Raw genomic sequence first — 283,295 nt, 5'->3', positions numbered from 1 at the left:
GCTACTCAGGAGGCTGAGGCCAGAGAATCGCTTGAACCCGGCAGGCAGAGGTTACAGTGAGCCGAGATCGCACCCCTGCACTCCGGCCTGAGTGACACAGTGAGACTCCATCTCTAAATAAATAACTAAATAAATAAATAAAATTAAGAGATGGGGTCTCGCTCTGTCATCCGGGCTGGAGTGCAGCGGCTCAATCCCTATCAGGGAAATTTGAGCTTCAGTTGGACAGCTGATGGTATTAACGAAAAGCTGTTTGCTTTTTTCAGTTGTGATATTAGACTCGTGGCTTTTGTTTTTAAAACACACTGAGCTACCACTACCCACTGAAATATTTACAGCTGAAATGAGAGGATGCTGGCTGGGATTTGCTCCAAAACATCAGCGGGGGGCGGGGGGCGGGGGGACGGGGCAGGGGGTTGGGGGCAGGGCGAGGGCGTGTCGGGGAAGCCTGCCTGGTCCAGAATCTTGCTGGGAATCTTGTTGCAGCTAATGGTGGGTTTCAACCAGGGAGGCCCATGACACTCTTTGCTCCATTTCTGGATACATTTGAAATTTTCCATAATTAAAAAATAATCCCCGTGCTCACCACCCCACAGGCTGAGTTGAACCCAACACTTTTACTTTATGAGCTACCAAGGGGTAAGGGTAAAAGGAGATGCTCCTTTGGCAAATGCTGAGGACAGAGTCACAAATGTTGGTCCAGGGACGCCAGCAGCTCTGTTTGTGACCAGGTGGCCTCATTTCCCCCGGGATCTGCTCGGCCCGAGAGGCGGCCCTGTGGGTTCAGCTGTCTCCATTTTGCAACTTTGTTATCAACAAAGTCTCAAAGCGAATCTGCCTGGACAGGCGTCCCTCCATCATCCCTCCACCCCACATGCCAGCTCGCCCCTTCTCCTGAACCTTCCCGGGACCCAGCAGAGGGTCCCTGTTGATGCTCACAGATCCTTCCCCTGCACCGAGAGCACCTGCTCCCTGAAAGTGAAACACTGACCCCCTGCCCCATGACTGAAAAACCGTCAATATTCAACCACTTTGACTCACAGAAAGGCAATTAGTGAGGTTCGGCGGATAAGGCAGCCTCTGGTGGTTGATGACTTAACTAGGGTCTGCCAAGCTATGCTCTCCAGGCCAAATAGCACACCCTCCATGCACAGGCCCAGTTGGACAGTCAACCAAGGGGCCAGCCCCCTGCTGCCACCGCCCAGGGAGAGCCCAGCCTCTCCATTCTCAAAGATCCATCAACTCCAGCGGAGCCACCACTGCAGGCTGGCGAGGTCGCAGGTGGCAGGTCACCAGGACAGTCATCGGGAGGACTGAACCATGTCGGCAGCCCATGTGGGCCAGCCCCTCTCTGCCCAAGCTGGCTCTATGCAACCTAAGGCTCATGGGGAGACCAAGTCACTACACATCACAGCCATAATGTGTCACCAGAGCTGTCCTCAGAACGACCAGTGTCCAGTCCTCAGGGGCCCGAGAAAGCTGTCAGAGTACAGATGGTCATACACATGTGTACACACACGGTTAATACTGCTGCACATCGGCACGCACACGCACATACAGTTAATGCTGCCGCAAATGGGCACGCACACGCACACACAGTTAATACTGCTGCACACGGGCACGCACATGCACACACAGTTAACCACCAATGCACACGGGCACGCACATGCACACACGGTTAACCACCACTGCACACGCACACACACACAGGGTTTACTGCTGCACACACACACACACAGACCACTGCCGCACATGCACACGTACACACAGGGTTAACCACCGCCACACGCACACACACAGAGTTAACTACTGCTGCACACATACACACAGGGTTAACTACTGCCGCACATGCACACACACACAGGGTTAACCACCGCCGCACATGCACACACACACACAGGGTTAACTACCGCTGCACATGCTCACGCACAAACACAGGGTTAACTACCGCTGCACACACACACACAGAGTTAACCACTGCCGCACATGGGCACTCACAGGGTTAACTACTGCTGCACACACACATGCACACACACACACTGGATTAACTGCCACTGCACACATGCGCACACACACTGGGTTAACTACTGCTGCACACGCGCACGCACACACACACTGGGTTTTAACTACCACTGCACACGTGCACGTACGTGCACACACAGCGTTAACCACCACCACACACGTGCACACACACACAGGGTTAACCACCACCACACACGTGCACACACACACAGGGTTAACCACCACTGCACACATGCACACACACGCATACATAGGGTTAACTACCACAGTCTGTATATACACGGTTAACTACTGCCATGGTTAACTACTCACACACATGCATACACAGAGTTAACCACCACTGTACACACACACACTCACACACACACTCATGCACACACCGTTAACCACAGCCACACAAACATGAGCACACAGAGTTCATTATGCCATCTAAGCACACACACAGTCCAGTGCCGTACACACACAGGCTCACTATCACGCTCTGGCCTGTTGCCAGGTGAACCCACAAGGCTGTGTGGACCGGCCTTGGACCCTTGAGCACCAGGTGAGTGCACAGACATGAGAGCACTGGTAACCAAGGACAGGGCACCCAGATGACAATCCTTCTGGCAAAGGCACTGGCTGTCTGGTACACAGCATGGAAGAGACCTTGGCTGGGCACGACACCCAGAAGGGAGTGACCTGCGCACCCCGGTCCTAAGCCCCTGTCTGTCACAAATGCGGGCTCCATGTGGTTCACAAGTGACTGGCTCTGGACACACAGGAGCGTAGTAACAAGAATTCCACCATAGTGTCAGCTGTGAAAACCACACGCAGCAGAGTCGCTGGCAGGAACTTTGGGACTCATCTGCCTGGCACTGTCTTACTGGTAAGTGGCCTCTTACTAGTCAGGCATCACCTTGTGAACCCTCTGTGCCTCAGTTTCCACATCTGGACAACAGGGAGGACACAGGTGGGGAGAGAGGCTCAAGAGCAATACACCAAGTGGGGCCAAGCCTGCGAGCCCCTCCTGTAAGAATCTCTGCCATTCTCACTGCTGCAGAGTCCGAAGCCCAGCAAGCCAGGCACGCCTGGCCAAGGCCAGTGGACGCCAGAGCCTACTGCCCCACCTCCCTCCTGGACACACAAACCAATCAGAACAAACGAAGATTTCAGAGTCCTTCCAAAAGCTCTGAAAAAGTCCGAGCTACCCATTGGGAATGCAAGGGACCAATTCACTAAAATAATTACAATTTTCTCAGAACATTTCACTCCTTTTCCCCTGAGACTCTCCTTTACCCCACAGGGGAAAGGCCCCCACGACCCCAGCCCAGCCCCTGCGGAGCAACCTTGAGTGCCGGCTTAGCAGGGCTGCAAGGGAGGCTCAAACGCAGAGACAGAGGCTGTGCCGGGACCACCCAACCCAAAGGGCCACGCCGGAGCCACAGCTGCCCAGGGCACGCGTCCAGCGATGGAGCCTGCGTGGGTCTTCACCAGACCCAGCTCCTGGGCAAGACGACATCCCCCATCTCAGCCACCCTGACCCACCTTGTCCCATCCCCTCCAAGCGCTTTCTGGTACTCACGTAAGAAGTGTTTTTCCAATAAGGCAATTTCCAGGTGACCTTTGATCTCATTCAGTCGATCAAACTCTGTCCGGTTAAAGTCCTGGACTCCTGTGGCCATGATGAGGGTCCCTGGACCAGCCTAGAAGAAAAACACCAAAAGCTCAGAGGGGCCACCTGTGGCATCCTGGGTCTGCACCACTCAGTTCCCCCAGAGGTGCCCAGGGGCCCCAGGATGGCAGCAGTGGCATGTGAAAGGGACCAGCAGCTGCAGTCTCTGGACATGGGGACGACGCAGCAGTCAGATGGGGCGACGGAGCCCCCAGCATAAGACCCGTGTCTGTCTATCCAGCCTCCTCTGTTGGGGGCAGGGACATCTCAGAGAATGTGGATATCCTCAGAGCCCCTGTAAGGCTGGCTTTAAGAAATATCTTAAAAATGGAGGCTGGGCACAGTGCCTCATGCTTGTAATCGCAGCATTTTGGGAGGCCGAGGCCGGTGGATCACGAGGTCAGGAGATCGAGACCACAGTGAAACCCTGTCTCTACTAAAAAATACAAAAAATTAGCCGGGCGCAGTGGCGGGCACCTGTAGTCCCAGCTACTTGGGAGGCTGAGGCAGGAGAATGGCATGAACCCAGGAGGAGGAGCTTGCAGTGAGCCGAGATCGCGCCACTGCACTCCAGCCTGGGTGACAGAGCGAGACTCCATCTCAAAAAAAAAAAAAAAAAGGAAACCGGATGAGTGGCGCTAAGTCTCTTGATGGTTGTGATCCTGACCTCCTCGGGCTGCAGAGGGAAGAAAACCCTGGAACTGTGCTGGCCCCAGGTGTCTGGCTGGCCGTGCCAGAGCCAGGCCCTCACACCTGAGTGGAGGCTGCGGGCGCCTCCACGAGCCACACTGAGTAGATCGGAGAGACTGGCCCCTGGGCAGAAGGGTTTGCAGCAACCGAGGTGAGCAAACTCCAAACAGCGGCCTCGGCGTCCTGTCTGCTCCATGAAAACCACGGCTCACAGCCCCAGTGAGCCACAGCAGACTCCAAACAGGGGCCTCGTCATCCTGTCTGCTCCACAAAAACCCCAGCTTACAGCCCCAGCAAGCCTGGATGGGCTCGAGTTACAGGCCACGGCTGCCTGATGCCTGGAGCCCAGGGACTGGGCACAGGCGGCCGTTCCACATCCTGCTGATGGGACAGAAAGCAGGGGCCATGCCTGGCACAGCCAGGCCTGCCTGGGCCCCACACTGGATGCCACACAGTCACCCTCCACGTTGCATCCTGCTAGGGACCTGGTGAGGGACAGCACACAAGTGAGTACCCCACCACAGGACAGCAGGGACCCAATTTCTCCAGCTGGATCCTCAGACTTCCTCCTCCAGAGCCAGGTAACGGGTGTGCGGCTTCGACGAGGCCACCCGGAGCAGCACCGCAACAGCTCCTTGCACATGTATCACCCACGCTGTGGCCACAGCCCAGGAAGAAAGCTTCGGAAACCAGCAGCTTCTGGGCAGGGCACTCTGGCTGTGGCTGCCCCGTTCTGGGTGCCCGACCTCCCACGCTTTCAGCTGCTCTGGCTGCTGGGGCAAGAGTTCCCAGGGCATGAGCAGAGGCAGGGTGATTCCATCTGTCCTGCCCACTGGAGGGGCCCTGTGGGTGCTGCTTGGGGTCTGTCCCAGCACTGACAGATGAGGAGTAGACATGGGACGCCTGTTCTGGGAGGCCAGCGGAGCCCAGGTGCTGGGAGCTGGGATCTCACAAGCACCTGTCCAGGAGGACAGAAGCTCCAAAAGAGTCCCGAGGCGGTCACACAACCCCACCTGTGCTCCAGCTTACGCTGGAGACACGGGTCTGGGGCTCCAAGCTGACCCTGGAAGCTCAAGACGCAGGTGCCGCCAGACTAGGACCCCAGCTGGGGCCCCAGGACAGACCCCGGGGGCTAAACGTCCCCATGAAGGTGGCTCTGACATAGACAGCCTAGAAAAGGTTCACCTGAGTGGGCAGGGGCCTGGGTGCCCCCACACGCAGCCAGGAGGAGGCACACTGCAAAGCCTGCAGCCGGACCCCTGCACTGCCCTGCGCTGTTTCTCTCCAGTCCTCATCTTTCAGACACAGACCCTGGCGTGTTTCAGACAGAATGAGAACGTGCCTGGGACCTGCTCCAGAGTCATCCAGTGGCCGGGGGGGTGCGGGGCAGGGAGGACACGGCCACCCAGGACAGGAGTGGTCAGGGGTGGGGAGCAGGGAGGACACAGCTCCCCTGGACAGGAGTGGCCGGGGGTGGGGGCAGGGAGGACACGGCTCCCCAGGACAGGAGTGGCCGGGGGTGGGGGCGGGGAGGACACGGCTCCCCAGGACAGGAGTGGCCGGGGGTGGGGGCGGGGAGGACACGGCTCCCCAGGACAGGAGTGGCCGGGGGTGGGGGCGGGGAGGACACGGCTCCCCAGGACAGGAGTGGCTGGGGGCGGGGGTGGGGAGGACACGGCTCCCCAGGACAGGAGTGGCCAGGGGTGGTACCAACCACGAAGGGACGAAGGACACTTGGGCTCCCAGCTCGCTGCTCTCTAGTTCAAAAGCGTGCTGGACATTTTGAATGTTTTCTATTATGATTTCTTTTTTTTTTTTTTTGAGATGGTGAAGTCTCACTCTGTCGCCCAGGCTGGAGTGCAATGACGTGATCTCGGCTCACTGCAACCTCTACCTCCCAGGTTCAAGCCATTCTCCTGCCTCAGCCTCCCAAGTAGCTGGAATTACAGGTGCCTGCCACCATACCCGGCTAATTTTTTTTTTGTATTTTTAGTACAGACGGGGTTTCACCATGTTGCCCAGGCTGGTCTTGAACTCCTAGCCTCAGGTGATCCACCTGCCTTAGCATCCCAAAGTGCTGGGATTTCAGGCATAAGTCACCGTGCCCAGCCTATTATGAATATTTTTAAAGATCTCAAACACAGAAACTGTAGGCCACGCGCTACCTGCTTGCCCCGACCCACTTGCCCCCACGTGCCCTGGGCAGTTCTGGGACCCCTGACCGTGGACCAAGGACCAGGCTGGCACCTGGCTCCTGCCTTTGCCCCTTCTCCCATTTGCCCACCCTTGCTCCTGCACAGCTGGGCACGCCCTCTGCCCCTTCGCTGAGTCTGCCTTGGGCTGGTGTTTGCAGATGCACACCTATCTCTTCCTCTCCTCTGTCTCCCCTTCCTTAGGTTTCTTATCTACGTAGCTTCCAGAAGTTTCTCTCCATTTTCCTTGCATTTGAGTCAAACCTAGCCACCCTGCCCACAGCGGTTGCAAGGTAAGGTCAGAGACAGGAATGTGCCTGTCTGAAGGAGAAGGAGGTCATAAACATGAAGCTGAAATGAGACCCAGCAGCCGGGCACCTCTGCAGCCTCGCTCCCCACCAAGGGAACCTGCCACACTCCCCCAGCCCTCGGCAGGGCCCACCTTCAAGAGGCATTTTCCAAATACTTCACTTACTCTGTTTACAATGGCTCCTTGCAGGTGCAAAGGGCAGGTGTGTGCCTGGGGCCAGTGGGCCTGTTCACTCCCAACTGTCTGCTGAGAGCATGGGCACCAGGGGTGAGACAGACCAGAGGGTGGCCCAGGAGTAACGTGGTCCATGCAGGATGATGGAGGCCTGGCCTGGGAGACCTCAGTGCTTATCATGAATCTTCTAACCGGGAAGGCGGCCTAAACAACCACCAAGTATCCCACGTCCCAGCTCCACGCTGAGGACAGAAAACACCCCCTGTACAGCCGGGACCTCCGGAGCCCACCCAGCCCACCTCCTGCCTACACCCCATGGACACCCTGCTTGGAACTAAGGGTTGCCTTTCCCACAACGGATTCCTCCTAGGATTGTCTCAAGTGATGCTGGAGAGAGAGGACCCCTTTCCTCTTGGTGACAAGGCAGGCTGGGGTCCCCAGGAAGTCAGTGGCCTTGGCCTCCTCCAGCTGGGGACTCCCGTTGGCAGCGGCAGCAAGGACGTCGACCCATGAAGAAAGCAGGGCCGGCCAGAGCCCGCAGTTGCCGGGCTCCCAGGCCAGGAGCAGCCTTCATCAGTCCTTGAAACAGCCCCACACAGCCAGCCCTTCCCTGGGACAGACACGAGCAAAGGCTGCCTGGAATTCAGGGACAAAGACAGGATGGGCATCCATGCCACCTCGTCCAAGTCTCCACCTTCACTAGGTGGGGGGCTCCCCAGGGAGGGCAGGAGAGGGAGCCACACTTTAAACAGCTCTATTCCCATGGGAAACGTCCCAGTGCCCCAACTCAAAACAGTATCCACCTGTGACAAGGACAGACAACGCTGGCACTGGGGGCAGGGAAGGAAGGCCCACGGGCGGGCAGACAGATGGAACCAGGGCAGCTGGGGGCCCCCTGGCTTCCGAGGAGCCTGGGCTGTGGCATACTTTCGGGGAGGCCTGGGGAAAACAGTTGGACCATGCCACCCTGTTCCAGCACGTCAGCCCGGGCAGGGCTGCTTCCTGGAGGCTGAGGAGTTGGAGAAGAGCTTGGAGGCTCCCATCTGCCTCTGCCCACTCAGCCCTACAAATAAGTGTGCTCTTCCCTCCCCACCCCCATCCCCACCGGGCGGGGGGCTGTGTGGGTCCCCATAACAGACACGTGGCAAGGGGCCAGAGGCCTGCGTGGAAAGGCTCTGCCAGTGCAGAGGCGGAAAATTCAACTCCGCCACGCCCAGCACCCTCCCCAGCAAGCACAGGCAGCGTCATGCGGGTGACCTGGCGCCAACCCTGTCTCCGATGGCTGCTCCAGGCCCACGAGGGCTGGGCCCCGTGGTCTCCACCCAGTCCTGGGATTCCACAGCCCAGCTGGGAGCCACCTGGATACCAGGGTGGTGAGGACTGGCTCTGCGGGACTCACCAATGAACAAGGGGTCCCCTATCGGGACACAAGGCCCTGGGGTGCTGCCCTGAAATGCTGGGGTCTGAATCCTTCTGCAAGCCCTGTGGGTCCCTCCAGCTGACCCCTTCTCAGACCTACGGAGAAGCCACCCTGAGCTGGAGTCAGAGGCCTGGACTCAGAACTCCAAGGGTGCAGGACACCAAGGCTGTGGCGCTGTCACTATAAAACCAGAGTGGTGGGCCTGGCCATTTCTCAGTTCTTCGGCTTTTCTAGAACTGTTTTCTCCAACTTTTGCCTCAACTGAAACCTGTGGCCCTCTCAAGATGGGGCGTGGGTCTTCTGAGGATGTCTCCCATCTCCTGCCTCCTGGTCGGGGGTCACCCCAGACGCTGCCCCAGCCCTAAGCGTGCCCACCTCCTCCTCGCCACCTCTCCTTCCAGCCGGCACCGGCCACACAGTCACCCGTCTCTTCCGCCTTTACCTCCCCTTCCCAGCCCAGCCTCGTGGGCCCCCCAAGCCCATCCAGGGCCCCTCCAACCTTCCCCTCCCAAGCAGGTCTGGGTTCTACTCTCAGCCACTTTGTCCCAGGACACAAACAGCCCACAACGAAAGGAAGCAGGAATGAAGCTGAGCACACCTGGAGGACATGGTGCTCGGTGACAGCGGCCAGAGATGAAAAGACACACGCTGTAAGGTTCCACCCATCCCCCATCCCCCATCCCCAGGAGACGAAAGGACACAGGCTGTGAGGTTCTACCCATCCCCGGTCCCCAGGAGACGAAAGGACACAGGCTGTGAGGTTCTACCCATCCCCGGTCCCCAGGAGACGAAAGGACACAGGCTGTGAGGTTCTACCCATCCCCGGTCCCCAGGAGACGAAAGGACACAGGCTGTGAGGTTCTACCCATCCCCGGTCCCCAGGAGACGAAAGGACACAGGCTGTGAGGTTCTACACATCCCCGGTCCCCAGGAGACGAAAGGACACAGGCTGTGAGGTTCTACCCATCCCTGGTCCCCAGGAGATGAAAGGACACAGGCTGTGAGGTTCTACCCATCCCTGGTCTCCAGGAGTCACATTCAGAGACAGGAGGTGGAATCAGGCTGCCGGGGTGGGGCAGGGAGGAATTCCCACCAGGGAGCTGGCGTGTGACACATGCTGGGCCTCAGTCTGGGATGACGAAAGGTTCTGGAGGTGGAGGTGGCGATGGTGGCACAACAGAGGGCATGTGCTCCGTGCCCCTGAACCGCACACTGATGGTGAAAATGAAAATGGTGCATTCTATGCTCTGTGTATTTTACCACAACAAATAAAAAGAATGAAGCCTACATGTGTGCAAAGATGACCAACTTCCTGCGTAACAAAAGCCATGCAACCTACAGCCACTCGGCACTGCCGTCTTGCCCCTCAGGGCGGCAGAGAAAGAAGCCTGAGAACAGCGCGGAGGCTGGGGTGGGGGCACACGGCCCTCGGGGGGCTACGGAGGGCACACCGTGGAGGCCGGGGTGAGGGCACACGGCCCTCGGGGGGCTACGGAGGGCACACCACACAGCTGCCAGGACCACCACACAGGCACACTCGGTCCAGCACTTCCACCAAGAGTGCCGCAGCCCACATGGGCACCAGGATGCCAGGAGTGATGGACGCTAAAAGCCACAAGCACCTGCGGTCCCTCAGTGGGGACAGATTAGCTGAAGTGACAAACATCCCAGGGCGAGATCCTGAGCTGCTGCCAGGAGTGAGGCTGCTTGGGGTCCGCCACGGAAGAGCTTCTGGAGCATTGAGAGGGGCGGTCAGAGCACCCCAGGCTGCAAGGTGGGCTCCTGTCTGAACCTGCCCCTCCAGGGAAACCCTCAGACCCTACCGGTGGGCACGGAGGATGGCACAGCTTCACGGGAGAATGCGGTGGATCCTGGGAAACGGCAACCTCGGGCCTCTGCATGGCCCAGCGAGACCATGTGGAAACACGTGCACACAAACACTCAATCGCAGGCATTCAGCCTTATTCATCACAGTCTGAGTGGGAACCGCCAGAGTGCCCACAACAGATCAATGAATAAAAACAATAGGCCGGGCACGGTGGCTCACGCCTGTAATCCCAGCACTCTGGGAGGCTGAGGCGGGTGGATTGCCTGAGCTCAGGAGTTCGAGACCAGCCTGGGCAACGTGGCAAAACCCCATCTCTACTAAAAATACAAAATATTAGCCGGGCGTGGTGGTGTATGCCTGTAATCCCAGCTACTCAGGAGGCTGAGGCACGAGAATCACTTGAACCTGGGAGGTGGAGATTGCAGTGAGCCGAGATCACACCACTGCACTCCAGCCTGGGTGACAGAGTGAGACTCTGTCTCAAAAAAAAAAAAAAGAAAAAGAAAATGTGGCCTGGCCATATGATGAAATAGGTTCAGCCATAAAAAGGCAGGCGGCACCAATACACACTGCAGCATGGATGAACCTTGCGTCCCTTATTCGAGCAAAGGACAGACACACGAGGTCTCGTGTTATATGACATGCCCCAAACAGGCAAATCCATCAACAGAAAGTAGGCTGGCCGCTGGTGGGGTGGGGGGCCGAGGGAAATGGGAGTGACCGCTAAAGGAATGGGGTCTCTTTCAGGTGATGAAAATCTTTTAAAACTGACTGTAGTAATGGTCGCACAGCATTGTAAATATGCTATTAATGAAACCCGAGTCGCACACTTTTAGTGGGTGAACTGTATACTGGGTGGGAGTATCTCGATCAAGCTGTTATAAAACCAACCCCCAAGGCCTCTGTGCCTGAGCCCAGGTCTCAGGATGTTTCTGGGAGGCTGCCCGTCTGAAGAAGGGTGATGAGAGGGGACCTCGGAAGGAGCAGGGCAACGCTGCACAGCCCTCCACCCCGGGGGCCTCGTGAGCCTGGCCTGGAGCAGCGTCTACATGCTACAGGAACGAGGCTTCGCAAAGGAGCCCTGGAACCGGGAGGAGGGTTTAACGAATCAATATTTCACGGTCATTAATAATTACAACTCCCTCCAAGCTAACCATAAGCAAGACGTCAGCCACGTACGTTTCACTTGTTATCTCATTTAATCCTTAAAGCAGGCCTGGGGGTGGATGAGACTGCCGTCCCCCTTAAAAGCTGAGGACACTGAGGCTCAGGTTCAGGTTATACAGCTAAGGAGCTCAGCCTGGTCTCTGCGGTCAGCACCTGACCTGCAGTCAGCACGATGCCCCCAGCGGGGCCCTGCTCGCCCACACTAGGAATCTCCTGGGATTCCGGACATCCGAGTGCCTGAGGTGGTTTCCCCCCACATCCCCTCACAGCCTCGAGGAAGGGGGGCCCCAGTCCACAGGCTGACCTTGCCCTGGCCTCTGCAGCATTTGCCCCTACTCGGTGGGCTCCCTCTCAACTCAACATGCCCCCTCAAGCCCCCTTGTGCCTCGTGGACCACCACCTGCCCACCGGAGCTGGTCCAGACCACGGCCTGCCTCTCCTGTGACCCCAGCAACCCTGCTGGCACTACACCCCCTGCCACCCCAGAAGCCACATTCTCTAAGCTACTCCCCAGATATCACCCTGGAGCGGCCAGCTCTGACATTGACTCTCCCCTGCAGGGGATCCCTGATGCCCCCCAAATCCAGATGTTCTGCCCCAGGTGAAGAACCCCATGATCCCACAGCCCTACCTCCTGCTGCTCCAACCAGACCAATACCTGCAACCCTGGACCTGGCCCCTTCACTCCAGCCCTCCACCTGCCCCTCAGACACCACGCACACACTCAGTCCACCCGCCCCTCAGACACCAACACACACACTCAATCCACCCACCCCTCAGACACCAACACACACATTCAGTCCACCCGCCCCTCAGACACCACGCACACACTCAATCCACTCGCCCCTCAGACACCAACGCACACACTCAATCCACCCACCCCTCAGACACCAACGCACACACTCAATCCACCCACCCCTCAGACACCACGCACACACTCAATCCACTCGCCCCTCAGACACCACGCACACACTCAGTCCGTCTCTGACCAGCAAGGGCAGGACACGAACCTGCCTGAGTCCACGCTTGGCCCGGCCACAGAGGACAGGGACGAAACCCCAGCCCACACCAGGGGACGAGGACAGGTACTCACAGGGTCCCTCAGGCGGGAGGGTCCCTACCTAGACAACACCTGGAGCAGGACAGACGGATGGCGGAGAGGGAGCTGGGGAAACAGCCCCGCTCTGGCCTTTGCGTGGGATCCCTGTCACCCCTCCCTGTTGAACCATGTGTGTGTGTGGAGGGAGATTTTTGTTCCTGAGACACCCACCACATGCTCAGCACAAAGACCACCACTGGAGAATCGTGGCCCATGCCCTCCGTGCCAGCTCCAGCCAGAGGTGGATGAGACACAGCTCTCCGGCGAGGGCAGGCCCCTGCCGTTCTGCCACATAACCTGCATGAGGGCAGACACCCCACCTGGGTCCCGGTCCACCCTCAGGACCAACCACAACCTTTGCCTGGGGATGGCGGATCCCGGCAGGCCGGGCACTCTGTGCTCTGTAGTGATGCCCCAGGAAGCCAAGTGGCCCCACCTGCCTGGTCGGGCAGTGTCGAGAGAGCAGCAGCAGCAGTAAATTATTAATTCCTGCTGAAAGCAATGCACAGTCACTGTCCTGTTATAAAGCATTAGCAACGCGAGGAGCCAGGGAAGGCTGGCGCTCCCAGGCCACACCTGGAAAGAAGACCTGGCTCAGGGGCTGGAGGAGGAAACCAGCTGGACACCAAATTTGGTGTGTGCACACCGGGAGGAGCTAGAGGCCACGCTGGGCCAGAGGAGGGGCCGCAGGGAGCCCAGCCCACCATGCTTCGGGCCCCGCCCCGCCCCCCACCAAATGCAAGTTTCTGCAAGGCAGGGCCTGCTCCTGCCTGGCTCCCGCCTGCCTCCCCACCTGGCTCCCACCCAGGGCCCAGGGCCTAGCTGAGGTGCTCCGTGGGTATTTGCTGTCCCCCCAGCTGGCCACAGGCCCAGCCCTGACTCCGCGTGGCTGATGAGGGCCCAGCCTGGGATCAGCCAGCTTTGGGGGCTGGAAACGTGCACTTTGGCTTGACCAGAAGACAAGCCAGGCACCAGCAGCTTCCAGACAACGCCCGCCCTGCTCCAGCCGCATGTCAGCGTTCCCAGGGCCAGGCCGAGGTTTCCGCGCCACACGTGGTGAGAAGTCTGCCACCCACCCAGAAAAGCCAGTGAGGAAAACCAATCCAGCCGCTGATCAGACCTGGGAACACAGAAGGCTTGGTGTGGCAGCACCGCGGCCCCATGAGGTCTGCAGGGGTCAGAAGCAGGTGAGACAGAGAGTCAGGCCCAGTCCATCTCTGACCAGCATGGGCAGGACACGAATCTGCCTGAGTCCACGCTCGGCCCAGCCACAGAGGACGGGGACGACACCCCAGCCCACACCAGGGGACGAGGACAGGTACTCACAGGGTCCCTCAGCTCCTCGCTGTCCCGGGGCGAGGTCCGCGATACCTTCAGGGGGATTTCATCGCTGCATTCGGTGTCCGAGGCATTTGGAGACTCCGCTAGATCGAGGAAGTCATCTCTCTTGTGACCTCTGAACCTGATTTTGTCTAACCTCCTTAGCATGTTCAGCACTGAGCTCCTCTGCTTCACCCTAACATGACGCTCGGGCTCCCTGCAAGAGAGGGGTACGGTCACTCTCCCGCTCGCCACTGTCCCTCCCACACACACCTCCAAGCCCCACGAGCCAGCTCCCAGACGCAGGGCACGGCCGGTCCAGCTTTCCAAAGAAAACCCTGACCCAGAGACCCCTGCCCTGCACCCACCAGGTGGGGCCCTTGGCCACCCCACCCAGCCCAGCCTGGTCAGCACTGAGCTGCGTCCTTGCCTCCCACCAAGCAAGGCCCCCAGGTCCCAGCAGGCAGAAGGAAACCAGGGTTCTCAGCCTGGCTCGGCGAGGCGGTGCGCAGGCGCAAGGGAAGAATGCTGCTCTGGAATTGGGAAGGAGGGCCAGCCATGCCGAAAGGTTGCCTAACAAACCGTCAAGAACGTGGTCAACACGACACCCACATACACCACCAGGATGGCAGCCACGCCTGGAAACCAGCAGATGCGTGTGCTAGGGATGCCTTGGTTGATTCTCTCCTGGACCTAGGGGACCTGGCCTTGTGTCCTACATGCTCCACCTGGCCCTGGCTCCCAGGACTCCGCCCACACTGCTCCCTCTGCCTAAAGCATGTTCCTACTCGCCATGCGACCAGGCTCGTACTCAGACACATTCAGATCGTACCACCTCCCAGAAGCCCTCCCAGAGATAGCGGGGTCAGGCACCCACGGCCAGCTGTGCCTCCTGTCCCAGCCCCCATGCCTGTCTCCTCCTCTAATCAACATAGAAACCTGGTCACACTGAGGTGCAAGTTACTGTGTGCTGCATCAGGACACACGTAATTCACACACACCACGTGCCAAAGGGTGTATGTGTCGTGGGGTGCTGCTCCCCACATCGCTGCCCCACCTGGCCAGCAACACCAAGGCACCCCCAAAAGCCGGGAGGCCAGGATCAGTGGCCCACAGGAGGGGCCAGCCAGGCAGGGAGAGGCCACCCAGCCCCAGCCCCATCACGCAGCTCCATGGCCTGGATGCCTCTCCCAAAACCCGTCCCCGTGGGAGGACTGCTCTGTACACGCCGGTCCTGCCACTGACAAGCTTTCTGAGCTGACATTTTTGCCTCTGAAAATGGAAAGATGCCAGTAAGGCAAAGGTATCCGGGAATTCAAGACAGGGCGACTGGGCCAGGCGCAAGGAAAGGGGGCGGGGAGTGATCCCTGGCAGGGGTATTTCCCGAACTTCCTGCTTGGGGCGGGCAGCATGGCAGGGAAGCACTGAGAGCAAGGTCAGATCCAGCTCCGACGTGTCTGCCCCGCCTCCAAAGCCTCCTCCGCTTTCCTCAGCATCACAGTTCGTGGCAAGAAGTCTCATTAACAGTGAGGACCGAAGACACAGAATACACTAGAACCCGCTCTGAGCCACAGAGCTGCGGAGGCTCCCAGCATGGTGAGGGGAGGGGAGGCTCTCCTGGGATGGGCACTTGAGTATTCCTGATGCCGGCCCTGCTGCAAAACCCACAGGACGCTGGGCACGGTGGCTCACGCCTGTAATTCCAGCACTTTGGGAGGCCGAGGAAGGCGGATCACAAAGTCGGGAGATTGAGACCATCCTAGCTAACACGGTGAAACCCCATCTCCACTAAAAATACAAAAAATTAGCCGGGTGCAGGGGAGGGCGCCTGTAGTCCCAGCTACTCGGGAGGCTGAGACGGAGAATGGCATGAACCCAGGAGGAGGAGCTTGCAGTGAGCTGAGATCCCACCACTGCACTCCAGCCTGGGCGACAGAGTGAGACTCCGTCTCAAAAAAAAAAAAAACCCCACAGAACACAGGCTCTACGGGGAGCCGTCCTGATGCCCAGCATCCCCTGGAAGCTGGGAGGACCCCAGGAGGGGGCTGTGGGTGATGGGGAGGTAGCAACTGCTGCTCATAGGCTGGGGGGGCATGAGCCAGCCATTTGGAAAAGTTTCCCATATAGGAGCTACAAATTGCAGAGGGACTAAAGGTTCAGTAAACTTCAAAACACACAAACCTTAAAAGAAAAGAGAACAGCTGGGAGCAGTGGCTCACGCCTGTAATCCCAGCACTTTGGGAGGCCAAGGTAGGCGGATCATGAGGGCAGGAGTTCGAGACCATCTGGCCAATACGGTGAAACCCTGTCTCTACTAAAAATACAAAAATTAGCTGGGTGTGGTGGCAGGCGCCTGTAGTCCCAGCTACTCAGGAGGCAGAGGCAGAGGAATCGCTTGAACCCGGGAGGCGGAGCTTGCAGTGAGCCGAGATCGCACCATTGCACTCCAGCCTGGGCTACAGAGTGAGACTCAGTCTCAAAAAAAAAAAAAAGAAAAGGGAACTTAGTAGCTATGAAATCCCTAGAGAGAAGAAGATGGAAGAGTCTATATTAAGAGACTAAAAAAAAAAGCCACTAAGTAAAAAAGTCTAACACGCCACCAGGCAAAAGTAAAAAGCTCTCATTTGTAAAAAAAAGTAAAAAATTTCAAAATATGCTATAAAACAAGGAATACAGGTAACAACATGATAGATGAAGGATTAATATCCATGTTACAAGACAACTTGACTAGGCCAGGTGCGGTGGCTGGCGCCTGTAATCCCAGCATTTTGTGAGGCCGAGGTGAGTGGATGACTTGAGGTCAGGAGTTTGAGACCAGCCTGGTCAACATGGCGAACCTCCGTCTCTGCTTAAAATACAAAAATTAGCTGGGCGAGGTGATGTGCGCCTATAATCCCAGCTACTTGGGAGGGTGAGGCAGGAGAATCACTTGAACCCAGGAGGTGGAGGTTGCAGTGAGCCAAGATCGCACCACTGCACTCCAGCCTGGGCAACAGAGCAAGACTCCGTTTAAAAAAAAAAAAACAGCTTGACAATGTAGGTCAATGTGGGAAAAATGACAAGACCACTTCCTAATATGCAAAAACCTTCAAGCCCACTAGAAAGGAAACTAGGCCGGGCACGGTGGCTCATGCCTATAATCCCAGCACTTTGGGAGGCCGAGGCGGGCGGATCACGAGGTCAGGAGATCGAGACCATCCTGGCTAACACGGTGAAACCGCATCTCTACTAAAAATACAAAAAAATTAGCCAAGCGAGGTGGCGGGCACCTGTAGTCCCAGGGTCCCAGCTACTCGGGAGGCTGAGGCAGGAGAATGGCGTGAACCCGGGAGGTGGAGCTTGCAGTGAGCCGAGATCTCACCACTGCACTGCAGCCTGGGGGGCAGAGCGAGACTCTGTCTCAAAAAAAAAAAAAAAGGAAGGAAACTAAAGCTAACCCGGGCTGTGGAATGTGGCGGAGCAAGCACACAGACACCCCCTGAACCAGCGACTCCACAACTCAGTACCAGGACCCTAGGACCAAGCTCAAGAAGGGGAGGCCTGGTGGGGGGAAACACGTCACACACCATCCATCAAGACCAGCAGGGCAGGGGGTCCTGGAACACCCTGGTGGACCCACACAGGACCCCGTCCTTGTGAAGGGACGAAGGCAACTAAAACCGGGACCTTCCTGTGACCGTCGTTATGGCAAACAGGTGCGTGAAGAGACTCGGGTGCTATGGGGCCAGACGTTGGGAGTATGGGCTTACAGTGATGGTTAACAATTCTCTCTCCAAATCTCCTAAAATGCCTCCCTATTACTTCTTTTCCCACAATATTTTTTAATTACGGTAAAACACACGTAATATAAATATTACCAATTTCACCAGTTGTTTTTTTTTTTTTTTTTTTTTGAGATGGAGTCTCGCTCCGTCACCCAGGCTGGAGTGCAGTGGTGAGATCTCGGCTCACTGCAAGCTCCGCCTCCCGGGTTCACGCCATTCTCCTGCCTCAGCCTCCCAAGTAGCTGGGACTACAGGCGCCCGCCACCACACCCAGCTAATTTTTTGTATTTTTAGTAGAGACGGGGTTTCACCGTGTTAGCCAGGATGCTCTCGATCTCCTGACCTCGTGATCCGCCCGCCTCGGCCTCCCAAAGTGCTGGGATTACAGGCGTGAGCCACCGTGCTCGGCCCAACTTCACCAGTTTTTAGCGTGCAGCTCCGTGGCATAAATTACATCCGTGATGCTGCGCAGCCACCTCCAGACTCGTCTAACTGAAACTCTGCTCACTGAACAGGAACTCCCATGCCCTCCCCAAGCCTCTGGTAACCACCATTTTTACTGCTCTTTAATGTTTAAAAAGGAAGGATGAACAGGCTAGGGGAAGTGTAGCAATGTAAAACCTACTTCCTTCCATTCTCAAAAACCCGGCGAGTCCTCCTGGGAGCGGCAGCTGAGAGGGAGGCAGAGGGGACGACCCAGGCACTGGTGCCCGCAGGCCCTCGGTAGGGCACCAAGCTGGCCTCCACCCAAGGAAAGCGGGGGCCATGCTCAGACACGCACAGAACTCTTGGCTGCCTGCAGGGCTCTGGGCAGAGGACAGCCCCCTTGTCTGGGAGGCTCTAATTCCGAGGCCAGGGCTGCCTTCCCAATCACCTCAGGCAAGCAAATGAGGCACTGAGAGAGGGGACAAAGGCCCTGAGTGTCCCTCCTGTCACCATCAGAATGCAATGCGTGCCCCGCCACAGTGTCCGGCTACTCCTCAGTCTGCTCTCCCAGCCACTGGCTCAGCCCCAAACCCAGGGTCCTCCTGCTGGATGGCTCACAGCAGCCCTTAGGGAGGGCGTCCACACATCAGGGTCCTAGAGGACCCTGCTCTCATCCCCACTGACTCTACCACCCTCCTCACCCAACTCCCTGGGTCCATCAAAAAGACAGACTTTTCAAGCTTCGGTCAGTTAAGAATCAAACTCCATGTCACCGCACATGTCACGACAGGTCACCACACACCGCCAGGGATGGGCCTTCCAGCCTACACCACCAGGGATGGGCCTTCCAGCCTACACCACCAGGGATGGGCCCGGGCTACACTTCCAACCTGCGCCTGCACGAAGGTAGGGGTGCCCTCCGCAACACACCGCCAGGGATGGGCCTGGGCTACGCTTCCAGCCTGCACCTGTGCCAGGCTGGGGATGCCCTCCACAGCCATATGGGCAGCCCCCACACTGCACTGAAGAGTGCTCCACTCTACACCGGGGTGGCTTCATCTCAATGACATCCGCAAAGAGCCATTCCCAAGTAAGGTCGGGTCCACAGGTACCAGGTGGACATGAATTTTGGGGGAGGACGCTGTTACCCCGCACACCCCCAACTTACAGATGCAGAAACCGAGGCCCATCTACACACTGACCATTGCTCCAGGCTGCACCTCAGGCCAGACCCAGGTGTCCTGACGCTGCCCACCTGCGTCTCACCTGCACCTTCCATCCTGCGTGCTGCAGCAGCGCATCCCCAACCAGACGGCCCCTGCCCTCCCTACTTCCAGCTGCCCATCCCCACCCCCTCCACGGTCCCTGAAGGAAGAAGCCCAGCTCCTCAGCCTGCAGCCCAGCCGCCCTCCCCAGGACCGGCCCCTCCACCTGCACCTACAGGCCCACCCCTGGCAGCCCAGGGCCCCTGCAACTCCGAGCCACGCGGCTCTCTCAGATCGGCCTCCCTCCCTCTCGGATCGGCCTCCCTCCCTCTCGGATCGGCCTCCCTCCCTCTCGGATCGGCCTCCCTCCCTCCCGGATCGGCCTCCCTCCCTCTCGGATCGGCCTCCCTCCCGGATCGGCCTCCCTCCCTCCCGGATCGGCCTCCCTCCCTCTCAGATTGGCCTCCCTTCCTCTCAGATCAGCCTCCCTTCTTCTCGTCCTGTCAGGTTCTGAGGGGCTTCCTGAGAGGCTCCTCCTCTTGCTGGCCCTCCTGACGAGGCCAGGTTCTCAGGAGGCCTCCACCCTTCCTCACTGGACCCCCGACCCCAGGCTGCGCAGGTGCTTTACTGGTGGGTCTGGCCTGCACCCGGCCTTGGGAGGGAGCCTGCCTTTCAAGATTGAGATGGCTCCGGAAGAGCACGTGGTACCCAGGACCACTGCCCCAGAGAGTAGCAGCTTTTCCCAAGGCTGGGGCTTCCACTCAGATGGGCCCTACCATGTCCCCCTGCCGCCTGCCCCCTACCTCCATCTGTCTCAGATACATCCAGAAACACTCTCTCACTGTGGCTCCTCCAGGTCCTGGCCCAGAACCAGGATGTGCTGTGAGGACCCAGGAACCATAGCCTCCAAGCCACCCAACCCCAGCAGGCACGGAGAGGGTGGTGCCTGCTGCCCTGGAGCCTGGAGGACCCCAGTCCTGTGCACCAGAGCAGGGCAGCAGGGCTCACCACGGCTGTCCAGGTTCTCCCAGGATCCCCCAGGCTCAGGGCAGCGCCCGGCCAGGCTCCAGGCCCTCTCTGCAAGCAGGATGGAATTGGGCCAGCCAGCCCTGGAACACAAAAGCATGCTGCTCTGGAAACCGCTGAATTGCTTCTGGTCACACAAAGGCAACAGTGTCTAGGGAACCCTGGACTCAGAAACCGCAAAGGACTTTATTTCCCCTTCCCCAGCCCAAGATTTAAAAAAAAAAAAAGGGGGGTTCCTGGTCTCTGGTGCTTGCCCTGAGCCGTGTCTCCTTCACACCATCTCCCCTGCTAAAGCTCCTCTCCAAGTTCTGGGTCCCTGGATCACAGCTGACCTCCACATCAGGGCCCGGTTGCCAGCGCGCCCTTCATCCCCTTGTTATCTGGCGGCTCTCCTGCTGATCCTGGGATAAACAGCATCCACTTTCCCACAGCCGCCAGCCCTCCTAAGCAATGTCCCTGGGGGACTCGCAGACGTTGAGCAAAACAGGCACACCTCCCCCACCCCCACTGCAGTGGGCCCCTGCCCCCGCCTGGCCCCCTCCAAGTCTCAGTCCTCTAGGGAAGGTAGCCCCTAAACCTCACTGTCAGAAAGGCCTGGGATGGAGGTTAGACCAGCAGCTGGACAGCCAACCTGGGCAGCTGGAGAGGACATGAGGATGGGGCAGCTGGCAGACTCCAGGGCTTTGCAGAGTGAACGGGAGGACCGGGGGCGGCCAGCAAAAAAGGCCTCGTTCTACCAATACCCCATCGCCAGCCAGGCACCAGGGCTCAGGCCTGTAATCCCAGCACTTTGAGAGGCTGAGGTGGGCAATGCAGTGACACAAAAAGTGAAATAAGAACATGAGCCAGCGTGGTGGTACGTGCCTATAGTCCCAGTTGCTCAGAAGGTTGAGGCAGGAGGATCGCCTGGGAACCTGGGAGTTTGAGGCTGCGGTGAACCACGATCTTACCACTGCACTCCAACCTGGATGAGAGCCAGACCTCGTCTCTAAGAACAAAACAAAAATATCCACCCCAATGTCCCCATGCTTACAGCCACATACTTGCACCTCCCTAACTCCTTATGCAAAGAGGCCCAAGGACCCCAGCACACACAGCTCCCTGGGCCCTCTGGGGTCCTAAGACTGCAGATCCTGCCCTTCTGGGCCCTGCCCGGCCTTGGCCACTATTGTTCCAACATCAGCCTCGAGAGGTCGGCTCACAACGGATGACATGTGCGCTGCCCCAAACTCAAGGCTTGTCCAGGAGTTTCATCCCCTCCCTGGATTCAGGCCTCAGTCCTGCTAGCTGGGCACAGTCAGGAGGCCTCAAATGCTGATGTCCGTATCCGGGTGTTTGGCTGCTCTCAACCCTGCCCCCAAACCTGGCCTCCCTGCAGGCTCCGAGCTGGACAGCTCACCAGTATCTCAACTATGCCACGCCTGGCACAGACTCGGGTCTCAAGGGGCACTCTGATTGGATGGCACTGTGTCCACCAGCTGCCTGGGTGAAACCCTCAAGAGCCCTTGATAGCCTCGTTCCTCAACTCCACTGCCAATCTGCAGTGCGTGCCAGCTGCCCGCCTCCAGACGGGGCTGCGCATCTGTCCACCTCTCCCCACGACCCCAGCCTGGTCCAGGCAGCCGCGTGCCTCCCAAAGCCTTCTCCACACGGCAAGCATGGCGAGGCCTTCAAATGGAAAATCAGCCTCTGCAGTGCCCCTGCTGAAGTTCTCCAGGGGCTTCCATGCACCTGGATCAACGCGGCTGCTCCCCCAACACCCTCATCAGCTCTGGCTCCTCCAGGCTTGGCTGCAGCTCTGCTGACCCCCTTTGGAACCCTCCGACCACCGCCTCTGTCCCCACTGCAGGGCCCGACACGTTTGACTCTGGGACGTCGCTCATTTGCCGCATTCCCCAGTCGCCGCCTGCTGTCACTCCACCGTCCTGTTTGGTTTGACGTGGTGTCCTTGGATTGCCCTGATGGCTTCCTTGTTTAGCGCTTGTGCCTCCAGCTCTGCTTGGTTAGAACCCGCCTGGTGCTCCCCCAGGGCAGGGGCTGTGTCTGACTAAGCCTCCGGGGGCTTGGCTCTGCCCGGTGATGCTCAGGTGGACTCGAGCTGCAGGCGCCCGAGTCTCCCTCTGCAGAGCTTGGCACGTGGTGGGCAGTGACAAACACTTGTTCAGAGAGTGAGGGAGCGACGCATGAAGGCAGCCCAGATGCCGCAGCTGGGGTGTCCCCGCCAGCCTGAGCCCCCAGCCACCAGCTGAGCTTTCTTTCCTCTGCCAGAGGCCTCAAGAGAAAGGGACACCCATGGACTAGGGACACCCATGGACTCTGCCTTGGGCCCTGCCAAAGCACAGCGTCCCCGAATACACAAAAACTTTAACTCCAAGCCTTCAGTGATCTGGGATGTTTCTCCAGGAAGAAACCTGAATTCCTTCCCTTGGCAAAGTATCTTCAGGCCTGAGTCATATGAGGGTCAGGCTGGAACCCCATGGGGGGAGCTGAGCCTTCTGCACTGTGAGAGGGAAGCCACCTGGGGGGCCAGGGAGCGGGCCCAGGGCTAAGCACACCCTGGGGTGCTAATGCCAACATGGTGTATGGCCCGCTGTGGGGCCCCTTGCCAGCATGGCCCAGGAGAGACAGTCAGGAAGACTGGGAGGGCCGGGAGAGGCCTAGGTGAGTCTCTGCTTCTTCCTCTGTGCGCTGGGATCCTGCCCAGGCCTGGGGAGGAAGGAGCTGGTTAATGTTTAAGGACCCAACACAGGGGAACCAACACGCACAAGGGAACCTACACGCACAAGGGAACCTACACATGGGGGAACCTACTTGCACAGGGGAACCTACACACGCGGGAACCTACACACAGGGGAACCTACACGTATAGGGGGAACCTACACCCAGGGGAACCTACACACACAGGGGAACCTACACACAGGGGAACCTACACACACAGGGGAACCCGCACACACGGGGGAACCTACACACAGGGGAACCTAGACGCTTAGGGGAACCTACACACAGGGGAACCTTCACACGGGGAAACCTATACGCACAGGAGAACCTATAAAGCACAGGGGAACCTACACACAGGGGAACCTACACGCACAGGGGAACCTACACACAGGGGAACCTACATGCACAGGGGAACCTATAAAGCACAGGGGAACCTAAACATGGGGGAACCTTCACACGGAGGAACCTACACACACAGGCACATGTCCCATGTTTACTACCTGCGGCGTGTATCTGCAAATAATCATGAAATGTGCACTACCCATGAAGTGTAAAATTCTGGACAACCAACTGACTCTCACAGAATGCTTTCATGAATTTGTGCTCAAATCCTGTCTCCACGGTTGGCCCCTGGCAGCCACCACCCATGAGCACCACACGGATGTTGGCTGGTGTTTTTGTTTCCGTTTACAAACCACAACAAAGGTGGAAGGGAGACATGCAGGGGAACGCCACCTGTGAGTCTACGACACGGGAAATGTCCTTGCTGAACAAGGTAGCTGCTTTCCAATGGTAGAATATTTTCACAAGGCTTTTACGCCATTTGTAATGAACGGCTACAGACATCACACAATTTTTAGCTTCATCTGCACGTTAACACTTTCCTCATCAGTTTGGTAAGTCTAGACAACCAACACAAGGAGAAGCGAGGCCCTGAGTGGTGGCAGCACCCCGCCCTTGGTGCACACACTCCCGCCCTGCCAGCGGTCATCACTGCACAGCGTTTCGGCCACACGCGGCGGGCCCAGGGAACCTCGGCAGCACACGCAATAGTAAAATGCAATCAAATGATTCGGAAACGATGGGGTTCAAGTATTCAATGCCTTTGCTTTCAACATAATTGATCTAACTGCAAGTTTATGTATTTTCATTTTTATTAACAGCCAACTCACAGAATTCCTGAAAACCCATCAATCAGCTCCTGGGAACCCGTGTGAGCCGCCTCCAGATCCCTCCTCTCACACTGCTGCAGCCGCGGCCATGACGGCCATGAGGGCACAGGGCTCCGTGAACAGCAGCAGCCTCCCCTCACCCACCTCTCTCCCAGCAGGCTTGAGACAGATGCGTGAAATAGAAGGTGAGGTCTAAATGCAAAACTAGAGTTCCTGAGAGGCCCCAAGGGGTCAAAGACAGCCTGGGAAGCAGGAAGCAGCAAGCTGGGCAGCCCGCCTCCAGGGCAGGAGGGGGTATGTATGGCAGCACTGAAGCCTCGGGGTGGGGTGGGCCCATCTCTGACTCAGCGCCAGCAGCCTGACCTCTAGCCCCATCCTGGCACCCTGCCCTCTGCACCATGGAGGCCCCTTCCTGGCCTCCAGGATGCTGCCCAAGCGATGCCCTCTGTCTGAGACAGCCTTCCCAGCCATTGGGTAACCGCCACCCAGCCCAAGTCACTCTCTACTTTCAATCACATCACCCTGCCTGGGGGACCCAAAACCACCACAAACCACAGCGACAGCAGCTCGGGGACACAGGGAACACTCGCCTGTGCGGGGCTGGGGGTTGCGTCCTGGCCCTCTGTGCCTCCAGCACCGGGTGGGGCTGACCCACATCTGCTCCAGTCGCCCTAAGTACCACCGGGGCTGGAGAGCCTCGAGGAGTGGACATGTGTCCCACTATCCACCAGATCATCTCAAGCACAGGCATGCAGTGGGTCGCGGCAGCCAGAAGCCAGGCCCAGGCTGGCCACAGCTGTGTGACCTTGGACAGGGGCCCCCGCTCAGGGCTGTTAGAGGACGACATGAGACAGTGCCAGAAGGACTCAGCAACCTGCCCAGCCAGCAGCAGTAACAACAGCAAAAACACAGCCCTACTCTCCAAAAAAGTGTTCCACAAACGCTGCTCTCACGCCCCATACATCACCACTGCGTAACCACAGGCGCTGGGGAGGCAGCGCTGTCTTGTGGGTGTCGGGAGCCAGGGTACAAAGTTCTGAGATCATCCCGAGACCCCGCTAGTCACCACGAGCTCCCGAGCAGGGACCCAAGCCCGAAGTCCACGGCGGGGCAGCAAGGGCCTGTGGGTGAGCAGGGGCTGTGGGCGGCCACAGGAGAGAACCACGGCACCCAGAACACAAACAGCACTTCAGCCTGGGGGCCCCGGGAAGCAGGAGACCGCGTCAGGAAAGGCGCAGCAGCCTTCGGCCGCCCACTGGCCACCACCGCTTGTCAAACCAGGCCCACACCCTCTGCTCCCATCCCTGGACCAGCCCTAAACGGTTGAGAGTAAGGTTCCTTGCGCCAGGCTGCCCAAGTCAAGCCAGTCCTAACCCTCAGTTTCCAGGTCTTTAGGTGGAGGTAGCAGGGATACCTGAGCACGGGTGTAAGCTCAGGAGCCCATCTCCAGGGCACCTAGGCCACAGTCCAGGCTTACACCAGCTTGGGCCTTGAGAGGAAGCCCCAGGTGGATGAGAGCTGGCAGTGCCTGCTACGGGCTATTCTCAGGACCAAGCACTGTGCCCTCACTTCCCCCAGGCTTCCGGCGCACCTGAGCCTGCTCAACACCACCAACTCCTGACACCAAGCAGAGAGGGCCTTCCTCCAACAAGCCAAGGACATCATCCAAATCTAGGTCCACGGCACAGCATCCATGGTCAGGAGACCACAGTAACAACAGCTACAGTACCTCAGCCAGCCTCAGTGGCTCACACCTGAAATCCCAGTACTCTGGGAGTCCAATGCAGGAGAATCGCTTGAGCCCAGGAGTTCAAGACCTGCCCAGACAACACGGCAAGACCCCGCCTCTACAAAAAATAAAAGATAAGTTAGCCGGGCGTGGTGGCGTGCACCTGTAGTCCCAGTTTTTCAGAAGGCTGAGGCAGGAGGGTCGCTTGAGCCCAGGAGTTCAAGGCTGCAATGAGCTATGATCAAATCACTGCACTCCAGCCTGGGCAACAGATCGAGACCCTACTGCACTGCAGCCTGGGCAACAGATCGAGACCCTGTCTCTTCTTTTTTTTTTTTTTTTTTTTTTTGAGATGGAGTCTTGCTGTGTCTCCCAGGCTGGAATGCAGTGGTGCAATCTCGGCTCACTGCAAGCTCCGCCTCCCGGGTTCATGCCATTCTCCTGCCTCAGCCTCCCAAATAGCTGGGACTATAGGCGCCCCCCACCATGCCCAGCTAATTTTTTTTTTTTTTTTTTTTTGTATTTTTAGTAAAGATGGAGTTTCACCATGTTAGCCAGGATGGTCTTGCTCTCCTGACCTCGTGATCCACCCACCTCAGCCTCCCAAACTGCTGGGATTACAGGCATGAGCCACTGCACCCAGCCAAGACCCTGTCTCTAAAAATAAATAAATAAAAATAATGTCACCAATAGTTCCATCCACACCTCAGAAGGGCAGCCTCTGCCCAATAACCCTTTCTCGGAGGGTACAAAGCAGGATGAAAGGATGAGAGTGACAAGCTCCCACCAGTGTTCATCTCCCCCACCCCAGTCACAATGTTGAAAGGAAGAAGCATCTGCTAAACCAACTGACAAATGGGTAAACTGAGGTTCGGGGAGGCAGGGTGAGAGAGAAGTGGCACAACAGGAACACGAACTGGCTCCACTGGACTCCATGGCCTGAGCTTGCTTGAACCCCAGGACAGCCCCAGAAGCAGCTTAGCACCAGTCACCCCACCCTCCCCAGCATATGCCTCTATTAATCCATCCATCACACCATATGACAGCTCACAGGCTCCTCTGCCTAGAAGCCTGAATGGGGACCCTGGCAGAGTGACCACATAGATGTTTATTTTTTATTTAATTTTTTTTTTTTTTTGAGATGGAGTTTCGCTCTTGTTACCCAGGCTGGAGTGCAATGGCGTGATCCTGGCTCACTGCAACCTCTGCCTCCCGGGTTCAAATGATTCTCCTGCCTCAGCCTTCCGAGTAGCTGGGATTACAGGCACCTGCCACCATGCCCAGCTAACTCTTTGTATTTTTAGTAGAGATGGGGTTTCACCATGTTGGCCAGGCTGGTCTCGAACTCCTGACCTCACTTGATCCCCCCGCCTCTGCCACCCAAAGTGCTGGGATTACAGGCGTGAGCCACCACGCCCGGCCTGCACAAATGTTTATTTAAAGAAAACAAAGCTGGCAAGAAAACCTAAGTTTAGGCACAGGTAGGCAAGCAAAAACCACTGTGTTGTAGAAGCAAATAAACTAAGCCATAGGAAACACATGGAGGGATGCGTTTCTAGTGGAAACATTCTTTTTCCAACTCTCTCCATCACTCTTAGCAACCAGGGCTTGAGAATATCCAGCCAATGAGATGGCCGAAAGGAAGCCCCTTCTGGATTCCCCAGATTCGCCATGTCTTCCTGCCACTGCCCTTGCCCAATTTCCCACAAGCTGAAAGCTGTCTGAAAGCAGGCTGTTCTCCAGACGTGTTTCTGCATCAAAGGCTGCAACATCGTGAAGGCACAGGGAGCGGCTCCTAGGTGGGGTTCAGCAAGCCCAATCTGTGAGAGGCCGGGCGGTGAACACCTTCAGCTCAGCAGGCCACACGGCCTCTACAACTTCCCAACTCTTGCTGTGGTGCAAATGGGCACAGCTGTGTACAAATCAGACATCATTTACAAAACAGGCAGAAACAGGTGGCAGTGGGTGGCGTGTGGTCCGTGGGCTTTCGCTGACCGTCCCTGTCCGGGGTCCACAGATGCCTAGCAGAACGAGAATGCTCACAGAAGCCCATGTCCCCACTAACCCACGCCAGGGACAGGGCAGACCAGAAGGAACCACAGCCCTCACCAGGCATGCGGTGCTCCTTTAAGTGGCCCGTGCATCACACATTCGTGGGTGGGCCTTGCCACCATCCAGTCCTCTTAAGGGAAGGGTAAGGAAAAGGCGTGGTCCCTGGCCAGGCTAGGGCAGCCTGGACAGTCTCCAAGTTCCTGGGGGCAGAAGAAGCTTGGTGAAGGATCCCACGTGCCACCATCCACCCTCTTATCCAACCTGGGCCGTAGCCCGGGGGCTTCTCCTCACCATCCCAGGTCCCACCCAAGGCAGAGGAGCCAGCAAGGAGGGCGCCACACTCAGGGGTGCTGGAAGGTGAAGCAACTCAGAACAGCCACCAGTGTAGGCCCCCGTCCACACCTAACAGCAGCCGGGCCACCCCTCAGGTTTCAGAAAGGCGTCTCTTACTGCCTAATGACAAACAACAACACAGTGAAGAAGACTGGTGAAGCCAGGAGCCAGCCCTAAGCACCGCCTCCTGCCTGGGGCCCCACGGCCCTCCCCGGTGGGGTGCTCTGCAGGCCCTGCTCTGCTGTTCCACGTCCCCAAAGCACTCCCACTCCACAATGCGGGATCCAATGTGTGCATGGGCATCTCTGACCATCAGCCTGCTGTGTCCCTGGGGCCCAGCACACGGCCTGGCACCAAAGAACTCGCAGCAAATGAATGGGTGAGTCAGGTGGATTTTAAAGAAGTTCCTGGGTCCCTGGGCAAATCTAGTACGGAAGTAAACCCACGTGGCCTTAAATAGCTCCTCCAGTGAAAAGAGCCTTTGTGTACCTCCAAACCACTACCTTCCCTTCTGTCAACTTCTTTTGTTTAAATGTGGCCTAGCTGAGGTTAAAGGGCTCCGCCAGGCCTACCAAGACTCTCCCACATGGACCAAGCCCTGGGATACATACAAGCCCAACACAGGGCTACCCCACACAGCAGGCTGCGGAACACCTGTGTTTAAGGAAGCACACAGCCAGGAGAAGGTGGACCCAGGCTCCTGCGCGGAGGGCAACAGGATCACCTGAGGCCAAGCCGGCCCAGACAGCAACCAACACCACTCAGCGGTCTGCAATGTATGCCTCTGGGGCAAAACCCAAGGGCCAAGAAACTAGAGACAAGGTCTTACTCTTTCACCCAGGATGGAGTGCAATGGCACAATCATAGGTCACTGTGGCCTCCCAACTCAGCCTCTGGGGTAGCTGGTACTACAGGCACGTGCCACTGCCCAGTGATCCTCCCAACTCAGCCTCTGGGGCAGCTGATACTACAGGCACGTGCCACTGCCCAGTGATCCTCCCAACTCAGCCTCTGGGGTAGCTGGTACTACAGGCACGTGCCACTGCCCAGCTAATTTTTTTAAATTTGTAGTAGAGATGGGGTTTCACTATGTTGCTCAGGCTGGTCTCAAACTCCTGATTTCAAGCCATCCTTCCATCTCAGCCTCCCAAAGTGCTGGGATTACAGGCATGAACCACGGCAGCTGGCCAAGAAAAAAAAAAAAAAATATATATATATATATATATATATGCACACACACATTTTGAGACGGAGTTTCGCTCTTGTCACCCAGGCTGTAGTACAGTGGTGCAATCTTGGCTCACTGCAACCTCTGCCTCCCGGGTTCAAGCAATTCTTCTGCCTCCGCCTCCCAAGTAGCTGGGACTGCAGGCACCTGCCACCACACACAGATAATTTTTGTATTTTTAGTAGAGATGGGGTTTCGCCATGTTGCCCAGGCTGGTCTCCAACTCCCGACCTTGGGTGATCCGCCCACCTCGGCCTCCCAAAGTGCTGGAATTACAGGTGTGAGCCACCGTGCCCGGCCCAAAATAATATTTTAGAAGCAAGATCAAAAACCCGCAAAGTCCACTTCACACCTGTTGCTCAGGTAACCACCTGCCAGCTGGGGTGCTCTGATAATCCAGTCTCACAGAAGAGTCTCCTGACAGGTGTGAGAGCACAGGCAGCCCTGATGGAAAATCAGAGAAGCACGTGTTTCGGCTGCAGGCTGCAGGCTGGACGGGCTTGCTAAGGGGCAGCTCGCCATCTACTAGGGACTAGGGAACAAGAACAAGGAGCAGGCAGTGCATCTTCGAGCTGCAATACTGCATGTCCAGGAACCACAATGACCGAGCCACGCACCAAGTGTTTAATGAGCACCTACTACATGCCCGACAGGACCCTCAGTGCAAGGATACAGAGGAGGGGAGGCCAACAAACCCATGGAGCTGGAAGCGCTGCCCTGTGGAGAAGACACCCCACGGCCCCTGGGGGGGCAGCCGGCACCAGCCCAGGAAAGTGCTCAGAGGGGCAGTAGTGGCACCGCAGGCTGAAGGCATGAAGGACGGGTCGCAGGCTGCAGAGGAAGGGCACTCCGGGACAAGGGAGCAGCACGTGCGGGGCGCGTTTGCCAAAACAAACCAGAATGGAGCTGATGGGAGCAGAGAGGCTGTGGTAGGGCACTCGATCCCATTCCGAGCACAGCGTGGAGCACCCTGGCCAATGGTCGTTAGAGGCCTGAAGTGGAAATACCAGTTAGGAAACCGTGGCCAGGCAGAGGAGAGAGGGCGGTGGCTGGGACTGGTGCAGGCAGCGGAGATGGAGCCAAGCGGGCATGTCAGGATTCATCCAGGGAGGAGCGAGGACAGGGAGCATCGGGCGAATCCCCTGGCACCCCCACGTTAATGGTGGCCATAGCCACACTTCATAAGGGACAGTAACCTGCCCAGTGCCTCCTGGCCGCACCTGACTCAATCCCTACACATCATCCTGTGGAGGGCTGGTTCTTGGCTCCCCTACACCTGTCTCCAGCCTGGCAGGTACTAAGAACCCATAACTATTGGCGACTATTATTATGACCCCTCCTTTTTTTATTATACTTTGAGTTCTAGGGTACATGTGCCCAACGTGCAGGTTTGTTACATAGGTATACATGTGCCATGTTGGTTTGCTGCATCCATCAACTCATCATTTACATTAGGTATTTTTCCTAATGCTATATGACCCCCCCCCCCTTTAAAGACACAAGGGAACTGTGGCTCAGGAAGGGACATCACAACCATCACAGGGTGGGGGATGGGACCCCAGGCTTCGCTGCTCCTGCGCACCCATGGGCCCGGCTGGGGGACCAGGGGCACTGGGCTATCGGAGTGAGGCGGGGTCGGCAGCAGAGCTCTGGACTCACTGGATTCTCAGGCAAACGCTCTGGCCTGGTTCCAGTGCCCACAGCTGGGGAGGGTAAGCCATAGCCTTATAGGGGGCCAGGGAAAACAGTGTGACAGCTCCTCAAAAAATTCAAAACAGAACTACCATATGACCCAGAAATCCCATTTCTGGGTATAATCCAAAGAGCTGAAAGCAGGGACACAAAGAGGTACTGGCACACCCATGTCCACAGCAGCACCATTCACCCAAGTCAAGAGGTGGAAATAACCTCAGTGCCCGTCCAATCGGCCAATAAGTCCACGCAGAGATGCTCAGCACCGGCCATAAGCCCATGAAGAGATGCTCGGCACCGGCCATAAGCCCATGAAGAGATGCTCAGCACCGGCCATAAGCCCATGCAGAGATGCTGAGCACCGGCCATAAGCCCATGCAGAGATGCTCAGCACCCGCCATAAGCCCATGCAGAGATGCTCAGCACTGGCCATAAGCCCATGCAGAGATGCTCAGCACCAGGAATAAACCAATGCAGAGATGCTCAGCACCAGCCATAGGTCCATGCAGATGCTCAGCACCAGGAATGAACCAATGCAGAGATGCTCAGCACCAGTCATAAGCCCATGCAGAGATGCTCAGCACCAGCCATAAGCCCATGCAGAGATGCTCAGCACCGGCCATAAACCCATGCAGAGATGCTCAGCACCGGCCATAAACCCATGCAGAGATGCTCAGCACTGGGCATAAACCCATGCAGAGATGCTCAGCACCGGGCATAAGCCCATGAAGAGATGCTCAGCACCGGTCAATAAACCCATGCAGAGATGCTCAGCACCGGCCATAAGCCCATGCAGAGATGCTCAGCACCAGCCATAAGCCCATGCAGGGATGCTCAGCACCAGCCATAAGCCCATGCAGAGATGCTCAGCACCAGAATAAACCAATGCAGAGATGCTCAGCACCAGCCATAAGCCCATGCAGAGATGCTCAGCACCAGGAATAAACCAATGCAGAGATGCTCAGCACCAGCCATAAGCCCATGCAGAGATGCTCAGCACCAGGAATAAACCCATGCAGAGATGCTCAGCACCAGCCGCTCAGCACCAGGAATAAACCAATGCAGAGATGCTCAGCACCAGTCATAAGCCCATGCAGAGATGCTCAGCACCAGCCATAAGCCCATGCAGAGATGCTCAGCACCAGTCAATAAGTCCATGAAGAGATGCTCAGCACCGGCCATAAACCCATGCAGAGATGCTCAGCACCGGCCATAAGCCCATGCAGAGATGCTCAGCACCACCCATAGGCCCATGCAGAGATGCTCAGCACCACCCATAGGCCCATGCAGAGATGATCAGCACCAGCCATAGGCCCACGCAGAGATGCTCAGCACCAGTCGTCACTGGAGGAAATGCAAACCAAACCACAAGGGGAGACCCCTTCACACCCATTAGGACAGCCATGATCAAAAACTCAGAAAACAAGTGTTGGCGAGAATGGGGAGAAACTGGAACCCTTGTGCACTGTTTATGGGGTGTAAAATGGTGCAGCTGCTGTGAATCACAGTATGGAGGTTCCGCAAAATACAAAAAATAGAACTACCATATGATCCAGCAATCCCACTTCTGGGGATACTCAAAAGAACTAAAAGCAAGGTCTTGAAGAGATATTTGCATACCCACGCTCACTGCAGCATTTTTCGTAAGAGCCAAAAGGGTGAAGCAACCCAAGTGTTCATGAACGGATGAACGAATAAGCAACATGTGGTCCATCCGCACCATGGAGTATGACTCAGCCCTGAAAAGGAAGGGAATTCTGACACTCGCCAGAACCTGGGTGAACCCAGAGAACGTTACGGCACCAGAACCTTGGTGAACCCAGAGGACGTTACGGCGCCAGAACCTGGGTGAGCCCAGAGGACGTTACGGCGCCAGAACCTGGGTGAGCTCAGAGGACGTTACGGCGCCAGAACCTGGGTGAGCCCAGAGGACGTTACGGCACCAGAACCTGGGTGAGCTCAGAGGATATTACGGCGCCAGAACCTGGGTGAACCCAGAGGACATTCTGCTTTGTGAAAGGAGGAAGTCATAAATAGACAGACACTGTGAGATTCCACTTATCTGCAGCCCCCAGAGGAGTCAAATGCACAGAGACAGGAAGTGGATTGGGGGGTGTCGGGGGTGGGGAGAGGCTCTGGAGAGTCAGTGCTTTGTGGGTGTGGAGTTTCGGTTGGGGAAGATCAAATGTTCTGGGGATGAATGGTAGTGACGGTTGCAGAACAGTGTGAATGTACTTAATGCCAGTAAATGACACACTCCGAAATGGTTAAGACGGTACATTGTGTTACGTCTATTTTACCACAATTTATACAGAGAGAGAGGGAGAAAACTGATCCTCTCTTTGAAAATCTACAAATTGAATGTAATTTCCCTTAAAAGAAAAACAACAGATTTTAGAAGAACCAAGACAATCTGGATCTAAGGTTTATAGGGAAAAATAAACAAGCCAAATAGCCAGGAAAATCCTGAAAAGCCAGACTGACAGAGGGAGGCCAGCCCTGCTATGCAAATGCAATGGGGTGGCAGCGGAGTTCAAAGCACGTTAATGGCGCATGAACAGACAACAGAGCCACGAGAAGATACAAAAACAGACTCAGACCCAACTGTGATCAGAGGCATTTTAATAGGAGGGTGTGAGATAAATCAGTCCACCAATCACGTTGGGACATCTAGGAAGCTACCTAGAAAAAGATAAGGCTGGCTCCGTACCTCACACCTTCCCAAAATAAATTCAGATTAGACCAAAGATTTGAATGCAGAACAAGGAAAGCATTCATGTAGCAAAGGTGGCCCTGGAGGGGCCCTCATAACCCTGGGACTGGACAAGGTCTGTCCCAGTGAGACAAGGAACACAATAAAAGAGAAGAGGCCAAGGCCGGGGGCGGTGGCTCACGCCTGTAATCCCAGCACTTTGGGAGGCCGAGGCAGGCGGATCACGAGGTCAGGAGATCAAGACCATCCTGGCTAACACGTCGAAACCCCGTCTCTACTAAAAATATAAAAAAATAGCCGGGCGTGGTGTTGGGCGCCTGTAATCCCAGCTACTCGAGAGGCTGAGGCAGGAGAATGGCATGAACCCAGGAGATGGAACTTGCAGTGAGCCAGGATCGCGCCACTGCACTCCAGCCTGGGTGACAGAGCAAGACTCCGTCCCCAAAAAAAAAAAAAAAAAAAAAAGAGAGAAGAGGCCGGGCGCGGTGGCTCATGCCTGTAATCCCAGCACTTTGGGAGGCCGAGGCGGGCGGATCACGAGGTCAGGCGATCGAGACCATCCTGGTTAACACGGTGAAACCTCGTCTCTACTAAAAATACAAAAAAATAGCCAGGCGTGGTGGCGGGCGCCTGGAGTCCCAGCTACTCGAGAGGCTGAGGCAGAAGAATGGCGTGAACCCGGGAGACGGAACTTGCAGTGAGCCAGGATCACGCCACTGCACTCCAGCCTGGGTGACAGAGCAAGACACCGTCTCAAAAAAAAAAAAAAAAAAAAAGAGAAGAGGCCGGGCGCGGTGGCTCATGCCTGTAATCCCAGCACTTTAGGAGGCCGAGGTGGGCGGATCACGAGGTCAGGAGATCGAGACCATCCTGGTTAACACGGTGAAACCCCGTCTCTACTAAAAATACCAAAAAAATTAGCCGGGCGTGGTGGCGGGTGCCTGTGGTCCCAGCTACTCAGGAGGCTGAGGCAGGAGAATGGTGTAAACCCGGGAGGCAGAGCTTGCAGTGAGCCGAGGTCATGCCACTGCACTCCAGCCTGGGCAACAGAGCGAGACTCCGTCTCAAAAAAAAAAAAAAAAACAGAGAAGATACGTTATATTAAAAACAAATTTTTGCAAGGCAAAAACCTCCATAAGCTGTCAGAGATAAATGATAACCTGGGAAAAAATTTCAACACACATCACAAAGGATTCATTTGCCTGCCATGGCCAAACATTTCAATAGAAAAATGGACAAGAGGTCAGGTGTAGTGGCTCACACCTATAATCCCAGCACTTTGGGAGGCCAAGGCAGGCAGATAGCGAGGTCAGGAGTTCGAGACCAGCCTGGCCAACATGGCAAAACCCCATCTCTACTAAAAATACAAAAAGTAGCCAGGCGTGGGGGCATGTACCTGTGGGCCCAGCTACTCAGGAGGCTGAGGCAGGAGAATTGCTTGAACCCAAGAGGCAGAGGTTGCAGTGAGCCGAGATTGCACCACTGCACTCCAGCCTGGGAGACAGAGACTCCATCTCAAAAAAAAAAAAAAAAAAAGAGAAAAATGGACAAAAGATAAAGGAAAAACAAACAGCTCTTAAACAAATGTAAAGATGATTAACCTTCACTTATAATGAGAGAAATACGATTTTTTTTTGAGACAGAGTCTCGCTCTGTCACCCAGGCTGGAGTGCAGTGGTACAATCACAGCTCACCGCAGTCTCGACCTCCCAGGCTCAGTGATCCTCCTGCCTCAGCCTCCCAAGTTGCTGAGACTAGAGGTGCACGCCACCATGCCCGGCTAATTTTTGTATTTTTGTAAAGACAGGGTTTTGCCATGTTACCCAGGCTGGTCCCGAACTCCTGGACAACATGGTCTCCCAAAGCATTGGGGCTACAGGTATCAGTCACTGTGCCCAGCCAATAAATACAAACTAAATTGCCTTGAGAAACCACTTCCCCAAAAGACTGACAAAGAGGCACAGCATGTGGGTGTGGGGTCAGGGGACACAGGCTCTGTCCCACGTGGAGAGTGGCATGGAGGGAAATTTTGTAATATCCAACAAAATGGTGATTTCGCTTCCAGGAAGCTCTCCTAGTCTCTCACACGCACGATGGCGGCGGGGCAAGGCTGTCTCCCAGCAGCATCGTTTTCATGACAGCAAAAAGGCTGGACCCACCCATGTGGGACAGTCCACAGCGCAGCCCCACAGCCTCGCAAGGAGCGAGGACTCCCGTGCACCACCATGGAGAGCCCACTGCCGACGTGGTCACTCGCTAGCGCATGCCTGGCCATGTGTCTATGGAAACGAGGAGGAGGAGAGGAGAAAAAAGACAAAGACAGTAGCGTGCCCAAGAGCTGCCCAAGAAGGGCTGGCATGGAAGCAGGACCAATGGAGGCCTCTGGAGATATGAACTGGGGGCTGAAGCCATCAGGAGCCTCGATCCATGGTGAGTTCGGAATCCTAAAAGCATCAACTATTCCACAGTAAACTAAATTTTTTAACTTAAAAAAAATGTTTTTTAGAGACAAGGTCTTGCTCTGTCACCCAGGCTGGAGTGCAGTGGCATAATCACACCTCACAGCAACCTTAAACTCCTGGGCTTAAGGAATCCTCCCATCTCAGCCTCCCGAGTGGCTGGGATCACAGGCACATGCCAACACATCTGGCTAATTTTTTTATTTTTAGTAGAGATGGGGTTTCACCGTGTTGCCAGACTGGTCTCGAACTCCTGACCTCAGGTAATCTTCCCGCCTTAGCCTCCCAAAGTGCTGGGATTACAGGCGTGAGCCACTGCACCTGATCTAATTTTTAAATTAAATTAAAAATTTTAATAAAATAAAAATTAAAATAAAAACAAAAAACCCAAAACACCCTAATTCACATGGCAGAGAATCTTGCCTAAGACCTAAACCAGAGGTTCTCAAAGTGTGGCCCAGGGACCCTGGGGATTCCTTTCTGAGGACCCACAAGGTCGAAACTATTCCAGTGATAATCCTAAAATGCTGCTCGCCTTTCCCACACTTGCCCCCTGGCAGCTGCACAGTGTGAGGTGGCGGCCAATGGGTCACAGAAGACAAGATGAGCCAGCTGTCTCCTGACAAATCACACCCCGAGGAGAGCTACAAAATGTCGGCACCCCTCTTCACTAATTCTTTTTTTAAGTAGTGGTTTTTTTTTTTTCTTTGAGACAGAGTCTCGCTCTGTCACCCAGGCTGGAGTGCAGTGGTGCAATCTCGGCTCGCTGCAACCTCCGCCTCCCAGGTTCAAGTGATTCTCCTGCCCCAGTCTCCCGAGTAGCTGGGACTATAAGGCACCTGCCACCATGTCTGGCTAATTTTTGTATTTTTAGTAGAGACGGGATTTCACCATATTGGCCAAGCTGGTCTGGAACTCCTGACCTTGTGATCCGCCTGCCTCGGCCTCCCAAAGTGCTGGGATTACAGGCATGAGCCACTGCACCTGGCCCCAAGTAGTGATTTTTTTTTTAAAGAAAGACATGTTATTTACGTGAACATGTAATAGATTTATAGTTGCATATTTCAGTAAACTAATAAATCTTTTTAAATTTCTTAGTTTTGATTTCTAATAGCGAGTAGCAATGAATACGCCCCACATGCACAAAGACTCGCCAGTGTCCTCCATCGCTTGAGGCTGTAAGGGGCTCTGCGACCTGGGCTTAGCACCTGAGTGTACAGGACGCACCTGCCGCCTTGCTCCGCTGTCTCCTCCATGCCTGCCTGTGCACTGTCTGTGCTTCCCCCACTCAGCATCCCTGTCCCTCTTTTGGTAAGGACCCTGCTCTCCACGGGGAGTTACCCATCCCATGGTGAGGGGCTGCCAATCACATGCTCTGCCTCATCACGGGAATGAAGCCACAAGGGAAACAAGAGGAGGCGTGGAGAGTGAAAAAGCACCACGTCAGAAGAAGGGGAGACCAGCGACCCGGCCAGAGCACCCCAAGCACCTCCACACTGCAGGCCCCTGGCCCTGAGCTGGCAAAGCCTCCCTCTGCTTAAGCAAATCTGTGGGGGCCCTTTCCATTTTGCACGCTCTGTCTGATGGGGCTTTAGGAGACCCTCAGCAGTGGCCCATGTCCCACCACTGGAACAGGGTGACAGCTCCAGATGACAGCTGTGGGCACTGGTCACAGGCAGGTGATTCTCTCACAGAAGGGCACAGGTGTCACCGGCCTTTAAAAATCGAGGCATAAAACAGTCGATTCCCAAGACAGACACCTCGGGAAGAATCCTTTTATGACTAAAGGACTCTTCCACTCTCAACAGGACCCTCTGACAAATAACCAGCAAGCTTCCTGGTGGCCTTAAGGTCAGACGAGATTCACAGTCAGCCACTTGACGGACAGTCCTACAGGGAGAAGGTGCCGCTGGTGGCGAGACACACCTGGGATTCGGATTCTCACTGACTCTGGACTAAGGAGTGCCCACGTGGGGAAAGCCTTCCGATGGTCACTTTTCTGCAAAAGCAGTCACACCTCACAACACGCCTTTGCTCCAGCGACAGCAAACGTGGAACTCGTGGGCACGTGGGGCCATCATGCTCGATGGTGCTGACTTGTGGAAACGTTTCAATCTCCATCTTCCAGACAGAACCAAGATGCTCATTTCAGAGAATGGAGCTAATACGTTAAATGCAGGTTGCTAGGTAATTTTTCACTAGGTAATTTTAGTTCTCAAAAAAGCTTAGTATCAGCTGGGCACGGTGGCTCATGCCTGTAATCCCAGCACTTTGGAAGGCCGAGGCGGGTGGGTCACCTGAGGTCAGGAGTTCGAGACCAGCCTGGCCAACATGGTGAAACCCCATCTCTACTAAAAATACAAAAATACAAAAATTAGCCGGGCGTGGTGGCAGGAGCCTGTAATCCCAGCTACTTGGGAGGCTGAGGCAGGAGAACCACTTGAACCCGGGAGGTAGAGGTTGCAGTGAGCCGAGATCATGACACTGCACTCTAGCCCGGGAGACAAGAGCAAGACTCCGTCTCAAAAAAAAAAAAACCTAGTATCTAAAAGCACAACTATGAAACGACCAGCTCAACGTCTGAAAAGCCACAAGCCATCTGCAAATTGCATAACTGACAATGCAAGCACTCTCACACACAGGCCCTGCCCGCATCCAGGGTGGCTCAACAGCAGAAATATCTGACCCCCAATGGCCCCATCTGTTGACAAAGGCTCCAAAAATCTACTTCTTGTGTGCTGGGGATTCTGTCAAGGTCTTGGGATGTCCTGATCTGACCCTTCATCTCTGTCACGGCCTCTGTGTCAGACAGTTCCCTGGGACCCCCATCCTCCTCCGGGGGTGCTGCACGGCACTGAGCTGGTGGGCACCGGAGGCCATCAGAAGAGCTCACAGCCCCACCACCCCCGACCCTGGTCCTCTGGGTGCGGGGCGGCTCCTGTCTCCTGCGTTACTCTCTTCCCATGCATGTCCCCCTCCTGGTTCCCCTTCTTTCAGTCCCAGCCTGAAACCCACCATGTAGCTGCTAAGCATGCTCTCCAGACAAGGCCAACTCTGTCCTTCTCCGCTGGCCCGCACGGGTTTTGAGGACTTGGCTTTCAGCGTCAGCTCCTAGTTCCGATTTCAGGTATACTTGGCCCAAAAGGAGCTCGGAGCTGCACCACAGGCCCTGTCTGACCTCAGGGTCTCCCCACATTCTGAACAAGCTCCTTCCCCCAAGCAGACCCCCATATACCTCAACTAACCAGAAGCTAGCACCTAGACCCACAGGTGAGCCAGGAGCCAGCAGTCAGCAAATCACAGCAAATCAAGCCGGTAACCAGCACTGCTTTTCTCCAAAGTGGGAGAGAAAGCAACTTACAGGCGTCCAGGCCAGGACTCATCTTAGACAAGGTCTTACAGCTTGTGCAATTAGAATCCTCTGGCAACAAACACCGAGGTGCAAATAACAAGTCCATCCACCCCTCCCTCCCGCTCTCCATCTCACAGACACTCCCTCACTCCACTTACCAGAGCAGCAAGACACCCAAACATCTCACTAGAATTCTCATTAAATTTTCACCAAAAAAACGCCACCCAGCCAGGTGCGGTGGCTCACACCTGTAATCCTATCCCTTCGGGACGCCGAGGCGGGAGGATCACTTGAGGCCAGGAGTTTGAGACCAGCCTGGCCAACATGGAGAAACCCCGTCTCTACTAAAAATACAAACAATTAGCTGGGCGTGGTGGTGTGCACCTGAAATCCCAGCTAGTCAGGAGGCTGAGGCACAAGAATCACTTGAACCCAGGAGGTGGAGGTTCCAGTGAGCTGGGATTGTGCCACTGCACTCCAGCCTGGGCAACAGAGCAAGACTCTGTCTCAAAAACAAAACAGAACAAAAGGCCGCCAATGCCAAAACCTAATGGACTAAAAAAATGCAACTAACCAGAACATGCCACCTTGTACAGTGTTCTAAAGGCAAGTTCTACAAGCAGATAATGGTAAAAGCAAAACAAAACAAAACCTACATGTCACCTAAACTTGCCCCCAGAAGGGTAACTTGCAAATCAAACTATACTTGTTTTTGTCCTAATTAAAACCATGCCAGAGGCCAGGCGCAGTGGCTCACGCCTGTAATCCCAGCACTTTGGGAGGCCGAGGCGGGCGGATCACGAGGTCAGGAGATCGAGACCATCCTGGCTAACACGATGAAACCCCGTCTCTATTAAAAATACAAAAAATTAGCCAGGCGTGGTGGCGGGTGCCTGTGGTCCCAGCTACTCGGGAAGCTGAGGCGGGAGAACGGCGTGAACCCAGGAGGCGGAGCTTGCAGTGAGCCGAGATAGTGCCACTGCGCTCTAGCCTGGGTGACACAGCGAGACTCCGTCTCAATAAATAAATAAATAAATAAATAAATAAATACATAAATAAATGAAACCAGGCCAGAAAATCACCTGAAACTTAAGCAAGAGAGAGAGAAGCAGAGATAACTGCCACCCAATGAAGTTCCTCTGGATCTAAAGAAGATTCCAACTCACCACATCATCTCATCCCCATACGCCTTTGGGGGCTTCATAGCATTTTCTCCTTGGGGGAACCTAACCTCCTAAACATCCAACTTAAACAAACCCTCTTTAAAACAGCCTTGCTCATCAGTATGCCTCCTGCCAGGAGGGACACACGGCACTGAGCAGGAGGTGGTCTGTGTGCCACCTCCAGGGCCCACACCTGGCACCTGCAAGTCTCCAGCAGCCAAGGAAACCTCTCGCTCCTGCTGAGCCACTTTACAGCCCTCCACGTCAAAGGACCCAAAGGTCTGGCAGCAGATTCCCAGGGGAGGGCAGGACTTATCGAAAGTAGGCGTGGAGACCTGGCTTAACCAGTCGAGCAGGTTGACGGACAGATGGACGCTGAGAAGGGTGGCTCCCGATCCCACCTGGAGGCAGCAGCTGAGACAGCCCTGCAGCCATCCAAGCTCCGCAAAGGAGCAGAGGTCTCAGTGACAGGTGGAAAAAAGACCCCAAGAGGACAAAAGAATGATGCTTTTAAAGCCTAATCTCGGCCGGGCATGGTGGCTCACACCTGTAATCCCAGCATTTGGGAAACTGAGGCCAGTGGATTACCTGAGGTCAGGAGTTCAAGACCAGCCTGGCCAACACGGTGAAATACTGTCTCTACTAAAAATACAAAAATTAACTGGGTGTGGTGGCATGCGCCTGTAGTCCCAGCTACTCAGAAGGCTAAGGCAGGAGAATCACTTGAACTATTGGGGTGGAGGTTGCAGTGAACTGAGATTGTGAGATGGTGCCACTGCACTCCAGCCTAGGCAACAGATGAGAATCCATCTAAAAAAAAAAAAAAAAGCTAATCTCTAAATTCCAAAAGGAAACAGGATTCTATCAACTGGTTCAACTGAGAAGAGAAAGACCATTCAAGCCCCTTGCCAAGCACTCAACAGCTCAGGGGCACCAGCACCCACCCACAGAGGGATGGTAACAAAGACTTCGGGACTGTGGCCAGATGGCCCTGGAGTCCCTGCAGGACCCTGCAGAAAGGGCTGCCGGGGACATCTGTCATCCTGGCCACACTTACATCTGTGGAAACTGATGGCTATCAGCCTCATAAATGTGATTTCACCAGGTAAGACTCCAGCCCCGATGGCACGAGCCAGCATCCAGAGTCCCTATCCACGGGAAGCAGGAGGCTGGGCCCAGCTAGTCCTTGTCCTCATGGTCAATCCAGGCAGCAGAGAAACTGCGCCAGGCAGCCCTCTGACCTCCCGTCATGGTGCTGATCCAGAACTATGCACAATGATTCCAACAACGTGTCCTCAGAGTGAATTACGAGAAAGTGAACCCATCCTAATGCACTGAAGCAACGCTTCCAGCACGGAGAGCATCCAGGGTCTGGCTGCCCGTCCCACCAGGATAGCAGATTCTTTCTGACCCTTTGCAAGCCCCTCGGCCAGCTCCCACTCCTCCTGTGCACCCACTCCTCAGCCTCCCTGGGTAAGCTGGGAAGGTGGCCAGGGTACAGAAACAGCACTGGGTGTTAAGGCTGGGGACCTGGACAAGTCGCGTTATCACCCTGGCACCTGTCAGACAGGGTGCTCACCTGCCCATGCAGTCACCTGCCCGTGTGGCCTGGGCTTGTGGTTCTCTGGGTGTTCCCATCTTGGCCCTCTGACCGGCCGCAGGGGTCCCTGCGACGATGTGGAGGGGCAGCTGAACAGGCTGTTCTGGTGGCTGGGTGGGAGGGGTGGCGCTCAGAGGGTTCAGGGCAGGAAGAGGGGCCTCCCATGGGTGTGCCCAAAGCCAACCTCACCTAGGGCTGAGCTGCCTTGAGGGGAGCCTGTTTTTCTCTCAAAATGTGGAATCCTCTCACCTCTGCACCCCCGTGCCCGTACTGACCACCAGGCCCAGAACATCAGGGCACCACCTCCCCTTTCCAGACACAGGGCCAGGCCCATGGGCTGCAGGATGAGAGTCCCTTGGGTGGGGGACCTTTGTGGCATAAAAGGGAGATTCACAACCCAGGAAAATAAAGTCGGAAGAGGCACTATGTCCAGAGGCAGCCAAGTTAAACACCAGTCCCGGTGGCCAATCTCCCCCACGTCCCCATCTGGATTGTTCCAGAACCCCGAGGCGTGGAGACCTGCTGCGTCGCATGGTCTCTACCTGTAGCTAGTTCCCACGCCCACCCTGGGATTGAAAACGTGCCCCTCTTGGGTGCCTGCCACTGACTTCACTTCCCCCACCCTGCGTGTCTCCAGGGCAAAGGCACACTCTCCTCCCAGGCCGCATGCGGGGCTGGGATGCGGACCCAACTTCCCTGCTGCTTTGCCTCGACGCCAGGCCACGCAGTCCACAGGACATGGGAACCACAGGTACCTCGGTGACTGGGCACTGCACTCAGAGCAGCAGAAACAAACCTGGTGCAGTCAGAAAGCCCAGGTCCCGATGCACTGGTTACCAGCAGCGGACACAGGCACAGCAAACCACAGACAGCAAAACTTAGTGCTGGCCGGGCTGGAGCCACTCCAAAGTGCTTCAGAACATGTGGGGCGCCCCTCCCCACCCCCGGCCCCAGCTCCCCGTGCTGCCCCCTCCCCCCTGGGTTTGCAGGGCACCAACCCTCCCCTCCCTCCTAGGAGATGCCACCTCGCCCGGGACCAGGACAGCCCCAGCCTCCATCTCCAGTCCGGCTCTCCTAGCCCCCCAGGGCAGGACAGATGCCAGGGCCAACTGTCCTGAGACCAAGCTCCACTTTACCCCTGGTCATCTCTGTACCCGAAGCCCCCTAAAACACCTAACCCCCCCACCCAACCAGAGGTCCCTCACCTCACCACCCACACAAGCAATGCCCCTTCCTCTACCAAGGGCCCCCCAGAGGGCCAGGAGCCTCCCCCTACCCCAGCCCTCCTCTGGCCAGTGCCCCCACCACCCCACAAATGCCAAGGATCCCTGAACACACCTGGCCCCTCACACCCGTGTGCTTGCATTCCTGCCCTGGCCTAGAATGCTCTTTATCATCACCCACCCCCCCCCGCCCTCCCCTGCCCCCCCACCCCCCCAACCCCCCACCCCCCGCCCCCTTCCACCTGTCCTTCCACAAAAACAGGGGCAGGGAGGAGGGGCCCGCCAGGCAGGTATGGCCTATGGGTAGAGCTACAGCAGGTGACAGTGTGGACCCAGGCAGAGAAAGATGTGCATAGGGTGGCGGGGAAGGGAGCGCACAGGACACACAGAGCTGGGGCAGGAGGCGGGCGTGGGGCAGCTGCGGAGGGGCTGGCAGGATGCTGGGGTGGGGCTGACAGGATGCTGGAGAGGGGCTGGCAGGATGCTGGGTATCAAGGCTGGCTTCTGCTTGATGGTAAGCCCAGAGGTTCCCATTACATTATTAAAAACAAAGAAAATATGGCCGGGTGAGGTGGCTCACGCCTATAATCCCAGCACTTTGGGAGGCCGAGGCGGGCAGATCACCTGAGGTCAGGAGTTCAAGACTATCCTGGCCAACATGGTGAAACCCCGTCTCTACTAAAAAAATACAAAAATTAGCCCAGCGTGGTGGTGCACGCCTGTAATCCCAGCTACTCGGGAGGCTGAAGCAGGAGAATCACTTGAACCTAGGAGGCAGAGGTTGCAGTGAGCTGAGATCGCGCCACTGCACTCCAGCCTGCGTGACTGAGTGAGACTCCATCTCAAAAAAGTAAATAAAAATAATGAAAATAGACAAAACAGGACCATGCACAGACCCCCAACAGCAGCACAGACCCCAGGCCAATGACGCATCCCATTCTATGCCCCGGAAGCCCAAATGATGAAAAGGGGAAGAGGTCTCAGCCCACAAGCCTCCTCCCTTAGAAGGCTGCCCCAGCACTGAATAGCCTGCTATGGGAAGTCACTTAACACAACACTAGCACCTCTGCCTGCCCGCCATGGGACTCTCGGTAGGCCCTGCGGCAGGGGTATTGGGGGTGGGGGGTCCCACCTGCCCTCCCTGTGCGGCAGGCCCAGCGGAGAAGAGGCAGTCAGAGAACATCTGCCAAATGGTCAAGAACAACAACGTCCCTTTCCCCGTCCAGCTGCAGAAATGGGGATGTCTCTCGCCAAGACCGCCTGCAACAAGGGCCGCCTGCGAGGAAGCTTCTGCTTAATGTGAGGTTCCGGGGAGAAGCAACCAGGCAGGGGAGAATCCCATGATGGTTCATCAGGCCTCAAAGTCAGAACTTACGACTTTTTAAACGTTTTAGTATGATTTACCTTTCTGCTACTGGTAAAGAGGAAAGGTCTGCAAATCAAATAACAGTAAACAAGATTTCAATGTTACTTAGGCAAACACGTTACTCTCAAGTATTTGAGAACGGTGTGGATAAAACCAATTCCTTTTATGTTTTTGTTCAAATGCTTTCTTTTTTCAAAGCCCGCATAGAGAGTTCTAATTTAGGTTATGTTGGTGAACAAAAATAATCACAATGTGGGGTTTATATCTTCTAATTATACAGAATTTAGGACAAAATATTCATGTAAGTGATTCTGGAATACTTCATAAATAGGTCATATAGGCTCTTTTTATTGCCAAAATTCTTGAAACTCAGTGCAGCAGAGTCATTGTCTCCATGTGGAACTGAAAGCAAGGCAGGCAGCCAGCAGCCCCTCCACGATGCCGGCCATATCCTGGAGGTGCCAGGTGCGGTGCCAGCCAACAAATCAGCCAACACTAGGGTTTTTAAAGCCCCTTGCAGAGCTGGTCACCATACATGTGTGCTGCGGAATTCCAAGACTCTCGAGAGAGAAATCCTCCTTCTGCAGGCGTAGAGGATGTGGTTCCTCCCTGGTGCAGTTGGAACACTGAAAACATTCAGGAAAGAAACTGAATCGAGCCCCTCACAGCTGTGAATGACTGAGTTCACCACACAGCCACAGTGGGGCTGCTTCACCCTTGCTCACCACGACTCAGTGCAAACAGCTCACTTCATTCTTTTTTTTTTTTTTTTGGAAACAGGGTCTCCTCCCTATGTTTCCCAGGCTTCAAATTCCTGGGCTCTATGGATCCTCCCGCCTTAGCCTCCCAAGGAGCTGGGACCACAGACACGCACCCCTGCACCCAGCTCTGCTGTTTTTAATCATACAATTAAGCAGTCAGTTATTTAAAAATACACACTTGCCCAACTTAAAAGAACCACACTTATTTACCAATTATGTCAGCTGGGCTGGTGGCAGTGGCAGTGGGCCTCATTCCCTAGGGTACTCTGGGGGCGCAACCCTATGGGGACTGTTCCCCATCTGTGGCACCACCTAACCTAAGCCCCGGTGGCCCTGCTGAGCTGGGCGTCAGGATGGGGTCTCGACTCCGGTGACATCAACCAACTTTCCTGGAACGTGCCGTGATGCCCTTGACAAGTGTGGGGACTTGGGGGCGAGAGGGAGGGCCTTGCTGTGTCAAGCCTGCAGGCACAGGAGGGGACACACCTGTCCTGGGCTGGGCCCCAATGTCCCACTGATACCACAGATGCTTTCTGACTGTCCCTGGGCACGGCTAACTGAGGCGTGCAGGGGCTGAGGGGTGCGGGAGCTAACTGAGGGGTGCAGGGGCTAACTTAGGGGTGCCGGGGTTGGCCTTTCTGGTTTTTTTTTTTTTGAGACAGAGTCTCGCTCTGTCACCCAGGCTGGAGTGCAGTGGCTTGATCTCGGCTCACTGCAACCTCTGTCTCCCAAGTTCAAACGATTCTCGTGCCTCAACCTCCAGAGTAGCTGGGATTACAGGCGCCCACCACCACACCCGGCTAATTTTTATTTTTAGTAGAGACAGGGTTTTGCCATGTTGGCCAGACTGGTCTCCAACTCCTGACCTCTGGTATTCCACCTGCCTCTGCCTCCCAAAGTGCTGGGATTACAGGCTTGAGCCACCGTGCACGGCCCGGGGGTGGCCTTTCTGAGGGATGCAACCTAGGACTTCAGCAATGTCAGTTGGCCTCTGCCTCATGGAGCTTCAGTAACGTCGTCCAAATGAACTTGGTAAATCTGTTCAAAACAACAAACCCCAACTCCCACCTCAGCCTCCCAAGGAGCTGGGACTACGACATGCACCACCACACCCAGCTAATGTTTTTTTATTTTTAATAGAGATGGAGTCTCACTATGTTGCCCAGGCTGTTCTCAAACTCCTGAGCTCACGCAATCCTCCCCCTCTCAGCCTCCCAAAGTGCTGGGACTACAGGCATGAGCCACTGCACCCAGCCCTGTTAATTTCTGTTTAAGTCCCTGATGAGAGAATTTAAGATAAAGAGAGATTTCACTATCACACACTGGACCCCGTGGCTGAGAGGGGAGCAGTTTCCCATCTTAGGCCATTCCAGGGCTCTTGCCTTCTCTGGCTGTTTTTTGAGTTTTTTTTTTTTTCTTTTTCTTTTTAGACAGAGTCTTGCTCTATCACCCAGGCTGGAGTCCGGCGGCACGATCTTGGCTTACTGCAATCTCCACCTCCCAGGTTCGTGCAATTTTCATCCCACAGCCTCCTGAGTGCTGGGATTACAAGCACCCACCACCATGCTGGCTAATTTTTGTATTTTTAGTAGAGACAGGGTTTCACCATCTCGGCCAGGCTGGTCTCAGACTCCCGACCGCAGACAATCCACCTGCCTCAGCCTCCCAAAGTGTTGGGATTACAGGCATGAGCCAGTGCGCCCGGCCTCTGGCTGTTTTTATAAACTAGTAGTGTCCATCATCCTTAGCTGTCCTCAGACAACACTGTGGACTGTCCCCCAATCTCTCTGAGCTCCTCCTCCCCTCACCCAAGCACGCCCTGGCGGGACCTCTGCTGCTCTCTCCCTCCCCTGTTGACACTCACCTGGGCCCAGCCCAGGTTTCTCCCCTCCCATTCCCCTCCACCAGGCCACCAAACCAGGCCAGTCACGAGCAACCGGCAGACACCAGCTGACTGGGTGTTAACGGCAGCAGCCCAGGCCTGGTCACACACACAGTGGCCCAGGTCACCTCCTCCTTGGGACGCGCTCCTGGCCAATCCCAGCCCTCGGGGTTAGTGGAGCGCTCACCCATCCCTGGCACCTTCTCAGCTCTCTGCCAAGGACCAGCTGGAGGAAGGGCACTGGGAGAGGTCCCCAGCACTCCTGAACCCCACCCACCAGCCATCTTCCCCCAGCTTCCCAGTCAAAGCCTCCCACCAAGAGGAATCAGGCTGAGGGCCATCCATGTGACCCCAGAGCTGTCACAGCCAGACTCCCAGCTCGGCCCCTCTGGACGCAGGAGGCACGCAGGGCACAGGGCTGTCCAGGCGGCCCAGTAGCTGGTGTAGATGTGGGGGCAGGGCTCTGGCCCCCCATGCCAAGGCTCTCCTGACTGCCACGGCTCTGCCCACCCGGGCCAACAGTGGGCAGGAATCATCCAGACTCAGGGCTCCCAATGAGGCCAGGACCCATCCTGCAAGACTGTCGTGGGAGTTACAGGAGACGACAGGGCCACCCCACCAATACATGCCGCAGGAACCAGGCAGCAGGGAGGGCCACGAGGGTTGCTGGCTGAAGGGGTAGGGAGAAAGCTGCAGAAAGGGTGTTGACAGGAGGCCTCTCTGAGGGGCTGAGGGAGGGGAGGCAGTCAGGCTGCTGGGGAGCAGGGCAGGGGCTGAGGTCCAGGCAGCGCAGCAGGCCTCAGGGTGCACACAAAGCAGGTGGGTCACCTAGAAACCTGAGGAGTGGGCTGGGCCAGAAGAGTTAAGGATCCACCCCAGGAGGCCCACAAGTGATCTTCTAAAATACTTAAATAAAGCAAACGGAGCAGGACTGGGGGGTAGCCACAGGGCATGGGCCCTGCAGGCAGAGCTGGGAACTCTCAGACACCCACTTACTCATCTGCAAAGCAGGGGCAGCGTGGGCCCTTCCAGGGTCATTGCAGAGGTGGCAGCCACCCCCCACATCCCCTGGCCCCAGCAGGTCTTCAGATAATAGGGCCACCCACTCACCTTCTCCCTGGGCAGCCCTCCCCATCCCCCAAACAGCCCAGCCCCACACTGGGCCATCTGCCCTCGGGCCACGTGAGGCACAGCCCTCACACCCATGGCTCCCCCATATCAGAGCTGCCCCCACACCCAGGACTCCCCCACATATCAGAGCTGCCCCGACACCCAGGGCTCCCCCACATATCAGAGCTGCCCCCAAACCCAGGACTCCCCCCAAGAGCCAGGGCTGCCCTCCTTAACAAGGCTCCAGGGCTTTAGGGAAGGCAGCAGCGACTGGAGGGACAAGGACACTGAGCCAGGGTCTCCCAGCTCTGAAAAGGTCCTCCCTGGAGCACCAGCAGGCTGGGGAGTGTCGCCCATCCAGGTCCCCCCGCCCCCCGCCGCCCCTGCTTCTCCCATCGGTACTGACGGAGCACCTGCTGCGTACCCAGCCCTCTGCCCAGCGCCACAGTTACGAGCTGTGGTTGCACTGCCAGGGGCCAGCGCTTTACACAGGACATCTCAAATGTTTACAAGAACTTTGCTGTCACCAACCTTACCGTGGGAGAGGGTGGCGGGACGCTGGCAGAGGCTGGGTCACCAGCCCCAGGCCCCACAGCTACAGGACCTGGGAAGAAAGGCTTCGGCTCCAGCCCAGCCTGGGTCACATCCAGGCTCTGCCCAGCCCGGACCGACGCCAGTGTCACATGCCCTCCCGAGACCTGTGTCAGGGAAGCCTAAGGACCCCGGGGATGGAGAGGGTGGCGCTGGGGCTCCTGGATCAGGCTGGGGAAGGAGGACGGACGAAAGGGTGGGCGCACCCCGCAGCTCCAGGAACACTGGCCACCCCTGCCCCCCAACCAGGAATATCTTCAGATCGCTCATTCTCCAAAGGCAGCTGATGGCTAAGACTGCGAGGGACGGGGTGGGGCCTTTTAAAAGCTTAGAATGTGGCTGGCCAGAGGCCACAGCTCCCTTTTTGCCCTCTATAGTGGTTTGACCCACTCCACAGATACCAGTATGAACGGCACTCGCCCGGGGAGGGTGCTCCAACAAGCCAGCCAGGTCTGCCCCGCATCCACAGAGCTCAGCAGGCCTGCCACCTCCCTGCCCTTGCGTGGTGCTGCCTGGAGGGACGGAAGAGGGAGAGCCAGACAGGGACAGAGGTGTGCTGACCTCAGCTCTGCCCCTGCTGACCCACTGGCTCCTCATCCATCGGGTTGTGGGGGATGCTGGGCAGTCACTGGGGTTACCTGGCTTCTCCCACGCTCCTAGGTTCTGAGAGCAGATGGGGTGGCTGGGGGTGGCCCCCCAGGGACCGCCCACCCGGAGTCACAGCTCTAGATGTCAGGTTTAGAGAGAGACTCTGGGACAGAGCCCCCAAAGGTGGCTCCATGAGGCTGCATCAGGGCTGGGGCTGTCCCAGAGTCTCTCTCTAAACCCAACATCTAGAGCCAAGTAGATACCACCCACTCCCTCTGCACCTGTGCCCCTCCTGACCAGGCCCTGGCCCCCTGGACCCTCAAGCCTTTTGCCAACCTGTGATGTGAGTGCGTCTGCCCAGACGGGGAGGATCAGGAGCCCTGTACCATCCTCCCGCGGCCCCGCCCCAACGCCCAGGCTTCTGGCGCACACGCCTGTTTCACTTCCTCTCCACCAAACATCTGCCACCTCCACTGTTGGGCAGGTCAGGCTCCAGGGGCCAACAACCATCACCAGTCAGTTCCACCTGTTTCAACCCTACCTCGGTCCCTCCCTCCCAAGCTGGGGTTGGCTGAGTGTGCCTGCCTAGGCTCCTCCCACAGGACAGGACAGGACAGGACAGGACGGAGCCTTGCCCACTGACCCCCATCCAGCCCACTGGCCCCCCGCCCCGGCCTGGGCTGCCTGCCAGGCACGCTGCTGGGGGAGGCCCTCCCCCTCAAGCCTTTGTCAGACTCTGACTATCCCCCTAGTTGGAAGAGAAAGGCTACAGAAACCAAGCAGTAGACACGAACCTGGGCACTGAAGCCAGAACAGGACCCCAAAGGGCCTCCATCTCCCAGAGCCGATGGCCCAGTGTCACTCCGGACGGCTGGGCTTTTGGAACAGCCTTCCCCTTCCCACCCCCACACACCTAAACCTGACAGTTTCACTTCTTGGGTGGAGAATGTGTGAAATGATTCACACACCTCACTGGGGTCCAGCAGTGGCTGGGGACACAATGTCATCTTCTACTCCGGAGCCCCAGATCACTGGCTCATCACAGCCCAGCAGGCACACACGCTCCACAGATCACAGGGGCCTCCACTCTCACGGGGTCCACTCCTCCTGTCAGCTGAGCAGTCCCCCAGGGCAGGGGATAATCCACTTCATCAGGGTTCTGTGGCAAACAAGAGCCACTGGGCGCAGAGTGGGCTGAGAAAGCACGCGAGGAAGCAGGCGACCATCAGCACGGGCTTTGTCCAGCACCATGGGGTAGTTACGGTCCGGTTCTTCCCGGGTAAGAGGCTGGGTTCTGGGACACTGACAGGGTGTGGGTGTTGCTTCAGACTTTTAAACGCCGAACTCCCCACCCAGGGGCCAAGTTCTACACACACCTTCCTACCTCTGCCCATCCAGGTCCCAAGTGCCCTCAGAGCTGCAGGGCCTAAGCTCCCTCCTCGTCAGCTGCAGGACAGGAAGACAGAGGACCCTGCAGGCTGTCACTGCTCAGGCCAGGCTCACCCCAGGGCCGCTTTCCCCAGCAGACAGGTAGGGGTTCCCCCCAACTCATGTCCCAGCAGGGACAGCAGCCAGTCGCCCTGAGAAGCTGACCCCACCAGCGATTCCGTCATGCCAGAGCTCTGGGTGCAGTGGGATACCTGGCTCCTTTGTCTGCCCCCTGAAGGCCCTCGTCTCTGTGCTACGGGGCTAGGCCCTCCCATGACCCCCACGTTTCCCCAATCCTATGGAGTGTGTCTAAGGAAGCAGGTGGAATTGGCCTGGCTCCCCCAGTCTGGGGCCTAGAGCAGAGCCCGGGAAGCCAGGGCTGCCCTGGGCTGGGCAGGGGAGGGGAGACAGAAGAGGGGACAGAGCCCCTCCGAGCCAGCGTCACCCGGCAAATGCCTCCGACCATCGCACCTCGCACCGGACTGAGCCAGCCCACCAATCTCAACCTGGAAAGCAGGGAGGCGCCAATGGGGCCCAGCGAGGATGGGGGTGGGGCACACAGGGCTGTGGGGAGGAGCCAAGGCGAGTAGGGAGACACGGTCAGTGGGAAGGCAGGAGGCTGGCCCCAGGTAGAGGAATAGGCAGACAAGGGGGCCACCCCTTAAGCTGCATTCCCAAGAATGCCGGCATCCCCAGCGAGGGCAGCCCTGGCTCCCCGGGCTCTGCTCTAGGCCCCAGACTGGGGGAGCCAGGCCAATTCCACCTGCTTCCTTAGACACACTCCACAGGGTTGGGGAAATGTGGGGGTCATGGGAGGGCCTAGCCCCATAGCACAGAGACAAAGGCCTTCGGGGGCAGACAAAGGAGCCAGGTATCCCACTGCACCCAAGACATGACTGAACCCCAGTCCTGGCCCCAGAGGAGCTGCAGGCACATGCTGGTTGGGTCTCCAGGAGCCTTGCACAGAGGCTGATCTTTAACAAGCTGACCTGAGAGGCCGGTCTCAAGCCATCCCCGCTCCTGTGTCCTACAAACTCCTGTGCTCCTCCCTCATCACTCCAGGGAGCCCTCCTTGTTGCTCCCTCCCTGGCAGGGTCAGGCCCTTCCCCATCCCAGAGACCAGGCTCTCTTTACCTTTCCACCTCCCAGAAGCTCCCTCCCACCATGTGTGTCCTGAAGGCAGAAGCGTAATTCAGGTGCCCGGGACAGGTGATAAGAGGCCAGCACCCATCATGGGACCCCGAACACAAGGGTAAAAGTCTTGTATTCCAGGCAAGGGCCTTGGGGTGCTGTGACCGGAGGCTTCCTGGGTCTAGGGCCGAAGTTAACCCAACATCAAGAAAACAAGACAGGCAGCCGGGCGCAGTGGCTCATGCCTATAATCCCAGCACTTTGGGAGGCCGAGGCAGGCAGATCACCTGAGGTCGGGAGTTTGAGACCAGCCTGACCAACATGGAGAAACCCCGACTCTACTAAAAATACAAAATTAGCCAGGCGTTGTGGTGCATGCCTACAGCCCCAGCTACTTGGGAGGCTGAGGCAGGAGAATCACTTGAACCTGGGAGGTGGAGGTTGCAATGAGCCACGATAATGCCATTGCACTCCAGCCTGGGCAACAAGAGCGAAACTCCACCTAAAAAAAAGAAAAAAGAAAAAAGACAGGCTCCACTCAGATCCCCAAAATGCTGCCTGGAAAACACCACCGACAAACCAGCAGACAAAGAGTGACCACCTGGTTCTCTCTCTTCCCAAAACTTCTGCAAGGGTCTGACGCATTTCTGAATGAAAGACGCTTAACAGAAAGGCCAACAGATGCGGCTCTGTAGATCTTTTCAAAGGCCGTCCCCTGCCAGGGTGGCAAGTTCAGAGGCAGAGAGGGGACAGACCTGGCCAGGATGGAGTCGGAGATTTGTCTGAGCTCTAAAGCGTCCCACTGGCAGCCTTTCTCCTCCTTGCCCGAGGAGGCCGGACTCTGGGATGCGTTCTAAGTCAGCCCCACTTTCACGTCTCAAAGCAACGCCAAGCCCGTGCCCGTCCCTGAGGGGCCGGGCTGACTAAGCACAGCAGGGAAGTCCCTGGTTCTCCTGCAGCCTCCCTCCCCTCTTCCCTCTAAGTCATGGAATCATGTTGGGGAGGTGGCGGCCCCTCCCCAGCTCCAGACAGCCAGCCATGCTGCAACAGCATACCGGGAGCTCGGGCTCGAGGCCAAGGGATCGGGAACTGCTTCCCGAGGGGGTCCCACTAACAACTCCAGTCCCACTACACAGACACACCGGGACTAACAGTTAAGTAGATGGGTGGCAAGCAGTGGGAATCTGGCTTCCTGCTGCTTGAATAGACACGAATTGATCAGCAAGAAAGAAGATGAGAAAGATCCATGTAGAAAAAGGATCAGAGTTCATCAGCAGCGCAAACTCACACTTTGCTCAATACAGGTACAGGAGGCTACACGCGGACACAGGCAGAGACATGTACATACGTGTGCGTCAGCTCACACGTGCATTTCCTTGCTGTCAGCTGAGAGGGCCCAGAAGCAATGACACCCCAGTAGTGACGAGCGCACCCGATACCTGGATCTTGGTTTCCGATTCTGCCCTCCAACAAAAGGAACCCGGGCTCCCTGCAGAAGGGGCTGACTCTAGGCCTGGGCAGGGAATGGACAAGCTGAGCCTGGAGCATCTCGTAGGGCCAGAAAGTGAGGAAGGACTCACACCACCCACCGTGAAGGGGTGCACCCAGGGAACCCGACGGCCAGCACTGGAACAAGTGAGCAAACAAAATAATGGCATTCTGCACTGACCTAGAGGATTAAATGAGTATCCACGAACCCACACGGATAAGTAAGCGGCTGCGAGAACTGATAAATGGGGAGAAGAGACAGACCCCCCGAAGAAGAAGGCCACATCGGTGACGCAGCCACTCTGCCCTCAAGGAGGCAGGCGTTGACTCCCCAGCCCTTAAGTGTGGCTGGGTGTAGTGACCTCCTCCCAAAGGCAACAGTACTGGAGGGAGGAAACACAAGAACTGCCGTGAAGACCCCTGACAAACACATCTCAGGCGGGTGGCCAAGTCAGCACCAGCAGCCGCGGGCCACATCGAAGGCGCGCGCCTGGCGTGATGCGGTAAGAGGGCACCACGCCCCTGTGGTCTTCCTCTCACCATGAGAAATACATAGGAATTCCAATTGTCCAAACAGACAAATTCCAACGGATGGAGATCCCACAATACACCTACTATTTCTTCAGACTGTCAGAGTTATCAAAACTAAGAAAAGTCTGAGAAGCTCTCATAGCAAAGAGGAGCTTACGGAGACATGACAGCTAGATGTCATCTGGGACCCTAGATGCAGTCTTGGAACAGAAAAAGGACATTAGGTAAAATCTAATGAATCTGAACAAACTATGTACTTTGGCTAATGACAATGTAGCAGTATTAGTCCATGGACTGTAACAAACCTATCACACTAATGTAAGATGTTAATCACCAGACAAACTGCAACTGTTGGTAGGGATAAGTTGGAAACTCTGTATTATCTCTGCAATTTTTCTATAAATCTAAAAGTTTTTAAAAAATAGAGTTGGCTGGGTGGGGTGGCTCACACCTGTAATCCCAGCACTTTGAGAGACCGAGGCGGGTGGATCACCTGAGGTCGGGAATTCGAGACCAGCCTGACCAACATGGTGAAACCCCATCTCTACTAAAAACACAAAATTAGCCAGGCATGGTGGCGCATACCTGTAATCCCAGCTACTTGGGAGGCTGAGGTAGGAGAATCGCTTGAACCCGGGAGGCGGAGGTTGTGGTGAGCTGAGATCGCGCCATTGCACTCCAGCCTGGGCAACAAGAGTGAAATTCCATCTCAAAAAAAAAAGAGAGAGAGAAAGGTGGTCGCCACGGGCCGGGAGGAAGGGTCCAGGGAGTGCCTAAAGTGTCTAGAAGGCCCAGGTTCCTGTTTGGGTTTCGGTTGTGGTGATGGCTACACAACTTGGTGAATGTACTAGAAGTCCGTGAACTGTGCCCTTTAAATGAGTGTGTTGTATGGTGTGTGAATTACACCTCAATAAAGACACTGACAAACACACCTCAGCCAGGTGGCCAAGGTCAACACCAAGAGTGAGGAACAAACAAATTCACTCCCAGCCTGGCCCCTGGCCCTACCCAACTCCACAGCCCAGCTCAGACCCGAGCCAGGGTCCCAGGATACCAGGCACAATGAGATGCCGCTCCAGGTTGCTGGACATGAGCAGAGATCCCTAACTTCAGGAGCCCACCTTCTAGAACGGAAGCGTGGTAAACAGTAGACAAACCAGAACCTCAGGAAGAGGAGAGCAGTGACAGCAGAGGCACAGCTGGGGCACTCACGGGAGGCCTCCCTGGCGAGGGGACGTGGAGCAGAGAGGACCCAGGAACGGCCGGCAGGAGAACCGACCAAGAGAGGCCGAGCCGTTTCCTGGAGCCTCCTAACCGCTCGCTGCCCAGCATTCAGCTTCTCCCACTGCAGCTTCTCGGGAGTTTGGTGGCACGGGGTCCCGAGCAGAGTCTCTTGTCCCTCCTTTTCCCCAGGGACAAGTAACAATTCACCAAGCACAGAGCTTCACGGTTTCCCAGCAGCCCCACGCTCTGCCTCCTTGGACCTCACTTCACAGAGGGCAGTGACTCGGCCGCTGCAAAGTGCATCCCAGAAGCCCTCACTCCTCGACCACCCATGGCCTCCAGCCCCAGCCAAGGCCCCAGCACTGCTCCTCAGTAGACCTGCTTCCTCTAGGGAAGTGGCAGCCAGGCCTCTCCACCCACCTGGGCCTCCCTGTGGGAGGTGGTGCAGACGCAGCCACCTCAGGCCAGAGCCAGCTCTCAAGCTCTGGCTTCTATACCCTAGGCCAAGCCCTCGTTTATAGGTGACCAAACTGAGGCCCAGAGAGGTTAGGTGTCTTGCCCAAGAACACACAGCAGCAAGATCAAGCATGCTCTCCAGCCAACCCCCGTGCATATGGGGCTTAGGTTAGAAGCACAGCCCATCGGTCCAAACCCACCTCTACCACCCAGCAACCTGTGGCCCTGGGCAAGTTGCTGAACAGCTCTGTGCCAGGGCTTCCTCCTGTGTGAAATGCAGCTAACAAGAGCACCTACCTCCAGCTGTTACGAAAATAAATTGTGTATCATGCTTAGAGGGCTGTCTGGCCCCAAGCAGGACATGCTGTTCGAATCTTGCTATTTACTGCATGTTTGACAGCAGAGAGAAGTCTCATCGTGACTTTAAGTTTATTGCTGATATTTCTCTCACAAAACCTCCCTTAGAAGAGGATTATCAGGAAGACAGAAAGGCTGCAATGTTTATGAGCATAGCCTTCGGGGCAAAGCGACCCACGTGCAAATCCCAGCTCTGCTCGGGAACGAACTGGGGACTTAGGCAAGCGGCACTGCCTCCCGGTGCCTCAGTTTCCTCATCTGCAAAACGGGGTGAAGTTGTATGCTCTGCGGACTTTGTTGAGACAATTCGTGTAAAACACTCAGCGCAGGCCTGCTGTGCAGAATGAGTGATTTCTATTACTATTATTAATGTTTTTGATAGGCCGGCACTTCCTGCCTTTCCTGTGTAACCACAGGGGACTTTAATCACTGGGCTTAAACATAATCACAACCCTGGGTTATAACTCAAATGCCAAACAATCAGAACAGTAGCCCTGTAGACGGGACTGTCATTAGTGGCGAATTACCAGCCCAAAGTGTCCGCCCAGGCCTCTGCCACATGCCGAGACACCAAAGGCAAAACAACAGGGCTTTCTCCAATTAGGGAAACACGCATTTTCTTTTTTCTTTTTTCTTTTTTTTTGAGACGGAGTTTCAAAAAAACTTGTTGCCCAGGCTGGAGTGCAATGGCGCGATCTCGGCTCACCCCAACCTCTGCCTCCCAGGTTCAAGCGATTCTCCTGTCTCAGCCTCCCAAGTAGCTGGGATGACAGACATGCGCCAACGTGTCCGGCTAATTTTTTTATTTTTAGTGGACGCGGGGATTTCTCCATGTTGGTCAGGCTGGTCTTGAATTGCCGACCTCGGGTGATCTGCCAGCCTCGGCCTCCCAAAGTGCTGGGAATACAGGCGTGAGCCAGCGTGCCCAGCGAAACCCACATTTTCTTGCGCCATCTCTGTCTCTAAGAGAGCCTGAGTGACCTGCCTTTAAGTTCTCAAGTTAAACTATTACATTTCCCCAGCAGCCAAGGGCTCCAAGCAGGTGACAGGCTGGCCTGGGCCCCACCCACTGGGCTGGGTTAGGCCTGTGACACTCTGTTCACATAACTGTCCCCTTGGGAGATCCAGGCCTCCTCCCAGACCACCCAGGCATACATGACGGTGGAGGACTTGAACTTTTACTCCTTTACAAGCAGTATTTTTCAGGACCATTGCTGTGCCACCAAAAGCCAAATAAAAGGCAGATCTAAACCCACCGTGGTGCCAAAGAGACCCCAAGCCAGCCTGTGGGATGCCCAAACCAGAGGCCTTCGAAAGCACTGTGAGTGGTCCATTTGGCCTCGGAGGCGCCCAGCAGATGACCATCTCCAAGCCAGGCAAGAGATGCTGCTTCCCAGTGAGCACCCTCTGCCTTCTGTCTGTTACTCGCTAAACCCAGCCAAAGCTTCTCTTCCTCAATTCACTGTCAATTTCTGTCGGAGCAGGGATGCTCTGGCACACACCCCAACACTGTCCCTGCTGCCCCGGGCTTTCTGCAGAGACGGTCTCCTTTCCCCTAAAGAGGCCAGGCAGCAGCCTCTTGGGCCGCCTTGCAGGGGAGGAGGCAGGAACTCAGGCAGGGGGTGACCAGGCCACCCAGTCAGTCCCTGGTGTCTTCCCTCCCAGCCAGCACACGCCCACACCAACAGGAGCTCTGTAAATACCCAAGTCCCCACCATGGCCACTAGGCAGGAGCCCCCAAACCTGACACACAGAAGCCCACATACAGGGAAGCCTCCCCAGCTCCCCGAGATGGGGCAGCCTCCTAAAATGAGCCCCTGAACGGAGCCCCGTCATGACAAGACTGGAACCCCAATGCCAAACAAACCCCAGTAGATTCAGCTACCGGAGAGAAATACCCAGAGAAACATGGGGAGCTGGAAGGGGGCTTCACGTGGCCCCCAGGGAGGGGAGGGGGCACACGGATGGCACAATCACTAACACGGATCACACCATGGGACTATCAGGGCCCCAGGTTCTCCCATAACACGGATGTCACCAGGACCCGTCAGGTGGGGTGCTGCTGTTTCTGTAACATCTCTAACATTGCTCTGATACTCTTTCCAAAGAGAAAACAGGCTTCAGGCTGGCAGCCCTCCCTGGCAGCAGAGGCTCACTAGGCTCCAATAACACTTTGTTTTCATTGAGCCTGAACCACTATTCTATTCTATTCTATTCTATTCTACAGCAGAAATGGTGATTCAGGAAAACCGGCTCTGATTCTCTTCCCTCGTTTTCTAGTTGGTGAAGGTGAAGCCCAGGAGAGCGGAGAGCAAAGGTCACCTGACACCGGCACCGGGCTCCACAGATAAGAGGAGGGTACTAAGGGGAAGGCCTGGAAGGCCGGTGGTTTGGAGAGAGACCACCTGGTTCTTTCCCAGTGAAGGGTCCTCCACCTCTCCCAGCAGGAGACCCAGAATAAACAGCCTCCCAGGGCTATGTGGAAACACACCACAACTTTGAGACTTTCCCGTGCTCTCTAGAGTGCAAGACAGACACCACGGGACAGGCCCCACCTGCCCCCAGGCTGCATGGCTGGGACAGCCGCACTCCACGCATCAGCCACCGAGGCAGCTGAGAGGAAAGAGCAGCAGAGCAGAGGGCTGGTGGCCCACTGAGACCTCAGGTGCCCAACTTCCCAGGCTCCAGGACCAAGCTGCATCTCCCTGTGATCCCAGCACGGTGAGGACTGTGGGGCTTCGAGGTCTGCCCCGGGACCACAAAGTGCTGCAGAAGGGTCCACACGGCCGCCAAGGCAGGAGGAAGGCAAGACAGGCAGGGCCCCTTTCGTGGACCAGGCAGGGGTCTTCGGAAGGGTGTGCAGCAGGAAAGAGGGGCAGGGTTACTGAGGTCACTTATCTGGGGAGTCCCAGCTAACAACAGGGGAACGTGGTTTCACCCCAGCACGGGGCAGAGGCAGCAACTGAACACACTCCCTGCCCAGACTGTGCATCCCCAAATGGGCCTGGGACACAAAAGTCAGGAAGACAGACTTCAGACTTCAGGCTCAGCCACAGCGCCCCGGGTGGAGGCCATGACTGACCTCCTAAACCCATTCTGAACCCCAATCCAGGGCGAGCCCAGCCTGAGGAGGCCCACATCACCTCATTCGATCCTCTTACCTGCCCTGCCCACTTGCTAGTGAGGAAACTGAGGCCCAGGAGGCTCACTACCTTGCCCAAGGTCACAGAGCAGGAGGGTGAGGGAGGCAAGTCCCAGACTCCTCTCTCGAGCGCTGCCCTCGACTTCTGAGGCAACAGAGCCCTGACCCTGACCTGCCTCCCAGGCCCAGCCCCAGGGCAGGGCTGCACTGGGCTGGGACTCAGGCACCTCCTTTTTGGCGTGTAGGAGAGACACCTCTGAATTTTCTTCCTAACCCACACAAGGCAGGCAAGAACGGAACCCCATCCTGCAAAAGGTCTCCCCCAAACCGAATCTTTCCTACCTCAGGAGATGCAGGGTTGGCAATAGCCGAAAAAGTGGACTTGGCTCTGGGGGAGTCACACTCAGGTCCCTGGCCCCGGGGCACTGCTGCACCTTCTGCCACACAGCCAACAGGACAGGGGCACCAGCCCACCCAGCTGGGGACAAACTGGCTCTCCTCTTTCCCTTGTCCAGGGCCTGGCAGGGGTGCAGGTCCTGCTCTGGACATGTGGGGCCTCAGGCCGGGGTTGCCACACAGCACCCCACGTTCTGGCAGGCGTACGGGCCTGGGCTACAGCCAAGGTGCCAGCCCGCCCCAGCAGAGCCCCATGAGCTCAACATCCCGAACAAAGGGAGAGGAGACAGGGCAGAAAGTGGGGTGCATGCAGGGGGCAAGCGCCCACAACTTTTTGGAGAGACCGTCTGTAGGAAAGCAGGGGCTGGGGCGCCCTCCTCTCCCGTCCCAGCCGGGAGTGGATCCGCAGGAAGACCTTGGCGGGCCCGGGCCGATACCGTCCCCCTCCAGTGGCCCAGCGTCGGTGACCCCGGTCCGGCGACCCCCCACCCCAGTCCGGGCCCCGCAACCCCGGGATGTCCTCGTCTCCTCCAGCCGGCGGGCAGAACCCGGACCAGCGGCCGCCGGTGCCCGCGGGGGGCAGCCGTGACGCGCGGGACCCGGGGGCGTGTGCGGGGTGCGCCCGCGCAGGGCCCTGCTGGGAGGGTCGCCGGCTCGGGCCCGGGCGGCGGCGGCGGCGGCGGGGAGAGCGCGGCCGAGTGCGCCGGGTCGCGGGCCGCCCGCCCAGAAGGGAGGGTGGCCGCGGGGCAACCAGGTCGGGGTGGGTGGGTGTCCGCGCGCGCAGCTTACCCTGAGCGGATATCGGGGCCAACTCTCATCCACCCGCCGCGGCGCCCCCCTCGCCGGCCGCCCGGCCGCGCTACACCTGCCGCCCGCCCGGGAGCCCAGCGGCGCCGGGGAGCCGGGAGGAGGCGGCCCCGCGGGTCCCGGCCACGAGCGCGGAGGCGGCGGCGGCGCCAGGTCGCGCGCTCGCGTCCCGCTGCGCGGAGTCTGCGCGCCCCCGGCCCCGTTGCGCAGCCGCCGCCCCGCCCCGCGCCGCGCCTTAAAGGGGCCGCGCCCCGCGCGCCACCCCGGCCCCGCCCCCGCTCTGCGGCCGGCTCGGGGTCCGCGGGGGCGCGCCTGCCCTGGCGGGTCCGCGTGCGCGAGCTCGGTCACGCGGCGCGGCCTTTGTTTGGGTGGCCACGTGCGCACCCGCCGCTCACACCCACGCGCACGCGCGGCCGCCGCCGGCCACGGCCACGCCGTCCCCGCGCTAGCCACGGCGGACGCCACGGGCTCAGCCGCGCACGAGCACGCTCGCTGCTGTGGCCTCGCCCGCGCCCCGCGGGACCGCCCGCCTTTCTAGAGATGGGTCAGGGACTGGGCTGCTGGTGGAGACCCGCGTCCCAGGCGGAAATGCCTTTCCCCCACCGCCTCGCGGGGCGTCGGACGCGGCCCCACGCCGGGGCTGGACCTGCAGCACGAACCCCGCTAGACTCGCGCAGTACCTGGCGCGCCCACCCCAAGGTGCCCAGGGTGCAGTCTGTCCCCAGGATCTGGACCTCTGGGCCCACCCTTTCTCTGAATCTCACCCACACCCCTGCATCTCCCCAGGCACTACCTGCGGGGCAGGACATCCGTAAAGGAGACCCACTCTAAGCCCACCTATCCCCGGGTTCTGGACCCTCTAGAAGAAACCACCCACCACCCCGCTTTAAGGCTGTCTAGCTCACAGGAGACTGCTCAGTGAAGGGGCAGAGGGGATCACCCTGCAGAGCCCTAGGTTTAGGGGACACGCTTTAGTGTCTTACCCAGGAGGATGGTTGCGGGGAGTTGGGGTGAGAGGGTAGAGGAGAACCAGAGTGGAGAAAATAGACAAGGCCTGGAGGCTATTTTTGCCCAGCCCTCTCTGCCTCGCCCTCCCCAGACTGGGTCCTCTGTGCCCCTCCCCGCCCTTCCTGTGTCTGTTGTCTGCCCCAGTGCCCTGCCCTCAACTCACTGACCTTGGGAGTCCCACAGGCATCTCCAACCTGTCAATCCAAAGACTCCAGACCTGGATCCGCCCTCCCCACTTCCTTCCGTCTCAAGGGCCCCAGCTCAAGTGCACCTGAAGCTGCCTGTGGCAAGATTCAGGGCCTCTCTTTGATCCCCCTCCAGGTCTAGCCCTGATGGACCTGGGTTAGAGGCAGGCACTCAGCTGAGCTGTACTTTTCCAAGGCTCAGGTTCCTGTCTGCAGAACTGGGGACCCAGTGATTTCAGGGTAAAAGATCCAGCGCTTCCGCAAGGGCTGCCCAGCGGCGTTTGTCCTGTGCCTCCGCGGGCAGCATGGGGTGCGATGGCGCGCTGTCTGCAGGACCGTCTCTTCCCAGGATGGCGGAGATGACTCACATTTGTGCCCAGAGTCCCCATCCAGCACCAGGCCTGACCGCCAGACCTCTCTGGCTCCCCCTCCCCTCTGCCCAAACCCTCCAGGCTTTCCTGCCTTATCTCTGTCCTCCAGGGAAACAGGATTTGTTTTTCCCAAACACAAGCTCTACTTTCCTGCCTCCCGCTCCCTGCTCTGGCCATATCCTCCCAGGGGTACCTGCCCTACACTAACTCTACACAGCCTGCCAGGCCCAGCTCCAGAGCTGCCCACTCCAAGAAACCCTCCTGAGCCAGCCTGGTCAGAAATGAACCCGGACTCCACCTGCCAAGGCTCTGGGGGAGGGCGGGGGCCCTTAGGGGACCTACTGCCCCAGCACCGTGGCCACATTTTAATCGTTTTCATTGTTGACTGTGCTCCTTCCTGTCTCCTCTCTCCACTCTCCCCGACAGTCCAGGTGAGCTGCTCCTCGGAGCAAAGGCCCAGAGCTTTCCTGTGCGAGTCCCTCGCTGCTGTCCCCACGTCTCAAGACCTTGGCCAGGCTGTGTGTCATTGTCAGGGTCATTTTGTACACAAGTGACTCACCTCAGCCAAGCCCCAAAGGCAACCTGTTTGTGCGGGTGCAGCAGTGGCAGTCTGTCTGCCAGCAGGACACCTGCTGCTTCTCACCTCTCTCATCTCTAAACCTCTCTGCTTCTCCCTGTGGAGGAAAAGCCTCCATCCTCACAGCAGCGATCCCAAAGAGAGACCCCCTCCTGCCCCGCACCCCTCCAGCAAGTCTCCTGGAAGGATTCTCATCGCCCCGCTTGGTCATGTGTCACGCTTGAGCCAAGGGGACTGCGGGGGCAAAGGCCAGGGTGCTGTGACCGGCAGTGCCATCTGAACCACTGGGGCTGAGGCAGGCAGTACCCCAACAGAAAAGGGGCTGCAGCAGACAGCACGACACAGAGCAAGCGCCTGAGGAATGTTCGTTTTGTGAACGGCCAGGATTAGGAGTGAGCAGGCAGCAGCCAAAGGGAAACCAGACGAGGGCACCCAGCATGCCTAGCCCCTCGTATCCGGCCCACCCTCCAGACATTTGCTGGGTGCCCAGTCCCTGCTTGGTAGGGGCGCAAAACTGGTGCAGTGCAGAGAGTCAGACAGAGCCCCTGCCTGGTGGACAGGCATGGACCACACACCCCACAAAGGGGGACACTTGATATTGTGTGGTGCCCGCCACCCTGCTCCGTGGTCCTATTAGCCCACTTACAGAGCAGCATCTATGGCTGAATTGTGTCCCCCAAAAAATTCATCTGTTGAAGTCCTAACTCCCATACCTCCCGATGAGACTGCATTTGGAGACAGGGTTCTTAAAGAGGCGATGAAGGTAAATGAGGCCCTGAGGGTGGGCCCTAACCCAACAGCACATGTGTCCTCATAAGAGGAGGAGATGGGGACACAGACACACACAGAGGGGGGATTGCATGAGGACACGGAGAGAAGGCAGCATCTGCACTCCCAGGAGTGAGGCCTCAGGAGGAACCAGCCCTGCAGACGCATTGATCTCGGACTTTCAACCTCTGGAAGTATGAGGAAATGAAGCTCTGTTGTGTAAGCCGCCTGTCTGTGGTGTTGGTTACACCAGCCCTGGCAAACTCATACAAGGGCACAGGCGCAGAGTGGCCGCCAGACCCTAAGGGTCACATAGCTGGTGATAGCAAGGCCACCGCCAGCTCCCCGCTCCTCTTCTCAAAGCAGAACTGGACACAGGGATGGCGGGGCAGGGCTGCTCCGAGTGGGCACGGCAGAGCCCTGAGCTTGGTGGGTGGCCTGGGAAGGAGGCTTGGAGCCTGCTCACACCAGGGGCCAGCGGGGCCCTCAGACCCGTGCCTCCCATCCTCAGAGCCTTGAGGGGAATCAGGGGCAAGATGATAGGACTCGAGAGGAACCGGTCACAAGTGGAAGCAGGGGTCTCCATATAGCCTGACACCCCTGCACTGTCCACTGGCTCCTCAAGGCTATCCTGTTATGTTTGTCTGTGGCCAAACAAAGGCATGGAAATAAGTCAGTGAGAAGCAGGGGCGTGTCAGGGGCAGGCCAACCTGAGTTCACATCCCAGCCCCCCCTCACCTTCTGAGACGGGACCTGGCACCAAGCAGGTGCACCTGGAAGGTTCATACCTTGGCATGTAGTATCCAGGCTGTCACTCCACATGCACAGAACCGCATATTTTTTACATGGGACGCCAAGGCACAGAGGGCTCAGGAACCTGCCTGGGGCCACCGAGGGCTCAGGAACCTGCCCGGGGCCACCGAGGGCTCAGGAACCTGCCCGGGGCCACCGAGAGCAGGTGGGAAGGAAGCACTCCAAGCCCCGGGGTGTGTAGACTCTGGGTTCCAGGCCGTTCCCCACGTCACCTCGTCGCCACCCTCCAGAGATGGCAGCACCTGGCACCAAATGGCACTGGGAAGTGCCAGCGGTTGCTACTTTCATCGTGATTAGGGGAGAAGGGGTGGGGCCAGGTTGGGAGGAAGGCCCCTGGATCTGGAGCGGTGAGAGGTTTGGGCGAAGAGTCCCAGGCTGGGAGTCAGGGTTCCTGTAGGAGACTGAACAGAGCGGCAGCTGATGGCTGTCAGCTCTGGCCCAGAGATGGCAACGTCCCAGCCAGAGAGCTGAGGGGCCCAGTCCCACTCCTCAACAGTCAGGGCTCCCAGGCGGCAGCCTCACTCTCACCTTTGCTACCACTCCTGGCGCCGGGTTGCTGCCAGGAATCAGTGGGAAGGTGGTGCTTCCTTAGCCCCCCTGAGCTGACACTCGCCTCCCACCCCTGCAGATTCCAGGAGCTAGAAGAAGTGTTTTAGCTCCAGATGCATCTGGGTCCTTGCGCCCTGGCATGGGAGGGTCAGTGGGCAGTCCACCCCCAGTCTCCCCTGCTACAGGCATGTGGGAGGCACCCCATAAGGGTCACAGCTGGGAGAAGGGATCCAGGACAACCTCATCTTTTTAATTTAATTTAATTTTTTTTGAGAGGAAGTCTTGCTCTGTCACCGAGGCTGGAGTGCAGTAGCTCAATCTTGGCTCAGTGCAACCTCTGCCTTTGAGCGATTCTCCTGCCTCAGCCTCCCCAGTAGCTGGGATCACAGGCGTGCACCACCAGGCCTGGCTCATTTTTGTATTTTTAATAAAGACGGGGTTTCACCATATTGGCCAGGCTGATCTCGAACTCCTGACCTCAGGTGATCCACCTGCCTCGGCCTCCCAAAGTGCTGGGATTACAGGCTTGAGCCACTGTGCCCAGCCAACCTCATCTTTTTTAGAGAATCAAACTGAGGCTGAGAGCACCCCAAGGATGCTAAGCCCTATGCTTGGTGCTAAGCCCTATGCTGTGGACATGTGGCAGGGAGGAACACTCAAGATGGTCCCTGGCCTCAGGGAGCTTCTTATCCAACAGAGAGGCAGGCAGGCAATGAAGTCACAGTGTGGTCAATGACGAGACAGAGAGCCACAGAAGGCTGAGGAGGGCTTCCTGGAGGCGGTGATACTCTAAGAGAGGCCAAGGAGTGACCAGAGGTTAACTAGGATAAGATAGTAGGAAGAGGATTCCAGGCAGAGGGAACAGCATATGCAAAGGCCTGGTGGGAAGAGAGAGAACGCCACGTGTTCTGTTTAGCTGGGAAAAGGCAGGAGTTGCCATGAAGGACGGCCCATATCCCAGGGCAGGAAGGAGCCATGGCCGGGTTTCAAGCAGGAACAACAGGATCCCATCAGTGCTCTTCTGGGTATAGACTGGAGGCCTCCGGGTGATAAGCAGGTGGGAGGGGGTGCTGTGCTTTGAATATTTGTGTTATATGTAAAATGTTTATTTAGAAACAGAATGCTTGTTCCCCGGTGCTGCAAAGAAACAGCACTCAAACATAAATTTAATTATCTCAGCAAGGCCATTTTTACTTTCTCCAACATGGGGAGTATTGAGAGGTGGGGCCATAAAGAGGCAATTGGATCATGCGGGCTCTGCCCTCATAAATGGACTAATCCGTTCATGGTTTAATGGATTCATAGGTTAAGGGATTAATGGGTTATCATGGCGGGGAACTGGTGGCTTAATAAGAAGGGGGAGAGACACCTGAGCTAGCACGCTAGGCCTCTCAGGCCCCTTGCCGTGTGCTGCCGTGCGCTGTCTCGGGCCTCTGCAGAGGCTCCCCCGGCCAACAGGAAGGCCCTCCCCAGATTCGCGCCTCGGCCTTGCACTTCTCAGCCTTCATAACTGTAATAAATAAATTCCTTTTCTTTATAAACTACTCAGTTTCTGGAATTCTGTTATAAGCAACAGAAAACCTACTGAGACAGGGATCTGAGCAGCTCTTACAGAGCCCTTCCCACTGCCAGAGGTGTGGGGGGGTGTGGAAAGCCAGCCCCTCCCCACACTGTAGCTGTTGCTCCTGGGACAAAGGCCACTGGAGGGCTGTGGCAGGGCAGGGTGAGGACCTGAAGAGCAGCTGAACTGGGGGAGGGAGCTCTGGGCGCAGGGCAGCTGGGCATGGGCAGGCCAGGAGGGCCCTGGGTTCTCTGCCTGCCGCGGAGATCACACAGCCCCCATGTGGGCAGTGAGGGGTGCCCAGGAGCTGGCACACTGACCTCGGAACCCAGCTCTGGAAAGATGGGGAAGATGCAGAGACAGAGAAGGGAGTCCAGGGGCCGGGACTGCTTGGGGCCTGGGCTCCCGGCCATGCCGTGGAGCAGCACCCTGGATCCCCTCCTGCGAAAATGGCACTGGAATCTTCTAAGGCCCCAGGGCCAAACCCAAGCCTTTGGCAGAACCCAGTTTCCCAGGTTTTGGGATAAAGCACAGTCTCCTGCAAGGCCTGCACCATCAGGCCCGACGGACATTCAGCCTCAATCCCGGTGTCCCCCGCCAGGCCCTAGGCTAGGGGAGCACTGGCGCAGGCGCAGTGCTGTTACAGACACAGAACACGGGGGATTCAGCCTTGCTCCCACTGACCTGGGAAGGAGGCAGTGGGGCATTACTGTGCCCATTCCACAGACGGAAAGCTGAGTCCTGAGAGGTAATGTGTTTGGACCAGCATCACACAGCTAGTTCAAGGCCCAACCAGGATACCCTGTGAGCCCACAGCAACCATGTCCCTGACACCACCAGCCTGAAAAGACAGGTGACAGAGCGATGCAGCCACAGGGCAAAGAGATGGCCTGGGGGCTTGGAGGAGCTGGAGGAGACACACACAGCCAGGTGTGTGAGGGTGCACGTGTGAGAGTGTCCAATCCTCGGCGGAAAACGCGCGGGAAAGCAGCCTTCGGGAGGAGGGGATGACGCAGGTTAGGAGTGGCTCATGAGAAAGGTCCTGGGACAGAGCAACATCTGCCAAGCCAGAACAGGGACCGGGAGCGGAGGGGGTGGCCCGGCAGCAAGAAATCATCACAGTGGAAGGGCAAAGACTCCAGAACCAGCTCAATGTCCGCCAGCAGGCACCTGTGATCTTGGGGTCAAGGAGCCAGCCCTGCACACACTGAGAGGATCCCTCGCCAGGGGTGAAGACAGGTTCAGCACCTTAAGCCACCTACCCAGAGGTCTACCCTTCATCTGCTGCGGATCCCAGTCTGTCCTGTCCCCTCCCCTCTTTGCCCACCCTGGGCCCCCTGAGCCCCTACTGGGGCCTCCCACAGCCCCTCAGCCCTCAGCCTCCCTCCCACCATCCCCTTCACTTCTTTGTGCTAATAGAGCTGCCCAGCAGGGCCCTCCTGTGGGTCTCCCTGATCCCCGTGCCCCTCAAACCCCTGGGCCTGCAGGTGCAGGACGCCTGGCCCTGCTCCTTGCCACTGCTTCCAGGCCATCCTCCCTCCCCAGCCTCTGCAGGAGCCTCCTCACTGGACTCCCTGTTTCTTTTCTGCACAGGCCCCCTCACTCTGATCACTTTCCTCTCCCTGGGGGCCGCCCTCTTGCTTCTCTGCGCAAGGCCTACTGCTCACCTATGGGCTTGTAGCCCTCCCTGTGATCCTGGGGAGCCCCTGCTGTCCCTCCTGCTCGGCCCACTTGTCCCTCCAATGTCTGCATCACTCCGTCCCTCAGCCTCCTCAAGTCTTTGCTCAAGGACCACCTTTGCTCTGGGATCCACCCTGGCGACCTGCTTTAAAATCACTCCTGTATCCACCATGGCAATCTTCCTTTGCTATTTTCTGTTTCTTTCTAGCACTGCGCATTTTTGGGTTTGTTTGTTTGTTTTGTTTTTGTTTGTTTTTTGAGATGGAGTTTCACTCTTGTTGCCCAGACTGGAGGGCAATGGTGCAATCTTGGCTCACTGCAATCTCATCCATGTGTTTCCTTGATTTAAAAATGCCACTGGGGGTAAGATGCACCACCAACTTAACACCTGTTTCCAGGAAGACCTGAGATGCTGCAGCCACGCACACCCTCGTTGTAAGTTGCATCAGCATCCCAGGCCCACATCAGTGTCGGGGTGGTGAGGAGGCAGCATGGAGGTAACGGAAGAAGTGGAGGACTTCTCCTGCTGTGGCTCTCCAGGGGGGTTGTCCCTGCAGTTCGCAGGGCTTTGCCAGCCCCCAGGGAAGTGGCAGAGGGCATGCTCCTGCCGCCAGCTTGGGATGGGGATTGCAGCGTGGAACTTGGGGTTCTGGCTTCTGAGGGTAACTGGTTATGCCACCTTTTGGCAGCAGGTGACAGCACAGCACTGGGTCGGAGGAGTGGGTTAGTTATCATGAGAGTGGGTTAGTTATCATGGGAGTGGGTTAGTTATCATGGGTGTGGGTTAGTTATCTTGGGAGTGGGTTAGTTATGAGAGAGGGTTAGTTATCATGAGAGTGGGCTAGTTATCATGGGTGTGGGTTAGCTATCTTGGGAGTGGGTTAGTTATCATGAGAGTAGGTTAGTTATCATGGGTGTGGGTTAGTTATGAGAGTGGGTTAGTTATCATGAGAGTGGGTTAGTTATCGGTGAGGGTTAGTTATCTTGGGAGTGGGTTAGTTATCATGGGAGTGGGTTTCTTATCATGGGAGTGGGTTAGTTATCTTGGGAGTGGGTTAGTTACCATGGGAGTGGGTTAGTTATCTTGGGAGTGGGTTAGTTACCATGGGAGTGGGTTAGTTATCATAGGAGGGGTTCATTATCATGGAAGTGGGTTAGTTATCTTAGGAGTGGGTTAGTTATCTTGGGAGTGGGTTAGTTATAGTTATGAGAGTGGGTTAGTTATCACGGGAGTGGGTTAGTTATCATGAGAGTGGGTTCATTATCATGGAAGTGGGTTAGTTATCTTAGGAGTGGGTGAGTTATCTTGGGAGTGGGTTAGTTATCATGGGAGTGGGTTAGTTATCTTGGGAGTGGGTTAGTTATCTTGGAAGTGGGTTAGTTATCATGGGAGTGGGTTCATTATCGTGGAAGTGGGTTAGTTATCTTGCGAGTGGGTTAGTTATCTTGGGAGTGGGTTAGTTATAGTTATGAGAGTGGGTTAGTTATCACGGGAGTGGGTTAGTTATCATGGGAGTGGGTTCATTATCATGGAAGTGGGTTAGTTATCTTGCGAGTGGGTTAGTTATCTTGGGAGTGGGTTAGTTATCATGGGAGTGGGTTAGTTATCTTGGGAGTGGGTTAGTTATCATGGGAGTGGGTTCATTATCGTGGAAGTGGGTTAGTTATCTTGCGAGTGGGTTAGTTATCTTGGGAGTGGGTTAGTTATCATGGGAGTGGGTTAGTTATGGGCGTGGGTTAGTTATCTTTGGAGTGGGTTAGTTATCATGAGAGTGGGTTAGTTATCTTGGGAGTGGGTAAGTTATGAGAGTGGGTTAGTTATCTGGGAGTGGGTTAGTTATCTTGGGAGTGCGTTAGTTATCACGGGAGTGGGTTAGTTATGAGAGTGGGTTAGTTATCTTGGCAGTGGGTTAGTTATCATGGGAATGGGTTAGTTATCATGGGCATGGATTAGTTATCTTGGGAGTGGGTTAGTTTTGAGAGAGGGTTTGTTATCATGAGAGTGGGCTAGTTATCATGGGTGTGGGTTAACTATCTTGGGAGTGGATTAGCTATCATGAGAGTACGTTAATTATCATGGGTTTGGGTTAGTTATCTTGGGAGTGGGTTAGTTATCTTTGAAGTGGGTTAGTTATGAGAGTGGGTTAGTTATCATGAGAGTGGGTTAGTTATGGGCATGGGTTAGTTATCTTGGGAGTGGGTTAGTTATCATGGGAGTGAGTTACTTATCATGGGAGTGGGTTAGTTATCTTCGGAGTGGGTTAGTTACCATGGGAGTGGGTTAATTATCATGGGAGTGAGTTAGTTTAGTTATGAGAGTGGGTTAGTTATCATGGGGTGAGTTAGTTATCTTGGGAGTGGGTTAGTTATAGTTATGAGAGTGAGTTAGTTATCATGAGAGTGGGTTAGTTATGGGCACGGGTTAGTTATCTTGGGAATGGGTTAGTTATCTTGGGAGTGGGTTAGGTACCATGGGAGTGGGTTAATTATCATGGGAGTGAATTAGTTATAATTATGAGAGTGGGTTAGTTATCATCAGAGTGGGTTAGTTATCATCAGAGTGGGTTAGTTATCCTGGGAGTGGGTTATTTATAATTATGAGAGTGGGTTAGTTATCATGAGAGTGGGTTAGTTATCATGGGAATAGGTTAGTTATGAGAGTGGGTTAGTTATCTTGGGAGTGGGTTCCTGATAAAAGAATGGGTTCAGTGCACACTCTCTCGCCCTTCTGCCTTCTTCCATGGGGTGTTACACGAAGAAGGCTCTCCCTAGATCCTGGCACCTTGCTCTTGGACTTCCAGCCTCCAGAACTATGAGCCAAATAAACTTCCATTGTTTATAAATTACCCAGTCTCAGATACTCTGTGATAACAGCACAAAAGGGACTAAGACATCATCCAATGTACTTCATTTATTTATTTATTAAGACAGAGTCTGTCTCTGTCACCCAGGCTGGAGTGTAGTGGCATGATCTTGGCTCACTGCAACCTCCACCTCCTGAGTTCAAGCGGTTCTCCTGCCTCAGCCTCCTGAGTAGCTGGGATTACAGATGCACGCTACCACGCTGGGCTAATTTTTGTATTTTTAGCAGAGACAAGGTTTCACCGTGTTGGCCAGGCTGGTCTCCAACTCCTGACCTCAAATGATCCGCCCACCTCGGCGTCCCAAAGTGCTGGTATTACAGGCGTCAGCCACTGCACCCAGCCACTAATGTACTTTAACAAAAACAACAAAAAATAGATATAGTCTTGCTGTGTTGTCCAGGCTGGAATGCAGTGGCTATTCATGGGTGGCTATTCATGAATGCAGTGGCTATTGATGGGTATGGGCAAGGCCTATACCGCACCCGGCCTATATAAGCCAGGCATGGTGGCTCACGCCTGTAATCCCAACCCTTAGGGAGGCCCAGGCGGGCAGACCACCTGAGGTCAGGAGATCAAGACAAGCCTGGCTCAACATGGCAAAACCCTGTCTCTACTAAAAATACAAAAATTATCCTGGCATGATGGCACATGCCTGTAGTCCCGGTTATTTGGGAGACTGAGGCAGGAGAATCGCTTGAACCCTGGAGGTGGAGGTTGCAGTGAGCTGAGATCACGCCACTGCACTCCAGCCTGGGCGATAAAGCGATACTCTGTCTCAATAAATAAATAAAATTTTTATCTATATAAAACACCATGAAAAATTAATGTTATTCTATGCAGCCAATAGTTACTCAGATTTACCCACACGTTTAAATATTTACTATCTTAGCCATTTTGAGGTAACATGAAGTACATTCTCATTGCTGGGATGCTGATATAGTTTGGATGTTGTCCTCTCCAAATCTCAGGTTAAAATTTGATCCTCAGTGTTGGAGGTGGGGCCTGGTGGGAGGTGTTTGTATCGTGAGGGCGGACCCCTCATGAATGGCTTGGTGCTTGCGTTAACAGTGAGTTCTGCCTTTATTAGTTCCCGTGAGGGCTGGTTGTTAAAGAGAGCCTGGCACCTCCTTTCCCCCCTCCTCCCTCCTTCCTCTCTCCATGGGATGCCTGCTCCCTTTGCCCTTCTGCTATGAGTGGAAGCTTCCTGAGGCCTCACCAGAAGCAGATGCTGGTGCCATGCTTCTCTGTACCAACCTGACGAACTATGAGCCAAATAACACAACTTCCCTTCCCTCCCCCCTCCCCTCCCCTTTTCCCCTCTCCTCCCCTCCCCTCCCTTCCCTTCCCTTCCCTTCCCTTCCCTTCCCTTCCCTTCCCTTTTCAAGACGGAGTTTCGCTCTTGTTGCCCAGGCTGGAGTGCAATGGCGCCATTTCGGCTCACCGCAACCTCTGCCTTCTGGGTTCAACTGATTCTCCTGCCTCAGCCTCCCGAGTAGCTGGGATTACAGGCATGTGTCACCACGCCTGGCTACTTTTGTATGTTTAGTAGAGACGGTTTCTCCATGTTGGTCAGACTCGTGTCAAACTCCTGACCTCAGGTGATCTGCCCGCCTCAGTCTCCCAAAGTGCTGGGATTATAGGTGTGAGCCACTGCGCCCGGCTACCACTTTTTCTTTATAAATTACCCAGCATCGGGTATTTCTTTCTAGCAATGCAGCAAATTAAGACAGGTACCAGCCCCACCATCCATCTCCAGGACTGTCTTGGGCAGGACCTGTGGTCACCTCCGCTGGCCTCTGTCATCAGCATCTGCACGGTGGGCCTTGGAAGGGTATCACTCTCTCCCTTAAGATTCCCCTCTTGGAAGGAAAGGCACCAAGGGCCTGCCCCCCTCTCTGCTCAGGATCCTCCAGACAGCTGGCCTCCAAGCCACCCACTCTGAGGCTGACCTCCGGCCACCTGGGCCCCTGCTGCGCCCCCAGGCTCCTCCTGTGTGGTCAGATGATTTTCACTTCTCTGGCCTGATTCAGGGGCTGGTGGGCGGGGCAGTGGCTCACACTGGGTTCACCTGTTAAAGTGCAGGGGTAGGGGTAGCTCCCCAAAAGGAGAAGCAACAAAGATGGACACACAGCAAAGCTGTGGGCGTGTCTGCCATAGGCCAGTGTCCCTGGATGCCTTGAGTGGGGTGGGGCTGAGGCAGGCAGCCTGCCAGGCCAGAATGCCTGAGGCCCTGGCCCTGGGCTTGTGTCCTTACGGATGCAGTGAGCACAGACCTCCCTAGAGGAGGGCCTGGCCCACCAGAAGCCCAGCCCTGGCCCCTGCCACCAGCCTGTCCTTCCTCAGCCCCTAGCTCCAGCCAGATCCCCAGAGATGAGCGACCCTGATGACCAGCAAGGGCAGGCCCGCCCTCCTTCATCTCCCTCCTCTCGCCTGGCCCAGCCTGGAGGAGGAGTGTGGTGTGAGTGTAGCCGTGAACCCAGTCAGCTCCCCTGGGCTGAAGCCCCAGAAATGCTGCTCCAGGACCCAGGCAGCCCCAGTCTGCCCCACGTGGCTTCCAGGGGCACAGCCCTCAGCACAGAAGGCTGTAGGTGGGGCCTGGGGGACCCAGGGGATGGGTCAAGGCCTGTTCAGAGCCAGACTCCAACCACCTGCTCTCGAGCCAGCCCTTGGGCCCTGCTCTGCAATGGGTTCAGTTGCCCTGTGTTTGCCTTCCGGGCCCCAGCCCAGGTAGGAGGATCCTGGCACACCTGCTGGCTGCAGGCTGCCCTTCCTTCTCCTCAGGCGAGGAGGTGCCCATTCTGAGCTGTGCAGCAGGGAGCCAGGGTGAGCTGAGCCCCCACTTGCTGCCCCAGGGAGACTCTGCCACGTCTCTGTTAGCCTAACTTAGCTGTGCATGAACCTCCCACCTGCCCTGCACTGGCCGGTCCCTAAGCTCACTGGGGCCACCTTGTGGCTGCTCACGGCCTCGGCCCCCACAAGTTGGGGCCTGATTTCCACACTGGCTGCATTTGTCCTTTGTGGACTTTTGTCCTCTGTGCCACCTTCTTGGGTGGCACCCGCCACATGCTGTGCTGAGCTACTTCTTTTTTTTTTTTTTTTGAGGCAGAGTCTTGCTCTGTCGCCCAGGCTGCAGTGCAATGGTGCTATCTCAGCTCACTGCAAGCTCCACCTCCCGGGTTCACGCCATTCTCCTGCCTCAGCCTCCCGAGTAGCTGGGACTACAGGTGTGTGCCACCACGCCCGGCTAATTTTTTGTATTTTTAGTAGAGACGGGCTTTCACCGTGTCAGCCAGGATGGTCTCGATCTCCTGACCTCATGATCTGCCCTCCTCGGCCTCCCAAAGTGCTGGGATTACAGGCGTGAGCCACTGCAACTGGCCTGTGCTGAGCTACTTCTAAACCCCACAGAGGGCCAGGTGCGCTGGCTCACGCCTGTAATCCCAGCACTTTGGGAGGCCGAGGCGGGCGGATCATGAGGTCAGGAGTTCGAGACCAGCCTGGCCAACATGGTGAAACTCCGTCTCTACTAAAAACACAAAAAATTAGCCGGGCATGGTGGCAGGCACCTGTAATCCCAGCTACTCGGGAGGCTGAGGCAGGAGAATCACTTGAACCTGGGGGGTGTGAGGTTGCAGTGAGCCGAGATCGCGCCACTGCACTCCAGCCTGGGCGACAGAACGAGACTCGGTCCCCTCGCAAGAAAACTAAACACCATAGGGGAAGACGCACATTTTCATTTATAGGCTCTTCCTGTTTCACGTGGGGAGCATCGCAGGATGCATCTGTTCTGACACGAAGGGCACCAGGTCGCTGGAGGCAAAAAGAGGGATCCTGAGAGGCCGTCTGGGAAAGACAGAACTGAAAGACAATGATAGCAGTGACGATGGCTCACACCTCCTGTGTGCCGGGCACCGTTCTGGGCACTTTATACAAACCAGTGAAGAGAGTGGCTGTCAGCGTGAGAGGAGCTCTGGGGACACGGGGATGTCTCGCAATGGGGCTCCTTCCTCCACCTCCCCACAAAGCCTTTGGTAGACCACACAGCCTCATGTGCCTTCAGATGAGTTTGTGTGGAAGTGGAGTGTGGGGCATGCAGGCCTGAGAGCGGTGGCAATGCCTGTCCCCTTGGGATCACTTCACCCTCACAGGGACGCTGGAGCAGGCCTCGGATCCCCCCATCACACGGAGGGAATGACCAGGGCTCCCAGAGCTGGAGCACAGTGTCCAGGCTGTGGCTGCAGCATGACCCAGGCCCTCTGGGGGGGCTGCTCCACCCGCCATGGCCCTCCCAATCCCCCTTGCTTTCCAAGGTCCACCCAAAGCCCCAGGCCTCTCAAGTCTCCTACATCCCCTCTCCCCCTAAGGTCCCAAAGATTTCCCAAGGTCCCTTAGGCCTCTGGAGGTCCCCCAAGGCTGTTCAGGCCCCCAAGGCCCAAAAGATCCTCCAGAGACCTCTCAAGGTCTTCCCAGGCCCCTCAACGATCCCCAAGGCCCCCCAGGCCCTCCTAAAGCCCCACAAGGTCTCCTAGGTCCCCTAAATTCCCAAGACTTCCCAAGGCCCTATATGGCCCTCAAGACCCCCAGACCTCCCTGCATCCTCAGCCCTCCATGAGACCCTGTCAGCAGCTGCCTCTTCTGGGATGGCCAGGCTGAAGTCCCCAGGGGTGAATCCACCTGTTCAGCTCCTTGCTTCCTGCCACCAGCTATTGGTCCTGGGCTGACCTATGGTGTGGTGCCTTGGAATCACGTGACCACCAGGCATCGTCACATGTTGTCAAACATGGCTACCTACAGCACCACCATAGGAGAGATGGAAGTGAGTTCTTCTGCAGCACCCCAGAGCCGGCCTGCAGTCAGGAAGGCCGCCCCAGAGGCATCCACGAAGCTGCCTGCCAACCTGGGTGCCCCAGACATGGGCCCCTCTAAGCCTGCCCTAGGAGGAGAACAGTTTGTGTGACACAGGGGGCGGAGGCTGGGTCTGAATTTTTTTTTTTTTTTTTTGAGACAGAGTTCGCTCTGTCACCCAGGCTGGAGTGCAGTGGTGCAATCTCACCTCACTGCAACCTCCGCCTCCCGAGTTCAAGCGATTCTCCTGCCTCAGCCTCCCTAGTAGCTGGGATTACAGGTGTGCACCATCACGCCTGGCTAATTTTTGTATTTTTTAGTAGAGATGGGGTTTCTCCATATTGGGCAGGCTGGTCTGAACTCCGACCTCAGGTGATTTGCCCGCCTCAGCCTCTCAAAGTGCTGGGAAGACAAGCGTGAGCCATCGCGCCCGGCTAGGTCTGAATCTTTAACAGTTCCCCTCGGCTCCTGGAGCCCCTCCCACAGCCAGACCTTGCTCACCAGCGGGGGAACCAACAGCCCCTTCCTCACCCCTACATACCCCTCCTGGGGGTTGGGGTCTCTCTCCGCAATACCAGTGCGGGGACGCATCCATCGTCTTCTCTGCTCCTTTCCGTCATCTGGAGGCCTAGGCCCAGTCATCCAGCCAGCCTCCACCCAGCTCCTCTCCCTGCACACAAAGACTGACCCCATCAAGCTGCACTTCCTGAAACACACCCACAAACCAGAAACTCAGCCTCCCCTTTGCCCACAGGATGCCCGTAGGCAAAACTGTCACCAAGAGAAGAGAAGTGGGGCTCAAACCGGCTCTGTCTCTGTGGAGAAAGAGCCTGCCTGGGGCTGGACCCTGGTTGTGTGGCTTCAGGTATGAGTCCCTTCCCCTTCCTGGGCCCCAGTCCCCTCGCTGCACACCTAGGGTGATGACATGTCATGGCCCAAGGTTAAGAGCACAGACTGGAGAGGGACTTCCTGGGCTTGACTTCTGGCTCTGCTGCACACTGGCTGTGTGACTCTGAACGAGTAACCTAGCCTCTCTGTGCCCGAGTTTCCTTGTCTGTTAATAGGGTCAAACAGAATATAACATCAAGGTCATTAAGAAGAGTCAGTAAATTAATGTTTATAAAGTATTTATTATTTTTATTTTATTTTATTTATTTTTTTTAGATAGAGTCTCACTCTGTCACCGAGGCTGGAGTGCAGTGGTACAATCTCGGCTCAGTGCAATCTCTGCCTCCTGGATTAAAGTTGAGTCTCATGCCTCAGCCTACTGAGTAGCTGGGATTGCAGGCCCTGCCACCACACCCAGCTAATTTTTTATATTTTTGGTAGAGATAGGGTTTCACCATGTTGGCCAGGCTGATCTCAAACTCCTGACCTCAAGTCATCCGCACGCCTTGCCCTCCCAAAGTGCTGGGATTACAGGTATGAGGCACTGCGCCCAGCCAGAATTATTATAATTTTTTTTCTTGCTGATTTGAGTCCCTTGTAGATTTTGCGTATTAGTCCTTTGTCAGATGCATAGTTTGCAGACATTTTCTCCCATTCTCTAAGTTGTCTGTTTACTTTCATGATTATTTCTTCTGCTGTGTAGAAGCTTTCTAGTTTAAGTAGGTCTTGATTATTTATTTTTGTTTGTGTTGCATTTGCCTTTGGAGCGTTCGTTATAAATATTTAGCCTAGGCCAATGTCCATAAGAGTTTTTCCTAGGGTTCCTTCTAGAATTTTTGTGATTTCAGGACTTAGACTTAAGTATTTAACCCATTGTGAGTTAATTTTTGTATATGATGAGAAAGAGGAATCCAGTTCCATTCTTCTACATGTGGCTATCCAATTTTCCCAGCACCATTTATTGAATAGAGTGTCATTTCCCCAGTTTATGTTTTTGTATACTTTATGGAAGATCAGTTGGCTGTAAATATTTGGCTTTATTTCTGGATTCTCTATTCTGTTCTATTGGTCTATATATCTACCTTGATACCAGTACTTGATACCAGTAGACACTTCCTTGATACTGTCTTGATTACTACATCCTTATAGTATAATTTGAAGTTGGGTAAGGTGATGCCTCCAGATTTGTTTTTTGCTTAGGATTGCTTTGGCTATTCCAGTTCTTTTTTGATGCCATATGAATTTTAAGATTGTTTTTTCTAATTCTGTGAAGAATGGTGTTGGTATTTTGGTTGGAATTGCAGTGACTCTGTAGATTGCTTTGGGCAGTATGGTTACTTTCACAATATTGATTGTCCTAATCCGTGAACATGGGATGTATTGCCATGTGTTTTTGTCATCTATGATTTCTTTCAGCAGTGTTTTATAGTTCTCTTTGTAGAGATCGCTCACCTCCTTGGTTAAGTATATTCCTAAGCATTTTGCTTTTTGTGTCTAGGTACTGTAAAAGGGATTGAGTTCAAACTCCTGACCTCAGGTTATCCATCCGCCCTGGCCTCCCAAAGTGCTGGGATTACAGGCATGGACCAACCGGGTGAAACTCCATCTCTACTAAAAATACAAAAATTAGCCGGGCATGGTGGCAGGTGCCTGTAATCCCAGCTACTCAGGAGGCAGAGGCAGGAGAACTGCTGAACCTGGGAGGCAGAGGATGCAGTGAGCCGAGATCGCGCCATTGCACTCCAGCCTGGGCAACAAGAGCGAGATTCCATCTCAAAGGTAAAAAAAAAAAGGGGGATTGAGTTCTTGTGATTCTCAGCTTGATCATTGTTGAGTATGGCAATGCTACTGATTTGTATACATTGATTTTGTAACTTGAGACTTAATTTATTTATCAAATCTAGGAGTCTTTTGGAGTAATCTTTGGTGTTTTCTAGGTATAAGATCGTATCGTTGGCAAACAGATATAGTTTGACTTCCTCTTTTCCAATTTGGATGCCCTTTCTTTCTTTCTCTGGCCTGATTTCTCTGGCTAGGACTTACCCTATCAGATGTTCTTGCCAGGTCCTCACTAGGCCCTGAGTAGACGGAGATGAACCAAAGGAAAATACAACATACCTACAAGTAACCACCTCCCACGGCAGCCTGGGGTCCTGTTTCAAAGGGTTGTTAGAGGCAGGATGGAACATTTATGCCTTGGGTGATCAGGGAAGGGTTCTTGGAGGAGAGGGCATTTAAGCTGGGCATGGGAGCCTGGGCTGGTAGTGACACAGGCACAGGGCACAGAGACCCGTGCAGCCCACTGATCAGCTGATTGATCTGCAAGAGACTGAACGTGGGTGGGTGCCAAGTCAGCTGGCATCAAGAAGCTGAAACGACTCTGTTATAGAGCTGAGAGCAGATTCTTAAGCTCACTTGGTTTGGTGCCCTGCACATTGCACCTGCCTGGCAACACGACCTGGGGTGGCCATGGCACTTGCCATGCTGGGGGCCAGGGAGGGACAGGATGGGCTGGTGACCTCCCGACACAGCTCCTCACACAAACCTCAGTGGATCCTGAGGTTGGAGGTCCTGACACCAACATGACTCATGAAATAAGACCCTTGGAGGCTGGCCTGCCCCACCCAATGCAGTGCTTATGAATTGTCCCCTCTTTAGGCCTCCTGTTCCTGCCAAACCCCGAGGCCCTCAGAAGCTGCTGCTGAGAGCTGACCTGGGAGCCCAGGGCCTGCCTGGGCAGAGACTGTGCCCAGGAGCCAGTGAGCTGCCCTGACTCCTGGGAAGGCAGCCAGCACCTGCACCAGCCTGCCCGGGCGCACCTCTTCCCTCCAGCTAACTCTGGTGCAGCGATCAAGACCCAGCCTGGCTATCACCTCCCATAAGAAGCCTCACTGACCCCTAGGCTGGGCCAGTCCTCCCATGGGGTCTCCAGCCTTGGGATTTCCCTCTGTTTCAGGGACAGAGCAAGGAGTTATATGTAACAGAAAAAACAGCTCAGACCAGCTCAAACAGAAAAGGAAATCTATTAACTTCTGTAACCATTATGTCCAGGGTATCTTCAGGAAACTTGGATCCAGGGCTCAAAGGGGGCCTTTCTTTATGTTGGTTCCATCTCATGGTGGTTCCAGACCAACATTCTCCCCTGTCAGCACCCCTGACAAACCAGAGATTTCCTCTGCCCAGTGGTTCTAACAAAAGTTTCAGAACTGGACCTCACTGGCTGTGATTAACCTGGCCAAGGTCACATGTCCATCCCTGAAGCATGAAGGACTGGGGCTAGCTCTACCTGGGCCATGTGGCCTGAGAGTTGGGGAGGAGAAGAGGTATAGTTAGCAGTTGAAGGGGAAATGGAGTTGGCCAGGCAGTAGCACAGCTGTCTACCTCACTGTGGCTGGCTCCCCACCAGGCTGCCTACTGCTCAGGCAGGGACAGTGTTTAAGCCCCATCTGTGCCCCAGCATTGCCTTGCATAAGGCAGCACAGAGCAAGGGCTCTAGCAGACCAGCTTTGGTTAGGTTCCTCAGGGCCTTGCACGTGCTGTTCCGTCTGCCTGGAACAGCCCCGCACTGCACCCCCACCCATTGCCCCCACTTAGTACCACCTCATCCAGGGATCTGGAATTCTAGGAATTCTGATTAGATGCACATTAGACTCACTCATTCTCTCCTCCCAGCCATCTTACCTTTCTTTCATATTTTCTCTCTTCTCATCTTTCTATGTTGCATCCTAGGAAATTTCTTCATATCTATGCTCCAATTCACTGATTCTCTCTTCAGCTGTTTAATCATAGTTTCAACATTTGTATTTTTTCACTTGTAAAAGTATATTTGGTTCTTTTTCAGATCTCTCTGGCCTTTTTTTCTCCAACAGACTCTTTTGCCTTTTTGATCACCTTCCTTATTCCATTAAATCCTCCTTAATCGGCCGAGTGCGGTGGCTCATGCCTGTAATCCCAGCACTTTGGGAGGCCGAGGTGGGCAGATCACCTGAGGTTGGGAGTTTGAGACCAGCCTGACCAACATGGAGAAACCCCGTCTCTGCTAAAAATACAAAATTAGCTGGGAGTGGTGGTGCATGCCTGTAATCCCAGCTACTTTGGAGGCTGAGGCAGGTGAATTGCTTGAACCTGGGAGGCAGAGTTTGTGGTGAGCTGAGATGGTGCCATTGCACTCCAGCTTGGGCAACAAGAGCAAAACTGTCTCAAAAATGAACAAGCAAACAAACAAATGAACAGAACCAAAGAAACTTCTTTAATATGCAGGCAGATTTAGCTGGAATTCCTTAGATGGAATAAGGAAGATGATCAAAAAGGAAAAATTGATAGATGAATAGACTTCATCTATTTATTTTCTTTTCCCTCCCTCCCTCCCTTCCTTTTTTTTTTTTTTTTTTTTTTTCCTGGCAGAGTCTTACTCTGTCTCCCAGGCTAGAGTGCAGTGGCACTATCACAGCTCATTGCCGCCTAGACTTTCCAAGCTCAAGTGATCCTCCTACCTCAGCCTCCTGAGTAGCTGGGACTACAGGCATGCTCACCACATCCGCTAATTTTTTGTACATTTTTGTAGAGATGGGGTTTTGCCATGTTGCCCAGGCTGGTCATGAACTCTTGGGCTCAAGCAATCTGCCCACGTCGGCCTCCCAAAGTGCTGGGATTACAGTTGTGGAGCCACCATGCCTGGCACTTCATTTATTTATTTATTTATTTTATTTATTTATTTTTCGAGATGGAGTCTTGCTCTGTCGCCCAGGCTGGAGTGTAGTGGCGCCATCTCAGCTCACTGCAAGCTCCACCTCCCAGGTTCACGCCATTCTCCTGCCTCAGCCTCCCAAGTAGCTGGGACTACAGGTGCCCACCACCACGCCCAGCTAATTTTTTGTACTTTTAGTAGACACGGGGTTTCACCGTGTTAGCCAGGATGGTCTCGATCTCCTGACCTTGTGATCCGCCTGCCTTGGCCTCCCAAAGTGCTGGGATTACAGGCGTGAGCCACTGCGCCTGGCTGGCACTTCATTTATTTCAAGCAGTTCTCAGAGGTCTAAATCTATTTGTTATTTCGATTGAGTCTCACCTTATGGTGGCTTGTGTCCTTGGGTTTGAGTGTGTGTGTGTGTGTGTGTGTGTGTGTGTGTGTGTGTGTGTGTTCGTATTTGGTTGTGCTTCAACTGTAGGAATCCTGAAGGCCTAAACTGGAATGCTTTCCTCCAGAAAGAATTTCTGTTTGCTTCTACCAGTTTATCACTGACCAGGACCAATTTAATTTAATTTCTTGAGTGGGGATTTTCCTGTCTATGAGGATAGTATAAATTTAACTTCAGCGCTGCAGGAGAGCAAATGGTTGCAAATCCTCCAGGGACATTATTATTGTTTTTAAATGTTTCCACCTGGAGCTCTGAAGCAGACACCCAGGTTTCCCAGAGGGATCCCTGTCCTGGCAGGCAGATTTGGTTGGAACCACCCTCTCCTTAGGCGGGTAGCCTCCTTTGAGGGTCTCAAGTCGGTGTAGGAGTCTTAGGTTCACTCCCCCCACTCACCACTCTGCATTTTGCGTTACCTAAGGAAAATGCTTGTTGCTCATCTCTGGTTCCAGATAGTTTGCTTTATTTATTGCTTGTTTCTTTTGTGGAAGGAGGGCTTCCTTGTGATCTTGGCAGTGCAATAATGTTATGTCCATAGACATTTACTTGCAATCAGGTAGCGGATGGCATTTTGGGATATCTGGTCACTATGCTGCCAGAAGTCAAGTTGACTCATCAGCTCATTCTGGGAGTTACGTCCTTGGCTGCCAACATGGCTCTCATCTTGCTCCAGAGGAGTAATTTGGAGAGAATTCAGGGTGTACATTTTCTGGCTAAGCCATGGAATGGGGCCTGGCCCCTGCTGCTTACTCCTCAGCTCTCATGCCTGTTTCCAAGCTTCAGGGCCCTGCAGCAGTCCCCCTTCCTGGTGACTTCATAGGTTCCTCCGAGGGCAGCCAGTAAGATGCTGCAACTCAGTGCAGCTGGAATGCATAGCAGAAAGAGTGAGGGGGTGCCTGTGTGTGTGCTGGGGTGCACTGGGGTGTGTTGAGGGTGTTGGTGGCGGGAAGAGCCCTAGAATTGTTCAAGCTGGTCATCTGGATTGGACGTTACCTAGAAAACTCCCAGATTTCCTCTCCGTTTTAGGCACCACAGATACAACCTAATGGGCTGCTTTGCAGATGGCCAAAATGAACAGAAACGTCTGAGTGCAACAGAAAGCAATCCCACACCCCCTCGGAGACAGGCCTAAGCTCTGCTTATCCTGAAGGCTCTCTAGCCCTCACACCCTCCTCCTCTCCTCTCAGGCACATTCAGACCCACGCTGTCCAGACTCACTCGTCCCCAGCCCAGCCTTGCTACCTGTGTCCCTGCTTGGGGGGGTCTGTCTCCCTAGGAGATGCTGCCCTCCTGAAGGCAGCCCTGGCCTCGACCTCATTCATCCAGGAGTATTTATTTATTTATTTATTTATTTATTTAATTTTTTGAGACGGACTCTCGCTCTGTTGCCCAGGCTGGAGTGCAGTGGCGTGATCTCTGCTCACTGCAAGCTCCGCCTCCCTTGTTCATGCCATTCTCCTGCCTCAGCCTCCCAAGTAGCTGGGACTACAGGTGCCTGTCATCACGCCCGGCTAATTTTTTGTATTTTTGGTAGAGACGGGGTTTCACTGTGTAAGCCAGGATGGTCTAAATCTCCTGACCTTGTGATCCACCCGCCTCGCCTTCCCAAAGTGCTGGGATTACAGGTGTGAGCCCCTGCACCTGGCCCAGGAGTATTTATAGATCTTCCCTCTGTATTTGACCCTCTGCTCAGTGCCACACAGTGGAAAGAGCTGGTCTTTGCCCTCTGGGGTAATCATTAGGGAGACAGTAATACAGGACAGTGACAGCTGTAATGCACAATGCAGTGGTTGCGGGAACAGACGAGGAGCACCCTAGCCTGCCCAGAGGACAGGGAAGGTGTCAGAGGAGGCAGCATTTCAGCTGCAGCTAGAACACCAAGTCATACGTTGTCAAATGTACAAACTGGGGAAGGGGCCAGTGGGGGATGGGAGATGGGGCTGACTGGTGGGCAGGGCAGACCCAGAAAGGTCCAGAAATGAGGAGCTGCCCATGACCCTTCAATAGGGGAACAACCCTCTCAGATGTGTATTTGGGAAGATAGATTACTGGGTTCTCTAAGACTGAACCCCACATTTCTGGAACCTTTATGGCTTCATAAGAGGGAACTAAAGTATTGTTCTGAAGCTGTTCTTCATGATACCCAGGGTGAGGAGGTAGACCTTCCTGGCTTAGATTAGTGAGAATCACCCCCATTTGCAAAGTGCAGTAGAGTTCATGCAAAGGACTTGCACAAGAACCCTTGGCTGGTAAGTAGAGTGCACCAGCTACCTATTGCTGCGTAACAAACACCCCACAACCTCGTGCCTTGAAACAACACTTCGTTATTATTTCTCAGGGTTCTGTGGGTTGGCTGGGCTCAGCTGGGTGGTTCTTCTGCTTGTGGTCTCTCATGCAATTGCCGTCAGATGGTGGCAGAATGTCCAAGATGACTTATCACTCACGTCTCTGCACCCTCAATGTCCTCTGGGTAGCTCCTCTCCATCAGGCTGGTCAGACTTCTTAGGTGGCAGCAGTCTCCTGAGAATGCAAAGGCCAAATCTGCTGGGTCTTGTTAAGTCTCAGGCCTGGAACTGGCACAGTGGCACTTCACTGCATTCTGTTGGTTAATGTGAGGGTTACGGCCAATCCAGATTCCGTGTGGGAGGGGACTAAACAAGGGTGGAAACACCAGGAGGCGTGGTTCCCTCGGCCATCTTTGGAGATTGGCTGCCACACAGTGAACCTTGCCTTCAGGCTCTGTCTATGCGTTTTAACCACTATGACTCTTCTCCTCTGGAGAGGCCATAGCCACAGCTGCGGGTCTCTGTTTGCGTTACAGTGAGACCCTGCTTCTCTGATTAACTGCTCCTGCAGTCACATTTTTAGTATGTGATGCTCAGAGATAGTCCGTGGGATGTCTGTATCAGTTATCTATTGCTGTGTAACAAAACTCCCCCAAATGTAATAGCTTCAAACACAACCATTTATTCTTTCTCATGAGCCTCCAGGCCCACTGAGTGGCTCTGCTGATCAGAGATGGGCTCACTTCTGAGGTCACTAAGGGTTTGCGACATGGCTCTGCTGTCTTAGCTGGGCTCACATTTCTGGGACCTCAGCTGGGACAGCTGCTCTCGGCTCCATGTGGTCTCTCATCCTCTAGCACAGGGCTCCTGAAGGGCAGAAGAGCACTTAAGGCCTAGGCTTGGAACTGACATCCCTTCCGCCTCACTGTATGGTCAGAACAAATCATAGGGCCCTCTGCCAGATTGCAGGGGTGGGGAAATAGCTCCCACCTTCCCATGAGCTGAAATGTCACCTTGCAGAAGGCGTGAAGGCAGGAAGGAGTGGAGCCGTGTGTCATCAGCTGCCGTTGTGCCTGTGTGCATTTGAGAGGGGCCCTTCCCGGCAGCAGCTGGCCCACGCCAGGTAGCTGGGCTGGGTGAGCCAGGCTGGTCTGGGTTTCAGGTCCTGTGCAGCCCTCGGTGAACACCTTTGTGTGTACTCTCATGACCCTGTCTGATGCTGATGACTTGACCATGCCACTGCTTCACACAGACCAGGCCAGCTTGGGAACAGGGAATTAGAAACAAGATTCTCGTTCACCAGAAGCTGTTCATTTGAACTGGGGAGAGAGCTGAGCCCAGGAGCTCTGGCCGATGACAGGGTGCCTGGAGAAGCAGGGAAAGCAGCTCAGAGAGAGGAAGAAGAAGAAAGGCGGCGGCTAAGGGAGGCCATTTTGAGGGAGAGAGGGAGAAGTCTCCCCACGGCCCCACGGGAAGACTGCCCTGGATCCGGGGGGCTTCCAGCTGCTGGGCCCACCCTCGCCTGTCCTGGCCATGTAGCATTTCCTCAGCTCTGCCCATCTAGTGGCATTATTGCTTTAAAAATGAGATGCTTCCTGGGCCATCAGCTCTGCAGAGAGCCACTAAGCTCCTTTTGGTTCCGTGTCAGAATTCTGCTCCCCAGACGGAGATGGCCTCATGGACTGCTCTAGCACCAGCCTGTGCAATGTCCGTGTGGCCAGAGAGTGGAGGCTGGGGGCTTGGCATTCCTGGGACCCAGAAGCGGCTGGGAGACTGTCAGGGCCTGCAGCGGCATGGGAGCAGGTGGTAGCAGATGGAGGGTCCAAGTTCTAGGGCAAGCTGAGGCCAGGAGACCTGTCCCCAGCCCCCTACCTGCCAATGCCAGCGGGAGCCAGGACAGCGGGACATGGATTCTCCAGGGGACAGCAGGCTGGAGGATGAGGAGGCAGAGACTCAGGCTGGAGGCCCTGAGAACCCCTGTCACCAGGCGGCCACATAAGCCACATCGTCCCCTCAAGCACCGATAAACTGGAGAGGCGGCAGTGGAGGAGAGGAGGGATCTGGGGTCTGATGTCACTGGGCTGGCCTCGGTTTTTTGTTTTTTCTTTTCTTTTTTTTTTTTTTTAGATGGAGTCTCACTCAGAATGCCCAGGCTGGAGTGCAATGGCGTGATCTTGGCTCACTGCAACCTCCTCCTCCCGGTTTCAAGTGATTCTCCAGCCTCAGCCTCCTGCGTAACTGGGATTACAGGTGCATGCCACCATGCCTGGCTAATTTTTGTGTTTTTAATAGGGACGGGGTTTCACCGTGTTGGTCAGGCTGGTCTCAAACTCCTGACCTCATGATCTGCCCACCTCGGCCTCCCAAAGTGCTGGGATTACAGGCATGAGCCACTGTGCCCGGCTGAGCTGGCCTCGTTTTGTGCCCACTGCCCAGCAGAAGGGGCTCAGGGGTACACTCAGAGGGTTACAGGCAAAGCAGAGAAGCTACACCTTCTCTGGGCACGTGGGGCATAGAGGGAGGTAGAGTTTTTTTGGACCCTGGACGTGTGGGGTCCATCCCCCTCTTATTTCCTGGAGGAGCCCCAATTTGTTACCACATCCACACTCCATGCAAAAGTAGAGGGGAGATTCCAATTTACACTAAAGCCAAAGCTCTGTCCTGTTGGGCCATGGCCAGGGCATTCACCAAACCCCCCCTCCACGGCCCAGCTCCTGACACCGGGGATGTCTGGCCTCTCTCTGGGGAGATCCCACATTCCCTGCAGTCTACCTCCCATCCAGAAGCTTCTGGAATCCCTCCCTTCTGCCCCAGGTCCGCCTTCCCCTCCACAAGCCTCACCTCCAGTCCTCTCCTTGGAGATGCCGTCCCCACCTCCAGGAGCCCACCCAGACGGACCCAGTGAGAAAGGCTGCCTGGCTCTGGGCCTGTCCCATGAGCCAGAACCTGCCACATGGACTGGCCCCGACTGCCCTGCTCCACGGTGAAGGCAGGTAGGACAGGATAGGCGTCCCCACCCCTCTCCTCTGGCCTTCACCTCACTGGCAGAGAAGAGCCCCTCGCAGGAGGGAACAGGGTGGGAGATGGGGAGGAAGCCCGGCCTGAAGGAGTGGGTGCTGGTGCCTGTCCCACTGCTGTAATTCCTGCTGCTGTGTCCACGCTGATCACAAAAGGACACGATCATATTCACCTGACTGGGGTGCGGGAGCGGGGCCTCTCGGAGCCCCTTCTCCACATGGGTTGGGGGGCCTCACCCGGCAGTATTGCCACAGTAAAGGGGCTGGGTGTCCACATTTACAGAGGCAGAAACAAAGAGATTCAACTCCCGTCATCACTGCAGGTGGGTGAGCAGGGTCATAGTCAAAGCAGTGACTCTCAAATGTTGGAATTGCTGACTATGAGAAAGACAAGAACTCTCTTATCTCTGAGACTGGCAGCCTGCGGACAGTAGCCCCCTCCTTCACCAAAGAAGCTCCTGGGTGGGACTTTGGGGTGACCCACCTCTTGGCTGTCCAGAGTCATTGTGGATGGGTTCTGGTGCCCTGTGTGTTGTCCTGGGCAGACATCCTTTCAGGATGGAAAGCCGCCTCTTCACCTGTGTCCTCCAGCAACATCTCACCATGGGCCTCTGGTTCTGTGCTCAGCTGGTCTCCTCCCCAACCCCTGCTCTTCCTCAGCCACCCATGCTCTCAGATGCACAGCTGACCTTGTCCCTCTACAGCTGAAAATCCCCAGTGCCTGCAGTACAAAGGCCAGACCCCTTAACCCACCCCTGCCTACCTCTGGACTCATCTCCCACCCCACTCTCCACCCCTGCGATTTCACCCCTCAGTAATATTAAGTTGCTTATAGTCCCAAACCTTCCCCTGACACACAGAGTCTGTTTGATTCCTCTAGGACTTTGTATATGTTTTTCCCCTTGGCTGGAATTCAACATTCTCATCTGCCTGGAGAACCTTCAAAACCCAGTTACCCTGGACAGCTTTCACAGACACCCCCCTTCACTGTCTCTCTAGAGTGACCTGTCCCTTGGTTTTGCTCCATAGTATTTGACCGAGTATATGTGTATGTCTGTCTCCCCAGCACAGCAGATGGGACTTACCAAGGGCGGGCCACACATCTGAAAAATTAGGGGCCGAGTCCAGCACTGGGCTGGGCACAGGCAGGCCCCCAACAATGGTGCATGGCCCAGATGAAATGAAGCAGCCTTCCCCCGGTCTTGGCCCCAGGAAGCATCTCTGAAGTGTGGTGAGGATCTGGGGGTCACAGTGGATATCCCCCAAAGGCCAGCCTTGGGAATGCTCCTGGCTTCCACTCGAACAAAGCCCCCCTTCTCCTCCCAGAACACCCTGGCCGGGAGTGACACTGATGGATCACTCACCCTCCTGCCGACTGCACAGCCCCATCCTGGGCTCTGGCAGACCATGAGCACTGGCTTCCCAGCAGAACCTGGCTTGACCCCAACAAGGCAGACATTGTGACGTTCACCCATGTAGAGATGTAGAGAGAGCCATCTCAGACCGCTGACCTCTGCAACCAGCAGATAATCAGCGTCTTGTTTAAGACTAAGTTAACTTTAAGACTAAGTTTGGGCCGGGCGTGGTGGCTCACGCCTGTAATCCCAGAACTTTGGGAGGCCGAGGCAGGCGGATCACAAGTTCAGGAGATCAAGACCATCCTGGTTAACACAGTAAAACCCTGTCTCTACTAAAAAAAAAAATCAGCCGGACATGGTGGTGGGCGCCTGTAGTTCCACCTACTCAGGAGGCTGAGGCAGGAGAATGGCATGAACCCGGGAGGTGGAGCTTGCAGTCAGCTGAGATCATGCCACTGCACTCCAGCTGGGGCGACACAGTGAGACTCCGTCTCAAAAACAAAAACAAAAACAAAAAAACTAAGTTTGCGTGGCTGGGCACAGTGGCTCATACCTGTAATCCCAGCACTTTGGGAGGCCGAGGTGGGTGGATCACCTGAGGTCAGGAGTTTGAGACCAGCCTGGCCAACATGGTGAAACCTCGTCTCTGCTAAACATACAAAAATTAGCCGGGCATGGTGGCGCATGCCTGTAATCCCAGCTACTCGGGAGGCTGAGGCAGGAGAATCGCTTGAACCTGGGAGGTGAAGGTTGCAGTGAGCTGAGATCATGTTACTGCACTCCAGCCTGGGTGAGAGAGTAAGACTCTGTCTCAAAAAAAAAAAAAAAAAAAAAAGACTCAGTTTGTAGGATTTTATTACATCAACCAGAGGAGAAGACTGAGGTCCAGAGAGGAAAACAGACTCACCCAAGCTCCCCACCAGGCCTCCTGACTCATTGCCCAGTGCTCCCTGCCTGTCCTGCCTGACCTCCTCACATGACAGGGACAGAGGCCCCAGCTCACACGTCCACTGCTGATTCCGCAGAGGCAAAAGGTTGGAAAAACCAAGCCAAGTCCATTTCTCTGGGTGTGCAAGTGAGCAAATTTTGTGGACAGAGAAGCCTGTGTGCCCTGAATCATGCAAAGGAACCAATTAACCAATTTTAGTAGAAGTTGGAACTTGCAGGAACTGAGTGCTCTGCCAATAGCTCCTCCTTGTGCCCTGCGTCCCCCTGAAGCAGGTGGCGGTATGCCACGATATCAACCTGGATTTAGAGTTTCTTAGCTTCGTGAGAACTCAGAACACACACCGCCTGCATCCCCGAGGCCAGCTGGGTGGCTCTGGCCTATTTATAGTGTCCTCATCCATCTTCTTTTCTTTTGATCAGGGCAGGACCTGATCTCGGAGGAGCTGCAAATCTCGGCATGCTTGACAAATTCCAGCAGGGCATGAATCATGGGCTCCTGCCTCGTGAGGGCCCTCCTCTGCCAACGGGGCTGGTGGAGCTCTGGGGCTTGCCTGCTGCCCAGCTTGGAGCCAGAGCCGGGCCTGATGGAGTCCTCCCTGCACATTCCAGAGGAGCTCAAGCCAGCTTTCCCCCCGGGATCTCACCTGACACTGCAAGGCAGAGTGCCCCACGAAGAGAGGGTTTCCTTCGCTTGCCTTTTTGCCCTGGCAAGACTGGCAACCAGGAGTCCATGAGCACTGGTGCCTCCTCAGAGGTGGCATCTCTTTCTGGGAAGCCACAGACAGAAGGTCTCAGACAGCTGTGCCCTTCCTGCTGCCCTCCAGCTGCCAGAAGGCCAGAGTTCCCACGTGCCCTGGAATGTGGGACTCTCTTTGAGATGTCCACTTGGGAACCTGTCCTCAGGCCCTGGGGTCAGCACACAGGTGGGCAGTTTCTTTGGGCTCAGGGTCGGGCTTCTACTGGTGGGTGAAGGCAGCCCTTTGTCTCATGTCTTGCCCCAGCGTTCCTGAGTAGCGGGCTCCCTCCCCCATCCTCTTGGCAACTGTCCCTCCCTGCTCCCTCCCGGTGACCACAGCCAAGCCAAGAGGCCTGTGCTCTGTTCCCCACACATCTACGTAGAGTGGCTGGACACCGGTGTTGAGTGCTGTGGAGGTGGCTGGAGGGAGAGGACATTCCATTGTAATGATGGCAGAAATAGCCATGATCTTTCAGCCACTGCTGAAACTGCTGGAGTCAGGCCCTTCCCAGGTATGATTTGCCCTCCCTGATGGTGCATTTGTCTCCCAGATGTGCAGATGTGGAAGCCGATGTCCTGGGGATCAGGGGAACCTGAGGGAGGAGGCAGGGGGCCAGGACTGGCTCCTGAGCTCTGCAACCCCAGTGTTGCCGTCTGTCTTTCAATCTTTAAAAAGAAGATACAATGATATAATTAGGCAATCTCAGCACTTCGGGAGGCTGAGGTGGGGCAGATCATTTGAGGTCAGGAGTTCACGACCAGCCTGGCCAACATGGTGAAATCCCACCTCTACTAAAAATGCAAAAAAATTAGCTAGGTGTGATCTCAGCTACTCAGGAGGCTGAGGCAGGAGGATTGCTTGAACGAGGAGGTGGAGGTTGCAGTGAGCCGAGATCGCACCACTGCTCTCCAGCCTGGGCAACAGGGCAAGATTCTGTCTCAAAAAAAAAAAAAATAATTAGCATGCTGACACTGTCTCTACCTTTTCTGGGTCTCTCCCATTCCTGTAGAATCATTCTTGCCCACAATCACCTGCCCGTCTCTCTTGCACCCCAGAAAAGTTATGCAAGTTGAGGAAGAGAAAAAAATAATCTGACATGTACTGTCTGTATTCTCCCATGACAATAATCTCTCTGTGGGGGGAGGGGTGTCCATGTCCACCACGGTATTGAATGAATATTGAACAAATGGCCGAATGTGCATGAAGGAGACAGTGGGTGGTTCAAGTGGGGTTGTTCTTGCTTCCCCATTACAAGCAGGACATAAGCGGGGGGCCAGGGAGGACAGGGCCAGGCTGGCAGAGTGTCATCAACTCACGGCTGCTGGGGTGGGTGGCCCTCCTGTCCAGCTACAGCATCAGGGGGTGGGTGAACGTGTTAGGAGGGGACAGAAAAGTAGGGGCCCCTGCCCCCTACCCCTACCCCCACTCTCACTCTGCCAATCCTACCTCAGAACAGTTTTATTTTATTTTATTTTATTTTTTTGGGACGGAGTCTTGCTCTGTCACCCAGGCTGGAGTGCAGTGGCTTGATCTCGGCTCACTGCAACCTCTGCCTCCCTGGTTCAAGCAATTCTTTTGCCTCAGCTTCCTGAGTAGCTGGGACTACACGTGCGGACCACCATGCCCAACTAATTTTTGTGTTTTTAGTAGAGATGGGGTTTCACCATATTGGCCAGGTTGGTTTCGAACTCCTGACCTCAGGTGATCCGCCTACCTTGGCCTCCCAAAGTGCTGGGATTATGGGCATGAGCCACCGCGCCCGGCCCTCAGGGCAACTTTAGTGCTCCTCCCTATACCCAGCAGGGGCAGAGGAAAGTCCCCAGGGAAAGTCCTCTTTGAGCCATTGGTGACAGCATGGTTAGTAGTAGTTACAATGCCAAAATATAAAAAGAATAATTTAAGAAAAGATTTTGTGTGCAATTTTGCAGAGGGAATGTCTTGCCCTTTTTTCTCCACTCAAAAGGAAGGGAGGGTATTCAAAATAGTCAAAAAGTGGGAACAGCCCAAATCTCTCCTGGCTGATGAGTAGATAAACAAACTGTAGTGTATCCATAGCGTGACCCGTTACTCAGCCTTCAAAAGGAAGGAAGCACCAATTTACGCCCCAATGTGCAGGAACAGTGAAATGTGATGCTGAGAAAGCAGCCAGGCCCAAGAGGCCACATAGTGTGTGATTCCACTGACACAAACCACCCAGGACAGGCAAATCCATAGCGTCAGGAAGCCAGTTATCGGTTGCTGGGGGCTGGCAGGGGATTGATGATGACTTTCGGGCTTCTTTTTGGGGTGATCCAATGTTCTGGAATTAGATAGCGGTGATGACTGCACAACTCTGTGACTATGCTGAAAGCATTGAATTGTACACTTTAAAGTGGGTAAGTTTTAAGATATGTGAAGTGTGTCTCCTTTTTTTCTTCTTTTTAAATTTATTTTTTGGGCCGGGTGCAGTGGCTTACGCCTGTAATCCCAGCACTTTGGGAGGTCGAGGTGGGCGGATCACAAAGTCAAGAGATTGAGATCATCCTGGCCAACATGGTGAAACCCCATCTCTACTAAAAATACAAAAATTAGCTGGGCGTGGTGGCACATGCCTGTAGTCCCAGCCACTCAGGAGGCTGAGGCAGGAGAATCGCTTGAACCTGGGAGGTGGAGGTTGCAGTGAGCCGAGATTGTGCCATTGCACTCCAGCCTGGGGACAGAGTGAGAGTCCATCTCAAAAAAAAAATTTTTTTTTTAGAGACGGGGTTTCATTATGTTACCCAGGCTGGTCCTGAACTCCTGGGCTCAAGTGATCCACCCACCTTGGCCTCCCAAAGTGTTGGGACTGCCGGCATGTGCTGCCGTACCTGGCCCTTGCATCTCATTTTTTTTTTTTTTTTTTTTTTGAGACGGAGTCTCGCTCTGTCGCCCAGGCTGGAGTGCAGTGGCACGATCTCAGCTCACCGCAAGCTCCGCCTCCCGGGTTCACGCCATTCTCCTGCCTCAGCCTTCCAAATAGCTGGGACTACAGGCGCCCGCCACCACGCCTGGCTAATTTTTTTGTATTTTTAGTAGAGACGGGGTTTCATCGTGTTAGCCAGGATGGTCTCCATCTCCCGACCTCATGATCTGCCCATCTCAGCCTCCCAAAGTGCTGGGATTACAGGCGTAAGCCACCGCGCCAAGGTTGAAGGGAAATGTAATAGTTTAACTTGAGAACTTAAACGTAGGTCACTCAGACTTCTCTTAGAGACGGAGATGGTGCAAGAAAATGCAGGTTTTGCCGGGCGCAGTGGCTCACGCCTGTAATCCCAGCACTTTGGGAGGCTGAGGCGGGTGGATCACCTGAGGTCAGGAGTTCGAGACCAGCCTGACCAACAAGGAGAAACACCATCTCTACTAAAAGTACAAAAAAATTAGCCAGGTGTGGTGGTGCATGCCTGTAATCCCAACTACTTGGGAGGCTAAGGCAGGAGAATCGCTTGAACCCGGGAGTTGGAGGTTACAGTGAGCCGAGATCGCGCCATTGCATTCCAGCCTGGGTGACAAGAGTGAAACATAAATAAATAAATAAATAAATAAATAAATAAATAAATGAATAAGGCTAGGCACAGAGGCTTATGCCTGTAATGCCAGCACTCTGGGAGGCTAAGGAGGGAAGACAGCTTGAGGTTGGGAGTTTGAGACCAGTCTGGGCAACGTAGCAAGACCCTGTCACTACAAACATTAAAAAGAAAAAATTAGCCAAGCATAGTGGTATGTACGTGTAGTCCCAGCTACTCAGGAGGCTGAGGCAGGAGGATCACTTGCGCCCAGGGGTTTGAGGCCACAGTGAGCTATGGTCATGCCACTGCCCTCCAGCTTGGGTGACAGAGTGAGACCCAGTTTCAGGGAAACAAAAAGGGAGGGAGGTATATAAAGAAGAACAGTAATCAGTAATCAGTAAACAGTAATCAGGGCCGGGCGCGGGCTCATGCCTGTAATCCCAGCACTTTGGGAGGCCGAGGCGGGCAGATCACGATGTCAGGAGATCAAGGCCATCCTGGCTAACATGGTGAAACCCCGTCTCTACCAAAAATACAAAAAAATTAGTCAGGCGTGGTGGCGGGTGCCTGTAGTCCCAGCTACTCAGGAGGCTGAGGCAGGAGAATGGTGTGAATCTGGGAGGCGGAGCTTGCAGTGAGCCGAGACTGTGCCACTGCACTCCAGCATGGGCGATAGAGCGAGACTCCATCTCAAAAAAAAAAAAAAAAAAGAACAACAGTAATCAAGTGAGACAATATTCCCCCATACTTGCTCCATGATAACGTTTATGTGCATCAGGTGGGGGGCCAGGAAACAAGATCGACAATGACGATGATAATAATAGTGATAGGAGCAAGGATATTCAGCAGTGTGAACTCAGCAGGTGTGGACCCTCTTCCGGGAACACATGCATCTCCCTTACCTGAGCCTGGAGTCAGCAGCGCCCCCAGTCACTGCCCCCAAACGCAGCTCCCATGCCCTCCTGGGGCTTGTGTGCTCAGCCGGGCCCTTCATTCTCTTTCCCCGGGACTAGATGGGGGTGCGGCGTGTGAGGGGATCCCCATCTTCACGCTGTGCACTCTGAGACTCCGTTTGCTGTATGTCTTGCAGAGCTGGGCATCCTCACCCTGTAGAGAGTGAGGGGCTCAGGAGTCCCAGGAGCAGTGGGCAGTATGACCAGCGCCTGTGTGGCCGGCCACTGCTCGGGGTCAGCAGCATCCTAAGTGTGTGTGTATGCACAGGGCTCACTCTCAGCATGGTAGCCACGGAGCCCAGGGCTCAGGCTGGTCCCTGCTCTGCTCAGGGACAGTGTGGTGGGCACCTGCACAGGGAGCCAGGCAGGCGCAGAGGGGTAGAGCCCGTGCTTGGCCACTAGGGGCCAGTGCAGCCCTGAGATGAGCCCAGTGGGCACAGGCAGGTTGGGTGAGCGTGGGGCGAGGGCATGGCCACAGGACCTTGTTGTTCCTCCCCACCCAGGCTCCCCAGGGAGATGCAAGAGCAATTTTGGACACAAGACCTCAGCCCATCGCTGTGAGCCCACAGCATTTCCAGGCAGGCTGGAGATTCGTCTCTGGCTTTTGTGCATGCCAGCTAACCTTCCTGGAGCTTTCCAGAACCTTCTTGGAGCTAAAGCCTCCCTGGAGCAGGTTGTTCAGGTGCTGGCATCTCAGGGAGCACCTGAGGGCGCCGAGCTCCCAGGAGGAGGCTTCACGAGGGGGCCTGGGTAGCCGTACGCGACAGCCCACAGGCAAGAAATCCCAGCATTTGTATTAGACAAGTTCTGGCAACTTCCAAGCAGGAAAACATTTTTTCTTTGTAGTCATAATGTTATCCTGGGCTTCCAGGGAAGCGCTAAGTACATAAGACCTGCTTGATTAGGATCTAAATTCCCTGTAGCCCCTTGCCTCTATTAACTCTATGTTCAGGCTTCATTTTTGCTCCGTGTTTTAACTTTCACAATTTTCCATGTGTCAAACTCCACCAACTGTAAGGCGTCAAGAGGAGGCACAGGGGTGCAATGGGCCTGTTCCCAAGAGGTTTCCCCCTGAATTCCAAAAATAGGGCAAAGTGGAGCTTGGCCTGGACTCACTCGGCTTTTGCCTATGGGTGACTTCTTGTAGCTCCTTGCTGTTTACCGACTGGCCCAGGAATTTACTGTGTAAGGAACAGATTCCAGAAGTCATGTAGCTTCTGGTTGCAGCCCCTGGTACAAAGCAAATTTTGAAGTGCTTTCTACAGCATGTACAACACTAGAAATCCATCGTGTCTGCCTTCTTTTTTTTCTAAATTCTATTTTTGTTTTAAAAAATGCTCACTTCCCGTGAAACACCTCCGGGCAAGTGCAAAATACAAACATCAATTACAATCCATTGAGCCCCTGAGAAAGGCCGCAAGCAGCAATTCTAGGCACAGAAAACTGGTCAGTGGCTCTCAGGGTGACAGGTGCAAGAATGACCCAGGGCACTGTTACTCAACTCCAAGCCCCCTCCCCACCCTGAGAGTCATGAGTGGGCCACTGACACCCAGAGATGGTGAGCACATGGGGGCCAGGGAGGAGAGACCGTGCTCCAAGCCAACCCCAAAGGGGAAGGACATGAGCCAGGCAGTGACCTGTGGGAGCCACAGACTCGGGCAGTGGACAAGCCCACCACATAGGTCGCTGCCCTTTACAAAGCCCCACATATATCCCTTCTGCTCTCTAGGAATCAGCTCCACTTTCTGGAAACACATTGGGTGGACTGGATCAGTGTCCAAGTACAGACCCCTTGGGAAATCACCTGAAAGATGCAGCCCCTGCCTCTGCTCCAACACAGATGTGTGACCACATTCAATTCACATAATGAAGATGGAGAGGAGGCAGCCTTGAACTCATGCTAGGAAACAGCAACTGTGATAGTAGTAAATGCTATTCCTGGCAGATCCATGCCTGAGCCAGGTCCTGTGCCAACCGCTTCACGCCGATTGTCTTGTTAATCCTTCAACAACGCTAGGAGTCTAGGACTATTGTGTCCAGTTAGAACGAGGAGTTAGGACTTGGTGAAGGTCACACAACTAGTTAGTGGCAGAATTAAAGCTCAACCCCTCGAAGGTGCCAGTCATTCCAAACTCGTGATTTTTGATGCGGCTGGACCACTTGGCCGTCTCAGCACAAACTGCGGCCTCCGTCTTTTTAGTCCCACTCCCCTCCCCACTTACTTAAAATTGTGGATTCTAGGCTGGGCGCGGTGGCTCATGCCTGTAATCCCAGCACTTTGGGAGGCTAAGGTGGGTGGATCACCTGAGGTCACGAGTTCCAGACCAGCCTGGCCAACATGGCGAAACCCTGTCTCTACTAAACACACACAAATTAGTCAGGACTGGTGGTGTGTGCCTATAATCCCAGCTACTCCAGAAGCTGAGGCAGGAGAATTGCTTGAACCCAGGAGGTGGAGGTTGCATTGAGCTGAGATCGTGCCACTGTCCTCCAGCCTGGGTGAGAGAGCAAAACTCCGTCTCAAAAATAAATAAAGTAAAATAAAATAAAACTGTGGACTCTAAATAGGGTATGGTGGTTCATACCTATAATCCTAGCACTTTGAGAGGCTGAAGTGGGAGGATCTCTTGAGCCCAGAAGTTTGAGATCAACCTAGGTAACATAGCGAGACCCCATCTCTATTTAACAATAAATAAAAATAGGCCGGGCACGGTGGCTCATGCCTGTAATCCCAGCACTTTGGGAGGCCGAGGTGGGCGGATCACGAGGTCGGGAGTTCGAGACCAGCCTGACCAACATGGAGAAACCCCGTCTCTACTAAAAATACAAAATTAGCCAGGCGTGGTGGTGCATGCCTGTAATCCCAGCTACTAGGGAGGCTGAGGCAGAATTGCTTGAACCTGGAAGGCGGAGGTTGTGGTGAGCTGAGATTGTGCCATTGCACTCCAGCCTGGGCAACAACAGTGAAACTCTGTCTCAAAAAAAAAAAAAAAAAAGCTGCCGACTCTAGATGCAGGCATAGGGAAAAGTACACAAATCATGTGTTTGGAGTTCAAAGTGTGATCATGAAGCTGACACTCTGGTAACCCTCAGGTCCAGAAGGGGATGCCCCCTGCCCCCCCAGGAGCCCTCCTGAATGTGCCCATAGTCACCTCCTTGTTTTTCTTCATCTTTCCCCTATTTGTGCACACCTCTAAACGTTATGGTGGAGTTGGGCTTGCTGTCGGTCGGTCTAAGTGTGAATGGAATGATCTTTTGTCTTTGCTGGACATCCTGTTAGTGAGATTCATCCATCCTCCCCTGTCCCTAGGTGCTGGGCAGTCCCTGTGGTTACCTCGCAGCCTGCAGGTGTCTTATTCCAGAAAAGCAGGCCCACACCTGAACCCACTGGCTGCAGCTGAGTTTTGTTTATTTAAACCCAACCCACTCTGCTTAAAGCCTTATTGCAAAACAGGCACTCCTGGGGTTCTCTGGTTTTTCCTCCTGCCTGGGTCCCCTTCAGGTCCGCCCAGTAGCCTTCCACTGGGAGGCTCCAGGCTCAGGGACCCGCCCAGCCTTCCTGCCCCAGAACCCCTGTCCTTTCATCCTTCCCCGAAAAATCCCAGTGGAGGGGTATATGAGGGGTGGGGAGGTCCCCCAATTAAGGGGGGACTTTTCTCACATTAAGGAGACGGACTTTTCTCCTTCCTCCCCTCCCTCCACACACACATTTCCCAACAGGACTCTCCAGTAGAAACCTCGAATTAAAAGGTTCCAAAGCAACTCCACCTTTTAGATCAATATAACGTCTTCAAATCCTTGCTACTGGGAAGAAAATGCTCACATTGGGCTTCAGCCCAAAGACATTGTTTCAGCAGCTTTGAGCGAAGTTGGCTGAGTATGCGTGTGACACACACACAGACACATCGCTCCGGGGGAGAAACCCTTCCGGTTCTCCACAGCCGCCCACGGTCCTCGTTGAGACTGGACTCATCTGAGCTCAGCTCCGCGATTTGGCTGCAGGATCCGACCCTCCCTTGCCAAAAAGACCCGTTCTAGGGGTGACTGCGCATTACTCCCACACCCACCGCTCCGACCGGCCCCAGGAGAAGCCCTTCCAGGAGAGGAGAGGCGCCCCCCACCTACCGTCCCCGACCACTGGGAGGCCTAAGGGCTGCACTGGACTCTGGCGCCCCGAGCGCCACCGAGGGAGTGCGCGCCCTTTCCAGCCGCTGGTGGCACAGTCCCAAAGCCCCGCCCATGTGGGGGGTCGCGAAGTCCTAAGCCTCCACCCCCTCTATCGCTGTGCCCCATCCGGAGGCGGGTGTACCCGTCACGCAGACCTAAAGCTGCCCCCGGCCCCCCGTGGTTCCCCGCAGGAGGCGGGGGTGTGTGTCGCTTTTCTGAAAGCTCTAAGGTCTCTGCCCCCCGCCCCCCGCTGTCCTCTGTAGGAGGCTGGGCAGCGGCTGTGGCACAGCTCTAAATCCCTGCGGGTGCTTGCCCCAGGCGGGTTCCAGGGCCCGCAGACCACCCCCCTCTTCCTTCCCCCTAACCCGCTTCTGGAGGAGCCCGACGCTCTGGGATTCCGCGATGCGTCCGCGAACGCTCGGGTCGGGCCGCACGCGGGAGATGAGCGCGCCTCCGCCGTCCTCTCCAAATTCCTTATGTCAACCGCGGTTTTCTTCTTTCATTTAAAAGTTGCGCTTTAAACCAAGTGGGACGCAGATCCGGTAGCTGCCTATTGGGTTTCAAAGTCCAGGGAGTTTTAGTCGGGGGGAAGCATTTTAGCCTCCGTGCGTCTTGCTGTAAAATGGGTAACCCTACTTGACAGCCTCCGCAGTGCTTAGTGGGGGGGCTCCCTGGCCCCTCGGCGCCAGCCCTCCGCCCCCGGTCCTACGCGCGCGGCACTCCTGGCGGCGGTCTCCGTGGATCTGTTCTGCCCGGGTGGGGAGCCAGGCTCGGAGCCGCGGCCCCGGGCCCGAGGTGCTGAGCCACCGCCCCACGGGTAGCGGCCACCGGGGGCCCCAGCCCCACCTTTCCCGGCCCTGTTACCTCGGCCCCGCCCCCCCGGGAGGCTGGGTGGGGAGGCCTCCGGGGAGTAGGCCCCCAGTCCCCGTCCCGGCCGCGCCCTCGCGTCTCCATAGCGATCCTCTCGGCGCGCACCTCCGAGCCGGCTCCCCCCGGGGCCGAACAATACGCCGCTGGGCCGGGGGCGGGGCGGGGCCGGGCCGGGGGCGGGGAGAACGCGGGCGGAGGGGGCGCGGGCCAAGCACACCGCCCAGGCAGCAGCCGGCCGCCGGGGTCTGCGCGGCGCGGAGCTGCCCAGCCCGCTCCGGGAACTCAGCCCCCGCCCCGCGCCGGGCCCGCCCCGCTTCCCACGCCTGTCCGGCCGAGCCCGCGCCGGAGCCACCTGGAGCCGCCTGGAGCCGCCGCCGCCGCAGGTTGATGCGCGGCGCCCTCCCGGGACGCGCCGAGGAGCCATCTTGAAACCAACTTCGCAAACTTTCGCAAAGTGCTCTCGAAGTGGAAGCTGCGGGGGAGGCCGGGCGCGCGGTCCCCACGGTCCCCGCCAGGGTCCCCGGGGAGGCGGGACGCGGACCGCCCCGAGGGCCGAGCGCCGGGCGCCCGGGAGCCGCTCCTCGGCCTCGCCGGGTGGATGCGGAGGCGCGCCGGGTGCATGGATTGTGTTCGGGCGCCCGGCTCGGGCTCGGGCTCGGGCTCCGGGCCATGGCGCCGCCGCCGCCCGTACTGCCCGTGCTGCTGCTCCTGGCCGCCGCCGCCGCCCTGCCGGCGATGGGGCTGCGAGCGGCCGCCTGGGAGCCGCGCGTACCCGGCGGGACCCGCGCCTTCGCCCTTGGGCCCGGTTGTACCTACGCGGTGGGCGCCGCGCGCACGTCCCGGGCGCCGCGGGAGCTGCTGGACGTGGGCCGCGATGGGCGGCTGGCAGGACGTCGGCGCATCTGGGGCGCGGGGAGCCCGCTGCCGCTGCAAGTCCTCTTGGCGGCCCGCGGTGCCCCGACGGCGCTGAGCCGCGGCCTGCGGGCGCGCGCGCACCATCCCGGCTGCGGAGCCCGTGCCTGGCTCTGTGGAACCGGTGCCCGGCTCTGCGGGGCGCTCCGCTTCCCCGTTCCCGGCGGCTGCGCGCGGGCGCAGCATTCGGCGCTCGCAGCTCCGACCGCCTTACCCGCCTGCCGCTGCCCGCCGCGCCCCGGGCCCCGCTGTCCCGGCCGCCCCATCTGCCTGCCGCCGGGCAGCTCGGTCCGCCTGCGTCTGCTGTGCGCCCTGCGGCGCGCGGCTGGCGTCGTCCGGGTGGGACTGTCGCTGGAGGCCGCCACCGCGGGGACGCCCTCCGCGTCGCCATCCCCATCGCCGACCCTGCCGCCGAACTTGCCCGAAGCCCGGGCGGGGCCTGCGCGACGGGCCCGGCGGGGCACGAGCGGCAGAGGGAGCCTGAAGTTCCCGATGCCCAACTACCAGGTGGCGTTGTTTGAGAACGAGCCGGCGGGCACCCTCATCCTCCAGCTGCACGCGCACTACACCATCGAGGGCGAGGAGGAGCGCGTGAGCTATTACATGGAGGGGCTGTTCGACGAGCGCTCCCGGGGCTACTTCCGCATCGACTCCGCCACGGGCGCCGTGAGCACGGACAGCGTGCTGGACCGCGAGACCAAGGAGACGCACGTCCTCAGGGTGAAGGCCGTGGACTACAGTACGCCGCCGCGCTCGGCCACCACCTACATCACTGTCTTGGTCAAAGACACCAACGACCACAGCCCGGTCTTCGAGCAGTCGGAGTACCGCGAGCGGGTGCGGGAGAACCTGGAGGTGGGCTACGAGGTGCTGACCATCCGCGCCAGCGACCGCGACTCGCCCATCAACGCCAACTTGCGTTACCGCGTGTTGGGGGGCGCGTGGGACGTCTTCCAGCTCAACGAGAGCTCTGGCGTGGTGAGCACGCGGGCGGTGCTGGATCGGGAGGAGGCGGCCGAGTACCAGCTGCTGGTGGAGGCCAACGACCAGGGGCGCAACCCGGGCCCGCTCAGCGCCACGGCCACCGTGTACATCGAGGTGGAGGACGAGAACGACAACTACCCCCAGTTCAGCGAGCAGAACTACGTGGTCCAGGTGCCCGAGGACGTGGGGCTCAACACGGCTGTGCTGCGAGTGCAGGCCACGGACCGGGACCAGGGCCAGAACGCGGCCATTCACTACAGCATCCTCAGCGGGAACGTGGCCGGCCAGTTCTACCTGCACTCGCTGAGCGGGATCCTGGATGTGATCAACCCCCTGGATTTCGAGGATGTCCAGAAATACTCGCTGAGCATCAAGGCCCAGGATGGGGGCCGGCCCCCGCTCATCAATTCTTCCGGGGTGGTGTCTGTGCAGGTGCTGGATGTCAACGACAACGAGCCAATCTTTGTGAGCAGCCCCTTCCAGGCCACGGTGCTGGAGAATGTGCCCTTGGGCTACCCCGTGGTGCACATTCAGGCGGTGGACGCGGACTCTGGGGAGAACGCCCGGCTGCACTATCGCCTGGTGAACACGGCCTCCGCCTTTCTGGGGGGCGGCAGTGCTGGGCCTAAGAACCCTGCCCCCACCCCTGACTTCCCCTTCCAGATCCACAACAGCTCCGGTTGGATCACAGTGTGTGCCGAGCTGGACCGCGAGGAGGTGGAGCACTACAGCTTCGGGGTGGAGGCGGTGGACCACGGCTCGCCCCCCATGAGCTCCTCCACCAGCGTGTCCATCACGGTGCTGGACGTGAATGACAACGACCCGGTGTTCACGCAGCCCACCTACGAGCTTCGTCTGAATGAGGATGCGGCCGTGGGGAGCAGCGTGCTGACCCTGCAGGCCCGCGACCGTGACGCCAACAGTGTGATTACCTACCAGCTCACAGGCGGCAACACCCGGAACCGCTTTGCACTCAGCAGCCAGAGAGGAGGCGGCCTCATCACCCTGGCGCTACCTCTGGACTACAAGCAGGAGCAGCAGTACGTGCTGGCGGTGACAGCATCCGACGGTACACGGTCACACACTGCGCATGTCCTAATCAACATCACCGACGCCAACACCCACAGGCCTGTCTTTCAGAGCTCCCATTACACTGTGAGTGTCAGTGAGGACAGGCCTGTGGGCACCTCCATTGCTACCCTCAGTGCCAACGATGAGGACACAGGAGAGAATGCCCGCATCACCTACGTGATTCAGGACCCCGTGCCGCAGTTTCGCATCGACCCTGACAGTGGCACCATGTACACCATGATGGAGCTGGACTATGAGAACCAGGTCGCCTACACGCTGACCATCATGGCCCAGGACAACGGCATCCCGCAGAAATCAGACACCACCACCCTAGAGATCCTCATCCTCGATGCCAATGACAATGCGCCCCAGTTCCTGTGGGATTTCTACCAGGGTTCCATCTTTGAGGATGCTCCACCCTCGACCAGCATCCTCCAGGTCTCTGCCATGGACCGGGACTCAGGTCCCAATGGGCGTCTGCTGTACACCTTCCAGGGTGGGGACGATGGCGATGGGGACTTCTACATCGAGCCCACATCCGGTGTGATTCGCACCCAGCGCCGGCTGGACCGGGAGAATGTGGCCGTGTACAACCTTTGGGCTCTGGCTGTGGATCGGGGCAGTCCCACTCCCCTTAGCGCCTCAGTAGAAATCCAGGTGACCATCTTGGACATTAATGACAATGCCCCCATGTTTGAGAAGGACGAACTGGAGCTGTTTGTTGAGGAGAACAACCCAGTGGGGTCGGTGGTGGCAAAGATTCGTGCTAACGACCCTGATGAAGGCCCTAATGCCCAGATCATGTATCAGATTGTGGAAGGGGACATGCGGCATTTCTTCCAGCTGGACCTGCTCAACGGGGACCTGCGTGCCATGGTGGAGCTGGACTTTGAGGTCCGGCGGGAGTATGTGCTGGTGGTGCAGGCCACATCGGCTCCGCTGGTGAGCCGAGCCACGGTGCACATCCTTCTCGTGGACCAGAATGACAACCCGCCCGTGCTGCCCGACTTCCAGATCCTCTTCAACAACTATGTCACCAACAAGTCCAACAGCTTCCCCACTGGGGTGATTGGCCGCATCCCGGCCCATGACCCCGACGTGTCAGACAGCCTCAACTACACCTTCGTGCAGGGCAATGAGCTGCGCCTGTTGCTGCTGGACCCCGCCACGGGCGAGCTGCAGCTCAGCCGTGACCTGGACAACAACCGGCCACTGGAGGCGCTCATGGAGGTGTCTGTGTCTGGTGAGTGGCTGTCGGGGCGGGAGGAGCAGCTCCTGATGGGCCTCCTGGAGAGCCTCAGGAACCCGCCAAGGGCTCCGCCTGGCATGCCGGGGCTCATTTGGGCTGGGCCCGGGCAACTCTGCAAGGATTTGTTGCCGCCAGTTGGATGCTGGGGGCGAGCGCCCCGCCTGGGCCCAGCGAGGGGGAGAGGCACCGCGCCGCTTCCGTCAGCATTTTCCTGGGAGCAGGACTGTGGTTCTCCAAGTTCAAGACTGGGGCTCAGCGCCTTCCTCAGCAGGCTAGTGGCTCCAGAGTTACAGCTATTAAAATGTGGCCTCCGGGTGATCTGGGTCACAGGATTTGCTTGGGGATGCTCTTTCGTCAGCCAGCCACAGGGCTCTCTGGGAAGATCAGAGGTCACTGCCCCTTACCTGTGCCAATTAATTCCAGGGTGGGACCGTTGGAAATTGTCAGATGGGTCCCTGAGTCATCCTATAATGCAACCGGTGTTCCCTTGGTCTGGCTTTTCTGTCTCCTGCAGATAATAGCAGTCGGGCTTAGGTGTGTAGGGCTTTGTGCAAGCTCTTTGAAAAGCATAGCCTCATTTGATCTTGGTTTCTGCCCCTGGACGCGGGCTTGTAATTTGGGTGCTGTTGAAGAGGCCTGCCCAGTTAGTGGTGGAGCCAGTGTGGGAACCTTGCTCGCCTGCTCTGGGGCTGGAGGTGAACAGAAGGGAGAGGAAGCCTCAGCTCAGCCGTCAGAAGCTTGGCCGGTCCTCCATGCCTCTGACCCTGTGTGCTGGGGCTGGTCTGTGGTGCTAGGGAGGGGGACTAATAGAAGGTGTTGGAATTGGGAGTCACAAAAGAGAGAGAAGAACTTCGCGGGGCATGGGGGAACAGTAAAGGTCCCCCAGTGGCTCTTTGAGATTTGCCTGACCACCAAGGATGCTGGTGCAGGCAGGTGACCTTATTTGTAAGCCCAAACTACTGCCAAGAAGAGCTCAGATTGGCTGGCTGTTTGAGTCAGTGTTTCAGAGGAATTGTTTAAACAGTGCATTATTAGGATACAACATTGCCACAGGAGCCCTGGAATAATTAAAAAGTTAACTTTCTGATTTGTTTCGTTTCCGAGGTTGGCTGTAATTCTGTAATAGGAAAGGTTGGATAGCTAACAGCTTCCAGTTACAGTTGTTTGCTTTTAAGATGTGAAACTTACAGGTTCAGTTTTGGTATGATACAAACCTTCCACACAATTTTGGCAGTACAGTCTATTTGTTGGTGAATATTTTAGGTTTGTGAGATTGTAAACATGTGTGGAGAATATGGAATAGGCCCTTAAGGGCGAATTAACCGGGGTTATGGATATTCTTAGGAAGTCTTTCTTCTGTACCACTTTATCTTATAGATAAAGCAGAATGGGAAATTTGGTCTGTGTAAAAATGACTTGACCCAATAATAGGGTTTAGATTTAATGAGGGACGAGGTAGTGGGAACAGATCCATGCTGGGGGCAGGGATGTTTTGTGTGTCTGTGGTATCAGTAATGTGGGCCCCCCCAACTGTTAGCCAGACAGCAGGGGTTAGGATGGATTCCCTTCTAAGGAGGTTGGTTCCTGAGGGCTGTCTCACCTGGGGTGCAGCTTAGACCACAGTTGAAAATGGGCTGGGGGCTCCACACTATGTAGTCACTGTCTCAGTGATCCAGTTATTGGCTCTGCTCCTTTGCAGACACACTCGTACTCTTGTGTAAATCAGGTACTGTGTCCTCATGCATCCACACCGTCCCCCCAGACCACCACCGCCCCAACACACATCCAGATGACAGTGGTTACCTTTGACTGGGTTCCAGCAAGCGGTTTTCTTTACTCTTTTATTTGCGCTGTCATGTGTTTCCCTGGTAACTGGGAGCTGAGTGGTGTCATGCTGCTGCTCATTTTACAGATGCAGCCACTGAGGCCCTGGGGTGTTGAGTGACCTTCTCAGGACTGCACAGCCAGTGGGCAGGAGCACTTGGCATTAAACCACGATCCGCAGAAAGCAGCCCGCCCTTCACATTCCCCTCTCTTCCTTCGGAGAACATTTTTGACGAATTAGTTGCTAAACTGAATTATTCCAGGGTCAAACGGGTGCTTTAAAGCAGGCATACGACCGGGCGCAGTGGCTCATGCATGTAATCCCAGCACTGTGGGAGGCCGAGGCGGGTGGATCACCTGAGGTCAGGAGTTCGAGACCAACCTGGCCAACATGGTGAAACTCTGTCTTTGCTAAAAATACAAAAATTAGCCTGGTGTGGTGGCGAGCACCTGTAGTCCCAGCTACTCGGGAGGCTGAGGCAGGAAAATCGCTTGAATCTGGGAGGCGGAGGTTGCAGTGAGCTGAGATCCCACTGCTGCACTGCAGCCTGGGTGACAGAGTGAAACTGTCTCTAAATAAATAAATAAATAAATAAATAAATAAATAAAAGGACGCGCAGAAATCTCAGACCATTTGGCTAGGATTTAATGCTCCAAATATGCAAATCACTACTGACTATAAGATCTATGGTTCCAGACAGCAAAGCACCGGGTAGAAAACAGACCAAGCAAAAAGATCAGCCCTTGAATTAACTGGAGGTTTTATTAAGGAACAATGCAGGGAAGCGGTGGTTTCAAACTCATCCACTGTTTTCAATGGAGTGTTGTTGCTTCCCCAGGATTTACAGCCATGCCCTAAAGCCTTTGATGCAATATGACCGGCCTGGAGGTGCTGTATGCAACAGCCTAGCCATCGACTAGGTTTAGTGGGAGCCATTCCAGGAAGGGCTGCCAGCTTTCAGCAGAGGAGCCCAGGAGGGAGGAGCGCACCGGAGGGCGGGGCCTGGGAAGGCCCACGTGGTGGGGGCAGTTCATTTATCCTGGCGTGGGGTTGAACACTGTGACTGCGACTAGATAGTTGTTGGTGGTTTTATATGGCCTACCAAGGACAAAACATTTTTTGAAAATTTTTTGAAGTCAGAAGATAGTGAAATTCAAATAGCTGCCAGTTTTGAATGACATACAGCGATACAAGATGTTCATTTTTTGCGATGGTTTTTGAATGAGATTTTAAATTCTGTGATAGGAACTTTTTATTATGAGCTTGTATAAAGGCTGTGTTTGTGTTTTTCAGAGCAATGTGGCTGATGACCTAGCGGGCAACTCAAGCCTTGAATATGCTCTGCCTTCTTTCTGCACAGTGGTCTTCCAGAAACATTGACATTCTTTGTTTTATTTTTATTCTTAATTTAAAAAAACTATATATAATGAATTATATATAACATATACATTATAATGAATTATATATAAATTATATACACAAATTTATGCGTGTGTATGTATATGTGTGTGTGTGTGTGTGTGTGTGTGTGTGTGTGTGTGTGTGTGTATGAGACAGGGTCTTGCTCTGTTGCCCCAGCTGGAGTGCAGTGGCGTGATCACGACTCACGTCAGCCTTGATCTCAGCTCATTGCACCACCACACCTGGCTGATTTTTTTTTTATTATTTGTAATAGAGACAAGGTCTCACTATGTTATTCAGTCTGGTCTCCAACCCCTGAGCTCAAGTGATCCATCTGCCTTGGCCTCCCAAAGTGCTGAAATTATAGGCATGAGCCACTGTGCCTGGCTAGGTGTATATATTTATGAGGTACATGAGATATTTTGGCACAGGCATACAATGTGTAATGATCACATCATGGAGAATGGGGTCTCCATCCCCTCAAGCATTTATCCTATGTGTTATAAACAGTCCAATTATACTCTTTTAGTTATTTTTGAATGTACAATTAAATTATTATTGATTATAGTCTCACTGTTGGGCTAAATACTAGGTCTTATTCTTTTTTTTTGAGACGGAGTCTCACTGTGTCTCCCAGCCTGGAGTGCAGTGACATGATCTCGGCTCACTGCAACCTCTACCTTCTGGGTTCAAGTGATTATCCCACCTCAGCCTCCTGAGTACGTTGGATTACAGGTGCACGCCACCACACCCAGCTAATTTTTGTATGTTTAGTAGAGACAAGGTTTCACCATGTTGGCCAGGCTGGTCTCGAACTCCTGACCTCAAGTGATCTGCCTGCCTCGGCCTCCCAAAGGGCTGGGATTGCAGGCGTGAGCCACTGTGCCTGGCCTTATTCATTTTTTTAACTATTTTTTTGTACCCATTGACCATCCACCTTCCTCCTGCTACCCCGTTCCCAGCCTCTGGTAACCATTCTTCTATTCTCCGTCCCCATGAGTTCAATTGCTTTGATTTTTAGATCTCACAAGCAAGTGTGAACGTGGGATATTTGTTTTTCTGTGCCTGGCACTTAACATAATGACCTCCAGTTCCATCCATGTTGTTGCAAATGACAGGATCTCATTCTTTTTTTTTTGAAATGGAGTCTCGCTCTGTTGCCCAGGCTGGGGTGCAGTGGCACGATCTCAGCTCACTGCAAGCTCCACCTCCTGGGTTCACACCATTCTCCTGCCTCAGCCTCCTGAGTAGCTGGGACTACAGGCACCCGCCACCACGCCCAGCTAATTTTTTTGTATTTTTAGTAGAGACAGGGTTTCACTGTGTTAGCCAAGATGGTCTCGATCTCCTGACCTCATGATCCACTTGCCTCGGCCTCCCAAAGTGGTGGGATTATAGGCGTGAACCACTGTGCCTGGCCCAGGATCTCATTCTTTTTTATTTTTATTTATTTTGTTTTATTTTATTTTTATTTTATTTTATTTTGAGACAGAGTTTCGCTCTGTTGCCCAGGCTGGAATGCAGTGGCGCAATCTCAGCTCACTGCAAGCTCCGCCTCCCGGGTTCATGCCATTCTCCTGCCTCAGCCTCCTGAGTAGCTGGGACTACAGGCGTCTGCCACCACGCCTGGCTAATTTTTTTGTATTTTTAGTAGAGATGGGGTTTCACCGTGTTAGCCAGGATGGCCTCGATCTCCTGACCTTGTGATCGGCCCGCCGCAGCCTCCCAAAGTGCTGGGATTACAGGCATGAGCCACCGCACCCGGCCTCATTCTTTTTTATAGTGGAATAGTACACCATGGTGTATATGTACCACATTTCTTTTCTCCAATCATCTGTTGCCAGGCCACGTTATTTTTAATTCACTTTGAGCGTGTGTCTGTGGGTGCAGGGCTGTAGGCCTCTAGTTGCAGAATGCGGAGCTTGGGAGAAAGGCGATGTCCCTGCCTCTCCTGCTGTGTGTGTTGCAGACCCATGGATGTGGGAAAGTGGCGTTTGTGGGTGAGAATGATTGGCGGATGAGTCATTCAGACATGTCAGAAAATACTGAAACTCGGTGAAATAACTGGATTGAGTAACCTTCTCGCCGTTGACTTTGGTGGAGAGTGGATGGTATAGTCGTCTAGGCTTGATAAAGCTCCCGTTTGCCTAGTTAAATACAGGATATCGCAGAGGCTTTTAAACAGACGATTGCAAGAAGGAAGTAGGGGCGGGCTGCTGTTCAGGCATTGTCTGGATGCATGGCAGCGTGCTTTTCTGGAACTCACAGGGTAGGGAAGGATCGGACCGTTTTTTTTTTTTTTTTTTTTTTTGAGACAGAATCTTGCTCTGTCTCCCAGGCTGGAGTGCAATGGCATGATTTGGCTCACTGCAACCTCCGCTTCCCGGGTTCAAGTGATTCTCCTGCCTCAGCTGCCTCGGCTTCCCGAGTAGCTGGGATTATAGGCGCCTGCCATCATGCCTGGCTAATTTTTGTATTTTTGTAGAGATGGGGTTTCACCATGCTGGCCAGGCTGGTCTCCAACTCCTGACCTCAGGCTATCCGCCCGCCTCAGCCTCCCAAAATGCTGGGATTACAGGCGTGAGCCACTGCTCCCAGCCGGGGTCGGACCATCTTAAATTGCTTCCGTGGCCAAGCAGGATTCTGCGAGCGTCAAACCTTCCCAGGAGAGTTCAGTGCTTTTGGCAATGAGTTAACCATTTCAGAGCTCTGATAAGTCTGGAGATAGTGGCTTGCTCATACCTTGAGAAACACTGCCTCAGAAATAAGGAGTGTTGGTTTGTTTATTGAGCACCTGCTGTGTGCAAAAGCCTAGAGAGCCAGTGTGGTCCTGACTTCTGCGGCTGGGTGGAGATGGACCATCCGATGAGCGAGGGGGCTGAGCTCAGGGGCAGGGTGGTGACACCAGGTGCAGGCAAGGGCGGGCTGGGACTCTCCTGTACCCCCCTGGACGTGTGCAGTGTGTGCTGGCTAGGGAGACCGGGAGTCAGATGGATCCCCCGGGTCGGGAGAGGGCTGACTGTGGAGGGTTTGGTGGGCCCCCTCGGGAGGATTTAGGCAAGAGCTGGGTCCCGTGTCCCAGCTGCTAGGCGGTGAGAGTGGAGGGGAGGGAAGCTGGGGACATCATGCTTGCTCCAGCATGGGGGTGGCTGAGGAGGGATTTGTCAGCTTAGACGGTCAGACATATCTCAGCCGACGTGCTCCATGTGCCGGGAACCCTCCCAGGCTCTGCAGGCCCCATCACTTGCAGTTATCCAGCCGCCACCCTGTGGCGTGGAAAGTACTGTCGCCACCTCCATCCTAGAAATGAGCAGACCACGGACAGGGCTCCCAGGGCACCAGCTTGTGGTGGCAGCAGTGGGATTTGAACCTGGACCGGGCAGCTCCTAAGGCATGTTCCCTGTCTGTGCCTTCCAGAAAAAAACTGGCTCTAGGAGGATGAAAGTGAAACTGAGAGAGGTGCGTTCCCTGAGCCAGAGTCCTGACCGGGAATCGGCTCTGGGGAGAAGACATGAGGCCGTTTTTGGCCCCGTGTGGCTAGGTGTCTTTGAGAGTGTCCTGAAGTTGATTGTGTGTGCAGGTCCAGACTGGGGAGACCAGTTCAGGTTATGGACACAGAAGTGAGGGTGCTGGCAGTTAGGAGGGGACCCAGGCCCAACCTTGAGGAGCCATGTCCCGAGTAGTCTGCTGGGTGGGGAACGGTCTGCTTGGGAGCTGGAGCAGGAATAACCACGTGCAGGGGAGGGCCCATGGGTGCAGGCCCTGGAGGCTGAGGGAAGGCGAGGGTCTCCGAGGGGGTCATCCGTGATGGATGCCATCTGGCGGTTGGAGAGCCTGGGGACAGAGATGTGATGGTTTAGCCAAGGGCAGGTCCTTGGTGGCCTCTGTGAGATCTGAGTGGAGTGGTTTGGGGGTGCCTCTGAGAAGCAAATGACAAGGTCGCTGGCATGAGTGGGGTGGGAACAGGACCCAGCCTCAGAGGGAAGGCAGGGTGTCATGGGGACGGGCCTGCACAAGGCCGAGCTAAAGGCCCAGCAGAGTTGGCAGGTTACGCACAGCACCTAGCCATCCTGCAGCCTAGCGTGGCACCGGCCCGTCTCAGGGGCTTTGGGAGTGGGCAGTGTCAGGTCTTCCTCAGTGTCTCCCAAAGGGCTGCTGTGGCCAAGCTTCGTAGACGGGTTTGCCAGGACAGTAACTTCTGCTTGTCTCTGAGTCATCGGACCTGGAGGGGATGGAGGAGCAGGAGGTGGATGGGAAAGGGAGCCTGGGAGAATGCAAGGGGCCACAGGCCCACGGGACATGGACTCACCAGGGCAGGGAGCCCACCTCAGCACCAGCTGCCTGGAGACAGGAGGTCTGTGTCTGGCCCCATGTACCGACCAGGGTGTTGAGAGACCATTTTTAAAAGGCCAGGTGAAGTAGCAGGTAGGTGAAACTCCAGGCAAGTTCCTGGAGCCCTGGGCAGGAGCCGGCAGGAGGGGCGGTGCTGGCCACGCCTGGAGCGGGTCTATGTTGCTGGGCGTGCCAGAACCCCATGCCAGCCCCAGTGTCACTGCTGAAGGGTCCCCTTGGGTTTGGGCTGGTGCCTGTGCCTGCACGTTTTGAAACCCGATAGCAGAACCTGTTTAGGAACGGGATAGGTGGGTAGATGGGGGCTGGGGCCCCTGGCAGTGGCCACCTTAGCTGGGGTGTGGCCTGTGGCCCAGTGCCACAGGGCTCATCCCTGCCAACACTCGGATTCAAACAGAAGTAGATGTTATCTTGTGGGTGCAGCATGTAGAAAGTAGTCCTGAGTTTGGCGTGATTTCTTCCGTTCACAGCCTTGGGGGAAATCGTTTTCTAATTTTTTCTTCTTTTCCTGTAACCTGAACACACGGGTTCATATAAATGCCCCAAATTCCCTAGAATGAAATTCCTGAATGCTGGGAGGGGTTGTAGTAAGCAGCCCTCTTTTTTTTTTTTTTTTTTTTTTTTTGAGACGGAGTTTTGTTCTTATTGCCCAGGCTGGAGTGCAATGGCGCGATCTCAGCTCACTGCAACCTCTGTCCCCCGGGTTCAAGCGATTCTCCTGCCTCAGCCTCCTGAGTAGCTGAGATGACAGACGCGTGCCAACACGCCCGGCTAATTTTGTATTTTTAGTAGACATGGGGGTTTCTCCGTGTTGGTCAGGCTGGTCTTGAACTCCCGACCTCAGGTGATCCACCCGCTTCGGCCTCCCAAAGTGTTGGGATTATAGGCGTGAGCCAGTGTGCCTGGCCGTAAACGACACTCTTTAATTCAGCGACCCAGCCTTCCTCTTGCTTGTTTTGGGAGGAAATGCAGGCTGAAGTTCAAGCCATGAGGGTCCAGAGGCCAGTCTTGCACTAGTGGCCGCTCCTCGTGGAGGCCCCTGGGCTTCCCTCTCCTGTTGCCTGTGGGCCTGGGGTCTGGTAGGCGGTGTGGATTATTTCTGGAATGAGCCAGAGGAGACCCTCGGAGGGGTGAGGGGAGGGGGCTGCCTGCCAGATGGAGGGCCCAGTGCCTTTACTTGGGGTACAAGGGGAGCCGCGCAGAAGCACGGACAGCCCCCAGGAGCCGTTTTCGGTTCCTCTCACACGTACTGAGGGACTCAGCCCTGGGTGAAGGGATGGGCATTTTTCAGGAAAACACCAGTGGCTGAATTCTTAGGCTTTTGCTTCAGGTAAGGACTTGTGGATACCTTAGTAATCAGGTCCCCCTTTTGGGCGTGAACATTCCATAGCTGGGAAAAGCCCCACACCAGCCTTTTAGTGGTGTCATCCCTCTAGCGCCTGTTCTCTTGTCCTGGATGAAGGCCAGGGGCTCTTAAAAAACAAACAAAACACACAGACATGCACACACACACACACAACGGGGGTGGGGGCCATTTTCAAGGTCATCGTGTGGGGTAACACCTTTCTTTCCAGCCGCCCGGCACACTGACTTTGCTCCTTCCAGTTGTCATGGGGATTGTGCAGGGGACAGGGTGTGTCCCTCAGAGCTGCGGGCCTTGTTTGGGGGCTTGAGCGTGTCCCAAGCACAGGGGGCTGGCCTGTAAGAGGGGAATCATGTAGCCAAGGAGGCTGGCCCAGAGCGGGGGTGATTGAGAAGTGGGTGCGGGACAAGATGGCCGTTCCCGGCCCGCCTTGGTCTCTGTACTTCCCACCACCTGGTGCCTGTTCGGGCTGTGCCTGCATCATCTCAGTGAAATCTTACAGGATCCCCATAGTAAGGGCAGAGAAATTGAGGCTAGGGAGCTTGTAGTGGCAGGAAGAGCCAGGTGCGGACTCTGGGGTCTGTGTGCTCTAATCATGGTGCTGACAGCCATCTTTGGTCCCCTCTGTCTGCCAGTGGTGAGGCCCTGGGACACAGAGTTGGAGATTTCTGAGGACGGAAGCTCAGTGCAAGTGACTGCATTGCCTGAAACGGGACGGCTGAGAGTTACCTGCACATGGTGCCTGATTGCGGGGCTGGGCGACAGTGGCAGCCGTGCTGCAGGACTGTGGGAGGGGCTGAGGCTGGATAAGGGGCTCCTCGGAGCCTTCTCTGGGTCCTTGTGGGGTCTCTTGTGGTAGAGCTGCCACAAGAAGCTGTGGAGTGCAGGACTGGTGGGCACCAGGTGCAGGGAGGCAGGCATGTCACTGGTCAGAGCTGGAGGCTCTATTTGGGGAGCCTGGGGAGGGAGATACCAGATGAGGAGCCTGCTCAGAGCAGGGACTGGCGCACCTGTTGAGGGGCCTTCCAGCTCAGAGAAGCTGGATTGTACTGGCCGGGGAGCTGCCTTTCTCCTGCGCTCTATTCTTCCCTCCCTCCCTCCCTCCCTCCCTCCCTCCAACTATCCATCCACCCATCAAGATTTTTCTTTCTTTTTATTTTATTTATTTATTTATTTGAGACAGAGTCTCACTCTGGCACCCAGGCTAGAGTGCAGTGGTGCAATCTCAGCCCACTGCAACCTCCGCCTCACAAGTTCAAGCAATTCTCGTGCCTCAGCCCCTTGAGTATCTGGACTGCAGGCGCCCACTACCACACCCAGCTAATTTTTGTATTTTTAGTAGAGACGGGGTTTCACCACTTTGGCCAGGCTGGTCTCGAACTCCTGACCTCAGCTGATCCGCCCACCTTGGCCTCCCAAAGTGCTGGGATTACAGGCATCAGCCACTGCACCAGGCTAAGATTTTTCTTTCTTAATAGTCTGTTTTTATTCGCAGTTTTGTATCTTCTTTTAAATATTTTTTAGGGTTTTTCTTCATATCTAATCTAAATGACACTTGGTTAAAGTAAACTAACAGCAACTAATTCAAATAAAATCACATGCCCTGTTAGCATTCGGAGATAAGAATGCTCTTGCAGGGCAATAACCATTTGTCAGTGAGTTGATTGTTGCAGGGCGGTTTCATCGTCAGAATGAAGTTGTTCAGCTACCCTGCAGTTCTGCTGTTGGCCAAGGCCCCAGGGGCTGTCCTTTGATGTGTTGTGATGCTGGGCATGCCACGCAGGCCGCTGAGCAGGTGTTCTCCCAGCATTGGAGACGGCCTGAGATTTCACCAGAGATGAGGCCTGGGCTGTTCTCCACTCACTGCCCCGTGCAGATTGCCTGACGCTGGGTCAGCCTGGCCCCCTCTGGACCTCAGAAGGTGGAATGGCCATCCTCTGGGGCCCCTTCCCTGCTACCTCTCACCCTTCTGTAGGTTAGGGATTGGAAAAGCAGAGATCCAGCCTGGAGATCTGACTGTGATTTGGGAAACCTCCTTTTTCTTGCCCGTGTATGTCGCAAGTGCTGAGAAATTATCCCATTTAAAAACTGTTGTGAAATATTTGCAAATCCTATATGTGATAAGGGATTAATATCCAGACTACGTAAAGAACTCCTACAATTTAGCAACAAGAAAACAATGGAATTAAAAAATGAGCAAAGGACTTGAATAGACATTTCTTCCAAAGATACAAATGGCCAATAAGCAGAAAAAAAGATGCTCAGAGTCATTAGTCAACAGGGAAATTCAAGTTGAAACCGCAGGCATGGGGGCTCCAGCCATAATCCTGGCACTTTGGGAATCTGAGGCAGGAGGATTGCTTGAGCCCAGGAATTGGCAATTTCTACCAAAAAAATATACAAAATATAAAAAAATTAGCTGGGCGTGGTAGCATGAACCTGTCGTCTCAGCTAGTCAAGAGGCTGAGGCAGGAGGTTCGCTTCAGCCTGGGAGGTGGAGGTTGCAGTGAGCTGAGATTGCATCATCACTGCACTCCAGACTGGGCAACAGAGTAAGACCTTGTCTAACACATACACGCTTTTGCAGGGCAATAACCGTTTGCCAGTGAGTTGACTGACACACACACAAAAAACCCCCAAACCTGCAACGAGATACTACTTCATACCCATTAGGATGACTGTGGTCAAAAAAACTCAGAAAACACATGTTGAAGGATGCAGAGAAACTGGAGCCCTTTTGCACTGTTGGTGGAGTGTAAAAAATGGTGCAGGTGCTGTGGAACACAGTATGGAGATTCCGCAAAATATGAAAAATAGAACTACCATATGATCCAGCAATCCCACTTCTGGGTATACTCTAATTGAAAACAAGATCTTTATTTTTATTTTTGCTTTTGAGGCACAGTCTCACTCTGTTGCCCAGGCTGGAGTACAATGGCGCGATCTCGGCTCACTGCAGCCTCTACCTCCTGGGTTCAAGCGATTCTCCTGCCTCAGCCTCCCAAGTAGCTGGGATTATAGGCATGTGCCACCACACCTGGCTAATTTTTATATGTTTAGTAGAGACGGGGTTTCTCCATGTTGGCCAGGATGGTCTCGAACTCCTGACCTCAGATGATCCGCCTGCCTCAGCCTCCCAAAGTGTTGGGATTACAGGTGTGAGCCACTGCGTCCGCTCTGTCACCCAGGCTGGAGTGCAGTGGCGCGATCTCGGCTCACTGCAAGCTCTGCCTCCTGGGTTCATGCCATTCTCCTGTCTCAGCCTCCCGAGTAGCTGGGACTACAGGCGCCCGCCACCACGCCCAGCTAATTTTTTGTATTTTTAGTAGAGACGGGATTTCACTGTGTGTTAGGCAGGATGGTCTCGATCTCCTGACCTCATGATCTGCCGCTTCGGCCTCCCAAAGTGCTGGGATTACAGGCGTGAGCCACCATGCCCGGCTGAAAACAAGATCTTTAAAGAGGTATTTGTACACCCGTGTTCATAGCAGTGTTATTCACAGTAACCAAAAGGTGGAAGCAACCCAGGTGTCTGTGAACAGATGAATGGATAAGCAACATGTGGTTCAGTTGCATGAGGGAATACTACTCAGCCTGAAAAAGGACGGAAATTCTGACACTTGCTACAATGTGGGTGAACCTTGAGGACATTATGCTAAGTGAAATAAGCAAGACTCAAAAGCACAAATTCTGTATGATTCCACTGAGGTCCCTAGAGGAGTCAAATTCATAGAGACAGGAAGTAGAATGGTGGTTGCCGGGGGCGGGGAGGGGACAGGAGTTGTGTTTAATGGGGACAGAGTTTCACTTTGGGAAGATGAAAGGCTCTGGAGATGGAGGGTGATGATGGTTGTATAACAGTGTAAATGTTCTTCATGCCCCTAAACTGTGGGTGCATTTAAAAATGGTTACAGTGGGCCACACCTGTAATCCTAGCACTTTGGGAGGCCGAGGCAGGTGGATCACATGAAGTCAGGAGCTCGAGATCAGCCTGGCCAACATGGTGAAACCTTGTCTCTACTAAAAATACAAAAAATTAGCCGGGCCTGATGACGGGTGCCTGTAATCCCAACTACTCGGGAGGCTGAGGTAGGAGAATTGCTTGAAGTGGGGAGGAGGAGATTGCAGTGAACTGAGATGGGGCCATTTTACACTAGCCTGGGTGAGAAGAGCAAGACTCCGTCTCAAAAATAAAAGTGGTTACCGTGTTAAGATTCGTATTATGTACATTTTATTACAAGAAAAAAATGCTAGAAGGACTAATGCAAACTGTTGCAGACACTCAGGTGTGGGAGGCGTGGGAGCAGGTGCCCGTGTCTGTGGTTACAGGTATGATTTCCCTGAGAGCTTGAGCACTGAGTGGGTTCCTTTGGTCCTGTCCTGGGGTTTGAGGCCATCCAGGGCCTCCTGCCGGGCTCGGGGCTCTTCTTCCTTCTGTGCCTTTTCCTGTGCTCTTAGCCCATGTCTTGAGATCATAAATGGCAATAGGGGGCTGGGCGCAGTGGCTCACGCCTGTCATCCCAGCACTTCGGGAGGCTGAGGCGGGTGGATCACCTGAGGTCAGGAGTTGGAGATTAGCCTGGTCAACCTGGTGAAACCCCATCTCTACTAAAAAAATACAAAAATTAGCTGGATGTGGTAGTGGGTGCCTGTAATCCCACCTACTCGGGTGGGTAAGGCAGGAGAATCTCTTGAACCCAGGAGGCGGAGCTTGCGGCGAGCTGAGATTGCGCCACTGCAGTCCAGCCTAGGCGATGAGTAAAACTCTGTCTCAAAAAAAAAAATAAAATAAAAGCAATAGGGGTAGGTACTGAAATATAAATCTTGCACCTGGTACGTGGATCAAATCTCTGGTTATCTGACTGCATATCAACAGCCACACAAACGGACATGTTCCCTGTTTTAGGAGCCCTGGGTGCAAGGAAGGCTCTGTGTTTCTGGAGGCACCTGTGCAGGGTCCAGTGTTTCCTGGTTTTTCTGCAGGTTCTGGGACCTTGCGTCTCAGGGGCATGGGAGGGGGGTCCCTGGGTAGGTGGGTGTCTCAGGCACCTCCCAGCCCCGCCCAGGAAGGGAGACCAGCTGGGCATTCAGACCTGATGCCCAGCCTCTGCCTGGTTCCACCAACTTGGACAAGAGGTGAGCTGTAGTGGGCGGCTGAGACCACTGCTCCCCGGGCCAACCCGGGGGCTCCCAAATCGTAGCCCTGTGCTCTGTGCGGCCCAGTGCTGGCCCTCAGCACCCTCTCTTCATGACCAAGCCTTGGGTCCAAAACCTCCAGTACACGTGCTGGTTCAAGTGTATTTGTATCAGCATTTGGATACACTGAAGCAATTTGGCTGGATCTCTGTCCTTGTTTGTTTCTACGGAGGTGGAATTCACAGAACGTGAAGTTAACCATTTTAATGTGAGCCATTTCGTGACGTTTAGAACATCACAGTGATGTGCAGTGCCTCCACCCTGTCCAGTTCCAAAGCATTTTCATTTCCCTCAAAGGAAAGCCCATACCCTCTGGCAGCCCCAACCCATGGGCTTTTGTGTCTGGCTTCTCCCCGGCCAGTGTCATGTTTTCCGGGTCGTGCACAGCGCAGCACGTGGCAGTATTTTCTTGTCTTTATGTTGGTGTTTTTTTTGTTTGTTTGTTTGTTTTTTTAATAGGGAGTCTCGCTCTGTTACCCAGGCTGGAGTGCAGTGGCTCAATCTTGGCTCATTGCAACCTTTGCCTCCTGGGTTTAAGCGATTCTCCTGCTTCAGCCTCCTGAGTGGCTGGGATTACAGGCATGCGCCACCATGTCCAGCTAATTTTTGTATTTTTAGTAGAGACGGGATTTCTCCAGGTTTGCCAGGCTGGTCTTGAACTCCTGACCTCAAGTGATCCACCCGCCTTGGCCTCCCAAAGTGCTGGATTACAGGCGTGAGCCACCATGCCCGGCCACAACTGGAGTCTTTATAAGAGAGAAGACAGAGATAGACACACAATGAGGAGGCCACAACGTGAAGATGGAGGCAGAGACTGCAGCCACGCTCGGATTACAGGCGTGGGCCACCGTGCCTGGCCCCATCTTAATTTATATCTTAATCTGCAGCCTTTATTTCCAAGTTAGGTCACATCCACAGGTACTGGGCATTGGGGCAGGTTAGTGTACCCACTGCCACGCCTGCCTTCATGTTTGTGTGTGTGACTGGTTTCTTTGTGTTAAATCAGATAACCGAGGTCTCCCTTCTCAGTGGGATCTGCAGTCTGTCCACCCGAATGCCTGAACACACCATCGGTTTCCCTTGTCACAGTGCAATGTGGTCTGTGGGAGCCCACTCCCTTCGTTCTCTTCTAACGAGACTGAGTGTGGCACAGGCTGAGCGCCCCTGCTGATAGTGCCCCCACGGGCTCTGACTCCTCGGTAAGGTCTTCCGTGATAGCAGCGTCTGGGCTAAGGGGCCGCGCTGTGCTTCGAGATGTCCTTTAGAAAGGGGATGCCAAGGCCAGGCGTGGTGGCTCATGCCTGCAATCCCAGCACTTTGGGAGGCTGAGATGGGCGGATCACATCACCTGCGGTCACAAGTTTGAGACCAGCCTGACCAACATGGAGAAACCCCATCTCTACTAAAAATAAAAAAAAATTACCTGGGCGTGGTGGCACATGCTTGTAATCCCAGCTACTTGGGAGGCTGAGGCAGGAGAATCACTTGAATCCAGGAGGCAGAGGTTGCAGTGAGCCAAAATCCTGCCATTGCACTCTGGCCTGGGCAACAAAAGTGAAACTCTGTCTCAATAAAAAAAGGAAGGGGACACCGCGGGAGGTGTGTAGTAAACAGAATATGGGCACACGGGGTAGTGGGTGCTTTCAGATGACAGCACGCCCTCCCTTTCCCTCTGGGTCTCAATGCCAAGTGCCATAGCCGTGGGAGTCGCCTCTTCAATGCAGCCCTCGCCTCTAAGCATGGAAAATTCTAACACATAATCGCAAGTTCTCCCAATTCTTCAAAGAGGAGAGAATGGAAAATATGAAGGTTTATTGTTCTGTGAGACTTCCTGTCTGTCCTGCATGTGTCCGTCGGAGGTCAGGGGTGCGTCTGTGTGTGCAGGACAGGAAGCTCAGGGGCATGGGTTGTGGTGTGTCTGCAGGGGCACCTTACTGTGGACAGAGGTACCGAGACAAGAGCCGGCCTGGGGCGCCGGGATGGTGCACATCAGCCACTGTGGTTCTACCCTCTGGATACCGCCTTGTGCCCCGTGGAAGATGACAAGTGCCAGATGGAGTCTGTTTTGGGGGGAAACCAGGCCGGGATGACCCCGGAGGCAGGAAACCGGTGGCTTTGGTGTTGGACGGCCGTCCGAGTCTCCGGTTTGGCCTGGGAAACCCATTGCATTTGCAGCAGGAATTCTCTGTTCTCTCCTGTTTTTGCTGCAGCTCATCGGCCCAGCATTTTTTGCCAGAGCAAAGGTGGAGCAGTGGGAAAATGGGCCAAGCCCCTTGAGGGGCCAAACTTGCACCTGGCAGCTCCATGCTCTGCAGCTAGGAAAACTGAGGCAGTGGGGGATGGGGAGGTGGTTTGTATACCTCAGGAGAATGATCCATTGGGGCGAGAACCTGCCCTGGCCAGAGCCAGACCCTCTGGATTCTTCCTCCAGAGTCACCAGCCTCAGGAAGTGGATGAGCCCAGCTCATCCCTTATGGGTGATAAGAGTTCCTTTGCCATGGGACGAAAAGGGTGTCCCATGGCTTTGCCAGCCATGACACTGGTTTAGGTGGGGTTCTGGGCATGGGTCAGTGGGGGTCAGCTGCAGTGGGAAACGGGGAGGGAGGGTAAGGGGACAGCCCTTGGCCGCCTGCCTTCCTGCCAGTCCCCACCCCGCAGCTTCCTGCCTGGCACAACATAGGGTGTTGCCTGTGTCCTGAGAGAGTCGTGTGCCTGGGTGAGAAGTGGAGGGAATGGACTTTGTGGTCCGTTGGGCCGGAGGAGCCACATAACATGAGCTGGTGGAGGAAATTACCCGGGAGGTGTCAAGGTGGCAGCAGATGAGCTTTGAAAAGTATGTCCTGGCTGAGTGTGGTGGCTCATGCTTCTAATCCCAAGCACTTTGGGAGGCTGAGGCAGGAGGCTTGCTTGAGGCCAGGAGTTTAAGACTGGCCTGGGCAACATGGCGAGACCCTGTCTCTACAAAAAATAATTAAAAAAAAACCCCCAAAACCGATGTGCTATCCCTCCCCACTCCCCCCACCCCACAACAGGCCCCGGTGTGTGATGTTCCCTTTCCTGTGTCCAAGTGTTCTCATTGTTCAATTCCCACCTATGAGTGAGAACATGCGGTGTTTGGTTTTTTGTCCTTGCGATAGTTTGCTGAGAATGATGGTTTCCAGCTTCATCCATGTCCCTACAAAGGACATGAACTCATCATTTTTTATGGCTGCATAGTATTCCATGGTGTATATGTGCCACATTTTCTTAATCCAGTCTATCATTGTTGGACATTTGGGTTGGTTCCAAGTCTTTGCTATTGTGAATAGTGCTGCAATAAACATACGTGTGCATGTGTCTTTATAGCAGCATGATTTTATAATCCTTTGGGTATATACCCAGTAATGGGATGGCTGGGTCAAATGGTATTTCTAGTTCTAGATCCCTGAGGAATTGCCACACTGTCTACAGTGTGGTTGAACTAGTTTATAGTCCCACCAATAGTGTAAAAGTGTTCCTATTTCTCCACATTCTCTCCAGTACCTGTTGTTTCCTGACTTTTTAATGATCGCCATTCTAACTGGTGTGAGATGATATCTCGTTGTGGGTTTGATTTGCATTTCTCTGAACTCATTCCTACTTTCTTAACCCCAGTTGACTGTGCTGTGGATGCTGATCAGTGCTGGAGATCTGCAGGATGGGCGGAATGTCCTAGTGTATCCTCCTGCCGGGGCTGCCTTCCTACGCTGGCTGCTGGGAGCTTGTTACACAGATAGGAGCCTACCAGGCTGGGGAGGCCCCAGTGACTTAGTCATCCCCTGACTCCCCAGCAGGACTTGCAAAGCCTCAGCCTCTGTGCCTTTGAGTCCCCAGCCCTGAGCACTGTGTGACTGAGGCCCGTCCTATTGGCTGTGTCCTGCACCTGCAGCCCCCGGGTGCCCTGCAGCTTGTGCACACCCACTCTGCATCAGGCTCAGCCCTCCCGGAGCTGACCTCACCATGGAGACACAGACTGTCGTGCTTTCCTGTTTTCTGTCTAAGGCCTTCATAGAGTTTGTGTTTAAGGTGAGCCTCTTTCCCTTTATTCTGATGAAACTTGTGCAAACTTTCCTACCTGGGGGTCATGTGACTTGGGAGCATCCACTCACAAGCAGGCCGTTGTGATGCGCATGAGACCGCTGGGCTGTGGTCCCAGCTGTGCAGCTCTCCCCCATCTGGCACTTGTCATCTTCCACGGGGCACAAGGCGGTATCTGGAGGGTAGTACCACAGTGGTTGATGTGCACCGTCCCGGCTTGGGCCCAGGTGGGGGTCACTTGCCTGACTGTGGGCTGGGAGTGCTGGGCAGGGCCGTGAGGTCCCAGAGTCTGGCCAGAGGGCTGATGCACAGGTGGAATGGTCCTGCCGCCCGTGCTGTGTCCCATGAGTGTCCCCGGGGGGGTTGGCTCTGCTGGGACCCTGAGGGGGGTCCACGCTGCCAGACAGCCTTTTCTCAGCCAAGGCTGAAGCTGACGGGGTGCTGTCTAGAAGGGGCTGGCCAGGGCTAGGCTGGTTGCCAGGGCCCAAGAGGGCTGGGGTTTGGACAGAGCCACTTTTGTGGGGAGGCATGGAGTTTGGAGCAGATGCCAGCCGCAAAGAGCACGTCTGAGGTGCTCATCCCCCAGGCCTGAGGGCTGGATTGACGGCGGGTGCGGACAGGCATCCCTGGGGTGGGAAGGGTGGCAGCTCCAGAGCTTTTCCCGCAGTGACTTGTGCTTGCTGACTTGGGAATGACTCAGCGAGGCAGGACAGGGCTGGGCAATTCATTCAGAAACACCCCTCTTATTCCAGAGCCCAGCCGTGAGCCTTGGCCCTGCAGCCCTGGCTCCCTCCGGGGAGTGACTCTTCTCTTTGATGCTGGGAGGAGGGACCACAGAGTCTGGGGAGGTGTGGCGAGGTGCTGAGAGGGGCCATTGCATTATCCCTGACTTTCAGCAAGGGTCTGGCGGTAATACACAGATGCTGTTGGGGTGTCCTCAGGCCACATCCTTCATGCCCCCATTCCCCACCTCACCAGGACTAGTTCTGACTGACGCAGCCAGAGGTGTGTGGCCTTGGGCCCCTGGGGATCAGAGTGCAGGTGGACCTTAGACTCCAGCCCTCACCTGGAAGGGCTATCGGGGCCTGGTTAAACGTCTGGGTGGAAGAGCTTCAGCATCACATAGGCCCGCAGTTGAGGTGTGGCTTAAATAATCACCCTTCAGAAACGCTGGCCCCGTTGTGAGTAGTCTCGCTCACTGGGTTTTTGACCCTGTCATCTTGAGGACTGGGTGGGATTCCCCTCGTGTTGGGGCCCACCTGGGTGGGAAAGACCCACAGTCAAGGTTAGGTGATTCTGACCTCAGGAACCTTTCCCCAGTGGGTGCTGGGATGTGAGAAAAGCGTAGACAAGACAAGTAAAGAGCTGTGAAAAATTACAAATGAGGGCTGGGCGCGGTGGCTCACGCCTGTAATCCCAGCACTTTGGGAGGCCGAGGCGGGCGGATCATGAGGTCAGGAGATCGAGACCATCCTGGCCAACAAGGTGAAAGCCCGTCTCTACTAAGAATACAAAAATTAGCTGGGTGTGGATGTGCGCACCTGTAGTCCCAGCTACTCGGGAGGCTGAGGCAGGAGAATGGTGTGAACCCTGGGGAGGCAGAGGCTGCAGTGAGCTGAGATTGTGCCACTGCACTCCAGCCTGGGTGACAGAGCAAGACTCGTCTCAAAAAAAAAAAAAGTATTAATAAACTTATCTATGGCTTTGAGCTTCTGGGCCATATTCCAACCAGTATTTATTAGGATGCTCTCTGCACAGGTGAGTGTTGGCTCTGGGGATGTAGTGATGGACTATACAGAAGTGTTGCTGCCCATAGGAAGTGCACACTGCAGGGCTGGGACTCCTATCCCTGGTGCACGAGATAAGGGTCAATTATAACAGTGTACAGGCAGTGTCTCATTATGGTAAACCTAAAGGCCTCCCCACATTGATCTTGGCTCCTAAGATTTTATGGTTGAGAATATTGCTTGAAATACTCAAGTTGCAACTTGAAGTATGTTGGATTGCCTCCCTTTTAGTGTACATGTTTTTATGTGACTGAAATGGACTTCTTGGTATGGTCAGGTATGTGGGCTGGTTTAAGTGTCCTGTAAAACTCAAGACCCCACGTGGGGAATGCTTTTGAACTTGTATTTTTAATCCTCTTGCAGACTTACAGACCATGTTGCCTCACGTGATCAGGAACACTCGTCCCCGTGTTGCCTGATAGTAGAGGAATAAAGGCAGTAGTTGGATACCGCCTTTCCTTGAGTGTTTCCTTCATGCGTTCTGGCTCACTGCAGCAGCGTTGAGCCCACATGGCCTAGTCCCCAGGTGTATTGTCCCCAGCCGCGTGATTTTGAGAGGCACCTGTGATGGTGGTTGCGGGTTTGAATCTCATCCCAGAAGTCACTCACTGGTTAAATGGCCTCCTATTCACTCCGCTGGGGAGGGACGGATTCCCGTCCTGGGATGATGGGGATTGCTGAGCACCTGACACTGGGCAGATGAGCTCAGCAGCAATGCGTGAGTAGCACAGAGGCCCAGCCTGGAGGAGGACATCGCCTACCATGCGGGGCTACCCGGGGCAGAACTCAGGAGCAGAGGACAGCCAGGTGCTGTGGAGGACAAGCCCGGACCCGGCAGGAACAAGAGGGTGGGGGGGCCCTGGTTCCTTCAGGGGCACACGGGTGGCTTGTCTGAATAATTCCTCTGGATGGCAGGGAACGGAAACCTGCTACCCTCTGTAGGCAGGAGCTGTGCCTGATCCCCGTGACAAGAAGGGTTGACTGTGGAGGGATCTTATCCGAAGGAGCAGAGTGGGGCGGGGGACCTGTGGTGAGGCCATTTGAGGCCTCCTGGTTTCAGCAGATGTCAAGGCAATGCATGGTATTGGGCCTTGATTTTTTTTTTATTGTTGTTGAGATGGAGTCTCACTCTGTCGCCCAAGCTGGAGTGCAGTGGCGTGATCTCGGCTCACTGAAACCTCCGCCTATTGGGTTCAAGCAATTCTCGTGCCTCAGCCTTCTGAGTAGCTGGGATTACAGGTGTGCACCACCACACCGGGCTAATTTTTTATATTTTAGTAGAGATGGGGTTTCACCATATTGGCCAGGATGGTCTCGATCTCCTGACCTCATGTGATCTGCCTGCCTTGGCCTCCCAAAGTGCTGGGATTACAGGCAGGTGCCCCTGCACCTGGCCGGTATTGGACTTTGATTTGGGGGCTGACACCTCAGTCCCTGAGTGCTTTTTGGTCCTCCTCTGTAAATCCGGGACACCTGCCCCTAGGTGTGAGCCCTCGAGGGCAGCATGCTTAGTAAGGGCTCATGAGCACCGCTGTCACTCTTGCTGCTGCTGTGGTTGCCACACCCAGAGCTCCTGGCAGCGTGGGGGCCACTGGGCTGGGATCTGGGGATGGGCTTGGGGCACTTCAGGACCCCAGGACCTAAATGACTTGCTGCGTTTCTTGGAGGCAGCATGAAGGACATCCTGGCAGAATAGTAAGAGCTGACACCGGGAGGAAAGCAGGAGGTGACCGTCATGTCATCTGGGCAGGGGATGCTCTTACGTAGTGCCTGGGAAGAGCAGTGAGCAGAGAGGCGGGTCATTGTGTCTAATGACTGAGGGATGTTTACAGAGCTGGTAGTCCCTGTCAGTGGGAAAAGTGGCTTTTCCTGGAGCTGCCTCATACCAGGGGGACACCCCCTCCCCTCATCTCACTGTCTTACCCTTCGTCTGTCCCCTACTCTCCCTGTCTTCCCCACTGTTGGCCTTCGGCACATCACCCCCTGGGGTGTCCCATGATGCCCGCTGCCCGCAGGGGAGTATGGCACTGTGGGGGTGTTGGCGTTGTCAGCCCCACTGACTGCCCTGAGCTTCTCAAGTCCTGGGATCCACTGCTCTCTGAGCTTTGGGTGCCTGGCCCGAAGTCAAAGCATAGTCAGTGTTTGTTGAAGGAATGAACGACAGTGTGCCAAAGAAGCTTAGCACAGTCACTATCATGTTATGAAATAGAGCAGAAGGAAAGTCTGCTCCACGCCATGCTCTGTTTTGGAGCGATGCTTTGACACACGTGTTGGTCCCAGTTGGGATTTAAGGGCCTGGCCAGGAGGTTGTGGTGGGGGCCCTGGGCTGTGGTGAGCAGCCAGCTGTGTAGACTGGAAGAGCTGGGGGCACCTGCTTTGCGTGTGGTCCTCAGGGAGTCTCCAGTTGTGCCCTTGTTGCCTGTGTTTTTTCTCTGTGTTAATCATATTTCTGTCCCACTTTTGGTGTCCATCTTCTACATAAAAACAAAACCAGAAAAGCTGCCAAGGATCTATAATGTGAAGAAAACCAGCACTTTGTGAGTATGTGTGTGTGTGTGTGTGTGTGTGTGTTTGTGTTTGAGATGGAGTCTTGCTCTGTCATCCAGGCTGGAGTGCAATAGCACAATTTCGGCTCACTGCAACCTCTGCCTCCTGGGGTCAACGATTCTCCCGTCTCAGCCTCCTGGTAGCTGGGATTACAGGTGCTGGCCACCATGCCTGGCTAATTTTTCTATTTTTAGTAGAGATGGGGTTTTGCCATGTTGGCCAGGCTGGTCTCAAACTCCTGACCTCAGGTGATCCACCCGCCTGGGCCTCCTAAAGTGCTGTGATTACAGGTGTGAGCCACCTCACCCGGCCAGCCAGCACTTTGTGTTTTTGAATCTTTAAAGCTTTATCAGGAGCACTAGAAGTTGCTTTTCAGAATAGGAATATTTTTGGTTTGTTCACAAAGATAAGCACACCCACTCTAGACAATTTTGGCTGTACGAAAAGGCATAAAGGAGAAAGGAAAACTCCCCCAAACCCAAGCCCAGGGGCCTTTTCCTTTATGTCTTAATTTTCCTTCCGCTGCGCTCTGACTTTTCTGGGGCTGTGTGTGAGCCGAGATGGAGGCGGCTCTTGTCCCCCCAGCGGTTACCGCAGCGCCTCTCCTGTTGGCAGGGGTTGTCATGGCGATGGGCCCTCCCTGAGCCAAGGAGGCACCTCATGGGGCCCTTACATTGAAGAGCGGTCCCTTTGTCCAGGGACAATGGAGCCCTGAAGGACTGTTTGTGTGTCTGGCTCACTTTAATTACCTCCAAGGGGAAGCTCCGGGAAGGGGGTGCATTCCAGCCTCCGTGGCTCGGGAATGGGGTGTGTTCCGGCCTCCATGGCATGCGCTGAGCAACTAGATATTTCCTTTCCTGAAAATGCTTGAGCCTGGATCCCTCGTTTTAAAAAAATCATTTTTTTATTTCACACCAGAAAACCTTAGCTGTTATTACTTCACCTAAGTGGGTAAGAGACAGACTCAGAGGGTGCCACGTGGGCCGTCCTCGTCTGCTGGATGCAGAGGGTTAGGAGCTAGCCCAATTCACTGGTTTTAGAGCCAGCCTTCTGGACATGTTCTTGCCTCCTGCCCTGGAAAGGGACATGGGCCGTCCCCCCTGCACGGCCTCCAGCCCTGTGGCCAGATGTGGCATGAAGTCCCCAGCCTTGTCACCTGCGCCCTGTGAGTGGAGCCAGGCAGGGGGGCACTTCGTGTCTTTCGTTCCTCACTGGACACATCATGACATCTTGGAGAAGGACCCACCTGTGTGCTGGGTCCCTGGACTGAGCCCCTGCGTCGTGCATGGGTACTATCCTGCCACCCCTGCTACCCTGTTGAGCCCTAAGCCATCCCCTCGTCAAATCCCTCCTCCCAGCTCCCTGAGGCCAGCTGTCCTCAGGAGCCCCACAGACCCCGCCACCTCACTCCCGTACTCACTACTCACTTGAGCTGACAGCAGGGTCTTCCCCAGCACCGCTGGCACTGCTGATGTTTAGAGCCTCTGTGACGGGACGTCCTGAGCACTGCTGGGTACAGAGCAGTGACCTGGCCTTTACGTACCACGTAATGGGGTCCAGTAGCACCCACCGTCCAGTCGAGATGACCCAAAATGTTTCAGACCTTGCCAAATGCCCCCTAGCCCCTCTCCCCCACTGAGACAACTGCCATGGAACTGGGCTGCCCTCTGGTTGGCCAGTGGCATGGGCTCAGGGCTCCTTACACTGTGACAACGCAGTGACCAACACCGACAGAACAGTAGCCTGTGGGTCCCGGGTAGAGAGGAGGCTGGCTTGGCCCAACCCTGCCTTGCTCAGTGGTTTGGGGTGCCCATCACCCCCTCTGCACCGCATCTCGTCATCTGTAGAAGGCCGTGATGAGAGCTGCCTTGCAGGTGTCATGGCACACGGGGTCATTGGAGTCCCCACTTTGCAGATCTCACCCCCTCGTCGAGCCCCTGTGGTGCCTGTGAACCTGGCCATCTTGGGGACTCTCTAGGACTTGGCCATGGGAGCAGAGAAGTGTCCTCACAGCCCCCCAGCCCCTCGCTCAGTGCAGACCCTGGGCACTGGAGGGGTGCCAGATACAGGGACAGGATGCCTAGGAGGTGTCGTGTGCTGATGACGCCTTTAAAATCTAGCAGAGAAAACGGCTGAGCGCTGGGCTGTCCTGCCCAGGTGGAGGCCACTGGTTGGAAAGAGGTGAGGGTCGTGGCTATCCTGGAGCCTTCTGGGAGCTCAGGGTTGCTTTGACCATCGTAGCCGCTGGCCTTGGCGGAAACAACAGCAGGGTCTGACTGCACGGCGGTCCCCGGGGCTCAGTTTCCCAGGTTCACAGACACAGGGAACGTCTCAGGGTCTCAGAGACCATTCTCACGCGGCAGGCGTATTTCGGCATTCCCATGGGGATTGTGTTATTTATAAACTGTTTAACATATTCATTCTTAGAAATCTGACATTTCCAAATTCCAGCCAAACTGAGACTCACACAGCCTTGGAAGGCGATGAGCTATGGGGTGGGGGTGGCTCTGGAGAGGCCCCTCCCTGAGCCCCGGATGCCCCAGGCAGTGAGGGGGTGGGAGGCCACTGTGAAGGGGCTGAGGGACAGCTGGAATTTGGCAAGTAAGTGAGGCCCTTTGGTGGGGAGGGGGCCCTGGCTGTGAGAAATGCCCAGCAACAAAGGGCTCTGGCAGGAGGACAGAGAGGAGACAGCAAGGGGACAGCGTGGGGACAGCGAGGGGCGGGGGGGTGGGGGGCCACCGGGTAGGGATGACGACCATGCAGAGGACGGCCGGGGGGAAGCAGGGGGGAAGCAGAGCCCATGTGTCCCTCCCATCCCACCCTCCACCCCCATCACCCCCACCTTCCTCCCGGGGCAAATCCTCCCTCACACCTGCTGGGTGTGTGGACGAGCAGGGCTGGCTTCTGTCCCGTGGGGGCCGGTCGGTGCCCAGGGTCTGTTCACCTCTGTGGCCAGGGCAGGGCGAGAGTGGCGAGAGTGGGTGGGAGGGGGTCAGCTGGTGTCCTAGGAGCCGTGGGGGAGGGGGTCTACGCCTGCAGGGCTGAGTCACAAAGGGGCATGTACAGGCTGTGCTGGTTTATGGAAGGCCCGCGGGCCAGGACCAGAGCTGGGCGGTGATGATGACAGTGTTGCTGGCAGCCAGGGCTATCCCGGCGGGACCAAGCTGTCCCCAGCATGGTTATCCCACCTAGGAGCCTGTGGCCTGGGAACAGCCAGATAGGTGGCCACGGTACAGGATGGCTGAGGTGGAGGGAGGAAGGGGGGTGTGAGGAGGTGGCCATGCCATTTCTCCATGCAGCCCCCCAGTGCCTCCCCTGACTGCCCACTGTACTCTGGGCTGTGTTAGGTTCTGGGAAAGAGGCAGGCTTGCCGGCTTTACAGTGCTCACCTGTATTGGGGCCCGTGCCCCACTGAGCAGGCTCCCCAGTACTCTGGGGGCGGGGCTCCGGGTGGCACAGCCAGCCAGTTTCAGGGATGGGAGGGGGAGTCCAGACTGCAGCCTGTGAGCCCAGACTACGGGCGAGGCAGGAGGAGGAGGCGGGTCACAGCGGGGCGCCTGCGCTGAGAGGTGCACGCGGTATGGGGAGGGGTTGGGGCGGAGTGTTGGGGCTGGGTCTCCACCCACACCGCAGGCTGTTGGGGCCTGGGGCACACTGAGTATAGCCCACCTGAGCCAGGGCCACACAGAGGCTGGGGAGGGAGGGAGGCGCTGGGGCAGCTGGAGTGCGCTGCGCTGTTCGGGGTGCTGTGGGGGTCATCACGGGCCCCCTGCCTCAGCTGCTGAAGGGGTGGCAGTGATGGTGTCTTCTTGGTAGTCCAGCAGCTCCCTGGCTCCCCCCGCCAACTTCAGCAGGCATTGTGGCGCTGGACGGAGGCCCCCCCAGCTGTGGCCTCTCCCTGTAGCCTTTGTGCTCCCTCTGGGGTGCTCGGGGTTGCTGCTCTGGTGGCTCCATTGGAATCGGGTTGTTTTTTATTTGTTTTATTTGTTTTATTTATTTATTTATTTTTAAGACAGAGTTTCACTCTTGTCGCCCAGGCTGGAGTGCAGTGGTGCGGTCTCAGCTCACTGCAACCTCCGCCTCCCTGATTCAAATGATCCTCCTGCCTCAGCCTCCCGAGTAGCTGGGATTACAGGCACACGCCACCACGCCCGGCTAATTTTTGTATTTTTAGTAGAGACGGGGTTTCACCATGTTGGCCAGGCTCCTCACCTCAAGTGATCGCCCGCCTCGGCCTCCCAAAGTGCTGGGATTACAAACGTGAGCCACCACGCCCGGCCTGGAATCGGTTTGTATGTGTTGGAAAAAAGGACTTCCTGTGTGTGCAGGCTGTGTCCTGGCGGTGTGGGTGACAGACCGTGGAGAAGATGCCCCCGGGCTTGGCCTCAGCTTCCTGTTATCGGGCATCTTTCCAGAGAGATCTCAGCATCTGTCCACATTTGGATGGTGGCACAGAGATCTTAAAATTAGAACGTAACTCTTGATGTGGGCTTGTCTCAGCGGCTGTGCGTCACTGCGGGTAGGGAGGGTGTGCCCTGAAAACTGATCTAGAATTTAGATGTTGAAAGTCCTAGAAACATCACCCTAAGGAAGTGGTCTTGGAAATGGGTGAGAATTCCAGGAGGTGAGACAGCTCTCTGGACTTGTGAGACTTGGGGGGCTGGGGCTGAGGCGGGCAGAAGGGAGACCTGGGGCAGGGCCGGGTGGGCTGGACTCTTGCTGGACTTTGATACACAAAGGGAGGCCTAGTCTGTGGCCTGCAGGGGTTGAGCCCAGGTCTGAGATCTGGGAAACTGAGGGGCTCAGTAAGTCTGAGGAGGGAGGTGGGGCCTTCTCAAACCCCAACAGGGCCTGCGGGGCTCTGTTGCTTCCCCAGGCCAGGCATGGTGGAGGTGCCAGGCTTGGAGGGATCATGGCAGGTGCTCTGCATGTCCATCCAGAACCCAGCAATCCGTCAGTAGTTTCTTTTCTTTCTTTTCTTTTTTTTGGAGACAGTCTCTGTCGCCCAGGCTGGACTGCAATGGCGTGATCTCAGCTCACTGCAACCTCATCCTCCCAGGTTCAAGTGATTCTCCTGCCTCAGCCTCCCGAGTAGCTGGGATTACAGGTGCCCGCCACCATGCCCGGCTAATTTTTGTATTTTTAGTAGAGACAGGGTTTCACCACATTGGCCAGTCTGGTCTCAAACTCCTGACCTCAAGTGATCCACCTCCGCGGCCTCCCAAAGTGCTGGGATTCCAGGCGTGCACCACCGCCCGGCCAGGAGTTTCTTTTTGACAGGAGGACAAGGATGAGTAGAATAGATTTATTTTTTAAAATCCTTAGGAATCTCATTAATAAAAACAGTAAAGCATCATTGTAAAAACTCAAAGAGAGGTGCATAAAGTAGCAAATCAACGCTTTCTGGGTGTCTTTCTGAACATTTTTCTTTGGGTATAAACATATACACCATTTCGGTGTTTCCCCACCCACCTCCAAGTGCAAATTGCTCTTTATTTTTATTTATTAATTTATTTTGAGACCAGGTCTCACTCTGTCACCCAGGCTGGAGTGCAGTGGCATGAACTCAACTCACTGCAGTGAGATCTCGACTCAGTGTAACCTCTGCCTCTCAGGCTCAAGCAGTCCTCCCACCTTAGCCTCCCAGGTAGCTGGGACTACAGGTGCATACCCACTTTGTATTGTTTATAGAGACCAGGTCTTGCTGTGTTGCCCAGGCTGGTTTCAAACTCCTGGGCTCAAACGATTTTCCCACCTCAGCCTTCCAAAGTGCTGGGATTACGAATGTGAGCCACCGTGCCCGGCTTGCAAGTTGCTTTTTAAGGATGTTTGATTGCAGACCTTGCATTCCAGCAAATGAAGACCTTCCTTGCTCTTTTTTTTTTTTTTTTGAGACGGAGTCTCACTCTGTCACTCAGGCTGGAGTGCAGTGGCGCTGTCTCGGCTCATTGCAAGCTCTGCCTCCCGGGTTCACACCATTCTCCTGCCTCAGCCTCCCGAGTAGCTGGGACTACAGGCGCCCGCCACCACGCCCAGCTAATTTTTTGTATTTTTAGTAGAGACGGGGTTTCGCTGTGTTAGCCAGGATGATCTCGATCTCCTGACCTCATGATCCACCTGCCTCGGCCTCTCAAAGTGCTGGGATTACGGGTGTGAGCCACCGCGCCCGGCCTTTCCTTGCTCTTTTGAGATGGTCCCGTTTTCCATTGTGTTGGTGTATTGCGATATATTCAGCCAGCACTCTTCTGTTTCATATTTGTTTCCAAGTTTCTTTTTCATATAACGTTTCAGGGAACATTAGTTTGATGTGTGGTCTGTGTGTGTGTGTGTGTGTGTAACTTTTGAGGTTTTGCTGAGGAATAAATTTTCAGAAGTGAAATTATTGGTGCAGAGGGTTTGCATACGTCACATCTGATAACCATGGTCAAATGGCCTCGGGAATATTTGTGTTAATAATACCAGAGCCAGCAGTGTGTGAAAATGAAATCTGCCGTATTTTCATCCTCATTGGAGAGATTAGCTCTTTTAGTCTTTTCTAATCCTCTAGGTAAAAATAAATGTCTTCCTTTTTTGATTTGCATATCTCTTTGGGGAAAGTGCAGTTTTTTATCTGCTTAGCAGCCATTCCTGTTTTTTGTTTGTTTGTTTTTTGTTTTGTTTTTTTTTTTTGAGGCAGATGTCACCAGGTTGGGATGCAGTGGTGCGATCTCGGCTCACTGCTACCTCCGCCTTCCGGGTTCAAGGGATTCTCCTGCCTCAGCCTCCCAAGTGGCTGGGACTACAGGTGCCCACCACCACACCCGGCTAATTTTTTTGGGTTTTTAATAGAGATGGGGTTTCAACATATTGGCCACGCTGATCTCGAACTCCTGACCTTGTGATCCGCCTGCCTTGGCCTCCCAAAGTGCTGGGATTACGGGTGTGAGCCACTGCGCCTGGCCAGCCATTCCTGTTTTTTCTGTGAATTGCCAGTCTACGGTTTCAGTTAGATTGCTTATCTTTTATTGATTTACATTTCTTTAACTATTTAGAATTTTTAACTTGTTGCAAATATCTTTCATAATTTTGAATTTTATTTCAACTCAATGGTATCTTTTGCCATGTAGGTCTTAAATGTTTATGTTTTTCTTCTTCTCTTCTTGAGGCAAGGTCTTGCTCTGTTGCCCAGGCCGGAGTGCATGGTACTGTCATAGCTCAGTGTAACCTCAAATCCTGGGCTCAAGCCGTCCTCCTGCCTCAGCCTCCTAAGTAGCTGGGACTGCAGATGCACTTTGCCACACCTGGCTACTTTTAACATTTTTTAGTTTTTATCAGAGGTCTTGCTGTGTTGCCAGGGCTGGTCTGAAACTCCAAGCCTTAAACAATTCTCCTGCCTCAGCCTCCCAAAGTGCTGGGATTACAGGCGGGAGACGCTGCGCCCAACCTTAAATATTTTTTGTTGTGGGATCTCCATCTTGTTCATTAGTAGCTTCTGTGTGCCGTTGGACAACTTGCTTAACTTCTTTGGGCCCCGTTTTTGGTTTTTAAAAACAGGGACAGTAATACTGACCCCATAGGGTTGCGTGAGGCTTAAATGAAGGAACGGGCGGATCAAGAAGTGCCTGGTCCGGCCTCTTGCCTCTTGGCTTCCTCTCGCTGGATGCAGTTGGTTGAGTTCATAGTGAATGTGGTTCTTCCTGTGTCTCAGTAGCCTCCCGTGGTCACAGTGGGGATGGCTGTAGGGGCCTCCCCGGTGTCCTCACCACCATGGGGATGGCAGGGAGGGGAGATCAGTGCACCCAGGTTGGGAAACAGAAGGAAGTACAGGTGTGGCTCCTGTCCTGCGTGCTCAGCACCCTCTCAGCTGCCCTGGTAGCGTCTGGCATGAAAGGGTCGCTGGAAGCAGAGGCTGAATCTCCCAGCAAAGGGTCTGCTGCCCCCCTGGCTGGAGCAAGGCAGGTTGGATTGCTGGGGGCTGGCCTCTATTCCAAGGGCTCCAAGTCTGCTTGGCTCTTAGGTCCTGTCCCTGTCCTGGGATTATAGTTAAGCTGAGTCTTGTCCATCTGAGGCCATCTGAGGCCACTTACCTCATCAGGAGAGAGCCTCCCCCGACTGTTAAGGGACAAAGCTGCTGCAGAGGGTGGGCACGGAGAAGGGGGGGTGTCCTGGAGTTGCCCATGGAGTGGGTACTTCCAACTCGAGCCTTTGATCTGCTGTCCGAGTGCCCTGGCCTGCGGGGACCTGCTCCCAGGGTGCACACTCTTGTGAAACTTGCTGTCTCCTGGGAATTATGTTAAGGTCAGCAGTGGCTGTACCACCTCTTATGGAGCATGCTTCTTTAAAAACACCTTGCTGCTGATTTTGGCCAGGGTGGTTTAATAGTTAATGTTAAGGGGGAACAGTCAGAGAGAGTCAGGAGAGTGTGGGGCTATGATCATGGGGTTCATATGTCACTTGCCTGGTGACCTCAGGTTTGTCACTCAGGTTCTGAGAACCTCGATTTCCTCATGTGACAGTGGGGTGGTGAGACCAATTTCACAGGGATTTGCAAAACATAAAGCAAAGTATTGGCCATGCCACTGGGGCTTCGGAAGAGTCAGCTTTGTCACTAGTGACTTTGATCACCAATTTCTCAATAACATCCCTCCCTCCCCCCATCCCTTTCTGCCTCCTTCCCTCCCTCTCTTCCCTCCCTCTCTTCCCTCCCTCTCTTCCCTCCTCTTTCTCCCTTCCTTCTCCTTCCCTCCCCTTTCCCCTTCCCTCTTCTTTCCACTTTACCCTTCCCTCCCCTTTGCCCTTTCCTCCAACTTTCCCCACCTCCTCTCCCCCTCCCTCCCCTCCCCTCTTCCTCCCCCCTCCCTCCCCTCCCCTCTTCCTCCCCCCTTCCTCCCCTCCCCACCCTCCCTTCCCCTTCCCTTCCCTTTCTTTTCTTGAGATGGGGTCTCACTCTGTCACCCAGGCTGGAGTGCGGTGGCACAATCTTAGCTCACCGCAGCCTCGACCTCCTGGGCTCAAGCCATCCTCCCACCTCAGCCTCCTGAGTAGCTGGGACTGCGGGCTTGTGTGCCACTCTGCCCAGCTAATTTATTTTTTCTAGAGATGGAGTCTTGTTACATTGCCTGGACTGGTCTCAAAATCCTGGGCTCAAGGGATCCTCCTACTTTGGCCTCCCAAAGTGCTGGGGTTACAGGCCTGAACCACCACGTCCAGCCCTGTTTTCTATAGGGCAGTTTTCTGAGTAGTTTATAAAAATGTAATGAGCTTCCTCTGCTCCTTCAGAACGAAGTGAGTCACATATTACTCCCTGGAGGGTGCAGATCAGATGAGTTTTCTTTGTTTTTTCTTCAAGACAAGGAAGCCCGTGACTGTGCCAGCGGGGGAACTCTTCGGGAATTCTTTTTGGGGAATTACTCTTGGAGTCCATGGAAAGATCCATTCTGTTATTGCTTATCTGAGATGTTAGTTTTGAAGGGAGTGACGTTTGGCATTTAAAAAAAACATAACATTTCAGATCTTTGTTGCATTGACTGAAGGAAAAAAAGCACATCATACAGTGTTTTGGCTCACAGCTTGTTTTCACGTGTTTCCGTAGGTTCCTATGAGATGCCACTTCACGAAAAGGTCTCCTATTAGCTTCTTTAAATGTCCATTTAAAACTTTTCTTAGTGGGGCCAGGTGCAGTGGCTCACACCTGTAATCCCAGCACTCTGGGAGGCCGAGGCAGGTGGATCACCTGAGGTCAGGAATTCAAGACCAGCCTGGCCAACATGGTGAAACCCCATCTCTACTAAAAATACGAAAATTAGCCCGGCGTGGTGGTGCATGCCTGTAATCCCAGCTACCCTGGAGGTTGAGGCAGGAGAATGGCTTGAACTGGGAGGCAGAACTTACAGTGAGCCGAGGTCACACCACTGCACTCCAGCCAGGGCAACAGAGCAAGATTCTGTCTCAAAAAAAAAAAAAAAAAATTAGCCGGGCATGATGGCGGGTGCCTGTAAGCCCAGTTACTTGGGAGGCCGAGGCAGGAGAATTGCTTGAACCCGGGAGGCGGAGGTTGGAGTGAGCCGAGACTGTGCCATTGTACTCTAGCCTGGGTGACAGAGCAAGACTCTGTCTCTAAAATAAAATAAATAAATAAAATAAAATAAAAAATAAAATTAAATAAATAAACTTTTCTTAGTGGAAACGTCTTAACATGTCAGATCTTTGGATCTTCGGAGGGGTGTTAGAAACAGGATTCTCAGCATTTGGTATGTAAACGGGCTGATTTTCAGGTCCCATCATGGGCGTGCTCACAAGGACAGCTCTGCCTGCAGATGGGGGATGTTCTGAGCCTGAGAGACGCAATGTAGTGGCCTGACCTGCTGCTGGCCTCCTGGGCAGCTCCAGTTGTGGGGACATGGTGGTGAGCTTCATTCTGAAACTGCAGTCGAAGGCTCCCAGGTCACCCAGAAAACAGACCAGATAATTATAATAAAGTAAGAAAAATAGCATCTGACAAAAGGCCTGCAGAGTCATTGTTGTAAACTCCCCCAGAGATCAAAAAACACAGGTGTGGGCTAGCTCGGGCCTCTGTTCTTTTGTGACAAGTTATGGGTGTCATTTACGCCCCCTTTGGAAGCTGCCAGAGCTTCCCAGTGGCCTTTGTGCTCAGAGCCCATTCAGCACGCCCCAGTCATCTGAATAAGCCCAGAGCCTTGCCATTGTCCCCATGGTTGCCCATCAACCATTTGCCCTCCTGCACCGGCTGCCAGTTTCCATGGTTACCGCCACCGCTGTAAATGTGATCTCTGTGCCATGGGGGAGGGGCTGTCAGCGGCTCCATATAAAAGGTGATCTCCAGCAGGCAGTTAAAACCTAGCGCAGTGCTGAAAACAGGGCGCCAGGGTTTCGCCGTGGTTATGTCCCTTCCTTGAGTCCTGCAGACACCGTGAGCCCAGCTTTCCTGCTGAGCAATGCTGGGAGGACCAGGGGCTGGGGTGGGATCAGAGCAGAAAGTCTGGACTCACAGAAAACAACCATTCAGGAAGATAAGCGGGAGAGGTCGCCGCTGGGTGGTGATGGTCACTCCTGGAGCTTGGCATGTTCTGGAGGAGAGGAAGAGGCACGATTCTGGCTTTCAGGAGAGGGGTTTGCAGACAGTGGAGGGGTTTTATGTCTGACAGGTGAGAAGGATCCAGAAGAGGGCCGTCCCGGGCCAGCACCTAATGGCTTGGGGTTCTGAGGGACGAGAGCAGAGGATGCTGGGAGATGGTGTCCCAAGTGTGGGGGACCAGGAACACGCGGGAAGTTGCCTCGATACAGTTTGAGAAAATTCTGCAAAATCTCCCGTGGTAGGGATGGATGGGGGTGTGGGTCATGTTCCATTTCTTGCTCTTGTGACTCAGTGGTGACCGTTCTTGGGACAAGTCTTTGCATATCTGTGCCAGGGCTTCCTGAAAATAGATATATACAATTGGATGGATTTATCATGTTTAAAGCTTGATCACATTACCAAATTGTCCCAAAAAAAATGCTTTGCTGATTGATATTTTCACCACTAGCATCTAAGCCTGTTCGTCTGTGTCCTCCCAGGCTTGATGTTATCATTGTCTAAGATTTTTGCCAATTTGATGGGTACTAAGTAGCCTGTGATTTTCACCTTCCTCTGATTCCTTTGCCAGGAAGCTTCTTCTCAGATGTTGACTGGCTGTCTATATTTCTTGTGGTCTGCCAGTTCCTGTCCTGTCTCACTTTTCTGCTGTGGTTTCTGTGTGGGGGTTAGCATTGCTGAGCCCAGGAGTGTAAAACTCTCCCATGTTTTCCTTTTTTTTTTTTTTTTCTTTTTTTAGATTTGAGACAGAGTCTTACTCTATCACCCAGGCTGGAGTGCAGTGGTGCGATCTCGGCTCACTGCAACCTCCATCTCCTGGGCTCAAGCAATTCTCCTGTCTCAGTCTCCCGAGTAGCTGGGATTACAGGCGTGTGCCACCATGCCTGGCTAATTTTTGTATTTTTAGGAGAGACAGGGTTTCACCATGTTGGCCAGGCTGGTCTTGAACTCCTGACCTCAGGTAATCCGCCCGCCTCAGCCTCCCAAAGTGCTGGGATTACAGGTGTGAGCCACCAAGCCTGGCCCCATGTTTTACTTTAATGGTTTATAGGCTTATCTTCCCATCATGGGTTGCTCTTTAATTTATTGGGTTAATTTTGGGGTAATGGTAGGGGGCGGAGGCTTAGTTTTCCCAGTTGTCTTAATATCTTTTATTTGAAGAGTCTCTTCCACCATCCCTGAAATTCCACCTTTATCATAAACCTCATTCCATAGCCACTGGAGAGGAAGCATCTGTCCCCTCCCTGTCCATGTTTATTTCTATCCCATACCACTAGAGTATTTTTTTTTTTTTTTTTTGAGACAGAGTCTCACTCTGTCCCCAGGGTACAGTGGAGTGGGACAATCTCAGCTCACTACAACCTCCGCCTCCCGGATTCAAGTGACTCTCCTGCCTCAGCCTCCTGAGTACCTGGGATTACAGGCCCCCTGCCACCATGCCCGGCTAATTTTTTGTATTTTTAGTAGAGGTGGAGTTTCACCATGTTGGCCAAGCTGGTCTTGAACTCTTGACCTCAGGCGATCCATCCGCCTTGGCCTCCCAGAGTGCTGGGATTACAGGCGTGAGCCACCATGCCTGATCCCACTGGACTATCTTTTTTTTTTGAGACAGAGTTTCGCTTTTTTTTTTTTCGTTTTGAGACAGAGTTTCTCTCTTGTTGCCCAGGCTGGAGTGCAGTGGCACGATCTTGGCTCATTGCAACCTCCACCTCCTGGGTTAAAGTAATTCTCCTGCCTCAGCCTCTTGAGTAGCTGGGACTTACAGGTGTGCACCACCACACCCAGCTAATTTTGTATTTTTATTAGAGACGGGGTTTCTCCATGTTGGTCAGGCTGGTCTCCAACTCCCAACCTCAGGCGATCCACCCACCTTGGCCTCCCAAAGTGCTGAGTTTACAAGCGTGAGCCACCGTGCCTGGCCCCACCAGACTATCTTAATCACAGTTACATTCTAGCATATTCTGAGAGGTGGTGGAGCACATTTTCTCCCATTGTTCTTTTACATAGTTTTCTTAGATTATTCTAGTGGGTACTCTCTTCTGTGTGAGCTCAATAAATACATTATAAAGGTCTATTGAATTAGAAAAGAAAACCCCATAGGAATCTGGTGAGAATAACATTGTGTTTAAGGATTACTCCATGTAGTAGGTTGAACAGTGTCCCCCACCCCCAGAAGATATGAATGCCCAGAACATGTAACGTGACTTATTTGGAAAAAAGGTCTTTGTAGATGTAACTAAACTAAGGATTTTTGAGATGGGATCATCCTGGATTAGGGGCCCTAACTCCAATGGCAAGGCCTTCTAAAAGAAGAGAGCAGGAGAATACACAGACACAGAGCACAGAGAATGTGTGAAGACCAGCGAGTAGGATGATGTAGCCCCAACCCAAGGAACTTCTCTGGCTACTACCAGAGACCCGGGACAGAGGCCTGGGACAGATTCTCCCTGGGAGAGAGATTCTCCCTGGCAGACTTTGTATTAAGTCCCAGGTATACAACATTGTAATGGAAGTCTTAGCCAATGCAGTAAGACAAGAAAAAGAATTGCTATAAACATTGAAAAGGGTGAGATAACATTGCTGTTATTCACAGATGATATAGTTACATATAAAGAAAATAAAATAAAACATGCAAATAAATGATTAAATAATAAGTGCTTTCAGCAGGATTGCTGGATACTCATAGTGAAGTGAGGCATAATGATGTTTCTGTCAAGGACGGGCTGCATATAGGATGGTGGTGTCATACGATGATAATGGAGCTGAAAAATTCTTACTGCTTCCTTGCAGTCACGGCCATGGTAAGTGTCATAGTGCAACACATTACTCACGTGTTTGTGGTGATGGCTGGTGTAATCATTATAATAAATGATTATGTTACTGGTCATTTACTGTATATATTTACTGTACTATACTCTTTATTATTATTTCAGTGTGTACTCATTCTACTTATATTAAAAAAAAGTTAACTGTAAAACAGCCTCAGTCTGGCCCTTCAGGTTTTCTAGAAGAAGGCATTATTAGTATAGATGGTGACAGCTCCCTGTGTACTATTGCCTCTGAAGACTTCCTGATGGGACAAGATATGGAGGTGGAAGACAGTGATATTGATGATCCTAACCCTGCTTAGGCCTAGGCTAAGGTGTGTGTTTATGTCTTGGTTTTTAACACAAAGTAAAAAAAAAATTAATAGATAAAAGCTTATAGAATAAGGATATAGAGAAAGAAAATATATATATGTTTTTTGAGATAGAGTTTTACTCTGTTACCCAGGCTGGAGTGCAGTGGCGTGATCTTGGCTCACTGCAACCTCTGTCTCCTGGGCTCAAGTGATTCTCCTGCCTCAGCCTCCTGAGTAGCTGGGAGTACAGGTGTGTGCCACCACACTGGGCTAGTTTTTGTATTTTTAGTAGAGACAGGGTTTCACCCTGTTGGCCAGGCTGGACTCGAACTTCTGACCTCAGGTGATCCACCTGCCTCGACCTCCCAAAGTGCTGGGATTACAGGCGTAAGCCACTGTGCTTGGCCCAAGAAAATATTTTTGAACAGCTGTACAATGTGTGTTTTAAGCTAAGTGTTGTTACAAAAGAGTCAATTTTTTTTTTTTTTTTGAGACAGAGTCTCGTTCTGTTGCCCAGGCTGGAGTGCAGAGTGCAGTGGTGCCAGCTTGGCTCACTGCGACCCCCACCTCCCAAGTCCAAGTGATTCTCCTGCCTCAGCCTCCCGAGTAGCTAGGATTACAAGCATGCACCACCATGTCCAGCTAATTTTCATATTTTTGGTAGAGACAGGGTTTCACCATGTTGGCCAGGCTGGTCTTGAACTCCTGACCTCAGGTGATCCGCCTGCCTTGGCCTCCCAAAGCACTGGGATTACAGGCATGAGCCACCGTGCCCAGCCAAGAAATTTTTTAAATTAAAAACTTTATAAAGTAAAAAAGTTATGGTAAGCTAAGGTTAATTTAGTATCAAATAAATTAAAAAATCTATTTTTTGAGATGGAGTTTCACTCTTGTTGCCCAAGCTGGAGTGCAATGGCACGATCTCGGCTCACTGCAACCTTCGCCTCCCAGGTTCAAGCGATTCTCCTGCCTCATCCTCCAAGTAGCTGGGACTATACGCGCCCACCACCATGCCTGGCTAAACGGGGTTTCATCATTTTAGCCAGGCTGGTCTCGAATTGCTGACCTCAGGTGATCTGCCTGCCTCGACCTCCCAAAGTGCTGGGATTACAGGCGTGAGCCGCTGTGCCCAGCCAAGAAAAATCTTCTGAATAAATATAGTGCAGCCTGAGTGTTCAGTGTTAATGAAGTCTGCAGGAGTGCACAGTCATGTCCTAGGCCTTCACATTCACTCACCACTCACCCACTTACCCAGGGCAGCTTCCAGTCCTGAAAGCTTCATTCCTGGTAAGTACCCTATATAGGTGTACTGTTTTTAATGTTATACCATGTTCTCACTGTGCCTTTTCTATATTTAGATATGTTTAGATTTACAAATATCTACCATTGTATTACAGTTGCTTACAGTACTCAGTACAGTAACATGCTGTACAGGTGTGTAACCTAGAAGCAGTGGGTTATACCACAGTCTAGGTGTGCAGTAGGCTGTACCAGCTGGGTCTAAGCCTAGGAGCAATAGGTTATACCACAGTCTAAGTGTGTAGTAGGCTGTACTAGCTGGGTCTAAGCCTAGGATTAATCACAATCGGTTATACCACAGTCTAGGTGTGTAGTAGGCTGTACCAGCTGGGTCTAAGCCTGGAAGCAGTCGGTTATACCACAGTCTAGGTGTGCAGTAGGCTGTACCAGCTGGATCTAGCTAGGTTTGTCTAAGGACACTCTGTGATGTTCACCCAATGATGAAGTCATCTAACAACGCATTTCTCAGAATGTTTTCCCCAGTCTTAAAGTGATGCACGATTGTACTATTTTTAAAAATGTGTTTCTGTGTGCTGGCAATAAATGAAAAGTGAAATATATAACCTACAATAGTATAAAAAGATAACCAAGAATAAATCTAATGAAAGATGGGCAGAACACTATAAAATGTTACTCAGAGAAATTCAGGGCTGGGTGCAGTGGCTCATGACTGTAATCCCAGCACTTTGGGAGGCCGAGGCGGGCAGATCACTTGAGGTCAGTAGTTCGAGACCAGCCTGCCAACATGGTGCAACCTCAGTCTCTACTAAAAATACAAAAATTAGCCAGGCGTGGTGGCATGCCTGTAATCCCAGCTACTCTGGAGGCTGAGGCACGAGAATCACTTGAGCCTGGGAGGTAGAGGTTTCAGTGAGCCTAGATCATACCACTGCATTCTAGCCTGGGCAACAGAATGCACTACATCTCAAAAAATAAAATAAATTAAGAAGGACTTAAATAAATGGAGGGCTTAACCATGTTTATGGATTAGAAGATTCAATGTTATAAAGATATCATTTCTCCCCAGACTGGTCTGTAGATTCAGTGCAGTACCAATCAAATTGGTACAGAATAATTTAGAGGAAGTTGAAAAAAACTGACAATCTGATTCTAAAATTTATCTGTAAATAAAATTTGCTGAGAATAGCCAAGGCCACTTTGAGGAAGAGCCAAGGTGGGAAGACTTGGTTGGCTGGATGTCAAGGCTTGTTATAGAGCCACTGTAATTAGGAGAGTGTGTCATTAAGAGTGGCCAAGGATAGCCAAATAGGCCAGCGGAATGGAAGAGAGAGTCCAGAAAACAGGCTCAACATATCTAACAGTGTAGCCAGTCAAGTCACAAGGAATAAAGAAATCATAGAGCTGAATTGTCCTCCGCGAGGGTAGATTCTGTGTCTGCCTTTTTTTCTGAATCTGTTCCATTCTTAATATTCTTTTTTGACCTGTTTTCCAGTTTACTAGCTTGCTTAGCTGGGTACAATCTCATCTTACTCAGAGAAGGAAGGTATTAGTCTGTTCTCACACTGATAATAAAGACACACCTGAGACTGGGCAATTTATAAAGAAAAATGGTTTAATTGACTCACAGTCCCACATGGCTGGGGAGGCCTCAGAATCATGGTGGAAAGCAAAGGAGGAGCAAAGTCACGTCTTACATGGTGGCAGACAAGAGAAAGCTTGTGCAGGGGAACTCCTCTATAAAAACATCAGATCTCATGAGACTTGTTCACTATCACGAGAACAGCACAGAAAAGACCTGCCCCCATAATTCAGTTACCTCTCACTGGGTCCCTGCCACGACACGTGGGAATCATGGGAGCTACAATTCAAGATGAGATTTGGGTGGGGACACAGCCAAATCATATCACTAATGAAATTTTAATCTTTTTTTTTTTTTTTTTTTTGAGATGGAGTCTCGTTCTGTCACCCAGGCTGGAGTGCAATGGCATGATCTTGGCTTACTGCAACCTCTGCCTCCCAGGTTCAAGCGATTCTCCTACCTCAGCCTCCCAAGTAGCTGGGATTACAGGTGCCCGCCACCACACCCAGCTAATTTTTGTATTTTCAGTAGAGACGGGGTTTCACCATGTTAGCCAGGATGGTCTTGATCTCCTGATCTCCGGTGATCCACCCGCCTTGGCCTCCCAAAGTGCTGGGATTACAGGCGTGAGCCACCGCATCCGGCCTGTTTTTATTTTTTGAGTCAGGGTCTTTTTCTGCTGCCCAGGCTGGAGTGCAGTGGTGCCATCATGGCTCATTGCAGCCTCCAACTCCTGGGCTCAACTGATCTTCCTGCCTCAGCCTCCCAAGTAGCTGGGACCACAAGTGTGAGCCACCATGCCTGGCTAATTTTTTTACTTTCATTTTTTGTAGAGATAGGATCTGGCTATGTTTCCCAGGCTGGTCTGGAATTCCCAGCCTCAAGCGATCCTCCCATCTTGGTTTCCCAAAGCACTGGGATTATAGACACGTGCTTGGCTTAATCTGTTCTCTTACATACTTTTTCTCTCCCAGAGAAATATTAAATGTTTTCCATGCTCTTTTTGTCTGCCTTCTAATATTTCATCCTGTTACCAAGATCCTGGTTTTTTTTTGAGATGGAGAGTCACTGTCAGCCAAGCTGGAGTGCAGTGGCGTGATCTTGGCTATCTTGGCTCACTGTTGGCAACCTCTACCGTCCTCCTGGGTTTCGGCCGGGCACAGTGGATCTTGCCTCGAGCGATTCTCCTGCCTCAGCCTCCCAAGTAGCTGGGATTACTTACACGCCCAGCTAATTTCTGTTATTTTTAGTAGAGACGGGGTTTCACCATGTTGGCCAGGCTAGTCTTGAACTCCTGACTTCAGGTGATCTGCCTGCCTCAGCCTCCCAAAGTGCTGGGTTTACAGGCATGAGCCACCGCGCCTGGCCCTAAGAGCCTGTTTCTAATCTGGAAGAATATATATCCAGGTGGGAATAACACAAGCCACCAGTTTTTAAAACAAAAGGGTGCATTTTTATGGGGAAGAAAAAAGAGGTAATTTCTGTCCCTGGTTGAAATTAGGCCAGAAAGACTTTGCGCTGGGAATTAAAGCAGGACTGTCTATCAGTGTGCTTCATGTTGTTAGTGTACATAGATAAGAAACACGTAACTGAGACCATTGAGGGCTGACATATTTTAAAGGAGAATTTTACAATGGGAAGTGGAACTTGTGTTTTGAAACGAGACTAGCCTGTGAACGTGGAGATCTTCTGTCTGGTAGCATCTGGCATGTTGGCCGGCTTCATTCCTGGAGGAATGACTGAGCCTGCAGACCTGCTGGAGCCTGGGAAGCAGCCCCGAGGGAACGTCCTGCTTCTGCCGTTGCAGGTCGCAGCGCCCTGACTGTTGCCTTCTCGTGGCAGTTGGTTCCTTGTGTGTCTTAGCTCAGCCTTGCCCAGCCTTTTGCTGGGCACTTGTGAGGTGCTGGTGAAACAGACGTGGGGTGAAGCCTGGAAAGACATCACTTACTTGAAAATATTAAAAAGAATAGAGAGATGGGGCACGGTGGCTCACGCCTATAATCCCAGCACTTTGAGAGGCTGAGGCAGGTGGATCACCTGAGGTCAGGAGTTCAAGACCAGCCTGGCCAACATGGTGAGACCCCGTCTCTACTAAAAATACAAACATTAGCTGGGCGTGGTGGCATGCCCCTGTAATCCCAGCTACCTGGGAGGCTGAGGCAGGAGAATTGCTTGAATTCGGGAGGTGGAGGTTGCAGTGAGCTGAGATTGTGCCACTGTACTCCAGCCTGGGTGACAGAGTGAGACCCTGTCTTAAAAAAAAAAAAAAAAAAAAAAAAAGAGAGAGAGACAATAGAGACTTTAAATGTATGTTTCCTTTCTGCTAGTTCACAAGAAAAACTTTTAAAAAGTTACTTTCTGGCAGCTGGGTGTGGTGGCTCACACTTGTAATCCCAGCACTTTGGGAGGCCGAAGTGGGTGGATCACAAGGTCAGGAGTATGAGACCAGCCTGGCCAATATGGTGAAACCCCGTGTCTACTAAAAAATACAAAAATTAGCCGGGTGTGGTGGTGGATGCCTGCAGTCCTAGCTCCTAGCTACTCGGGAGGCTGAGGCAGGAGAATCACTTGAACCCGGGAGGCAGAGCTTGCAGTGAGCTGAGATTGCGCCACTGCATTCCAGCCTGGGCGACAGAGACTCTGTCTCCAAAAAAAAAAAAAAAAAGTGATTTTCTGGCTAGATTTCTTTAGTATAGTGGCACTCAGATGGGGCTGCTTTTCTCCCTAGGAGGCATGTGGCCATGTCTGGAGATGTTTCAGTTGTCACAGTATGGAGGGCAGTGCTACTGGCATCTGCTAGGTGGAGGTGGGGGATGCTGCTCTGTGTCCCGGCCATGTCCGAGGGCCCGGGGTGGAGAAGGTGCCTCAGGAGACCCAGTGAGCATGGATGTTGGGGGGCCCTCCATTTGCGGGTGTCTCCTGACTCCCGAGGTCCTGAACTTGTAGGGGAACAAAATCCCCCGCCTGTGGGTGCAGAGGCAGCCCTCAGGTAGCCTTGGGCAAGTCGCTGGACCTCCTGATCCTCTGAGGCCTGGTCTGTAGAGCAGGGAAAATGACACCTGGCCATTCGGACTGCCTGGAGGATCAGGATGTGGCACTTGCAGCAGCCCCAGGCCAGCTGGGTTCTTGATAGTGGGTGCAGTTGTTCACAAGAGCGACAAAACCAGAAACTTACTCTGTGCCTGAGGACGGGTCACTGTGGTGGCTGCAGGAGTTGGTTTTGTAGATTTTTCTGGTATTTTAAAGTGTCCCCGCCACACCCACCAGCTTCCTGAGTCTGCAGCTGTGGCGTTCGCAGCCATGCCTGAGGGAGGCTCCACGACACTCACTCTGCTTAGAACATTTCCCTCCCAGGTCCTGCTTGAAAAGTGGGTTTCGGTTGGCTAATCTCAACATTTTGGGAGGCCGAGGTGGGGTGGCTCGCCTGAGGTCAGGAGTTCGAGACCAGCCTGACCAACACGGTGAAACCCCGTCTCTACTAAAAATACAAAAATTAGCCGGATGAGATGGTGGGTGCCTGTAGTCCCAGCTACTCAGGAGGCTGAGGGAGAAGAATTGGTTGAACTCAGGAGGCGGAGGTTGGAGTGAGCCAAGATTGCACCGCTGTACTGCAGGCTGGGTGACAGAGCGAGACTCTGTCTCAGAAATAAAAATTAAAAAAAAAATAGAATAAAAATAAAACCTCTCCAGGTGACCCTGGGGAATCCCTCTCTTGGCTCCTGTCTCATGAGATGGAAATTAGAGGGCAGGACCCTGTGTATCTGAGTGTGTCTTATGGCTGGAGGAGACCAGGACCCATGCACTCCAGGTAGATGTGCCATGTCGACATGTGTACACTTTGCACTTGGGAACGTCGGTTCTCAGAAAGCGGCTCGCTGGGTCTCTGCAGCCCTGTGGTGTTAGGTGTTCCCACTGCGGGGCAGATGCTGAGATGGCCAGGAGGACGCTTTCCCACTGACCAGGCTGGGCAGCACATCTGGATCTGGGAGTTTATTGTCCTTGGAACCTGGAGGCCACAAAGTGCAGGAAAGATGGGCTTTTTTTTTTTTTTTTTTTTTTTTTTTTGAGAAAGAGTCTTGATCTGTCACCAGGCTGGAGTGCAGTGGCACAATCTTGGCTCACTGCAACCTCTGTCTCCCGGGTTCAAGTGATTCTTGTGCCTCAGCCTCCCGAGTAGTAGCTGGGATTACAGGTGTGCACCACCACGCCCCGCTAGAGATGGGTTTTCAACATGTTGGCCAGGCTGGTCTCGAACTCCTGACCTCAGGTGATCCACCTGCCTCAGCCTCCCAAAGTGCTGGGATTACAGGCGTGAGCCACCGCACCTGGCCAAAGATGGGTGTTTTCCTGGCAGAGTCTGAGCTGCCTCCAGGAGCTGGTGTGAGACAAACCCAGCTCTGTCCAAGTGTGGGCCCTGTCTCACCTCTGAGTGAGGGGCAGTCTGGGGCCACCAGGGGCCCTCAGAATCCAAGCAGTGGATGTCCTGTAGTTAGGAGGGGCACCGGGAGAGGTTTGGGGCCCCCGAGCTTGGGGCCTTCTTCTCTCCAGCTTCAGCAAATGCTTCACGGTGGTGACGTACTGCAATTTCTTCTCACGCCAGGGCAGGAGGGTGGGAAGGCCGGGTGGGTTAATAGTCAAAAGTGCCCTCGTCAGAGAGCATGGCATCCACCTGCCCTGCTGAGCCAGGGGGAAGGTGCCCCAGGACAAATGACCAGCTGGCAGTTTTGATTGTGATGACGAGGAACTGGGGACAAGAACAGTTTGTTGGCTTATCATTACAAGCAAAGGAAGAGCACTTCACTGTCCCCAAGCCAGGTTCCAAACGGGAAATAATTGTGCATTTGGAAGAGCTGAATTGCAGTTATTCTTTAGGTTAGTATGGGTGACCAGCAGGAAGGTGGCCCTGCCCTCCCATGGGGTGTGGGTGTGTTTGGGGGTCTGAGCTGACATGTCCCTTACTGCCACGGTGACCCCAACTGCTGCATGCTCAAAAGAGCAGAGCTGGGCTGGGCACGGTGGCTCACGCCTGTAATCCCAACACTTTGGGAGGCCGAGGCGGGCGGATCACGAGGTCAGGAGATCGAGACCATCCTGGCTAACACGGTGAAACCCCATCTCTACTAAAAAATAGAAAAAATTAGCCGGGCGTGGTGGCGGGTACCTGTGGTCCCAGCTACTCGGGAGGCTGAGGCAGGAGAATGGCATGAACCCGGGAGGTGGAGCTTGCAGTGAGCCGAGATCACACCACTGCACTCCAGCCTGGGCGACAGAGCAAGACTCCGTCTCAAAAGAAAAAAAAAAAAAGGGCAGGGCTGTGGCACGGGAGTGGTCACTGCTGTGCCATAGAAACTGCTGCTTCTGGGGACTTTCCACTGTGGCGCAGGGGGTGCGTTTGTTGTTTTTGTGTCCCTCAGCCAGGCCTGTGGGGCTTCTCTCTGGCCTGTGCCGAGTCCAGCCTTGGTGTGGGTTCAAGCCGTGTTTCCGCCTAACTGTCCCACTGAGCTCCCTGGCACACATGCCTAGGTGCACGTTTTATGGCACTACGGTGGCCTCCTGTGCTGCACTCGCTGGCTGTAGGCGAGCAGGGCAGCTGCAGGCTTAGGAGCAGGAAGGGCTCAGCTCCTCTGTGGGACTCTCATCCCCCAAGACCATCCCCCTGTCCCCAAGAGGGCAGGGCTTCCTGTGTAGCACTGGCTCTGGGGACTATCTGGGGGGCACCTGCACCTCCCACTGTCATGAGTTTCGGTGAGACAGTGGGATGGATGCCAGCCCTGAGCAGGTGCTGGCCACAGCTGCTTCCTGCTGTCACCCAGCTGCTGTCAGCCTGCAGAGCCCTCCCCTGAAGCTGAGGTGCAGGGCAGGCCCCCTCCCTATGCCTCCATTGGCACTTGACACCCCTCCCTCACGCCCCCATCAGCTGATCCTGTCAGCACCCTGGACACCCCTCCCTAAACCCCCATTAGCTGAACACCCCTTCCCCACACCCTCATCAGCTGGATACCCCTCCCATATACCCCCATTAGCTGGACACCCCTCCCCAACACCCCATCAGCTGGACACCCCTCCCATATACCCCCATTAGCTGGACACCCCTCCCCAACACCCCATCAGCTGGACACCCCTCCCATATACTCCCATTAGCTGGACACCCCTCCCCAACACCCCATCAGCTGGACACCCCTTCCCCACACCCTCATCAGCTGGACACCCCTCCCATATACCCCCATTAGCTGGACACTCCTCCTCTACACCCTCATCAGCTGGACACTCCTCCCCCACAGCCCCATCAGCTGCACACCCCTCCCGTATACCCCCATTAGCTGGACACCCCTCCCCCACAGCCCCATCAGCTGGACTCCCCTCCCCCATACCTCCCACCTGCACCCTGGACTCCCCTCCCCCGCACCTCCCACCTGCACCCTGGACTCCCCTCCCCCATGGGGCTCACCATGCTAATTGGCCCCATTTGTTTTTTCCACCAGGCCAAGGACACCTTGAGGGCAGGACTGTGGTTTTTCCCTCTTGGCATCCCTAGATCTCAGCCTGGCACACACAGGGCCTGCAAACGTTTGTTGAATTAATGAGTGACAGCAATTTTAATTAGAGTTTCTTTGAGTTTGGGTTGCAGATTAGAATCTTTAAAAAGATATTATACCAAATAGTTTTTAATTATGAGTGAATTGCAAACATCGTCAGCTGCAGTAATTAGCGCAAGAACTGAAATCCTCTTTCAGGACCCTTGGGGTACTTTAAGACGGAAATCCAATTTGTTACTTGTAAGTCATCTCTTAATCATGTAATAGCAGGATATGTGATATTAGCGTCAGCTCTTCCATCTGTCCAGATCTGAGCCAAAGGTGCCATGGGAAGAATTTGGAGCTGATGTTCTTGAGACCGTGGGTGTGTGGAAATGGGAGTGGGAGTGGGTGTGAAGGCAGGAAATGGAGGGGGCAGGGGGCGGGACAAGACACACAGTAGGTGCTCAGTAAACGTGTGATGAGTGGGGAGCAGGGGCCAGAACAGAAACTGTTGGAGAGAGGTGGGGGAATATGGGCCTGGAGGCATTTCAGAAGACAACCTGTGTGGATGTGTCCTGCTGCATGACTTTATTTTAATTTTTTTTGTTTTGAGACGGAGTCTTGCTCTGTCGCCCAGGCTGGAGTGCAGTGGCGCGATCTCTGCTCACTGCAACCTCCACCTCCCAGGTTCAAGCGATTCTCCTGCTGCAGCCTCCCGAGTAGCTGGAATGACAGGTGTGCGCCACTATGCCCGGCTGATTTTTGTATTTTTAGTAGAGAGGGGGTTTCACTATGTTGGCCAAGCTGGTCTCAAACTCCTGACCTCAGGTGATCTGGCCGCCTCAGCCTCCCGAAGTGCTGGGATTACAGGCGTGAGCCCCTGCGTCCAGCGTTTATTATTTTTTGAGACAGAGTCTCAGTCTGTCGCCCAGGCTGGAGTACAGGGGCATGATCTTGGCTCACTGCAACCTCTGCCTCCCAGGCTCAAACAGTTCTCATGTCTCAGTCTCCTGAGTAGCTGGGATTACAGGCGCCCACCACCACGCCCAGCTAAGTTTTGTATTTTTAGTAGAGATGGGGTTTCACCATGTTGGCCAGGCTGGTCTCAAATTCCTGGCCTCAAGTGATCCACCCGCCTCACCTCCCGAAGTGCTGGGATTCCAGGCGTGAGCCAGCACGCCCGGCCTTGATGCAAGACTTTAAGAAGTACCTGAGGCCGGGCGCGGTGGCTCACGCCTGGAATCCCAGCACTTTGGGAGGCCGAGGCGGGTGGATCACGAGGTCAGGAGATCGAGACCATCCTGGCTAACACGGTGAAACCCCGTCTCTACTAAAAAACACAAAAAATTAGCCGGGCGTGGTGGTGGGCGCCTGTAGTCCCAGCTACTCGGGAGGCTGAGGCAGGAGAATGGCGTGAACCTGGGAGGTGGAGCTTGCAGTGAGCCGAGATCGCGCCACTGCACTCCAGCCTGGGCGACAGGGCAAGACTCCGTCTCAAAACAAAACAAAACAAAACAAAAAGTATCTGAAAGGTTAGAGCATATTAAGAGCGGATTAGTTTGGGCCATGACACGTGTCACTGTCATAGACAACGACACAAGCAAGACATGCTGACCAAAACTGGTCACGTTTGCAGAACACGGTTCTGTTTCTCTCTCTGCGGGGTCTGATGGCTCCAGTGCACCCATTTCCCCAGACTGAGGGTGGCACTGTGCAGAACCTGAGCGTCAACGGTCCCTGCCACACAAGCCCCACAGGCGCAGACAGTGCAGGTGTGGATGGAGAGGTGCATGGAGCCTGCTGGCCGCCTGTCTTGGAGATGAGCTTTTGCTCCTCGGTAATTTGGAGATGCTCAGGCATGGGATGTGTGATGAAAGGGGAGGTGTCAGCCAGCCAGATTTTATTTTCAGCTTTACTTGTGACATTCACTTCTCTCCTGGATTCTCCATAATGAGCCAGACAGAAGCTGCCTGGCGGCCCCGCATGCAGCCTCCTGGGCACATAGGCCTCCTCCCGTCCAAATGGAGCTTTGAGTCTTTGCTTGAATCTTCTTACTCACTGGTTTCAAAATAGGCGTCCAGCTCATTAGCCTCAGGGAGAGGGAGTTGGTGGGGGCCACTCACAAAGGCCTCGGAAGAGGAACCCGAGCCAAGGTCAGGATGGAGGGCTTGTCTTCCAGCAGAACCCAATGTGAGGTGAGAGTTTTTGTTCTAGTCTTTGAATACGGGAAACGAATCTCACCATCTGGAGGTGGCAGGGGAGAGAGGCCTGAAAGAAATAAATTAAAATACTCAACTACAGAAAAACATCGAGGCTGCAATCAAGATAAAAGCAAGGATGCTAACACACACACTTTCTCTGTTGGCTAAAACTGAGCGTTTTCACGGGGAGGCCTGCGTCGTCTTTCTCTCAGGTTTCTTCCACGAGAGCCTCTAGTTAATCATCTAAAATGACCCTTCTGATGTCATGCTGAATCAGTCTCTTGAAATTTAGAACTGGAATTTTCTCAGCAAATATTTAACTAGAAAAACAAAATCTCAGCTTTTCTGTTCTCAGCAGTTTCAATGCAAGTTGCAAATTAATAGACGTCTGGGCCAATATTTGATCTTTTCCCCCAAAGAAAATGATTTGCTCGCCATTCACTAAATTGGAGGGAGGCTTCCCTGGAAGTAACAAGGATGATCTCCTTGTTCTTGGAGGGGGGCTTCGGTAGTGTTTGGAGACCTCAGGCAGCAGCCAGACCTCCCCAGCACCTGGGCGGGGTCCCTGTGAGCGCTCACTTCAGCATCTCTGATGGCCACAGGGTATCTGGGGCAGAACCCCCATGCCCAGCCGAAACAGGTGCTGCAGTGAGTGGGCCAGGTAGCCCTCATGGTATGTGAGTGCAGCTGCCCCTTGTCAGGCTGTCCCGGGCTGCCCCAGCTCTAACTTGAGGCACTAACCCTACCAGGGGTCAGTGGCTTAATATAGCCTCTCCGTGGTATTTGCATTTCAAAAGAGGTCTCTGTGAAATTATTCTGGAAGGGATTTCAGGGCCCCTGAGTGGGGACACATTTCAGGGCTAGGAGGGGTGGCTCCTCCAAGTTCCTGGCAGATGCTGCAGCCTGCATTTCTGGGGAGGGCTGGGCCCGAGGCAGCTGCTGCCAGGGGCTGGGCTGGGCTGGTGGAAGGAGGGACTCTGTCCCCTGCAGGACCCTCCCAGTGGTTTTGCTTGGGACTCAGCAGCTGGGGCTGGTGGGCCCTGTGGATGCCAGGTTTACTGGTGCCCAGTTCAGACCTCGGACCCATCCCCACTGTCGTAACAGCTCTCCCCAGGAGCTCCCCTTCTCTTGCCCTGTACCCTTGGATTTCTGGGCGGAAGGCCTGTGGCGCTCCTCCCTACAGGTGAGTCTGAGAGCCGGGGCAGAGCGTGGGAGCCCGTGGGAGCCTGGGAACGTTCTGTGCTTGGTGAAATTGACAGTTGTGCTCCTTTACCTGGAGGCAAGGGATGTGGCATCTGAGCCTGTTGGTGCCAGTGCCTTTGTTGTTACATCTTTGCTCTTAAATAGGTACAAATTATTGGTATTAGAAAGCCTTGCAGCTCCATATCCTCATTAAGCCTCTGCAGTTAATAATTATTTTTCTCTCCTGAAAGTGTTGGTGTGAAAGAGCTGAGTAGACACGTGGAGACTGCAGGCCTCACTCTACCTTGGCAGGAAGATGGCGACCTGCATCCCCAACAGACAGCTGTGTGTCCTGGGCACAGTTCCTGAGCCTCTCTGGGACCCACGTCCCTTGTCACTGGGGTAGCAGAATCTGCTCTGCCTCCCTGGGTAGTTGGAGAGGCAATAGCAGATAATGAGAGCAAAGACTTACGTAGCCCTTGCAATCCTCAGGGGACTCCAGGAGGCAGGAAATCCAGTCACCCGGTTTTAGATGAGGAAACCAAAGCACATAGAGGTTAAGTGACTTGCCCAAGGTCACAGAGGAAGTGGGTGGCAGAGTGGGATTGTCAGGGAAAGCACCTGGAACGGAAAACCTGTGGGCTGCCACTGCACTCCAGCCTGGGTGACAGAGTGAGACTCTGTCTCAAAAAAAAAAAAATAAAGTCAGGAAGAGCATGTTTCCATAAAGAGGGTGTGCTCAACTGTGAGGACCGCGCCCTAGACACCCAGTGAGGCAGGTCTCACAGTTTGTGGCTTATGTTAATTAATGTCTCATCATTAATTTATTAATAAGTTTCTTTCTAAAGTCCTTGTTTTTAATGTAATCAAAATCATACTTTTTTCCCTTTATGATAGTGTTTTGTGTGTCATGTTTAAGAATTGCTTACCTATCTCAAGATCATAAACATGATTTTAAATGATCTTTGCTAAAATAGGCTTTGCCTTTCCTGTTTAAGTCCTTAGTTCACCTGGAATTGATGTTTGTGCTTGGTGTGAGGTAGGGATCCAGTTTCACTTTGTCCATTATGTAGACAGCTGAGTGGCTTGGAACCATGTGTGGGAATGCTCCTCTTTCCCATTTGCCAGCTCTGTTGTGTGTGCGTGTGGACCTGTTTCTGGGCTCCGTCTTCTGTCCATCAGTCTGTTGGTGTGTTCTATGCCAGCACTCCCTTGTCTATAGGCTGTAAGTCTTGACATCAGATAGAGCTTGTTCCCCTCCCCTGTTCTCCAGGGATGCCTTGGCTATTCTTGACCTATTGGTCTTCTGTAGAGATTAGAGAATCATCTTGTGAGTTCCCTATGAAGGACCCTGTAGATAATTTTTTTTTTGAGGCGGGATTTTGTTCTTTCATCCAGGCTGGAGTACAGTGGCGCAAGCTCAGCTCACTGCAACCTTTGCCTCCTGGGTTCAAGCAATTCTTGTGCCTTAGCCTTTCGAGTAGCTGAGTTTACAGGTGTGTGCAATCCTACTCTGCCACCCACTTCCTCTGTGACCTTGGGCAAGTCACTTAACCTCTATGTGCTTTGGTTTCCTCATCAGTAAAACCGGGTGATTGGATTTCCTGCCTCCTAGAGTCCCCTGAGGATTGTAAGAGCTACGTAAGTCTTTGCTCTCATTATCTGCTATTGCATCTCCAACTACCCAGGGAGGCAGAGCAGATTCTGCTCTGGCTCGTGGCCCTTCCTCTGTCTTCAGGGCCAGCAGCATAGAATCCCCTGACTTCCACTGTCCCAGTAAGCTCTTTCTCCCACTCTTCCTCCCTCCTCTGCTTTTAAGGATCCTGTGGCCACACTGGGCCCACTCAGATCCTCCAGGATACTCTCTATGTTAAGGTCGCTGGTGAGCCTCCGTACCCCTGCCATGTGGCATAATGCAGTCACAGCTTCTGGGGATTGAGACATGGAGCACTTCTTGGGAAGTGAGGGGGAGACATTATTTTGCCTACCACACGTGGCCATGGCCAAGATTTATAAAAGTCAGCTGGGTGCAGTAGCTCATGTCTATAATCCCAGCACTTTGGGAGGCTGAGGCTGGTGGATTACCTGAGCTCAGGAGTTCGAGACCAGCCTGTCCAACATGGTGAAACCCCGTCTCTACTAAAAATACAAAAATTAGCCAGGCGTGGTGGCACATGCCTGTAATCCCAGCTACTCGGGAGGCTGAGGCAGGAGAATCACTTGAACCCGGGAGGCAGAGGTTGCAGTGAGCTGAGATTATGCCACTGCATGGGCAACAGAGTGAGACTCTGTTTCAAAAAAGAAAAAAAAGAGATTTATAAAAGTCCAAATAACTGGGGCAGCACAGGGTCGCCACGGTGGAGCTGCAGCAGCTGCGTGTGCAGGAGGCGGTGGACTCCATAGTGAAGAGTCTGGAGAGAGAGAACATCTGGTAGATGCATTGTCTCATGTTCCGGTGCAGCACCAGCTGTTGTGAGGACAGTCAGGCCTCCATGCAGCAGGTGTACCAGTGCATCGAGCGCCACCATGTGCCTCTGGCTCAAGCCCAGGCTTTGGTCACCAGTGGGCTGGAGAAGTTCCAGGACCGCCTGGTCCTGTGCACCATGCACTGCAACGACAAAGCCAAAGATTCAATAGATGCTGGGAGCAAGGAGCTTCAGGTGAAGCAGAAGCTGGACGGTGTTGTGACCAAGTGTGTGCATGACCACATGCACCTCATCCCAACTATGACCGAGAAGATGAAGGAGGCTCTCTCATCCATTGGGAAATAAAAGTCTTTGCCAGTGGCCACTGGGGCTGAGGGCAATAATATATTTTTTATAACGAATTGGGAATTTTAGTCTTTTTTTTTTTTTTTTTTTTTTGAGACATGGTCTTGTTCTTTCGCCCAGGCTGGAGTGCAGTGGCTTGATCTCAGCTCACTGCAACCTCTACCTCCCAGGTTCAAGCCATTCTGCCTCAGCCTCCTGAGTAGCTGGGATTACAGGCAACGCACCACCATGCCCAACTAATTTTTGTATTTTTAGTAGAGACAGGGTTTCATCTTGTTGGTCAGGCTGGTCTCAAACTCCTGACCTCGTGATCCACCTGCCTTGGCCTCCCGAAGTGCTGGGATTACAGGCATGAGCCACCGGACCTGGCTGGAATTTTAGTCTTTTAAGCAAAGTTTATGAATGAAGAAATGAAGGATGGCCATAAGTGTAAGGCATATGTCACTTGCCTCTGGATACTGGTTCTTTTATGTTTTAGTCCTAAAAAATGAAATGGAAAAAAGTGGTGCTAAATTGGGTCAGAGATATTACAGGAGAGTTTTAGAGCTTATATTTCCTGTGGTCAGTGCTTGTCCTGGCAGTAAGGATCTCCCCGGTAACAAGCCAGAGCCCTCCAAGGTACCAGACTCTTCTTACTACACAGGTACCAACAGGCTGGCAGGTTAGAGTTGGTGGAGTTTGCGGAGAGATATTTCCTCTTCGTTGCCAACATTCTGTTTACCAGAAGTGTGTTTCCGCATCATTTTCCATAAGCTGTGAAACAAAATCCATGAGGTCACTCACTTAGAAGGGAAAAAATGTTTTCTGTGTCTTTGTTTTCCTGGTTTTGTGTAAGTTATACAAGGGCACACAAGTTGATTTTAAGATGTAGAATTGGGAGGGAAACTCATTTGGATAAGAACTTAGAAAGGTTCCTTATCATTTGGGTAAGAACTTTGAAAGGATCCCTATTTCTGGCCATCAGGATGTGGATGTACATTTCTTAAAATTATGACATGCTGCATCCTGAGACATGGACTTCTTCTTGGGAGGTGAGGGGGAGACATTATTTTGTCTACCACGGCTTGGAGACCATGCAAAAACATGACAGGCGACGATGCACTAATTATGGGCAGCAGAATTACTGGCTGATGGGCCTTGAGGCTGTGTGTAGCAAAATGACAGGACAATCTTGCAATAACACTTTGCCCGTGAAGAGAAGGGGGTTTTGATTGTGATATATACTAGTATATAGGAGTGAACAGTAAAAGAGGAGCATTTGGCTACTTGATTATAACAGAGTTATGAAGTACTGGATTTGGAAAAACCTGGTTTTTGTAGAACAGATGGAATGAAGACCTAAACCGAGCATTGCCTACATAGCCCCTGAATTAACAGAGTCCAGTCGAGACAAACCCCTGGCAACAGGAAATTCAAGGGAGAAAAAGGAAGCAACTTGGGCTAGGATGAGCTGACTCCCTGAGAGTGAAGGAGAGGGAGCCCCCGTTACCAAATACCATTTCTGCCTGGGGCTTTCGCAGCTTGCAGTGTTCCTGCCCCGGCATGGCACCTTATTGTTTTGATCGCAACCTCATTGTGTTTTCACCAGCTTATTACTTGAAATGATAAGACAGTCTGTCCATTTGCTGCTTCCCGGCTGTGATATATTTTCCTAGTGGTTTGGTTTTAAAAATAAATAAGGTTTAATTTTCTACCTGCCCCCTGCCCCCCTCGCAAAAAAAAAAAAAAAAAAAAGTCCAAATAACCACAAAAAGTGTCAGCTCACTATCCCTGGCCCCTGGAACCCAGCATCTCCTGCCCAGAGGCAGCTGTGGTCTTTGGCTCCGTGATGAGCTCACGGGGGACATGGCTGCAGTGCCGGTTCAGCCACCATGGGAAGCTTTTTCCCAAAGACGAGGCGTCTGCTTGAGGCGCACCTGGAGTGGCAGGGGCTTCCAGGCCAGGCCCCAGACAGTTTTCCCCTGGCAGCCGCTGCAGCCTTTCTGCACAGCAGGGCCTTTGGGCTCAGGGGTAGGAGCGGCTTGATGCAGGTTGATCCCTGGAGATGAGTCAGCATTTCAGAGACATTGCTGACAAGCATGGGGGTTGGGACAGACCTGAGTCCAGCAAGTCATTTTGGAGAGAGAGAATCTCCCAGGATTCAGCAAAACCCCGGGAGCGTCCATCGGCGGATGCTGCACCAGCTGCAGGTGTGAGCATGTGAGACTCCGGGCAAGGAGAGGAGGAAGATGGAGATAGTGGCACAGGGGCACGCAGAGGGAGGCCGAGGGTCACCTGCTGCTCTGGCCACTGAGGTGGCTGGATGAGGAGCCTGGCTGGGTGCTGGATGGCACTTTTAGACCTGGAGCCTGGAATGTTCCAGACTGGCCCTGGTCATTCCTGACTCCCTGGGCCTGCGATGAGCAGTGGCTGAGGAGCCTGAGAGCTCTGAGCAGAACCTGCTGTAGGGCTGGGTTAGGCTGGTTGCTGTGTTTGCTAAAACATCTCATCTTCGGCTGGGCACAGTGGCTCACATCTATAATCCCAGCGCTTTGGGAGGTCGAGGCGGGCAGATCACAAGGTCAGGAGTTCGAGACCATCCTGGCTAACATGGTGAAACCCCGTCTCTACTAAAAAAAAAAAAAAAAAAAAAAAAATTTAGCTGGGCATGGTGGCACACGCCTGTAATCCCAGCTACTTGGGAGGCTGAGGCAGGAGAATCGCTTGAACCCGGGAGGCAGAGGTTGCAGTGAGCCGAGATCGCTCCACTGCACTTCAGCCTGGGCGACAGTGCGAGACTCCGTCTCAAAAAAAAAAAAAAAAATTCTCATCTTTATTGTCCACAGCTCTCTTGGGCTGGCAGTGGCTCATGGACACATCGGGCCAGGGAACATATGGTTGTCCCTTGGCAGGTGCTCAGGGCCGCGTTGTCATGCTGGAAGGCATCATTTGGTTCAGAACCAGGCGCCCACTTGTTCTTTGAAATTTGTTTTGTCATTTAATCTTTGCCTTGGGGAACTTGGCCCCTTTTTCCAGGACGAGGGCAGAGAGGTGGCTTTCTGGTTCTGGCAGGGAAGAGCGAGGCTGGAATGGCTCCCCGTTGGCCCAGCCCGTGTCACTCTGTGGGCCCAGCTGGCAGGGGAATGCCCCAGACGGCGTTGTCGGGAGGCGCAGAGGCCCGAGCAGTCTGGGAAAGCTGGGTGCTGAGCCAAGGAGCCCTGAGCTCGGTGCTTCCTGGGCTCCTGATACCTGCTGAGAGTCTCAGGCCGGAAGGGGTCCAGAGGTTTGGGTGATCATTTCCGAGGGCTGGGTTGTCAGCTGGTGTGCTGCTGCCCTGGCAGGTGTTGTCTGGAGATATGTGTGGTCATCATAGCCTGGGGTGGGGGTGCTGCTGACATCCAGTGGGTGGAGGCCAGGGGTGCTGCCCAGCATCCTCCTGGGGGCTGGCACCCCACAGAGACTTACCCAGCCCTTACAAGAGTCAACAGTGCTGCCATGGGGTACCTGCCCTGGCAGCTGAAGCCCGGGCGTTCCTCCTTTTCTTCTTATCTTAAAACAGGCTTGGCCAGGTGCCGTGGCTCAAGGCTGTAATCCCAGCACTTTGGGAGGCTGAGGCGGGTGGATCATGAGGTCAGGAGATCGAGACCATCCTGGCCAACATGGTGAAACCCCGTCTCTACTAAAATACAAAAAATTAGCCTGGTGTGGTGGCCCACGTCTGTAGCCCCAGCTACTTGGGAGGCTGAGGCAGGGGAATCGCTTGAACTCGGGAGGTCGAGGTTGCAGTGAGCCGATTGTGCCACTGCACTCCAGCCTGGTGACAGAGCAAGACTCCGTCTCCAAAAAAAGACTCCGTCTCCAAAAAAAAAAAAAAAAAAAAGCCAATAAAACAAAACAAAACAAAAAAACAGGCTCGTTGGCCACTCAGCATCTCCCCACAGGAGTTCCCGGCACTCCCCAACAAGAGGTTTCTTGTGGTCAGACGTTTGGATTCCTGTTCAGCAAACAAATGCCTTCAGATTGTTTTGTGAGGACTTGAAGCAAACCAGAGACAACAGAAGGTCCCTGATAAACTTCGGGTGTTTGATCCCTGTCGAAGTCCCGGCTGGTGCCCTCACTACGGCGGGTGGGCCTGTGTGGGCTTCTCTCGTGATATTTAGCTCATGGTGTAAACAGATGGCGACTTTGCCTCTACCCAAGCCATACTCAGCGTCTTTAAGGTGGGAAAGTTTGGTGTCTCCAGGGTCAGAAGGTGGCTTCCCGCTCTTGGAAGGAGAAGCGGTTCCACGTCTTAGAACATCTGTTCATTTCTGACTTCATTCGACAGCTTGGTTTGAAGGAAATCGTTCTTGAAATGCCCTTTAGAATCGCTTTCTCCTTTTGGACGATCTCACGCCAAAATGAGACAAATTTTTACTAAGAATCAATTCTTAACTCTTTTTTCCTTTTAAAAAATTGAGGTGAAACTCACATATGATAAAATTAACTACTTTAAAATGAACACTTCAGTGGCATTTATTACATTCACGATGTTGTGCAACCTCTCCCTCTGTGCAGTTCTAGAACATTCTCATCACCTGAGAAAGCCCCATACCCAGTAAGCTTAATCACTTCTGGTCCCTCTTGCCCCTTGCTCTTGGCAGCCAGCATGGCTTCTGACTCTGTGGATTCTGGATGTTTCATATCGATGAAATCATGATTATGTGGCCTTTCGTGTCTGACTTCTTTCACTTGGCGGAAGGTTTGTGAGTTTCACGCACGTTGTAGCCTGGTCAGTACTTCCTCTTTCTTTTTTTTTTTTGAGATGGAGTCTTACTCTGTTGCCCAGGCTGGAATGAAGTGGCACCATCTCAGTTTACTGCAACCTCTGCCTCCCAGGTTCAAGCGATTCTCCCACCTCAGCCTCCTGAGTAGCTGGGACCACAGGTGTGCACCACCACGCCTGGCTAATTTTTTATATTTTGGTAGAGATGGGGTTTCACCATGTTGCCCAGGCTGGTCTCGAACTCCTGAGCTCAGGCAGTCCACCCACCTCGGTCTCTCAAAGTGCTGGGATTACAGGCATGAGCCCAGCCCAGCCTACTTCCTCTTTATGGCTGAATAATATTCCACTGTATGAATGGAACATACTGGGTTTGTCCATTCATACATTGGTGGACGTTTGGGTTTCCACTTTGGGTTATTGTGAATAATGCTGCAGTGAGCATTTGTGTACAAGTTGTGTGGATGTATGTTTTCAATTTTTTTGCATTGCACCTAGGGATAGAATTCTGGGTCATGTGTTAATTCTATGTTGAGCTTTCTGAGGAAGCAATTCTTACTCTTAAATGAAAGTTCTGCCTCCTAACAAGAATGCACTTGCTCAACGTCTCAGCCCACAACTTCTTTAGGCTGGTGTTGGGCTGGCTATGTTGGTGTGTGAAAACACCTTCCTGAGGCACAGTGGGGCCTGTTATAATTTCAGGCTTCCAGAAGGTTCCATCAAGCAGAGATATGATGAGCTGCGTTGTAATAACATGGAACAACTTAATAGTATTAAATCCTGAATTAGATTCTAACTTCTGCTTTAGGATATGAGCTTTATTTTATACATGAAATCAGGAGAGAACATTTCTTAATCAGTGTTATTGAGGATTATGTGATTTTACCATAAATAATAAATGTGGGAGTGACATTGAGAAGGAGGTTTTAGGTATCTTCGTAGCTTCATTTCTCCTTGTTTCTTTTCCCCCCATTCGTTTCTTTATTTTTAATTGCAATAAACTTTATAAAACGAACCATCTTGGCCATTTTTAAGTGTGCAGTTCAGTGGCATTAAGTGCATTCACATTGTTGCACGGGCGTCACCACCGTCTACTTCCAGAACTTCCTCATCTTCCCAAACTAGACTCTGTCCCAATTCAATGCCAACCTCCCCACAGCCCTCCCCTAGTCCCTGGCACTCACCATCCTACTTTCTGTCTCTGTGGATTTGACTGTTCTCGGGACCTCTCGTAAGCGGAAGCAGACAGTATTTATCCTTTTGTGACCGGCCTCTTTCACTCAGTGTGATGTCTTCAAGGCTCATCTGTGTTGTAGCGTGTGTCAGAGTGTCTGTCGTTTTTAAGGCCTCCTTATTTCTTGTGCTACCTGAAGTTGGGTGTTTTCAGTAATAATAATGTGTAATGTTTATCCTGACTCATCTAATGCTGAGGGTCTGGGGATGTGGTTCTTTCATGCTCTCCTCCATATCTTGTGACAGAATAATTCTTGTCATTTCTAGGATTTTATAATTTAGGAGACGAGGAAGGATGTTAAGTGAATAAATGTGCCTTGGAAACAGAATAATGCGGCAAGATAAAATGGCATTTGTATTTGAATGATTTGAAGCTCTAGAAGCTTTTCAGAGCTTTTAACACGCTCCTCATTTGCCTATTGATGGGCTTCCCAGGGCCTGCCTGTGCGTTTCCATTTGATTCGTGCTTGGCCGTGGGAGAAGAGGTTTGCTGTTCTTAGCAGATCCTGGCAGCCTCTCCCACAAGTTAAGTGACTTGCCTGGGACCTGCAGCTTGGGTTCAGGGTGGATGACAGAGTGAGACTCTGTCTCAAAAAAAAAAAAAAAAAAAAAAGGAGAGAGTAAAATAATGGTCACCAGAATCTGGGGAGGTGAGGAGGAAGAGGGGGTTGGGGAGAGATTGGTCAAAGAGTACAAAGTTACAGTAGGATGGCAGGAATAAGTTCTGTTGCTCTATTGTACAGTGGGATGACTATGGTTAATAATATTGTATATTTCAAAATAGCTAGAGGAAAGGATTTTGAACATTCTCACCACAAATAAATGATAAATTTACAAGTAATGGATATATTAAATACACTTATTTGAGTTTTACACAATGTCTAGGGGTCAGGACCAGGCATTGGGACCAGACACTGGGGCAGAGTTAGGGTGGGTGCTGGCTGCCGGGGGTGCTTGTCTGAGGCTAAGACTAGGTGGGACTAACAGGGGAGGATGTGTGAGGACCCACCTGTGGCAGCCCAAGGGGATGGCAGTGGTGGGGTTACAGGGTGCGGACTTGGATTCCAAAGAGGAGAAACCAGGGAAACCAAGGTGTGGGCTTCCTGGGGGTGTCAGGAGGGCTCCTCCTTCTCCATTGTCCAGCCAGTGGCACAGATGGGGACAAGGAGGACTAGGAGGCTGGCTCTGCTCTCCCCACCTTCCGCCCCCGGGCAGAGCTGCGCCCTTTACCTTGACTGCAAGGTTAACACAGGACTTTGTTCCCAAGGCATCGTGAGCAGCACCTGGGCCTTTCTACAGTCCAGCTTGCTGGAGACGCTCGTGCTGGGATGAGACTCCGCTCTCCTGGGTCCGAGGCTCACTCTTCCTCTCATGGCTTGACATCCTGACATGCGCCGCGCACCCAACCCTGAAAGTGTGTGTCCCCTTGTTCCTGTGACGCGCGAACCTGCATTCATGAGACACAGGTCCTAGATTGTTGCCCAGAAAGGAGAAAAGCCACACGCCCTCAGGTAGCAGGATGAACACATCGCACCTGTTGTCTGGCCCCAGTCTGGCCTGTAAAACCAAACCAAACAAACCCAGAAGAGAGAGAGATGCACACAGCCACTTCAAAGTTCCCTGGCTTTGAATGGGAGCCACCAGGAGCCACCAAGCAGGGCCCTCCCTGCCTGCTGTGAAGGCCTCGGGAAGCACAGGCAATGCACCCTGTGTCTCTTACCAGCTGGACAGCAAGCAATGCCCTGTGGATATGATCACAGCCTGCCACGGGGGATGACTCTGGACCCCGAGGGCATCATGGGCTGCCCTAACCAGGCCTCGAGGGGCGTTGGTGATGAGAGAGTGGAGGAGCCCCCCAGGCTGTGGTGCATGGGGTGGTGATGGAGACTCACAGTGAGTGAGTGGGCCCCTGGTTCCCGCCTGGCACTGGCTGCGTCTCCAGCTGCCTGTGGCTCCATCTCACTGGGTCATCCCCAAGGCCCCACGTGGGTCACAAACTGGCCTTTCCTCCTCCATGTCCTCAGCAGACCCTCCCATGCCAGGACTAGGGTCCTCTTGGACCATCTCCTCTGTCCCTCCCATCCACCATCACCGGAGACTTGGCCTTAGGTTAATCTGGGCCCTGCCGCTCAGCCCGAGTCACCTTACCAGGCACATTCAGCTTCTTTGTGCCTTGGTGTCCTCATCTGTCAAGGGGCCAGCGATGGTTCCTCGTGGTGCATGGGTCCTGTCCACACCTCTGCGGATATTTCCCCTTCAGCCACCCCCACTGCCCTGCACCAAGAGCCCATGAGGCCGGCAGCAGTCGGAGGTTCACCCACCCCCTGCCTCCGTGCCCGTGTCTCCCTGCTACTCTGCATTCCTGGGGTTGACTAATGTCCCCCAAAAATTCACATCCACCTGGAACCTCAGAGTGGGATGTTATTTGGAATAGGCTCTTTGCAGCTGTAATTGAGGTGTTGACATGAGGCCGTACTGGCTTCCGGTGCGGTGAACAGAAGACAGAGGCGCGACGACACAGGGAGAGCCATAGCCACTTGACGCAGAGGCAGAGGCCAGAGGGGTGCGCCTAGGAGCCAAGCAACGCCAAGGACTGCTGGACCCCCAGTCCCCAGGGAAAGGGGCCCCGAGCAGACCCTCCCCTGAGCCTCCAGGAGGAGCAAACCCTGCCAACACCTGAATTTCAGATCCCTGGCTTCCAAAACGGAGAGAGTGAATGTCCTGTGTTGGTGATGCAGTGGCGGCCCTTTGCTCTGATGGCCCCGGGAGCTGATGCCCCCCGTCCCCACGCCTTTCTGATTTTCCTGCTTTTCATGCGTTGTGCTCTCAGGAGGGCTGTCCCCTTCACTTTGTGTGACAAACTCCATTCTTCCTAGGAAACCCACTCCCCTGTCTCCCGGGGCCATCCAGCATCAGCTGCGCTGCTCTTCACCCACAGCCGCCGATCACCTGCCACCGAGTCTCGGAACTGCGGCACTGTCCCCTGTCCCCTGAGGGCTGCCTGCTCCTTGAAGGCCATGATGTGACCTCTGCCCCCACTGCCCCACAGCATGAGCCCACCATGGGGAACACGATCGCAGATAACCATTATCTGACTGCAAAGTCTTGCACGAAAGTCAGGGGGACTGGACAGGTCCCAACCTCCATGAAGACCCAGAAAGTTCCTTCCCATGACGTGGTTCAGGTTTGTACAGCACCTGCCAGGAGGGCCCCGCAGCCTCATGCTCTGCCATCTGCTCTGTCTCCTTCCCATGTCTCAGCCACAGTGAGGTGACTCACCCTTCCCGGGAAAGCAGGGGATGACACTTGATCGCTTTCGAGGTGCCGTGGAGCCGCTCCAGGCCTGGGAGGAGCGCCCGGAGCATGGGCAGAGAGAGTGCTGCGTGGGTGCTGTGCCTCCCAAAATCAAGCAGACCCCAGACTGTGAACTGACCTGTACTCACACGCAGAAATGAAACCACAGGGGACAGCATGAGGCAGAAAGTCATCATCACCTAAAGGCCACAGACCACAGCCCCTGAAAACTGTACAGGTCCCAGACCCAGGGAAGGCTGGAAGCCACCACGGTGCAGGGGAGCTGAGTGTGGTGTGGGGTCCTGGGACTCTCAGGAGAGGACAGTGGGTGGAAATGAGGGAAATCTGCAGAGAGAACAGGCTTCAGTTAATAACCTATCAATACTGGCTCGTTCCTTACGACAAATGCTGAGGCCAGGGGCAGCGGCTCATACCCGTGAATCCCAGCACTTTGGGAGGCTGAGGTGGGAGGATCGCTTGAAGCCAGGAGTGTGAGACCAGCCTGGGCAACATCGCACGGCCTCACTTCTACAAAAAACAAAAACAGAAAACTCAGCCAGGCATGGTGGCATGCTCCTGTAGTCCTAGCTTCTCAGGAGGCTGAGGCAGGAGGATCACTTGAGCCCAGGAGCTCAAAGCTCAAGGCTGCAGTAATCACACCACTGCGTTCCAGCCTGGCTGCAGAATAAGACTGTCTCAAAACAAACAAGCGAAAGACCCCCAAACCTACCATGCTAATGTAATAACGTAACTAATAGGGGCCTGGGTGTGGGGGCTCTGGGAACCCACTGTATTGGTAATTTTTTTGTAAATCTAAAACTGTTTCAAAATTAAGTTTTATAAAACAAAAAACAAAAAACAAAATCAGCAACGCAGACAGAACCACTGTCCACAGTGCCGATAGCTCTCTGGGCTCATGTAGAAACATTTTTTTTGTTTCGTTTTGTGTGAAAGAGTAACTCCTTCTTTTTTTTTTTTTTTTTTTTTTTTTGAGGTGGAGTCTCACTCTGTCACCCAGGCTGGAGTGCAGTGGCGCCATCTTGGCTCACTGCAACCTCCGACTCCCAGGTTCAAGCGATTCTCCTGCCTCAGTCTCCCACGTAGGTAGGATTACAGACCTGCACCACAACGTCCCGCTAATTTTTGTATTTTTAGTAGACAGGGTTTCGCCACGTTGGCCAGGCTAGTCTCGAACTCCTGACCTCTGGTGATCCGCCCACCTCGGCCTCCCAAAGTGCTGGGATTACAGGTGTGAGTCACTGCTCCTGGCTTATTTCTTGTAACCTAACATCACGTTGTCTTGATCCATCTCTACTAAAAATGGAGGTTTGTGCTACTGTGTGGTTTAGCTGCGTCATATTCCATCGTGGGGATAGGCTGTGCTTGGCTCAGCATTCCCATACATACTGGTGGCGTTTAGATGTGTGTATCTGAAGGCTTAAGCTGCAGGTTGGTTCAAAATCCAACCCAGACTACTTAAGTAAAAAGTAATTTCACTGTGGCCCGTGGTCTCAGAGGAAATTGATGTTAGGATTAATAGTAAGGCACTCGTCGTGTTCTCTAGCACACTTCACGGTCGTTAATATTTAATGCTATTTATGCTGTTTTCTATCTGTTATGTCATCGTTTTGTCCCTGAGTAAAGATGGATGTCCCTAGAATATGGATCCTTGTTCCGGGGTGTTTCTCTGTGCTGTGCCTTCCTGGGCTGCCCCCAGGAAGGCCCCAGTGCTGGAGCCTCCACCCACCTTGTGGGGGTCAGAGTAGCTCAGGGCACCCCAAGAAGGCCTGGGCTTTTAGCTTAAAATCAGTACGGCCTTTGCATATTGGGCCAGAACAAACACATCCATGTGTGGTTTAAGATAAAATCATGTTTCATAACAACTGCCACGAGGAAGTAAACAGTACCTATCTGTATTATTGTAGTGGACCCTAAAAAAAAAAAAAAAGTCAAACAGGCACAAAGAAATAGCTTACATGAAAAAATGAAGTCTCATTATGCTGTTTGTGTCAATGTTGATGTTGGAGTTAAAGTGACACCATACTTCTCTGGCCCCTTTGCCTCTCCCTCCCTCTCTCCCCTCCTCCTCCCTCCCTCTCTCCCCTCCTCCTCCCTCCCTCTCTCCCCTCCTCCTCCCTCCCTCTCCCCTCCTCCTCCCTCCCTCTCTCCCCTCCTCCTCCCTCCCTCTCTCCCCTCCTCCTCCCTCCCTCTCTCCCCTCCTCCTCCCTCCCTCTCTCCCCTCCTCCTCCCTCCCTCTCTCCCCTCCTCCTCCCTCCCTCTCTCCCCTCCTCCTCCCTCCTTCCCTTTCTTCCACAAATGTTTATCCAGTGGCTTCTGAGTGCCAGGAACTGTTCTAGATGTGACGGGTGCAGCAGGAACAAGACCTACAGGTTCTGGGTCCTCAGGGACTCATGGGGAAAGAAACAGATATAAACAAATAAGAAAATCAGAGCCCTAGGCTGGGCGCGGTGGCTCACGCCTGTAATCCCAGCACTTTGGGAGGCCAAGGCGGATGGATCACTTGAGGTCAGGAGTTCGAGACCAGCCTGGCCAACGTGGCGAAACCTCGTCTCTACTAAAAATACAAAAATTAGCCGGGCATGGTGGTGTATGTCTGTAATCCCAGCTACTTGGGAGACTGAGGCAGGAGAATCACTTGAATTTGGGAGGTAGAGGTTGCAGTGAGCTGAGATCGCATCATTGCATTCCAGCCTGGGCAACAGAGCGAGACTCCATCTCAAAACAAACAAACAAACAAAAACAAAACAAAACAAACAAACAGAGCCCTGCCACTCTTGTGCAAGAACTGAAGTTGGGATGTGGCAGATGGGAGTGAGGGGCTCAGCATGGAGGGTCCTCCAGTGAGTGACCCAGGGGTGTAGCCAGTGTCTGAGAAGGAGGGCAGTGCTCCAGCCAGGAGATGTGCAAAGGCCCCGGGGCAGGAAGAGCTGTCACAGGATGACAGGGACAGATCACGCAGACCACAGGACAGAGGGGTGTGTATTTTATGCTGGGTGCCATTAGGGGCCACGAGGGAGCAAGGTGACGAGGTCAATATTTTAGGAAGACCACTCTGGCTGCCACATGAGGATGATGGTGGAGGGAAACTGAGGCTGACAGACCCCACGGGTGTTCAGCACGTGGTCAAGCAATGCCTATGGGTCACAGGCTATTTTTAAGATTTTTCCTTTTTGAGGGGAGACAGAGCCTCGCTCTGTCCCCCAGGCTGGAGTGCAGTGGCTCAATCTCACTGCAACCTCTGCCTCCCAGGTTCAAGCGATTCTCAGGCCTCAGCCTCCCGAGTAGCTGAGACTACAGGCACCTGCCACCGTGCCCAACTAATTTTTTGTATTTTTAGTAGAGACAGGGTTTCACCATGTTGGCCATGCTGGTCTCGAACTCCTGACCTCAGGTGGTCTGCCGCCTCGGCCTCCCAAAGTGCTGGGATTTCGGACGTGAGCCACTGAGACTGGCCTATTTAAAAAATTTGTAATTGTGGTAAAATACACATACTTTTACCACTTTAACCATTTTTAAGTGTATGGTTCTGTGGCATTAAGCACGTTAGCATTGCTGTGCAGCCGTCACCAACATCTATCTCCAGAACTTTTTCATGGCCCCAAACTGAAACCCTGCACCCATTAAACAACAGCTCCCCAATCTGCCTCCCCACCCGTGGCACCCATCATTCTACTTTCTGTCTCTATGAATCGAACTCCTCTAGGGACCTCCTGTAAGTGCAGCCTCACATGTGACCGGCTTATTGCACTAAGAGCATCAAGTCCTCAAGGTACATCCATGTTGTAGTGTGTGTCAGAATTTCCTCCCTTTTGAAGGCTGGATAATATTCCATTGTATGCCTGGACCACATTTTTTTTTTTTTTTTTGAGACAGAGTCTTGCTTTGTTGCCCAGGCTGGAGTGTAGTGGCATGATCTTGGCTCACTGCAACCTCCACCTCTTGGGTTCAAGCGATTCTCCTGCCTCAGCCTCCTGAGTAGCTAAGATTAGAGGCATGCACCACCACGCCCAGCTAATTTTTGTATTTTTAGTAGAGACATGGTGTCACCATGTCACCCAGGCTGGTCTCGAACTCCTAACGTCGTGATCCACCCACCTTGGCCTCCCAAAGTGCTGTGATTACAGGCTTAAGCCACCACGCCTGGCCGGACCACATTTTTTTTATCCGTTAATCTGTCGGTGGATGCAGGTCACTTCCATGTTTTAGCTCTTGTGAATAGCGCTGCTATGAACGTAGGTGTGGTTGACTCATCTTTTTCTTTTGTTACAAAAAGTATTGCATTTGTAGCAACCCAAACAGTACATGTTAATTGTAAGACAGCTGAACAACACAAAATGAGCAGTAAAGTAGAAAGGTGGTTCACTCTCTGCCACCCCATCCTTTTACATCCTTTGTAGGAGTCGCTGCAGCATCCTTCCGGAGTTTTCTTTTTCTTTTTTTTTTTTTTAAGATGGAGTCTCACTCTGTCGCCCAGGCTGGAGTACAGTGGCACGATCTCGGCTCACTGCAAGCTCTGCCTCCCGGGTTCATGCCATTCTTCTGCCTTGGCCTCCTGAGTAGCTGGGACTACAGGTGCCCACAACCACGCCTGGCTAATTTTTTGTATTTTTAGTAGAGACAGGGTTTCACCATGTTAGCCAGGATCTCGATCTCCTGACCTTGTGATCTGCCCGCCTCAGCCTTCCAAAGTGTTGGGATTACAGGCGTGAGCCACGGCGCCCGGCTCCTTCCAGAGTTTTCTATATATATATAACATGTTTGTGCATAAGTAAAGCAGCCCCCTCACAAAATGGGATCACGCTGTGTGTGTCCCTTTCACTTTATTTGCACATATTTTAGACATGCTTATGTTGATGACAGCGTAGTAGTCCATTGTGTGGCTCCTCTGATTGGGTTGTGCATTTCCCAGCTGATGGACCTTTAGGTGGTTTCTTTGTCTTTGGTGCGTGTGTTTAGGCTTCCAAAAGGGTGATTGCTCAAGCTTAGGGTCGCTGAATGTTTACAATTTATTTTTGGCAAAGGAATATATAAACGGGATGTAGCAAATTAGAGTTATTTATGAGCATTGCGTAAGACAAAACTATGTTAACTTATGTTCACATTTTTTAACACGTTGTTTAGCGTGCTAATTTATTTTAATTGAATTATATTAATATATGTTAGTCTGCTAGGGCTGCCATTTAAAAATACCACAGATTGGGTGGCTTAGACAACAAACATTTGTTTTCTTACAGTTCTTGAGGCTGCAAGTCCAAGATCTGGGAGGCAGCGCGGCCAGGTTCCTGGAGGCTTTGTTTTCCTGGCTGGTAGACAGTGCCTTCTTGCTGCGGCCTGATGCGGAGGAGAGGAGAGAGCTCTCTGCAGTCTCTTCCTGTGAGGATGTGAATCCCCTGGTGGGGCCCCACCCTCATAACCTCATCATTGACCCTCATTACCTCCCAGAGGCCTCATCTCCAAAACCCATCACCTTGGGTTAGAATTTTGAGGAGACACAGTTCGGTTCCCAGCAACACATTAATATCTTATATGCTGGGCAGTGAGGTTTAATGTTTTAAGTTGATGAGCGGTTGGTCTATAAGTCGACTGTATTGGTTTTGGTTGTCTGGTGCTGTGTAACAAAGCGTCCCAAACCTAGTGGCCTCCAACTCTGGTCGTATTATCTACTCACAGTGTGGCCAGGCTCAGTGCAGGGCTGGTCTCTGCTCTGTGGTGTCCGGGCCCTCCCTGGGGTGGCTCGAGCCTCAGCAGCCCGGTGGGTCACATCTCGGGTCTGGGGCTTCCACTGGCCGAGGCCCTGGACGGGAGTGCTGCCTTCTCCCCGATGTGCCCTCTCTAGTGTGTGGTCTGGGCACCAAGAAGAAAGAGTCAGAACCTTCCAGCCCTCTTGGGGCCTGGGCCAGGAACTGGAGGACGTGTTTCCTGCTACATCCTGTGGGACCCAGCCGTCTCAGGGCCAGTCTGCTCCAGGGCAGGGGAGTGGAGGCCCCCTTCGGAGTGGGAGCAGCTGGGGTTGGGGAGGGAAGGAACGCACTCTTTGAGGCCGTCTCCCACCATGTCCTTTGCCTCAGACCTTTTGGCCTCATTTGTGTTTTTCCCCACTCCTTCTTCTCCTTACAGCCACTGGTCCTCTGCCTCTGGGCTCTGCGGACACCCTCTGGGCTGCTCCTTCCTGCTCTGAGTTGCTCTGTGGGAGTTGCTGACAGAACTGTGTAGCCTCCAAGGGCGCTGGGTTTATGCCAGAGCCAGAGGCGCCCTCCCCACACTGAGGTTGTACAAATATTAATTTCATGTTCTGAGTCCTGACTTGCCACACTGTCCTGAGGGCCACCTGGCAGAGCAACAGCACCCAGGGCACGACTCGGGTGTTGTTACTGGGGTGGGAGCTGGGCACCCCCAGCCGGGCCCGCGTTCCTGGGTGTGAAATTTGGCTTCTGCCTCCGTTTTCCTCACCTGTGAACTGGGGGTGATGCTGGTTCTGTTAAAATCTCTTGGGATCTTGGGTCCACTGCACCTGCACACATCTGTGGCTTCTGCAGTGGTTGCATTTCTTTGTTGTTTAGACAAATTACATGACTCCAAGTCCCTCCCAGATGTGACTGGTGGCTCCTGGTGCTGGGAAAGCGCCGGGTGCGGAGCCACCTGCTGCTCTCGTTCCATTTCCTCTTGGGCTCCCCGCGTGCCGCTGTGCCTTGTCAGGCACTTTGCCGGGCTCGGGGTGACAAGGTGGCCTCTGGGCCTCATCACCCTCCAAAGGCCCAGACGCTTCCTCACAGTCCCCAGAATGAGAGGGAGGAGGGCCTGGCCCTCTCTGGCTCCCTGCCCAGCTCCTGTCTTCCTGACTGGGGCAGTTACTGACGCCCAGGACTCTGAGGGATGACAGGGGCCCCACGCTCCATGGAAACCAGGTTGGGAGCTCTTGTGGGGGCCACAGGCAGGGGGCCTCATGGGGTGGGGGCTCCTGGAACACAGAATGCGAGCCAGGCCTGGAGGACCTGGACTTGGCAGGCTATTCGGCAAATCCCACCCCACATCTGAGCCCGGGCCTGGAGATAGCAGGTGAGGGCCCCTGGGCAGGGGCCGCTGCTCCGTCCCTGGGAGTCACTGGTACCCATGGCCCACCCCTTGAACATCTCGTCCGATTCTGGGCCTGGAACCGATGATGCACACGCCTTTGCAACCAAGGTGCTCCACCGTCTTGGCCTCAGACTCCTAAGTACCTCACTTGATGATGTGTTTACTGCTGGCTGAGAGGCTGCTGCGTGTCTTTGTAAAGTGGTGCTCCTCGGCACCTCCTGTGTGCTGGGCATGTGGAGTTGCATGGGGTGCAGCTGAGCTAAGTGGGACCCTCAGCACAGCACGTCGGTGGGGATGTCCCCTGGGCAGGACCAGGGCGGGCTTGCTAGGCACTGCAGAGTTTGAGCTGAGCTGCGAGGACAGGAAGAACTGTTGGGAGATTGGGCAGGGTGGGATCCCTGGAGGCCAGGGCAGGTGCAGAGGAGGTAAAAGGGGGCTTCAAGTCCTCATGTGGCTGGAACCAAAGCGTGTGAGGAGTTTCAGGCAGTGAGGGGCTGAATCCTGGTGGTCGTCAGGGTGCCCTGCTGAGCGCTTTGGGGCCCTCTGAGGGCTTCGGAGCCAGAGAAAGATGTGATTGGAGCTGTGCTTTAGGAAGCCAGGGCAGGGGTTAGGGTGCCGGAGGAGGGAGGATCAAGGTGGTGGACGTGGGTGGGGAATGGGGAGTGGGGATGCCCAGGCTCTCTTCTCCTTTGCCAAGTATGCCTGAGGCTGCTCCTGGGATGGGGCCTATAGGACCCGTGACTCCCGCAGCGTCTGAATGACCCTGACTTTCCTTGTGTCTGCAGATGGCATCCACAGCGTCACGGCCTTCTGCACCCTGCGTGTCACCATCATCACGGACGACATGCTGACCAACAGCATCACTGTCCGCCTGGAGAACATGTCCCAGGAGAAGTTTCTGTCCCCACTGCTGGCCCTCTTTGTGGAGGGGGTGGCCGCGGTGCTGTCCACCACCAAGGACGACGTCTTCGTCTTCAACGTCCAGAATGACACCGATGTCAGCTCCAACATCCTGAACGTGACCTTCTCGGCGCTGCTGCCTGGCGGCGTCCGCGGCCAGTTCTTCCCGTCGGAGGACCTGCAGGAGCAGATCTACCTGAACCGGACGCTGCTGACCACGATCTCCACGCAGCGTGTGCTGCCCTTCGACGACAACATCTGCTTGCGCGAGCCTTGTGAGAACTACATGAAGTGCGTGTCCGTGCTGCGCTTCGACAGCTCCGCGCCCTTCCTCAGCTCCACCACCGTGCTCTTCCGGCCCATCCACCCCATCAATGGCCTGCGCTGCCGCTGCCCGCCCGGCTTCACCGGCGACTACTGCGAGACGGAGATCGACCTCTGCTACTCCAACCCGTGCGGCGCCAACGGCCGCTGCCGCAGCCGCGAGGGCGGCTACACCTGCGAGTGCTTTGAGGACTTCACTGGTAGGTGCCCGGGGCCTGCGGGTGGCCGGGCTCACCCTGGCTTTGTGTACATGTCCCCAGGTCACATGGCCGAGGGTCTCGGGTGGTTTCCTCTGTTTGCTTCCCTCCGGGGAAAACAGCTGGAGGACGGGCGCTGGGCCCAGGTGTGGGCTCCACGAACCTTGAGATGATCTCAGTAACGGTACTTTTTTTTTTTTTTTTAACTTTTTTGAGATGATATCACTCTATTGTCCAGGCTTGAGTGCAGTGGTGCAATCTTGGCTCACTGCAACCTCCGCCTCCTGGGTTCAAGCGATTCCCCTGCCTCAGCCTCCCAAGTAGCTGGGGTTGCAGGTGCACGCCACCACGCCTGGCTAATTTTTGTATTTGTAGTAGAGATGGGGTTTCACCATGTTGGTCAGGCTGGTCTTGAACTCCTGACTTCAAGTGATCCACCCGCTTCAGCCTCCCAAAGTGCTGGGATTACAGGCGTGAGCCACCGTGCCCGGCCAGCAATGGCACTTTCTTAGCCAGCTCGGGGCTTCCCTGACCGTAGTCCACCGCTTACTCACCTTCCCTGCCCGACTTAACTGCCTGCTTTAGGAGAACAGTAGGACAAGGTTACAGGGTGAGATCCACTTAAAAGAAAACCTAAACGCATGAAGTGACATGAATTGCTTTTAAGTGGCTCTCAGGTTAAAGTACTTTATTCCAGATTGCAGGCTTAATTGGTTAGCGTGAAACAGTGGAACCAGGTGGAAACCATTGGGCCATTAATCATTTGGGTCTTGAAATCCTGTTTTTTCATGCCTCCCTGTCACCGTCGAAATTTCGTGACTTATCCTCCCGCCTCTGAAGATGCTCTTTCCTTGATACCTCCTGACTCATCACCAAGACGAATTACTCCAAATGTAGCCAACAGTGGTTTTTAAAAATAAAGAGCCACCCCGAGAGCGGTACAGAAACACACGTTCTCTTCATCTCAGCCGCACATCTTGCTTTGGTCTTTGATCGTCTGTTCCATAAAATGATGGCTCATTTGAAAAATGAGTTTACAATGGTCCCAGTGGTGAATAGTCTGTCTTTTTTTTTTTGAAAGCTCTCTGGGATTAGGTGGGATTTGGTTCATACCGGAGATAACTTTGAGACTCTTCCATCGACTGTGTCCTCGATTAATCTGTTTAATATAAACACCTGAGCAATCGTTAGCTGCTCGTTAGCAGCACATAGCACAAGTTTATCGAGCTTATAACAAGGGTTTGAGGTATTAGCAGGTATTTATCAGGCAGGAAGAGCGCAAGGGAGCAGAGAGAGAGGAAGGATGGCTTCCAAGGTTCTGTGCATCAGAAGTGGAGGGAAAACCACCAGTACAGGTGTTGGCAGCCTGATGCAACGGGGTTCCCGGCTCTGACCTCCTGCACCCCAGGTTGGTGGCCCTCTGGTCATACAGCAGGTGGAAGGAAGGCACTGTGGTCACCTGCCCTGTGGTGTTCCCACGCCTGCTAGTCTGTGGCTGTCTGTTGGTGCCGTCTGGGTCTGGGGCTCTTCCCCCCCGCTGTCTCTCACTGAGTGCTAATCCTAAATTCCTGGCTATACCGGGGCTCGGCTGTGGGCAAGGCAGGCGGGCAGAGGCGGCGGGAGACCCCCGCCTCCCACAGCCCACACCTGTGTTGGGTTTGGGGGTGGAGACGACTCCAGGTATGAGCAGGCCTGAACCAGGCCCCCTCTTCTGCTCTGAGTTTCAGTGGATGCCTGTTCTGTGTCAGTTTCCCCAGGTCCCCTTCCTCCCCTTTGCCCCTCACGGCCTTGAGCGGGCTGCTCTACCTTTCTGAAGGGCCAGCTTGGATGCAGCAGCGGCCAGCACGGTCAGCACCCCTTCCCCGAGCCAGTGCCCGCCATGTGGCCTGGGTGGGGGGCGCTTCGTCGACTTTCCTGCTTCAGATGAAGAAGCCATGGCCGCGGGTCCCTGGAAAGGGGCCTGTTACACTCCCAAGAGTGGGCAAGGACGCCATCTTTACTCCGCAGATACTGAGTACCTACTGTATACCAGGCCAGCGCACACAGCCAGACCTCCCCCAGCCCGTTCGGTGGGGTGACCAAGTTCATCTGTGCCGTTGGTTCTTTCATGGGTAGAGGGGACTGTGCAAGCACCCCCCACCTCTGGCTTTGTCAGACAAGTCAGGAGCCCTAGGGTAACGTCTAACGTGGCTTTGAGACCTGGCATCAGCCTCCCAGGCTGCCAGTCCAGGCTGCAGGAAGCTTGGGGGCTGCACTGGGCAGGGGCGGCTGAGGCCCCTGGGGACCCCTAGGCCAGCAGATCCCCTCTGAAGATGATTGACCCATTGAGGGGAAATCCACCTTCTGAGCTTCTCAGGTTTTCTTTTCATCAGGAGAGTCATTTTTAGAAAACTAATGACTGGGGAACGGCCAAGTCTGTCATCACCAATAAGACCCACTAACATGCAATGATTGGCATGAGACTAATTTGAATCTCTTTGGGTACCAAAATTATCATATGTATTTCCCTCGGAGATAAGGCTAATTAAGACTGATTACTTCTACTCCGTCCCTCTTCCTCCCCTTTTCCCTCTTTCCCTTTGAAGCGCTCCTTTTTCTGCGTGGAGGTAATTGAGCTCATTTATTCACGATGAAAGTGGTGCTGTCGTCAGAGGGGTTTTATTACTCGCTCCCTGGTAAGCCGAGCTCGGGGGCCTCACGGTTGCAAGGTTGGAATCGGCCCAAGTGGCTGCTGAAAGCCCCTGGCTTCCTGTGTTGCGGCAGCAGAAGCTGGATGAAGGAAGTAGCAATTAATTTCAGGAAAAGCTCAACAAATCTGATGCTGGAGAAAATACTGACAGCTCTCCCATGTCCCTGAAATCCATTTTGGCCTTAGAGAAGTCCAAGACCCCAGGGTCTGTGGATTCCCATGATCTTTGCAGGGAAAGGAGGGCTGCCACCCTCTCACGGCGTTGGGACTGTGGTTGGGGTCTGCAGCCATTCCAGCCATTCCATTCTCCGAAAGGGATGAGGGCAGGAAGCCTTAAGGCTCCGGCATCTTAGATGTGCCTGGGATGCCCTCCTAGTTTCTCCGCTCCGCAGAGAGTCCTGAACAACCTTGAGAGGCAAACAAGGGCTCGTGTTCCTCGGTTCTCAGCCCCTTGGTCTTTTTGTAAACGTTGTAGTTGTGCTTGTTAAATTGCTCAGGCTCCGACTTGGCTCCTGTGGGTCCAGACACAGGGCCCTGTTCCGTCTCCCTGTGCACCTGCCATCCCTTCATCTGAAACGCATCCCCTCCCCATCCCTCTGCCCATCATGGGCCTCCCTCAAAATCTGCTTCAGCAGCTGTACCCTGCTCTGAGAAGGTTCTAGAAGTTTCCCGACCTCGGATGGATCATAGGTTTCCTCCCTTGAAGCTTCCTGGCTGCCTTGCTTATGCTGTTGTTGGTCCACCCCCATGCTGGGTGTGGTTCACACACTTCCATGTCTCTGTTCCCCAGGTTGGCAGGGACTGTAGCTAATGGGTGGGTGGGTGTGTGTGTGTGTGTGTGTTTTGAGACAGAGTCTCACTGTGTCACCCAGGCTGGAGTTCAGTCGTGTGATCTCGGTTCACTGCAACCTCTGCCTCCCGGGTTCAAGTGATTCTCCTGCCTCAGCCTCTTGGGTAGCTGGGACTACAGGCATGCATCACCACGCCCGGCTAATTTTTTGTATTTTTAGTAGAGACTGGGTTTCGCTATGTTGGCCAGGCTGGTCTCAAACTCCTGACCTCAGGTGATTGGCCTGCCTTGGCCTCCCAAAGTGCTGGGTTTACAGGCGTGAGCCACTACGCCTGGCCGGACTCTAGCTAATGTTTAGTGGTGCTCTGCTCTGCTGGTTACTGCTCTAGATGATTCCACATGTATTTTCTCATTGACTTCTCGAGGCAGCTCTGTGATCCCATTTTATAATGGGGTCATAGAAACTGAGGTACAAGACTTCAAAGCATCTAGCCCAGTGGTTCTCCACTAGGAGTGATTTTGCCCCCAGGGACATTTGACAAAATCAGACACTTTTGGTTGTCACAGCTGGGGTTGGGGGTGCTGGTGGGATGAGGCCAGGAATGCTGGTTGACATCTGTAGTGCACAGGACCGCCCCACGGCAGAGAACCGGCCTCAGTGCTGAGGGCAAGGACCCTGCTGGCCCTGTGGAGGGTGGGGTCAGGACTCAAACCCGGGCATTCTGGCTTCTGAGCTGCAGCTGTAGGCCCTCGAGGGTCAACGGCCGGCCGGGTTTACCAGCTTAGATCCTTCCTCTTGCATCATTTATTTAACAGCATTTTGTAAAAGGCGCCTTCTGTGCTGGTTGAAAAGGGCAGTGTGATGGGCAGTATGCAGCAGCCCCGGAGGGGCTTTGCAGCTGTTAACCTCGCACCTGAGGGGCTGGGAGGACGCTGTTCCTTCCCCACAAGAAACCTGACCTTATTAAATCAGGACTGGCTTTAGGACTCGGTTTTGAATCCTGGTGCTGCTTTGGGTGTCTCCTCTCCCTAATTAAACAATTACAACCACTCACTCATTACTAAAATGGGAACAGGCCGGGCATGGTGGCTCACATCTGTAATCCCAGCACTTTGGGAGGCCGAGGCACGTGGATCACGAGGTAAGGAGATCGAGACCATCCTGGCCAACATGGTGAAACCTTGTCTCTACTAAAAATACAAAAAATTAGCCGGGTGTGGTGGCGGGCGCCTGTAGTCCCAGCTACTCGGGAGACTGAAGCAGGAGAATTGCTTGAACCCGGGAGGGTGAAGTTGCAGTGACCCGAGATCACAGCACTGCACTCCAGCCTGGGCGACAGAGCCAGACTGTCTCAAAAAAAACAAAAAACAAAAAAAAACACCTAAACTGGGAACAGTTCTCTCTACTGGTGACCAAGAACGGAAGTCCTGGGCTCTGCTCTCACTCGGCCTTTCCCATGTATCTGTGACAACCCAGGAGGTGGGACAGTTGTCATCCCAGTTCTGTCAACACCCAGGCGGGCGGGGCCAGGATCTGACTCGGGGATCTCTTGTGAGAGGTGAGTTTCACAGCCGCTCCTGGGAGGGTCAGATGCCCGGGGCCTCTAGCTTCTTCCCTCTGGTCCCCTGTAGGGCGTCCCCAGTACCAACTCCAGATACTCCCTGCTCTGATCCTGCTTCCTCTCCCCATCCCTCATTTCAGCCTACCGGCTCACGGTGGATGCCCCTTGGCCCCACATTCAGCCTCTTGCCACGACCTAATGACTCTGCCTCCCCAGCCCAGCTCTTCTCTCTGCTGCCTGTCCCTGTTTTCATGTTATCACCTTGCTGGGGCCTTCTCCTGCCCTCCCTGCCACCCTCGTCCTGCCTTGACGATCCCTTCTTCACGGAGCGCCCAGAATGCCTGGTGAAGCACGCGTTTGTCACATCAGTGTTCTGGTCCTCCTGGGGTGACCAGTGCTCCAGTATAAAGTACAGTCACTGGGCCTGTGGCGCTCAGGTCTAGCCTGACTCCCGGCTCCCCAGGCTCAGGTCACTCTGGCCTTCGGGACACACACTGGCCTCTCTCACTGTGGCGCTTGCCCCTCCAGCGCACCTTCCCCCAGGTCTTCACTGAATGTTCCCTCCCTGTCTCCACTCCTCTGTCCTCCCTGCAGCCCTCACCCCCATGGCGGTGTTTGCTTGTCATTGTCACCTTCCTCCCTCTGCACTAGATGCAGACAGCAGCGTCCTCTGCCGAACAGAAGATGCCCACGGGCCTGCAGCAGGCACCATGTGCAAATGAGACAAGGGCTGGCCATCCCGCCCCTCCACGTAGGCCAGAGATAATGCCCTCGGGGCCTGAAACTCATTCTGTGTTGTGGTCAGAGTGCTGCCTGTGCTGCCTCTGGTGCTGAGCTAGGAGGAACTGGACCCTCCAAGCACGCACACTTCCCTTCCCTGTCTCCTTTGCCCCTTCCTAGGGGACGCCGAGGTACGTCTGACTTTGTCCTTCCCGTGTGAGCACTGGCTAAGCTCTCACATGGGTCCGCCCTCGTGCTCCTCACAGCTGTGAGTGGGAGTGTGGGCTCCAGGCCTCTGGGCATTCCCGGGAAGCCCTTCCCTTCCTCATCTCTCTCCACGCTGTGAGCGGGCGATTTGCCATCACGTAACATCTTCGTCTTCCGTGGGGCGCATTCCTGAGTGGCAGCTCTGATATCACAGGAAAGGCGGGTTTTTCTGCAAGGCTGAACATCTTGGAGGGGGACGGCAACAAGTCACTTTCACTCACCTCACGTCTGGGTAAAGGCAGACCTGGGTGCCCCTCCTGTGTGCGCCAGTGGGCCGGGGCTTCTTTGTTAGGGTTGAGTTTATTCTTGATCGCCTGCTTTTAGGACCCCAGGGGCTGCGAGAATAATCTTTTTTTCCCCCTGAGATGAGTCTCATTCTGTCGCCCAGGCTGGAGTGCAGTGGCACAACCTTGGCTCACTGCAACCTCTGCCTCCTGAGTTCAAGTAATTCTCCGGCCTCAGCCTCCCGAGTAGCTGGGATTACAGGCATGCACCACCACACTTGGTTAATTTTTGTGTTTTTAGTACAGACAGGGTTTTACCATGTTGGCCAAGATGTTCTCGAACTCCTGACCTTCTGATCCACCCTCCTCGGCCTCCCAAAGTGCTGTGGGCCCTGTACGCCCACACCACCCGGACTTTGGGAGTGTTGGGTGCTCCCTAGCTGGGGCCTTAGCTTGGTTTGGGAATCAGGAACCGAGTAGGTGAGTAGCCACTTGGGAGCGCTTCAGTGCTGCTGGCTTTGAGCTTTGTACCAACTCCCTAGGCTGGGACAATAGTAATTGTCCTGTGTGAGGGCCCCCCTGCCCCAGCTCATGGTCCCCAACTATCCCTGCGAGGCCCTGTTAGGGCCAAGGACAATCTGTGTAGGTTCAAGGACAGAAACTTTTGGTGTAAAAACATAATCATCTGTGTGCTCATGGGAAAATCTTAAAAAATTCTAGCCCTTCTGCGATTCTATTGTAAAATGTGTACGTCACTCCGGCTGTGAGTTTTATTTTGGGTTCTTTTTTTTTTTTTTTTTTTTTTTTTAAGACAGTCTTGCTCTGTCGCCCAGGCTGGAGTGCAGTGGCGCGATCTTGGCTCACTGCAAGCTCTCCTCCCAGGTTCACGCCATTCTCCTGCCTCAGCCTCCTGAGTAGCTGGGACTACAGGTGTCCACCACCACACCCGGCTACTTTTTTGTATTTTTTTTTTAGTAGAGACGGGGTTTCACAGTGTTAGCCAGGATGGTCTCGATCTCCTGACCTCGTGATCCGCCCGCCTCGTCCTCCCAAAGTGCTGGGATTACAGGCGTGAGCCCCTGTGCCCGGCCTATTTTGGGTTCTCTTATCAGAGTCACGGGGTTTCCATCTTCATGTGATCTGCTGACGCGCTCATCCATCCCAGCCTGCAAGTTCTGCACTTTGAGATAAGGTCCTCATTCATGGCGAGCTGTGCCATCACCCTGCGGAGTGACATCTGCTTAGCGCAGGGTTGCACGTGGGCTAGTGCTCACTGAGGCTTCCAGGATTAAAGCTTCACTTCCAAATATTCCTAGTAAAGTCGCAGTTAGTCCTTAAACTTGAGAGTTAATTATCATTCAAAATGAAAATCATTATATAACCTATAATTAAAATCTCAAATAAAGCAGAAACAGAATCCTTTCTTGGGAAAACGTGATTTTCAGATAATTCAGGATTACTTCAAGTTTTTCTCTCCTTGGTGCTTCTCAAATCTTTTGCATTTGGCTTTTTCTATAGAGTCCAGGTTTTGAGATTTGCCATGTCTCTGGTATGTAGCTGTAAAGCTGGGGCATTATTTCATTTCTGGGTAACTTTTCTATTAAAATCTTGCCGGGGGATCAGGGTGTGGGTAAATTTAGCCAGATATCTCCTGTTCTCCACTCAATTTCTTCCCCCAAAGCTGGGGCTTTTGATAAACAGAATTAGTGTCCTGTGCGCGGTATGCAGGCACAGCCCATCAGCACTGGGGCCCAGCACGGTCCTCACACTCTGCAGTCCTCCTCCAGCTTCTGTGAGCTTCCTGGGGCTGCTGTAACCGATCGGCACAAACTGAGTGGCTGAAGACAACAGAAATCTATTGTCTCAAGCCAAGTGCAGTGGTTCACGCCTGTAATCCCAGCACTTTGGGTGGATGAGGCAGATGGATCACTTGAGGTCAGGAGTTCAAGAGTAGAGCCTCTGTAATCTTAGCACTTTGGGGGGCCGAGGCAGGTGGATCACCTGAGGTCAGGAGTTCAAGACTAGCCTGACCAACATGGTGAAACACCGTCTCTACTAAAAACACAAAAATTAGCGAGGCATGGTGGCAGGCACCTGTAATCCCAGCTACTTGGGAGACTGAGGCAGGATAATTGCTTCAACCTGGGAGGTGGAGGTTACAGTGAGCCGAGATGGCGCCACTGCACTCCAGCCTGGGCGACAGAGCGAGACTCTGTCTAAAAAAGAAAAAGAAAAAAAATCTCTTGTCTCACTGTTCTGGAGGCCAGAAGTTCAAAACCAAGGTCCCTGCAGGGCTGTGCTCTTTCCGAAGGCTTTAGGAGAGGACCCCTCCTGGTCTCTTCCAGTTTCTGGTAGCCCCAGGTGGTGTCTGACTCACGGATGCATCACTGCAGTCTCCGCCTCCGTCTTCACACTGTGTTCTTCCTGTGCACGTCTGTCTCTGTCCAGGTTTCCATCTCATTGTAAGGACACCGGTCATTGGATTAGGACCCACCCTAATGATCTCATCCTAAGTTGATTACAGAGACCCTATTTCCAAACAAGGTCACTTTCAAGGGTACTGGGAGTTAGCAACTGAGCGTATCTTTCTGGGGACACAATTCAGCCGTGGGTGCTCCTTAGCTGAGGAGCTAAGGAGTTTGGGAACCAGGGTTGTTGGCGCTTCTCGCTGGCCTGCCTGTCGCGTGTCTGCGAGGGCCACAGACCACTCCAGGGTGGGAGGCAGGTTCCTGCGGTGTGTTTACCTTTCTGAACGATAAGCACAGGAGCAGAGGGTTTCCTGCGTCCCACCCGGACAGCTTAGAGGTGGGCGAGCTGAACTAGGTGTAGAATGTGAGTCAGTGAGGAACAAACATCTGCCCAGAAATGTGTGGCCCACACAGTTAGAAAAGTGGCCTGAAGATGAGCTGCATGCAATAGAAACCTCGCTGTGGTTTAAAGCGCACGCCGTTCCCCGTGACTTCAAAGTCTGGGCTGTTGAGGGGAGACAAGGCTGCCTGGCCGGGCTGGCTGCAGGTCGTGGGCATCTGCGCATGCACTGGAGGGATGCCGCTTCTGCAGAGAGTGTGGGCTCCGTGAGAGCAGGGCTGGGCACGCTCACTCACCCCTGCACGAGTCTCCTGTGGCCGCTGTAACATTTCCACACACGAGGGGCTTAACACAGCACAGATTCATTCTTACTGTTCTGGAGGGCAGGAGCCCTGCAGTCAGGGGCGTGGGCGGGGCTGCTCCAGGAGGCCCTGGGGAGAGCCTGCTGCTCTGCCTTCCTCAGCTGCTGGAGGCCACCTGGTCCTTGGCCCCTGGCACCTTCCTCACCTCACTCCGACCCCTGCTTCCACCACTGTAGCACCTTCTGCCCCTCACCCCCCCACCGCTTACAAGGAGCCTTGTGATGACTTTGGGACCACACAGTAATGCAGGATGACTGCCCCATCTTAAGATCCTTAATCACATCTGCAAAGTCCCTTAGGCCATGAGGTCACACATCCTTGGCTTTCAGAGATGAAGATGTGGACACCTTTTGGGGTCCATTATTTTGCTAACCACAACCCCGGCTGCTCTTGGTGTCTCCTCTCCCTAATTAAACAATCACAACCACTCACACCCGGTAAATATTTGTTGAAGGCGTGCGTAGTGAGCAGACCCCACCTTCGGTGCTGTGGTGGGGGTCTGGCAGTCTCTGCTGTTTATAACCAACCACGATCTGGACCCAGGGCTGCCGGGAGCTGCTGGAGAGTCTGAATTGAGCCTCTGCCCTGAGGGTAGTGACCCAGACGACCTCGGGGGCGAGTGTTCTCTGCTCTCTCACCTGCTTCCGGTCACCACTTTCAAGCCCTTTCTCTGGTGTGGACAGACAAAGCCGCCTGTCCTGCTCCTGGGGGCCAGGGGCCAGGTTAATCACGCACCTCTGGCCTGCCAGGGCTGGGTGTGGTGGGGTTACACTTCTCAGAGGAAGCTGGCTGGACATAGTGGGGGTAGACTTTGTATTAACGAGGGCAGTTCATTACCCCCAACTCCAAGTCATGAATTAAGAATTTGTGCTCATTTTTTCTGGACGTTGATCTGTCCCTAGGGCACTGTCTGTCCTGGCCCACACTGGAGTGGCCAGGGGAATTTGAACCATTTGGGTGCTGAGCAGCCTTTTTTCATGATGAATGAGGTTTTCACTAGCATTCCAGCTGAGCCTGGGCACGCTGCTCTTCGTAGTTGGCAAGGTTTCTCTGCATGCTGATAACGCACTGGGCACGTCCCTTCCAGCCCTGCTGTGCACAGCTGCCTGGCTCACCTTCCTCGGTTGTCTTTCCATGTCTAGCAGGAGCGTGGCCAGATCCTGGCCCCACATCCAGGCCCCCCAACCTACGTCCCTCCGAGGTGTGGCAGAGCCAGCCCTTTCCCTACCATCAGGAGCCAAGTGCTCAGTGGGGCGCCAGGCTGCACAGTGCCCTGTCCCCTGGGTGGAAGACCCAGGCCCATCCCACCCGAATGTCCCCACTCAACCCTACCCTCCCTGGACAAGGCTGTTTCCAGGCTGTGCCCATCCCCATGGCCCCTGGAGAAAAGCAACTACCGAGGCCTGGAGGGCACAGGGGAGCCCCACCTGCCCCACAGTGGCACTGTCTTCTTGGTGTGTGCTGGGCCCCAGGGCGGCGTGAAGGCTGCGTCCCCCTCACTCCAGGACCAGGGAGTGTTGGCTGTGCCCTGTCCCCGCTAGGTAGGACCCGCCACCAGGCTCGTCCTCATCTTGGGTCCTGGAGGCCTCCTGAGCTGCCACCAATGTCCTTCTAAAGAGAGCCAAGTCCTTGGTCCACCCCTTGGCTTGGAAGGACCCTGGGTTTGTTTTGAGGGGGTTGGAAATGCCCTGCAGGGGGAGTCGAGATGGGGTTCTGTACCCCAGGGTGGTGCCGGGGCTGTAGGGACCCTCATGTCCTGGTGATCAGCAGGGCTGACCGCCCCTTAAGTGCCAGCTGTGTGTACCCCCGGTGCCAGGGACCAGGTGTGGTGGTGTCCAGAGCCCTGTGGTTGCCCTTCCCCTACCAGTCTTGGCAACCAGGACTTCCCGAGTCCACTCGGGCCCAGGAGACGCTGTGTTTGTTTGGCACACTGGGTCCTCATGCCGCTGTCTTCCCAGTGCCATAAGAGCCCTGGCAAACAAGGAGTGTTTTATCTCCCGTGGCTCCAGGTACTGTGTAGGCTCCAGGAGATGCTGGGAGGCTTCGGGGTGCAGCTTCCTCGGGGGATTGACCTTGGAAGAGGGTTCCTGCTGACTGGCTGGTTTCCTCGGCGTGTTCTGGGCCTCGTTCTCCTAGGACTGCTGTGATAAGTGATCACAAACCGGGGTGCTGAAAACAACAGACATGCCTTCCCTCAGTTCTGCAGCTGGAAGGCCGAAATCAAGGTGTTGGCAGGGCCAGCTGCGCTTCCTGGAGGCTCTAGGAGGAGCCCCTCTGCCTCCCTGGCGCCTGGTGGCTGCAGGCCTTGGCTTGTGGCTGCCTGGCTCCAGGCTCTGCCTCCCTCTGCACCAGCCCTTCCCCTTGCTTCTCATCTCCCTCTGCGCTCATTTTACGATAATTCATGTTGTGATTGCATCGAGCCCACCTGCTAATCGGATTGCCTCATTTCAAGATCCTTAACTTAATTGCACTTTTGCCGTATAAGTAAAATTCCTTCTTTTGCTATATAAGGTAACATTCCCAGATTCTAGGAATTACGATGTGGACACTTCCTTTTGGGGGCTACCATGTAGCCCATTACAGGGTGGGTTATTTCCTAGTCTCCCCTCCATTGTCGGCGTCATGGAGAGGGAGGTTGTAGGGAGCCCCTCTTATGAAAGGCTGTGTCCCCGAGGGTGATTCCAGGCTAGGGTCGCCTGGGCCTGCTGGGCCTGTGTGCTGCTGGAGCCTTCGGCTTGGAGCTGCTGCAAGCAACGGAAGACGGTCAAACATGCACCCATCCTTCAGGTTCGGCAGGGTTTCCAGCCCTCAGCGTGTAGGTGACTCCTGTAAGAAACAGCAAAGCAGTGGATCAGTGGGAATCATTTTTCTTTGCTGCTGGAATGCATTTCTTATTTTTTTAAATGGGTGTGTCTGGAGATCTGGGAATTTGCTTCAGAGACACTAATGAAGTCACGCAGAGAAGGCCAGCCCTGGACAAGCGGCTTCTACAGTGCCGGGCTCCGCTGGCCTCCCCCTTCCCAGCTCCCTCCTTGTGGGGTGGGGGTCTGGGTCCTCCCGCTGAGGCCTTTCCTGGCTACCTTGCCAGGTGGGGCGGGGCTGGGCCGCCTGTAGGTGTGACTCAGGAGGGATTCCAGGTGCAGAGCAAGTCACCAGGAGGTGAGAAAGTCAAACAATGCATGAAACCCAAGGGCAGATGTGGGCGCTGACAGGCAGCAGTTCCCAGTGGGAGCTGGGGAGGAGGAGAGGGCGTGGGGCATGGAGGGGTGAACAGAGGGTGCCTCCCGTATCAGGAAGGCAGTGAGGAACAGGAGGAACAGGGACCAGTAATAGTAACCTCGCCCTTGTGCAGGTATGTAGCTCACAGCTGTACCAAATGAGCTGTTTCACTCACACCAGCCTGTTAGTGCTGGGGAATGCTCCTGGCCAAGAGAGACAGAAATCCCTGCCTTGGGGGATGGATTTATTACAGCTGGGGAAACTGAGGCACCAGCCAGGATCTTGCTCAGGTAACCTCTGTCCTGACAGCAGTGCTGTGGGGGTTTGGAATGGGGTGCTGAGGCCGCTGCAATCCCGCCCCCTGGGCGGCCTCTCCTATAGGGACATTTTGGAGGGGCACCTGTCCAGGAAAGGCGGTGAGGTGGACTCATTCTCTGGACCCGTCCCTGCAAGCCCTGTGTGGACACTAAGGCGGATGCAGGCTTAACTCCACTCCCACCCATGCAGCTGTGTGACCCAGCACAAGTTACTGCCCTCTCTGAACCTTCGTGTACTCATCTGACCAGCCAGGTGCTGCGGCCTGCCTTGTAGGGAAGGTCATGTGTGGACTATGCTCACCTCTGGAGGAGGTTGCTGTGAAAGTGCTCCTCATGTCCTCGTCCCCAAATGTGAACCTGGGGATAGCCAGGGTCAGGGAGCGCCACCTGAGCTGTTGGGGCGCCATGTGGCCCTGCCCTGTCTGTCCCTCCATCTCTATCTCAGCCTGCCTTGCAGGGCCGAGTTGGTAGCACGTCCTCCCCCACAGCTCTGTTGCTGGACAAAGGCCCTGGTGGCTGGGGGCCTCTGCTGGCCTGGCTTCTGCCTGGGGCTGCATACCACAGGGGTTCTGAAGTCCCCGGGAAGAGGCAGGGTCCTGACTGGCAGTGGACTGCTGTACATGACCCATTGCTCAGACTGCAGCCGCCTGGGCTTTTCTGTGCAGCTCCTATCCCCGGTGGGGCCTCGCTGGTGTGGGACTGTCACGTTGCAGAACAGGAAAGGGCTGGGGCTTTGCCTCCACTGCCCTGCAGTGGGAACCCCTGTGTGTGCCTGTGTGCGTGCATGTGAGTGTGTGTGAGCACGTGAGCCATGTATGTTGGAGGCTGGAGGTACTTTCTCAGGTTTGGTTGGAATCTGGTGGGGTGGAAAGGGCTTGGCCAGGAGCCTTAACTGGGCCCACCCTTTCTGGTCCTGACCCTACTTTGATGGTTGCCCTGCCTGAATTCTGCAGCCTGACCCCTCCCTCTCCCCCTCCCCTTCCATGCCAGCACCCCTTCAAAGCTTCCCCCTCTGCTTTTTCCATCTGCTGTAAGACTCTTCATGTATTTTTGGTTTTTCTGAACATCTGACATTTTTTTACCTAGATGGAAACTCCATGAGGGCAGGGATCTGTTTTGTTCATTCTTATAATCCCAGTGCCTAAAGAATGGCCTGTGCTGGCAGTTTATTAGATGGATGAGTGGGTGGAGGGACAGGTGGGCAGGTGAGTGCAGGTGAGTAGGTGGAAGGGTGGATAGATGGATGAATGATGGATAATTGGTGGGTTGATGCATGATAGGTGGTTGGATGGATGGATGGATGTGTGATGGGTGGTTGGATGGATGGATGGATATGTGATGGGTGGTTGGATGGATGGATGGATGTGTGATGCGTGGTTGGATGGATGGATGGATGTGTGATGGGTGGTTGGATGGCTGGATGGATGTGTGATGGGTGGTTGGATGGATGTGTGATGGGTGGTTGGATGGATGTGTGATGGGTGGTTGGATGGATGGATGGATGTGTGATGGGTGGATGGATGGATGAATGAATGATGGATAGTTGGATGGGTGGGTTGATGTGTGATGGGTGGTTGGATGGATGGATGGATGGATGTGTGATGGGTGGTTGGATGGATGTGTGATGTGTGGTTGGATGGATGGCTGGATGGATGTATGATGGGTAGATAGATGGATGAATGGTGGATAGTTGGATGGGTGGGTTGATGCATGATGGGTGGTTGGATGGCTGGATGGATGTGTGATGGGTGGTTGGATGGCTGGATGGATGTGTGATGCGTGGTTGGATGGATGGATGGATGGATGTGTGATGGGTGGTTGGATGGAAGCTGGGTGAGTGCTTGGAAGCTGGGTGAGTGGTTGGATGGAAGCTGGGTGGGTGGGTGGATGAACAATGGATGGGTGGGTGGATTCATGGGTGAATAAGTGGATGGATGGAAGGGTGGAGGGGTGGGTGAATGAGTGGGCGGGTATATGGAAGGATGGATAGATGAGTGAATGGAATAACAGGTGGGCAAATTCGTGCGGTGTTTTATCATTTCTGACATACCCTTTTCCTCTTAGAAATCCTGTAGTGTTCCCTTCTTTGCCTCCTATCTGTGTGCTTTCTCTGGTAGTGAAGTGTCTGATACGTGAACCATGCTGCTGGGTTGTGTCTTCAAGACTGTGCTTTCTGCATCCTGGGATCCAGTGTTAGGACTGAGCTCTTTGATGGGGCTTTGAGTTGACTTCAGGTTTTGTGCATTTGCGTGAAATGACCTGACTTTGAAATTGCCCTGTGTTCTGTTCCCGGGCCCTTCCACTCACTCCTTGTTCTCTGTTCTTGTGTTTCATGTTGATCGTTAATTCTGCATAAACTAAGCCTTCGTCAAGTGCTTGAGTTTTACCATTGTGGCCTTTGGAAATTCTAGTTTTTCTAGTTCAAAGCTCTTAGCTGTTTCTTAGGACCAGAAAGGAATTGTCTTTTTATTTATTTAAGAACTTAAGTGGTCAATCTTTACATGCCCTTTCCCTCCTGGGGCACGTTCCCAGCGCGTTCCCAGCCCTCCCCCAGGTCCTGAGGTTCTCTGCCTGCTGTGCGCCCTCTTCTGGGTGAGTCCTGAGGCCCTGCATCTCTCTTCTCCCAGCTCCTGGAGCAGCCCCCCAGGGGTAAGTTCTGGAGCTCTTGACCCAGGGGTTCACATCAGCATCCCCTTGCGTGGGCCCTCTGCCCCCACTCCCATGCCCTCTGTCTTCCATGGGCTTGTGCCCAGCCCCCTGCCAGAGTCTCCATGTAATGATGCGGAGACCCTCTGGGCACCCCTTTCCTTGTTCACAGACCAGGAGCACACCCAGCACCCAGCCCCTGTCTGCAGCAGGTGAGCCGTTTGCTGAAGCCCTGTGAAGCTACGGCTTTTCTGGAAGCCCCTTAGGCCAAGGGTTGATGGCTCTGGTGCTAGGGTCTTTGGACAGGCAGGGCAGTGCACCAGCCCCAAGCCTGGTGTGGGACAGGTCCCCAGTGGCGGGGCAGGTGCATGAGGCCATGAGGGCTGGATAGGCGTTGGCTCCTGGGAGCTTTTCTTTTGCCGTTAAGAATGCTTTTCTGGCCGGGCGTGGTGGCTCACACCTGTAATCCCGGCACTTTGGGAGGCTAAGGTTAGCAGATCACTTGAGGTCAGGAGTTCGAGACCAGCCTGGCCAACATGGTGAAACCCCGTCTCTACTTAAAATACAAAAATCAGCCAGGCGTGGTGGTGTGCACCTGTAATCTCAGCAACTCGGGAGGCTGAGGCAGGAGAATCGCTTGAACCTGGGAGGCGGAGGTTGTGAGCCGAGATCGCACCATTGCACTCCAGCCTGGGCGACAGAGTAAGACTCTCTTCAAAAGCTTTTCTGTATGGTAGCCAGGAAGCTGAGCCATGCGTCCCTCCTACGGGGAGAGGGGGAGCTTTTGGCAGGCTGCCTGCACGATTGAGCACAGCAGTCGGTTTGCCCAGGTGGACACCGTCCTTGGTGTGGGAGGCGAGGCTGCCATGGTGATGGGGGTGTGCATGGTATGGGCGAGTTTCCCCCAGGTTTGAATGACTCAGCAAGCCTTTGACTCCAAGCAGAATCCTAGGGTGTAAGGGGAACACCAAATTTATTTTGAATGAGAATTCCTAGAAAAGGAAAGGTAAAGTTAAATCCTGATAGCGTAGCTGAACATTTATTTTATGAAAATAGTGTGTCTTATAAAAGCTCTATTAGAAAATAAAAGATACAGAGCTAAAAGACACAGAGCTCACTCAATTTGACCTGAATTATTTACCTTCAGATGATTTTAGAATTAAAATCTGTCATATCACATCTCTTCAACTCAGCCGCGGGGAGCGTTTACAAATGCCGCCAATTCAGGATTCTCCCTGAGGGTTGGTGGGGAGCAGCCCCTCCAGCTACCTTGTTTAAACAGCACTGTAATCCACTCATGCTAGCAGCCCCTCCAGCTACCTATAAACAGTATCGTAATCCACTCACGCTTTGCTTAACTTTATCTTCTGTGCAGTGCTGTGCTGCAAATGCTTAACCACCAACCCTCGGGGGAATCCTGAATTGGCTCCATTGTAAACGCTGGAGGTGCTGGGAATCAGCCCTAAGGAACACAGGGACAGGACCTTCCCCGGCTGGTCCAGTTCATCCAGAACCCAGTTGCTCTTGGTTCTCATGGTCCTTTATTAAAACAAAGAAAAGATGTTTTAACTATAAAATTAATTCATTTCATCAACACCTTTCCTGCACTATTTGAATCAAATACGTGAATTATGTGGTTTTGTAACTCATGGATTAAGTGCAGGCATTAATCATTGGCTTGGAACTGGGGAAATCCTGGCATTTTTTGACTTCATTTCATAAGTGTCTGTCAGTACCTGCTATGGACCCAGCTTCCCCCCAGCGACCCTCCCTGCCAGGTGCTCAGCATATGCCCTGCACACACCAGGCATTTATTCGGCACTTGCTGTGTGCCTGACAGTCTCAGACTGACCCCCAAACAGACCCTGTCATTGCCTGCACAGAGCTGGGGAGAGAAACACGGGGGGAACCATCGTACAAGCAGGGCTGGATGTGGAGCTGGTGGGGTGATTGCTAGAGAGGGGAAATTTGGAGTCCATGAGAGCCCCCAGGGGCACCCTGAGCAGGCAGGTGGGCCGAGCTTCCCCAGAGGGAGAGTGCCTGAGGCGGAGGACAGGTACTGCCAGGGGATGCGGGTGGCCTCCAGGCACTGGAAAGCCACATGCAGAGACCAAGAGAGAGGACTCGGGGCTGGAGGATGGCCTGCAGTGTACGCACAGGGCCATCTGTAGCCGCCCTGGGAGGAGGGAGACAGTGGGGCCGGCACAGGCTCATGAGTGTGGTGTGGAGGGGGCTGTGCGTGTGGCTGGGGGCTGGGCCCTGGGACCCCTTAGGCTGGGATCTTTATGGAGCAGTGGGATTCTAGCCAGTGGGATTGACACGTGGTGAGGCCAGCGTTGTGGAGGACTCTGCCGTCACGATGCAAGGGACAAGTAGGTCTGGAGGCTGTGGGGCAGGAGCAGGGGCCGCGAGGCGAAGGGGCCTGTGGCTGTGCAGGGGGCTGCTGGAGGCAGGAGGGGTTGCAATGGGGACTCCACCTCTCCCTGGCTGGGTGGGGGAGGATGAGCTGGCAAAGGCCAGGAGCATCATCTCCTGCAAGCAGGGAGAACAGCACCCGGGGAGTCCTGGACGCTTCCACCTCCGAAGCATCCGCGGGAAAGGCTCTGCCCGCCAGGCACTGCTGCTCTCGGGGCACCGGGTTTGCAGAGGCTAGAATGTATGCGATTACAATTCCAGGACAAACACGGAGGGCCACTGTAGTGAATTCAGCAGTGGCTCCCAAAATCCGTGTCCACACGGAATCTCAGAATGAGATCTCAGTTGGAAATAGGGTCTTTCCAGATGTAATGAGTTTGGGTCCTTGAGATTAAGTCATCGTGGATTTAGGGTGGACCCTAAATCCAATGACTGGTGTCTTTATTTTTTCTTTCTTTTTTTTTTTTATTGATACAGTCTTGCTCTGTCACCCAGGCTGGAGTGCAATGGTGCAATTTTGGGCTCACCGCAACCTCCACCTCCTGGATTCAAGAGATTCTCCTGCCTCAGCCTGCCGAGTAGCTGGGGCTACAGGCATGCGCCACCATACCTGGCTAATTTTTTGTATTTTTAGTAGAGACGGAGTTTCGCCATGTTGGCCAGGCTGGTCTCGAACTCCTGACCTCAGATGATCCACCCGCCTTGGCCTCCCAAAGTGCTCAGATGACAGGCATGAGCCACCACACCCAGCCTTATTTTTTATTTTTGAGGTGGAGTTTTGCTCTTGTCACCCAGGCTGGACTGTAGTGGTGTGATCTTGGCTCACCGCAAACTCCGCCTCCCGGGTTCAAAGGATTCTCCTGCCTCAACCTCCCAAGTAGCTGAGATTATAGGCGCTCGCCACCACGCCGAGTTAATTTTTGTAGTAGAGACGGGGTTTCACCATGTTGGCCAGGCTAGTGAACTCCTGATCTCAGGTGATCCACCCGCCTCAGCCTCCCAAAGTGCTGGGATTACAGGAGCCACCGCTCCCGGCCTGGTGTCTTTAATAACAGGAAGGAGAGGGAGATTTGATGACCTTGTGAGGACAGAGCAGAGATTGGAGAGATGCAGCCACAAGCCAGGGACGCCGGGAGCCGCCAGAAGCTGGGAGAGGCAGGAGAGATCCACCCTGGAGCTTCCAGAGGGAGCTGGGCCCTGCTGATACCTTGATTTCGGACTCCTGGCCTGTGCGACTGTGAGACAATGAATTTCTGTTGTTTTAAGCCTGTAGTTTGGGGTCATCTGTTATGGCAGCCATGGGAAACACATACAGCTACTTTCTGAAAATGAAAACAAACAAAAAACAAAGCAAATACAACTCCGCATTAAAAAAACAAAGCAAACCAAACCAACAATTCCATGGAGATTAGTTTTATTTGCAACATATTTAAAGGAGCAAGACCTTTTCAGCGAGGGGCAAACACCTGTGGCTGGGTTTGCTGTGCTCTCACGGGCATTAGCAGCCACCTGTTGATCTCTGGTCCCTGCAGAGGTGCCCCCCTCGGGGGCAGGACAAGCTTATGTCTGTCAGCCTCCCTTTCACGGGGCAGCCTGAGGACATTGGGGGCCACTAGAAACCAAATTTGGAAGCAGGAATGCCAGTCTGCGAGTTCAAATTCAAACCTTCCAGATACAAAGCGCTGTCTTCACTCAGGGCTGGGCCACCTTTTCCTGGGCCTTTTAGAGGAAATCCCAGGCTGGAGGTGAGAAGCCGAGTCTTCCAGCCCTCGGATGAGGGGAGAGTGAGTTCCAACCCAGAGCAAGTGGGACCGGGAAGCTACTTGGAGGTCATGGGCCTGGACCTCACTTTCCTCTGGGAGAGTCTGAGCCCTGGGCCCAGCCTGGGTTCTTAGTACCTGGGACAGACAGAAGCGGCTGTGGGAAGGGCAGGGCTGGGCCCCACAGGCCCTTTGTTTGCCGTTGCGGTTGGGTGAGTACACCCAGCCTCTCCCGGTGGCTTTGTTATTCCAGAGTGTGCTGTGCTTGGCTACTGGCTGGAACTTGGAAAGCAAACACTCCCAAATGTCACATATTTTAAAAGTAGAAACAAGATATTTGAAGTGTCCAAAGGAGGAGAAACGTACCTTAAGCGTCACACCTCCCGTGAACGCACGGGATTTACAAAGGCCAGCCGCCCACCTGGACAGGAAGCCACGAGCACTGACTTGCCCATGTGAGTGTGCAGCTGGGTGTGCAGCTGTGCACGTGTGTGTGACAGGATGTGAGGTGTATGTGAGGGTGTGTCAACGCATGTGTATGTATGAGTGTGTGTGTGTGAACAGGTGTGTATGGACATGTGTAGACAGGAAATTGTGAGTGCATGTGTGAATACATGGAGGTTATAAGCATTGTGCAAATGTGTGTGCAGGTGTGTGTGTGCACATGGCCTGCATGCAGGGCGGCGGGATGCAGCATCTGTGGTGGGCTGAAGCCCCGTAGCGGGGAGTGGCAGGGAGGTTAGACAGCCTCCATGGGTGCTGGGAGCCTGGATGAGGGTCTAGGCTGGCTTCTCTCTGTCTGCTTTAACTGAGTGGGGTGGGAAACCCTTCTGTTCCCATTTCCCTGGGGGCAGCCCCTGCCAGTGCAGAACAGGCGGATGGGATCCTGCCCTGACTCCTGGGCTGGAGGGGAAAGCACCCCCCTGGCCTGTGCCTGGCTCTGACCCGGCGTCAGCTCTGGTGCCTGCGAGCCCTCGGGGTTACTGGTGTGGAGGCCGTGCATGCTCATGAAATTCAGCAAAACATCAGCGATTTCAGCCCTCCTCCTTCTCGAGAGGGCTTATACTGGAATCTGGAGTCACCTTGGCTTAGCCAGTTACACATTCTTTTTTTTTTTTTTTTCCCTTAAGAGACGGAGTCTCGCTCTGTCCCCCAGGCTGGAGTGCAGTAGTGTGATCTCGGCTCACTGCAAGTTCCGCCTCCTGCGTTCAAGCCATTCTCCTGCCTCAGCCTCCCGAGTAGCTGGGACTACAGGCACCCCCCACCACACCCGGCTAATTTTTTTTTTTTTTTTTTGTATTTTTAGTAGAGACGGGGTTTCACCGTGTTAGCCAGGATGGTCTTGATCTCCTGACCTCAGGATCCTCCCGCCTCGGCCTCCCAAAGTGCTGAGATTACAGGCGTGAGCCACTGTGCCCGGCCCAGTTACACATTCTTAGGTGTTGTAACCTGGTAATGAAGACTGGGAGATGCCTGGGGGAAGCAGAGGGAGAACTCAGATTCTTCAGAGGTACCATTTACCTCTGATGATTGTTACGCTGATTATAAATCAGTTTCATTTGTTCTTCAAAAGCTCATTTGAAGCATTCCCTTGGAGGATTGACAGGATTTCCTAAAACGACTGAACTCACTGAAATCAGCACGTGGCTGAGGTTGGCCTCCCTGAGAAACAGACTCCAGGCCCCAGCTTAGGAGGCAGCAGGTGTGGAGGAGCCTTCAGGAGCCACAGCTGGGGGCAGTGAGGGGCCCTGGCCTGGGCAGAGGGGAGGTCGAACTGCCCTGCAGGTATACAAGGCCTCAGCCACCCCACAGCATGCTGCAGAGCTAGGATGGCCCCTCAGGGATGGCCTGCGTTGGGCAGTCTGATGGTCACTGTGTCCACCCTTACCCATTGCTGGATGGGGGCTGCCCCAGCGAGGGCAGTGGAACTGGGCCGGGAGGCGGAATCTGAGTGCAGGGTCTCAGCTATGAGCCATCAGCAACCCACACTCCAGAGCCCCGTCCTGGAGGGGAATGGTGGGGGGTATACCTCAGCACCTACCCTTGATAGCACCTGATTTCTTTTTTTTCTTGTTGTTATTGTTTGTTTGAGACGGAGTTTCACTCTTGTTGCCCAGGCTGGATTGCAATGGCGCCATCTCGGCTCACTGCAACCTCCGCTCCCCGGGTTTAAGCTATTCTCCTGTGTCAGCCTCCCAAGTAGCTGGGATTACAGTCATGTGCCACCACACCCAGCTAATTCTGTAATTTTAGTAGAGATGGGGTTTCACCATGTTGGTTAGGCTGGGTTAGGCTGGTCTTGAACTCTTGACCTCTGGTAATCTGCCCACCTCAGTCTCCCCAAGTGCTGGGATTACAGGCGTGAGCCACCGTGATTTCTTTATTTTTAAAAATGGGTAATAAAGTTTAATGTTCACTAGTCTTTTAAAATTGCAGTTGTCTCATACATATCTGCTCTGGACAGAATTGTGCCCTCATAAATTCCTACATTGAAGCCCTGTGCCCCATGATGGTCCCTTTAGGAGGTAATTAGGTTTAGATGAGGTCATGGGGTGGGGCCCCCAGGCTGTGATTAGAGTCCTTGTAAGGAGAGGAAGAGAGACCACAGCCCTCTCCCTTATGCGGCAAGAAGGCACCATCTGCAAGCTAGAAAGACAGATCTCCACGGAGGCCACCTCAGCTGGAAGCGTGATATCGGGCTTCCAACCTCCAGAGCTCTGAGAAATAAGTGTCTGTTGTATAAGCTCCCGATCTGTGATACTTCATTATGGCAGCCCAAGCAGACTGAGGCGTCATAAGTGTGTTTTCATTCTGTCTGAGTTGGCATCAAATTAAGCTGCCTGGCATGGCAGCGGCTGTGTGAATCCCACTGGCCATCCGGAGCGTGGTCGGAGGCCTCTCGGGAGACATTGCAAGTGCCTGTCCAAAGGGCCCATTGTGGAGCCATCCCACTCTGGGGACTCCAGTGAGGTCTGGGCTCCAGGAAGATGCTGCCGTTTGAACGGCACGCTGGGTTATGCACTGAGCATCCTCACATTGGATGTCCCCCAAGTTCCATCTTTGTAGCAGTCTTTTTTTTTTTTTGAAATGAAGTCTCGCTCTGTCACCTAGGCTGGAGTGCAGTAGTGTGATCTCGGCTCACTACATCCTCCGCCTTCTGGGTTGAAGCAATTCTCCTGCCTCAGCCTCCCAAGTAGATGGGATTACAGGCACCCGCCACCACGCCTGGCTAATTTTTGTATTTTTAGTAGAGACGGGGTTTCACCATGTTGGTCAGGCTGGTCTTCAACTCCTGGCCTCAAGACATCCACCCACCTCAGCCTCCCAAAGTGCTGGGATTATAGGCATGAGCCATTGCGTCTGGCCTGTAGCAGTCTTTTAACAACCCAAGATAACCACAGCCATGAAGCAAAAAAATGGATAAATATGATCATATACAGACAAAAAATTTCTGTGGGGCTACAAATACATAAAACCTAATTTAAACATTAAGCTGGGGGAAATTGCCACGAAAATGACAATAGTTCCTTTCATAATTTACAAGGAGCTTCTATAACACAATAAGAGCGGGACCAAAAACCCAGCAGAAAGACAAACCCAGGCAGCTTCTAGGAAAGAGAGTGTCAATTGCCAATAAAACAGGAAAAGATGCTGGCCTCATCAAAGATAAATGCAAATGAAAAGATCGTTGAGATCCATTTGTCAGAGATGCGAAATATTTTAAAGATTGATCATACCGGCCGGGCGCGGTGGCTCACGCCTGTAATCCCAGCACTTTGGGAGGCCAAGGCAGGCAGATCACGAGGTCAGGAGATGGAGACCATCCTGGCTAACACGGTGAAACCCCGTCTCTACTAAAAATACAAAAAATTAGCCGGGCGTGGTGGTGGGTGCCTGTAGTCCCAGCTACTCGGGAGGCTGAGGCAGGAGAATGGTGTGAACCCAGGAGGTGGAGCTTGCAGTGAGCCGAGATCGCACCACTGCACTCCAGCCTGGGTGACAGAGCGAGACTCCGTCTCAGGAAAAAAAAAAAAAAAAAAAAAAAGATCATATCTAGTGTTGAAGAGACACAACATATTCTATCATCTGCGTTGGTGGGAGTGGGTATGTGCAGCCTTTTGGAGATGGCGGTTTGGAAATATCCATCAAAATATCGCTTGTGGCTGGGCGTGGTGGCTCATGCCTGTAGTCCCAGCACTTTGGGAGGCCAAGGCGGGCTGATCCCTTGAGACCAGCCTGGCCAAGATAGTGAAACGCTGTCTCTACTAAAAATACAAAAATTAGCTGGGCGTGGTGGCTAATTGATTGGATCTGGGAGGCAAAGGTTGAGTGAGCCTAGATCATGCCACTGCATTCCAGGCTGGGTGACAGAGTGAGACTCTGTTTCAAAAAAAAATGATGTCACTTGTGTGTGACCTTTGAGCAGTGTTAGGGATTTTCTCCAGAGAGTCTTAAAGCACATCAAGGTTTATATAGGAGAATGTTTACTGAAAAGTCACTTGCCACAAACGAAAACTATAAAAGGCCCACATGCCCGTCGACTGGATGTGGGTGATGTAAGTTTTGACGTGGTCCTCTGATGGAATACTGCAATTTGAGACAAGAGTCTCTCTCTGTTGCCCAGGCTGGAGTACAGTGGCGCAGTATCGGCTCACTGCAGCCTCCGTCTCCCGGGTTCCAGCGATTCTCCTGCCTCAGCCTCCCAAGTCGCTGGGATTACAGGCGTGTGCCACCACACCCAGCTAATTTTTGTATTTTTAGTAGAGACGGAGTTTCCCCATGTTGGCCAGGCTGGTCTCGAACTCCAGATCTCAGGTGATCCGTCCACTTTGGCATCCCAAAGTGCTGGGATTACAAGCACGAGCCACCACGCCCGGCCCACGCCATACTTTTTGCACTGTGTTTTTTGTTTGTTTAGTATGTGAATGTAATACTTTAATTTTAAAATGCATTCATTTAAAATTCTGTAACTGGGAGAGAATGTTGCTGGGAATTTTCTGGTCGTTGGAAGCCCCTGAAGGTCTGTGAGGGGTCTCCGGCCAATGTCCACCCCACGTGGCGGAGGCAGAGGAGGCAGCATGGGCTGTGCAGGTTGCGGGCCACCATCCCTGTCTGGGGGCGGGAGTGTCACCAGCCACACACCTGGCTGCTGGAGGATGCAGCGGCCAGTCCAGGAACAACTGGGTCGAAGCATGGCGAACACTGAGACCCTCCGAGCAAATGAGGTTCTGAGCGCTCCTGGTCTGAGGGCGGATGGGGAGAGAGGCAGTGTGTTGTGGGCCTCCCGGCTGGTTTTCTGGGAAAGCTTCCAGAACCTTCCTGTCACAAAAGAGTTTAAACTCAGGGAAGGACATCAGAGTAGGGTGGTGCCTGCCCTTCAGGAGCTCACAGGCTGGTGGGCGAGACGGGCCAGATTAGAACCGGGTTGGAATCCGGGGATGGCCAGACAGTGCAAGGGGTCTGTGTGAGGGGTGGGAGGGTGGACGGCAGTCAGGGCAGGCGGCCTGCTCAGAAGGTGGCCTTTGGGTCATGTGATGGCAGCATGCTCCAAATCTCTGACGAGGCTCTGCTGTGTTCTGCTATCGCACGGGCATAGGTGTGGGGAGGGGCCTGAGGCCCTCTGGTCTGTTTCTAGGCGTTCCCCTCAGAAGAGTCCAGCTCAGCCTGCAGGGTGCTCAGAACGGGGTTGGAGGCTGGAAAGGGCTCATTGCTGCCGTTTCTCTGACCCCAGAGAGTGCTTTTTGGAAACCCCCCGGCCACCATCCTTAGCTCGCCCACTGGGAGCTGGGTGCAGCCGACTCTGGCACGGCTCTGGGCAAGTCCTCGAGAACTTGGGGGTTTCTGTTCATGTCACAGACCTGACCTGGAGTCAGTCGGGTTTTCTTTCAGCAGCTGACTGTGTGGCTGGGGTGTGTCCGGGGTCTGCGACAGGCTTGTTGGCTTTTCCCTGGCTGGTCGGTAACCTTCTCTCTGGCATCTTCCTCTCGCCCCCCAGGAGAGCACTGCGAGGTGGATGCCCGCTCAGGCCGCTGTGCCAACGGGGTGTGCAAGAACGGGGGCACCTGCGTGAACCTGCTCATTGGTGGCTTCCACTGCGTGTGTCCTCCTGGCGAGTACGAGAGGCCCTACTGTGAGGTGACCACCAGGAGCTTCCCGCCCCGGTCCTTCGTCACCTTCCGGGGCCTGAGACAACGCTTCCACTTCACCATCTCCCTCACGTGAGTGTGCGTCCCACCGTGCCACACGGGAGTCTCTTTAGGAAAGGGGCGAGCTTCTCCGTGCACCCCATCCCTCTAGATCGCGACGTCAGTGTCCTCCGTGTGTGGCCTTTGATAGTTGAGTAGCTCCAGGCCAGGCGCGGTGGCTCACGCCTGTATTCCCAACACTTTGGGAGGCCGAGGTGAGTGGATCATCTGAGGTTGGGAGTTTGAGACCAGCCTGGTCAACATGGCAAAACCCCATCTCTACTAAAAATACAAAAATGAGCTGGATGTGGTGGTTTACGCCTATGATCCCAGCTACTCAGGAGGCTGAGACAAGAGAACCGCTTGAACCAGAAGGTGGAGGTTGCAGTGAGCCAAGATTGTGCCACTGCACTCCAACCTGGGCAACAGAGTGAGACTCTATCTCAAAAAAAACCACAAAAACTTATTCCTTCTGTGTGTTTGTACCCCTTAACCCACTTCTCTTCAGCCCCTTCCTTGCTCCCTCCCCAGCCTCTGGTGACCACCCCTCTCCTCTCCACCTCCGATGTTTAATTAAATGTCTGCACAAGGCAATGTTACGCGGCTGCTTGTCAGATTCTGTATTTCTGAGATTATTGTACTGGACAGTTATGAACAGTTTCCCTTATGTGTGACGGTGGCTGAACAATCTGAGCTGACACTAAATCACCGAGGGTTTTGTAGGGAACACCTTTAAAAGTAAAATCATAAGGTGCCTCCCCAAGCTTCCAGGGCAGTTACACTTTGGGAGCGGTGGGGGCTGTGGGCGGGGCCCTCTTGAGCCTCTGAGAGCCGCTGTGAGGGGCCGGGTTGGGGGGCGCCTAGCTGCTTTTGTTTTAGGTGAGTGCTTTCATAGCCCCTTCTCCTCTTTCTAGTTTCTCTTTGCCAAGTGTCCAGGCTCCCAAGTGGGCTCCGGGCTCCGTTCCCAGCTGCCTCTCATCCCCCTAGCTCTTTGTTCTTTCCTCCTCCTTCCCCAGCCCACGTCTCCAGGCCTTGGTTTCTGTTTTCTGGCCTTTCCTCTTTTTGCTTGCATTGTTCCAACCCTCCCCTCGGCTTTGGGTCCTTTCTTTATTGCTCCATTGCCAGCGGTGTACGTGTGCTTGCCAGGGGGCCGCGCAGGACTGTTTGACACTGACACCGCCCACCAGCCCCCACCTGGGTCCAAAGGGAACCGCACAGAAGTAAAACCTACCAAAGGCAATCAGGTGTGACCCAGGGGCTGAGTCTCGGGAAACAAGCCTGCGCTGAGTTGGTCCTATCGTCATTAAGATCCCTCCTCCCTGCTCATTCCGTGCCCAAGCATCAATGTGCTGTGTGGGTATTTTTCTTTGTGTTTGTCGTCATTTCTTGCTTGCATTCTAAAGAGAAGGGGGTTCGGGGGACAGTTGGGAACCATCAGTTTTGTTTGTTTTTTGAGACGGAGTCTTGCTTTGTTGCCAGGCTGGAGGTGCAGTGGCGATATGATCTCGGCTCACTGCAACTTCTGCCTCCCGGGTTCAAGCAATTCTCCTGCCTCAACCTCCTGAGTAGCTGGGATTACAGGTGCCCACCACCATGCCCAGCTAATTTTCGTATTTTTAGTAGAGACGGGGTTTCACCATGTTGGCCAGGCTGGTCAACCTGATCTCAGGTGATCCACCCACCTTGGCCTCCCACAGTGCTGGGATTACAGGTGCGAGCCACCGGCCAGCCGAAACCATCAATTTTAACTCAAGAAAAAAGGCTGAGGTCAGATGCTCGAGGCTGGCTCAGGCCGACTCCTGCTGCAGGAACATGGATAAACCAACCTTAAGTCAAAAGGAGTTCCTGCCGCTGACCTCTGATGGCAGACACACCCAGCCAGCTCAGGAGCCAGTCCCAAGCTCACTCAGGAGGTTTGCCAAGTTCTCTGAAACCAGGGAGGTGGGGGAGGTGTTGTGGTGATTTGGGTCTGAAGACCCCTTGCCCGGGGCCCCTGGGTGGGAGAAGAATTTCTGAGAATTTGATGATCTCCTGCCAGAGCAGGTGGTTTTTTGCTCTGCGTGCTCTAAGTTCTGACAGGCCTGTTCAAGTTCAGGCGTCTGTTCATGCCTCTTCCTTTCATTTATTCACACAGCCCATATTAAGCACTGATAGGGACCAGATCCTCTTTGGGTTCTGGAATGCAGCAGGAATGAGAGCTGCGGTTCCTCCCCTTATGGATCATACATTCTTATAAACCAGTGAGTCAGAAGCATGATTTCAGAAATTAACCGAGTGATGTCATAGGCTGATGGGAGGTGAGGGCAACTTAGAGTACAATGAGTCAGGGCAGGTACAGCTGGGTTGACCCCTGAGCGATCTGCAAAGCCTGGGAAGATTGTTTCTGGCATAGGGGGCAGCTGGTGCAAAGGCCCTGGGGTCTTTTTGACCTGTGTGTGGGAGCCAAAAGATGCTATTGTGGCTGAGTGCCAGGGGGAGAGGCCCTAAGAGGGGTCCTTCCACAGCATCATCCCTGCCTGGGAAGGTACCAGGTCCCCATGCCCTGGCGCACACACACGGGGATCTGTTCACAGCAGCAGAAAATGTACAGCACGTGCTTTGCCCAAACACATCTGTAACAGGTGTCCTGGCTGCCGGTCGTACTTGTAGCATGTTGTGCAAATGGGATATTTTTTGCATTCTACAGGCTGTAGTAACCAGACTCCCCATGGATTCCAGTTTGCTGCTTCCAGAAAAGAGCACTGCTTATCAAGCTTGATGGGCTGTCTGCTCCTATGAGAAGGACGCCTGCCTGACACCATTCTTTCCTGAATCGTAGCCCCACGTGCTTGCCCTCCTCTGGCTGGACTTGTCATTCCTAGGCAGCCTTTGGACCTTGGGGTCTTAATCCTATGATGTGCCTCTGCTTGGCTCCGCAGGTTTGCCACCCAGGAAAGGAACGGCTTGCTTCTCTACAACGGCCGCTTCAATGAGAAGCACGACTTCATCGCCCTGGAGATCGTGGACGAGCAGGTGCAGCTCACCTTCTCTGCAGGTGGGGCCTTCTCCCCAGGAAGGGCAGCTCTGAGCAATTCACAGACACTTTGTGGGTTAAAACGACCCTCGCCCTGTGCAGCGCCTCCAAGCTGCTTACCCTTTCATCCCTCAATTGTAGGTCTAGGAACCTGTCTTATTGAAGAAATCCAAAGTACACAAAGATGTTCATAACAGGCCGGGCGTGGTGGCTCACGCCTGTAATCCCAGCACTTTGAGAGGCCAAGGTGGGCGAATCACAAGGTCACGAGATCGAGACCAGCCTGACCAACATGGTGAAACCCCATCTGTACTAAAAATACAAAAATTAGCTGGGCGTGATGGTGCACGCCTGTAATCTTAGCTACTCAGGAGGCTGAGGCAGGAGAATCGCTTGAACCCGGGAAGCAGAGGGCGCAGTGAGTTGAGATCATGCCACTGCACCCCAGTCTGGTGACAGAGTGAGACTCTGTCTCAAAAAATAATAATTAAAAAAAGATGTTCATAACAGTGTTATTTATAGTGCTGGAAATGTGGACGACCTGGTTCATGTTTTCAGAAACCAAGGAATCATTAAATTGTGGTACATCTCTAGATTAAAAATGTCGACACTGGCCAGGTGGGGTGGCTTATGCCTGTAATCCCCAGCACTTTGGGAGGCCGAGGCAGGCAGATCACCTGAGGTCAGGAGTTAGAGACCAACCTGGCTAACATGGTGAAACTCCATCTCTACTGAAAATACAAAAATTAGCCAGGCATGGTGGCACTTGCCTGTAATCCCAGCTACTCAGGAGGCTGAGGCAGGAGAATCGCTTGAACCTGGGAGGCGGAGGTTGCAGTGAGCCGAGATCATGCCATTGTACTCCAGCCTGGGTGACAGAGTGAGACTCCATCTAAAAAAAAAAAAAATTTTTTTTTTTTTTTGGACAAGGCTGGCCAGGCAACGTGGCTCATGCCTGTAATCCTAGCACTTTGAGAGGCCAAGGCAGGCAGATTACTTAAGCCCAGAAGTTCAAGACCAGCCTGGGCAATATAGCGAGACCCTGTCTCTTTAAAAAAATATATATATCGACAAGGCCGTTAAACATGTTATTCCAGTTGTTAGAAAAGAACATTTCTCCAGACTGCCAACAGGTATATCTGTGTTTTTCTGGCACACATGACTTTTTTTTGTTTTCGTTCTTGTTTTGACAAAGTCTTACTCTTTCACCCAGGCTGGAGTGCAGTGCTGCAATATCGGCTCACTGCAACCTCCACCTCCTAGGTTCAAGCGATTCTCATGCCTCAGCCTCTCAGGTAGCTGGGAATACAGGCATGTTTCACCATGCCCAGCTAATTTTTGTATTTTTAGTAGAGACAGGGTTTCACCGTGTTGGCCAGGCTGGTCTTGAACTCCTGACCTCAAGTGATCCGCCCACCTTGGCCTCCCAAAGTGCCGGGATTACAGGTGTGAGCCACCAGGCTCAGCCTGGCACACTTGACTTTTAGGATTGAATTCTGCTATCTCCTCCTTCACCTGGAAGTTCACCAAGATGGCTCAGAGGTGCTTCCGTCTCTAGAACCCTGGCCCGTGTTGAATGACATGTGTGTGATGGTGGAGGATGGAGCTTGGTTTTCTATACGCAATAAAGGGAGGCACCTGTAACAGCACCCGACCACCATGGGAGAGGTGGCCACAGCCCTCCAGGCTCTGTGAGGTGGGATTAGGCTACCCCCTGGCCCGTGTCTCCCACACCCCTGTTTCCAGAACTCCTGCTGGTTCCCTGGAGACGGCATTCTCTGCCCGGGACCTGGTACCCACCGCACCTGTCCTTTGGTGCCCCTGAAGCTCCTTCCTCCTAGCTGCTGCTGACTCATGGTTGTGCCCCAGAATCCCCGAAGGGACTCGCCCGCCCCACTCCAGCAGGAGCTCAAGGGGTGGAAATGACAGACACCCCGAAGCAGAGATGCACAAGAGCGCGTCTGCGACCTCACGATGGGATGTGTTATGTGGTTTAAGAGTTGTTAAAAGCCTGAGATGACACTTATTTGATTAAGTGACCTAAAGGGGAATTGGTTTTCATGATTTTGTCTACATTGACGCAATGCATAGGAAAAAGGGTTCGACCCCTGGTGCGGTGTAGCTGTGACTGCTGCTGGTACAGACAGATGGGTTTTCCGTGTTTATATTTTTTCATATTTAGAAAAGGAACAAGGCCAGGCGCGGTGGCTTATGCCCATTATCCCAGCAGTTTGGGAGGCCAAGGCAGGCAGATAACGAGGTCAGGAGTTCGAGACCAGACTAGCCAACATGGTGAAACCCCGTCTCTACTAAAAATACACAAATTAGCCAGGCATGGTGGTGGGTGCCTGTAATCCCAGCTACTCAGGAGGCTGAGGCAGGAGAATCTCTTGAACCCAGGAGGCGGAGGTGGCAGTGAGCTGAGATCGTGCCACTGCACTCCAGCCTGGGCAACAGAGCGAGACTCCATCTCAAAAAAAAACCCGAAAAGAGGAACAAGAATTACTTTTGTAACCAGGAAAGAAAATGGATGGAGTGATGGGCGCCTCCCACCATGGTGCCGTGGGGAGGGGAGGGAGGACGTGGCCATGTGCACCTGTCTCTCCCGATGCCTCACAGCCCAATCCTCGGTCCCCAGTAGGCCCAGCCAACCTCTGCTTTCTCTCTGGGTCTCCCTCCCACCATGCAGGTGAGACAACAACAACCGTGGCACCGAAGGTTCCCAGTGGTGTGAGTGACGGGCGGTGGCACTCCGTGCAGGTGCAGTACTACAACAAGGTAAGATGGGCCCCACCACTTCCCCTTGGCCCCAGGGCGGCTCAAGAAGGTGCCCTGGGGCGAAGCGCAGTGGCTCACGCTTGTAATCCCAGCACTTTGAGAGGCTGAGGCAGGTGGATTACCTGAGGTCAGGAGTTTGAGACCAGCTTGGCCAACGTGGTGAAACCCTGTCTCTACCAAAAATACAAAAATTTAAAAATTAGCCAGGCGTGGTGGCGGGTGCCTGTAATCCCAGCTACTCAGGAGGCTGAGGCAGGAGAATCACTTGAGCCTGGGAGGCAGAAGTTACAGTGAGCCGAGATCGTGCCACTGTATTCCAGCCTGGGTAACAGAGCGAAATTTCATCTAAAAAAAAAAAGGAAGGAAAAAAGGTGCCCTGGTAGATTTTCTGTCTTAAGATATTTGTGCTCTGAATTATGTTTTAAATGTGCAATTGGAAAAAGTGGTTTAGGAAAAGCACATTTGTGGAGGGTCTGTGTAAATACACCTGAGCCCTGTGCTGGGGTCATAGTCCCTCCCAGAGCTCTGGGTCAGGGGGAACAGAGGGACCCCGGAGATCTCCTGCGCTGGGGGAGGGACACAGAAAGGGCTTATTCATTTGCAGCCGCCTTGGCCAGAGTCTACTAGTGGCTGAAATTCTGGGCTGTTCATACACGGCTCTGTAGCCAAAATTGTCCACTGTACCTGGATGTAACTGGAGAGCCAGAACACTCTCCAACGAAGTGCCGTGAAGGCTGGGTGGTTTTGGTTTCACTTTATTTTGCTGTTCGTCGGCTTGTAAGGAAACACATTGTTGTTTTTTTGCATCAAAATGCTGTGCTTTCCACGGCTGTGATTTTGCAAACCCCTTTTCTCTTCTTGGGAAGCTCCAGGGTGTGCCCCCGGCTTGCTCGTGGGTCTGCGTGGGTCTTACCGGCCCCTCCTGGAGCCCAGCTGCACCCCCGCGCCCCGCTTCCCAGACTTCACAAGGCTGGAGCCTAAGCTTGGCCGGCAGACGAGGGCTCCTCTGTCCTCCAGGAGAATCAAGCCAGTCCTTCTATGGAGACAATGTCTTCCTTCTTTCACAGCCACTGTGCCTGGCTGCGACTCGCCAGCAGTTGGGGTCCAGCCACTGGGCCTGAGGTCGCAGTGCCACCTACACTGACTTTCACTCTCCTTTCCATGCTGGCCACCGGAGTCCCTTCGCCTCCCTGGCCCGCCCCTCACATCTGCCTTGAATATCCCATCATCTCCCAGGCATGCCACACAGACTCCAAGTAGGGGTCACCTGCACAGAGACCATGGTTTTTGTCCTCTGTCCCATCAGTGCCAGCCCAGGGCAGGTGGAACTTGAGCCTCATTTGGGAGGAGGGCAAATGGGAGGTGCTGGTGAGGTTTGGGAGCTGAGTGCTTGCTCGGGGTCTGGGGGGATATTGAGAGAAGGCTGGCAGGTGTCTGGGCGGGGTCTGGGCTGCCGCACATTGGATGTCACCCCTAGTGGGGCCTGGCTGATGTTTGGAGAACCATGTGCTCGACAGAGGTGCAGGGGCTGGTGGGGTGAGGGGCTCAGGGCTGAGCAAGAGGAAGAGGGTAGCCCTCGCAGACACGGATTTATTTGCTGCCATTGTCCATTTCAAAGACCGAGTCTTTTCTTGATACGGTGCTGTCCTGTGGCTGTGTGGGGCAGTGCTAGCCAGTGTGAAGCACGTTCACCTGGGCGAGCTGCATGGGTGGCCTTTGCGTCCTGCTGCCTGGCGCTGCCTACTCTGACCCCGTGACCCTTCCTGTTGTGCCCTTCCAGCCAGCTGGGGTTGGACACCAGAGCTCAATGCCCCCTGGGGTGGTGCCTCCCAAGGGCTGGGCCACAGGGGACCCTGGAGACCGTGCCCCATCGTCAGGGAAGCATAGGGCATAGGTGGCGCATTTTCCTTCCTGCGCGTATCAGAAAACCAAGTCCAGAGATGAACGTTTTTTTCTGGGGAGGAGGTAGGCAGGGGGAGGTTGAGTCAGACTTGGTCTCCCCATCAGTGCCCAACACTCCAGAATCATCAACTGCCTACGGCAGAAGCAACAGTGTGTCTGCAGTTGCGGAGGGACTCGCAGCCAGGACGCCGCCGTGGCCACCTCTGTCCACACTCCGCCCTGGCTCTGAACACAGTGTTCACTGGGGCCCGCCTGCCGCACCCCCTTCCGGGTGCTCAGAGGAGCAAAGTCCCCATGCAGGACGCCACCTGCACTGTCCCGGAGGAGAGGGGCCTCATGTAAGATGATAAACAGAGGACGGTGGATTACTGGGATCCACGGCTTCCGTGTCTAGGGCCAGGTCCTTTCAGCAGTGCCTGAGCGCAGCCCCCGGTGCGGGATTAGGCCTTTCCTGCGAGCGCTAGATGCTTCTCTCTCTTGCCTGAGGTTATTTGATGGAGGAAACCAACCAGTTTTTACTGTGTCTTTAGGCGTCCATTAGGAGGTCTGACGGGGCCACACACTAGGAATGTGTTAGCAGAGATTATGAGCATCAGCTCGAGAAGGAGACAGCACTGCTGCTCCGTGACTTAGTCTCCGAGTGGCAGCTCTGACAAACCCAGGTGCAGAGGCCTCCTCTGGAGTGCGCCTGAGCCGGGGGCAGGACCAGTCAGGTTGTGAGCAGTGTGGGGGCCTGGAGGGGTGTGGGGGGCCGGCTTGAGGTCAGGAAGACAACCTTTTGGGGGCTGGTTCCTCTCTTGTCTGGGCCTCCACTTTGTCTCCAATGTCACCTCTGGTCCCGTCCTCCAGCAGCCACCTTGGGGGTGACCTTGGGCCACCATGGAAGGTTTTGGGGAAGACAGGCTCAGGGTGGGAGGGGACCCCCACGGGGAGGAGGCGTTGGGGCTGGAAGATGAGGGGCGTCCAGGGCCATGACCAGTTGAGAGGGGCTCAGGGCTGGGGCTACAAGGGTGGTGTCGAGGGCGGTGGGTGACACGGCCGAGGAAACACCCGGCACATGCGTCCCCGCCTGCCTTGGCTGATGCAGACGGTCATCCCCCGCCGCCCAGCTGTGTCCTTTCCCCAGTACGCTCCTTTCACCTGCTGTGCCACCTCGCTGGTTTTGGTTTTTGTATTTTTGGGGATGATTAAGAAAACATATTTGAAAAAATTCGGCATACAAGTCTGGTGAGGGTGGAAGCACTGGTGCAGGCCGCGCCGCTGCCCACCCTCCTCTCTTCAGTCTCGTTCTCTGTCCCCCGCCCTCCAGAGCGGCTGTGTCTCTGAGGCGTGGGCCACCTGCGCTTTAGGTCTGAGCGTGATCTCCTGGGTGTCGCCTGTCAGAGTGGCCTCCTGCACCGCGTCCACGTGCAGCTTGCAGGGACCCTTCCCCCACCCGCCAGTGTACAGGGCCTGGGAGCTGCCAGGCTGGTGGAGCAGTCAGGGTCCCCACAGGAAGCAGATGGGGTGCTCCAGTGGGACCAGCCCTGGAAGGGTTATTTACAAAGGGCTGGGCAGGGTGTAGGGCATCCATGAGGGGCGGTGTGGGACCCAGGGCTGGAGGCAGTGCCAGCGGAGCTGCGACGGCCCTTAGTCCTAGAGCATCAAAGGAAAGAGCAGATTGGAGCCCAGAAAGAAGGAGTCATGGTCAGAAGCCACAGGAGAGGGCCGCGGACCATCCAGGAGGGGCACAGCTAGCCTGGGACCCTCCTGACACCCCTCCCCTCCCTCACTCTATCCTCCCATCTGGCTCCCCACTGGCCAAAGCCACCAGAAGCCACGGGGATAGGGAACCCTCCCAGGCAGGGAGCAGGCAGAGTCTGTTTATTTTTCCTTTCTGCTTGATGACGTTTTAGACGAGAAGGTTTATTGGTCTAATTCACCTTCAGCAAAACCAAAGGGTACATTGGAGTCGGACATTTTTCCAGGACGGTCTTTTCAAAGGCAGGCACTTGTACATTTGTGTGGCGCTCCGCCAAGCGCAGATGAAACAACACAGCCCCCACTCCCACAGCCACGCCGGGAGGTTTGGGGCCGCGTGGAGCATTTTCAATCATTGCTTCACCCCAGGCTGGTTTTTTGTTTGTTTGTTTTTTCCCCCAAGGCTGGTTTGAAGGTGTTTCCACCACAACTTCCAAAAGGGCAAACATGCCTGATGGAGAACGTTCTTCCCACTTGAGAATCGGTTTTGCCCTCATTACGTTTAAGTGTTTGCTGCTCCCCCATCGCCCTCGGCATCCTGGGTGTTTGGGAAGTGTGGGGAGAAGCTATTCCCCATGGAGACAGTGCTGGGGAGGGGCTGTCTGGAAGGACGGGGACCTTCGGGGCTGCACTGAGCGGTCATTTCCTTACTGTGCTTCCCTGAGGCTGCCTGCAGGGATCACGTTTAGACCCCACCTTGTTCCAGGAGCTCCTGGCAGGGTCGGGGACACAGACGTGCCAGCAAGATGTTTAACGGTGCCCTGGGGAAGAAAAGGTGGCTCGTGCCCACCTGACCCGGGCATCTTCCAAAGCCAGCTGAGCCTGCCCAGAGCCTGGAGCACAATCTCGTGGCCAGCTGGGGAGGCAGGGACGTGTAGGGGCGGTAGTGCCTGACATGGACACCAGGCAGTGTGGCCCGCTGGGGACCCATGAGTGAGCTGTGCGGTGAGGCAGTGAGGTGGGGTGCCAGGAGGCCCAGAGCTGCTTGGGAGATCCCGCATGAAGCAGATGTGGGAGGCAGTGAGCAGCCGCGTCAGGATTTCCCACCTGGGCACTGCTGCCCCTTGGGGATGATGATCCTTCATTGTGAAGCCTGTTCTGGGCTGCATTCCTGACCTCTGGTCACTAGACTCCAGCTGTTCCCCTAACCCAGTTTTGACAACCAAGAGGTCTTCATCATTGTCAGGCCCCTGAGGTCATGCCCTGGATGAGAACCACTGGGCTAGTGAGACGGGAGCTCAGCTAGAGGGAGTCCTGGTAGCTTCAGGTGGAGATGCTTCAGGTCCTGGTAGCTTCAGGTGGAGATGCGAGACCCTGGGCTGGGGCTTGAGGCAGCAGCCTCTGCGTGGGCGGCAGGTGGTCTCCAAGGGGCACTCGGCATCCGTCACCTGGCCGGGGACGGTGCTGTGCTGGTCGCGATCGCCATGCTGGCCACGTGTGGCTAGACCACACGCGGTGAAGCCCCACGCCTGAGCTGGCTGCTGGAGTCCTTGGGACCCTGCCTCGGCAATTTGGCTTCCTCTGGTTCTGGTGATTCTGATGGCGCGGGGCTGTCTTTGGCCGCTGCGGAAAGTGCTTTTATAAAGACAGCATGAGGCCCAGTTGCAACAAACCGGAGGACCAGCCTCTGCTTCTGTTGAGCAGAGGATCTAAGTGCTTTGAGATTTCCATGATCTTGAGATGACCCCTAGGTCCTGCTGTCATTAGGGATTGCTCACCTGTTGCTTGTCAGGTCATTCAAAACCTCTTGGGTCTGTGCTGTACATTAAACCCCAGAGTCCCAAGGAGAGTGAGAGATGTACCCCCGGAGCACCCCTGGGGTTGGGGGAGCGTCTCTGTTTCTGCACATGTTCTAAAAACTCGAGGGCTTCTACCTAGACATTTGTGTCAGGGTGAGGTTTTTTGATGGGACCCTTTCTGGGCTCTACAGATCTGCCATGGTTAGACAGTTGTGTGGTCCCCTGGGTGAGGCCACGTGGCCTTCCCTTTCCCTCCTTCTCTCCCTTCCATGTTAGTTGAGTGCCAGCTACACGCACAGAATCCAACTTACAGAAACGAACTCGGAAAGTATTTAATAGAATATAAGGTCCTCCGACAGCAGAACGTCATACAACAGTTGCCAACAGTGCAGTGGGGTTCTGTGCAGTCGGGTCCTCCGACAGCGGAGCGTCATACAGCCGTTGCCAACAGTGCAGTGAGGTTCTGTGCAGTGATGAGGGGAGGAGCTCCCAGGATCTTGTTACTAGGTTTTAAAAGCCCTAGTTGTAGGGTGTATTTTATTTGATTTTATTTTATTTTTGAGATGGCATCCCGCTCTGTCACCCAGGCGCCTTTGTCGCTGTCTCGGCTTACTGCAACCTCTGCCTCCCAGGTTCAAGCAATTCTCCTGCCTCAGTCTCCTGAGTAGCTGGGATTACAGGTGCTCACCACCACACCTGGTTAATTTTTGTACTTTTAGTAGAGATTGGAGTTTCACCATGTTGGCCAGGTTGTTTTCAAACTCATGACCTCAAGTGATCTCCCTGCCTTGGCCTCCCAAAGAGTTAGGATTACAAGTGTAAGCCACTGCGCCTGGCCGAGCCTGGTTCTTTTAGTGCAAGGTGGCATTTAGAAATCCAGATCTGGGTGCTTGGTGTGCTCATTGCTTTGGGGTGTCTCACTCCCCGTCTCTCTTACTGGGCAGAGCTAGGACATAGACGTCTGGGTAGGGTGTGTGTATGTACATATATACACGCACACACACTTCATATTGATTTTTTTTCCTATTTATCTATCACTCCCTATTGGAAGCCATGAACTTCACTGCAGCACTGCTGCGTTTGCTCTGCTCTGCACATTCACGTCCCCCTGATGCCGTCCCAGCCCATTCGTGCTGCTTGGTAGCAGAACACCCGAGGCTGGGTGCTTAAAAACCACAGAGATTGATTTCTCTGAGTCCTGGAGGCTGGAAGCCCAAGCACCTGCAGGTTTGGGGCCTGGCGAAGGCCCATTCCTCATAAGTGGCAGCGTCCGGGTGTCCTCACATGGTGGAAGAATGCAAGACAGTGGACCCACTCCTGTGGGCCCTTTTATGGAGGCCCTTATCCCATCCTTGAGGGGCTCACCCTCATGACTTTACCACCTCCTCAAGGGCCCATCTCTTGATACCATCCCATTGGCCATGAAGTTTCAACACATGAACTCTGGGAGACACTTCAGACCATAGCACCCCCAAATTCCTATATTGAAATCCTCACCCCTAAGGTGATAGTATTAGGAAGTGGAGCCTTTGGGAGGTGATCAGGGTCTCCCACGAGTGGAATGAATGTCTTTATAAAAGAGCCCCAAGACCACCCCTCACCCCTTCTGTCATGTGAGGGTGTGGCAAGAAGGTGTGGTCTAGGAACCAGGCGGCGGACCCGCGCCAGACATTGAATCTACTAGCACCTTGATTTTGGACTCGCAGCCTCCAGAACTGTGAGAAACAGATGTGTGTTGTTTACAAGCCACTCAGCCTCTGGTATTTTGTTACAGCAGCCCAAGCAGAGTTAGAGTTCATTCTTCTTGTTTTTCCTCTTCTATATGTATAACTCTTTATCAGTTAGAAACCTTGTTCTCATTTTCCTCAGTATAGTTAGTGATGTTTCTCAACCTTCCATTATTTAAACAACCTTCCAACCTCACCAGGCTGCAGCTTCACTGAGCCCCCTCCCTGGCTGCCCCCTCCCCAGCCTTGCTGCTCTGCCTCACTCAGCCCTGATGGTACCAGCTGACTCCAGCAGTTGGAGATGGGTCTGCATAGAGACTTGACTGAAATATTTCATTATTCGAAAAAGAAGGGAGGAAGGTAAAAAGGAAGGTTTTTAAAACAAATTTAAAGGGAATAAAAATCCAAAATATTAAAAGCTGTGGGATGCAGCTAAAGCAGTGCTGAGAGGAAAATGTATAGCACTAAATACTTACATTAGAAAAGAGGGATGTTTCAAATCAATAATCTGAGCTTCTGCTTCAAGAACCTAGAATAAGAACAAAATAAACCCAAAGCCAGCAGAAAGAGGGAAATAATAAAGAGCAGCAGTCAGTGAAATTGAAACAGCAAAACAATAGAGAAAATCAATGAAACAAAGAGCCAATTCTTTAAGATTAACAAAATCTTTCCAAAGAGGGGGAAAACTTCTAGCATGACTGATAAGGAAAAGAGAAGACAAATTGCCAATATCAGGAATAAAATAGGCTTTGTAGACATTAAAAGGGGTAATAAGGGAATAATAAAAAGAACTCTACATGTGTACATTTAAAACCCAGATGCACAGACCAACTCCTCAAAAAACACAAACTACTACAATTCACCCAAGATGAAGTCAGTCCTTTCAATGGCTGTATAACTATTGAGGAAATAGAATTTGTAGTTTAACATTCCCAGAAAGGAAATCTCCAGGCCCAGATGGCTTTACAAGAGAATTCTAACAAATATTTAAAGAATTACATCAATTCTGCAACATCTCTTCCAGAAAATAGAGAGCACTTCCCAGTTCAGTTCATGAAGCATTACCCTCATTCCAATACCAGATGAAGACAGACTAAACAAAACCACAGACCACTGTTCCTCATGAATATAGATGTGATTCATGTTGACGCAGAAACCTGCATACAAGTGGTACAGCAGCTTTTCATAATATCCCCAAATGGGAAACAGCCCAGATGGCCATCACTGGGTGAATGGTTAAACAAACTGGTATGTTTGTACCATGGAACGGGGAATACTTCTTAGCACCGAACAACTTCTCACGCTGCTGAGTGGGAAAAGGCAACCCCTAAAGGGACCATACTATGTGATTCCATTTGTATGATATTCTGTTTTTTTTTTTTTTTTTAAGACAGAGTTTTGCCTTGTATCCCAGGCTGAAGTACAGTGGCACGATCTCAGCTCACTGCAACCTCCGCATCCTGGGTTCAAGTGATTCTTCTGCCTCAGGCTCCCGAGTAGCTGGGATTACAGGCAAATGCCACCACACTCAGCTAATTTTGTATTTTTAGTAGAGAAGGGGTTTCATCATGTTGGTCAGGCTGGTCTTGAACTCCTGACCTCAAGTAATCCACCCACCTCGGGCTCCCAAAGCGTTGGGATTACAGGCATAAGCCTCTGCACCTGGCCTTTATGACATCCTTAATATGACAAAATAACAATGGAAAACAGAGTAGTGGTTGCCTGGGATTGGGCTGGGGACAGGAGGGAAGTGGGTGTGGCTATGACAGGACACAGGCAGGGTCCTTGCAGTGATGGAACGTTCTGTCTGGACTGTGTCAGTGTCTGTACCTGGGTTTGATATTATACTATCTTTTTGCAGGCTGTTTCCGTGGATGGAAACTGAAACTGTAAGGGGTACATGGGATCTCTCTGTATTTTTTACAATTGCATGTACATCTAAAATTATCTCAAAATAGAAAGTTTCATCAAAATAACTTTTAGGCCAGGCGTGGTGGCTCACACCTGTAACCCCAGCACTTTGGGAGGCTGAGGTGGGAGGATTGCTTGAGCCCAGGAGTTCAAGATCAGCCTGGGCAACGTAGGGAGAGTACATCTCTTCAAAATACAAAGTAAAAAACAAAAATTAGCTGGGTGTGTGGTGCATGTGCCTGTGGTCCCAGCTACTTGGGAGGCTGAGGTGGGAGGATCACTTGGGCCTGGAAGGTCGAGGCTGCTGTGAGCCATGATTGTACCACTGCACTCCAACCTGGGCGAAAGAGTGAGACTCTTGTCTTAAAAAAATTTTTTTTTAAGATGTAAAATATCTGCTGGTATATACATATGTTTTTCTGAAGGATAACCCTATGCTCTCCAACACAACAAACTTGTGTTTTTTTGTTTGTTTTGAGATGGAGTCTCACTCTGTCACCCAGGCTGGCACAATCTCGGCTCACTGCAACCTCCACCTCCCGGGTTCAAGCGATTCTCCTGCCTCAGCCTCCCAAGTAGCTGGGATTACAAGTGCCCACCACCACGCCTGGCTAATTTTTGTATTTTTAGTAGAGATGAGAGTTCACCATGTTGGCCAGGCTGGTCTCGAACTCCTGACCTCAGGTGATCCACCAGCCTTGGCCTCCCAAAGTGCTGGAATTATAGGCGTGAGCCACCGCACCTGGCCCAAACTTGTTAATAGTGCTCATCGGATAGCTTTTTCAAGGTCATAAACTGCCTAAAGCATGGAGTCTTTTTTTTTTTGAGACAGAGTTTCACTCTTGTTGCCCAGGCTGGAGTGCAATGGTGCGATCTTGGCTCACCGCAACCTCTGCCTCCCAGGTTCAAGCAATTCTCCTGCCTTAGCCTCCCGAGTAGCTGGGATCACAGGCATCCGCCACCATGCCCGGCTAATTTTGTATTTTTAGTAGAGACGGGGTTTCTCCATGTTGAGGCTGGTCTTGAACTCCTGACCTCAGGTGATGTGCCCGCCTCGGCCTCCCAAAGTGCTGGGATTACAGGTGTGAGCCACTGCGCCTGGCCAGCATGGAGTCTTAATCAGATATTTATTATTCCTCGTGATGCAGTGGTTTGGCTGCTGGTTCTTCTGGTCTATGCGATTCAGCCAGGGCTGTGTGAAGGCCTCACTCATATGACCTGGCCCTTAGCCGTGGCAGCTGGGGCCTCTCATCTTCCAGCAGGCTACCCTGGCTGTTCACTTGGTGGCAGGGGGTTCCTAGCAGCCAGAGAGGGTGAGTCCCAGTGCACGGTGCTTTCCAGGCCTTATCTCGTGTCCTTGTGCCCTGATGTCCTGTTGCCCAGGTCATGTGGCCAAGCCCAGCCTCTAGGGTAGAGACATGGACCATTGGTGGCAAGAGCCAGGAGGTGGCATTGCAGAGGCCAGCTGTACAGTGCAGGAGGCATCATTGCAGCCCTTATGGCGCAAAGGTGGATACCAATGGGAAGAAGGATGCAAAGTGAGGTGGATTTCATGTTCCTTTTATGCCCTTCTGTGCCTTCTTACATGCGCTTGAGTTCTTTGTATTTAAAAAAATAATATAGCAGTTATCTGGGTCATGGGACTATGAGCCATTTTTGTTTCTTTTCTTTTCTTTTTTTTTTTTTTTGAGATGGAATCTCCCTCTGTTGCCTAGGCTGGAGTGCAGTGGCGTGATCTCAGCTCACTGCAAGCTCCGCCTCCTGGGTTCACGCCATTCTCCTGCCTCAGCCTCCCGAGTAGCTGGGATTACAGGTGCCCACCACCATACCCGGCTAATTTTTTGTTTTGTTTTGTTTTGTTTAGTAGAAATGGGGTGTCACTGTGTTAGCCAGGATGGTCTCGATCACCTGACCTCGTGATCCACCCCCCTCGGCCTCCCAAAGTGCTGGGATTACAGGTGTGAGCCACTGCGTCCGGCCCTGTTTTTTTCTTTTAAATATTCTGTTTAAAAAAATCATTTGAGGGCCAGGCACGGTGGCTCATGCCTGTAATCCTAGCACTTTGCGAGGCCGAGGCAGGCAGATCACTTGAAGTCAGGAGTTCAAAACCAGCCTGGCCAACATGGTAAAACCCCGTCTCTACTAAAAATACAAAAAATTAGCCGGGCATGGTGGCAGGTGCCCGTAATCTCAGCTACTCGGGAGGCTGAGGCAAGAGAATCTCTTGAACCTGGGAGGTAGAGGTTGCAGTGAGCCAAGACCGTGTCACTGCACTGTAGCCTGGGTGACAGAGTAAGACTGTCTCAAAAATAAAATAAAAAACAATACAAAGATAATTGGATTTACAGAATATGTAAGATAAAGAAGCTAAACTTTTACAAAGTTAATTAAGCCTTGCAAAGTATGTAAAATCCTTATGATAAAGGAGGCGGCCACGCAGGCTCGTAATTTTGCCCCCCAGGGCCTTGTTGGCTTTGCTTCTGTCTCACAGGAAGTTCCATGTTTAAGACGAGGGGCATGGGGATGTTCCCCAGGTGTTCTGTGGCTGCGTGAAAGGTCACGCCCTTCGCGAGCTTCCCTGGCTTCTCCAGCCCCAGCAGGTGTTCTGTAAAATCCAGTAGTGGGGCCTCTGCGAAGGCAGTCTGCACATGCTCCCGTCAGGTGGTGAAGTCAGCGGCCACTGCCTTTACTTACCCTGCATCTCGGACTCAGGATGTTCCTGCCTCCTTGAGCCCAAGTGATGGGGGCATTGGAGCCGACAGAGGGGTCTTCGGGTGGCCAGCGAGCTCTGCCAGAAAGGTAGTGCGGGGCCCTGCCTGCAGGCGCTGTGGCAGGTGGGGGATGCCCCACTGCTGGTGTGTGATGTGACAGAAATAGATAAGTCACTTGGTTTCCGTTCCCAAACACGGGCCTGGTCAGGTGGTAGAAAGTCACCTGCTATGGAAACGTGGTGATTCCCGGGGGCAAGCGCTGCCCCACCCTGGGCCTTTGTGTTACAGAACCCTGTTATGGAAAGTCGCCCCAGGGCTGGGGCAGCCCTCAGTTTCACACCCGGTTGAGGTTGCTTCCTGTCTGGCATCATAGCCACTGTCCTCCAGCAGCCTCTGTTTCACTCCCATCCTTCCCACCCTACCCAGCCCCTCACTGCTGGGGCTCTGAGATGCACTGTGCCACAGCTGCCTCCCTCCCATCTCGGGGCTCCTGGCCCTTCCCGCCTCTGCCCCTGCAGCACCTCGGCAGGAAGGGTGGTGTTGGCTGAAGTGTACTGGCTGATGTCCTGTCTTGTGCCAGGCTCGTGTATGTCCCCGTGATCCTCGTGTCAGCTTCTGGAGGAGGAGGTGCTGTTGCTGTTTCACAGATGAGGAAACTGAGGCACAGAGTAGATGAGGGGAGGGCCGGGGTTAGGCAGAGCCACGGACCCAGCATCTCTCACCCACCCGTGTATCCGCTGCTCTGGGACGTGCCATCCCAGGGCCGTTGCGTTTTCCTGCCGTGACCATCCCTGGCCCCCACCTTCTCCCTGTCTTTTCCAGGCGCTTCCGTGCTCTCTCCCCCAATTCAGCCCTCTCCCCATCTTCACCTTATCACAGATACTGAGCATGTCACCCCTTAGTGGCCTGCAGGCCAGGAGGGAGGGAAGCTGGTCAGAAAGGTCCTCAGGGCAAGAGGAGGCAGGGGGACTGACCGCAGGAGGAAGGGGGTCCTGCGGGCCCATATCGAGGACAGAGAGGGGACTATTAGGTCTTTATAGGAGCAGGCCATGGCTTTGTATGAGCATGTGTTAGTGTGCAAGACTGTGCGCATGTGTGCGCAAGGTGAGTGTGCACAGGTGAGTATATTGTGCAAGCATTAGCACAAGTATGGGTGAGTGTGTGCACACAAGTGTGTGCTAGTAGATGCGAGTGCACATGTGACTGCATGTGTGTGCACGTGCAAGTATGAATGACGTGAGTGGGTGTGTCCACATGTGAGTGCACACGTGAGTGGGTGAGTGCACCTAGGTGAGTACGCGTGTGTGGGTGTGTGCACGTGTGTGTGAATAAGCACACATGTAAATGTGTGTGGGTGAGTGCACATTTGGGTGTGGGTGAGCATGCACATGTGGGTAAATGTTCATGTGAGTACACGAGTGGGTGAGTGCATATGAGTGCACACGTGAGTGCACGAGTGGCTAAGTGCATATATGAGTGTGCACGTGTGAGTGGGTGAGTGCACGTGTGTGGGTGAGTTCACATTAGTGTGTGGGTGAGGGCATATGTGGGTGTGAATGTGGGTATGCACGAGTGTGGGTAGGTGTGCACATGTGAGTATGAATGAGCGCACGTGTGGGTGAGTGCACATTTGAGTGAGTGGTAAGTGCACATGTGGGTTTGAGTATGCACATGATTGTGGGTGAGTATGAGTGTGGGTAAGTGTGCACGTGTGAGCGTATGAATAAGTGCACATGAATGTAAGTGAAGGCACGTGTGTGGGAGTGCACATGTGGGTGTGAATGTGGGTACGCACGTGAGCGTGGGTAAATATGCACATGAGTATGAGTGCATGTGCGTGGGTGATGGCACATTTGAGTGTGAGTGGTGGGCGTGCACATGTGCGTTTGAGTGTGCACGAGTTTAGGTGAGTGTACACACGTGTGAGTGGGCAAGTGTGCACATGTGCACATTTCTTGTAAGCGTTTTCTCCTTGCTCAGAAAAGTCATTTTCGAGGGAACTGTAGCCCACTTGCCATCCTTCCTGAAGCTTTGTCCTGTTTTTCCTGGGACACTCAGGCTACTGTGTTGTGGGGGCTGAGCTCAGAGGCCCCATCCCAGGTACTCTGTCCCGGTGCCCGTGTGGAGGAGGCCCCAGGAGGCTGCAGTTTAGAAGCGTGCGCTCCTCCTTGTCTCGCTTGTCAGGATTTCTCCAGCCGGGAGTAGCAGTAGGATTGAGATGCCTCCCACCCGTAGAGGAACATGAATGAGCTTCTTGTTGGGTGCTTGAGGGTCCCTCAGTTTGTACCAAGCAATTTTTTGTCTATAAAACCCCCAAGAGAAGGAACGTGTTGCTTTCCAAGAAGGCACTGTATCTCACTGCATTTTGGCCCTTCATCTGTCATTGGCAAGAAGATCCCCCTCTGAGCAAATCCCCATATAATTCCCAGGCTCCTAGAACACCTGGGGGAGCAGCCTGGCTGCAGAGGTGACCTAGTCCTGATGGCTGAGCCCCAAAGGAGCAGGGCTGAGATGACCCTGGCTTCCTCCCAGGAACTGGGGGCTTTGGTCAAGGGTCTGGCTCAGTGGGGGCTGGCACAGTGCCCTGCTGGATCATTTCCAGAACAAAATTAACTACCACGGGGATCGTGGAGCTCTGTAGGAGGAGCTTCTCTCCGTCCAGTGCTGAGCATGCATGCCCAGGGGACTCCTGCCTTCGGACTCAATGGTTCTTGTGTTTCCAAATGTACTGTATACGTCCATCAGGAAAGCACAGAGCTCCTCACTTTTGTCTTTGGCCAGAATCGTCAGGGAAACTGGGGTTAGACCCCCTTGCCTGAGAAATAAAAGACTTTGGTGTGATTTTTTAAGAATCTCTAGGTGACCAGTTGGTTCTGACCTTTGTTGAAAACTTTTCTAATGCTCCCACAATAAGCCTAATACCACTGTGCATTACTTTCTTGGATAGTTGAATAAATGGAGGAAGTGGCGTGCCAGTGCCCAAACTCTGAGCTGCAGGTGGCTTTGTGTCTCAGCTCCTAGAGAAGAGCCTGCGGGTTCACCGGAGAGGCTAATTGCATGAGCTGCTTAATTGCTTCTTTTTTCTTTAAAGATGTAAAAATCAACTTTATGATTTTATTATATTTTATTTTAATTAGTTAATTTATTTATTTTGAGGCGGAATCTTGCTCTGTCACCCAGGCTGGAGTGCAGTTGCACAATCTCGGCTCACTGCAACCTCCGTCTCCCGGGTTCAAGCGATTCTCCACCTCAGCCACCCAAGTAGCTGGGATTACAGGCCCCCCCCACCATGCCTGGCTAATTTTTTTTGTATTTTTTTTTAGTAGAGATGGGGTTCCACCTTGTTGGCCAGGCTGGTTTCAAACTCCTGACGGCAAGTGATCCGCCCGCCTCGGCCTCCCAAAGTGCTAGGATTACAGGCGTGAGCCACCGCGTTCAGCCCCTGTATTATGTTATTTTAATATAGGGAAGTATTAAAACAGCAAAACTTGAGAGAACCACTTGCATGTTCTTTTGCTTTTCTTCACATCTTTTCAAGAAATAACAATAGCAGGCATGGCTGCAAGCACTTCACACATGTCATTCATTTCGTCCCACGAGGAAGATGCTATTTTTACCCCCAGTTGTACAGCCAAGTCCTGGCATGCAGGAAGTCACGTGACTTTCCCAAGTCGGGGCGGGATATGAACCCTTGGCTTTAAGGAGGTGATGTTCGTTGGAGGCTGTGGACACTGCTGTCCTGTGAGCCCCCCTGCCGGCCTTGGGCCTGCCCAGCTGGACCCTGAGTTGAGAATGAGGACGATAGTAATATCTGCCACGCCAGCTCAGACACTGCACAGTTTCAGATCCGTCCTTTCGTTTCATTCCCAAACAGCCCTAGAGATAGCAGCTATGTACTTACCCACTTTCTAGAAGAGTCTGCCTAGGCTCATAGAGTATGTCTTCTGTCCCAGGTCCCTGGCAGGTGAGGGATTCAGGAACACCTGTCCCCCTCAGCCAGAGTTGGGCAGAGGAACTTGAGTTCCTCTTACAACCTCTGGGATAGTGTGGAGCCGCCCTCTCCACCCGGTGGCCGAGTGGCTCAGTTGGGCTTCCAGACGGTTTGCTGCTCACAGCCCTGGGGGGATGCCGCACCCTTCGAGCCAGGTCATCAAAAGCAGCCGGCAGCCCCTGTGTAGAGGGTGGCTACCCGGCAGAACAGGGTCCTGTTACCTGCCTAGGGGTATTGGGACCCCCAGGAAGTAGCAGCTCGGTCTGAGGTTTACGTTCTGGCAAAGTCCTGTCTGAGGCTCTTGAGAGTCCAGTTTGAATTCTGGAAGGTTGCGTGCATCTGCGTGAATTTGCTTCTCGTGACCCTTCCCACCACTTTCCCAAGCAGCTTCAGAGAACTGCAGTGGCTGCCTCTGAGGGAGGGCTTGTCGTCTCCGTGCCAGAACTGGCACGGGGTCTTGCCCACATTTCCTGGGGCATTTGTCGGCCAGACAGGCCTGAACCTTGTCATCTTGAGAAATGACAGCATGGAACGTTCAGCGCTGCAGTTTGACTCTACAGACATTCCTGAGGTCCAGCCATCTGTGAATTCTTTGATATGAATGTTGGTTAATCATTTCTGACACAGAGCATGAATTCATTCATTTCCTAAGACATGCCCCTCCCACCCCCACACCGCCTTCCCTTGCTACCTTCCCCAGCATTGAAACCGTACCCCCACTGGCCTCCCAATGCAGAATCGTCTGCAGCAGGTTAAAAGGCTGGAGAAATGTGAGTACTTCGTAAGGACCAAACGTTTTTGTGCGCACGCAAAAACTCCCAGCACTGCGTAGAGCGGCTGAGTGGAAGCCAAGGGGGAGGGCCTGCACGCAGGGAAGAAAATACCTTGAAGGAAAATAAGAAGAGTCTGGACCCCAGGGATGACTCCTGGAGCAGGAGTCCGGATCTGCACAGCTTAGCGCTTCTGGGCCACTCCTTGCAGTGCTCAGTGGCACCGTAGGTTTTTTCTCAGGTGGTGGCGGGAGTGAGCATGTGGCCGTTCCTCGCTGGCTCTGTTTCCTCCTGCCCCAGGGAGCCTGTGCCAGCCAGGGTTGCCCGCCGAGGGGTGTAGAGGCACCGTGGGCAGCCCCTGCTGTCTCCAGTCGCTGTGTGTGCTGCCTGCCTTGCTCAGCCTGAGTGACCAGGTCCAGCTACTGAGCTTTACGTCCTGGAAGTGAGGCCTGGGAATTGAGGCCTTTCCTGCAAGGGGTGTTGGTGCAGGGGTTGGGGGGGGTCCTCTGGGCCTGGCCGGCTGCTGCACAGTACACAGCTGAGCCCTGGAAGGGCAGGTGCCGGGGCGCTGGGGCCTCCACCGTGCTGGCCTTGGCCCATCCTGTGCCCGGCGCCTTCCAACACAAGAATTGAGAGAAAACTCAGATACGACCCTGTGGCCCCCTTCATTCCAACGCTGTCTTTTTCTTTTGTATAAACACGTGGCAAACTTTAAAAATTCCTCTTAGAAATGTGAGGAGGCAGTTCGTCTGTCTCATTCCTTATCCGCCCCCGCCCCCACAACCTGTACCATTCATCATCAGCTGTGACCCAGCCAAGCCACCGAGTGCTTTTCCTGACCGGACGCCGCCACGCCAGTGCCCTGCGGAAGCTGCTTGAGCTGCTTTCTCTGTGTAAAACTCAGAGGCGGATGCGCCATCCCACAGTCTGGAGCTGTTAGCACCACGTAGTCTCTTCTCTGCCACCGTCTCGTGCTCCACGCCGGCCTTTCAGCGGAGACGCGCTTTGTCTTCCTTTGACAAAAATGGATGATCTGAGCCCAGATCACACACATCTGCTGTTGTCTTCACTTATCCCCATTCAAGCTGCCTGTGTAATTGTCCACGTACTTCTCAACCCCTTCTGGAGAATGTTCACCTCTCTGACTGCATTTTATCACTCATAGCCACCTGGCAGGAAGGCCAAATAATGCATTTTCTGTCCATGTCAGGGAAAAATTGGAAGGATCTTCCCGAAAGTTCTTCAGGTGGAGAGTGGCAGGGTGGCTGGTGAGGGGAGGATGCCCACCCAGGAATCTTTTTTTATTTTGTCCTTATTGAGGTGAAGTTCACATGGCATAAAATTAAGCTTTAAAGGGGCTTCTAGTATATTCACAGTATTGTACCACACCACCTCTATTGAGATCTAAAATATTTTCATGCCATCAGTTGGCCAATAATAACTTTTTAAAAAATAATAAAATATTTTCATCACCCAGGCCGGGCACGGTGGCTGACGCCTGTAATCCCAGCACTTTGGAGGCCGAGGTGGGTGGATCACTTGAGGTCAGGAGTTCGAGACCAGCCAGGCCAACATGGTGAAACCCCATCTCTACTAAAAATACGAAAATTAGCCAGTTGTGGTGGTGGGCACCTGTAGTCCCAGCTACTTGGCAGGCTGAGGCAGGAGAATCGCTTGAACCTGGGAGGCAGAGGTTGCAGTGAGCCGAGATAATGCCACGGCACTCCAGCCTGGGTGACAGAGCGAGATTCCATCTCAAGTATTTTCATCACCCCATACCATTAGCAGTCACCCCCCATCCTCCTCCCCGAGCCCCTGGAAACATCTGTCTGCTCTGTGTCTGTGGATGTGCCTGTCCTGGACATTGTGTAGGAATGGAGTTGCGCGGTGTGTGGTCTTTCGTGTCTGGCTGCTTTCACTGAGCGTGATGTGTTCCAGGACCCCCCCACCATTGTGTGTCAGTGCTTTGTGCTTTTCAGTGGCTGGGATTCTGGTGTGGGGATGGGCCACAGTTCACCCACTCATCTACTGATGGACATTTAGGTGGTTTCCACTTTTTGTGAGTTGTAAACAGCAATGCTATCAACACTGCTGAACTGGTTTTTGAGTTCCTGTTTTCAGTTCTTTTGGGTATACGCCTGGGGCTGGTGGTGCTGGGTCATGTAGTAGTTCTGTGTTTAATGCTTTGGGGAACCCCGTCCATTGCATCTCAAGTCACCCACAGCACCGTGTCCATGTACTCCCTGCCTCCCCAACACTTGCTGGCATTGATGATTAGCCTGCACATTAAACCCACACTCGCCAAGAGGCGGGCGAGTGGACGGTTAGCCTGCGCGTTAAACCCACGCTCACTGAGAGGCGGGAGAGTGGACGGTTAGCCTGCGCGTTAAACCCACGCTCACCGAGAGGCGGGAGAGTGGACGGTTAGCCTGCGCGTTAAACCCACGCTCACCGAGAGGCGGGAGAGTGGACGGTTAGCCTGCGCGTTAAACCCACGCTCACCGAGAGGCGGGAGAGTGGATGGTTAGCCTGCGCGTTAAACCCACACTCACTGAGAGGCGGGCATTTTAAACCAAGGCCCCACTCAGCACCTATTCTGGGGCGACAGGAGGGGGACGGGCCATCGGGATGCTGTGATTGCTCCCCCGAGCAGCAGGGACCTCAGACCCCACAGGTCCCCCCGCTCCTCTGTGCAGCCCTCCTGCTGGTTCTTCCAGTTCTCCACCTGAGAACATTCGGCTCTTTTGCCAAAAGTGCTGTTACTTTTGACCCAGTGGCCGCCGGTGGGTGTCTCCGGGAGTCAGAACTGAGCAGCACATGCTGGGCACTGTCTATCAGAGACCGTTTCCTAAACGCTCTGTGCCTTCTGCTCTGATTCACGAAGGCCAGACTGAAGTCAGGTGTCCTAGCAGTGGGTGTCTCACATGAGTCAGTGCCACTCGAAAAATAAGCGTGGATTGCATTGGCTTTGTCTTTTGCCTCCAGCTTTCTTTATCCTGCTGTTTTTGCTTGAATCCGTAGCTCTGAGCGTTGATTACCAGCAGCAGTTTACAACAACTGCAGTTTTGTAAACAGCAGCTTAGAGTCATGAAAGCCTTCCCAGGGTAAATGCTACTTACGCCCTTCCTCCAGAAGTCTCGCGCTCAGCCCCAAAAATGTAAATTATAAGTTATAAAGATAATGTGGGCCTCACACAGTGATGGGAGGTTCTCCTTTCCCTGGGATCGCACCTCACATTTAAGCATCCCATAATGGGCACTTACTTCCACGCGTTTTCCAAAGTGGGCTGTGTTACAGAGTGAGAAAACAGATGATTTTTAATGCGCTCACCTACCTGTTGCTTAACCAAAAGTGAAGTCTTTGAGGAGACAGCTTATCAGACCTTGTGATTTCATCAGCTGAAGTAAAAGAAAAATGAAAAAGGTGATCCATGCGCTCGAATACCAGGGGTCACGGTAGAAGCCTCCCTTGGATTTACAGAGAAGGGTGTGTGGGAAACTCACGTATCTCTGTTGATATCACCCTCAATTCCCTGTAACACAGAGAGGATGTGTGTTCTAATAGTAAATCGTTATCTTGCACGAAAAGAAATTGAGGTACGGTCATGGGTCTCACCCCCGTTAGATGATTGGATAAGAGGGAGGAGAAGCCTCAGCTGGGGTGGCCACATACAGTTGTGCAGGCTGCTCACTGCACAACTCCAGGCAGGGCGTGCTGCCTGGGTGTCCAGGGTCTCCTGAAGTCAATCAACTTGGCCATCTGTCTGAGCTCCTGTTTCCAGTTGTGTGTCCTGCTTTTCAGCCTTGTTTCCCTGATCAAAATAGATGCTTTGTTCCTATTAAAAACTGAAGATTTATTTTTGAATGAACTATGTGGTTGTTATTTTCCTATTAAAAGGCACTGAGGATGATTTAATTAAATTCTACGTTTTTACAACGATCTATTTCCAAGTTTTATAAAGAAGCACGAGATTGTATCATGCTATAAACTCAAACTGACCCCAGAACTATCAAGAGGAGGCATCGAACCCATCCTTTATAGGGGTGGTGGGAGGGACCCTGCTGGGACTGGAAGAAAAGGTTCTCTCTGGGGTGGAGGGGAGGCTCTGCTGCGCATTGTGTGCCGATTGTGGGGCGTGGGGGCACTTGCCTGGTGATCTCCTGGCTCATCGTCACGGCCACCCGCGGGATGTAGGTCTTGTTATCCAGGTTGTACAGATGAAAGACATTCTGTTACCTGTCCCGGTTGGAGCTGGCACTAACTGTGTTTCTGGAACTTTGAGACCCACATGCTTAAGTTCCGTGGCCAGCATGGATCGTGCAGGGCGGGTGCTGCTTTTCATGCTGGAAGGGCGTCTGAGGCTGGCTGGGTGGATATGCTCGGTGTCCTGGGAGGGGCTGACCAGGAGCGGAGACCTGTGAGGGCTGTCTGGGGAAAGTGGGCTCGTCCCCAGATGGCAAACCACAGTCTCTTCAAGAAGGGAAAGGTTTCACTGACTGCAGAAGAACTCTTGTACCCAATCCTGGCCCAGAGAGGGAGTTCCACGCCTTAGAGGAGAGATGTGGGGCCGTCTGCAGGCCAGGCAGTGGCCTCCTGGTATCTGTACTCCAGGAGCACGAGCCTGGCCAGATGCTGTGGTCAGGAGGACACCCCCAGAAGAGCAGAAGCGGGTGTTCACAGGAGGGTCCCCGGGGCGTGGGTGTTGGCTGCTATCTTCATTTCCTGGGGCCACCATCACAAAGTACCACGGACAGGGTGGCTCAAACAACAGACATGATTCTCTCTCAGTCTGGCGCTTAGAAGTCAAGGCATGGGTAGGGCCGTGTCTCCTCCGAAGGCTCAAGGGGAGGACCCTTCCTGCCTTTTCCTAGCTGTTGGTGGCCCAGGTGGCCCTTGGCTTGTAAACAGCCGCTCCAGCAGCTGCCTCTACGTCATGCAGCTTCTCCCTGTGTGCCTTTGCGTCTCAGCATCTGTCCTCTTAAGAGGACACCAGTCATCTTGGATCAGGGCCCGCCTACTCCAGGACGTCCGCATCTTAGTTAGTTCCATCAGCACCAGCTCTTTGTCCAGACCAGGCCACGTTCTGAGATTCAGGGAAGCAGAACTTGAGGGGCATCGAGCAGCCCAGCACAGCTAGTTTAGGGAACTAAAGGCCGGGGGCTCCTCGTCCCTTGTCTACGTGCTGCCCACCCTGTGCCGTGTCCTCCCCACTCTATGAGTGACAGGTGCGCCTGCTGAGGGCACTGGTGGAGAAAACACTGACGCCTTCTGTGCTTTCTCTTCTTACAGCCCAACATCGGCCACCTGGGCCTGCCCCATGGGCCGTCCGGGGAGAAGATGGCCGTGGTGACGGTGGATGATTGTGACACAACCATGGCTGTGCGCTTTGGAAGGGACATTGGGAACTACAGCTGCGCTGCCCAGGGCACTCAGACTGGCTCCAAGAAGTGAGCATCCCAGGAGGGGAGGCCCTGGGGGTCCGTACCCCCAAACATGCTCACCCTGAGGCCTTCCCAGGGCAGGGCCCCACATAGGCACTCTGGGTGCAGTGCCCTGGCGACCTCATTCCAGGCTAGAGTCAGACTCCCTGTCCATGGTTGGGGCACCTTCCCTCTGATGTTCTAGAATAAGTCTCCCTAAGTATGTGTCAAGAGTGGCCAGGCCGACCCCAGGGTTGTGATGGCCGGCTTGCAGACCCTGAGACGGTCTCCGGCCCCATCTCCACAGATCACTGGCTTTGTCCCCGCAAATTCTGGTACCTGGGACTCCAGGACTCTGTTAAGTGAAGGACTGTGTCAGCCAGGTGGTCCCAGAGGCTTATGTTTTTTTGTTGTTGTTTTGTTTTGTTCTGAGATGGGGTCTTGCTCTGTTGCCCAGGCTGGAGTGCAGTGGCATGATCCTAGCTCACTGAAGCCTTGACCTCCTGGGCTCAAGCCATCCTCTGCCACAGCCTCCCGAGTAGCTGGGACTACAGGTGTGCACCACCAACCACGCCCAGCGAATTTTTGTATTTTTAGTAGAGACCATCCTGTTGGCCAGGATGGTCTCAATCTCTTGACCTCATGATCTGCCCACGTCAGCCTCCCAAAGTGCTGGGTTCTCATTTTCTTCTGGCCTCCCTTCAAGTCCCTTCCTTTTCCTGGAAGGTCTTGAGGCCAAAGTAAAGTATAGTCCCTGCTGGCCTTGACCTGTGCTCCCTGTGCTCACATCCTGTCTCGGTGTGGACCCGCCTGGGTAGGCAGGGCTTGGTGGTCACTGGTGAGCGTGAAACACCCAGATCGTCAGGACTGAACGCAAGTGTGAGCAAACGGAGGCACAGAGAGGCGTGCGGAGCCAGTGGCGGCACCAGACACAGGAGTCCCCTCTGACTCTGGCCTTTCGCCACCTGCCTGCTTGGTTTCTGAAGTAGTTACGGTGGCAGAGGCTACACAGAGGCAACTGCAGAGCCCAGCCCGCCCTGGCCGCCTCTCGCCGCCCTGACATCACAGAAGATGGCTTTACCTCCCCAGGTCCCTGGATCTGACCGGCCCTCTGCTCCTGGGGGGTGTTCCCAACCTGCCAGAAGACTTCCCAGTGCACAACCGGCAGTTCGTGGGCTGCATGCGGAACCTGTCAGTCGATGGCAAAAATGTGGACATGGCTGGATTCATCGCCAACAATGGCACCCAGGAAGGTACGTGTGGCTATCAGGGCGTCGGAGCTGCCTCAGTGGCATCTGGCTGGACGTCAGCAGCCACACAGAGGTCATTGCTTGCAGATCCCTGGGGAGCCGTCTTTTTCTTAGAAATGTGTGTGTCCAGCTGTGGGCAGCTCCTGGGATGGAACCCGGAGTCCAGGCTGTAGATGTGCAACTCCGCAGTTTCTGCATCTGCAGTTTGGGGTTGCCTTGGCACTGCTGGCCCAGCCAGCTAACCTGAGGCGCACATGATCCTAGGGTCTTGCATATGTGTCACCAGGTGACCGGGCCGGCTGCCGTGATGGCCTGGAGTCCCAGCATCTCCAAATATGGTCGGTGCATTCAGCACCTTCTTAGTTCCCGTGTTCCTGCCGTTGCCAGGGGCGTTCAGACCTGGTCTGACTTCTGTCCAGCCCCGTGTCCATTCCGTCCTGGTTTCCCACACCACATCTGGCACTGGGGACCCCGGGCGGTTCCTCCAAGTCAGGCTCTGCCGCACGCTCTGTGTTGCCAGGCTGCGCTGCTCGGAGGAACTTCTGCGATGGGAGGCGGTGTCAGAACGGAGGCACCTGTGTCAACAGGTGGAATATGTATCTGTGTGAGTGTCCGCTCCGATTCGGCGGGAAGAACTGCGAGCAAGGTGAGTGGCCGGCGTCGTCCATCCCCCCGGTCACGGCGGCCTGGGAGGCATTGCTCCTTGATGTGCCCGGGACCACTGTGAGGGGGCTTCACATCCAGGTCCGGCAGCCTCTGGCGGCATATGCTGCATTTACTGTGGACTCACACTGCCCTCTCCAAGAGACAGTCCTCCGCAGAGCCCCTGATCCTGCTTCCGCGGTCCCCAGTCCCTCAGGTGTGGGGTGGGACGGGTAGGCTGGGCTGAGGTCCCAGCCCCAGCACCCCAGCCACTGAGCCCAGGGATCCTGAACCTGCCCCCGTCTGCCTCCTGTTAAGCCTGAGAGCCCCATGCCGCCGCGCCCATCTATGCTGGGAGCCTGCAGATCTTCATGCTTCCCAGGAAGGAGGCTCATGTCCCAGGGTGGGCTTCTGTGGAGCCCACGTGGCTGACTGTGAGGGCTAGATGCATCATAGAGGGGAGGCTCAGACCGGCCTTCGTGTTAAAGTGAAAAAGGCCCAGGCCCAGGCCCAGCCTGCAGGCCCATCCCCGACCCCTGCAGCCAACTCTGCGGCCGTGTGATTTTGGGAGACACCTGAGGTCCCGGGCCTGTGTCCACAGCCATGCCGCACCCCCAGCTCTTCAGCGGTGAGAGCGTCGTGTCCTGGAGTGACCTGAACGTCATCATCTCTGTGCCTTGGTACCTGGGGCTCATGTTCCGGACCCGGAAGGAGGACAGCGTTCTGATGGAGGCCACCAGTGGCGGGCCCACCAGCTTTCGCCTCCAGGTGACTGGGGCCCCATGCCACCAAGGCACCTGCTAGGTGGGTGCCCGAGGGAGGGACCCAGGCGCTGGGCTTCCTGGTGCACACTTGGGCACCTGCTACTCGCCCTTCCTCCGGCGCCCGCCCCTGGGGTTCTCCGAAGAGGAGGAGGGGGAATATCAGCCCTTTCTTTCCTCTGGGAGGCGGAGAAGGAGTGAGGGAGCATGGGGCTGGGCCAACCCTGGGGCCCAGCAGAGCTCAGCGGCAGTTCTGGTCTCCCTCTAGCCTGAGGGTTTGGCTGGAGCGTGGGCATTGCAGAACTGAGGGAGGTGCCGAGCCTTCAGGCGGAAACAGTGGGCCTCACCAGTTAAAGCTGTGGCCAGGTGCAGGCCGGGGTGGTGGCTCATGCCTGTAATCCCAACACTTTGGGAGGCCGAGGCGGGTGGATCACCTGAGGTCAGAAGTTCGAGACCAGCCTGGCCAACATGGTGAAACCCCATCTCTACTAAAAATACAAAAAAAATTAGCCAGGCGTGGTGGTCGGGGCCTGTAACCCCAGCTACCTGGGAGGCTGAGGCAGGGGAATCGCTTGAATCTGGGAGGCGGAGGTTGCAGTGACCCGAGAACGTGTCACTACACTCCAGCCTGGACGACAAGACTGAGACTCCATCTCAAAAAGCCACGGCCAGGTGGTGGTTGGCACCAGTGCGCGTCCACTTTCTCTGGGAGCTTGAGATGCCTCAGCCCAGAAATGCCTAAAGTCCCGCTCTGTCGCTGTCTGCCTGTTTTCTCTGTCTTATTGATCTTTACTGTTTCGTTTATTTGAAACAAAAGTTTATTTGTTGGATAAAAATTCTGAACAGCTTTTAGAAGGTGATTCGAATGCACTCTTTCCTCTGGTTTCCTGCGCCACACAGTTCCTGCTCGCATCTTCCATGCTCCGTAGACACTTTGTTTGAGAAACAGTTATGAGCCCTGTCTTCTCTCATCGGGCTGCCCTTCTGCCACACCCTGGAGACTCTGCCGCACGAGGCAGCCATGGGGACCCTCCCTGGGAGGGCACCCGGCCCTCGGCTTGCCCTCTTGCACCTCTGCCTGTGCATCTCCAGGTCATTCCCGTCTGTAGTGATGGCGGGGCACGGCGCTCTCCTGTAAACTCAGCTGCTGTGACCCTTTCTGATCAGGGTCTAGCTCTGAAAACTCACTGGGCAATTCTCCCTCCTAAAAAGCTTGCTTTATGTCTCTCCTTAGGACTGATTCTCATCCCCTGGCACGGGAGTGGCCCGTGGGACCCGTGCCTGAGCAGGGCGCTCTGTCTTGATTTGACAGATTCATAACTGAGTTATTCCTTCCTTCATCCTAGGTTTTTTGTTTTGTTTTGTTTTTTGTTTTTGAGATAAAGTTTTGCTCTTGTTGCCCAGGCTGGAGTGTGACGGCGTAACCTCAGCTCACTGCAACTTCTGCTTCCCAGGTTCAAGTGATTCTCCTGCCTCAGCCTCCAGTGTAGTTGGGATTACAGGAGCTCACCACCACACCTGGCTAAATTTGTTGTATTTTTAGTAGAGACAGGGTTTTGCTATGTTGACCAGGCTGGTCTCGAACTCCTGACCTCAGGTGATCCACTCACCTCAGCCTCCCAAAGCGCTGGGATTACAGATGTGACTCCTATGCTTTTCTCCAAGTTTGTATGTGTGTGCGCGTGCGTATCTCCGTGCAAGTGTGTGTGCATGTCAGTCTGTGTCTGTGCATGTGTGCACATCTGTGTGTGCATCTCTCCATGCATGCACATTTGTGCACGTCTGTGTGCATGTGGCTGTATATGTATGCGTGTGCATGTATGCGATGAGAGCTGCGTGCACACGGTCTCAGAGCAGCACTGACTTCCTTCTGGTTGTTCATTATCTCCAACTAGAGTGAGCCTGGGGCTCCCTCCTGACCTCCCTTCGACACACAGAGATGCTGCCCTTCGGTTAGCCTCCTCTCCTGCCTTGGGGTCGGCCACGCAGGAACACTCACCCTGTTCTCCCAGGATGACCCTCCCCAGGCTCCTGCGGTCAGGAAGTCCCTCCCAAAGCGGCGTCTGGGCTGCGTGTCCTCTGCCATCAGCTGTGTGCCGTGCGGAGCCATGCCTTGTTGCCCTTGCTCCCTGTTGGGCTCTGGGCCTTCTTGTGCTGCCCAGTGTGTCCTGGACACCATCCCCCATCAGGGGAGGCTGGGCTGGGGTCAGATGGTGAGAGGTGAGATGGATTTTACAGAGTGCCTGCTCCAAGCTCTCGTTCCACACAGGGGAAACTGAGGCGTAGAGGCTCTTCACTCGGGACCCTATGGTTCTTTTACGGCCCACGTTCCTGGGATGGCCATAGGCCCTTCTCTGTCACTCCTATGGACAGCCCATCTAGAAACAGTTCCGTGTAGCCAAGATTGGCATGAGGGTTGGCGGGTGGACAGAGGGACTGCCCAGCACATGCCCTCCCCGCCATGAGTGCCTGGTTGGAGGGTGGTGGGGGCAGGACCGAGAGTGCTCCCAGCAGGCTGGTGGAGGTCAGTCCCTCAGCAGATCAGCGAGGGCTCAGGAGATGGGTCAGGGCTGGGGCAGGGGCTCAGGCCTGGACGGGGAGCCTCCTGTTCCTCCGCGGTCACAGCTCGGGAGCATTTTCCAGCACAGACCTCTCGGATTGCCTGGAAGGTGCGGTGTGCGCCAGGGATGATTACAGCTGGCCTGTGGGCCCTTGTTAAACCTGTAATTTCATGAGTCTGCCAGGCAGCCCCAGAAGCCTGCTGCAGGCCAAAACTTGGCAAGTGCGGTGCTGCCTGGGGATGGTATTTTCTGTGTGGTGGTTTCACTGTCAGAACAAATTAAATTGGCTGTTTGATGCAGGTGATGGACTGGAGCTTGCAAGTTGTCATTTGGCAGTGGGGTCTCTCTAGGAAAAAAGTGCGCTTTCAGTAGGAATGGCGCTGGAAGCCACAGACTCCTGTGCCCTTTGCGTAATTACATCATGGAGAGCTCATCCAAAAATTAGGAATTTTGCCAGGGACTGCAGCCAGCCCTCCCTGTGGAAGTCTGGGTGGCTGGAGGGGTGGCCTTGAGGGGATGCTACAGACCCCACTGGGCACCCAGAAGGCTGCCAGGGCGGCTCGCAGAGGCCGGTCAGCCATGCATTACTGAAGGTTCTGGGGGATTTCTCCTTGCCCTCACCAGCTTGCAGCCCTCCCGTGGGCCTGTGAGCTCTGTAAAGCGGCAGTTTGGCTGTCCCTCAAAGGATGTCCCCTGTGCCCCTGCCGCTGTGGTGAGACAAATAAGACTCCATTGTCATCCCACAGCCCAAGCAATTTGGCTAATTGCTCTCGGGCACCCAAAATCCACGCACCTTGTCAGGTGGGATAACCGTGCCATTGCTGAATGCCTCTCTGACTGAGAGCCAGGGACACGCCCAAAATAGGAAGCAGTTACCACCCATAAAACAGGTTCATTCTGTGGATATCACTTTTGTTTGTAGATAGAAAGTCACTTTTATCACTGATCCGCTCACTTTGGAGTTTTTTAAGCAAGAACAATGCAAGAGAATGGCAAAGGAAATTTTTTTTTTTTTTTTAGAGACGGAGTCTCGCTCTGTCGCCCAGGCTGGAGTGCAGTGGCGCGATCTCTGCTCACTGCAACTTCTGCCTCCCAGGTTCAAGTGATTCTCCTACCTCAGCCTCCCAAGTAGCTGGGATTACAGGTATGTGCCACCACGCCCAGCTAATTTTTGTATTTCTAGTAGAGACAGGTTTTCACCATGTTGGCCAGGCTGGTCTCCAACTCCTGACCTCAGGTGTTCCACCCGCCTCGATCTCCCAAAGTGCTGGTATTTCGGGCGTGAGCCACCATGCCCAGCCTCATGTAGCATTTTCTAGTAAATCATTTTGGTATTGTTTTTAGCATAATTGCAGGTCAAAGAACGTATACCATGTGGTTTCAGAGCTTTGTAATGTGGTTTACAGCCCAGATCTAGTCAGTTTTTTTTCTTTTTTTCTTTTTTGAGACGGAGTTTCACTCTGTCACCAGGCTGGAGTGCAGTGGTGCAATCTCAGCTCGCTGCAGCCTCCACCTCCTGGGTTCAAGTGATTCTCCTGCCTCAGCCTCCTGAGTAGCTGGAATTATAGGTGCCTGCCACCACATCCAGATAATGTTTGTATTTTTAGTAGAGATGGGGTTTCACCATGTAGGCCAGGCTGGTCTCGATCCCCTGACCTCAGGTGATGTGTCCGCCTCCACCTCCCGAAGTATTGGGATTAGAGTTGTGAGCCACCGTGCCTGGCCTCTAGCCAGTTTTGTACACATGCCACTGCGTGCTCTGCAGTTGTTATCTGTAAAGTTTGTTAACTGTGGTATTCAAATATTCTACATCATTATTGTTTTTTTTTGTATGTGTGACAGAGTCTTGCTCTGTCGCCCAGGCTGGAGTGCAGTGGCTTGATCTCGTCTCAACTGCAAGCTCCGCCTCCCGGGTTCATGCCATTCTTCTGCCTCAACCTCCCAAATAGCTGGGACTACAGGTGCCCACTACCACGCCCGGCTTTTTTTTTTTTTTTTTTGTATTTTTAGTAGACACGGGGTTTCACCGTGTTAGCCAGGATGGCCTCGATCTCCAGACGTGATCCACCTGCCTCAGCCTCCCAAAGTGCTGGGATTACAAGCGTGAGCCACTGCGCCCGGCCTATTGGTTTTAATTATTGGTTTTTTTGTCTTTGTCTTCTCACTTACTGAGAAAAGTTAGTTACAAATCTACCTTGACTGTAGATTTATCTCTTACTCCTCTTAGTAATCTTGATTTTTGCTATATAGATTTTGAGGCCAGGTTATTAGGTGCATACAAATTTAGAGTTGATTTATCTTCCCAGCAAATTGACACGGTTATCATTATGAAATTCCTCTTTTTCTGTAGTGAGGATTTTTGCCTAAAGTCTACTTTGTCTCACATTAACATAGCTATACCATTTTTCTTTTGGTTGGTATTTATATGATGTATTTTTTTCTATCCTTTTACTTTCAATATTTTCTGTATCCTTATATTTCAGATATAATATAAGCAGTGTGCTAATAGTTGTTTTTCTAAAATCTAGGCTATGTTTTGAAGTTATCTTTAAATATGAGCATCTTAGGTTAGTTACAACCTTGTTTTCTGATTCTTCTTACCTGTACTTAAACATGGCCATTTGACTCTTATCTCTGTAACACCTACACCCAGAAGTAAGTCTAATGGTCTCACTGAGTCTGTTTCCTTGAAAGTTTTGTGGTTCCCAGTGTTATTTTTGAGTCTGTCTGATGAGTCTGTGGTCTGTTGCCACTCTTCCTCGCTTCTCTTGGTTTTCAAGCATATTACCTTATATCCTCATATACTTGGCTATTTTTTATTGAGTGCTAGACATTTTATTGAAAAACTGGAGAGAATTTGAAACTAGAATGGGGATCAGGTGCAGTGGCTCATGCCTGTAATCCCAGCACTTTGGGAGGCCAAGGCAGGCAGGCAGATCACCTGAGGTCAGGAGTTCGAGACCAGCCTGATCAACATGGAGAAGCCCCGTCTCTACTAAAAATACAAAAAATTAGCCGGGTGTGGTGGTGGGTGCCTGTAATCCCAGCTACTCAGGAGGCTGAAGCAGGAGAATCACTTGAACCTGGGAGGTGGAATTTACAGTGAGCTGAGATTGTGCCATTGCACTCCAGCCTGGGCAACAAGAGTGAAACTCTGTCTCAAAAAAAAAAAAAGAGAAACTAGAATGGGGATGAAACTAGAATGGGGATGATGGGGATGTCGTTATCTTCCATGTTTGCTTCTGGCAACCACTAGGAGCACTTGCCCTCCCAGAGCACTTGAATGCAGTCATAGACCTTTTTTTTTTTTTTTTTTGAGACGGAGTCTTGCTCCATCGCCCAGGCTGGAGTGCAGTGGCGTGATCTCGGTTCACTGCTACCTCCGCCTCCCGGGTTCAAGCAATTCTCCTGTCTCAGCCTCCCAAGTAGCCGGAACTACAGGCACCTGCCACCAGGCCCAGCTAATTTTTTGTATTTTTAGTAGAGATGGGGTTTCACCTTGTTGGTCAGGCTGGTCTCAAACTCCTGACCTCAGGTGATCCACCTGCCTCGGCCTCCCAAAGTCACAGACTTTAATGCAGTCACAGACTGAGGTGGTTCAAAGCTGGGCTTCCAGTCATGCAAGGGTGGGTCTTTTTCATTTTTATTGTTAGTGTAAACCCCTCAAGGTTCCAACCAGAAGCCAAGGAACAACCCTTGGCAGTCCATGAACCCCAGTTTTTAATCCTCCAGCCCCATGAACCTAGAAAGCTTTGAGGCATCCTGAGACTCTAGGTCACAGGTGACTGATGGAGCGTGGCACCACCTGCTGATAGGGCTGAAGAGTACCAAGGAGGGCAAGGGTTTCAGGTACCTGACAGCCGTGACCTGACTGCACACTCAGCCTCCACTGTGTCTTCCAGAACCGGCTGATGGCCTTGCAGGGAAACACACGCCACGCTGTTTTGCAGATTCTGTGTTTTCCTTGGTCGTGAGCCTGAAACTGTTTTGCCTGGAGCCACTTCAGTGCCTTCAAACAGACATTCTTTAATATTTTGTCTCATGTTCGTAGGTGATTTCAAGAGGAGAAGTGGTCCAAATTGCCTAGTCCTTTCTTAGGAGAACTAAGATTTTGACGCTGCCCTTGGCCTATCTTATTTTAAAATATGAGTGTTTAGGCCAGTTGCCATGCTGATTTTTGTTTTTTTCATACATGTAATTAAACACAGAGGATTAAATCTTGTCTTATAAAGTATAATGTTTATGTTTACATCCAAAAATAGGAGCCCAATAGTTACCTGAATCAAGCTGGTTCCCAGTATTTAAAAGCCTAATGGGGCTTGTTCTTGGCCCTTCCCTTACTTAACCTCCATGAAGCGATTGATCCTTTTTCCCGTAGAATAAGACAAGCAATTCTAATCAGTGTTACAGGCAACAGCAACAAAGAACAACTTTGCCTATACTTTTTTTTTTTTGAGACAAGGTCTTGCTCTGTCACCCAAGCTGAAGTGCAGTAGTGCTATCTAGGCTCACTGCAACCTCTGCCTCCTGGGCTTGAGTGATCCTCCCACCTCAGCCTCCCAAGTAGCTGGGATTACAGGAGCACACCACCATGCCCGGCTAATTTTTGTATTTTTAGTAGACACGAGGTTTTGCCATGTTTGCCAGGCTGGCCTTGACCTCCTGGCCTCAAGCGATCCGCCTGCCTTGGCTTCCCAAAGTGCTGAAATTACAGGTGTGAGCCACCATGCCCGGCCAACTTTGTCTAATTATTATTATTATTTTGAGACAGAGCCTCACTCTTGTCTCCCAGGCTGGAGTGCAGTGGCGCAATCTCGGCTCACTGCAACCTCTAGTAGACTCCCAGGTTCAAGTGATTCTGCTGCCTTAGCCTCCTGAGTAGCTGGGCTTACAGGTGCCTGCCACCATGCCTGGCTAATTTCAGTATTTTTAGTAGAGACAGGGTTTCACCATGTTGGCCAAGCTGGTCTTGAACTCGTGACCTCAGGTAATCTGCCTGCTGTGGCCTCCCAATGTGCTAGGATTAAAGGCCTGAGCCACCGCACCCAGCCAACTTTGCCTATTTTTTTTTTTTTTTTTTTCTTGAGACCAAGTCTCGCTGTGTCACCCAGGCTGGAGTGCAGTGACACAATCTCAGCTCACTGCAACCTCCACCTCCCGGGTTCAAGCAGTTCTCCTGCCTCGGCCTCTGAGTAGCCAGGATTACAGGCACCCGCCACCACACCTAGCTAATTTTTGTATTTTTAGTAAAGATGGGGTTTCACCATGTTGGCCAAGCTGGTCGTGAACTTTTGACTTCAGGTGATCCACCCACCTCAGCCTCCCAAAGTGTTGAGATTACAGGCCTGAGCCACCGCACCTGGCCAACTTTGCCTAATTTTTTTTTTTTTTTTTTTTTTGAGATGGACTCTTGCTCTGTCGCCCAGGCTGGAGTGCAGTGGCGTAATCTCGGCTCACTGCAACCTCCGCCTCCCGGGTTCACACCATTCTCCTGCCTCAGCCTCCTGAGCCGCTGGGACTACAGGCGCCCGCCACCATGCCCAGCTAATTTTTTGTATTTTTAGTAGAGACGGGGTTTCACTGTGTTGGCCAGGATGGTCTCGATCTCCTGACCTCGTGATCCACCCGCCTCAGCCTCCCAAAGTCCTGGGATTACAGGCGTGAGCCACCGCGCCCGGCACCTGTCTTGTCTCTGGTGCCACATCATCAGTCTCCTTTCACAGCTTCCTTGTTTAAGTGACTGCAAAGCGTTTCTCTTTCATTGTCATTGTACCAATCAGTTGGTGTGGCTCTCCCTGCTCCAGATCCTGAACAACTACCTCCAGTTTGAGGTGTCCCACGGCCCTTCTGATGTGGAGTCCGTGATGCTGTCCAGGGTGCGGGTGACCGACGGGGAGTGGCACCACCTGCTGATCGAGCTGAAGAATGTTAAGGAGGACAGTGAGATGAAGCACCTGGTCAGCATGTCCTTGGACTATGGGATGGACCAGGTGAGCTGGCACCGGCACCTCCTCTGCGGATAGAGCCTTCCTCCGGCCCAGGGAAAAACAGAATGACCCCTTGAGGTGCCAGGACCCACCAGAGACCTTGTGGATTTGGGGAGGCACTTTCTGGGCCCCCGCAGGTGGGCTTCTGTTCTGCCCTGTACTGAGGTCATTGGCATCTTCCTCACCTCCTTCATCCAGATGCCCCGCCCCCGGCAGTCAGCAGCTGACTTCCTCCAGCTACATTTCTCATCGTGGTGCTGCTGGTGCCTTCAGCAGCGGTTTCTTTTAGCAAAGCCATCTTGAGCAACACCTGCAGGCTCCGCACACTGTCTTTAGGGTACTGAAGTAGCAATGCCAGGGCCCATGCCCTCAGAGCATGGATGGGGAGCAAAACTGGGAGAGCAATGAGACCCAGGTCCCGGACAGGCCTGTGAGACACCAGGGAGCCACAGCTGTCCCAGGCAGGCAGGTGGCGTTATCCCAGACAATGTTCAGAACACTTAACCAAACTAGGTTTCCACAGTTTGCAGGCAGGTAACCCAAGATGTTGTGTGTGAAATGCCCACACGCTTAAGGGGCGACCTGGGATCTCCAAGAGCTCTTGGAGCCAAGGCTCATCTTACAACACAGACCTGGGAGTAAATAGGTGTGTTCCAGGCACCTGCCTTTCTGGGACTGGATCTCAGCTGAGACCCTCTTGGGTTCCCACAGTGTTAATGGGTGAGCGGATTTCCATTCACTGCAGTGTTCCTGACTCGCCAAGCTCTCTGTCACAGCATGGCTGGTTTAGTGTTGTGCCCTTGACGGAGGCGGGACAGTTGCCCACGTTGACCCCACTGGCCGCCTCGGCTAGGCTGGGGCATGGACACCCATCCTCTGGCCTGGTCCCCTCGCCCTGGTCATCACAGCCAGCCACGCTGTCCAGCTGGGCCCAGCTCTCTCTTTGGAGGCCCAAATGTCCTCAGGCTTTGCGGAGTTTGTCGAAGCGACTGTTTAGGCTTCCAGCGCATCCTTCCCATCTGGAAGATGTTTCTAGGATGGTGGATGCAGCCCTCAGAGCCCCGGCCCCTCTCTCCACACAGAACAGGGCAGATATCGGGGGCATGCTTCCCGGGCTGACGATAAGGAGCATGGTGGTCGGGGGCGCCTCTGAAGACAAGGTCTCCGTGCGCCGTGGATTCCGAGGCTGCATGCAGGTACGTGGGGGTGGTGGGGGGCGGGGGGCCTGCCCCTCACAGGCAGCTCCGAGGCTGCCAGCACTGCAGTTGGTGCCGTTGGTCAACCTGTTAGTTTTCAATGAGCGAAGAATTTGTCTGACAGGCATCCCCACTTTAACAGCTCCTGTTTCCTCTTTAGACCCATCCTCCCCTGTGGTTCCCCTTGGCATCCGGGCCGTCCCTGGTCCCCACAGCTCCCCACCGCCATGCCAGCCACCTGCCCCTCTGCCTTTGGGAAGTGTCCTGAATCAAGCCCCTCGCCGCCACCCCCACCCAGTCCAACCACAGACGTCACCCGAGTGGGCCCCGTGCCTGTCCCCTGGAGCCAGGGGTTCCAGCTACGGCCGAGGGAGCTGCTCTCAGAGTCGTTCAGCTCTCAGCCCCCTCGGCAGGGACATCCACGCCTCACGCCCCCACCGCGCACCCCAGGAGGTCAGACCAGCGTGCCCTCTGAGCTCCTCACCCAGCCCTCCACTGCACTCCGGCCAGCAGGCCGTGGGGCGAGAGGAACAACCCTGCCCACCCCAGCTCTGTAGATAAATGGGGCATCACAGATGAATGCCTCGCAAGGGACCAGAGAGGTCTCAGGGTTCCCTTAACCCCTACGTACCTTTCTGGGCTCCTGTAGCCCCAGTGCTGTTTACTTAATGCAGGGAGTGAGGATGGGGGGGACGCCCACCAACGTCGCCACCCTGAATATGAACAACGCACTCAAGGTCAGGGTGAAGGACGGCTGTGATGTGGAGGACCCCTGTACCTCGAGCCCCTGTCCCCCCAACAGCCACTGCCACGACGCCTGGGAGGACTACAGCTGCGTCTGTGACAAAGGTGGGACCGCCCTCCCGGGGCCCTTCAGTGACAGGGAGGTCTCTTATGGCTGAAACACAGGAGGAGGGCTCAGTTTGGGCATTGGTGTCCCCAGCCGACTCCCTGTGGTTCCGTGGAGCCCTGAGCTTTATTTTATAACAAGTGGGCCCCTCCTAGAGAGAGACTCTGAGCCTCTTCCTTACCCGAGGCACAGAGTGCCCCAGGCGCTCTCCTCGGCACATGGGGTGATCAGCAAAGAAACAGTGAAAAGTAAGGCCAGGTGCAGTGGCTCATACCTGTAATTCCAGCACTTTGGGAGGTCGAGGTGGGTAGATCACTTGAAGCCAGGAGTTCAAGACCAGCCAGGCAACATGGTGGAACCCCATCTCTACCAAAAAAAAAAAAAAAAGCAAAAATTAGCCAGGCGTGGTGGCACGTACCTGTAGTCGCAGCTATGTGGGAGGCTGAGGTGGGAGGATCACTTGAGCTTCTTAAGCAAAGGTTCCAGTGAGCTGAGATCACACCACTGCACTTCAGCCTGGGCAACAGAGCAAGACTCTTCTCAATAAATAAATAAAAGAATTAGTGGAAAGTGCACATTAAGAAAATTCTCCATTCAGGGTGGCCTCTGAGTTTTGAGGTGCTGAAGTCATCTTCTGCTGGTGGCCATTCCCCATGTGTCCTGGGGCAGCCTGGGCCCCATGTTCCAAGGCTCTCATCCTCCTTGGGGCAGCCTGGGAGGGCCTTCCTCTCTGCATCGCCAAGTCTAACCCGCCTAACGCTGTGTTTCGGGGGACTCTGGCACTCTTCCTCTTCCCTCTGCTGAGTACCAGGGAAAGTCAGATCTTCTGGAGGGGACAGGTTGCTCCAGATATTTTAACGTGGAAGGTCTCGTGGATTGTGGGTGGAGGTAATGCTGGCTCTGTCCTTGCAGGGTACCTTGGAGTAAACTGTGTGGATGCCTGTCACCTGAACCCCTGCGAGAACATGGGTGCCTGCGTGCGCTCCCCCAGCTCCCCGCAGGGCTACGTGTGCGAGTGTGGGCCCAGCCACTATGGGCCGTACTGCGAGAACAAGTAAGAGCAGCCCCTGGTGCCTCCTTGCACCTTCACAGTCCATGTGGCTGTGTTCCCTCAACTCTGTCTTCTCTTTCTTATTTTGACCCAAAGATATGTATAATTCTGGATAACAGGGACATACATTTTTTTTAAATTTGGCATGAATTAAGTGAAAATCAATTTTTATTTTATTTTATTTTTTTATTTTTTGAGACAGAGTCTTGCTCTGTCACCCAGGCTGGAGTGCAATGGCGCAGTCTTGGCTCTTTGCAACCTCCGCCTCCTGGGCTCAAGTGATTCTCCTGCCTCAGCCTCCCGAGTAGCTGGTCCTACAGGTGCCCGCCACCATGCCCAACTAGCATTTTGTATTTTTAGTAGAAGTGGGGTTTCACCATATTGGTCAGGCTGGTCTCGAACTCCTGACCTCAAGTGATGCACCTGCCTCAGCCTCCCAAAGTGCTGGGATTACAGGTGTGAGCCACCATGCTTGGGCAATGAGAATCAATTTGGACATCTCAAACTAACCCCATTGGATCATGTGTCCACACTAGAAACATGCAACATGACTCACCTGGAGTCCTCGCTGGGCCCAGAGCAAACAGGCCCCGTGAGATGCAGGGAGACGCGTGTGATTTACAGAGAATGCTTTCTCTTTCGAGTTGGTGGGCCTGAAGTCGTGTCTGATGCGTGTGGAGATCCTAGTGTGGTTAGGACAGGCAGCAGCATGCTCTCTGGGCTCTGGGCTCTGTACCCTTTGCACAAGGATTGCTGGGCACAGGTGTGTAGTCATCACAAGCGTCGCTTTGTCCAAGGTGGAGCTGCTTGGTTCTTCATAAACCAAGGTTCCAGGCCGCCGTGGAGATGATGTTCCCATGGCTTATTGTCCTCAGCTGCTGGTGGCCATCAGGTGCAGGAACACCTGCTATGCTCTGTTCTTTGTCCACCTGAGCCTACAGCAGGTGCTGTGACCCCGGCTGTGACCCCATGAGCGGGAAGCAGCCTGTGCCCTGGGGCTGGTGACCTCATGAGAAGATGGCACCACATCATTCTTGGATATCAGCAAGATGTGATACCAGGGAGGGCTTAGAGGAGGTGCCCTGGGAGTGGAGAGGGAGGTGGGAGCCAGTGAGGCTGAAGCGGGAGGGCATTCTGGGAGCGAAAGCAACAGAGCCAAGCTGGAGAGGAGTAAGGGGATGAGGCTGATCTAGAGAGGCCTGGGTGGGGACGGAGGTGGGCCCGAAAGCAAGGAACAGAACTTGGCTGTGTGGAGGCCGTGGGGGCCCAGCACTAAAGTGGCAGGACCGGGTCTGGTCTTAGGGAACCCCCAGCTGCCGCGTGGAGCACAGCTTGGAGCAGGAGGAGTTGCCAAGAGGCTGATCCAGCATCTCCGTGCCCGGCGCCACAGTCACCAGGGCTGCAGGGGGATGAAGGTTCTGGGGCCCCCATGCTGCACACACACATCCATAAACGCCAAACTCTATCTCTGGCCTGGTTGTCTTTATGACCCTGATTTGTACACGGTCCTTAATACTTGCTTGCCAAGTGAGTGAATGCTAGAGGCTGACAGCTGGGTGGAGGGAACTTGGTTAGCCAGGATGGGGAACACAGGAGCCCGCAGGACACTCGGGCGGGGCTGTTGCAGGAAGTTGGGCCTTCAGGTGGCTGTGCAGGTGCAGCCCCATTAGGAACAGGTAGGGAGACTCATGCACAGCGGTGACCAGCACCTCGGAGGCCTGGCTTTGTCCCCGCAGTGTTGCTCATCTTCATTGTCCGTTGCTCTCTGCCGGAGGAGGCTCAGGGAGGCAGGACTGGCTTCCACTGGATTCTGAGTGGATGGGCGCGTGCCGCTGACCTAAGGGGCATGCTACACCAGGGCATGGCTGCCCTGAGCATCTGTGGGGCTGGTGGCCAGGGGACCTGGGGTACAACAAAAGCTGCAAAACTCCCTGTTTAGGAGTTTCCCGCGGGCATCTCATGCTGGCACTCACCCCAAGTCCACTTTGAGAAGTTGTGCCAGGCAGCTGAGCTCAGTCTGCCTGTGTGGGGCTGCGTCGTGAAAGGCCAGCCTTGCAGTGGGGTTCATTGTCATTAAGCCCCAATGAGTCAGGCATCATGTGGACGTGGGGCACACAGTGGACAGAGATGTCGTCCCAGTCCTTGGGCATGGTGGATCTGTGGGTGGGGGGTGAGGTTGGGAGCTAGCAGAGGGGAGATTAAGGCCATGTAACGTGGAAGGGAAGCTCCCAGAGCTGGACCCAGCCAGGCCTCCTGGGCAACCATCTCCATGCTGCCCGTGGGCCTCTCCTTGTTCCAGAAAGCACAGTTACATAAACCTTCCAGCTTCCCTCTTATTTTCCCCACAGACTCGACCTTCCATGCCCCAGAGGCTGGTGGGGGAACCCCGTCTGTGGACCCTGCCACTGTGCCGTCAGCAAAGGCTTTGATCCCGACTGTAATAAGACCAACGGCCAGTGCCAATGCAAGGTGAGGCCCAGCCCCCATGGTCCCTGCATGCCCACACCAGGCCCTGAGCCCAGGGAGATGGCTGTGTTTGCTCACACACATGCACAACTGCCCCTACGTAACACACCTCCACATACCCTGCCTGTACACACTCACACCCCTGCACGCACACCTGTGCCCACTCACATCACATTTGTGTACAGATGTGGTTTTTGGTTTCCTTGCTGCTCCCCCGTGCTCTGTGAATACTCCATGGCTGCTTTCCACCTGTAAACTGTGGGTTCAGCCCTGCCAGCCCCCGCCCGTGGAACAGGAATCCCTGCCTGTTCCCGGCCTACTGCCCGTGGCTATGGGAAGCCCACCCGTTTCTGAGGGCTGGCTCGTCTCTGGCACCACCCCGGCCCTCCTGGTTGGCCATTTTCCTGTGCTTTTTTTTTTTTTTTTTTTGAGACAGAGTCTCGCTGTGTCGCCCAGGCTGGAGTGCAGTGGTGCGATCTCGGCTCACTGCAGCCTCCGCCTCCTGCGTTCCAGCGATTCTTCTGCCTCAGCCTCCTGAGTAGCTGGGATTATAGGCGCCCACCACCACGCCCAGCTAATTTTTGTATTTTTAGTAGAGACAGGATTTCACCATGTTAGCCAGGCTGGTCTTGAACTCCTGACCTCAGGTGATCCGCCCGCCTCAGCCTCCCAGAGTGCTAGGATTATAGGCGTGAGCCACCGTGCCTGGCCATTTTCCTGGTCTTCACCAAGCTGGCGTCCCATGACGACAGCAGTTTTAAAATAGAAAGTGTCAGTAAGTGCATTATGCCCCACCCCCGTCCAGGGCGGTCAGTCCTAGCCTGCACACAGCATGGAGCTCACATCTCGTGTCTCCAGATATGCACACGTGTTCTCAGTGCAGACTCTAGGGACCCCTCCCCAGCCCTCTCTGATACATCACCTCCTTCAGGATCTTCGTGTACACCGCAGCCATGGCGCTCACAGTGACTTGAAACCCAAATGTTAGGTCTGAGGGTAATAGGAGCCTGGGCGAGGGACGTGAGCTTCCTGCAGATGCGGCTGCCCCTAGGAGGGAAGCTGGCACCAGGGCACCCTTGGATGCCATCTCTTGATGTCAGTAGTGTCCCGAGTGTCCGCAGTGGTTCCAACAGCAAGTAGGACTTGTGTCCTGAAAGGCTCAAATTAAACAGCTCTCCTGGGTCAGGGTTGGTCCACACATGTCACCAGATGGTGGTGGCGGCATAGTGGGTGGCAGAGCAGAGGGAACTTGGGGAGTGCATTGGCGAAAACTTGCCTATGATTTTTTTTCTCATCCAAAGTTATAGGCAGGGCGTGGTGGCTCATGCCTGTAATCACAGCTACCCTGGAGGCCGAGGCAGGAGGGATTACTTGAGCCCAGGAGTTCAAGACCAGCCTGGGCAACATAGTGAGACTCCCATTTCTACAAAAAATAAAAACATTAGCTGAGCGTGCTGGTGCTTGCTTGTGATCCCAGCTACTCAGGAGGCTGAGGTGGGAGGATCACTTGAGCCCTGGAGGTTGAGGCTGCAGTGAACTGTGATTGCACCACTGCACTCCAGCCTGGGCAACACAGTGAGACCCCCATCTAAAAAAAAATAAAAAAACAAAGTTATACAAAATGTAATGAAAACCCATAAAGATCGCAGTCACCCCATGCGCCTCCCAGCTGTGATTGCTAGTGTTTTAGCATCTCTTCTGGGCCTGCCGCTCACTGCCATTTTACACACAGTTGGAGTCCCCGCCTGACACACAGGTCTGAACGTTGCTCACGAGTCTGCCCAAGTCACAGCCTGGTCACAGCCTGCCCCATTTTCCGGGGCGGGGTTGGGGGTGGGTGCTACTTGGGCCTGGGGAGGCCCGGTGACCAGCCCAGGCAATGTAGCTGGTAAACGGCAAGGGTCAGGCATGAACCCAGTACTTTCTGAACCCGAAGTACAAGCTCTTGATTGTCACCCTGACCCACCCAATGGTGAACGTTCAGGTGGCTTCTAATTTTTCAAAACAACTTTAAGAAAACGCCCAGGGGCTATCCCCACACGTAAGCCTCCATTTGGATCTCTGATGCTTTTTGGGACAAATACGAAGGTGCCTACTGTTGAGACTTGATAAGACACGAGGGAGCGCATGCTTCCCGGAAGAACTGCTCTCCTGGGTCCGGCATTGCGGGGCCTTGGGGGGCAGCCCCCCGTTGGGTGTGGGTTGTGGGCAGAGGGTAGCCATGAGGGGCGGGACGGCTAGCGGCTGACACACGCACCTGGGTGGGAGTCTGGACGTTGCTCGGGAAACGCACTGCAAGGTAGGGCCTCTCCCGGGCATCTGAAGTCACAGGCCCTGCCTCTGGCTTTTGCAGGAGAATTACTACAAGCCCCCAGCCCAGGACACCTGTCTGCCCTGCGACTGCTTCCCGCATGGCTCCCACAGCCGCACTTGTGACATGGCCACCGGGCAGTGTGCCTGCAAGCCTGGCGTCATCGGCCGCCAGTGCAACCGCTGTGACAACCCGTTTGCTGAGGTCACCACACTCGGCTGTGAAGGTCTGCGTTGCCCCTTGACACCCTGCAGGTTACAGCGCAGGGACAGGCTGCTGCACTGGCGTGCACGTGTGTGCATGCGCGCCGGGTGTTTGGGGAACCCTGGGCTCCGTCGTGTTCTGAGTTCTCTTGACCTTCTAGAAACCTGGTTCTGCGTGAGGGGGCGTGGGTCAGAGCCTGGTCAACCCTCTCCAGCTCTGACATGGATGGGGGGCAGAGGAGATGCTAGGGTTCGGTTCTTGGTGGGAGCAGGGCGTCCTGCAGGGAGGCACACGTAGACAGTGGTGCCTGTTTGTGGTCGTGGGTGCGGCATGCCCCGCTGAGCAGACTTCCCTCCTGTCTACCCCAGTGATCTACAACGGCTGTCCCAAAGCGTTTGAGGCCGGCATCTGGTGGCCACAGACCAAGTTCGGGCAGCCGGCTGCGGTGCCATGCCCCAAGGGATCTGTCGGTAAGTCCCCGTGGCCTGTGTGTCGGGAACTGAGGCACGCGTCCTTGTGGGAGGAGCTGGTCGAGATGTGGGGACTCAAGGAGTGTTTCGTGTTGAAAAAAATATCTGCAGGCAAAGTGCTGGGCAGAAATCCGATCGCCTTTTCCCTACCAGTAAATACACAAAGCAGGCAGAGAGCGTAACAGAAACATGAACAGCGCAGTGCGTGTGGGGACGCCTGCCAGTCAGCCTGGCCAGTCCCTGCTCTGCCGCTCAGGCTGGGGCACCGGGACAAGTGGCTTCACTGTTCATAGCATCGGGTTACCTCTGTGAAATGGGGACAATGACTGTGTCCACGCTGTGAGGGGCGTCTGGGGAGTCCAGTGAGGCAAGGAAAGGCCCAGCCGAAACAGATTCCTGGTGCATGGGATCGTGGCTGCCGGCAGATGGTGTTGCTGATTTCTTTCCTCGCGGACTTGCTCGGAAGTGCTGGCTCCTGTTGGCTGGGCGCCCAAAACGCCTGGTTGTCAGTGTCAGAGCAGCTTCGGCCGTGGCCCTGACATGAAAGAGGGGCGCTGGTGTTGGCCTCCTGGCCCCCATGGGGTTCTAACCACCACACAGTGTTCTGGGTTTAAGTATATTCAGATTGGGGATTGAGATACACAAGCATTGATCAAAAATGTGAGTTTCAGGCTTTGCACACCTGCTCTCCTTCCCTAGGAAATGCAGTTCGACACTGCAGCGGGGAGAAGGGCTGGCTGCCCCCAGAGCTCTTTAACTGCACCACCACCTCCTTCCTGGACCTCAGGGCCATGGTAGGGGCGCCTCGGGGATGTGTGTTCAGCAGGGGCACGTGTGTGTTCGTGTATGCGTGAGAGAGTTTGTGTGGGCCGAGGCTCCTGGGCTGGGGAGTGTTGGGGCAGCTGGGATGGCGCAGGGACAGCCCCACGGGCCCGCAGCCTGGAGCCAGCAGGTTCCTGTGGACGTCGGGGTGTTGGCACCTGAGCTAGGCACCCCCACGTGGACTTCTTTCCCCCAGAGGACCCAGCTCTGTGTCTTTGGTTCTGAAAACACAGGGTCCCTGCATTTGACTCCATTTGCCCTCTGATCCTGCCCTATTGCATGGCTTTTGTTCCCACGTCTCCCACTCGCTATCTTTCTCCGAGCCCTCTTTGGCCCACCAGACCCTCGTTTCCATGGTCTAGCTGTCAGCAGTGCTCATTTTTGGGCTTTTTGTTTTTTGGTTTTTGTTTTGGAGATGGAGTCTCACTCTATCTCCTAAGCTAGAGGGCAGTGGCACGGTCTCAGCTCGCTGCAACCTCTGCTTCCGAGATTCAAGCAATTCTCCTGCCTCAGCCTCCCCGGTAGTTGGGACTTACAGGTGCCCACCACCACACCCTGCTAATTTTTTTATTTTTAAAATAGAGACATAGAGTAGAGTATTTTTAAAATAGAGACTAGAGATGGGTTTTCACCATATTGGCCAGGCTGGTCTTGAATTCCTGTCCTCAAATGATCTACCCGCCTTGGCCTCCCAAAGTGCTGGGATTACAGGCGTGAGCCACCGTGCCCAGCCAGGCTTTTGGATGTTTTAAGTTCCTTTCTGACAAGGAAACTTGCACCAGACAGTAGTGCGTTCCTGAGTAACAGCAGGGACTGAAAGCAGCTGAAGTGGGTTTGCACACATCACGACTGCCTCCCTGTTCCAGAATGAGAAGCTGAGCCGCAACGAGACGCAGGTGGACGGCGCCGGGGCCCTGCGGCTGGTGAGGGCGCTGCGCAACGCCACACGGCACACGGGCATGCTCTTTGGCAATGATGTGCGCACGGCCTACCAGCTGCTGGGCCACGTCCTTCAGCACGAGAGCTGGCAGCAGGGCTTCGACCTGGCAGCCACGCAGGATGCCGACTTTCACGAGGTAGGAGGGTGGCCGCCGCCCTGGCTCGGGGACACTTGGGGATGCCCGTGGGTGGGTGCTGTGGGGCTGGGCGTCTACCTCAGCTCGTGGAAGATGGTTGTGTCCGGGATCCCCGAGGCAACCCCTCATTTCTCAAATGTGAGCCCTGGCAGATGCAGTGCCTGACTAAACTGATGACAAGCGTTAGGGAGTGTTCCGGAAGGAAACGTGCAGGTCACAGCCTTGCTGGTGTTCCCAGTAGTGCCTGTAGTGTGATCTAAGTGGCTTCTAGGGGTTCTAAGTGGCCCACCTAAATCAGCCCCTCTCCCTTCCACGCAGCCTGTGATGGAGTATCGTCCACCCATTTGACAGGTAAGGAAACAGAGGCACGGAGAGCTAAGGTGTTTGCCCAAAGGCACAGCTCATAAGGGGCAGGGCCTGGCAGTGGGCCCCCGTGTCCACTCCCACCTGCAGCTCTGAGGTCCTGCTTTCAGAGGGCCACGCCTCTGCCTCAACCCTCTGGCTGTGTGTGTGTAAGTTGTCAGCCCCTGAGCAGTGTCTTTTTAGGGTGAATGCAGAGGAGACTCATGCAGCCTGATATTTGGAAACTGCTCTTGGGGGCTCCAGAAGTTTCCTTGTGGCTCCGCTGCAGGCCTCTTCATCCAGACAGGACCCCCAGAGGAGTGCCTGTCCACACAGAGCCCACAGGGGACACCTTGTCCCTCCCACCCATCGCCACGCAGCCCTCAGGGACCTCCTCATCCACAAAGGGCCTCCAGTCCATGCAGGGCCCCCATGGAACCTTCTGGTCTGCATAAGGCCGCCAGAGACCACGCAGGGTCCCCTTGCTGGGATTTGAGTCCCAGCCTGAGAGTTGGGCCAGTGGCGTTTGTTCTCCAGGCGTGACTCCACAAACAAGTTTCCTTCCTGGTTTTCTTTCTTTTTTTTTCTTTTTTTTTTTTTTGAGATGAGGTCTTGCTCTGTTGTCCAGGCTGGAGTGCAGTGGTGCAATCTTGGCTCACTGCAACCTCCGCCTCCCGGGTTCAAGCAATTCTCCTGTCTCAGCCTCCCAAGTAGCTGGGATTACAGGCGCCCACCACCACGCCCAGCTAATTTTTTGTATTTTTGGTAGAGACAGGGTTTCACCATGTTGTCCAGGCTGGTCTCGAACTCTTGACCTCAGGTGATCCACCTGCTTCAGCCACCCAAAGTGTTGGGATTACAGGCATGAGCAACCGTGCCCAGCCCTGGTTTCTGTCTCAGGTGTGGTCCCCAAGCCCCTGAGCACAGCCTCATGCCTCCACCGAGTCGTTCACATAGACCCTGGGGTGCGCAGAGGCTGAGGGCCACCCTCGGAGGAGCTGTCCACGTGTCCACGGCGGCCTCAGTGTGGGTCCTCTGCGCAGCCCAGGTTGTGGTGGTTCCATCACTGCTTTACGTGGTGAGGTTCAGGAGGAGTTCTCATGTAATAACCAGGGGCATCGCCACGTCTTCCCTGCCTTAGCGTCTTGGGGTGTACGTGGAAAAACCCCTGGCAGGGCTCAATCTGACAGAGTCCCAGCCTCTGACATTTGAATCACCCACAGTCTCTCTGGCTTATATGATGGGGTTCAGGATTTATGAAAATCACACATTAAAAAATGACTTCTGGCCGGGCGCGGTCGCTCACGCCTGTAATCCCAGCACTTTGGGAGGCCGAGATGGGCAGATTGCCTGAGCCTAGGAGTTCGAGACCAGCCTGGGCAACATGGTGAAACCCCGTCGCTTCTAAAATACGAAAAAAATCAGCCAGGCGGGGTGGTGGGCGCCTGTAATCCCAGCTACGTGGGAGGCTGAGGCGCGAGAATTGCTTGAACCCGGGAGGCGGAGGTTGCAGTGAGCCAGGACCGTGCCACTGCACTCCAGCCTGGGCAACAAAGTGAAACCCTGTCTCAAAAAACAAAAACAAAACAAACAAAAAGACTTCCTTATCTATTTGAATTCAACTTTGATTAATGTTTGATCCTGTTTATAAACTTAGACCATGAAATTCCCCCTAAGTATTTTAAATGGAATTAATATATGTCATATATTTGATTTTTCGTTTTGCATTTCAGTTGTTTGGCTAGCAAACAGACCTTCCAAGCATTTAAACAGTGCTTGTAAATCTAGTAAATTAAGCTAAAAATATGAAGCATCTTTAATTCTCTGGATTTTAATATACTTTGTGAGCTTAGTAACATTTTTCTACTCCTCTTAAGATAAACTTTTTGAAAAAAAATTTGGGAACTAGGCCAGACGTGGTGGCTTACGCCTGTAATCCCAACACTTTGGGAGGCCAAGGCAGGTGAATCATCTGAGGTCAGGAGTTCAAGACCAGCCTGGCCAACATGGTGAAGCCCCATCTCTACTAAAAATACAAAATTTAGCTGGGTGTGGTGGCACACGTGTGCCTGTAATCCCAGCTACTCGAGAGGCTAAAGCAAGAGAATTCCTTGAACCCAGGAGGCGGAGGTTGCAGTGAGCAGAGATCGCGCCACTACATTCCAGCCTGGGCGACAAGAGCGGAAGTCTGTCTCAAAAAAAAAAAAAAAAAAAAAAAAAAACTAATATTAAAGAGCACAATCTAAAGTGTAGGGCTGGAATGAATGAATGAGCCCACTAGGCAAGCAAAGGCTTTCAGGGCAGGTGTCCCTCGGTCCCGCGAGCCAGGACTCCGCAGGCTGAGTACTGAGCGCTGTCTGTCTGACCAGGACGTCATCCACTCCGGCAGCGCCCTCCTGGCCCCGGCCACCAGGGCGGCATGGGAGCAGATCCAGCGGAGCGAGGGTGGCACGGCACAGCTGCTCCGGCGCCTTGAGGGCTACTTCAGCAACGTGGCACGCAACGTGCGGCGGACGTACTTGCGGCCCTTTGTCATCGTCACCGCCAACATGAGTAAGGCGCTGGCTGCGTTGGGGGTGGAACCCTGCTACCATCAGGGGTGCGCCCCAGAGCTAGGCCCCTATGGGGTGAAGCAGGTGGGCTCCTGGCCCCCACTTGGCCATGCTCTTAGAAAAATGATTCTGAGCCTGGGCACAGTGGCTCATACTTGTAATTCCAGCACTGTGGGAGATCGGGACAGGCAGATCACATGAGGTCAGGAGTTGGAGACCAGCCTGGGCAAAATGGTGAAACCCTGTCTCTACTAAAAATACAAAAAGTAGCCAGGCGTGGTGGCGCATACCTGTAATCCCAGCTACTCGGGAGGCTGAGGAAGGAGAATCACTTGAACCTGGGAGGCAGAGGTTGCAGTGAGCCAAGATTGTGCCATTGCACTCCAGCATGGATGACAGAGCAAGACTCCGTCTCAAAAAAAAAACAAAAAACCCCAGGTGCAGTGGCTCATGCCTGTAATCCCAGCAATTTGGGAGGCCGAGGCAGGTGGATCACAAGGTCAGGAGATCAAGACCATCCTGGCTAACATGGTGAAACCCCATCTCTACTAAAAATACAAAAAATTAGCCGGGCGTGGTGGTGGGCACTTGTAGCCCCAGCTACTTGGGAGGCCGAGGCAGGAGAATGGCATGAACCCGGGAAGCGGAGCTTGCAGTGAGCCGAGATTGCGCCACTGCACTCCAGCCTGGGCAACAGAGCGAGACTCCGTCTCAAAAAAAAAAAGATTCAGCAGGTAGGCCTCTGTTTCCTCGTCTGTAAATGGAGCCTTTGGGAAGGCAGTCTGCGATGACATACCCATGGCTCCCAGGGAACAGGTCCCGGGCTTGGGAGATGTTGGGCCATGATCTTGGAGGGTCTGGCAGACCTTCCAGACCCTCAGGTGAGAGACTGTAGAAGGGTGGGTGTCGAGGGCCCTGCCTCACTCCAGGCTCACTGCAGACAGGTGTAAGTGCAGGCAGGGTGCAGGAAGTCAGAAGTCAATTCTGTTCTAAAGATGGTCAGTCAACTATCTTTACAGGTGGTAGTTCACACCTGTAATCCCAACACTGTGGGAGGCCGAGATGGGCAGATTGCTTGAGCCCAGGAGTTCGAGACCAGCCGGGCGCCATAGTGAGACCCTGTCTCTATTAAAAAAATAAAATAAAAATTAGCCAGGTGTGGTAGCATACTCCTGTATTCCCAGCTACTTGAGGCTGAGGTGAGAGGATTGCTTGAGCCCAGGAGGATGAGGCTACAGTGAGCTGAGATTGTGCTACTGCACTCCAGCCTGGGCGATAGAGTGAGATCCTGTCTCAAAAAATAAATATAAATAAGTCGTCTGGGCGTGGTGGCTCATGCCTGTAATCCCAGCACTTTGGGAAGCCGGGGCATGCAAATCACTTGAGGTCAGGAGTTTGAGACCAGCCTGGCCAACATGATGAAACCCCGTCTCACCAAAAATACAAAAAATTAGCCAGGCATGGTGGTGCCTGCCTGTAATCCCAGCTACTTGGGAGGCTGAGGCAGGAGAATTGCTTGAACCTGGGAGGCGGAGATTGCAGTGAGCTGAGATTGCACCACTGCACTCCAGCCTGGGAGACACTGCGAGACTCCACCTCAAAAAAAAATAAATATGGCCAGCCAGTGTCAGTGTGACAGTTGTGGTCATTTTGAAAACAGCAAGGGTTCAAGAAAGCCCTGGGAGTTATGTCTGATTAAAGGAACTGTCCCCCCAGTTCTTGCTGTCGACATCTTTGATAAGTTCAACTTTACGGGAGCCAGGGTCCCGCGATTCGACGCCATCCATGAAGAGTTCCCCAGGGAGCTGGAGTCGTCCGTCTCCTTCCCAGCCGACTTCTTCAAACCACCTGAGGAAAAAGGTAGAACCGCTTAGAAACCTGCTGCTGCCCTCGGAGTCCCCAGCGTTCAGGGAGGGGAGGGGAGGGCCTCACTGCGGGCATCGCAGGACCTGCGCACTGAAGATCCGGGCCAGAGTGTTCCGAGTGCTCGCTGGCGCCAGGTCCTGTTGGTGACAGCAGGTTGTTTTGTACAAGTGCTTAGATACAGGCTGAGCATCCTAATCCTGAAATCTGAAATGCTTCAGAACCTGAACCTTCTTGAGCACCAACCTGACACTTAAAAGGAGTGCTCATTGGAGCATAAGCATGAAACAATAAAAAAGTCAAAATCCAGGCTGGGTGCGGCGGCTCACGTCTGTAATCCCAGCACTTTGGGAAGCTGAGGCGGGCAGATCACCTGAGGTCAGGAGTTTGAGACCAGCCTGGCCAACATGGTAAAACCCCGTCTCTACTAAAAAATACAAAAAATAGCCAGCTGTGGTGGCAGGCGCCTGTAATCCCAGCTACTCAGGAGGCTGAGGCATGAGAATCGCTTGAGCCCATGAGGCAGAGGTTGTAGTGAGCCGACATATGCCAGCCTGGTTTACAGAGTAAGACCCCGTCTCAAAAAAAAAAAAAATTCCAAAATGTTCCCAAGCATTTCAGCTAAGGGATACTCATCCATGTAATTGACAATGTGAGGAAGAAAAGAGAACTAAAATTTGTATGTGAGCTGGTTGTCTTTGATGTGCAGTGAAAAGCTGCTTCTAGCCGGGCACAATGGCTCATGCCTGTAACCCCAACACTTTGGGAGGCCGACACAGGGAGGATTGCTTGAGCCCAGAAATTCAGAACCAACCTGGGCAACATAGAGAAACTCCATCTCTACCAAAAAAGTTTTTTTAATTACCTGGGCATGGTGGCGCATGCCTGTAGTCCCACCTACTCAGGAGGCTGAGGCGGGAGGATTGCTTGAGTCCAGGAGATGGAGGCTGCAGTGAGTTGTGATCATGCCACTACAGCCCAGCCTGGGCAGCAGAGCGAGAACCTGTCTGGTTGGGGGGGAAAGCTGCTTCTAAATAGAAATAGACATTTTAGAATCACCTTCTCCTCCCCGCAAAAAGCAACAACAAAAAAAACCAGAATGCTGTCTGTGTATGAACAAATCTTCAATCCTGGGTTGAGATTATGATTCAAAACAGTTTGAACATTTTGAATTTTCTTAAGGTGCTTTTTTACAGATCCATGACAATTACTAAAAACTTCCCCAAATAAAAAGGACATGAAAAGATAAACTCCATAATGGACAGTTTAAAATTGGAAATGTTGTTAGTAAATGGATTTTGTCAGGTATATGATGTTATCTCATGTGTCTTAAAAAGAGGGGTGACTCTGATGTGGGGTCATGCTTGAAAGTAAAAAGACGAGGTCCCTGACTCTCCATTGCAGCCAGCTCTCTCTGGAACTAATAGAGTGAGAACTCGCTCATTACCAAGGGCTGGGCACCAAGCCATTCCTGGGGGATCCACACCCATGACCCAAACACCCCCGACCAGGCCGATTTTCAACCCTGATCACATTTCAACATGAGATTTGGAGGGGCCACACATCCAAACTGCATCAGATACATTCATGTTTAAGCAATCCATCTCCAGAACTCTTTTCATCCTGCACATCTGAAACTCTAGCCCACGAAACACTAACTCTCCTCCCCAGCCCCTGGTGCCTTTCTGTGCCAAAGACATTCTTTGTGTCTTTGAATTTGACTCCTCTAGGGACCTCCTATAAGAGGAATCACACAATATTTGTCCTTTTGTGATTGGCTTATTTCACTGAGCCTAATGTCCGCTAGGTTCACCTGCGTTGTAGCGAGTGTCAGGCTTTCCCTCCTTTTGAAGGCTGAGTAATATTCCGTTGTGCGGATGGAGCACGTGTTGTTTATCCACTCACCTGTTGACCCATGTCTGAGTTGTTTCCACCGTTTGGCCTGTGTGAATGGTGCTGCTGTGAACATGGGCATAGAAGTATCTGGGTCCAGGCCGGGTGTGGTGGCTCACGGCTGTAATCCCAGCACTTTGGGAGGCCGAGGCGGGCAGATCATGAGGTCAGGAGATCGAGACCATCCTGGCTAACAAAGTGAAACTCTATTTCTACTAAAAATACAAAAATTAACCAGGCGGGGTGGCAGGCACCTGTAATCCCAGCTACTCGGGAGGCTGAGGCAGGAGAATGGCGTGAACCCAGGAGGCGGAGCTTGCAGTGAGCCGAGATAGCGCCACTGCACTCCAGCCTGGGCGACAGAGCAAGGCTGTCTCAAAAAAAATAAAATAAATAAATAAATAGAAAAAAGAAGTATCTGGGTCCCTGCCTTCAGTTCTTTGGGGTATATACCCAGAAGTGGGCTTGCTGGGTCATGTGGGAAATCCTGTTTTTGATTTTTTGAGGACCTGCGGTACTGTTTTCTGTGGGACATCTGTTGGTTTTTGAGAAGCACCTGCTGGCACTGACAGCAGTCTTGGGGAACGCAGGTGCTCCTGCCGGAGTCCTCACCCTCTGCTCACGTTGCAGAAGGCCCCCTGCTGAGGCCGGCTGGCCGGAGGACCACCCCACAGACCACACGCTCGGGGCCTGGCACTGAGAGGGAGGCCCCGATCAGCAGGCGGAGGCGACACCCTGATGACGCTGGCCGGTTCGCCGTCGCTCTGGTCATCATTTACCGCACCCTGGGGCAGCTCCTGCCCGAGCGCTATGACCCCGACCGACGCAGCCTCCGGTAAGGCCTGGGCACGCCTGGGCACACGGGGAAGGCCCGTTCCGGAGGCTCCTGAGGCTTCCACAAGTCAAAATCCTGATCCTGACCAAGCACAGGTCTTCGCAGTGACATTTCACCGTGACCCTGGCCCAGAGACAGAGACCATTGCCTTGTGGTGTTCCTTGGAGGGAGATTCTGGGTCTGCCACAGGATACCACATCCTGGAACGTTGCACACCCTTTGCCTGGGCTCATCCCGGTGTTTCTGCCAGAAATGCCCCCTGCCCAGCATACACCCCATCTTGTGCCCAGAGGGACCCCATTCTGTCCCCGCACACCTGACCCAAGGCTGTCGTGGGTAGTGCCTGCTGCTGGCCCCGGGGTTAGGTCTGCTCGGCTAGTCCTGGCTGGAAAGGATGAATGTCCCAGAAGCAGCTTTGCGACCTGCTCGGTGGAAGCAGCCCGAGGCTCCGCCCTTCTTCTTCCTGCCATTTGCCAGATACTTCCCTGGCTCTGGGGGCCTCGTGTTCACGTGGTTCTCAGTGACCAGGTGATTCATCCCCATGAGCTGCCATTGCTTTGGTGTCTTTTGCTGGACACTTAAACCATCCCCTGTGTTTCTGCCATTAGCTATTATGGGCTGTGACATCTTTACACCTGTGCCTTCTCTTTCTTTTTAAATTTCTGAAGTCCCAATTTGACCCAAAGGTGACACCTCTCTCTGTGTGCCCTGTCAGTGATAAAACCTGCTCTAGGAATGAAGATACTGTGGGGTCCGTGGGTCCGAGCTCTTGGAGTGTGATTCTGTCTCCCCAAGAAGCACATCATGGCGTGTCCTCAGGGCATTTGTGTGTGGGATTTAAGCAGATGTTTCCTAACTGTGTTTGTCTCTGTGCTCTGGCTTCTTGACCTCAGGCTGCCTCACCGGCCCATCATTAATACCCCGATGGTGAGCACGCTGGTGTACAGCGAGGGGGCTCTGCTCCCGAGACCCCTGGAGAGGCCCATCCTGGTGGAGTTCGCCCTGCTGGAGGTGGAGGAGCGAACCAAGCCTGTCTGCGTGTTCTGGAACCACTCCCTGGCGTAAGTGTGATGCTGGGAGCCCCATGTGAGGGCTTTGCCAAGGCAGAGTGCCCCCGCAGGGTCAGGAGCTCAGTGGCAGAGCGCCCCAAGAAGACAGTCTCTTGTGGTCTGTGTTTCCCCTTTTAGTGCCCCATGGGGCAGTGAGCCTCCTGCTCTGCTTCTGTGGGAACATCAGAGTCCTCCCCTAGATGCCCACACACAGATGCACACAGACCTGTACGTGGAGACACAGACGTGCAGGCGCACAGAGAGATCCCTCAAGGCTGACACCCAGGAGGGGGACCCCTCACCTGCGGGACTCTCGAGATGCAGCGGCCAACACTAGCGTAGTGCCCAGTTCACTGCCGGATAAGACAGGCTTGTTCCGGTCACACACGGGAGACAGAACCCAGAGACTGGCCTAAGAGCCTGTTTGCTGACGGTCTTGCCCAAGAGGCCGACACAGTCCAGCTTTGGGGACTGGCTTTACCCCCAAGAGGCCACACCTGGCCGTGGCACAGTTTATCTGGCCCGTTTCAGAAGCAGCGTCAGTCACAGTACAGTGGCGAACGCAGGAGGCGGTGCGCGAGAATCTGTTCTAGCATCCATTCAAGTGAGGGAAAGGCGTTTCGTCGTTAGAAAAATGCAAAATTAGTGATTCTCACCCACACGTGAGACTGGATTCAGCGCCGCAGTGTGGCTCCTGTCTGCTGGGAGCCAGTAGTGTTTGTGCCTTGTTTTTGCTTTTTAGCTGCAGAGTTCACGTGAGGTGTGGACATTTGAGTTGCTCTGTCTTTACAGGGAGCTTGCCTTTTCTCTGCTGGTTGGTTTTCACTTTTGCTGTCTCTGTTTAGAAGAAAGCACTGGAACTGGGGTGTGGTGGGAAGGGCCCTGTTGCCGGGATGGGAGCACAATCATGGAGGGGAAGACCCACTGCCTCCCCACCAGGAGGGAGTGCCGGGAAGGGGAGATGCCATGCAGGAGTCAGGCTTGAATCTGCTGAGCATTGTGCATCCGGGGACGTCTGTGCAGCAGGAATGCTCCCTCCATCACAGTTGCCCTGGGCACAGTGGGGAGCCATGGGTGGGGGCTGTGCTGGGGGCAGCGCTATGGTGAGCGAGCCCGTTGAGCCCAGCCTCATTCTTCTACTGCTTCTGTGCTTTCCAAGTTCTAGTTAATAAGCAACCAGCATGGCACCTGGAATGTAGTATGCGCTTGGCTTATAAAAGAGAGAAGAAAGGAACCCCTTTCACCACGAGGGACGTCAGGCCCGGCTGTCCGTCCTGGGTATTCATCTGCGTCCTGGCAATTAGCTCCAGCTCTAATGACCTGCTCTCTGCTTCATGTTGCACCTATTATTCCCAGATTGTAAAGTTTGTGCCAAACATATTAACGCTCACATCCCATTTTACAGATTTGCAAAGTAAGGATCTGAGAGGTTATGTGATTTTCCCAGAGTCTGCGAGGGCAGGGCCCTGTCTGAAGCTGAGACACACCTTGTAACACCTTGTTATTTGGGGCTTCCCGTCAGTAAAATGGGAGTCATAATGGGGCCCTGGCTTCTGGGCAGTTCCCATAAAACATTGTGCAATCTGAAGATGAAAGTGTCAGAGGAAGGTGAGATGTCCTTTCTGAAAGTGTCTGCCCTCAGAAGGAGATGGGACCGCATCGCAGCTGTGTGAACCCCGGGCGGTGGTTCCAGCGGCGGGGCATGTGGTGGACGCGAGACAGCCCCATTTGAGTTTTGCTGCTAAATGGCACGTAGAACTTGAACTTCAGAGGGTGCTCCTTGGAGGCCCTGACCAGACACAGAAGAGAAAGGAGACTGTTCCCATGGTCCTGCCTCCGGCAGTGAGGCTGCTGTTCTTACAGCCAGGTGGCTCTTGTCTTCGGTGCAGGGGGCTGGTGAGGAACACGGTGGGGAGCAGCCTGCGAGGGCGCTGGGCTTTCAGCACTCACGGCGCCTGCTGTTTGGTTTGGCCAGGATGGCCTGGGAGCCCCCAGGGCTGGGCAAAGGCTGCCCCCTACAGACTCATGGGCGGAGGGAACCGTCTTACCCCTGCCCCTTCTCTCTTCTCTCCGCAGCGTCGGTGGGACGGGAGGGTGGTCTGCCCGGGGCTGCGAGCTCCTGTCCAGGAACCAGACACATGTCGCCTGCCAGTGCAGCCACACAGCCAGCTTTGCGGTGCTCATGGACATCTCCAGGCGTGAGGTGGGCATCCTCCTGTGGCCACTGTGCCCTCTGGGCCTACCCCCAAACCTGCCCCTCCCCCCCAAACCTGCCCCTCCCCCCCAAACCTGCCCATCCTCAAACCCGCTGAGCCTACCCCCAAATCTGTCCCCTCCTCAAACTAAATCTTCCATTCTAAGCGCTTGGAACAAAACAAATCAACCGATTAAAACACATATTCGAGGATTGGCCAGAGTCTGTGAGGATTTCCATAACAAAGCCCCATTATAAGTGTTTTCAGAGAGCCCTGGTTATGCATTAAACGCCGGAATGGCAGACCTAAAGCTCAGGCTCCAAGGAGCTCTCGGAACCTGCCCCTCACTTCAGTGCTGATCTGTTGGACGGTGCCGCTCCCCACCTGCTTTGATCCTAAGGGAGGTGACAGCTGCTGGGCGCTCTCCCTCGGGGCCACACGCAGGGCAGAAGGACAAAAGGCTGGGCGGCTAATGTTTAACCTCTGGCATTTTAAGCGGCCTGGGAATGTGAGCTGGCCATTGTGGGCCTGCATATGAATTGGGGAATGGCCCGAGCGCTGTCCTGGCCTCCCGTTATCTAGACAGGAAGGAGGTGGGAGCCAGCCTGGCCATGGCCTGTGTGGGACCCTGGGGTCTAGGAGTCAGAACCAGGGGCCTGAGTAGCCTCCCCCGGCCCCTCCCCGGGGTTGCACTATGGCTCAAGGGCCCAGGCCACTGTCCTTTCCGAGGGCTTTTTGATGTGAAGTGGCCCTGGTTTCTGTCACATTCTTGGAAGGGTGAGTCAGCCCTCAGGCAGGGCTGGAGGATGGCTGCGGCCTCTTGTGCAATATGCAGGTGAAGCTGCCCCACCTCTGCCCCTGTCTCATGGGCAAATGTCACTCCCCAGCAGGACCCAGCCTGGAGATGGGGTCAGTGATTAGTGGAGTTTGTTCATATATGGGCGGGGTTGGGGCTTGTCTCATGGCCAGGACGCCAGGTGACATGTGGGCCAAGGAAGCTGAAATTGAGGCAGAAGAAAGGAGGCTGGAGTGAGTCCGAGGCTCCCATGGCCTGGGCGCCCCAAAGCCAGAGGTCTCTGAACGGCCCCCAAGCCAGTGGAGGGAGTCTGGGGTGCTGCTACAGGCCCCAGGGATGCCCAGGGCCCAGGGCATTGAAAGAGCCTCAGGAGGGGCAGTTCCAGGCCCAGAGCCATGAGCACTCGGCCTCCCCAGCCCAGCCTGATCCTGCCAGCCTTTGATCGTTTAATAAGCAAGCGTGTAATTTATCTCTGTTATGCAATGAGCAGATCTGAGCCTCGGCCCTTACCTTCTCTCTTGCCTTTAACCCTCCCGCCCACAGAACGGGGAGGTCCTGCCTCTGAAGATTGTCACCTACGCTGCTGTGTCCTTGTCACTGGCAGCCCTGCTGGTGGCCTTCGTCCTCCTGAGCCTGGTCCGCACGCTGCGCTCCAACCTGCACAGCATTCACAAGCACCTCGCTGCAGCGCTCTTCCTCTCTCAGCTGGTGTTCGTGATTGGGATCAACCAGACGGAAAACCCGGTACGGCCACTCTGCTCCCCTCCCCACTGTCTGGGCCGCACCTTGGAGCGGCTGCCGTAGTCCTGTCCTGGCCACTCCAAGCACCCTGGCTGGCTCCTTCTCACCAACCCCACCTCTGCTTCACAGACGCCCTTTGAGGAACGTGCTGGGTCACAGGCTGTGGGTGGAGACATGGGATTCACTGGCAGGTCCAAGCACTTCACCACCTTGACTCTTTATTGGGAGATTTGGGAGATGGGGGGCCCTTTCTTTTCTTTTCTTTTTTTTTTTTTTTTTTTTTTGAGAGTCTCCCTCTGTCAACCCAGGCTGGAGTGCAATGGCACGACCTCAGCTTACTGCAACCTCCATCTCCCAGGTTCAAGTGATTTTTGTGTATATCCCCAGGAAAATACAACTCTTGTCAAAACTGATTTAAGGGCAGTGGCTCACGCCTGTAATCCCACCAGGATCCCTTTGGGAGGCTGAGGCAGGCAGATCACTTGAGGTCAGGAAGACCAGCCTTGCCAACATGGTAAAACCCCATCTCTACTAAAAATACAAAAATTAGCTGGGCATGGTACCAGGCACCTGTAATCCCAGCTACTCAGGAGGCTGAGGCAGGAGAATTGCTTGAGCCTGGGAGGCAGAGGTTGCAGTGAGCAGAGATGGAGCCACTGCACTCCAGCCTGGGCAATAGAGTGAGACTGTCTCAAAACAAAACAAAATGATTTAAGATGTAGAAAGCCTGAATAGTCCTATCACCATTAGAGAATTTGCATTGCAGTATAAAAACCATGGCCAGGTTGGGTTTATCTTAGGAATGCAAGGATGGTTTAACATTTTTAAAATCTATGAATGCCATTTACCTCACCAGTACATTTAAGGGAAAAATATTATTTTTCTCAGAAATGAGTGTACAAAAGAATTTTGATAAATGTTTGCTCATTAATGATTAGAAAGAAAGAAAAACCTTTGAACAGACTAGGACTAGGGGAAACTTTAACCTAATAAAGACATCTACAGAAAACCTACAGTTGACATAAATAACAATGGGAAGATACTGGAGGCATCCCCTGTAATGTCAGGAGCCCACTCATGTTCATCACTGTGGTGCAGGGCGGCCTTGCCAGTGCAGTGAACAAGGAAAACAAAAGCATAGAGATCAGAAAGGAAGAAACAAAGCTGTCATTATTAGGTAACAGGAAGGATCTCATGGAAAAATCTAAAGCAGTCTACAGGCACGTTATGAGAAACAATTAGGCTGGGCACGTTGGCTCATGCCTGTAATCCCAGCATCTTGGGAGACCGAGGCAGGCAGATCACTTGAGGTCAAGGAGTTCAAGGCCAACCTGGCCAACATGGTGAAACCCTGTCTTTACTAAAAATATAAAGATTAGCTGGGCATAGTGGTGTGCACCTGTAATCCCAGCTACTTGGGAGGCTGAAACACGAGAATTGCTTGAACCCGGGAAGCGGAGGTTGCAGTGAGCTGAGATGGTGTCACTGCACTCCAGCTTGGGCAATAGAGTGAGACCCTGTCTCAAAAAAAAAAAAAAAAAAAAAAGCCTGGCAGCAGGTGGACGACGGGCAGAAGAGCAGAGCAGTCCGATAGTGTGCACAGGCCTGGGAGGTGGGGTGGAGACCCAGAACCGAAGCCAGGGCACTGGGCACGGGGAGAAAGGAGGGACAGGACCAACCCATTATGGAGCAGGCAGGAAGGAGTCGTCAGGGGAGTTTGACGTCTCCAGAAGGGAGAATGAGTAGTTGAAGATACCACCCACTGAGAGGCAGGGTCTGGGTGAGATGGGACACCTGCGGAGGCCAAGAATGGTGTGGCGCATGAGCCAGGGAGGCCGCCTCCAACTGGTGGGTGGAGACGGTGTCTGTGGGGCTGGACAGGCCCTGGGAAGGGAAGCGGAATAAAAAGACCAGGCTGGAACCTTCCGGCGAGCTGCTCAGGGCCACCTGCAGACCTGAGCTGCTCCTCCTTTTTTACGGCAAGCAGTGGGACCAGACCCCTCTCACCTCAAGAGGGAAGGCGGGCACCCCCACGTCGCAGGTCACCCTTGAGAAGGCTCCATGGCTTCCCAGCAGTGGTAGGTGGAGCACCAGGCCTGGCCCATGAAGGACGAGCCCCGAGGCATGTGTCGGACCAGCCAGGGCCAACCTTCCTTGCTGCCTCCCAGGTGCTCCCCGAGGCTGAGGCCCCGGGCTGGTGGGGGGTCCATGTGCGGGGCCCATATGGCAGGGTCGCTGCTCCTGCGGGAGGGGTTTCTTCACACCCGCAGCTGGGTGCATCCCCACAATGGGCATGTTCTCATCCGCGCATTGGACTGGGAAGGCTCTCGAGAAGTGTGCCAATTTCATCTCAAAATCCCTCTAGTGTGCTTTTGAGTGGTGTGAATGGGGGAGAGGGGAGTTGGTGCAGGCCACTCCCTGCAACTCAACACCACCAGCGAAACTGAGGCGGCCCCTGGGTTCCGACACTGACTCATTGCCCGCCGGAATGAGCGCTGTCCCGGCAGCCACGCACGGCTGAGCACAGAGAAGGAAAGGGCGACCCGGCAGCGTTCTAGGGGCTTGGCAGCATGCCTGGGCTTTATGGTCTTTTTGTAAACCCACAATCCTATCTCTGGGTGAGGTTTTTCATCTCTCAGAGCGCTGGCAGGCTGAAATGATTTATTATGCATCCGCTTTTGTCTTTGTTCTATTTCTGGAAAAGGTGGTCCATTGGTTACGGAAGCAGGTATGGCCCTGCTGTAGTCAGGATGGCACAGTCCTCGCACTTTCTGTTTTCAAAAGGTGGTTTTGTGGGCTTAGTTTTCACGTTATTTGAAGCAGCCATCCAGCCAACCAACCTTCTCGCCCCTTCCTTTTCCTAAGCCAGCGTGATTTCCACTCAGGAAACCGGGGTGTTTGGTGTGGAGTTCACCAGCCACACGCTCGCTCCTGGTTTCCTGACCAAGGCCGCAGTCTGAGGCAAAGGGCCTGTCTCTGGCATAACTTGAGCCTGCGTTCTCTGCTTTGGTTCCTGCTCTGTTCCGTATCTGACAGATGCGATGCTGACTTGGAGCCCTCCCCACCTCGGGGGCGTTGTTTCTGGAGGGTGGCTGGCCTTTCAAGGCTGATGTGGCAGCAGGGGCACCCTTGGGGTGCCATAACCAGGTGCCTGAGCAAAGTGGCCTTCAGCCTGGGGTTGAGGCGGGGGCCCTCGTTCTCCTCCTACGCTTCTATGTCTGTTAAAGAGTATCTCTCTGGGACCCCCTGGTAGGGTGGACTGATGGGATGGCTGCTGAGGATTAGACAGTGTGTCCAGAGCAGGCTGGCTGGGGGTGGGGTCAGAGTGGTAGGACCATCCCAGTGCTCCCATTGCTCCCATCTCCCCCATTTCCCCTTTTCCCCCATCTCCCCCTTCTCCCATTTGGCTGGTTCAGCCTCCCGGGACCCAGAGGGGAGCCTGCCATCCTCTCCCAGCTGGCGGCAGCTTTGGGGGCACTGGCTGGGGCAGCCTCTCCCAGAGCACTGGGCACGAAGCTGCCCCTCCCAGAGCGCTGGGCGTGAAGCTGCCCCCCGACCCCAGAGCACTGGGTGTGAAGCTGACCCCCCACAGAGCACTGGGTGTGAAGCTGCCCCCCCTACAGAGCACTGGGTGCAAAGCTGCCCCCCCCCGCCAGAGCACTGGGTGCAAAGTTGCCCCTCCCACAGAGCACTGGGTGTGAAGCTGCCCCGGGGCCACATCTTCAAGTGCAGTTCCGGGGCTCGTGGGACTGGCTTTGTGTTCATGGCCTCGGAGTCTAGTCTCTCTCTGTCATTCTCACACCGCTTTCTGTGTCCAGGCAGGCAGGGCTGGCTCAGCTTCTCCATGGATGTTGATTTTCAATTCCTGGCTCTCAGCCATTGGCCAGACATGTAGCCCTGCTCAGCTGAGGACAGACACATAGGGTGGTCCGAATTGTTAGCTCTCCCACCCCTCACTCATGCCTGTTTGGCCTCAGCCTGGGATGCAGGGGCCCTTGCTGAGTCCGGCCCCTCCCTGCGCAGTTCCTGTGCACAGTGGTTGCCATCCTCCTCCACTACATCTACATGAGCACCTTTGCCTGGACCCTTGTGGAGAGCCTGCATGTCTACCGCATGCTGACCGAGGTGCGCAACATCGACACGGGGCCCATGCGGTTCTACTACGTCGTGGGCTGGGGCATCCCGGCCATTGTCACAGGTGAGGATGCACAGAGTGGCCCTGCATAAAAACACAGATTTCCAACAGACCCCAGCTGTTCAGGAGAGCTGTCCTCCTTTCTCTTCCCTGCCCAGCCCCAATGCTTGTCCAGCCCCCAGCAGAGGAGGCCTCGGCCCTGCACGCTTGTCTGCACGCACAGGGGCAATTGCAGACACCTGGGGCGACGTCTTCTGTAAGGTGTGAGCTCCTTGAGAGCTGGGTCCAGGTGTGTTCAGGGTTATTTCTGCAGCACCTAACAGACAAAAGTTCCACGTCTACACACGGGAGGGATGGAGGGAAGAGCGAGTGCATGAGTGTGCAAGTTCATGGATAGAGGGCTGAGTGAGAGGATGAATGGATGGGTGGGGGGGGTGAGTGGATGGATGGATGGGGTAAGCGAGTGGCTGGATGGATGGGGGGTGAGTGAGTGGATGGATGGGTGGAGGGGTGAGTGAGTGGATGGATGGGTGGAGGGGTGAGTGAGTGGATGGATGGGTGGAGGGGTGAGTGAGTGGATAGATGGGTGGAGGGGTGAGTGAGTGGATGGATGGGTGGAGGGGTGAGTGGATGGATGGATGGGTGGGGAGTGAGTGGATGGATGGATGGGGGGGTGAGTGAGGACGAATGGATGGGTGGAGGGGTGAGTGAGTGGATGCATGGATGGGTAGATGGATGGATGGGTGGAGGGGTGAGTGAGTGGATGGATGGATGGATGGGTGGATGGATGGATGGGGTGAGTGAGTGGATGGACGGGTGGAGGGGTGAGTGAGTGGATGGATGGATGGGGCAATCAGTGGATGGATGGATGGATGGGGTGAGAGGATGGATGGATGGGTGGAGGGGTGAATGAGTTGGTGGATGGGTGGGGGGTGAGTGAGTGGGTAGATGATGGATGGATGGGGGTGAGTGGGTGAATGGAGGAATGAGCACATGGATGGGGTAGGTGGATGGAGGGATGGGTGGGTAGATGGATGTAGGGATGGAGAGATGAGTGAGTAGATGGGTGAATAGATGGATGAGTGGGTAGCTGGATGGATGGAGGAGTGAGTTGAGTGGATGGATGGGAGGGATGAAGGGATGAGTGAGTGAGCAGATGCGTGGGTGGGTGGATGGAGGGATGGAGAGGGGTGGATGGATGGATGGATTGGATAAGTGAGTGGACGAATAGGTGGATGGATGGAGGGATGGAGAGGTGAGTGAGTGGATAGATGGGTGGGTAGATGGATGGGATAAGGGAGTGGATGAATAGGATGGTTGGAGGGATGGAGAGATGAGTGGGTGGATGGATGGAGGGATGGATGAAATGGGTGGGTGGATGGATGGGTAGCTAATAGATGTCAATGAAATGAGTAAGTGGATGGGTGGGTGCAGCAGATGGATGGGATGAGTGAGTGGATGAATGAGTAAATGGATTAGTGAATCAATGAGTAGAACAAACAGTACTTCCTCAGCACACATTTTGCTAAAAATCAGAAAGTCGCTTTGCTCCCTACTGAGAAAGATCCACCTTTATTCACAAAAAGAAGAACCTCTTTTCCTGGGTAATCCCTGGGTTCCGGGGATTAGACGCAGTCTGACGCCAGAGGCACTGGGGTGGGGGGAGTTGCTCCCAGGGCAGCACCCAGCAGCCACCCTGGGGCCAGTGCCGTGGTCCCTTGCTGGACCGTCGTGGTCTCCATAGCAACAGCACTGACCAGCCTCCAACTAGGCAGGCTCCTGGCTAGGGTGTTCTGATGTGACGCATCTCCCTTACTCTAAGGGACCCTGAAGAACCTTTTTCACCTCCACCCAGGGCCGCTGAGGTGGGGGCAGGTTGGGTGGGGTGGCAGCTGCCAGCCACTTCCTGATGTGACAGGGAGGCGTTACCTTGCCTAGATTAGGTGCTTACTGTGAGAGATGCTGAGATGAAGAACGTGGCCTAGAAAGGGGTTCGTATGACTTTGTGGAAAAGCCACCTCGATGTCCAGGCGGAGCAGGTCTCTGCGATGCCTCTGCCCTTTGGACTGTAAATCCAGATAGCTCACGTTTCCTACTTGCTTGAAAAACAGATTTCGGTTTGTTTTGTTTAACACTTAGGTCTGTCTTGCACAAGATCTTAAAATAACTCCCGCGGAGCCTCAGACTGAGCTGCAGGCACTGGTCACTGGCTGCTGCCTCACCCGGCCATCTGGGGCTTCCCTGACTGTCCTCGGTGGTCCTGATTAACTGGCTCCTCCAGAGGACAGTGGGAAATGCTGGAGGGTGTTAAGCAGGAGGGAGCTGGGATCTTTTAAATATTTAAATATTTAAATAAGGAGAATGGGGAGGAGCATAGCCTAGGCCAGGGCGGGGCAAGGGGCACAGAAAGACCAGGTCTCACCTGCTGGTTGCTCCTGTCCCAGGTGTTACCTTGATGCTCTGCATGGACAGGCGGATCTGGCTTGTCACTGGTTAGGAGTGACAACTGTGCTTCAGAGCGTTTCTTCCCCTATCTAAACAAGCAGCTCATATAGCAGGCTCGGTGGTGAGGCAGTTTCGGGGGTGTGTGTGGTGTGCACGTGTGTATGGTGTATGCCTCTGTGGTGTGTGTGTATATCTGTGATGCGTGTCTGCACACGGTATGTGTGTCTATGCATGTGTATAGGGTATGTACATGTGTATGGCATGTGCACGTGGTTGGATGTGGTATGGGGGTATATGCGTTCCTCACCCGCTCACATATGGCCCTGTAGGTGACGCCGTCCTCCATCTGTTTTGGGGCCTCATCCCTTGCACCTTGGGTCCATCACGGCCTCCTGACCGCTACATGGCCCAGTTGGCAGGGCCCTCCCAAGCACCGTCTGCCTTCACGATCCCTCCTGCACCATCTCACTGCCACCCTCCAGGGTCTCTGGTCTTCCTCAGCAGCCCGCCCAGATAGGCCCTGCCTCATGGGTCCAATCCAAGAGCAGCTCCTGCCACCTGGGCCAGTGAGCCTGAGACCCCACTCAGACTCCGAGACTGTGCTCGGAGGGGCCTCGGGCTGGCTCCCCGGACTCCTTGCTCTTTCCTCTGAGAAGGGAGATGCTGAGTCCCCCATTTCACCCCACCCTGGCTGGTCCTTGGCATGGGGTGGCCACTGGGCACGTGGCCTTCACCCTTCCCTTCCTCCCCGCTGTGTTCAGGACTGGCGGTGGGCCTGGACCCCCAGGGCTACGGAAACCCCGACTTCTGCTGGCTGTCCCTTCAAGACACCCTGATTTGGAGCTTTGCGGGGCCCATCGGAGCCGTTATAATCGTGAGTGTGGGGCCTTCACGGGAGTCCAGGTGCCCCAAGCATGCGTCAGCTGGAAGGGCTGTTCTGGGCTGGCTGGGGCCACCAACTCCTCTGAGCAGCCAAGGGGGGGCAGGAAGGGCCACCTTGTGACAGTCAGCAAAGCTGCCAGGGCCCTCCCGGACCTCGCCCTCTGATCGTGGATTCAGGTCTCACGTTGTGTCCGCATGAGACCATCTGTGTCCAGCAGCCAGGAGGGTCCCACACAGGCAGGCTGGGTGTGGTGGGCGCTGTGGGGCAGTGGGTGGACAGGTGTGCTTCACCCCACAGGCCAGGGCTCAGGTCCTCCTCACCCAGCCACCCCTCCCTGAGATGCAGGGCAAAGGGCCTTAGGCGCTTTTGGCAGTTGGAGGTCTGCAGTGACAAGAGAGAAGAGTCGGCCACCTGACATTGATCGGCTTGTTTTGTTTTCAGATCAACACGGTCACTTCTGTCCTATCTGCAAAGGTTTCCTGCCAAAGAAAGCACCATTATTATGGGAAAAAAGGGATCGTGTAAGTGGGGCTGAACCTGACCGGCCAGCCATGTCGGCCGGGCCCTGAGACCCCAATGTCCAGTCTCTGTGTGGGGTGGGGCCCCACGAGAGCATGTGGGCCTCATGGAGGAGGGCTGGGGGCAGCCTGAGTGAGCCCCAGGGCTCGAGAGAGGTTTCCCACGTTGCATCTGCAGGGGCTGGGGGAGGTTAGCTGAGGGGAGGGGGCTGGGGGAGGTTAGCTGAGGGGAGGGGTTGGGGGAGGTTAGCTGAGGGGAGGGGGCTGGGGGAGGTTAGCTGAAGGGAGGGGGCTGGCAGCCAGCCCTGGGCCTCAGTCCCTCCCGCCCAGCATGGAAGCATTGGGCTGCCTGGAATCCCCAGAGTGGAGATGGGTGGGGCGGGGGGGATGGAACTTTCTGGTGGGTGGTGAGGGTGTTGATGAGGCCACTGGAGTGGAGGAGACCCCCCCCCGCCCCACCATCAGAGGGTACAGTGGAACGGGGGCCCAGCACGGAGGGAACCTCCAGTGTTCTAGGGAGGAGAGGGGACCTTCGAGGCCCCAAAGGAGCAGGTGGCACCGCGGGAGGACTCAGCACAGCGTCCAGGAGCCACGACAGGGTCAGGAAGGGTTGACGGGGGCATCTGTCAGACAAGGCCAGTCCCTTGTGACCTGGCAGCTGCTGGTGACCTGGCAGAGATGGGACTGAGTCAGGGATGGGCGAAGGGGTAATGCTTGCGCAGGGGCTGGGTGCCAGGAGGAGTGTGAGGCTCCCGGCCTGGGAGGAGAGCGCCAAGTTTGAAGCGGGGTGGAGAGGGAGAGGCGGGGAGTGGTCTGGAAGGCCGGATGTGGGGGTTGCACGGTGGGGTCTGGGGCCTTGTCAGTTTGTCTTCAGTGCTATCCATGACCTGTGGACCTTGCGGGCTCTGTTACCCTGATTCACTCCATCCCCACTGAACCCTGGGAGGGGATGTGCCTTTGTCTTCCCCTTTTACAGATGGGGAGACTGAGGCAGAGCTCAGGAAGCTGATTGCAGGATCACAGCTCAAGAGCAGGCCCTGGGCTCTTCCTCTCGCCTCTCCACAGGGTGTCTCACGGGAGCTAGTGCAGCCATGGGCGTGGCTCAGGCCCTCTGGCCTGGTGTAGTCTTCACAGCTCCTGTTTTCTCATTTGCTTCCTAATTTATTCCACCACCATCCCCACTAACACAGGCTGTGTCTGGTTCCCGGATGAGTCAGTATCTGGCTAGGAGGGGAGGAAGGGAGCAAGGTGGATGATGGCTGGGTGGACAGGTGGACAGACAGAGAGATGGGCGGACGGGCAAGTGGGTGGACAGGTGGATGCGCAGAGAGGGAGGGAGGAAGGAAGGGAGCAGGTGGTGGCAGTGGGCACAGGCCTGATCCTGCCCTCCCGCAGCTCCCTGCTGAGGACCGCCTTCCTCCTGCTGCTGCTCATCAGCGCCACCTGGCTGCTGGGGCTGCTGGCTGTGAACCGAGACGCACTGAGCTTTCACTACCTCTTCGCCATCTTCAGCGGCTTACAGGTAGGTGGCGGCCGAGTTGCCTGCGGGGCCCCTGCCTGGCCGCCGTGGCACCATCGCTGTGATGTGAAGCAGTGGAGGCCTTTGTGGTCCCAAACCACCCCTGCCTGGGTCCCGCGTGGGGGCCTCCTGTGGCTGCGAGGACTCAGTCCCTTGTGCAGCCAGCACAGGGGCTGGTGCCTCCTCCCCACTGTGTTTGGGGACGATGACCCCAGTGCCAGGCCAGCACAAGTCCACTTGTGTCTCCAGGGAGCAGAAGCGGCCATTTCTAGTCATACCAAGGGCCGCACAGCAAGTGGACTTACGACACAGTGGGGACCCCAGAGGGCCCCAAGCACTGTGGAAGGAGTGCCCAGAAGACTGGCCTGAGCCGGGGCCCTCACTGCCTCCAGCGCACCGGGGGTCTGGCCCAGGCATCTCAGTTTCTGAGCTCCCCCACCTGGCCTCCAGATAGCAGCAGTCCCTGAGGAGGGGAGGCCTGGCCGTGTCCTGGGCCATGTGGCCGGTCGCGTTGTGTGCACTCAAGGCTGTATGCGCATCTGTGCTGGGGCGCCTAAGGGCAGGTGCCTAGGGAGGCAGCAGCAGGTACTGAGCCCGCCTTCCTCCCTCCAGGGCCCCTTCGTCCTCCTTTTCCACTGCGTGCTCAACCAGGAGGTCCGGAAGCACCTGAAGGGCGTGCTCGGCGGGAGGAAGCTGCACCTGGAGGACTCCGCCGCCACCAGGGCCACCCTGCTGACGGTACGAGGCACCGGGGACACCGCGGGACTGGGAGCTGGGCGGCACCTTGAGTGGCGGGGGAGGGGGAGCGAGCCTCAGCCCCAGCCCTGCGGCCGGTGTGCCCCTCACGGTGGGGATGGCAAAGCCGCCCACGGAGCACGGTGTGGCCGCGTCAGAAACAGAAAGTGATAGAATCGGCCAGACGGGGCCTGGGTCGCATCCTAGCCCTGCTTTTCCAGGCCTTAGAAAGAGAGGGTCAGGACCACCGAGGACCCTGACCAGAAGCAGTGGCCGTAGGGAGGGCGGCAGCCCCTGACCACAGCATGGGCCAGGATGTGCTTCCCTCGGCTGCCAGGAGGCTCTCGTTTGCAGTGAGGGTTGACTGCATGGGGCCGGCTCCTCCTGTGTGCCAGGCAGGGGCCCAGCCAGGGTGTGGGTGTGGGGGGCTTGTCGTGGCGACAGAGTCATTCCCCGTGGTGGTCATGTGGTGGCCGCCACCTGGCAGTGACCAGCCCCTCCCCTCCCTTCAGCGCTCCCTCAACTGCAACACCACCTTCGGTGACGGGCCCGACATGCTGCGCACAGACCTGGGCGAGTCCACCGCTTCGCTGGACAGCACCGTCAGGTCAGGCCGCAGCTCCAGGTTCGGGGAGGTGGCTCTCGAACTTCCTCAAGCTTTGCCCTCGCCACCCCTACCTGTGTCCTGCCATTCAACCAACATCACCTTCCACCCTCAACTTTTCTCCCCCTGCACCTTCTCCCCCTGCACCTTCCTCCTCCCGCACCTTTCCTCCCTTCGTGCACCTTTCCTCCCCCTCGCACCTTTCCTCCCCCCCCCACACCTTTCCTCCCCCTCGCACCTTTCCTCCCCCCGCACCTTCCCCCTGGCAACCTTCCCCCAACAACCTTTCCCCCACCACCTTCCCCCCCACAACCTTTTCCCATGCAACCTTCCTTCCCCCGCTGGCACCTTCCCCCTCGCGGCCTTCCCCCACCTCACCTTTCCCCCCCGCAGCCTTCCCCCCTGCAGCCTTCCCCCACCACACCTTCCCCTGACAACCTTTCCCCTGACAACCTTTCCCCCACCACCTTCCCCCCCAACCTTTTCCCATGCAACTTTCCTTCCCTCACCGGCACCTTCCCCCCACAGGCTTCCCCCACCGCACCCTCCCCCCCGCAGCCTTCCTCCCACCCCGCAGCCTTCCCCCCGCAGCCTTCCCCCACCGCACCTTTCCCCCTCCACCTTCCCCTGACAACCTTTCCCCCGACAACCTTTACCCTACCACCTTCCCCCCCAACCTTTCCCCCACCACCTTCCCCCCTAACCTTTCCCCCCACCACCTTCCCCCCCACCACCTTCCCCCCCAACCTTTCCCCCCACCACCTTCCCCCCCAACCTTTCCCCCCACCACCTTTCCCTCACCCAACCTTTCCCCCCACCACCTTTCCCTCACCCAACCTTTCCCCCCACCACCTTTCCCCCACCCAACCTTTCCCCCACCCAACCTTTCCCCCACCCAACCTTTCCCCCCACCACCTTCCCCACACCCAACCTTTCCCCCCACCCAACATTTCCCCCCCAACCTTTCCCCCCACCACCTTCCCCACACCCAACCTTTCCCCCCACCACCTTCCCCCCACCCAACCTTTCCCCCCCAACCTTTCCCCCCACCACCTTCCTCCCACCCAACCTTTCCCCCCACCACCTTCCCCCCAAACCTTTCCCCCCACCACCTTCCCCCCACCCAACCTTCCCCCACAACCTTTCCCCCCACCTTCCCCCTACCCAACCTTTCCCCCCCCAACCTTTCCCCCCACCACCTTCCCCCCACCCAACCTTTCCCCCCACCACCTTCCCCCCACCCAACCTTTCCCCCCCAACCTTTCCCCCCACCACCTTCCCCCCACCCAACCTTTCCCCCCACCACCTTCCCCCCACCCAACCTTCCCCCCCAACCTTTCCCCCCCACCACCTTCCCCCAACCCAACCTTCCCTGCCCAACCTTTCCCCCCCACCACCTTCCCCCCCCAACCTTTCCCCCCCCAACCTTTCCCCCCACCACCTTCCCCCACCCAACCTTTCCCCCCACCACCTTACCCCCACCCAACCTTCCCCCCCCAACCTTTCCCCCCACCTTCCCCCCACCCAACCTTTCCCCCCACCACCTTCCCCCCACCCAACCTTTCCCCCCACCACCTTCCCCCCACCCAACCTTCCCCCCCCAACCTTCCCCCCCACAACCTTCCCCCCCATACTCGGGAGGCTGTGTTGTCTGTGCCATGTTGTCTGTGCTGTGTTGTCTGTGCTGTGTTGTGTTGTGTTGTGTTGTGCTGTGTTGTCTGTGCTGTGTTGTCTGTGTTGTGTTGTCTGTGCTGTGTTGTCTGTGTTGTGTTGTGTTTGTGCTGTGTTGTCTGTGTTGTGTTGTCTGTGTTGTGTTGTGTTGTCTGTGCTGTGTTGTCTGTGTTGTGTTGTCTGTGCTGTGTTGTGTTGTGTTGTCTGTGCTGTGTTGTCTGTGTTGTGTTGTGTTGTCTGTGCTGTGTTGTCTGTGCTGTGTTGTCTGCGTTGTGTTGTGTTGTGTTGTGCTGTGTTGTCTGTGCTGTGTTGTGTTGTGTTGTCTGTGCTGTGTTGTGTTGTGTTGTCTGTGCTGTGTTGTGTTGTCTGTGTTGTGTTGTCTGTGTTGTGTTGTGTTGTCTGTGCTGTGTTGTGTTGTGTTGTCTGTGTTGTGTTGTCTGTGCTGTGTTGTCTGTGTTGTGTTGTCTGTATTGTGTTGTCTGTGTTGTGTTGTGCTGTGTTGTGTTGTGTTGTCTGTGCTGTGTTGTGTGTGTTGTGTTGTGTGTGCTGTGTTGTCTGCTGTGTTGTCTGTGCTGTGTTGTCTGTGCTGTGTTGTGTGTGCTGTGTTGTGTGTGCTGTGTTGTGTGTGTTGTGTTGGTTGTGTTGTCTGTGTTGTGTTGTGTTGTCTGTGCTGTGTTGTCTGTGTTGTGTGCGCTGTGTTGTGTGTGTTGTGTTGTCTGTGTCTGTTGTCTGTTGTGTTGTCTGTGTTGTGTTGTCTGTGTTGTGGTGTCTGTGTTGTGTTGTCTGTGCTGTGTTGTGTTGTCTGTGCTGTGTTGTCTGTGTTGTGTTGTGTTGTCTGTGCTGTGTTGTCTGTGTTGTGTTGTGTTGTCTGTGTTGTGTTGTCTGTGTTGTGTTGTGTTGTCTGTGCTGTGTTGTCTGTGTTCTGTTGTGTTGTCTGTGTTGTGTTGTGTTGTCTGTGTTGTGTTGTGTTGTCTGTTGTTGGGAACCCAGAAGGGGTAGGGGCAGAGAATCTTCCAGAGAACTTTCCAGCACCTCCTGTTCCCTGAGGGATGATACTGAGCCCACCCTCCCTGGCCTCTCTAGGGATGAAGGGATTCAGAAGCTCAGCGTGTCCTCTGGGCTGGTGCGGGGCGGCCACGGAGAGCCAGACGCGTCCCTCATGCCCAGGAGCTCCAAGGATCCCCCCGGTATGGCTTCCCTGGAGGGGGAGGACTCCACTGGTTGTTTTTCCCATGTCCCTTCGGTCTCTGGAGACTCTGCCCCTGAAGAAGCACTAGCAGCCTCGCCATGCTCAGCGTCAGCATGCCGGGGGCCCAGCTCTGCTTGCCCCTTGGTGGGACTCCCTCACCTCCCAGGGCCTGAGCCTCCCTGTCCCCCGCACATCCACAGGCCACGATTCCGACTCAGATAGCGAGCTGTCCCTGGATGAGCAGAGCAGCTCTTACGCCTCCTCACACTCGTCAGACAGCGAGGACGATGGGGTGGGAGCTGAGGAAAAATGGGACCCGGCCAGGGGTGCCGTCCATAGCACCCCCAAAGGTGAGTGTGTGGGGTACATTGGGCCAGGCTGGGCTGTGGACAGCAGGCTCGGGGCAGGCCTTGGCCACGGCTGGGTCCCTTCCTCCCGAGATATGCCCAGCAGCACTGCAGCCACATGAAAGGACAGCCTGGGGGGACTCTGGTTGGGCTCCCCCACAGCCTCTGGAGGGCTCCTCCAGGCCAACCCCCCGAGCAGAGGCAGGAAATCTCAGGGGGGTCTCTGTGGACCGTCACCACAAGGTCCAGGTGAGGCTGCCGGTGGGGGAGTAGCCTGTGTGGTTACTGGCACAGATGCGGTGGGGGATCCCAACAAGGGCCCCGCTGCCAGGACTCTCCCTCCTGGGCCTCAGTTTCCCCACCTTTAGGGTTCAGCCCTACCAGGCCTGTAGGTCAGGGAGAGGTGGGTGAGAGCCACCAGACCCATGGCTCTCAGGGGAGCAGCTCGAGTGGCAGTGCTGCTGCCTGCTGAGCACCGCTCTCGTGCCTCAGGGGACGCTGTGGCCAACCACGTTCCGGCCGGCTGGCCTGACCAGAGCCTGGCTGAGAGTGACAGTGAGGACCCCAGCGGCAAGCCCCGCCTGAAGGTGGAGACCAAGGTCAGCGTGGAGCTGCACCGCGAGGAGCAGGGCAGTCACCGTGGAGACTACCCCCCGGACCAGGAGAGCAGGGGCGCAGCCAGGCTTGCCAGCAGCCAGCCCCCAGAGCAGAGGAAAGGTGAGTGGGGAGGCCGGGGCTGCAGTGAAAGGCTGGAGGACCCAGAAGGGCCAGTCCCTGGTCTGGAGGTGGGGGTGGGGCTGGGGCTGGTGGGGCAAGTCAGGGCCTGGGCAGAACAGACGTGGCCTCCCGGCCTAGCCCTGGGACCCGGGGAACCAGGAGGGAAGGACAGGGGCTGAGGCTGGCTCAGATGCACACGGCCCAGCAGCTGCCCCCGGCAGCATCACCCAGACTTGACCTTGCCGTGTCTCCTCCTCCCAGGCATCTTGAAAAATAAAGTCACCTACCCGCCGCCGCTGACACTGACGGAGCAGACGCTGAAGGGCCGGCTCCAGGAGAAGCTGGCCGACTGTGAGCAGAGCCCCACATCCTCGCGCACGTCCTCCCTGGGCTCTGGCGGTCCCGACTGCAGCATCACAGTCAAGAGCCCTGGGAGGGAGCCGGGGCGTGAGCACCTCAACGGGGTGGCCATGAACGTGCGCACTGGGAGTGCCCAGGCCGATGGCTCCGACTCTGAGTGAGTAGCCTGGGCCTCCAGGGCGGGGATCACCCACTTCCCCCTTGTCCTGAGTCAGGAGAGAGAGGGGGCAGTGGTCAGGGACCTGACGCCCACCTCACCTGGAGCCCTGAGTGCAGAGGAAGCCCAGGCGGGGATGGGGGCGGGGCAGGGAGGCGCTGCAGCTGAGGTCAGGAGGATCCCCCGGAGATGGGCAGACCCCCCTATCCTGGGGGCACGTCTCAGGCCTCTGGGACTCTGAAGCCCTGGCCAGCCCCGAAATGCTAGGACCTAAGGTGCTGGGCTCTGCATTTGATCAGCACTGTCTCCGTCTGGGACCACTGGCCACCTACCTTGCAGTTGAGGATACTGAGGGTCCCGGAATGCCTGGGGTGAAGGGGGCGGGGTGGAGCTGGGGTCCTGGCCCCAGACCTCTCCCTGTCGCCCCTCCCTCCAAACTCACAAGGGAGAAGCCAGGTCTTCAGGATGCCCCTCCCAAAAGTCACTGTAGAGATGGCCGGTTTCTAACGCGGATTCCTTGCGCTCTTCTGAGAGACCAGCAACACAGAGGCCCACAGGCTGGTCCTGGTCCCCTCTCCTGCTTCCCAAGGGCAGCCTCATCCAACATGAGCTTGCCCTCCCTGGAGCCCCCAGACGCTCCCTCTACCCTGATGGGGTGATCCTGCCCGTGTGACCTTGGGACCCACCAAGCCGCTGCCCTCACTGACCCTTCACCTGCTTGCTGGCTTCTTCCCACGTGCAGAGGCAGTAATGAAACTTCAGTTTGAACGATCAGGAAACCGTGAGGCAAGCCCATCGCCCCCACACAGGCTGCGGCATCACCCTCAGACCTTGGAGCCCTAGGGGCCGCTGCCCTTGGAGTGGAGTGGGCCCAGAGTGTGGCGGTCCCCACGGTGGCAGCCTCCCCGACTGATCATCCAGACACAAAGGTCTTGGCTCTCCCAGGAGCTCAGGGCCTGTCAGACCTGGTGACAAGTGCCAAAGGCATGAGGGAGGCGTGGACCACTGGGCCAGCACCGCTGGGTCCTAAGACTGCAGCCAGAGCCAGAACTGAGAGGGGACCCCAGACTGGGCCCAGAGGCTGGCCAGAGTTCAGGAACGCCGGGCACAGACCAAAGACCCACAGTCCAGCCCCGCCCAGGCGGGCATCTCATGGCAGTGCGGACCCGTGGCTGGCAGCCCGGGCAGCCCTTTGCAAAGGCACCGCTTGTCTTAAAATCACTTCACTATGTGGGAAAGGTGGAGATAGTTTTATATATTTGTATGGGACTCTGGGGAGGTGAAACCTGTATATATATTGCATTTGTGCTGACTTTGTTATCCCAGGAGATCCATGCAATGATCCCTTGCTGTCTTCTGTGTAAAGAAGATTGCACAGTTGTACTTGAATCTGGCATGTGTTGACGAAACTGGTGCCCCAGCAGATCAAAGGTGGGAAATACGTCAGCAGTGGGGCTAAAACCAAGTGGTTAGAAGCCCTACAGCTGCCTTCAACCAGGAAGCGAGGATGGCGTGGGCCCTCCCCGCCAGCCCCCTGGGTCCCCGGTGTTCGCTGTGTGCGCGTTTGTCCTCTGCTGCTGTCTGCCCCAGCTGTGTGAATTCAAGACAGGGCACTGCAGCACTAGGCAGGTGTGAGGAGCCCTGCTGAGGTCACTGTGGGGCATGGTTGCCACACGGCTGTCATTTTTCACCTGGTCATTTCCCTGACCACCACCCCCTCCCCTCACCCCCTCCCAGGTGGCCTGGGAGCTGCAGGTGGGGATGGCTTTGTCCTTTGCTCCTGCTCCCCGTGGGACCTGGGACCTTAAAGCGTTTGCAGTTCCTGATTTGGACAGAGGTGTGGGGCCTTCCAGGCCGTTACATCCCTCCTGCCAATTCTCTAACTCTCTGAGACTCAGGATCTCTAGGCAGGGGTCTCCCCTCTGGAGTCTGACCAATTACTTCATTTTGCTTCAAATGGCCAATTGTGCAGAGGGACAAAGCCACAGCCACACTCTACAACGGTTACCAAACTGTTTTTGGAAATTCACACCAAGGTCGGGCCCACTGCAGGCAGCTGGCACAGCATGGCCCAAGGGGCTGTGGAACGGGTCCCGGAACTGTCAGACATGTTTGATTTTAGCGTTTCCTTTGTTCTTCAAATCAGGTGCCCAAATAAGTGATCAGCACAGCTGCTTCCAAATAGGAGAAACCATATAATAGGATGAAAATCAAGTAAAATGCAAAGATGTCCACACTAAGTTTTAAACTTGACCCTGATGAAAATGTGAGCACTGTTAGCAGATGCCTGTGTGAGAGGAAAAGCATATCTGAAAATGGTCCAGGACAGGAGAATGAAATGAGATCCCAAAGTCCTCACACCTGAATGAATTATACATGTGCCTTACCAGGTGAGTGGTCTTTCGAAGATAAAAAAACTCTAGTCCCTTTAAAAGTTTGCCACTGGTGTTTCCTAAGTACAAAAAGGTTTTTAAGTCTTCGAACAGTCTGCTTTCATGACTTTAACAGGATTCTGCCCCCTGAGGTGTAATTTTTTTGTTTTGTTCTATTTTTTTCCACATACTCCACAGCCAACATCATGAGGTGTAATTTTTAATTTGATCAGAACTGTTACCAAAAAACAACTGTCAGTTTTATTGAGACGGGAAAAATGTAAACCTATTTTTATTACTTAAGACTTTATGGGAGAGATTAGACACTGGAGGTTTTTAACAGACGTGTATTTATTAATGTTCAAAACACTGGAATTACAAATGAGAAGAGTCTACAATAAATTAAGATTTTTGAATTTGTACTTCTGCAGTGCTGGTTTTTCTCCACAAACACCCCCGTCCCTCCCCATGCTCAGGGTGGCCGTGGAAGGGACGGTTTACGGACGTGCAGCTGAGCTGTCCGTGTCCCATGCTCCCTCAGCCAGTGGAATGTTGTGCCGGAACTTTTTGTCCATTCCCTGGTAGGCCTGCCATAGCCTAGATGGGCAGTTTTTGTCTTTCACCAAATTTCAGGATTTTTTTTTTTGCCATTATTTCTTCAATTTTCTTTTTTTGCACTGATCTTTCTCCTCGCCTTCTGTGACTCCAGTGACTCAGATGTTAGACCTCTTGATGTTTTCCCACTGGTCCCTGAGGCTCTGTTCATCTTTCTTCATTCTTTTTTCGGTCTGTCCTTCAGATTTGGTTATTTCTTGTGCTCCATCGTCAAGTTCACTGATTTTTTTTTTTTCTTTGTCATCTTAATTCTGCTACTGAACTCACCCAGTGAATTTACTTCAAATACTGTAATTAAGTTTTAAAATTTCCGTTAGGTTCCTTTTTATTTCTCTGCTGGGCACTTCTAGTTTTCCACTCATTCCAAGAGTGTTCACCTTTACTTCATAAAGCATGGTTATAACTAGGACTGCTGTGAATTCTGCGATAATTTGAACATTTGAGCATCTTGGGGCTGAAATCTGTCTTTTCTGTTTGCATTTTCCTGGTTGTGTGCTGAGTAACTGCAAGTTGAATCCTCACTCGTCATGTGGAATGTTAGGTTAGACTCTGGGTTGTTAACACCCTCGTTGTGTCATTTCATGGGTTTGTTTCAGCAGCAGGCAACCTGGTTAGGTTCCGACCACTGGTTCTGTCTCTCTTTCCACGAGCAGCAGGTCCACCACCACGTCAGCCCTCGGCCTTGGCTGTGCTGTTGGGGTCGCTGCCTGCACTCACAGGTGGGGTGGGCGGGGACGTGTGTCAACACATGCAGAGAATCGGGGGGTCAGCTTCTCCAGCGCTCTCCTTGCTGGAATTTGCCTTGCATTTTCTCACTTCTGGGGTCCCTTTTCTTGGTTTCTCTGTCCAGAAAGATGGGTTTCTCCCAGAGCTCTAGCCACCTGCACTGTCTCACGCTTCCACCCTTAAGGAAACAGGGCCCACCCTTAAGGAAAAGTAGTGACAGCAAAGAGAGAGAAATGGGAACCCCAACCCTGTCTAGTCCACAGTGCCCCCGTTTCCCAGGCCTCTCTGGAGTTGTTGACCTGGTGCTGGCTGCACAGGACCGCAGATTAGGGCCACCCCCGGGTCAAATCTGAGAGAGAAAAAACCACTCATGAACGCCCCAGTGCCTCAGGTCATTTTTCAAGTTGTTGCTTTCTCCTCAGTTCACCTGCTAATGTTTACATCCTAGAATGCTCAGTGGCTAACACGATAGATATATTTCTACCTCAACCCCAAAGCCATGATTAACAGGAAAATACTACAAGCATCTGAGAGGGAGAAAGCAGTCCAGGCAGCCCGGAGCAGGCCTGTCCATCAGCCAGGCCAGGATGTCCACGTGAGGACCACGAAGTGCTCCGCAGAGCATCCGCAGCAGACCGTGATGGGTGAGGGCTGAACAAGCCCCTCTGTGATCATGCCTGAACAGATAACAGCACAAACACCGTCCAAGCCACGGGACATCGACTCCCCCGGCCCAGGTAACAGGGGTGACTACAGCTGCTTCAGTCACAGCTTCAGCCTCACCTTGGGCTCTTCAGCCTGGAGACAAGGCTTGTTAAGACCCCCTAGGAGGGTCAGGCAGTGGTTCATGTCTGTAATCCCAACACTTTGGCTGGCTGAGGCAGGAGTTCCAGACCACACTGGGCAACACAGCAGGACCCCATCTCTACAATTTTTAAAAATTAGCTGCTAAAAATTAGCACAGTGGATCATGCCTGTGTAGTCCCAGTGCTTTGTGAGGCTGAGGCAAGATGGCTTGAGGCCAGGAGTTCAAGACCAGCCTGGACAACATAGCAAGACTGTTTGTGAAACGAAATTAAAGTTAGTTAGCTGGGTGTGGTGGTGTATGCCTGTTGTCCCAGCTACTTGGGAGGTCAGGGCAGGATTGTTTGGGCCCAGGAGGTCAAGGCTGCAGTAAGCTGTGATCACACCACTGCGCTCCAGCCTGGGTAACAGAGCAAGACCCTGTCTCTTGAAAAGAAAAAAGAAACCTCCCCAAGAAGGAAGGGGCTTGGGCCCAGGTAAAGCTCCGGCACAGGGCAACATGGGAGCCAGAGACTGGGGAGAAGGCAGGCTCAGGGTGTTTGTTTGAAACCAGCTCAGGGCCTCGGGAAGGAGCCTCCCAGGTGTGAGGTGAGGGGGCACTGTCCTAGGACCCGTGTATCTATCACTGAGATTATCCTAGAACAACGTAGGGGGAGAGGAGAGCGAGGGTTTTGCTTTCATTTGTATCACAAGCAGGGAGTAGGTGTAGGTGTACAAGCAGCCAGCTCTTGGCCTGGAAGATGTTCCCCCATCGTCTTTATGGATAGGTGTGACAAGTGGCTAAGGCCAGGCCACTGGGGGTACCCGTGCAGGCAGAAGGGGCTACCTAGCTGCCTGTGCTCCTGGGGGCCCCCAGGTCTTCAAAAAGTCATCTGAGGGGCACAGCCTCTGGAGTGTGCCGGCCTTGGGTGCTGGGGAGGGTAGGAAAGAGGCCAGATGACCAGCCCGGAGACTTGGCCTACTGGCCAACAGTTTCTGCTGAATCTCTGAGACATCGCTCCAAAGCCCTCCAGAGTTGGCCAGTGGCCTTGTGGGGGGGCAGGGCAGGCAATTGTGCCTGCTAGAGAGAGGAGCCCTGCCAGTCAGGAAGCTGTCACCATGGAGCCTAGGGGCTCAAGGGGGCAGAGGCAGGTTTGTGTCCCTGCTTCCTCCACTGGCCGACGCACAGGCCCTGAGGCTGGGACAGTGGAGCCCGCTGGAGGTTGGAGAGGGGCAGCCTTACCGCTGCTGGCCTGGTGCCCACACCACCTTCTGCCTGGCTGCCCCACCTCCCACCTACTCATGTTTCTGTGACCTGGAAGGGTTCACCTAGGGCAGAGCAGTAGGCACCGCAGGGGCTCTCTCACTCTCAGTTCCCAGGCTGGAGGCCCGACCACAGCCATAAATCAGGGAACCCCTGATCCCAGGGAGGCTCCGTGCTGGGCTGAGCCGGCAGAACAAAGGCGGCGCTTTAGCTCGGCCTCCATGCCCAGCTGGGCCGAGGATCCCCAGAGGCCTGTCTGGTCCCACCGGCCAGTGCTCTGCCTGCCTGGTAGAGCTAGGGCTTGCCCCTGGCCAGGGCAGCACTGACCCCACACCCCACACTTCCCCGCCCCAGCC

The 283,295-nt window shown here is 54.4% G+C and overlaps 2 protein-coding genes and 1 pseudogene across 5 annotated transcripts in view; 2 read left to right on the top strand and 1 right to left on the bottom strand.

Annotated features, from left to right (window-relative positions):
- Positions 1 to 61,181, bottom strand: part of GRAMD4 (GRAM domain containing 4) — a 101,585-nt gene extending 40,404 nt beyond the window's left edge. For 2 of the 3 annotated variants that reach the window (XM_054469850.2, XM_063662926.1), the window contains exons 1-3: positions 60,972 to 61,181; positions 13,883 to 14,093; positions 3,587 to 3,707 (exon numbers count right to left, since the gene is read on the bottom strand). In XM_054469850.2, coding sequence (XP_054325825.1) covers positions 3,587 to 3,707; positions 13,883 to 14,093; positions 60,972 to 61,000 — 361 coding nt within the window. In that variant the 5' untranslated portion in view covers positions 61,001 to 61,181. The remainder of the gene's footprint in view (positions 1 to 3,586; positions 3,708 to 13,882; positions 14,094 to 60,971) is intronic. The other variant, XM_063662927.1, reaches the window with a different exon arrangement.
- A 39,120-nt stretch (positions 61,182 to 100,301) lies between these two features.
- Positions 100,302 to 280,727, top strand: CELSR1 (cadherin EGF LAG seven-pass G-type receptor 1). Of its 2 annotated transcripts, XM_054469469.2 has the most exons (35): positions 100,302 to 104,302; positions 173,685 to 174,323; positions 200,095 to 200,317; positions 203,203 to 203,318; positions 205,987 to 206,075; positions 227,856 to 228,013; positions 229,076 to 229,239; positions 229,757 to 229,882; positions 230,480 to 230,646; positions 239,005 to 239,190; positions 240,270 to 240,383; positions 241,058 to 241,232; positions 242,146 to 242,287; positions 244,633 to 244,753; positions 247,104 to 247,287; positions 247,634 to 247,735; positions 248,435 to 248,529; positions 249,424 to 249,633; positions 252,345 to 252,528; positions 254,244 to 254,387; positions 256,914 to 257,118; positions 258,012 to 258,179; positions 260,244 to 260,370; positions 261,702 to 261,902; positions 265,923 to 266,097; positions 269,241 to 269,353; positions 269,804 to 269,883; positions 271,276 to 271,402; positions 272,012 to 272,137; positions 272,647 to 272,741; positions 275,493 to 275,596; positions 275,799 to 275,948; positions 276,438 to 276,662; positions 276,924 to 277,179; positions 277,922 to 280,727. In XM_054469469.2, exons 1-35 carry the CDS (start codon positions 100,762 to 100,764, stop codon positions 277,944 to 277,946), a joined length of 9,057 nt encoding a protein of 3,018 aa, XP_054325444.2. In that variant the 5' UTR covers positions 100,302 to 100,761; the 3' UTR covers positions 277,947 to 280,727. The 2 variants fall into 2 exon arrangements, with proteins under 2 accessions (XP_054325444.2, XP_063518820.1); XM_063662750.1 differs by lacking the exons at positions 248,435 to 248,529; positions 249,424 to 249,633; positions 252,345 to 252,528; positions 254,244 to 254,387 and having other exon boundaries at positions 100,319 to 104,302.
- Positions 140,655 to 156,536, top strand: LOC129023650 (protein FAM136A-like; annotated as a pseudogene).
- Positions 280,728 to 283,295: the final 2,568 nt, after the last annotated feature.

The sequence above is a fragment of the Pongo pygmaeus genome, chromosome 23 (genome assembly GCF_028885625.2).
Source record: "Pongo pygmaeus isolate AG05252 chromosome 23, NHGRI_mPonPyg2-v2.0_pri, whole genome shotgun sequence".
NCBI classification, from domain to species: Eukaryota; Metazoa; Chordata; class Mammalia; order Primates; family Hominidae; genus Pongo; species Pongo pygmaeus.
The sequence above is the reverse complement of the archived record's forward strand: the minus strand, read 5'-3'. Positions and strand labels throughout refer to the sequence as shown.

Coding starts and splice junctions, on each gene's coding strand:
- CELSR1 (XM_054469469.2), top strand. CDS start 100,762: ATGGCGCCGCCGCCGCCCGTACTGCCCGTGCTGCTGCTCCTGGCCGCC. Junction 244,754..247,103: donor ACGGCCAGTGCCAATGCAAG/GTGAGGCCCAGC, acceptor TGGCTTTTGCAG/GAGAATTACTACAAGCCCCC. Junction 277,180..277,921: donor GCCGATGGCTCCGACTCTGA/GTGAGTAGCCTG, acceptor TCCCACGTGCAG/AGGCAGTAATGAAACTTCAG.